Genomic DNA, 253,211 nt, shown 5'->3' with positions numbered 1-253,211 from the left:
ACTCTCAAGAATCTTCTCCAGCACCACAATTCTAAAGCATCAATTATGTAGTTTTCCTTATGGTCCACCTCTCACATCTGTACATGACTGCTGGAAAAACCATAGCTTTGACTATACATATCTTTGTCAGCAAAGTGATGTCTTTTCTTTCTAATATGCTGTCTAGATTTATCAAAGCCTTCCTTCCAAGGAGCAAGTGTCTTAATTTTATGACTGCAGCCACTATGTGAAGTGATTTTGGACCCCAAGAAAATAAAATCTGTCACTGCTTCCACTTTTTCTCCTTCTATTTGCTATGAAGTGATGGGACCAGATGCCATGATCTTAGTTTTTTGAATCTTGAGTTTTAAGCCAGCTTTTTCACTCTCTTCTTTCACCCTCATCAAGAGGCTGTTTAATTCCTCTTCGCTTTCTCCCATTAGAGTGGTATCGTCTTCATATCTGAGGTTGTTGCTATTTCTCCCAGTGATCTTGACAGTCACCATGCTCTACATTAATTCCCCAGAATGTGTTCATCTTAGAACTAAAAGCTGGTGCCTCTTGACCAGTATCTCCCCATCTCCTGCACCCACCAGCTCCTGGCAACCACCTTGTTTTAAGGGAAGTTTATTGAATTTGTTACATTATTGCTTCTGTTGTTTTATTTTATGGTTTTTGGGGGTTTTTTGGTTCTTTTTTTTTTTTTTTTTTTGGCCACTAGGCATAGGATCTTAGCTCCTCCACCAGAGTTTGAACCCACACCCTCTGCATTAGAAGGTGAAGACTTAACCACTGCACCACGAAGGTCCCCAGCAACCACCACTTTACTTTGTTTCTATGAGTTTTATATTTTTAGATTCCACATAAAAGTGACATAGTATTCACCTTTAGCTTATTTTAGTTAGCATAATGCCCTTGAGATCTATCCATGTTGTCACAAATGGCAGGATTTCTCTGCTCATTGCTGAATGACACACCATTGTAAATACATACCACATCTACCCATTCATCTGTTGACAGACATTTAGGTTGTTTCTGTTATCTTGTCTATTGCAAATAATGCTGCAATGAACATGGGAGTGCAAATACCTCTTCGAGATACTAATTTCATTTTCTTCAGAAACATATTCAAGGACAAAAAGTCTATACATTTTTACACTCCCCCTACATTTTGTATGTTTGATGTTTTGTCTTTTTCATGTGCCATTTCCACTTTCACTTTCAAGTACTGAAAGTGAAGTGAAGTGAAGTCACCCCATCGTGTCCGACTCTTTGCGAAGCCATGGACTGTAGCCCACCAGGCTCCTCCGTCCATGGGATTCTCCAGGCAAGAATACTGGAGTGGGTTGCCATTTCCTTCTCCAGGGGATCTTCCCCACCCAGGGATCGAACCCAGGTTTCCCATATTGCAGGCAGACACTTTAACCTCTGAGCCACCAGGGAAGCCCACAAAGTACTGAAGCATGTCCTAAAAATCTGATTACTAAGACTCACTTTGTTCTATTCTTCCTGATTTTGGACTCTATAGAAGGGATCTGATTACATCTGATATTTTTTACTTCAAATAGAATGTTGCCTCTGGGCTAGTGATTGGGACATTTCATTTTCAAACTGCCAGAAAGTTAACAAGGCGCTAAAGAAACTTTGTTTCAAAATGTGGGTGGGCTCAATGTGTTGTTTGTTTGGTCTGTTTTGTGTTATCATTCTAAAGCAGCAGGCTTGGAAAAGTAGAGAAATTAATCCAGAGGGTGGAAGTGAGAGTGGAAAGTCTTTTACCTTCTGGGAGTGCTTTCCCCAAACAAATAAGTATAAGTAATGTATTCTTAGTTCTTTTTCATCACCTGTGAGTGACAGACTAAGGCAGAGAGGAGGCAAAAATAAGAAAGTATATGATTACTTTAACAAATCACACCCAGTCTGGTGCATGCCAATTTTTTTTTTTTTTTTTTACTAAAAAAGTTTTTTAAAGTTGGGGGGAGCAAAAAAATAATTTTGTGATATGTGAAAATTCCATGAAATTCAAATTGTAGCACCCATAAATGAAGTTTACGACAGAGGATGAGATGGCTGGATGGCATCACTGACTTGATAGACATGAGTCTGAGTGAACTCCGGGAGTTGGTGATGGACAGGGAGGCCTGGCGTGCTGCAATTCATGGGGTCGCAAAGAGTCGGACATGACTGAGCAACTGAACTGAACTGAACTGAGGCTAATTTGCCCAAGTATTATCTATCCATGGCTGCTTCCATGCTATGGCCAAGTTGAATAGTTGTGACAGAGACCATATGGCCCTTAAAGCCTAAAATATGTGCCATCTGTCCCTTTCAGGAAGAGTGTGCAGGACCACAGATTGAAGTGAAGTGATTAATACAACAGGAGTACAACTTTTCCGAGTCTGGTGGGAACTGGTTTGGAGCAAGCAAAGTAGTGGTGCTAGGGCCCCAGCCATGGTCTGAGGGGGCAGTCCAGAGGGGATAGCTTTGCCCCAACAACTGGGGAATTGCAAACATTCCAAGAATATGGAGATACAGGGTTAATCTGGTTTGGAGAAGAGGGTATGACTCAACTAATGTAGATGCAAAAATAAGATTCCATTGGATGCTTCAGTGCTTTTTTAAAATTAATTTCTCTTAATTGGAGGCTAATTACAATATTGTGATGTTTTTGCCATACATTGACATGAATCAGTCACAGGTGTACTTGTGTCCTCCACCCTGAACCCCTCTTCACCTCCCTCCCCACTCCATCCCTCTGAGTTGTCCCAGACCACCACAGCTTTGAGTGCCCTGCTTCATGCATCAAACTTGCACTGGTCATCTATTTTACATGGTAATATACATGTTTCAATGCTGTTCTCTCATATTGCCCCACCCTTACCTTCTCCCACATAGTCCAAAAGTCTGTTATTACATCTGTGTCTCTTTTGCTGTCTTGCATATAGGGTCATCAATACCGTCTTTCTAAATTCCATATATATGTGTTAATATACTGTATTGGTATTTCTCTTTCTGACTAATTTCACTCTGTATAATAGGCTCCAGTTTCATCCACCTCTTTAGAACTGACTCATGTATACCCATGGCTGATTTATGTCAATATATGGCAAAAACCACCACAATATTGTAAAGTAATTAGGCTCCAATTAAAATAAATTAATTTTAAAAAATAAAAAAAAGAACTGACTCAAATGCATTGTCTTTTTATAGCTGAGTAATATTCCATTGTGTATATGTACCACAATTTCCGTATCGATTCATCTGCCGATGAACATCTAAGTTGCTTCCATGTCCTAGCTATTGTAAACAGTGCTGCAATGAACACTGGGGTACATGTGTCTCTTTCAGTTCTGGTTTCCTCAGTGTGTATGCCCAGCAGTGGGATTGCTGGATTGTATGGCAGTTCTATTTCTAGTTTTCTAAGGAATCTCCACACTGTTCTCCATAGTGGCTATACTAGTTTGCATTCACACCAACAGTAAAAGAGAGTTCGTTTTACTCCACACCCTCTCCAGAATTTGTTTGCAGACTTTTTGATGGCAGCCATTCTGACCGGCATGAAATGGTACATTTTGGTTTTGATTTGCATTTCTCTGATAATGAGTGGTGTTGAGCATCTTTTCATGTGTTTGTTAGCCATCTGCATGTCTTCTTTGGAGAAATGTATTTATTAGTTCTTTGCCCATTTTTTGATTGGGTCGTTTATTTTTCTGGTATTAGAAAAGGCAGAGGAACCAGAGATCAAATTGCCAACATCCGCTGGATCATAGAAAAAGCAAGAGAGTTCCAGAAAAACATTTATTTCTGCTTTATTGACTATGCCAAAGCCTTTGACTGTGTGGATCACAATAAACTGTGGAAAATTCTGAAAGAGATGGGAATACCAGACCACCTGACCTGCCTCTTGAGAAATTTGTATGCAGGTCAGGAAGCAACAGTTAGAACTGGACATGGAACAACAGACTGGTTCCGAATAGGAAAAGGAGTTCGTCAAGGCTGTATACTGTCACCCTGTTTATTTAACTTATATGCAGAGTACATCATGAGAAACGCTGGACTGGAACACAAACTGGAATCAAGGTTGCCGGGACAAATATCAATAACCTCAGATATGCAGATGACACCACCCTTATGGCAGAAAATGAAGAGGAACTCAAAAGCCTCTTGATGAAAGTGAAAGTGGAGAGTGAAAAAGTTGGCTTAAAGCTCAACATTTAGAAAATGAAGATCATGGCATCCGGTCCCACCACTTCATGGGAAATAGATGGGGAAACAGTGGAAACAGTGTCAGACTTTATTTTGGGGGGCTCTAAAATCACTGCAGATGGTGACTGCAGCCATGAAATTAAAAGACGCTTACTCCTTGGAAGGAAAGTTATGACCAACCTAGATAGCATATTCAAAAGCAGAGACATTACTTTGCCAACAAAGGTTCATCTAGTCCAGGCTATGGTTTTTCCTTTGGTCATGGATGGATGTGAGAGTTGGACTGTGAAGAAGGCTGAGCGCCAAAGAATTGATGCTTTTGAACTGTGGTGTTGGAGAAGACTCTTGAGAGTCCCTTGGACTGCAAGGAGATCCAACCAGTGCATTCTGAAGGAGATCAGCCCTGGGATTTCTTTGGAAAGAATGATGCTAAAGCTGAAACTCCAGTACTTTGGCCACCTCATGAGAAGAGTTGACTCATTGGAAAAGACTGACGCTGGGAGGGATTGGGGGCAGGAGGAGAAGGGGACGACAGAGGATGAGATGGCTGGATGGCATCACTGACTCGATGGACGTGAGTCTGAGTGAACTCCGGGAGTTGGTGATGGACAGGGAGGCCTGGCGTGCTGCAATTCATGGGGTTGCAAAGAGTCGGACACAACTGAGCGACTGATCTGATCTGATCTAATCTGAACTGCTTGTATATTTTGGAGATTAATTGTCAGTTGCTTTATTTGCTATTATTTTCTCCCATTCTGAAGGCTGCCTTTTCACCTTGCTTATAGTTTCCTTCGTTGTGCAAAAGCTTTGAAGTTTAATTAGGTATCATTTGGGTTTTTTTGTTTTTATTTCCATTACTCTGGGAGGTGGGTCATAGAGGATCTTGCTGTGATTTATGTCAGAGAGTGTTCTGCCTATGTTTTCCTCTAAAGAGTTTTATAGTTTTTGATCTTACATTTAGATCTTTAATCCATTTTGAGTTTATTTTTGTGTATGGCGTTAGAAAGTGTTCTAGTTTCATTCTTTTACAAGTGGTTGACCAGTTTTCCCATCACCACTTATTAAAGAGATTATCTTCATTGTATATTTTTGCCTCCTTTGTCAAAGATAAGGTGCCCATAGGTGCCTGATTTATCTCTGGGCGTTCTATCTTGTTCCATTGATCTGTACTTCTGTCTTTGTGCCAGAACCATATTGTCTTGATGACTGCAGCTTTGTAGTATAGTCTGAAGTCAGGAAGGTTGATTCCTCCAGTTCCATTCTTATTTCTCAAGATAACTCTATTTGAGATTTTTTGTATTTCCATACAAATTGTGAAATTATTTGTTCCAGTTCTGTGAAAAATACCATTGGTAGCTTGATAGGAATTACACTGAATCTATAGATTACTTTAGGTAGTATACTCATTTTCACTATATTAATTTTTCCAACCCATGAACATGGTATATTTCTCCATCTATTTGTGTCCTCTTTGATTTCTTTCATCAGTGTTTTATAGTTTTCTATATATAGGTCTTTTGTTTCTTTAGGTAAATTTCTTCCTAAGTATTTTATTCTTTTCATTGCAATGGTGAATGGAATTAATTCCTTAATTTCTCTTTCTATTTTCACATTGTTTGTATATAGGAATGAAAGGAATTTCTGTGTATTAATTTTATATCCTGAAACTTTACTATATTCATTGATTAGCTCTAGTAATTTTCTGGAGGTGTCTGTAGGGTTTTCTACATAGAGGACAATGTCATCTGTAAACAGTGAGAGTTTTACTTCTTCTTTTCCTATCTGGATTCCTTTTATTTCTTTTTCTTCTCTGATTACTGTGGTTAGGACTTCCAGAACTATGTTGAATAGTAGTGGTGAAAGTGGGCACCCCCATCTTGTTCCTGATTTTAGAGGAAATACTTTCAATTTTTTGCCATTGAGGATAATGTTTGCTGGGGGTCATCATATATGACTTTTATTATGTTGAGGTATGTTTTTCTATGCTTGCTTTCTGGAGAGTTTTTATTGTAAATGGGTGTTGAATTTTGTCAAAGGCTTTCTCTGTATCTATTGAGATAGTCATATGATTTTCATCTTTCAGTTTGTTAATATGGTGTATCACATTGATTGATTTGCAAATACTGAAGAATCCTTGCATCCCTGGGATAAAGCACTCTTGGTCATGATGCATGATCTTTTTAATATGTTGTTGGCTTCTGTTTGCTAGGATTTTGTTAAGGATTTTTGCATCTATGTTCATCAGTGATATTGGCCTGTAGTTTTCTTTTTTTGTGGCATCTTTGTCTGCTTTTAGTATTAGGGTGATGGTGACCTCGTAGAATGAGTTTGGGAGTTTTCCTACCTCTGCAATTTTCTGAAAGAGTTTGAGTAGGATAGGTGTTAGCTCTTCTCTGAATTTTTGGTAGAATTCACCTATAAAGCCATCTGTTTCTTGGCTTTTGATTTTTTGAAGATTTTTTATTACAGCTTCAGTTTCCGTGCTCATGTTGAGTCTGTTAAGATTTTCTGTTTCTTCTTGGTTCAGTTTTGAAAGGTTACAGTTTTCTAAGAATTTGTCCATTTCTTCCAGGTTGTCCATTTTATTGGCATATAATTGCTCACAGTAGTCTCTTATGATCTTTTATATTTCTGTGTTGTCTGTTGTGATTTCTCCATTTTCATTTCTAATTTTATTGATTTGATTCTTCTCCCTTTTTTTCTTGATGAGTCTAGCTAATGGTTTGTCTATTTTATTTATCCTCTCAAAGAACCAGTTTTTAGTTTTGTTGATTTTTGCTATAGTCTGCTTTGTTTCTTTTTCATTTATATCTGCTCTGATTTTTATGATTTCGTTCCTTCTACTAACTTTGGGATTCTTCTTTTCTTTTTCTAGTTGCTTTAGATGTAAAGTTAGGTTATTCATTTCATGTTTGTCTTGATTCTTGAGGTCAGCTTGTATTGCTATGAATCTCCCTCTTAGCACTGCTTTCACTGAATCCCATAGGTTTGGCGTTATCGTGGTTTCATTTTCATTTGTTTCTATGCATGCTTTGATTTCCTTTTTGATTTCTTCCATGATCTGTTAGTTATTCAGAAGTGTGTTATTTAGCCTCCATATGTTTGTATTTTTAATAGTTTTTTTTTTTTCCCCTGTAGTTGACATCTAATCTTACCTCATTGTGATCAGAAAAGATGCTTGAAATAATTTCAGTTTTTTAAAATTTACCAAGGCTAGATTTATGGCCCAGAATGTGATCTATCCTGAACAATGTACCATGTGCACTTGAGAAAAAGGTGAATTCCATTGTTTTGGGGTGAAATGCCCTGTAAATATCAATTAGATATCAATGGTCCATTGTATCATTTAGAGCTTGTGTTTCCTTGCTAATTTTCTGTTTGGTTGATCTATCCATAAGTGTTAGTGGGGTATTAAAGTCCCCCACTATTATTGTGTTATTGTTAATTTCCCATTTCATACTTGTTAGCATTTGCCTTATGTATTGAGGTGCTCCTATGTTGGGTGCATATATATTTATAATTGTTATATCTTGTTCTTGGATTGATCCTTCAATCATTATGTAGTGTCCTTTGTCTCTTATCATGATCTTTATTTCAAAGTCTATTTTATCTGATATGAGTAATGCTACTACTGCTTTCTTTTGGTCCCCATTTGCATGAAATATCTTTTTCAAGCCCTTCACTTTCAATCTGTATGTGTCCCTGGGTTTGAAATGGGTCTCTTGTAGACAGCATACGTAGGGGTCTTACTTTTGTATGCATTCGGCCGGTCTTTGTCTTTTGGTTGGAGCATTTAACCCATTTACATTTAAGGTAATTATTGATAAGTATGATCCTGTTACCATTTACTTTGTTGCTTTGAGTTCATTTTTATTTTATTTTTTTAAGGTGTTTTAGTCTTGCCTTTATTTTAATACTGTTAACTTTATATTACAACTTTAATAACACCTCGAACAGATTTAAGGGCATTTTTTTCCAGACAAAATTCTCTGTTCTCCACAGACCACTTTATACTTAGTGATTGAATAGGAAAAGTAAGAAATCATGTGGCACTTCAGTAGATTACTTTTCAGTTGTATACACTACTTTTTCAGTTTCACATTCATGTCCATTGTTTTGCTGACTTCTTAGAATGGTCCATAAAGTAGATAGGTTGTAAGTGAAACCAAAAGCACAAGTAACAAAAATTAAAATGAACTTCTGGGGGGCAAAAAAACAATATGTTGAAAAGCTAACCTACAGAGACAGATAAAAATATATGCAAACTATGTGTTTAACAAAAAGTTAATATCCAAAATATATAAAGAATCATACAACTCAATAGTAAAGAAGCAAATAATTCAATTAAAACTTGGACAAATAACAAGAAAAAAATTCAGTAACTATATATAGTGACAAATGTTAACTAGACTTATTGTAGTGATCATTTTTCAATATACAAATATCACATCATTATGTTATACACCTGAAACTAATATAATGTTATATGTCAATTATACAACCCACTCCAGTATTCTTGCCTTGAGAATTTATGGACAGAGGAGCCTGGCAGGCTACAGTCCATGGGGTCTGGGTTCATTTTTATAAACCTTTACGGTGTTTCCTGTCTAGAGAAGATCCTTTAGCATTTGTTGAAGAGCTGGTTTGGTGGTGCTGAATTCTCTCAGCTTTTACTTGTCTGTAAAGTTTTGATTTCTCCTTCATTTCTGAATGAGATCCTTGCTGGGTAGAGTAATATTTGTTGCAGGTTTTTCTCTTTCTTCAACTTTAAGTATGTCCTGCCATTCCCTTCTGGCCTGAAGAGTTGCTGTTGAAAGATCAGATGTTATCTTATGGGGATTCCCCTTGTGTGTTATTTGTTGCTTTTCCCTTTTAATATTTGCTCTTTGTGTTTGATCTTTGTTAGTTTGTTACTATGTGTCTTGGGGCGTTTTGCCTTCGGTTTATCCTATTTAGGATTCTCTGGGTTTCTTGGACTTGTGTGGGTATTTCCTTCCCCATATTAGGAAAGTTTTCAACTATTATCTCCTCAAATATTTTCTCCTGCCCTTTCTTTATGTCTTCTTCTGGGACACCTATGATTCAAATGTTGGGGCATTTGACATTGTCCCAGATATCTCTGAGGTTGTCCTCATTTCTTTTATTCTTTTTTCTTTTTTCCTCTCTGCTTCATTTATTTCTACCACTTATCCTCTCTATTGCCTGTTATTCTACTGTTGGTTCCCTCCAGAGTGCTTTTGATCTCAGTTGTTGCATTACTCATTATTGATTGATTCTTCTTTATTTCTTCTAGGTCCTTGTTAAACATTTCTTGCATCTTCTCAATCCTTCTCTATTCTATTTATCTGTAACTCCATTTGTTTTTAAGATTTTTGGATCATCTTTACTATCATTATTCTGAATTCTTTTTCAGGTAGACTTCCTATCTCCTCTTTTTGTTTGGCTTGCTGGGCATTTATCATGTTTCTTCATCTGCTGAGTATTTCTCTGTCTTTTCATTTTCATTTTGTTTAAATTTCTATGTTTGGGGTGCTCTTTCTGCAGGCTGGAGGATCATGGTTCCTCTTAATTATTGAGTCTGCTCCCTGTGGGTGGGATTGTACTAATGGTTTGTCAAGGTTTCCTCATTGGGGGAGCTTATGTCTGTGTTCTAGGTGGGTGGAGCTGGATCTCTCCTCTCTGGAGTGCAATGAAGTGTCCAGTGGTGAGTTTTGGGATGTTTATGGGTTTGGCATGACTTTGGGAAGCCCGTCTTTTAATGTTCAGAGTTGTGTTCCTGTTTTGTTTGAGAATTAGTGTGGCGTGTCTTGCACTGGATCTTGTTGGCTTTTGGATGGAGCTTAGTTTCAGTGTAGATGTGGAGACTTTTGGGTAAACTCTTGTCTATTAATGTTCCCTGTAGTTAGGAGTTCTCTGATGTTCTAAAGTTTTGGAGTTAAACCTCCTGCCTCTGGCTTTTGGTCTTTCTTTTACAGTAGCCTCAAGACTTCTCCATCCATATAGCATAGAAGATCAAGCCCCTAGGTTATTTGTGAAACAATTCTCCACAGCCAGAAATACTCAGAGAGATTCACAGAATTATATAGAGAAGAGAAGAGGGAGGAGGAAGATAGATGTGACCAGAAGAAAAGGGGTGTCAAAAGGAGAGAGAGCAATCTAGCCAGTAATCAAATCTCTAAGCTCTCTCCACAGCCTGGAACACCCAGAGAGATTCACAGCATTATGCACGGAAGAGAAGAGGGAGGAAGGAGATAGAGATGACCTGGAGGAGAAAAGAAAGAGTCAAAAGGGGAGAGAGCAATAAAGCTGATAACCAAATCCCTAAGTGAAAATGGATACTGAAGACTAGATTCTTAGACATATAAAATCAATAACAAATATCAAAAAGCAAAGATTAAAAACCTAGAAGAGAAGTTAGACTCAAAAATACAATATAAAAAAAACACAAAAATTAAAAAGAAATATATGGAATATGTTTTTAAAAATAGGAGGGTTTTTTTTGGAAAGGTAATAGTAAGCTAGAAAAATGAAAGTTAAAGGAATAATAAAGAACTAAATTTTTTTAAAAAATTAAAAAGTGATAATAGTAAAAATATATCTGAGAATTTCTCTGGAGCTGTTGTGGACAGTGTGGGGTCAGTTCAGTGTCAGATAGTCCCTTGTTCTGGCTTATAATTGTTCCCAAGTTCTATAGTTGCCCCTCAAATGCAGTCTCAGCATTTACTAGGGTGTTAACCTATTGCAGCACTTCCCCGGGCAGTTCCCCCTTCTTTGTTTATTTTGGCTTCCTCTGTTTGCAAGTCTCTTCAGTGTCTAAATTCCACCCTGACACGAGGGGGCCAAGGTGGCCACTTACTCAGGTTCACTTGTTCAGTAGTGCTGTGGAGAGGGAGGGACACTGCAAAGAAATATTGCTGGCATGTTGGGGAGTGCTCGCAGTGAATGGACCATACTGGGTTTGCCACAGCCAAAGGTGGCGCATACTCCCCAGGTCCACACTACTCAGGTTCTAGGGTGCTCTGCAAGGGCACTGTCCCAGGTGAGCTCTGTATTTTGTGCACCTCCCACATCTAAGCCGCTCAGTTTCTCAGGTGCTTCACAAAACCACAGACCCAGATGGGCTGTGCATTTTGTGTCCTTCCCAGGTCCAACCGCTCAGGCAACCGGGTGTTTGGCGAGCTCACTGTCCCAGGTGGGCCGTGCATCTTATTCACCTGCCCAGTCACAGCCGCTCAGTTTCCTGGGTGTGCCACGAAAGCACAGTCCCAGGCATGCTGTGTGTCTCCTCTGGGGAGCTGATCTCAGGCTGTGACACTCCTGGCAGATGTCAACCATCCAGGATCCCAGGAAGACGTGGTTAGCAACTAGAAGTCTGCTTACAGTCTAATGGAAGATGCGGTCTCTGGGGCCGAGATTATAGCAGCCCCTTGCCTTCTGGTTCTGGTTGTCGCATGTCTGCCTCTCTGCCTCCAGGGGTGAGGATTTTGCTTGTGTCATGTATTGGTTTTTTGGCTGTGAAACGTGGGATCCTATCTCCCCAACCAGGGATCAAACCCACACCCCCTGCATTGGAAGGTGAAGACTTGACCACTGGACTGCCAGGAAGTCCCTGGATGCTTCAGTGCTTGATAGGTAAAACTGGAAATGGCAGAATCCAGTTCTTCTAACATTACTGGAGTTGATACAGTTTTTCAGAAATATTATAGAGAAGGTTTATCTAACATTAAGTTGAAAGTAAACTTTTTTTGGCCATGCTATAAGGCATGTGGGATCTTAGTTCCCTGACCAAGGATTGAAACTGCACCCCCTGCCTTGGAAGCCCAGAGGCTTAACCACCGGACAGCCAGGGAAATCCCAAAGGCAAAAGTCTTTTTGAATCTTTTTACAAAGCTGTCTCTGTTTCATATTAGTATTGCCAGAGGGATATTGATGCCATAAACCTTAATCCTGACAGTGCAGTTGAGAAGACGAAGCATAATCTTTCCAGAATGTTGAAAAGTGATTGACTTTTTTCCTAATAACCTCATATAATTTAACCAAGAAATTGTTGCTAAATGAATTCAGTGAAGGAATTGAACTTTCAAAAGACTACTGACAGCCAAATTCAGCTTTGGAGTCAGATCTGGAAACTGCTGCAGCACTGGTTTTCCAAAATATGTGAGACTTTTTATTGGACAAATTCAGTAAACTTTTTAAAAGAAGCTCTACATCAAAGTAAGCTTGACACAAAATCCAAGTGCAAATAAATGCTTAGTAAGCACACAAGATGCACACGTTGAATGGATAGAATGGGTTGGTAAAAAAAAAAAAAAAAAAAAACCATGAGCATGTAAGTGGTTGGGTTTTAGAGATAAACCAAGAATAATTTAAATTTTTCTTTTGTATTTAAAATGTAAATATTTTTCTTTCTGAGTAAAAAGTAATTCCTGTAACTACTGAAATAGTTTAAAACTTTAAAGCAGTAAGTGAATGTACAGCGGGGGGAGAAAAGATATAAAGTGAAATCCAGAGCTCTTTCTCAGTCTTCTAAACCTATTGGCAGCATTTGACCCCCCTCTGTGACAGTTTTCCTCTTCCTTTTGTGACAGGTTCCCTGCTTCCTTTTTAGCCTTTCTTCCTCCATCTCTATTGCTGGTTCTTCTTCATCTTTGTGATGAATGTTTAGGAGAACATTAGTGTGCCCCAAGGCAAAGAACTGCACCTTTTCTCTTTTTTGTCTACACTCGCTCCTTGGTTGTAGAAAGTTCAAGGGATTGGATGTAAGAAAAAGAACCATGAGGTGGCAGGAGCACACACTTATTGGATGATAATGATACTCTGATGGGTTTGCAAGGGGAGGGAGGGAGGGGTGTCCCTCACAGCAGGAATCTGTCCAGAAGCTACACCAAGGGGGTTGCTACTGGAGGGGAGGAGGGCAAGGGAAATCCCAGGGAGAGGGGAATCAAAGTGGTGCCTCTGGTGTCTAGGTAATGCCATTCAGCAGCGTAGCAGGAAGTCCCTGGGTCAGAGAGCTCCAAGGGGCAGGAGTCTCATAGTTTGTAAGGATTGAGATCTGTCTTGTAGTCATATGGTTCTATCTTATCAATGGCCAGCAGATGCTAGGTATAGTTTGGTGGAGGTATGTGAAGGAGATGGGCCCTGAATGTGCAAAAATGTACTTCTTTGGGATATGTTTAAAATGAATTTTGATGTTCAGTCACTCATTCATGTCCAACTCTTTGCAACCCCATGGAATGCAGCATGCCAGGCTTCCCTGTCCATCACCAACTCCCGGAGCTTGCTCAAGCTCATATCCACTGAGTTGGTGATGCCATCCACCCATCTCATGCTCTGTCATCCCGTGCTCCTCCCGCATTCAATCTTTCCCAGCATCAGGGTCTTCTGCAATGAGTTGGCTCTTGACATCATGTGGCCAAAGTATTGGAGCTTCAGCTTCAGGATCAGTCCTTCCAATGAATATTTAAGGTTGATTTCCTTTAGAATTGACTGATTTGATCTTCTTGTAGTCCAAGGGACTCTCAAGAGTTTTCTCCAGCACCACAGTTTGAATGCATCAGTTCTTTGGTGCTCAGCCTTTTTTATTGTCCAGCTCTCAAATTCATACACAACTACTGGAAAAACCATAGCTTTGACTATGCAGACTTTGTAAGCAAAGTAATGTCTCTGCTTTTTAATATGCTGTCTAGTTTTGTCATTGCTTTTCTTCCAAGGAACAATTTCATGGCTGCAGTCATCGTCTGCAGTGATTTTGGAGCCCAAGCAAATAAAGTCTGTCACTGTCTCTATTGTTCCTCATCTGTTTGCCATGAAAAGATGGGACCAATGCCAATGATCTTTATTTTTTGAATGTTGAGTTTTAACCAAACTTTTTCACTCTTTTCTTTTCATTTTCATCAAGAGGCTCTAATTCCTCGATTTCTGCCATAAGGGTGGTGTCATTGGCATATCTGTCGTTATTGATATTCCTCCCCTCAATTTGGATTACAGCTTGGGTTTCATCCAACCTGGCATTTCCCATGATACATTCTACATGTAAGTTAAAGAAGCAGGGTGACAGCATACAGCCTTGACATACTCCTTTCCCAACGTGGAACCAGTCTGTTTTTCCATGTCTAGTTTTAACTGTTGCTTCTTGACCTGCATACAGATTTCTCAGGAGGCAGATGAAGTGGTCTGGTATTCCCATCTCTTAAAGAATTTCCAGTTTGTTGTAATCTACACAGTCAAAGACTTTAGTCAATGAAACAGAAGTACACTTTTTTGTGAAATTCTCTAGCTTTTTATATGGAGAAGGCAATGGCAACCCACTCCAGTACTCTTGCTTGGAAAATCCCATGGGTGGAGGAGCCTGGTAGGCTGCAGTCCATGGGGTCTCGAAGAGTCGGACATGACTGAGCGACTTCACTTTCACTTTTCACTTTCATGCACTGGAGAAGGAAATGGCAACCCACTCCAGTGTTCTTGCCTAGAGAATCCCAGGGACGGGGGAGCCTGGTGGGCTGCCGTCTATGGGGTCGCACGACTGAAGTGACTTAGCAGCAGCAGCAGCAGCAGCTTTTTATATGATCCAGCGGATGCTGGCAATTTGATCTCTGGTTCCTCTGTCTTTTCTAAATCCAGCTTGTAAATCTGGAAGTTCTAAGTTCACATACTGTTGAAGCCTAGCTTGAAAGATTTTGAGCATTACTTTGCTAGCATGTGAAATGAGTACAATTGTGCAGTAGTTTGAACATTCTTTGGCACTGTCTTTCTTTGGGATTGGAATGAAAACTGACTTTTTCCAGTCCTGTGGCCACTGCTGAGTTTTCCAAATTTGATGTCATATTGAGTGCAGCACTTTAACAGTGTCATCTTTTAGGATTTGAACTAGCTCAGCTAGAATTCCATCACCTCCACTAGCTTTGTTCTTAGTGATGCTTCCTAAGGCCCAGTTGACTTCACATTCCAGGATGTCTGGCCCCCAGAGTGTCTCACAGAATCATGATGATCCGAGTCATTAAGACCTTTTTTTGTAAAGTTCTTCCGTGTATTCTTGGCAGTTCTTCTTAATATCTTCTGCTTCTGTTAGATCCATACCATTTCTATCCTTTATTGTGCCTATCTTTGCATGAAATATACCCTGCTGCTGCTGCTGCTGCTAAGTCGCTTCAGTTGTGTCCGACTCTGTGCGACCCCATAGACGGCAGCCTACCAGGCTCCTCTGTCCCTGGGATTCTCCAGGCAAGAACACTGGAGTGGGTTGCCATTTCCTTCTCCAATGCATGAAAGTGAAAAGTGAAAGTGAAGTCGCTCAGTTGTTTTCGACTCTTAGCGACCCCATGGACTGCAGCCGACCAGGCTCCTCTGTCCATGGGATTTTCCAGGCAAGAGTACTGGAGTGGGGTGCCATTGTCTTCTCCTGAAATATACCCTAGGTATCTCTAATTTTCTTTAAGAAATCTCTAGTCTTTCCCAGTCTATTGTTTTCCTCTATTTCTTTGCATTGTTCACTTGGGCTTTCTTATCTCTTCTTGCTATTCTTTGGAACTCTGCATTCAGATGGGTATATCTTTTTCTTCTTTGCGTTTTACATCTCTTCTTTTCTCAGCTATTTTTAAGGCCTCCTCAGACAACCATTTTGCCTTTTTGCATTTCTTCTTCTTGGGGATGGTTTTGATCACTGCCTCCTGTACAATGTTACAAACCTCCATCCATAGTTCTTCAGGCATTCTGTCTATCAGTTCTAATCCCTTGAATCTACTTGTCACTTCCACTGTATAATCATAAGGGATTTGATTTAGGTCATACCTAAATGGCCTAGTGATTTTCCCTCCTTTCTTCAATTTAAGTCTGAGTTTTGCAATAAGGAGTTCATGATCTGAGCCAGAGTCAGCTCCCGGTCTTGTTTTTGCAGAGTGTATAGTTTCCTCATCTTTGGCTACAAAGAATATAATCAGTCTGATTTCCATATTGACCATCTGGTAATGCCCACAAGTAGAGTCATCTCTTGTGTTGTTGGAAGAGTGTGTATGCTATGACCAGTGTGTTCTCTTGGCAAAACTCTGTTAACCTTTGCCTGGCTTCATTTTGTACTCCAAGGCCAAACTTGCCTGTTACTCCAGGTATCTCTTGACTTCCTACTTTTGCATTGTACTCCCCTGTGATTAAAAAGGACTTTTTTTTTTGGTGTTAGTTCTAGAAGGTCTTGCAGGTCTTCATAGAACCATTCAACTTCAGCTTCTTCAACATTAGTAGTTGGGGCATAGACTTGGATTACTGTGATATTGAATGGTTTGCCTTGGAAACAAAAAAAGATCATTCTGCCATTTTTGAGATTGCACCCAAGTACTGCGTTTCAGATTCTTGTTGACTGTGAGGGCTACTCCATTTCTTCTAATGGATTCGTGCCCACAGTAGTAGATATAATAGTCATCTGAACTAAATTCGCCCATTCCTGTCCATTTTAGTTCACTGATTCCTAAAATGTCAATGTTCACTCTTGCTATCTCCTGTTTGACTATGTCCAATTTACCTTGATTCATGGACCTAACATTCCAGGTTCCTATGCAATATTGTTCTTTATAGCACTGGACTTTACATTCACCACCAGACACATCCACAACTGGGTGTTGTTTCCACTTTGGCTCCCCCTCTTCGTTCCATCTGGAACTGTTTCTCTGCTCTTCTCCAGTAGCATATTGGACACCTACTGACCTGGGGGTTTCATCTTTCAGTTTCATATCTTTTTGCCTTTTCATATTATTCATGGGTTTCTCAAGGCAAGAATGAAGTGATTTGCCATTCCCTTCTCTAGTGGACCATGTTTTGTCAGAACTCTCTAACATGACCTGTCTGTCTTGGGTAGCCCTACATGCCACGGCTCATAGTTTCATTGAGTTATACAAAGCTGTGATCCATGTGATCAGTTTAGTTAGTTTTCTGTGATTGTGGTTTTCATTCTGTTTGCCCTCTGATGGATGAGGTGGAGGGACTGGCTGTGGGGAAAACTGGATCTTGTTCTGGTTGGCAAGGCCATGCTCAGTAAGTCTTTAATCCAATATTCTGCTGATGGATGGGATAATGCTCCCTCCCTGAGTTTGGCCTGAGGCAAAACTATGGTAGGGGTAATGGCAGTCATGGCAACCTCCTTCAAAAGGACTTATGCCAGCATGCTGGGCCTCCCCGGACTGTTGTAGTCAGTGTCCCTGACCCTGCAGCAGGCCTCTGTTGACCCACACCTCCACCAAGACTCCCAAGCACACACAGGCAAGTCTGGCTCAGTCTCTTGTTGGGTCATGCTCCTTTCCCCTGGGTCCTGGTGTGCACAAGGTTTTGTTTGTGCCCTCCGAGAGTCTCATTTTCCCCAGTCCTGTGGAAGTTCTGTAATTAAATCCTGCTAACCTTCAAAGTCAGATTCCGTGGTGATAAAATGAATGGATGTGTAAAATTTGAGTCTGCCACTGACAGGTTTTTGAGCTAACAGTTCTCAACCTATACTGAAGAAATAAACAACTTTGGGGATGGTATACAGAGGGCATCTTTGGCTCATTTTTATAACACTTGGTGGTCTCACTCACTTTGAAGGCTTTATATACCATCTCTGTGATGGTGATTCCCACACTGTGTCTTTAACAGACCTTTTCCTTGAGGCCCAGGCCCATAAACCCAACTCAACATTTCCCACGTGGTGTCTTGTCCAATCTCAAACTTAACAAATCCCAACCTAAGTTCCACACACCTCCCTTCCAAACCAGTCCCTCCTGCAGCCTCCCCTGCCTCCGTTCTAAGCCCAATTGCTAAGGCCTGAAACCTTGGAATCATCCTTGACTCCTTTTTTTCCATCCTGCCACACCAAAACCATTGGCTCTCCCTGTTATCTGTCTCCAAAATAGATCCTGAGTTTGACTACTTTTCCCCATCCCCAGTGCCACCACCCTGCTGTAAACCATCACAATGTATACCAAACCATGTCAGTCTTCTGGAGAACTCTTCAGTAGCTGAAGCAAATGTCCTTACCAGGACCTACAAAACCCTGCATAATCTGGACCCTGCCACCTCTCTACGCTCATCCTCCATGGCTGTCCCCAAGCTGCCTCCTTGTTCTCCAAGTGTTCTAACCACATTCCTGTCTCAGGGCCTTTGCACCTGCTGTTCCCTCTGCCTGATATGTCTTTTCTCAGATGTCCACGTGGCTCATCCTGCTTCCTTTTGGTCTTCACTTTCTCATTGAGGCCTGTTATGTGTCCAAGTGACTAATTCCTGAGCAAAAAATAGTAATTATTGTATTTAGTTATTTAGCACCTGATCTCCCAATTATATGTTATAATAATATAGTATGTTGTATATTTTCATTTTGTAATGAGAGAATCCTTTCTCCCCTCCTGACCCATCACTTGATAAAATATTAGAAACCATGACAATTAGAATGCTCAACTAAAAAAAAAAAAAAAAAAAAAACTGTAAAGTAACTACAGGTGGCTGGATCTGCAGAAGGATTTGGGATGAGGGGGCAGAGGCCGTCTGTTTCTCATTGTATCAGGTACCTATGGTACCCTAACAAAGTACCACACCTGGGTGTCTTAAAACAGAAATGCAGTCTCTCACAATTCTAGGGGCCAGAAATTCCAAATGAAGGTGTCAGCAGGGCCACGCTCCTCCTGATACTTCTAGGTGATAATCTTTCCTTGCCTCTTCTGGTAACCCCAGGCGTTTCGTGGCTGGTGTCAGCATAACTACAGTCTCTGCCACTGTCTTCACATGGCCATCTTCCCTCTATGTTTGTTTTCATATGGCATTCATTCTCCTCTGTGTCTGTATTTAAATTTCCCTCTTTATATTGGATATGGGGCCCCTAATGACCCCAGTATAACTAGATTGCATCTGTAGAAACTCTTATTTCCAAATAAGGTCACATTCACAGGTGCCAGGGGTTAGGTCTTCCACATAGCATTTTGGGCTTCTCTGGTGGCTCAGACAGTAAAAAATCTGCCTGCAATGTGGGAGACCCAGGTTTGATCCCTGGGTAGGGAAGATCCCCACAGAAGGGAATAGCTACCCACTCTAGTATTCTTGCCTGCAGAATTCTATGGACAGAGGAGCCTGGTGGGCTGCAGTCCATGGGGTCGCTAAGAGTCAGACACGACTGAGCGACTTCACTTTCACTTTTCACTTTCATGCATTGGAGAAGGAAATGGCAACCCATTCCAGTGTCCTTGCCTGGAGAATCCCAGGGACGGGGAAGCTTGGTGGCCTGCTGTCTATGGGGTGGCACATAGTCGGACACGACTGAAGCGACTTAGCAGCAGCAGCAGTATTTTCTATCAAGATGCATTGAGACAGGTGGTTATAACTGCAATGTATTATAACTGTGGTTACATTATTTGCCATAAAATAAGCTTGCCTTTGAATTTTCTTATGTTATGGTTTCCCAGGAGCAATCCCTGAACTAAAAAGCTGAGGACAATCAGTTTATCTAGGAGGTGATCCCAGGAAACATCAGTAGGGTCACCAGTAGGAGAAGGACAGAGAGGTAAACACAGCCTATAATGGGTGCATTAGTGAGGTCACCTGTGGCAATCCCCTGGGGAGTTGTGGGAGGCATAGAATATGCGGCTCAGAGTTAACCTACCTGAGGGGTGTGGGAGCTGGCCTGCTTGTTAAATTGTTTAAATGGGTTAGATTTTGCCCCCAGAAAAAGATATGTTGACGTTCCAAGCCCTAGTTCCTCCAAATGTGACTTCAATTGGAAATAGGATTGATGCAGATGTAATCAGTTAAGATGAGGTCATACTGGAGTAGGGTGGGCCCTTAATCCAGTATGACTCACATCCTTATAAAAAGAACATTGTGTGAACAGGAGAAACTCATAGAAAGAAGATGGTTATGTTAAGATGGGGGCAGAGATTGGAGTGATGCTGCCACAAGTCACAAAATGCCTGAAACCACCAGAAGCTTGAAGAGGCAAGCAAAGATGTTCTTCTACTGACTGGGAGGAGTGTGGCCCTGCCAGCCCCTTAATTTTGAACTTCTGGCTACAAGAGAAGAAATTTTTGTTGTTTTAAACTACCCAGTTTGTGGTACTTTGTTATGGCAGCCCCAGGAAACCAGTACAACATTTATATATCAACTCCTTGCCTCACAAGGACTGCCTTCCACAGCCACTTGGAGAAGGCAATGGCAACCCACTCCAGTACTCTTGCTTGGAAAATCCCATGGACGGAGGAGCCTGCTAGACTGCAGTCCATGGGGTCTCGACGAGTTGGACACGACTGAGCGACTTCACTTTCACTTTTCATCTTTCATGCATTGGAGAAGGAAATGGCAACCCAGGGAATCCCAGGGATGGAGGAGCCTCGTGGGCTGCCATCTATGGGGTCACACAGAGTTGGACTGAAGCGACTTAGCAGCAGCAGCACTCTCACTTGCCTCTGCAAGAAATCTATCATGATCCCATGGTGAGAAAAAAAGGACCCTAAAGAGATAATAAGCAGCCTTTGAAAAGTGTGTGCCCAGATTTAGAACAATTTGCTGTCAGTTTCATCACAATGATTGGCTTACTCTCTGTATGATAGAAGGATCACCGAGAGCTAACCTCAGAATAATCTGGCTGAATCACAGGCCATTCTTGACTTAGTCAAGAGGAAGAGAACCAGGCCTTCCAGATGAATAAAAGTCATGGTTGATGCCCAGAAAACAACTCTTTCCCTAAACTGCCAAAAGAGTAGTAATAAACCAAGCAGAAGCCACCATATGTGAGGAATGAGATGACAAGAAAAGGAAGAAGAGATCTTATCTGTCAGTCTTGCTGGGAGAAGCTGCAGCCATAGAAATGCTAGCAGCCAGTGTTTCCTACACCAAGCACTATGCTGAGTGTTTTGCATAAACTCAGTCATCCTCATAACAATCCAATGAACAGATATCCTTGTTTTACTGATGTACCTGAGCTCCAGAGAGGGAAAGTAACTTGCTCAAAGTCACACAGCTACAGAGTCAGAGCCTTGTCTTCTTAAACAGCAGAAATCAAACAGGCCCTGAAGTTCCAAGGATCTGTCTGGCCTATCCCAGATATGATTCCCAGTCAGGAGTTCTTCCCACTATCCAAACTTTCTCCTCAGCCCTGAAAAATGACTCTGGCTGGCTATTCCCAGAGCTCTCTAGGTGATAGGATTTTAAAATTAAAACCATTCTTTAAGTCTATTTATCCTTTCTCCAGCCCAGGGGAATAGATGCCTTTTCCTGATCTCTTTATCTTTATATCCTCCACTGCTGCTGCTGCTAAGTCGCTTCAGTCGTGTCCAACTCTGTGTGACCCCATGGACTGAAGCCCACCAGGCTCCTCTGTCCATGGGATTTTCCAGGCAAGAGTACTGGAGGATTCTTTTATTTCAGATGTTTGCTCTTTTCCTTTTTTTTTTCTATTCTGCATCCAAAGACCAAGAAACCAACAAATCTTAGTGCTGTATTTTAGAATTTATTTTGAAGAATGGATCTGAAAGTCAGACTATTAGACCAAGGGAAACTGCGAACATGATGCTTTTGGCCTCAGGTGAATCTTTTATTACTTCAAACTAAGACATTTTTTCAAGGACAGTAGCACAGTCATTGTCACAAGCATGTTAATATATCTACTTTTTTATAAAGAGTATACTACAAGTCATGCTATTTATATTTCCAATAGCACTCTGGCAAAAATCAAAGACATTTCCAATTGTGTCAAACATTGGATGAGTAAATTCTACTTTCTGCCTTTGGATAAATAAATGGGGTCTTTCAGTGAAGTGGTGGATAACAGATCATGTGAAGGCTGTCTTAAAATCTGCCCTTTACTCTAATGACCATTAGCCCCTTCGGGTACCACTGAACTTCTCAGCTATTTTCTGTAGTTCCAAATCCATCGCAGCCAAGTTTTCAAGTTCTTTTTCCTAGAAAATATAGAAAAGTGGAGGCATGAGGTCCCAGATCAAAAAACAACCTACCTTTTTGTAGTTTGAGGGAGTATGAATAGAAAAGGGAGTTTTTGATATGTTAGAGGCTATAGAAGATACCCTACATCAGTGGTTTTCAAAATGCAGTTCCTTGACCAGCAGCATCAGCATCACTAGGGAACTTATCAGAAATACAGGTTCTTGGGCCCTACCTGGGGCCTACCTACCAAACCAGACACTCTAAGGCTAGAAATCCCATATGATTCTGATGCACATTCAACTTTGAGAAGCACCAACCTACATAATCAATACTGGCAGAAAAAAAACAAAACAAAACAAAACACTGTTAAGGAAGGTAATGCTCCAGGAATGTTACTTCTCCCAGACATAGATGTCTGAATGTTGTAGGCTGCTGCTGCTGCTAAGTTGCTTCAGTTGTGTCCGACTCTATGCGACCCCATAGACCCCACCAGGCTCTGCCATCCCTGGGATTCTCCAGGCAAGAACACTGGAGTGGGTTGCCATTTCCTTCTCCAATGCATGAAAGTGAAAAGTGAAAATGAAGTCGCTCAGTCATGTCCAACTCTTCGTGACCCCATGGACTGCAGCCTACCAGGCTCCTCCGTCCATGGGATTTTCCAGGCAAGAGTACTGGAGTGGGGTGCCATTGCCTTCTCCATGTTGTAGGCTAGGAGATAATAAAGAGAGAACAAAGCAACTAATTTCTGTACCATCTGTTCTTTCCTACCCTGGGAAATAGTGATGAAAAGTCAAATGACCAAGGAGAATACACTAGGCCAGTGGTTTTCAACCTTGGCTGAATATTGAAACCACCTGGGAGCTTTAAAACATCCTGATGCTCAGGCAGCACCCAGTACCAGACAGAATCTCTGGGGGTGGGTCACAGAATGTCAGTAATTTTTCAATCTCTCCAGGTGATGACAATGTGTAGCTGAGGTTGAGAAGCACTGCAGTGGGAGGAAGTTGACAGGGATGTGGACAACGGCTAGATGCCAGGTAGAAATCAAACCTAGATGTTGTCTCCATTCCCTTACTAGGTCTACAGTCTCATGGTGATTAATTCCCATCATTTTCCCCGTAACATTAGATAATCTTGTACATAATATACGAACATTAACTATCTGAAGTTAGTTTTAAGCAGAAGCCCCACACTATACCTCTTCCTCCGTCAGAACTCCTTGGCCAGCCTTCTCCTCTTCATTTTCTGCTGTGTGTTGTGGGCTCACCTGCTCCTCGGAGTCATAGAAGTCTGGGAACTCAGCTGACTTCTTCCTGTAGTGAAGGAGCTGGTCCAGTTCGGCCACTCGGTCATACTGCCTTTTTAGATCCAGTTTGGGGACCGGGTTTCTCTTCTCATACCCCCAGTTTACATCCTCTTCAAAGGGCTTTTTCTCCCACCAGTCATAGTTGTATTCTGGGAAGAAATTTTTCTCATTCAAGGTCAGCCCGTTTTCCTCTTCACCCTCAAGAAAACTGTCATCCATGGGGTCTTTTCTCTCAAAACGGCTGCTCTTCCACTGGGAAGGGTCGTAGAATGGATTGAGTAGCTCCCCTAATCTCTTTTCAGTGATGTGATGGGGAGCATACTGTTTGCCTCGAAGCCTAGCCTCTTCCCTGTTCTCGTCAGCGTCTCGCGGGTCTCCCTGCGGCTGCCACTTCCCTCTGGCTGCTTCCTCACCCTTTTCCTCACCATAGTCGAGGTAATTTCTCAGCTCGCCTGGTAGGCGGCGCCTCGCCTTGTCCCTCTGGCTTTCCTGAACACGGTGGTGCGTTTCACCCAAGAACCGTTTCTCATCTGTTTGGCCTAGTGTGGAGTAGGCCGCCGCCTCCCCTCCCCGGGCTCTGTAGCTGGGTCCCCGGGCCGGACCCCTCTCTTCCTCGCTTTCCTCGCTGTATCCCTGCGCCATGTTTAGATCCGGGCTGAGGCCATGTCTCTTGTTTCCCTGCTCTAGGCTCTCCTCGCTGGGACGCCTTAGAGCCTGGTGCTCTCCACGTCCTCTGCCCCCGAATCGTGCCCCCTGCAAGTCTCCAGGAGCCTGGGCAGCTGAGTGTCTCCTCACTTCCTCCCCATATTCGGCTCCCTCCTCCAAAGCCCTAAAGTGGGCTGGATGGCGGGCTTTCTCTTCGTCTGAGTTGCCCGTGCCCACGTGTGACTCCTCCTCGAGGGGAGGATTCCCCTCCTGGGAGGACCTGTCGGGCCTGCTCCTCCCGTGGTGGTGTCTTGGCCTCGAGCGCCGTTTGTCCACCTCGGGGCTGGCATCCTCTTCACTTTCTCCGGGTGCTTCCTGGCCCTCCGGATGGCGTTGCAGCTCTTGGGGCCAGTTCTCCTGGCTCTTGGTCTCCTCTCCACTCTCCTGGCTGCTCCTTTCCCGGCTGTGCGACTTCTCAAGGCCCCTGGCAGACTGTGTATCATATCTGGACACTAACTCCTCTTTCTTAGCCGGAGTCTGGTTTCTTTGGTTGAGAAAAGCCATTTGTGCCTTTCCCGGCCCTTCAGACAGTCTCTCCTCACTGCCAACTTCCCCACGTTCCCTTTTCTGGTATTTCACCATTTCTTCCTCCCTGTTCTGTCCCTCGCTCTTAGAATAGCGTGTCTTTGCTTCTTTGGCCACTTGACTTCCCGGGGGCTCACCTGCCCGCTCTCGGCTATGCCCACCGCTCTCCGTGTCTGCTACTGTTGGGACTTGGGCATCCCCCTCCCCTGAGTCCTCCCTACTGGAGAGCCCGGGGGCTTCTGAGGTGTCAGCTGGGTCTCTCAACAATCTCACTTCAAACCTTGTGTTTTCATTTTCACTTTTCTCTTCATCTTTGAGCTCTTTTCCATCTATAATGAAAATAAAAAAGAGTATCACTTCAGAATTGCTTGTGGTTCAGTAAGCACCAGCCTCAGTGATCACTACAAACCCTAAAGATCCTGAAAATCCTTGGGTAATCTTTTAAGTTAATTTTTTAAGATTACTTTTGAAAGAAATGGTATGAAAACTCCCTAGCTGTATTTAAATCTGATAATAAATATTCTATATATTTATTTTTTCATAACACCCAATAAACATTTATTTTGGCTGCATTTTCTGGGGGGGACTTCTTTGCTGCCTGCGGGCTTTTCTCTAGTTGCAATGAGTTGGGGGTCTACTCTTCCTTGTGGTGTACAGGCGTCTCATTTCGGTGGCTTCTTTTGTTGCAGAGCACAGGCTCAGTAGTTGTGGTGTATTGGGCTAAGTTGCTCCAAGACATGTGGGAGCTTCCAGTTCCAGAGATCAAACCTGTGTCTTCTGCATTGTTAGGTGGATTCTTAACCACTGGATCACCTGAGCATCTTTCAGTGACCAAATTGAAACTCAAATATAGGTTTATAAAATACTATAAAAATTCTATAAAATGTTAGAATTTAGAACCAGAAGAAACCTTAGAATTTGTGTAGTTCAACCTCCTTGTGACTACAGAGACATTGAGGCTCAGAGAGGTGTAATTAAGGACCATTCTTTCCAAATTTACTCTAAGTAAGCCTTTAAAAATTAGCATTGTGTAAATATCTTCCACTAGAACCCAGCTAAGTAAAGTTAAATAGCAAAAATGGGAAATATCAGATTCAACAGAGGATTAAATTTCTTTAATTATTAGTTTGTTGTTTTTCAGTCACTCAGACTTGTCTGACTCTTAGTTTATCAGACTTTAATTATCCAGTCAACTGTATAAATGCAACTTAGCATTAAGTGACAACATAACTTAATAATTGGTGATAAGCAGGGTGTGTATTTCTTCTGAGAAAACCGCACAGCAGTGGAAGGGACCATGTCCTTCCCTCATTCAGGTCCCATCTGCCCCTCCTGTTCTTAAATGTTGAGAATGAACTTCAGTAAACTGAATTATCTTTGTATTACACAAGTCAACAGTTACAGTAGATGGTGTAACAAATACTTTAACTGAATATTGTTTTCTCTCATCTTTTCCAAATGTTGACAGCTTTTTTTAAAGTTATTTAATTTTAATTGGAGGATAATTGGTTTACCACGTTGTGTTGGTTTCTACCATATATCAACATGAATCAGCCACAGGTATACACATGTCCCCTCCCTCTTGAACCTCCCTTCCACCTCTTACCCCATCCCAGCCCTCTAGATTATCAGAGACCAACGAGGCTGAGCTCCCTGCTCTAAATGGCAACTTCCCATTAACAATCTGTTTTACACTTGGTAATGTATATCTTTCAATGCTATTCTCTCAATTTTTCCCAATATCTTCTTCCCCTGCTGTGTCCGTAAGTGTATTCAGTATGTCTGAATCTCTATTCCTGCCCTACAAATAGATTCATCAGTACCATTTTTCTAGATTCCATATATTTGTGTTAATATACAATATTTGTTTTTCACTTTCTGACCTACTTCATTCTATATAACAGGCTCTAGGTTCGTCCACCTCACTAAACTGACTCAAATTCATTATTTGTTGATAGCTTCTTTACTAAGGTAAGGTTAGGTAAGGTGAAGTTGCTCAATGGTGTCCAACTCTTTCCTAACCCACAGACTATAGCTCCTCTGTCTATGGGATTTTCCAGGCAAGAGTACTGGAGTGGGTTGCCATTTCCTTCTCCAGAGGATCTTCCCAACCCAGGGATCGAACCCGAGTCTCCTGCATTGTAGGCAGACACTTTACCGTCTGAGCCACCAGGGAAGTCCCTTAACTCAAGGGCATCCCACGAAAGGAGATAATGCAGTTAACACTGAGTTGTTAGCTTGGAGGGCTTGGATTTCAACAGATGTCACTGAGTTCAGATAGAACAACTGAAGTCAAGGCCGCTCACAGCTCTGGGCTGACCTCTGTGCCATCCATGGTGAGAGTCACCAACCCTTTGTGGCTATTGAGGACTTGAAATGTGGCTGGTCCAAACTGAGACATGCCATAAATATAAGACGTGACAAGATGTCAGATACCTCAGATTAAAAAAAAGAATGTAAGATGTCTCAAATTTTCATATTGATTATATGTTGAAATGATAATATTTTGGTATTATAAATATATTGGATATATAAAAATTATATTGATAAAGTAAATGGGACAAATTAAATGTATTATTTACTTATTAAATTTATTATTATTTATTCTTTTTACTTTTTTAAGGTGGCTACTGGAAAATTTGAAATTATATTTATGGTTCACGTGGTATTTCTACTGAACAACTCTTGATGATTCATTTTGAATTGACACTTGCAAAACAGAAAAAATTGGTCTGTTTTGTAAAAATGTCCAAGAAAGCAGTCTATTCCTCTCTGCTTAAAAGCCTAGTCTGGCATAATAATATTCTCATGTTTTATGAGGCAACTGAAATGTCCCTGACCTTTCATACCCAGACACTTGAGGGCTAGCTCCTCACCAATGCCTCTGCCTTTTAAGAGCCAGTGATGGTGTGTGTAGCACTGAGGCAGGGCTGACCAGGTAGGCACAGATAAGCAGGGAGGATCTGAGCAGATACTGACATCATTCAAACAGCATCTCAGCTTCCCCGGGCAGAGGCTGTGTGGCCCATTTCCTACTCCCTGCTGGTAAGGAAGATAATTATTTTTATTTTTTTCTGGTTAAATGTATGCTGCCTACAGCAGCTTGCCTGAGACTTAGCACTTCTTCCTAAATTTAGCTTTTAGCCCCTTCAGGTGAGATATGAGGAGGGCTGTGATTAGCAGCACACAGTTTTGTCAATCTGAAAATGAAGGTGTAAAGCTCACTCTTACTTCAAATAAAAAGGGGAAAAATGCACCTTCCTTCCCTGACTGTTATGTTGCAAAGAGGACCAGATCAACCAGGTCAAATAGATTTTTGTACCTGTTAAATTGGACCATGAATTCCCTAAGGTCTCTTCAAACCATAAAACAATGATTCTTCTTTATTCCCCAAATGTTCATTTGCTCAGCACATCCAGAGATGTGCTGGAAAGAGTGGGAGTGGAGATGGGCTGGGAATGGGAGGGAGGCTGCATGAAGAAATTCATCCATCTAGTTGGCAGAAAACTCCATTAGTTTTCAGTGAAAGAGAAAACCAGAATAGGACAGAAGTGTGGACAAAGAATGTCACCTGCCAAGTCAGTAAACAAAGGATGTTATTTATGGTCATCAAGACATCAGCCACACCTAATTGTGTACCCAGAAGGGATTTAGGAAGGAAAAAAATAAGATAAAAGTACATAATCCAAGGGATGACTTCAATAATCCCAGACTCTTGTATTTTCCCATATGTAGAAAAGTGCCAAATTCATTAACTTAAGATGTCTAGTTATCTTCAATTACCAGTAAACTTTTGAAGTTCTGATTACCTGGTTTTTGTTGCAAAACCTCCTATATATCCTGGCTCCTCCCTTACCTCTTCAAAATAGCCCCTCAGAGCTATCTGAGAGGCTGTTTCCTGGGCTTAAATCCTCAATATGTCCATGGAATAAAACATAATTCTCAACTTTTGGCTGTGCTTTTTTTTTTTTTCAGTCAACAGAAGTTATGAACTGGTAGCCCAGAGGTGAGTTGTATTTGGCCTAAATAACATTTTCAGTAAATTTGAATTCAGAGGCAATACTTAAATGCCAGGAGATACTGCTCAGGAAAATCCAACTTTTAAATTATTGTGAAAAATCCCAAGATCTCTCAACAGAATCCATATTTCTTTCACAATAGGATTGAAGCTGCGAAAAATCTACTCCCCTTTAGAAGGGGCATGTATCCTCCAGTTTGTGAGTCACTTCATGTCCTGTTTTACTCCTTTCTGTTATCTGTCTGTCTGGCCCTGACTGGTGTTTGAGTCTCTGCCACCCTGGAAGAGCTCAAATTTTCCTGATCTCAGTATTGAATGGCTCTCTGGCTGTGAAGTCTCTAAGGTCCTGATAGACATGGGTCATTTGATTTTTGCCAGTTTTCTTGGGGATCTCTCAAGAGACCTCAAAAAAACCCAGGGCACAGTCAATGATGAGCAAAAGCTAGAATCCTATCTGAGGGTTAAGAATCTGATCTTGGCAGTTAACAGCAGTTTGCCCTACAATCAATAACTCTTCTAAGTGACTGAACAACAAAAAGCAATCATGGTTCTTTGATGACCTAGTCTGACAGACCCAGAACTTCTACGTTCATCTGGTAAACAAAGAAAGGGGAAGGGAGAGAGCAAGATGGGTTGGCCCAAAGGAGCAGATTTTAGTCCCTGCCAGGAGACCCACCCCTGCTCTCACTCATTCCCTGCAACGGTTAATAAGCTCATTCAAACAAGCTCATTTCTGTAACCGCTGGAAGAGAAAGTTGGGGAGAAATTCATAAAAGTATTAGGCTGGGAATGGTAAGGAAGCTTCCTTCCACTGTCCATGGGGCTCCTACGGCCTCAAGCTCCCACACCTCCTATGGTTATCCTGAAGCCCCCAGTGGTGGATAGAGTCCCCCAGGTTACTCTTTTGGCTAGTCACTAATACTTTTTTTAAAATATAATTTTATACATGGGGCCTCATGTGCAGCAATGGAAAGAGAGTATTATCTTGCAATGGGAGATTTTGAAGGTGAAAAGAAAAAAATAAAATCTTTTGTTCATAGCCTGACTCAAAATTTAAAAGCAGAGAAAGATGTTAAAGAGAGCAGAGCTTTGGGGATTTTTTTGAATCAGTTTGACTTTATGATAAAAGAGATGCATAGTTTTGCAAAATTTGTCTCTTTGAGTCAACTCCCAATGAATACTGGTTGTATCACTGTTCAAATTTTGTTTTCAGCATAAGCTGTTTTGCAGAGAAACATCCCAGTCTATACTCAGAAGGCCATCACTCTGATTTTTTGGATGCTCTAAGTCTGTCCCCACCCCTTCCAAGTCTCAGGCCTGAAACTCCTGACACCATTTGGTAGTACCACTCATTCTAACAATGGGCTTCCCAGGTGGTACAGAGATAAAGAATCCGCCTGCCAATGCAGGAGACTCAGGTTCTATTCCTGATTCAGGAATATCCCCTGAAGAAGGAAATGGCAAACCACTTCAGTATTTTTGCCTGGAAAATTCCATGGACAGAAGAGCCTGGCAAGAGCTGCCAAGAGTTGCATGTGTGCACGTGTGCAGGCATGTGCACACACACACATTCTAATAAACTATGCATTAAAATGGCTTACCCAATCTGTTACATAAACCGGCCAAAAGTTTCCCAGTCACCTTTCCAAGCTTCTAACGCCTCGTTGTCAGAAGAGTAGAAAGCAAAGAGAAGCATAATTTTTGTTTTCTTCTATCCTTTCATCTTTCAACACTTCTCCCCTCTGTCTAATCACAAACAAGCATTCCCCATACCTCCCTCCACTAAATAAAAGCCTGTTTTAAAATTCCAAACTCTCAAACCAAGGAATTTAAGAACTGATAAACATCTCACAGACTATCATCGAGTTCAACTCCCTCATTTAATTTGAGGAAATAGGCCCAGAGAGGCAAGGGGTCTTCCCCATGGTAACACTAGCTACTAAGTGAAGTGGCATAGCAAGGACTAAAAGCCATAGCTTATCTCCCCAGATACTGATTGAGCCTGTACCCTTCCCACTACATCACACCCCTGGGTCATAGGGAAGTAAAGTGGAAGTTGAAATGGAGGGAGCAGGAGAAAGGACAAATATTTCCTGCAGTGGAGGGCACTTACTCTTCTTCAGGACTTGTCGGCACTCAGGGGTGATGGGTGGAGCGCTGGACTTCAATAGGGCATTTGAGAGGACCTCGATGATGCAGTGAGTCACCTAGGGGGGAACCCAAAAGTAGGTTGGCAAAGCTGGTATCACTGGGATGGACTACTTAACCCAGAGCTGCTGTCAAGAGAAGCTTGACTGTGTGACCTGTACTTATGCAGAATCCTTGGAGGAATGTAGATTCACAAGGTCTGTACTCAAACCTCCCAGGCCTCTCCACAGAGCAACGCAAAAAGGCACTGGGTCAAGACTGTCCAGAGAAAGAAAGAAATACCCACTTCTGAACAGATTAGAAGGAAAATGGTGTGATGACAGCTATCCTCATGGGCACTAAAACATCCAGGAAGAAGGTAAAAAAAACAGGGCAAGAGGGACATCACTTACTCCCGTTTCCACATTATTGTTTGTTTTTTTGTTTTGTTTAGTTTGATGAGATAATGAGTGGGAGAATCTAGAGTCTAGATAAAAATCTAGATTTCAGAATTCCATTTCAACTTACCACTTCTTCATTGTGGTTCCTGATGTCCACTGGCATAGAGCTGACGGCTTAGAAGGAGAAAAGGAATGGGAAACAACTTGAGTTGATTTTGGAAGCTGTGTATCTGCAAACTCACAAAATCACCCCACCCCTAGCTTGTTACTTGGAAGGAGGAGCAGAGTCAGAGCTGAACAAGGTGGAGACAGTTGGGGATGTCTGCCTCAGGGACCAGAATCACCCCAGTTGCATGTATACACACACACACACATACACATACACAGCTGTTTTCCCTTAACGTGTTGTAAACAAGATTAGGAATCTTATATCCAATATAAATCATATCCACAGAAGGAGACCTTCTGGGATACTGACAGTGTTCTATTTTCCATCTGGGTGCTGATTACACAGGTGTGTTCAATGAGTGAAAAATTCAGTAAGAAGTATACTTTAATTTTTTGGCCACGTGGGATGTGGGATCTTTCTTTTTTCAAAAAACTCTTTTTGAAAATAATTGTCTTTATTTATTTTTGGTTGTGCTGGGTCTTTGTTGCTGGGTAGGTTTTTCTCCAGTTGCAGAAAGCAGGGACTATTGTCTATTTGTGGTACACAGGCTTCTCATTGTGGTGGGTTCTCTTGTGGACCATGGGCTCTAGGACACAAGGACTCATTAGTTGTGTGCACAGGCTTAATATAGTTGCAGAACATGGGCTTAGTTGCTCTGAGACATGTGGGATCTTCCTGGATCAGGGATCAAAGCCATATCTCCTGCATTAGTAGGTGGATTCTCTAGCCCAGAACCACCAGGGAAGCCCAAACTGTAAACTTATGATTCATGCAGTTTTCTATATATAGCAATAAAAAATTAAAAGCAAACCTAGTTTAAATGAAACTAGGGTGCCCTCCTCAACCTTTCTGCCTACTCAAAATGGGTAAAGATATGTGATTCCCTCTGCCTCTTCCAGTCCCCAAGAAAATATTTTCCTGAAATTCACTTCCTTTACAAAACTTGGTTGTGATTATTTTATATAATTAATTACCCTGTTTTACCCCAAGTCTTTTCTTAGACAAGCGTGCTAATGTGGCTGTATCAGTGTGGCTTCCCATCCCCCATGTTGTCTGCATCCAGGTAAAGAACATGAAAGAAAGAAAGAAAGTGAAGTCGTTCAGTCGTGTCTGACTCTTTGCGACCCCACAGACTGACTGTAGCCTACCAGGCTACTCTGTCCATGGGATTTTCCAGGCAAGAATACTGGAGTGGGTTGCCATTTCCTTCTCCAATGGAAATTATCTAATTTTATCAGGACAGCACCGAGTCCATGATAGCACATGCAAATAAGTGTTTAACAGAGGCTCATGAGATATTGTAAAAAGATAAATTTTAATTTATTTAAATTAAATTTTATGAGATTCTGTTTATTTTAAACCCATGATTGAGATGCTTTTGTCGTCTTAGGAAATGCTTCAGGTGTTTTTAATTTTGCAGTGCCTTTTTCAGTTGCTTTGACTTTTTTATCTTTCACTTTGATTTTGTTCTGTCTAAGCCCTTTCCACTGGAGGAGTTCAAAGCATTTACATACAGGCCCATCTCCATAGTTCTCCTGATACTTCCAGTTATTATCACTGGAGAAGCTCAGTGCAAAAGATCCTTCCAGGAATTTGAAACAAGTGAAGAGATATTTGGAGCAAGAGCAAAACTCTCAGACATCAGAGATGTAAGCTATTCAAGTGAGCCGCTTATTACCAGCAACCTAACCTTTCCCAAATATTTGCTTTCAAAGTCTCTTGAACTGCTTCCCCCTAGTCAAACCATAGCACTCAATTTAGAAATAAAACTCCTATTTCATTTACTTACCTTACTGAATTTTCCTTATCAAAGCACAGCCTGAGATCTACTTCAGTTGTTTCAAGGGACTTAAGTAATGCAGTGTTGGGTAAAATATTTGAGAGGTGGCTGACAAGGTATGACCCCATGATGTTCCTGAAATGTAGTTCATACAAAATCTGGATGGCCATCTTTGACATTCAGAGTCTAATGTGCTGGGCCATTATTTTATCCCCCAAATGACTGTTATTTGAGAACATTCCTACTTCAGCACTTACTCTTTCCACCTGATATCCAGGAAATCCCCTGAAAAGCAGTAACTGAGAAAATTACTCCTGTGATAAATTAGAAGGTGCCTTTTTAAATTCTAGCTTTACTAAACTTTCATTGGTAATACATTTTCTTGCTAATAACTTTTCTCTTTTTTCTCCCTACAAATATATAATAGTTGCTATTATTAACTATTTGGGGCAGAGGAATATTTTTCTTTAGTGACTCTAAATAATTTGTAACTTATGTTTGTTTTTATAGAACAGTCCTGTTTCCCTGATTGAGGCTCTTCAGATGTGTTTGATGGAACTCAGATCTCCTTATGAAAACATATTATGCATCTAGTGAGATATCTAAGTTCTATCGTATCTCTTCCAGTAGACTCTGTGACAGCAAAGTAATAACCAAAAATATGTTGATACCCCTAAAGTAGCTTACTTTATTTCTGTATAAGTTAAGATTTAGGGGTCACAAAAGAAAACCCAATGATTATGATAAAAGTGAAGTAATCAAATGGCAGAAAAACCTTCAAATAATATCACATGGTAAATCTGAGAATAACTTCCAAAATATTAGTATTCCATAAGACTAACTGCTGAGTTTTCCAAGTTTGCTGGCATACTGAGTGCAGCACTTTCACAACATCATCTTTCAGGATTTGAAATAGCTCAGCTGGAATTCCATCACCTCCACTAGCTTTGGTCATAGTGATGCTTCCTAAAGCCCCCTTGACTTTGCATTCCAGTATGTCTGGCTCTAGATGAGTGATCACACCACTGTGGTTATCTGGGTCATTAAGATCTTTTTTTGTAGGAGAAGGGGATGACAGAAGATGAGATGGTTGGATGACATCACTGACTCAATGGACATGAGTTTGAGTTAGCTTCGGGATATGATGAAGGACAGGGAAGCCTGGGATGCTGCAGTCCATGGGGTTGCAAAAAGCTGGATACGATTGAGAGACTGAAGAAGAACAAATAAGACTAACAAACTAAGGTTTCATCCCAGAGTGAAAATAAAACAGCTATAAAATAATACAGTAAGCAAGCTCTTTTGAATGCAGAAACCATCTTACCTAGTGTAATATGAATAGCATGCACCTCCTGAATGCATATTAATTTTTAGGATGCATAGTAACTACTGTAGAGAGATATAGATCTCCTTCCAGAAGCTCATAATGGTAGGAAATAAACCAGATGGTTTCCACAGGATTCCTGTGATTTTGGTAAATAACAAACTCTGCTCAAAGGTTACCATGTCTCATTTCCAAGCATTTGAAGGAGGAGGGAATGGGGAATAGAGTTTTTTTTTCCTGGGGTGAGAGAAAATGTTCTGAAATGTTATAATGGTTACACAATCTGTGAGTGTTCAAAAAATCACTGATTTATGCACTTTAAAAAGTATAGATTTTATGGTGTGAATTGTAGCTCAGTAAAAAAAAAAAACTTTTTTAAAGAATTTCATGATTTGAGTGACATTAAAATATAAACCCTTCTTAAAATATTATCTTGCAAAAGAGCCATAAATATTTTACCACTATAGGGGCTTCCCTGGTAGCTCAGTGGTAAAGAAACTGCCTGCAATGCAAGAGACTGGGTTTGATCCCTGGGTTGAGAAGATCCTCTGGAGAAGGGAATGGCAACCCACTCCAGTATTCCTGCCTGGAGAATTCCATGGACAGAGGAACCTGGTGGGCTACAGTCCATGGGGTCACAAAGAGTCAGACACAACTTAGTGACTAATACACGTGTAGGTAAATAAGTCTCAGAAATAACATTGTTTTTGTGGTCTATAGCACAATGTATAGCACAGATTTAGCCTATTAAGCAATTCCTTTCTGCAAATATTTTTCACCAGGAAGGACTCTAAACATTTATTTGGCTTTCTTTAATTAAATCATGAACATTTGTAGGCAATTTGTAACAGTGACAGAAGTTTTTGAAAATTCTGACTTTGCAATAAAGAAATTACCTCTGGCTTTTGTCTCTCTTTACATCTGGGATCCAGTAATTACTGTCAATGGAACCCTCATATTCATGGATAGCAATGCTTCAATTCTAGTTAGGAATTTCAATCTTAGATAAGAACAATATTCTACGAGGTCACTAAGACAGTTTAAAAAAAAAACCTCCAGTTTAATCTGGTGGCAGCATATTTACTTTTCAGTGGACTTGTAGTGACTTCAGCATGCAAATACACACACACACACACACACACACACACACACACACACACTTCCCCCCCCCCCCCCGCAAATTTCCAAAGATCATTGAGATTCAGAGCAGTTTGAAAGATTAATCCCACAATTTTCCACACATAAAGAAACTGTCAAATATCTACTACTTAAAATTGCATCCTCCCAAATTAACTAAAACAATTTATTTTTACTACTCTAAGAATATTTTTGTGGTTATTTCACACTCACTATTTTTCTGGAGCACAAAAGTCAAAATATCTACTGCACTTCTCATTTATAACTTAAAGATGTATTAATCTGAGTGTGAAATTACCTCTTCCCAGAGACAGAAATATAAAATACAGAAAAATATTACGTTAAACCTGTCGATAAATGAACATACATATGTGTCATTTCTTAACATATATGTTAAGAAAAAAGATATATACATATATACATAAGAGACTTATCTTTATCTCATTATGTTTAAATAATATTAACAGTCATAGAAATTATACAGTTGCCAACTAATATAATAGGTATACTCCTGTCTCTCCGTGGTCATCTGGCTTTAAAAAGCCAAACACTTAATTTCAGATACAGAAAAAGACTATAACAGCATTTCTCTAAATAGATGGAGAGGATGTGACATTTTAGACATGAGCTAGGAAGTCCTCTGGCTTTTTCCAAGTCAGATGTTGGGGCGGGCAGTTGAAGGGAAACACTCAGGGAAGGGAAGAAATTAAGAGCCTCAATCAAGAGGGAGAGACCTTCACTCAACCCTCCCTCTCACCCAGTATCCACCAGCCAAGATGCCCAGAACTGCCAAGGAGACAGAGGCTGGCGCTGTCCGCGGTGCTGAACGGCCAGCCGCGCCCACTCACCTGCAACCACCGTGGCTCCCAGAAGGCCGAGAAGGGCGGCCGGCTGCATGGCCTCGCTCGTCCAAATCTGCGCGGAGAAGAGGATAGCAGTCGGAAGGGTGAATGAGAAGGGGACGGAAGGCGAGATGAAGATGCTGTGGGAAAACAACCTTATATCCTGGTCCCCGCGGTGTGGGGTGGTTGGCGCAGGCCCTGCTCTTTTAAAGGGCAAGCCAGGGCCGCAGGGCTGGGAGGGACTGGCACCCTGGAGGCGGCGCCCCCTAGCTTAGCTCTGACGTCATGAAACGGCCTTCAGGGGCGGTGGCGCACGTAGGTAGAAATTTACGCCAGTGCAGTCGCCTCGGTGCTCTGAGTCTTCAGCGCGAGTGGAGAGTTAGGCAGAAAGGGTGGAAGGATGAGGAGAGGTAGCTCAAATCGAAGTCCAGAGGGGAAAGGAGCGAGTCCTGCTTAGATTGTCGAAATACATTTCTCATCTTCCCCGCATCCCGCCTTCTCCAACCCCTCCAAACCACCCCCACCCCCGACCCCAGCCGCCAACCTCCTTACCTAGAAACGTGTTTGAGGCTGTGTATGAAAGTATCAGTCGCTTCAGTCGTGTCCGACTCTTTGCGACCCGATGGACTGTAGCCCCGCCAGGCTCCTTTGTCCATGGAATTCACCAGGCAAGAATACTGAAGTGGGTTGCCGTTTCCTTCTCCAAGGGATCTTCCCGACCCAAGGATTGAACCCAGGTCTCCCGCATTGCAGGCAGATTCTTTACCATCTGAGCCACCAGGGAGGCTATGTATCTCTTTTCATTATTGTAGTTGGCCGATAACCAGTTCCTATATTCAGACTTAGTTTTCTTTTTTTCTCATTATTTTATAAACTTTTTATTATTTTTGCTTTTGACATTTAGATTAACATGTACAGTGCAGAGGTGGGGGCCGCGGAAGATTTCTCATGAATTCTCTCAAAGCAGGATGACAGAGGAAATCAGTATTTTCTTTATGAACAAGGGCTTTAGAATAAACATCCTATGAGATAGAGGCATGGTCACTTTTTTGTTTTTTGTTTTGGCTGAGCAGGAAGCGCAGAATCTTAACCTCTAGACCTCCAGGAATTCCCATTTTTTTAAAAAAAGCAGAAGTCTATTTTCTATGTATGTTTCTCCATTGTTGCCCTGTAAGTAAATTCTTTAGTACCATTTTTCTAGATTCCTTATATATGTGTTAGAATACGGTATTTATCTTTCTATTTCTGACTCACTTCACTCTGTATAATAGGTTCTAGGAAGGAGAGGGTGAGATGTATGGAAAGAGTAACAAGGAAACTTACATTACCATATGTAAAATAGGTAGCCAACAGGAATTTGCTGTATGTCTCAGGAAACTCAAACAGGGGCTCTGTATCAACCTAGAGTGGTGGGATGGGGAGGGAAATGGGAGGGAGCTTCAAAAGGGATGGGATATATGTATACCTATGGCTGATTCATGTTGAGATTTGACAGAAAACAGCAAAATTCTGTAAAGCCATTATCCTTCAATAAAAAATAAATTTAAAAAAATCAACACCTAATTTTTCTGGGAATTTGTTTTTTTTCTTTTTACTAAAATGACCATATTTCCCAACTGTTGTGTAGTTTAACTTTGGAAAAAACCTAGAATTCATATGTGCATGTTAATGGGCATGTTTCTGGACTCCTCTAGAATATCAATCCGTCCCATTTCAGTGGTCTATGTGTTTGTCCTTGAAGCAGTACCACAGTTTCTTTATCATCATATCTTTTAAATATGTCTTGATATCTGGTGGAAAAGTTCTTCCCCCCTTATTTTTCTTTACGAAGTTATTATTCTTGGCCCTTTGCACTTTCATATAAATTTTAGAAGCAGTTTTCAATTTTCATGAAAAAAGTCTGTTAAGATTTTGATAGGAATTTATCAGATTTATAGATCTATTTGATTGCAACTGACATCTTTAATCTGTGAATTGATTTGGGAACAAATGACAAGAGTGGACTGAGGTTTTTTGATTGCTGTTTTTGTTCTGGGTATAATTTTATCTGAACTTGTACAAAATACTATTACCGTAGGAAAAGAAAAGAAGCTACATGGAAAAACATATCTCAGGAATGCTCTCAAAGAAAAATTGAGGAAAACAAACCCTTGGAAACCAGGTTTTAGAAAAAAACATAGTTTTGTACATGACTCCTGAAATAGGTTACCCGTCAGGATCCAGCTAGTAAAATGAAACTACTAGAAGGAATTTAATTTAGGAAAAATAGGGATTAGAAAAGCTGAAATGCAAATAAGAGAAAATGAGGAAACCCAAAGATTGTTAACTGCAGGCAGCTGGTATGCCCCTAGGGAATGGTAGGATCAAGAAAGGATGTGTCTTTGCTAGACTATGAAGGCCATGGAATCATGGAGGAAGGGCAGTCTGGTGGGAGGTAGAATCACAGAAGAGAAGCAGCCACTGCTAGAAATGCATCCTCTCCTCCCAAGAAGAGAAATTGGGAGAAAAACCCTGACTTCTCTCTTTCAGTGCAAGTACCTCTTAGTGGCAGAACATAACTGGGAATGACTGACAACAGAGACTAAAAAATATGGTTTGCAAGGAAGGAGTCAGAAAGCAAATGACAAACAAAAGGCATATACATCAAAATTACAGGTTAGAAGTTCAGGTTCTGAATGTAGATTTTTCTCTCAAAATGTATTAATTCATTTCATTTGCTTATATCAAGCACTGTGGTAGATGCATATTCCATTGGCTACAGCAGATTACCGAGTCAGTCCCAACATTAATCGTGAAAGGAAATACACTCCTCTGCCTGCTGTAGCAGAGTTCACTAGTCAGAGAGTAAAGATGAGAGAGATGGAGGGTAGACTCCAGGTCTACAGAGGATGGGGAGAGAGCATGGCATGCTGTGAAAATGACATTACCATGGAACCTGCTGCCCTGCAGGTATGCTATGCTATGCTAAGTCACTTCAGTCGTGTCCGACTCTGTGTGACCCCATAGATGGCAGCCCACTAGGCTCCTCCGTCCCTGGGATTCTCTAGGCAAGAACACTGGAGTGGGTTGCCATTTCTTTCTCCAGTGCATGAAAGTGAAAAGTGAAAGTGAAGTTGCTCAGTCGCGTCTCGGACTCTTTGAGACCCCATGGACTGCAGCCCACCAGGCTCCTCCGTCCATGGGATTTTCCAGGCAAGAGTACTGGAGTGGGGTGCCATTGCCTTCTCCTGCCCTGCAGGTATACATCTACAGAATTCCCTGTGTTTGTGGTCAATAAGATAAACATTTATCTATGTGACTTTAAGGGTTTTTTTCCTAATAGAGAGTACCATGTTAATAAGTTTTCCTTAGATAATTTGATCCTACAACACATTTAGTACCTGGTTTCTTAGGTCAGATTCATAACACACTTTGACATAATTAAGAAATAACAAACCAAATTCTCATCTTAAGAGAAGAAAGAAACTTTTCTAATCCACTACATTATGGGTAATATAAATCCATATAGCTTGTAAGAAGATACATATTAATAAAAATTAACACTTCACTTATTAAATGTTAGTTCGCTTTATAGCTATAGAGATTAGTGTGTGTTTAGTTGTTTTCTGCTGTTTCAGAATGTAGTTAACCATGATTAGTTTTGTAGAAATAAAGGACCAAATTTTTGGAGGACTGTTTAAAAAATTAACATATCTCAAAAAAGGTCAAGAGATAGAGCTACAACCATTCAGGTGTGACAGAACGTTCCCAGGGAACGTTCCTCTTGAATTTGGAGTTTGCAGAAAATTGGATGTACTAGATGAACAAGTGCCCTTATTTGTCTATATACTGTAGAGTATGCAAGAAACAGATATTGAGGACTAGGTGGGAAAACCACAATTTGGGTCTGGTGAGTTGATAAGACCATTAAGCTCTTGACAAATCTATTACAGTTAGTAACATATCACACGGTAGGGATTTAGAATGGAGAATGCTTGCTGGTCTTCACATGTTCCTCCTCCTAATACACACACACAGCAGCAGCAGCAGACACTCCTACTTTTCTGCCCATTTCCTTGATTTCCCTCATTCTTACCATTTTGATGGTAAGAATGCTTTGATTTCCAGTGGCCAAAATCTGCATTTCTCTGCCTGATGGCTTTCTCTGGTTACCAGAGTCAACAGTTCTATGCAAATGGCAACCTGAAAATGCTGAGGAACTGAGGCCCCCAGAAGCAGCCCTCACCCAAAGGTGAGATGTATAAAATCCCTAGACTCACAGCTCCTTCAGCTCCCCGCAAAGGCTCTGAGAGCTTCCCAGCAAGACTGAGATTAGTTACACACAGCGGAAGTTTTTGATAGCAAGCTATATATGGGTGACTTTCTTTTCCTGTTTTGCTTTTCCACTCCCCATTGTTATTTCATGGAATTATCTACAGAATAAGTTATTTGAAGTCAAGTCTTTATTTCAAGGTCTGCTTTTGGGGCAAGTTGAACAATGACACATACATTCACAAACCTAAATAGAATTTTTCTTGTTATGTCTGATTGATTATTGGCTGAAGCCTCAGAGGTAGGTATCGTGGGTTTTAAGTACCCACATGTTTCAAAGAGAGGAGCCAGTCACATTTCTGTAAGACTGAAATAGCAGAGTGGGTGTCACTATGTAATGGAAAACTACAGATACAAACTTAGAAATGCAAAACTATAAAGGGACTGGTTAGAGAAAGGACTTTTTTTGAAGAGAGTTTGCAGGGAGCCCTGTACTGTTTTGTGATGTTTCTTCCTATTTCTGCCAAGTCAGGGGCTGCAAGAAAACAGCTCACATAAAGTGGGGTTGTCTGCAGGAAGGGAAACTGACATTTCATTTCCTTGCTAGATGCTTGCTCAAGTGCAGAAACCCATAGACTTCCTCCAATGACACTAGGAGAGAATGGGAAGGAGATCATAGGGCAATTTAATTTGTGGCCCCAAGATTTTGAGAGTGAAGGGAGCAAGGTGGAGGTGGGCAGGAGGCCAGATGGAGTAGCCTCAATGGTGAGCTGGGGAGAGAGGACAGTGGCTAGAGCATCTGCACATGCAGAGATTTTCCCTGGGCCAAGTGAACTCCGTGAAATGTTATTGGTCTCAAGTCATCCCCCAAAGCTTCTGCTTGAAGGGGCAAGGGGATCCCTGGAATGTGCTGATGATGGTAGCTGAGGTGTTATGAGAGGTCAGAGAGCATCATTTCTGTCAAGGACTGGGGGAGTAAGGAGGTTGCCATGGAGGAATCTGAAGAACCAACAAAGGTCCCTTGGGAAAGGATCAGCCATCATCTGGAGGTGTGCCATGACAGAGGGCACTGAAAACCAAGAGAGGACCACAGATGATGCTGGCCATCTCTGACACCTCCACTCACACAGTCGTTTTCCACTTCGTTTCAAACCGACAGGAGCTGGAGGGAGGGGTATGGTAGGAAAGAAAGAAGCAAGGGCCCGTACTTACCTCTTCCTTATGACTGGTTCTGGGTCAGGCAGCAGCTGGGAGATAGAGGGGCTTTGAATTGGGTGAAAAATAGAAGTTTGGACTATTGTAAAGATCCAGAGTTAATGAAAAGCTATTGTTTCTGCCTGAGATATTGTCCAAGGATCAGTAAGGCAGCTTTGAAAGAAATGCTTGAAAAAAAGAATGAAGATGTTTCCTCAATGTACCTTCCAAGTTCATCATGTTCAAATGGTTTATGTGTAACATAGGATAGAAGAGTGTTTGCACATTGTTTACACATATGAGTACTGCAATATAAAGGGGAATGCTCTGATGGGACCAGAAATCATGAAGAATCGTTGAGTGATAAAAACAGATGGGTACAGACTGAAAGAGAAAAATCACAGCTTTTAAGACATGCTCAGCCGTGTCCAGCTTTTTGCGACCCCATGACCAGGCTACCCCATTCATGGAATTTTTCAGGCAAAAATACTTGAGTGGGTTGCCATTTCATCCTCCAGGGCTCCTAAGTTTTGACTAATGATTGAAGGAGGTTTGAAGTTCTGTCAAGCCCAGAAGCAGGCAGAGAATGTTGGGCTGAATGTTGAGGAGTTTGAGCAGAGTCCCTAGAGGAAGCACACAGATTGCATGACCTTCCCCCTCCTCCAGTACTTGTACTGAGATGTCAAGACCTGCATCCTGTTGGGTTCTTTCCACCTCTTAAGAGCAACCTCTTTCCATCTCTGATGTCTTGATGTCCAGGAGACTTTTTCTTCTCTTTTTCTGAAAATTCCTGCTCTATATGATGTTCTTCATAGGGACTTTTAAAGTTTGGTTTCATTTGAAAATATGTATTTCAATTTGTGGAATTTCTAGCAACAAGCCAGAAATAGTGGTCCTCACAGTAACTTCAAGTCAACATGTCTGATACTGGAAATCAGATGCAGTCCTGTGCTGATTGTTTTGAAGTTTCCCTCTGGTACTCTCTCTGGCCTTTCTCTCTGTGCTCACCCTCAGGAGTCATGAAATGTAAGTTGGTTTCACCTTGTGATTCTAAGAAATCTATTGGACTTAGCAAGTTCTCTTTTTTCTGAGAGGAGGCATTCTTTTGCTAATGCTGAATTTTTAATTGCTTATGGCAAATATTAGAGCATACCAACTCCCCAGGCCTCTCCTCTACAAAAATGTATTCTCCAGAAAACTCCATGTAGGCTAATTTCAGTTTTATACCTATGACTATTTTATTTCTCAGTAATTCATAATGATCCTCAAGGAGCCATTCAGTTCAGTTCAGTTCAGTCGCTCAGTCATGTCCGACTCTTTGTGACCCCGTGAATCGCAGCACGCCAGGCCTCCCTGTCCATCACCAACTCCCGGAGTTCACTGAGACTTACGTCCATCGAGTCAGTGATGCCATCCAGCCATCTCATCCTCTGTCGTCCCCTTCTCCTCCTGCCCCCAATCCCTCCCAGCATCAGAGTCTTTTCCAATGAGTCAGCTCTTCGCATGAGGTGGCCAAAGTATTGGAGTTTCAGCTTTAGCATCAGTATTTCCAATTAAGTAAATATGCTTAATCAGAAACTTCCCAAGATGTAATTGACCATGTTTTTGTTCTGGGTAGCATGTATATATACATATAGGCCACTTCTTATCAGTTTTATTAAAGGGTTGTTCTCCATCTTTTTTTCCCACTTTCCTAGCTGCCTTTCCTTTCTTTTGCATTCACTCACAAAGCTAAGAAAAGAGCCCTGACCGATATTATCCTGCCATATAAGCACAATAAACTTGTAAATTGCCTAAACTTGTAAATTACCAATGGATGGGCCAGTCTTAAAATTTTTGTCTTTCAGAAGGCATATTATCCTATCAGGTATGAAAACAAATATTGGAAGACTTACTGCATTTGGTCCTTTCTCTCCAGCAATACAATGAAGAGCTAATTTCAGAGCTAACTTCAGATCAGATCAGATCAGATCAGTCGCTCAGTCGTGTCCGACTCTTTGCGACCCCGTGAATCGCAGCACGCCAGGCCTTCCTGTCCATCACCAACTCCCGGAGTTCACTCAGACTCGAGTCCATCGAGTCAGTGATGCCATCCAGCCATCTCATCCTCTGTCGTCCCCTTCTCCTCTTGCCCCCAATCCCTCCCAGCATCAGAGTCTTTTCCAATGAGTCAACTCTTCGCATGAGGTAGCCAAAGTACTGGAGTTTCAGCTTTAGCATCATTCCTTCCAAAGAAATCCCAGGGCTGATCTCCTTCAGAATGGACTGGTTGGATCTCCTTGCAGTCCAAGGGACTCTCAAGAGTCTTCTCCAACACCACAGTTCAAAAGCATCAATTCTTCGGCGCTCAGCCATCTTCACAGTCCAACTCTCACATCCATACATGACCACAGGAAAAACCATAGCCTTGACTAGACTATGTTGACTAGACCTTTGTTGGCAAAGTAATGTCTCTGCTTTTGAATATGCTATCTAGGTTGGTCATAACTTTTCTTCCAAGGAGCAAGCATCTTTTAATTTCATGGCTGCAGTCACCATCTGCAGTGATTTTGGAGCCCCCCAAAATAAAGTCTGACACTGTTTCCACTGTTTCCCCATCTATTTCCCATGAAGTGATGGGACCAGATGCCATGATCTTCATTTTCTGAATGTTGAGCTTTAAGCCAACTTTTTCACTCTCCACTATCACTTTCATCAAGAGGCTTTTGAGTTCCTCTTCACTTTCTGCCATAAGGGTGGTGTCATCTGCATATCTGAGGTGATTGATATTTCTCCCGGAAATCTTGATTCCAGCTTGTGTTTCTTCCAGTCCAGCGTTTCTCATGATGTACTCTGCATATAAGTTAAATAAACAGGGTGACAATATACAGCCTTGATGTACTCCTTTTCCTATTTGGAACCAGTCTGTTGTTCCATGTCCAGTTCTAACTGTTGCTTCCTGACCTGCATACAAATTTCTCAAGAGGCAGACCAGGTGGTCTGGTATTCCCATCTCTTTCAGAATTTTCCACAGTTTATTGTGATCCACACAGTCAAAGTCTTTGGCATAGTCAATAAAGCAGAAATAGATGTTTTTCTGGAACTCTCTTGCTTTTTCCATGATCCAGCGGATGTTGGCAATTTGATCTCTGGTTCCTCTGCCTTTTCTAAAACCAGCTTGAACATCAGCAAGTTCACGGTTCACATATTGCTGAAGCCTGGCTTGGAGAAATTTGAGCATTACTTTACTAGCGTGTGAGATGAGTGCAATTGTGCTGTAGTTTGAGCATTCTTTGGCATTGCCTTTCTTTGGGGTTGGAATGAAAACTGACCTTTTCCAGTCCTGTGGCCACTGCTGAGTTTTCCAAATGTGCTGGCATATTGAGTGCAGCACTTTCACAGCATCATCTTTCAGGATTTGGAATAGCTCAACTGGAATTCCATCACCTCCACTAGCTTTGTTCGTAGTGATGCTTTCTAAGGCCCACTTGACTTCACATTCCAGGATGTCTGGCTCTAGGTGAGTGATCACACCATTGTGATTATCTGGATCATGAAGCTCTTTTTTGTACAGTTCTTCTGTGTATTCTTGCCATCTCTTCTTAATATCTTCTGCTTCTGTTAGGTCCATACCATTTCTGTCCTTTATCGAGCCCATCTTTGCATGAAATGTTCCTTTGGTATCTCTGATTTTCTTGAAGAGATCTCTAGTCTTTCCCATTCTGTTGTTTTCCTCTATTTCTTTGCATTGATCGCTGAAGAAGGCTTTCTTATCTCTTCTTGCTATTCTTTGGAACTCTGCATTCAGATGTTTATATCTTTCCTTTTCTCCTTTGCTTTTCGCTTCTCTTCTTTTCACAGCTATTTGTCAGAGCTAACTCAAAAAAGTACAAAGAAATCTTGTAGACATTTGACCCAAGGGGAAAAGTGATGCCTGGGTCCTACAGACTAAAGCAGAAGTCTCAGGATTCATCAGACCGGAGTCTTGGGCCAGTTCTAGCCTACAGGTCGAAGAGGAGGTAAAAGGAGCATCTAAAAGACCCTGCTGAATTTATATCCCAAGGAGAGGTTGAAGGAAGGTCAGAGCATGAGGGACAGCAGTTGCTTCAAGGGAAATGGTTGAGTCACTGAAAAGTGAACTTGAATGCTTCCCACTCCTGAATTCACCAAAAACAGCATGAAATGGACAGACAATACTTCTTCAAAAGCTAAAGCAATAGTTTATATGCATAATAAGTCAGTGTTTTATTATGATACTCTGGACACCATTTTAACAGTGGAAATGTAGAGGGACAAAGAAAACAAAAAGTGTATTTAAGAGACCAAGTGCCATACACACAAGTTCCTACCTTGTGATTTAGGTAAATTCACATATGGGTGTTCTTGGATGCTGCTACATCTTGATTTGAGGGGAAAAGTCACAAAGGAGTAATGAAAGCCTCAGAGAAGGCATCAAAAAACCAAATCAGTCAATAGCCCCTGAGTCTCTGGTTCCCATAGCCTATTTTCCATTTCTCCCTTCCCCTCTACATGAAAGGGAGGTGCAAAGAGAATTTTGGGAGGCTAGGAGACAGTAACTTGGGGACCATGTTCTGTCTCCTTGTCATTCTGCTTCAGTTTATGCATCCAGACTATGAACTTCATCATCATCCTGTCCCAGGACCTAATAACATCCCATGATTCTATCTTTAAAAGTGAAATGATAATTTGCATAAAATGTGCTATTACAAAGCACTAATGAATGTTCAGTTAGGAGGCTCCAAACCAAACCAGTATTACTCCTGGAGCCATTTCAGAGCAACTTGTCCTAGAGACATCCAAGGGGAGAGAATCCATGAATAGAATGTCAGACACAAGGAGAGGTTCCCCAGGGACCTACTTCAGTTAAGAGCCTTCTCGATGTCCCTCAGCTCATACCTGTGGGTTGTGGCCCACTTGGTGGGCCAACTCTGCTCTTGCTCTACAAGGAAACAATAACTCCCATAATTATATTCTTGGAGTGGGGGTGGGGCTGCTGAAGTGGACATTTCTGTGAACACTGCAAAGTGGGTGGTGGGAGGATTTTCCAGAACTCCTGGGAGGGGCAGAGGTCTTTATCATCTCTGTCTCTTGACAGCATTTGATCCAACTTCAGTGATTAAGGAGGTGTTCATCTTGGGATGTAACTTGACTGCCTCTGCTGATCTCAGTTATCCACAACTAACATACTTTACCTGTGCCCATGAGCTCAGCCTTGCCTTCATCTTAGGACCTCTCTCAACCTCTGTTAGGAGAGATTCACAGAGTTCAGCATTAGGCCACATTTCTTTCTATGTGGTTGGGCTCAACCCTGCGTCTGACTTTTCATGACTTTTTTATTTCTGACTACTCTGCCACAAGTCTTGGGGTCATCCTCAACTCCTCTATTCTCTTACTCCACTAGTTGATCTTTAGAAAATCCTGGAGACTCTTGATTGAATATAAGTAGAGAATCTAACTGCTGGTTTCCAGCTCTAATTACTAATGCTGCTGCTACAAGTTACCACCATCCCTCAGGTAGATAAATGAATGTCCACCTCACTGCTCTTCCTGCCCCTACTCAGGTCTCTTTATAGTTCATCCTCCAAAGAGCAGCCAGAAACAGACTGAAGTGTGTAGTTGTGTCATGTCACTACTCTACTTTGAAAATGTTCAACTGGCTCCCATCTCATTCAACCAGTCTTTCATGATCTGGCTTCCTTTACCCCTCTTGCTTCTCCACTTGTGTGCCCTCACGCACCTGCTCCAGCTGTACAGGCCTCTGTGCTCTTCCTAAAACATGCCAAGAAGCCTCCTGCCTCAGACCCTTGGTGCTTTCTGTGCACTCAATGCCACCTTTTCAGTGAGGTCTTCCCAGAACTACCCCCTCCCACTTTGCCAGCTTTCCTTATCCTTTCTCCTGATTTTTTGTTTTCCAAAAAATAAGTAAAAGAGCACACTTGTTTTACTTATTTGTTTGCTGCCTACCTCTCCCACTAGCGTGCAGGCTCCATGGGGTCAGGGGGTTTTTCCCATTTTATTCTGTACTTTCCCTGGCATCTAGGAAAAAGCCTGGCACACACCGACTGATCAGGGCATGTTGAGTGAGTGACTGATGGCAAAACTAGATAGGGGAATCATTATTAGGGAGGACATTCAACCAGTAGGGTGCTGGTCTATTATGATCTATTTTTGAGAACATTAAAACTATGACATTGTGTAGCATTTGCTGGGTTAAATTCAAATGTTAGATTATTTTTAAAAAACTACTCAATTATGTTCAACTTCCCTGGTGGCTCAGATGGTAAATTGTCTGCCTACAATGTGGGAGACCTGGGTTCAATCCCTGGTTTGGGAAGATTCTCTGGAGAAGGAAATGGCAACCCATTCCAGTACTCTTGTCTGGAAAATCCCATGGACGGAGGAGTGTGGTAGCTTACAGTCCATGGGGTCGCAAAGAGTCGGACACAATTGAGCAACTTCACTTTGTTTCCTTCAGTTATGTTCACTGACTTCCCTGGTAGCTCAGCTGGTAAAGAATCCACCTAAAATGCAGGGGATCTGGATTTGATCCCTGGGTTGGGAAGATCCTCTAGAGAAGGGAACAGCTACCCACTCCAGTATTCTGGCCTGTAGAATTCCATGGGGTCACCAAGAGTCAAGTATTCTGGCCTGGAGAATTCCATGGTGTCACCAAGAGTCCAGTATTCTGGCCTGGAGAATTCCATGGGGTCACAAAGAATTCCATGGACTCTATGGGGTCACAGAGTCAGACACGACTGAGTGACTTTCACTTTCATGTTCAATGGCATTTACAGTGTTTGGATATTTGCTAGAAGCTACAGTTTTTTGTACATACTACTAAGCTGTGTTTCTCATTTATTAGAATATTTAAAGAAATTCATAATAATGAATAAAAAATTTCTAATATTTCACTTTCAAGTCCTAAAAATTAATATTTTTGGAAAATTTAGAAACACTATAATGAGTGAAGATACAAAGAAGTTAGTGAGATCCGTTTTGAAACTTTACCCAGGGTCAGTCTTGTTCCTGGAGGACAAATGATGGTCTCCATGAGGCATGGGTTTCCACAGGAAGCATAGATATTTAGTAAATGTCACAGGCTAAAGAAGCCATAGAAAGTTGCTTTTGTTTATCTTGTCTCCCATGATTGCAATTTCATTTAAAACATAATTTTACTCTGTCTTGGCTGACAAGTCAGCTCATATGCTTATGGGGGCTTAAAAGAATGAGGCAACCTGAGCTACTGTTTGGTTGTAGAATCAGCAGTTTCTTAACTACTCTGAGGCTGAAAGTGCCCAGGGCCAAAGAGCAAGATCTGCAGCTTCTCATGCCAACTGCATGTTTTCCAGCCCAGACCAGTTTAGGTGGAACAAGATGTGATCAAACCATATCAAGTTCTCAAAGAACAGTGACTGCTCTCTTAAGAATAAATTATTCTTTATCACTGTGTTGGAGACAATTGTGTCTGCAGCAGATGCCCTCTGGTCCTGGGGACTGGCAAGCAAAGAGAGGGCATGAATGAAAATCATCAAGCACATGCTTAACTTCTTGCTTCAATCCAAATAAAAATGGAAGCCTCTTTGGCTTCTACTAGCGGGAACCAAAGTTGTCCTTTGAAGCCAGGACAAAGCCTGCAAAGAGTTCACAACTCTTATACTTTAGCCAGTGTGATCAACAATGGTCATGCTCTGTTCTGCTCACATTTTAGTATGTGGCTAGAGGAGAGGAGAATTAAAATTAAATTTTAATTTTAGATGAAATGGACCACTCATTTTGGTGTAACAAACATTTTTGTGTGTGGCCTGTGATATTATGATTTGTAATAAGAAATGTATATATTTGTCTTTGTCCCTGTTTCTGGCACAGAGCTTCTAAAACCCTTGAAATTTCCTAAGAGTGATAAAGTTGCTTTGATATTCATAACAAACCTCTTTTGATTTGAATTTATGTTAAGAAGATGACTTCTGAAAGCACCTAAGGATGGGAGCTGGTTTCCAGAGGAACCAACCATCCACATGATTGGAGATTCAGAACTTTCAGTCTCATCCCATTTCTGAGGAAGGGACAGATCCTGGAAGTTAAATTCATCATGACTATGTAATGACTATGTTTGACTATGTAATGATTGACTATGTAATTAATTTTGACTATGTAATGAAGCCTCCATAAAGATCCCAAAGCATGGAGTTTGGAGATCTTCTAGGTTGGTGAACCAAACTGCTTCCATGTGCCACCATGCCAAGCCCCAAACTCCATGAGGACAGAAGCCCCTTTGTCTGAGACCTCACCTTTGAAACCCTTCACTTATAGTCAGTCAGTCAGAAGAACAGATACTGTAACAGAGCAGGATGAGCACAGCCCTCAGCAGGCAGCCATTGCTGTGCCTCCTCTGCTCCCTGTTACTAGGCAACAGGTCTTGCTCAGCCATTGCTCAGTGCCTCAGTGCCTCAGTGGGCCCTGCCCACAAGCAAGCAACTGTCAACGAGCGACTGTTAATTGTCCTGCTCAACAACTGTTCAGCACCACAGTGGGCCCTGCCCTCTGGTAACTGTCAGTGGGAGACCACTGTGGGGAAGTGATTGAGTCCAAGGGTCAGTGTTGAGGTGGTTAGAGGCAGATTCAGGCCTTCTCCTGGAGGCCCTCTATCTTACCCAGCTTTGGGTCAGTGAGTGAGCTAGAAGACCCAGAGACCAGACTGGGGACTATGTCCTGCAGGTCTCCAGAGCCCTCACCAAGGCCCTCCACTAGCCTTGGTCCAGCCCTTGAGGCAGCAGTGAACCTCTCCCCCATCCCCGTCTCTGAGACCTAATAGAAGTGGCCATATGCCTAGGTCACAATCTGTGAGACCTAGTCTTCCCCTTTGGGTGGCCTGAGGAGACTGAGGGCCAGTTAGGTTGGGGGCCAGGCTCCCTCAGGGATAACAGTTGGGCACATTGTGAGAAACTGACCCCAAAGGAGCTGCCAAATGAGATCTGCCTCCTCTTAGCCAGGACTGGGACCTTGGAGGGTGAAAGTTGTGCCTTGGGACTTTGCCCTTTCTTGTCAGGATAGAGAATAACATTTATCTGGCAGAGATTTACAGGAACATCGTTACCTGACCATGACCTTACCTCAAGAACAAAGGATCTGACACCAAGAAGTCTACAACAATTAACCATGCCCATCCCTTACCTTTTGCTTTTACAAGGATTTGCAGAAAGCATTCAGTAACTTTGGGGTTCTTAGAGCATGAGCCACCCATCCCTTTGTATGAATCTGTAATAAATCTTTCTCTGTTCCAAACTCTAGTATTGATGGGCCTCACTGTGCGTCAGGCACATGGACTTAAGAATTTGCTAACAATACCAACTTAGACTTGTGATTGGCACCTGAAGTGGAGGGCAGCCTCGTGGAACTGAGCCCTCAACAATGGCATCTGATGCTATCTCTGGGGTTGACAATGTCAGGATTGAGTTGACTTGTAAGACTCCTAGTTGTTGTCTTACCATTGCTTAATGGTGCAACCCCTTCCCCCACCAACAAACTCATGAACTGGTTCATCAGAATCTTTATGGTCAGAGAAGGAGAGAATTAAGATTAAATTTTAATTTTAGATTAAATGAACCACTAATTCCAATGTAACAAACATGTTCTGAGCTGCTAATTAGATATAAAGGTATATGTAGATTTAAAAAATGTAGGTTATGTAGATGCAGGTGCTGATATAGATTATGTAGTTTATGTAGATACTGTAATTGCTGTCAATGACATAGATGTAAATGCATATGTAGATTCTTTAGATATAAATACAGATGTAGATAGATATCAGTTAGAGATGTAGATGTGTATGACATAGCTGTAAACATGGGTGTAGATTAAAATTTTCAACTGTAGCACTATTGATATTTTGAGCTGGATAATTCTTTGCTATGAGGGGCTGTCCTAGATGCCAGGGGCCCTCTCTCACCTACTCTCAAGTTGTGACAATCAATGATGTTTCTGGATGCCGCCAAATGCCTTTTGGGTGCACGTTTCTGGGGTTGCAAACCAGTGATGTAGACAATGTAGACAACTGATATATGCAAATATGGATGTATCAATAGATGATGATATGAGTAGATACAAGTTATATAACTCTAAACATAGATGTAGATGCTTTTGTACTTTTAAAATTTTTATTTATTTATTTGGCTGTGTCAGGTCTTAATTGTGGCATGTGGGATCTTTGATGCATCATGTGGAGTCTTGTTGTGGCACATTGACTGTCTGGCACATGAGCTCAGTAGTTGTGGGGCACGGGCTTAGTTGCCCTGCAAGTCATGTGAAATCTTCCCAAACCAAGGATAGAACCCATATCCCCTGAACTGGCAGGCAGATTTTTAACTGCTGGACCACAGGGAAGTCCCTAGGTGACATATTTGATATGGACAATGTAGATGGCATAAATATAAATTTTATGATCTGGGCAGGAAAATGTAGATGTTAATGATGCAGATGACATAGATTAGGTATAGGTGATGAGATAGATATCTAGATAGATTAAAATAGAAATGTTTCTCAATTTGAATTTAAGTTCTTTGAAGGTGATATTCATATCTCCAAAAGCAATTTGAAGCTATTCATTAGTGATCTGTTGATTGGTTAATTAGCTCTACCACTTCAGAGCCACCTAAGTTCTCTTCAATATTTCATGTATGCTTTCTATTAAGAAAAGATTATCTTCAGAAAATTTATGGGAATTTAAAACCCTGAGTTATAAATAAATGTATGTGGGCAGGCAGTAAATACATTTTTAAAATATCCTTCATATATTTTCCCAACATTTTATTATGAAAATTTTCAAACATGCAAAATACTTGATGCAAATTTACAAGGGCTGTATACCCACCACATTTTACCATTAATATTTTATATTTTGCCATTAATTCTTACTGTGCTAACTTATTTCATGTCTATCCATCCATCACCCCATCTTACTTATTGATGCTTTTCAACCACATCCTGCACATGTTTTTAATTGATTTCCTAGAAGACTAAATTCCTGAAAACTGCTTTGACTTCATATAATTACATACTATCATTTTACTTGTGATGGTCATAGGCCACTTGAGAGTTCTGCAGAATAAATCTTTGTAGTATTGGGAAGTTTGTCATAATGTTTATTAAAAATTTGAAGCTAAAGGGGATATATGTACATGTATGTATGTATGTATGTATGTATGTATATGTATGGCTGAATCCCTTCCACTATTCACCTGAATCTATCACAACATTGTTAATCACTATCCCCCAATACAAAATTAAAAGTTCAAAAAAAAAATTTAAGCTGAAATTTAAGAAGGAATAAGCCCAGAGCTTACTAAGGAGAAACACTGAGATCAGGGAGGCTGTGGCATTTCTCACACCTCTTTTAGGAGAGTTTTCAGACCAAGGGTAAGTAGATTCCTTTTAGGAATGGTTTAGTGTAGTGTTGCATGAAGTGAAGTGAAAGTCGCTCAGTCGTGTCTGATTCTTTGCGACCCCATTCTCCAAGCCAGAATACTGGAGTGGGTAGCCTTTTCCTTCTCCAGGGTATCTTCCCAACCTAGGGATCAAACCTATATCTCCTGCATTGCAAGCGGATTCTTTACCAGCTGAGTTACCAGGGAAGTCTAAGAATATTGGAGTAGGTAGCCTATCCCTTCTCCAGGGGACCTTCCTGACCCAGGAATTGAACTGGGGTCTCCTGCATTGCAGGTGGATTCTTTACCAGCTGAGCTACCAGGGAAGCCCAGTATTGCCTGAAGACAGAGAAATTTCCCAGATGATCTATTAAGGCCCTTTTCAATAGAGCTAACTGATTCTGAGATCACTCAGTTTTTAATAAAGGTTAATAATCAGGGTAAAAGAGGGAGAAAAAGGATGAAAATTAGAAAGACATCAGACTCAAGCTATCCGTTTATTAATATAAAATCATATGGCAAGACTCAGATGGCCTTTCAACTCATTCAATAAATCTTGGCAAGATATTCATACATCAGACTACAACTGAGTATATGTTTCTGCTTTTACCAATGTCTTTCTTTCTAGATATTGCCAAGTTGCCAATTCACCACTGGCTGACTCATAGTTTACACCGATACTATCCATAGTCCTAAAGGAATGTGACTTTTTCCCTTGGAGATGAGAAATACTATATCCCCTCAAGATCACATACCGAAATCATCATGTTTAGCAAATGGTAAATCTCTCCAGAAGATCAAAGCTTACAGTTTAGTTCAGATCAGTAGCTCAGTAGTGTCCAACTCTTTGCAACCCCATGGATGGCAGCACACCAGGATTCCCTGTCCATCACCAAATCCCGGAGCTTGCTCAAACTCATGTCCATTGAGTCAGTGATGCCATTTAACCATCTCATCCTCTGTTGTCCCCTTCTCCTCTTGTCTTCAATCTTTACCAGCATCAGGATCTTTTCCAGTGAGTCAGTTCTTCATTTTAGGTGGCCAAAGTTTTGAAGCTTCAGCTTCAGCATCAGTCCTTCCAATGAATATTCAGGACTAATTTCATTTAGGACTGACTTGTTTGATCTCCTTGTAATCCAAGGGACTCTCAAGAGTCTTTTCCAATGCCACATTTCAAAAGCATCAATTCTTCAGTGCTCTGCTTTGTTTATGGTCCCAACTCTCACATCCATATATGACTACTGGAAAAACCATAGCTATGACTATACAAACCTTTGTCAGCAAAGTAATGTCTCTGCTTTTGAATATGCAGTCTAGGTTTGTCATAACTTTTCATCCAAGAAGCAAGTGTCTTTTAATTTCATGGCTGCATTCACCATCTGCAGTGATTTTGGAGCCCAAGAAAATAGTCTCTCACTGTTTCCATTGTTTCCCCATCTATTTTCCATGAAGTGATGGGACCAGATGGCATGATCCATGATCTTTGTTTTTCGAATGTTGAGTTTTAAGCCAACTTTTTCACTCTCCTCTTTCACTTTCATCAAGAGCCTCTTTAGTTCTTCTTCATTTTCTGCCATAAGGGTGGTGTCATCTGCATATCTGAGGTTATTGATATTTCTCCCAGGAGTCTTGATTCCAGCTTGTGCTTCATCCAGCCCAGCATTTTGCATGATGTACTCAGGATAGAAGTTAAATAAGCAGGGTGACAATACACAGCCTTGACATGCTCCTTTCCCAATTTTGAAGCAGTCCATTGTTCCATGTCTGGTTCTAATTGTTGCTTCTTGACCTGCATACAGATTTCTCAGGAGGCAGGTGAGGTGGTCTGGTATTCCCATCTCTTCAAAAATTTTCCACAGTTTGTTGTGATCCACACAGTCAAAGGCTTTAGGGTAGTCAATGAAGCAGATGTCTTTCTGGAATTCTCTTGCTTTTTCTATGATCCAATTGATGTTGGCAATTTGATCTCTGGTTCCTCTGCCTTTTCTAAATCCAGCTTGAACATCTGCAAGTTCTCAGTTTATGTATTGTTGAAACCTAGCTTGGAGAATTTTGAGTATTACTTTGCTAGCATGTGAGATGAGTGTAATTGTGGGGTAGTTTGAACATTCTTTGGCATTGCATTTTTTGGGGATTGGAATGAAAACTGACCTTTTCTAGTCCTGTGGCCACTGCTGAGTTTTTCAAATTTGCTGGCATACTGAGTGAAGCACTTTCAAAGCACTGTTTTTTAAGATTTTAAATAGCTCAACTGGAACTCCATCACCTCCACTAGCTTTGTTTGTAGTGATGCTTCCTAAGGCCCACTTGACTTCACACTCCAGGATGTCTGGCTCTAGGTGAATGGTCACACCAAAGCTAACAGGGACCTGTCTAAAATACATTGGCTGTGGACTATGGAGTTTCCAAACACCTAGGTTGTTGCTGAATTGGAAGTAGGAGTGAGTCAGTCAGTGAGACTTATTCAGTGTTTCCAGAGCTGTGGTTAGGGTCTGAGCTGCTAACATGTTACTAGGCAGGGCTGAAAGAGGACTAAACCACAGATTGACCCTGTAACATGGGGGGAGATGCACTGAACAATAAATGGTGAAATAAGTAATCTGTACCAATTAGAAATCTGGTTTGGAGTAGACAGAGGATGCACACCTACTGGTTGACTCTGGGCTGAATGGATGGGGAACAGAAAGGTTATCCATGAGTCTGGAGGATGAGAGAACACAGTGTAGCAGATGCTAAGGCTATCCTGCCGGTATCACCCTGGGCCTTGACATTTTGCACACAGCAGCCTGATTTCCAACTGCCAGCATCTGCCTGTTTACCAAAGGTCTTCATCTGCTGGTTTGCATTTGCTCTGTTCAGACATGCAGCAGGCCAGAAGTGCTGGAGAATTAGTGCCTTCCCACCTGCAACCTTCCACCAAACACTGTGGAATTGGTGCTTATATCCAGCTCCCTAACTCCTTGTGCAGGATAACTGAGGCTTACATTCTGTACTGACCCCCAAAGTTCCCCAGTAGGGTTGAATTCCGATTGTCTGTGGTGGCAATTTCCTTAAACATGAGCTTCCTACAGGCTTCTGTCCCTCCCGTCTCATGTCCTACTCAGACAAAGTACTTGCACTTGAATTTGTATCTCAGTCTACTTCTAAGGGAACACAAACTATGACACACAAGCAGTGGACAAATGCTCTGAAGGTCACTCTGGCTTTTTTTTCCTTTCTTGTAATCTGTTGGATAAGAGGCTTATGGGAGTGTCCTGATGGGAGAGACTAAGGGGGAAACTGGGTCTTGTTCTGAGGGCATCAGAACAAGAGGGCAGAGAGAATGAAAAACTCTGAGGGCATCAGAGGGCAGACAGAATGAAAACCACAATCACAGACTACTAATCACACTGATCACATGGACCACAGTCTTGTCTAACTCAATGAAACCATGAGCCATACCGTGTAGGGCCATTCAAGATGGACAGGTCATGGTGGAGAGTTTTGACAAAATGTGGTCCACTGGAGAAGGGAATGGCAAACCAATTCAGTATTCTGTCCTTGAGAACCCCATGAACTATATGAAAAGGCAAAAAAATATGACACTGAAAGATGAACACCCCAGGTCAGTAGATGCCCAAAATACTACTGGAGAAGAATGGAGAAATTACTCCAGAAAGAATGAAGAGATGGAATCAAAGCAAAAGCAACACCCATTTGTGGATATGACTGGTGATGGAAGTAAAGTCTGATGCTGTAAAGAACAATATTGCATAGGAACCTGGAATGTTAGGTCCATGAATCAAGGTAAATTGGATGTGGTCAAACAGAAGATGGCAAGAGTGAATATCAACATTTTAGGAATCAGTGAACTGAAATGGACTGGAATGGGCAAATTTAACTCAGATGAGCATTATATCTACTACTCTGCGCAAGAATCCCTTGAAGAAATGGAGTAACCCTCATAGTAAACAAAAGAGTCCAAAATGCAGTACTTGGATGCAATCTCAAAAATGACAGAATGGTCTCTGTTCATTTCCAAGGCAAACCATTCAGTATCATATTACTATGATACTGAAGTTTATGCCCCAACCAGTAATGCCAAAGAAGCTGAAGTTGAACGGTTCTATGAAGACCTACAAGACCTTCTAGAACTAACACCAAAAAAAGATGTCCTTTTCATTATAGGGGACAAGAATGCAAAAGTAGGAAGTCAAGAGATACCTGGAATAACAGGCAAATTTGGCCTTTGTACCAAATGAAGCAGAGCAAAGGATAACAGAGTTTTGCCAAGAGAACACAATGGTCATAGCAAACGCCTCTTCCAACAAAACAAGAGAAGACTCTACACATGGACATCACCAGATGGTCAATACAGAAATCAGATTGATTATATTCTTTGTAGCCAAAGATGGAGAAACTCTATACAGTCAGAAAAAACAAGACCAGGAGCTGACTGTGGCTCAGATCATGGACTCCTTATTGACAAACACAGACTTAAATTGAAGAAAGTAGAGAAAAGTACAAGACCATTCAGGTATAACCTAAATCAAGTCCCTTACGATTATACAGTGGAAGTGACAAGTAGATTCAAGAGATTAGATCTGATAGGTAGAGTGCCTGAAGAACTGTGGACAGAGGTTCGTGACATTGTGCAGGAGGTAGTGATCAAGACCTTGCCAAGAAAAAGAAATGCAAAAAGGCAAAATGGTTGTCTGCTAAGCTACTAAGTCACTTCAGTCATGTCTGACTCTGTGCGACCCCATAGATGGCAGCCCACCAGGCTCCCCCGTCCCTGGGATTCTCCAGGCAAGAACACTGGAGTGGGTTGCCATTTCCTTGTCCAATGCATGAAAGTGAAAAGTGAAAGTGAAGTCGCTCAGTCATGTCCAACTCTTAGCGACCCCATGGACTGCAGCCTACCAGGCTCTTCTGACCATGGGATTTTCTAGGCAAGAGTACTGGAGTGGGGTGCCATTGCCTTCTCCAATGGTTGTCTAAGGAGGCCTTAAAAATAGCTGAGAAAAGAAGAGAAGCTAAAGGCAAAGGAGAAAAGGAAAGATATACCCGTTTGAATGGAGAGTTCCAAAGAATAGCAAGGAGAGATAAGAAAGCCTTCCTTAGTGATCAATGAAAAGAAATAGAGAAAAAAAAAAAATAGAATGAGAAATACTAGAGATCTCTTCAAGAAAATTAGAGATACCAAGGGAACATTTCATGCAACAATGGGCTCAATAAAGGACAGAAATCGTATGGACCTAACAGAAGCAGAAAATATTAAGAAGAGGTGGCAACAATACACAGAAGAACTATACAAAAAAGATCTTCATGACCCAGATAACCAAGATGGTGTGATCGCTCACTTAAAGCCAGACATCCTGGACTGTGAAGTCAAGTGGGCCTTAGGAAGCATCACTACAAACAAAGCTAGTAGAGGTGATGGAATCCTAGTTGAACTATTTCAAATCCTAAAAGATGATGCTGTGAAAGTGCTGCACTCAATATGCCAGCAAATTTGGAAAACTCAGCAGTGGCCACAGAGCTGGAAAAGGTCAGTTTTCATTCCAATCCCAAAGAAAGGCAATGCAAGAATGTTCAAACTACCACACAATCACACTCATCTCACACGCTAGCAAAGTAATTCTCCAAGCCAGGCTTTAACAGTACATACCATGAACTTCCAGATGTTCAAGCTGGATTTAGAAAGGCAGAGGAATCAGAGATCAAAATGCCAACATCTGTTGGATCATAGAAAAAGCAAGAGAGTTCCAGAAAAACATCTATTTCTGCTTTATTGACTATGCCAAAGCTTTTGACTGCCAGGATCACACCAAACTGTGGAAAATTCGTAAAGAGTTGGGAATACCAGACCACCTTACCTGCTTCCTGAGAAACCTGTATGCAGGTCAAGAAGCAGCAGTTAGAACTGGACATGGAACAACACACTGGTTCAAAATTTGGAAAGGGGTACGTCAAGTCTGTATATTGTCACCCTGCTGATTTGACTTATATGCAGAATATATCATGCGAAATGCTGGGCTGGAAGGAGCACAAACTGGAATCAAGATTTCCAGGAGAAATATCAATAACCTCAGATATGCAGATGACACTACCCTTATGGCAGAAAGCGAAGAAGAACTAAAGAGCCTCTTGATGAAAGTGAGAGTGAAAAAGTTGGCTTAAAACTCAACATTCAGAAAACGAAGATCAAGGCATCTGGTCCCATCACTTCATGGCAAATAGATGGGGAGACAATGGAAACAGTGACAGACTTTATTTTGGGGGGCTCCAAAATCACTGCAGATGGTGACTCCAGCCATGAAATTAAAAGGTGCTTGCTCCTTGGGAGAAAAGCTATGACCAACCAACCTAGACAGCATAATTAAAAAGCAGAGACATTACTTTGCCAACAAAGATCTGTTTAGTCAAAGCTATGGTTTTTCCAGTAGTCATGTATGGATGTGAGAATTGGACCATAAAGCTGAGTGCCAAAGAACTGATGCTTTTGAAATGTGGTGTTAGAGAAGACTCTTGAGAGTCCCTTGGACTATATGGAGATCCAACCAGTCAACCCTAAAGGAAATCGGTCCTGAATATTCATTGGAAGCACTGATGCTGGAGCTGAAATTCCAATACTTTGGCCACCTGATGTGAAGAACTGATTCATTGGAAAAGACCCTGATGCTGGGAAAGATTGAAGACAGGAGAAAAAGGTGACAACAGAGGTTGAGATGGTTGGATGGCATCACCAACTTAATGGACATGAGGTTTGAGTAAGCTCTGGGAGATGGTGATGGACAGGGAAGCCTAGCGTGCTGCCGTCCAGGGGGGTCACAAAAAGTCGGCATATGACTGAGCAACTGAACTGAACTGAACTGTGATCTGTTAAGGCTATCAGAAAGCAGAGAAGACAGGAACTGCCCAGCACTCTCTTCAGCCCAGGAAACTCAAAGACATCTTTTCTTGGTAATAAAAAATTATTTGCCTTTGGGAACAGCTGTCATTGGGTCAGCTCTGGCTTCATATTACTTAACCACACAGTACCATCTCCCATTGCAAATTTAAGAGACATCAAAAATACACTGAGAGGTCAGTAACAGAATCCTAGCCGTTGCTTTAACAAATCTCCTATGTTCCAGCTCATCTTTGCCCCAATCTGATATGTAAAAACATGATATGTAGCATACTAATCACTAATGGAGTCCTTGTAGAAGAAGTTTTAATGCCCTTGTCAGCCACTGTGTTCACACTGGGCATCTGAGTGAATCAGGTGGATAAATTGATCTTTGGTTTCCCCCCCTAAGGAGACAATCGCTGAACCACTAGGACACAGACTAAAACTGTTTTTCTTTCAGTGAGGTTAAAGTCTTTGCAAAATCAGCTCTTAGAATAATGCTGTTTGTCTGGGGATGTAGTCCATTTTTGGAGGTAGGAAATAGCTCCATATTTTGTAAAAATAACTATTGTTGTCTATGTCCTTATACTAGAAGTTCAGTTGCAGAGACAGAGTGCGTGCATGGGTGCTCAGTCACTAAGTTGTGTCTGACTCTTTGCAACCTCATGAACTGAGGGCTGCCAAGCTTCTCTGTTCATGGGATTTTCCAGGCAAGAATACCAGAGTGGGTTGCCATTTTCCCCGCCAGGGAATCTTCCTGACCCAAGAATTGAACCTGAGTCTCCTGCATTAGCAGGCAGATTCTTTACCACGGAGACACCTGGGAAGGCCCACCACAAAGATAGAGTGGTCATCTGCTATCATGGGAGGATAATTAGCATCCTAACACTCTTTCCTCTATGATGTGGGTCATATGGTAGAAGCTAGCCAAGCCAGATGGTCCTTTCTCTGATCTCTGTCTGCCAGAGGACAGTCATAGGATCCAGCCTCAGCAAGTCAGACATTCTTACCCTGGACTTTTAATTTAGACTCAGAGACAGCTTAGAATTCTATGGCAGCAGAGGCACTTGGGCTGTTGGCCTCAGCTGTGGTGGTGTCCGTCAGCCAGAAAGGCAGCAAGGCCAGTTGGGAGCATTCAAATCAAACTGTCCCTGCCGCATGACCTCAGCTGTTTCTCCTGCCCAGCCTCTCTCAGATCCTGTCTTTAAAATCTGGTTAACCAGCCTTCTGGTCAATTCTGTTAGCCCCCATTATCCTTCTACTAAAGTTAGCAGGTGTCCACTCCTGCTATGCGCCATCCAGAACCCTGAGGGGCACAGAGAGCAATATTTTCATGTGTGCAGGGTCTCCCCTGTAGGTCAGAGACCTGGCTCTTGTCCAAGGAGCATCTAGATGTCTAGTTAACTAGCAAAGGAGCCTTATCTCCTTCCCTGCAGAGAGCTTGATTGCATACTTGTTGTTTCCTTTCCTGTTCTAAAAGTCTATGACTCTTCATGAAGTGTTGTACAGTAAAGATTCAAAACTACTTAATCCTGCAGCCTTAGTGATAAGGAGAGGGTTTCTGGGCGGGGGTGAGGGGTGGTGGTGGTGGGGAGCCATCATGTGAAGCCCATAGATGGATCTTGTCCAAATCAAATAATCAGAGTATCTCAAATCCATATTATGCATAGGTCCCCAAAGAGGTGATTGTATCTGGTAAACAATGTTTGTGGCATATCAAGGCCAATGCACAGTTCAGTTAATAATGTTCACAGGTGTCTGTTATATGAATGGTCCCATTGGTGACAAAGAATCAGAGATGATAAGACAGGGAGATTGACTGGCACTTATACATACTCAGTAATCTGAATGATTTTTGTAGCCTGGAGAGTGGGCAATGTGGTCATAACATGCATAGGTCATGGGGTTTGGTGGGGAGAGTAGAGATTGTTTGTTTTTAAGCTGTTCCCATGGTCACATTATAATAGTTTCAGGGAAAACCCATTTGAAACATTATGGATCAAGGAAACTTTCTTAGTTAATGATGAAAGTGAAAGTGAAAATCAGTCAGTCGTGTCTGACTCTTGGCAACCCCATGGAAAAAGTCCTTGGAATTCTCCATGGAATACTGGAATGGGTAGCCTTTCCCTTCTCCAGAGGATCTTCCCAACTCAGGGATCAAACCTAGGTCTTCTGCACTGCAGGCAGATTCTTTACCAGCTGAACCATGAGAGAAGCCCAAGAACACTGGAGTGGGTAGCCTGTCCCTTCTCCAGCAGATCTTCCTGACCCAGGAATCAAACTGGGGTCTCCTGCTTTGCAGGCAGACTCTTTACCAACTGAGCTACCAGGGAAGCCATAGTTAATGGTAAACCAATCTATTTGGAGTGGTTCAAAACAGTTCTTAAAGGAAAGGGAGACTATCATAGATTGAAAGAGGCTTAAGAGCTATGTCAACCAAAAGCAATGGTAGATCCTTACTTAAATCCTGATTCAACTAAAACTGTAAGAACATGAACTGAGTACTAGATGATATTAAGGAGTTACTGATGATGATATTGTGGGGGTATTAGTGGTATTGTGGTGTGTTTTTTTTCCCAAGTCCTTACCGTTAGTGATACATATTGAATTTATGTGTGAAATAAAAGAATGTCTTAGACTTGCTTTGAAATACTCTAGCACAGTATTACTGAAAGTGTGGTCTGCAGATCGGTGCCAGTTTTCCAACTGTGTGCTATGAGTTTGTGATAAGTGCAGACATTGACAATGAGTGTTTAGAAACTGTGATATACTGAGTGGGTTGCCATTTCCTGCTCCAGGGGATCGTCCCAACCCAGGGATCAAACCTATGTCTCCTGTGTCTCCTGCATTAGCTGGAAGATTCTTTACCACTAGCGCCATCTAGGAAGACCAAGAACCTGTGATAACACTTTGCATTGTCATGGCATCCAAGCAGCAATGAGTGGACTTGTCTCATTGACCACCACAGAGCCAAGTTGGGTATCATTGAACTTGCATGGTGAACAGCCTGTGGTCCATGATAACTGGAAATAAAACGGAAGGGTTCTTAACCACTGATAGCTTAAGAAGAAATGCTTTATTTAGTACACACAGAGAGGGCTGAGGGTTTAGAATTAGATGAAAAAAAATTGCAAACATCTGGTGACTGTTGAAGCTAGGTGAAAGGCATATAGCACAATTCTATTTTTGTGAAAATTTGAAAATCCACATCATTTGGTTTATTAAAATTAACCCAACATGTTAATTTTAAATGCACATTGTCAATAAATATATTTATATCTAAACATACAGTATGTAAGTATAATACATGTGTATTTCACACACATAAAAATGACACATAATATAGAAAGATACACAGAATTCATAGCTCACATACCTTACATAACACATGTAGTTTTATTTTACAGAAATCTTAGGTAAACAAACAAATTAATTTGCTGGATGATAAGCTTGGTGAGCTTTTATTATATAACTATAATAAACTGATTATATAATAGACGCCTTGAGGCCAAGGATCCTGTGAGATACCATTTCTGTGTCTCTACAGCACTCAACCCAGGGTACTGCAGAGTTAATGGTATCCAATAAACCCTGGCTAATCAGCTAAACTCAGGAAATGAATTGTGATGCAGAGTGGTTTAATTCTCCGTGCAATAAGAACATACCACTCAATTCAAGAATCAGTTTCCTGAATCTGCCCTCATGGAGATTTGTCACAGAACATTTGAGACTGAGGGGAACTTGGAGCTTTACAAAATGTCCTCATTCTGTAAACAGAAGTGAGGGCCGGACAAGTTCCATGAGCCTCGCTGGACATCTCGCTTGTTAATGACGAAGCTGTTGCCTCCAGTGCCTGCAATTGGACTGTTCCCTCTGCCGTGTTGTTTCTCAGAAGATACAAATCCACCTCCCACCCTGTGCTCTTTGCTCCTGGCTTAAAATTATCTGGTTTCAGATGTAGGAAAGACTGACTCCACCAGGAGGCTGAATAGATGTGACTACAGAACAAGTCACAACATGATTAGTATCTACCCAGCACTGCTCTGTGCCTCTGGCCTTCAGGAACTTTCTGTCTATTGGGGAAGGCAGGTTGTACACATGTCAAGAGAGAGTGGTTTTGCTGTGTAGGATTAAAGCAAAAAGGATTAGCTGGGTAGAGCCCTGGGGGAGAAGGGACAGAATGTCTTAGAGGCCATGGAGATTGGGCATGAGGTCAGAGAACCAAGGAGAGGGCAGAACTCTGGGTTAGAATCACACGGACCTGGGTTTATGCTTTACCCTGTTGATATTAAAGAGCTTGAGAGGTTTCTGTGGGGAACAGGATAAGATCCAATACTGGCTGGATTTAAACAGACTAAGTGTGTGGAAGTGTCTGGCAGCAGGAGAACCATGAAAAGGGCCTAAGGAGATGAAAGTGTGGAGCAGGTGATGGCAGAGGGAAGAGAGAGAAAATGCAGTTGTGAGAATTTTGACTTTTAAGTAAAAAAAACAAAAAGACAAAGAAAAAACCCCGCCAACCCTCCCACCCCTGTCCAAAACCGTGTGACATGCCAAGAGCTGTTCTGCTGCTGCTGCTGCTGCTGCTAAGTTGCTTCAGTCGTGTCTGACTCTGTGCCACCCCATAGACGGCAGCCCACCAGACTCCCCCTTCCCTGGGATTCTCCAGGCAAGAACACTGAAGTGGGTTGCTGTTTCCTTCTCCAATGCATGAAAGTGAAAAGTGAAAGTGAAATCGTTCAGTAGAGTCCGACCCTCAGCGACCCCATGGACTGCAGCCTTTCAGGCTCCTCCGTCCATGGGATTTTCCAGGCAGGAGTACTGGAGTGGGGTGCCATCGCCTTCTCTGAGCAGCTGTTCTAACACCATAGAAATCTGAACTAATCCGAACATCCTGAATTAGGTATTATTGTTATTCTTGCTTTACAGATGAAGAAACTGAGGCAAGGAAAGTTAAGTCACATGCCCAAGGATAAACAGTAAAATCAAGATCACACCCAGGCAGTCAGTCTGTCTGCTGGTCTCAGCTCTTCACTACCATTGCACACTGTAGTGAAGTAAAGGTATTAGAGGTAAAAGTCATGATGAATCCATCCTGACCAAGTGACTTAGAAAATGTTAATGCCATTGACAAGTTAGATACATTAAATGAGAATATTAGCCTGGGGGAAAGCAGATACATATAGCTGGTTTTTTATACATTTTGTCTAAGTTGACAAGGCCACATCTGAGTAAAGTGTCCCATGGGAATTTAGAACTATAGGACAGAAACTTGGGAGAGATGTAGTTGCCAGTTCCCTCCTGTCGGCACTTGAAAAATGCTGTGCCTCTTCATTCTGGCCTCTGTGATATCAGATAAGAAATCTGCTATCATTTGAATTGGTTTTGCTTGTAACTATTGCATCATTTATCTCTGGTTGCTGTTAACATTTCTTAGTTTTCAGAAGTTTAATTATGATATGTTTGATGAGAATTTTTTTAGATTTATCTTATTTCAGGTTCACTTAGCTCTTGAATCTGTAGGTTTCTGTTTTTCACTATTTATTTCAGCCATTATTTCTTTGATTATCATTTAGTTCAACAGTCTTTCTTGTCACCTGCTAGGATCCTGATGATATAGGAGTGAGCTTTTCTTAGAGGGTCTGGCAGCAGGGAGAACTATGAGCAGAGCCTAAGGAGATGAAAGTGTGGAGCAGGTGATGGCAGAGTGAAGAGAGAGAAAAGGCAGGTGTGAGAATTTTGACTTTTAAGTAAAAAAAAAAAAGCAAAAATCCCACTAACCACCCCCCACCACACACCCTTTTTAGTTAGAGCTTTTATTACTATCCATAGATGTCAGAAAACCAAGAGCTTTTGTTACTGCCCCACAGGTCCCTTCCCCACCCCCAGTCTCTTTTAGCTGTTTCTCAGATTGAGCGAATTGAATTGAATTGTTCTCAAGTCCAGTGATTCCATCTTTTGTCATCTTCACTCTACCACTAAACCTATCCTGTGAGTTTTTATTTTAGCGGTTGTACTTTTCAGTTCTATAATTTTCATTTGGTTCTTTTTTTGTAATTTCTATTTCTTTGCTGAGGTTTTCTATTTTTTTTTCATTTTTCTAGGGATTTCATAATTGCTCGCTGAAACCATTTTATGGTGACTGCTTTAACATCTTTGCCAGATAATTCCAGCAATCTGATTCATCTCACTATTGATGTCAGCTGATTATCTTTTTTCATTCAAGTTTTTATTTTTCTGCTTCTTGGTATGACAAGTGATTTTTAAAATAGCATTCTGGAGATTTTGCATATAATGTTAGAAGACCCTTGATCTTATATAAATCTATTTTAGTAGGCACTCTGTATTTAGTTTTTCTTTAAGGCATACTTTTGTAGGCTATCATTTCAATGACAGTTTAGTCTTCTGAGTCCTTGCAATGTTGTTCTGGCTCTGCTTAAGCTCCCACTGACTCACTACATGTGATACTTGTATGGGTAAAGGTATTTCCCTGGGCTGCTTGATGTCATTAGGCAGATGTAGGGAGATGCCCTGGGTTACCTTCTGCCACTGCATGGAGGTCTGGAGACAGCCTGCTGGCACTACCAGTGCAAGTGTAGGGCCCTGCCTGCCAACCTGGTGTTGGGCAGTGTATGAGCTTGGTTCCTCAGTTTCTCTGTTTCCACTGACGTGGGCAGATTGAGTCCACTGCTGCGGGGGGTTGGGTGGTACACAGTGGGTTGGCCTGCCTGCATTTTGCTTTTGCCACTGCTATGGGTAGCTCAGTTTGCTGCTGTCTGTGACTGTGGGATGAAGATGGGCTGGAAGTTAATTTCTGCTTCTTGATATCGCTATGAGTGGGTTTGGCCTGCTGTTACCATTGAGTATGTATCTCCTTATTGAGGCCCTGCTATGGTTCTCTTTTCCTGGTCCTTTATCCAGAGAGAGCAGGTTTTTCTTCCTTCCTCCTTTCCTTCCCTTTTCCTTCCTTCTTTCCCTCTCTTTCTTTCTTGCTTGATTGCTTTCTTTCACTCTTTCTTCTTCTCTCTATTGCTTTTCTCTTTTTTACCTATTATCTCTTGTTGGTTTCAAGTGCAGGCTGGCTGGTACCCAGGATCTACGGAAGATAAAAGAACACCCAGGGAGTTCTCCGTGGTGTTGTTCCTCAAGTCCTGAGGTCCCCAGCCAGTCCACTTTCTTCTTTCCATCTTTAAAAGTCTTTAAGAGTATGATTGTCTTTTGAATTCTTTCTGTGACCTTTACTTGCTTTCAGAGGGGAGGAGCCAGGAAAAATGAATCTGTATCATCTTCTCCTGGAACTGGAAGTTGCTTCAGGATTTGGGGCAAATGTTTTTAGATTAAGCCACTGTATTGGCTGCTGACTGCTGCTGTAATAAATTACCACAACCTTAGTGGCTTAAACCAAGACAAATATGTTATCTTTTGTTCTGGAGGTCAGAAGTCCAATAATAAATCTATAGAGAAAATCAAGGTGTTAGCAGGGTTGCCTTCTTTCCAGAGGCTCTGGGGGAGAATTTATTCTTTGCCTTTTCAAAGAATGCTATCTGTGGTCTCCTTCCAGGAATGGCATCACTCTGACTTCTGCTTCCATCATCACCTCCCCTCCTCTGACAGGTCCTTTGTTTGTTACAAAGCTAATGCATGTATTTTTGGCTACAGATGTCCCAGCCTCCCAGCTCTTCTTCACAGAAACAGTGGGTGTTTCTTCTTCTGCGTGTCTCCAAAGATATTTCAGGCATTCACAAACATTTCTCTTTTGCCTTTGTTTCCCCCATAGAAATTGACTACATATACTCTTTTCCCCAATTAATAATAGAGTTTGGAGGTATTTCTACATTATAGTGAAAAGAACTTACTCATTCTTTTTACAGCTGCATATTGGTCCCTAATGTGGATAGGCCATAATCCATCTAATGGTCCCTTACAATGGGACATTAGAGGCCCTGCTGGGATTTGAGGGGGTGACTGACAATGGCCTTATTTTTAAGGGAGGTAGGTGCTATTCACAGTCCTGGCTGAGAGGAGCTTCAGCTGAGCATCAGTAGGATAGAGGTCAGATTAGAAAGGGATAATGAACCAGTGAGCACAGAGCAAAAGAGGCCGTCTCACAATTTCACTGTGCTCTATAATTTATAAAGGGTTTTCAGGGACATTTCATATTAATATTGAATATTCATTAACTTATGAGAGTCTCATAAAGACTCCGAGACATAACAATCACCTATTATCTATAATTGGCATAGAAGTACATTCAGGCCCAGCAGGGCTGAGTGATATGCTTGGACGTGAACAGCAGTAGAGCCATCTCAGGGTCTTCTCTGTTTCCAAATTCCATCATCTTGTATCTTGGCTATTTCCTGGGTCCCAAAAGGAAGAGAGGAGCTGAACAGAGATAAAATGATTAAATAAAGGGGTTTTTTTTTGTTTGTTTTGTTGTTGTTGTTTGTGCATGGATATGTGTGTGTGTGATTTTTTTTTTAAGGTAAAGGAAACTTATAAATATGTGATGGAAAATGGAGAGGACATAGAAGAGAGCTGAGGATACAAGACAGTGGAGAGAGAATGTGAAAAATCAGGGGAGGGTTAGGCACTGCAACCTAGCTCCCAGGTGTTCCTGAACCAGAACATCTGAGAACTCCACACCTTATTCCAAATGGACCACACACCTTCTAGAGAGTCAGCATGGCAAGCATTAATCAGGATCCCAGGGGCATCCCATTGCAAAGTAACCAGAACGCTTTCATGGCTTGAATACACATGAATTACATTCTCATGAAATAATAAAGTATGCTTAAGGCATCTGACATTAAGCTGCAGATGCTGAAGGAGGCCAAGGGAAAATAACAGCCATGGCAGGATCCTAATTCTTGAGTCTTCTGTGAATGCACCATGCAGTGAGACAGCAGTTGGGAAGGATTCTCTTGGGTGGATTTGGAGAATTCTTGCTTCAGCTGCTAGTAAAATTACTTTCTCCAATGCACAGCTTTCACCTATTTAAGAAAAAAGCAATGAGAGAATAAGGCTGGTGGGTTGCAAGCAAGTAAACAGACCTGACTCTGGTCCACAAGCCTATTTGCTGGGACAATCATTTATCCCAAAGGGGCTGTCATTTGAGTCTCCTTAATATACTGGATCCAAGCAAGAAACTGGGATAGGTTGCCATGGAAACAACTGTGCAGTGGTAGCCCAAGCCCACAAGGGACAGTTTGGGTTTTCTGGACTCTGTGTTTTTCTGGAAAGGCCCAAGGACTGAGTAGCTCCTGCAGGTCTAAAACCATGGCCTTGGACTAATAACATTCAGAGATGTGGCCTTAGAGTTCTGTCAGCATGAGCAGAAACTTCTTGACCCTGTTCAGAAGAAACGGTACTGCGATATGATGATGGAGAAATGTGGTAACTTGGTCTCAGTGGGCCCACTGCATTTCTAAGCCAGACATAATTGTGATATTGGAGCTAGGGAAAGAATCCTGGATTGTTCTGAGGGAAGAAACAAGAAGCTGGTGTACAGATTTGGATTCAAGTTATAAAATAATCAGAGATAGAAAAACGTTTATATATAGAAAACATTCATCTCTTTTTTCTGCATCAGAGAATTCATAGTGTGAGAAACTCTTTGAAGATGAAGAATGTAGGAAGGCCTTTAGTTACTCCTCAAACCTTGCTTAACATGGAAGAGTTCATATTGGAGCAAACAGCCAGGGCTCCAAGATGGCATCAGTCATCCCCTGAAGGAGAAGGAGCTCCTGGATGTCAAATTAGGGGAGCTGCCACACTGGATACTAATCCAGGATTTCATCCCTAAACACATTACTGGACCATTTTGAAGAGGTTATTACTGGTATTACTAGTATTTCAATATGAAGAAAGGGATTGTTGCTGGGCTTTCTATGGTGCTGGCAGCTTAAGTGCTTTTCAGCTACTGCTGTTCTTACAAGGAACTTAAACATGTGAATTCCCTGGTGGCCCAGTGGTTAGGACTCCACAGTTTCACTGCCAGTGGCCCAGGTTTGATCCCTGAGTGGGGAACCAAGATCCCACAAGCTGGTTATTAAAAAAAAAAATAGGAAAAAAAAATTAAAGATGAAAAAAAGAGAGGGAAATCTTCCATAAACATGAGCAGCTAAGCTAGTACCACTGAAGAGGGTGCACTCTGCATTCCTGACCATGACCTTTCCCTGGCACCTTTCATATCCTAATGGAGAATTAACAGTAAAAGATGGAAAAAACAGAATCTCTCAGAAACTTTTGAGTATGTAATACAGTATTATTAACTATACTCACTATGCTGTACATTACATCCCCATGACTTATTTTAGAATTGGACATTTGTAGCTTTTGACCACCTTCACGCATTTCACCCACTGCCTCCGGCAACCATCAGTCTGTTCTTTCTATGGCTTCAGTTTCACTTTTTTTGGAGGGGGATTTCACATATAAGTGAGATTATACAGTACTGGTATTTGCTTTCTCTGATTTCACTTAGTGTGATGCCCTTAAGATCCATCTATGTTGTCACAAATGACAGGATTTCCTTCTTTTTATGACTAATATTTGATTGTATATATGCCACATTTTAAAAAATCCATTCATTTCTTTATGAACTCTTGTTGATTCCATGTCTTGGCTATTGTGGGTGGTGCTGCTTTGAACACTGGGGTGCAGATATATTTCAAGATAGTGTTATTGTTTCCTTTGGATGGATACAGAAGTGGAACTGCTGGGTTACATGGTAGTTCTAGTTTTAATTTTTTGAGGAAACACCTGTTTTCCATGGTGGCTACACTAATTTGTATTTCTGCTAGTAGTACATAAGGGTTCCCTTTTTTTCCAGGCCCTTTCCACACAGAATTGTTAATCACAATTCTTATAGATGTGAGGTGATATTTGTTGTAGATTTGACTTGCATTTTACAAATGCAAATTGTAATGATGAGTGACAGCTGTGGATGTCACTGATAACTAGTGATGTTAAGCATCTTTTCCTGTACCTCTTGGCCATTTGCATGTCTTCTTTGGAAAAATGTCTACTCATATCCTCTCCCCATTTTTTAATTGGGTTGTATGTTTGCTTTCCTATTAAGCTGTATAATGTTTTAAATATATATATACTGTGGATTGTAAATCAACTGTACTCCAAGAAAAAACAAAAAATTAAAGTAAAAAAAAATGGGGGGGCTTTCTCTGAATGTAAACTTGCTCATGGAGATTGTGTTCTCTGACAGTTAGGGAAAGTGGTTTTCCTCTGTGAAAGAAAGTACAGTCTGAGAGAGTCAACCACTGCAAAGTGACCTGGGGGAAAGGGAACAGAGAGAGAAAATGGGGGGAAAAAAAAAATGTTTCAAGTCAAAATGCAGACAAAAGCAAATTGGCTTGTCATTTATTTGGAAGTATACAAAGCAGCATACAAATGAAATTGATCATATCTGTTTCATCTTGCTTCCATTCAAGTATTTAAAAGTAAATTACAACCATTACATTTTATTGCTGAATTCTTCAGTACACATCTCTAAGCACTAGAGATGTTTTTCTACATTCTATTTTATAAATATAAATGAGTATCACTGTTTGCCAGCCGGGACACGCTAGGCATGGGTGAACAAGATAGAACTCTCTTTCCTTTGGTGTGGGTGGGAGATGGGGAGGTGGGGGAGACTTAAGCCATGTACTACATTGCTCATTGTTACGTTCATTTGGTGAAGTCAAGCTGTGAAGGTGATGCTCAGTGCTGCAGGACTACATGGAAGGCAGCAGCCCCTCCCAGCAGTGGTGGGAGGTGGAGGGAGTGTGAAGGCTTCTCTGAGGAAGGCACACTGTGGGTGGCCCTGGGGTGGGAAGAACGTTAGCATTTGGGAGCAGGGAGCTGAGAAGGATAGCTCGGGGTTAGGTATGGGCTCTGGTACTTCTTCCACTATCTATTAGCTTTCTGTGCCTGTTTCCCCATCTGTAAAATGGGGCCAGTAAGAGGGGTGTTTGAATTGATGGTTAGCCTTATTAAGGAATTCACAGTCTTACCCAAACACTGTTGGTTAAGGCGGTGGCCAGGTTTAGCAACTGAGAAGTCACTGTGGCTGTAGCAAAGGTAAAGCGATGAGATGGGCAGGACCAGCTGCTAGTCCAAGGGCAATGAGAAGCATGGAAGGTGCTTCTTCCATGTGGAAGGTCTGGGTCTATATTTCTAATTTTTCATTACTTACTCAATTGCAAATTGTGATATGTTTTCATTCTGGACTGCCATGTCCGCACATCTTTGTTATCACCAGACAGGATTGATCTTTTCCGTTTCTTACCAATCATATAGACTCTAAAATGGCAACACTTTAAAAACTGTGTTTCTGTGATGACTCACATCAAGCAGCTATTCATACTGAGCACTGGAAACACACACACACACACACAACTTACAGTTGTGAGTTGTGTTTTATTCAGGGACCTTACTGAGGACTACAGCCTGGGAAGGCAGCCTCTCAGACAGCTCTGGGGAACTGTTCCAAAAGGTAAGGGAGGAGCCTGGATATACAGGAGTTTCTGCTGAAAAACAAACAAAAAACATGTAGTTTTGGACTACAGGTAGATCAAACCAGTCAATCCTAAAGGGAACCAACGCTGAATATTCATTGGAAGGAGTGATGCTGAAGCTGAAGCTCCAGTACTTTGGCCACCTAATGTGAAGAGTTGACTCACTGGAAAAGACTCTGGGGCTGGGAAAGATTGAAGGCAAAAGAAGAGGGTGACAGAGGGTGAGATGGTTAGATAGCATCACCAACTCAATGGAGGTGAATTTGAGCAAACTCTAGGAGATAGTGGAGGACAGAGGAGCCTGGCGTGCTATATAGTCCAAGGGCTTGCAAAGAGACACAACTTAGTGACTGAACCACAACATGTAATATCTGTGAAAGTATAGATCTGATTTATTTTTCTAACATAAATTGAAAAGATAACAATGAAAATAAACATTGTCCACCTAGCAGCACCTAAAGTTCTTTTGTATACTACCAGTAGTTTGAGAAACACTGATCTGAGCAAACCATTCTAATTAGTTCTTTGAAAATCTCCACTCAGGGCTAGCTGGTAAAATCTGTTGCTTGAGTGGGATGCTGGTTGACTGGTAGGTTCAGTTTGTAAAAATCTTCAAGATGTTCACTTATAAACACTCTTCTGTATGATTAAAACCAATAAAAAGTTTAAAAAATAAACTTCGAAAACTTTAAAAAGTATCACTGTACTGTTTTTTGTTAATTACCAGTAATATGATCTATTACATACATACATCATGCAAAGAAACAGACTAGTAAAGTGAAAAGCAGTTACACAAATATATTAAAATATGTTTCTCCTCCTTAGAGTTCAGAGGTTTCTGCAAGCAAATCCACCCTCCCATAGACTTCTGAAATGGACCAAAGATGATATCCTAGATAGAATGTTCATAGGCTAAGATGTCAATGAAGAGATCTGTAGGGCAGTATTAGACAATGATACCAGAGATCAGAGTCTTAATATCCTTATCTCTTAGTCTTTATTAAAGGAAAACAGAGATGAGTGGAAAATGCCATCCTAACAGCATGAAGATCAAATTAAGGAGTGAGATTGCAGGGAAACAAATATTTTGTACTGACCTGTCACAAACACTTACTCAGATACAAGAAAGCACACACCACACTTTTTTTTTTTTAACCCTGAAATGATTCTGGCTTTTAGATTTCTAAATTCTCTATTTTCAGAGTTTACCTTTTTTCTGAACACCCGCAGCACTGATGTTAATCAAGGTTACAAAGTCACTGATACTAAAATCTTACCACCAAATAGAAGCGGCTACTTCTTAGTATGGAAATTCAAATACCTTATATCTTTTGTCTTTTAAAAACAGTATTAAATACTCTAGTTTTCTTCTGTTGATAGCCATGGAAAGTAATCTCCAATACTTCAGTGACTGCTGCTGCTGTTGCTAAGTCGCTTCAGTCATGTCTGACTCTGTGTGACCCCAGAGACGGCAGCCCACCAGGCTCCCCCGTCCCTGGGATTCTCCAGGCAAGAACACTGGAGTGGGTTGCCATTTCCTTCTCCGATGCAGGAAAGTGAAAAGTGAAAGTGAAGTCGTTCAGTTGTGTCCGACTCCTAGCAACCGCATGGACAGCAGCCTACCAGGCTCCTCCATCCATGGGATTTTCCAGGCAAGAGTACTGGAGTGGGGTGCCATTGCCTTCTCCATCAGTGACTGAATATGCTAAAAACTACAGCATATTAAAAAGTAGAGACATCACTTTGCTGACAAAGGGCCATATAGCCAAAGCTATGGTTTTTCTAGTAGTCATGTACGGATGTAAGAGTTGAACCATGAAGAAGGCTAAAAAGTGAAAGTTGCTCAGTCATGTCTGACTCTTTGCAACACCATGGACTATGCAGTCAATGGAATTCTCCAGGCCAGAATACTGGAGTGGGTAGCCTTTCCCTTCTCCAGGGGATCTTCCCAACCCAGGAATCGAACTGCGGTCTCCTACATTGCAAGTGGATTCTTTACCAACTGAGCTATAAGGGAAGCTCTGAAGAAGGCTGAGCGATGAAAAACAGATGTTTTTGAATTGTGGTGTTGGAGAAGACTCCTGGACTCCAAGGAGATCAAACCAGTCAATCCTACAGGAAGCCAACTGCGAATATTCATAGGAAGGACTGATGCTGAAGCTGAATCTCCAATACTTTGGCCACCTGATGGGAAGAGCCAACTCGCTGGAAAAGACCCTGATGCTGGGAAAGATTGACGGCAAAAGGAGAAGAGGGTGACAGAAGTTGAGATGGTTAGATAGCATCACCAACTCAATGGACATGAATTTGAACACACTCTGGGAGATAGTGAAGGACAGAGGAGCCTGGTGTGCTGCAGTCCATGGGCTCGCAAAGAATCAGACACGACTTAGTAGCTGAATAAAACAACAGCAGTCAAGGGCATCTACAGGTTAACTTCACATTAAAAAACAATAAAACTAGCTACTTCAAAATTCAACCTGTAGTTTTTCAATTTAAGTCCTCATGGTTTGACAATTATTGGGGGGCCAGTTGAATAGGAGAAGCCCATGGAGAAAATGCAGATAACTGGTTGTCAGAGGAAGACCTGGAGTTGTTTTCTCAAAGGACTGTTCATTTCCTATTTCTTTCCTGTTAGGTCTCCTTCCAGTGGTGCTGTATTTTGAGGTGGATACTGTTCCCACATTTGTTTCTCCTAGAACTGGAAGCCATAATGTGTAATTCCAAACTTTTAAAAGGCTTCTCTCTCCAGTCAAGAATCTGCAAGACCTCTGGTTTGAGAGGGCACCCTCATTCACTGTTAATATACACATGTAAGCTGATCTTTGTGCATACTCTGCTTTCTGGAAACCTATGGAGTCTCATGCTAATTAAATTTCCCCTAGAGTTTCTCAAAATCTAATTACTCAGTGTTGCCGGCTTTTCTCATAGTCCCCCTGTCAAGTGATAGAACACTTCAGTGCAATTTGTTCCAAGGACCTTTGAGGGAGGGGTTAGCATGAGGCTTCCGATTACAATTTCAGGGAGCTCGGTGCTGAGAGATGTCCTTCTACCAAAGGAATCTCAAATAAACCTTAAGGATGCAGCTGAAGAGCAGAGGACCTACCAGCACAGGCTTGCTTGGGCTATTTAAAAGCCATTCCCCTTAAAAAGGAACAAAATAATGCCATTTGCAGCAACATGGACCTAAAGATTGTCATACTGAGTGAAATAAGTCAGAGAGAGAAAGACAAATGTCATATGATATCACTTACATGTGGAATCTAAAAAAAGGGTACAAATGAACTCATCTACAAAACAGAAATAGAGCATAGACATAGAGAAGGGTAGGGGAGGAGGGATAAATTAGAAGATTGAGACTGACATGTATACACTACTATATATAAAATAAACAACTAATAAGGACCTACTGTAGAGCACAGAGAACTCTACTCAATATTCTATAATGGCTTATATGGAAAATTTAAAAAGGAGTGGGTACATGTATATGTGTAACTACTTCACTTTGGTGTACACTTGAAACTAATGCAACACTGTAAACCAACTATACATCAGTAAAATTTTTTTAATTAAAAATTTTTTAAAAAATGAAGCTGCTCCTGACCAAGCAAGGGCAGGACAAGGGTGAGACATCCGTTGTTCAGAGGGTGACAGAGGGTGTGGGCAACAGGCAGGTGGAACCAAAAATGAGAGGAAAGAGTCCACTTGGGCAAACGTTTCCTTTTCTTCTTCCACCACAAGTTGACAAGGCTGCATCCATCAATTAAGCATATGATAAATGAGTTTACACATACTTTGGTGAGTGGTGCACATTTGTTTTTTTCTCACCTCTCACATTTACAATCTGGTGGAGATGAACAGACTTTTTTCTTTTAATTTGCAAATCTTAGCTCTTATTTTAGATGGTTCAAATGTTCCTTCCATACCCAGTGAGTATAAAGCAGGAAACTCTGGCATTGGAGAAGCAAAGGTATGATTAAGATGTGATGCACCTTTTGGAAACATATTTAAATTATTTGGGGACACACGTTCTCAGTCACATGGTCACAGTTTTACAACTTGATTGAATTCTTATATTTGATTCAGCATAAGGCTTTGTACCCTTCAAAAAAACTAACTCATCAAGGGACTTGTTTGGCACTCCAGTGGTTAGGACTCCATACTTCCACTGCAGGGGGCCCAGGTTCTATCCCTAGTCAGTGGGGCACCCCCCCCCCAAAAAAAAACCCAAAACTCATCAAATGGAAGCCTGTCCTCTTAGGTCAGGTTCTTCCAGAAGCAGACTCTGAGTCAAGGGTTCAGGTATAGGAGATTTATTATGGAAATACTCCCAGGAGACACCAGTAATTGAATGAGAGAAGGAGGGCGGGGAAAGGAAGGAGCCAGGAAAGGGTGAGATAGTGAAACCCCAGCTTTGACCTGACCAGGAGGGGAGCTCTTATACTTGAATCATGCCTCAGAGCATGTCCTTCCTGGAAAGAAGGAAGGTGGACTTTGGACTCCCAAACCACTTGGTCACTGGCCTTAGGTCAAAGGGATGGCCTAAAGGCAATAAAACCACCAGACACTGCCAGCTCTCCATTTGGACTGGACTGGCTCCAGGACCAGATCACAGATGCCAGCCTTGGCCTGCAAAGCACTTAGCTGGGGGCTGGGCACACCAAGCTGGCAAGAGACCTGATGGGTTCTGGGTGATGCACCAATGGTATTGGCCACAGGGATACTCTCCTCCTGCCCCCATACACCTGCTCTCACCACCAGGCACCAGTTACTGGTCTTTCATCAAGTTCTGCTGCAAGAGGAAATGAATAATATCTTTTGAAAGTCCTGGGGTCAGCTTTTCATCCTGTAGAGACGTACTTCCTTCTCTGACTGGGTAGAAGTGGGCATCCCTGGAATGTTTCTGTAAGATGGAGCAGCCATTCTGGTTGAAGATGACCCGGGCCATTTGAAAACTGCGGAGGGTGTATGTTTGGTTCTCCTGGTCCTTTAGTTCATTGATTTTCTGAGACAGGCACTGGCAAACAGATGTGGAGAGTGAATTTCCAGAGGCTGGCTGTGGATTGCCAAATACTTCATAGAATTTATCCAGAGATTTCCGAAGTCCATCATCCTCTTCCTTGGTTTCTGGTTGGCCCTTCACAGAAGGGTAAAACCAGAAGTTCTCAGAGGTCCAGGAATCATTTTGCTCAGTATTTAGATTACTGCTATCTGCAAGACAAAATACATTCCAATCTTCAAACACATATTTTAAAATATCAGAAAGCAAGGCAAGAGCAAATGATATTTCCTTTCAGTTAACATACTCACTGTTCCTTGGTCCTGGATGAAGCACAAGCTGGAATCAACACTGCTGGGAGAAATATCAATAACCTCAGATACGCAAATGACACCACCCTTATGGCAGAAAGCAAAGAGGAACTAAAGAGCTTCTTGATGAAAGTGAAAAAGGACAGTGAAAAAGCAGGCTTAAAACTCAGCATTCAAAAAATGAAGAATCATGGCATCCAGTCCCATCACTTCATGGCAAATAGATGGGGAAACAATGGAAACAGTGACAGACTTTATTTTCTTGGGCTCCAAAATCACTGCAGATGGTGACTGCAGCCATGAAATTAAAAGATGCTTGCTCCTTGGAAGAAAAGATACGACCAACTTAGACAGCATATTAAAAAGCAGAGACATTACTTTGCTGACAAAGGTCTGTAGAAAGCTATGGTTTTTCCAGTAGTCATGTATGGATGCGAGAGTTGGACCATAAAGAAAGCTGAGTGCCAAAAAATTGATGCTTTTGAACTGTGGTGTTGGAGAAGACTCTTGAGAGTCCCTTGGACTCCAAGGAGATCGAACCAGCCAATCCTAAAGGAAATCAGTCATGAATATTCATTGGACTGATGCTGAAGCTCCGATACTTTTGCCACCTGATGTGAAGAACTGACTCACTGGAAAAGACCCTGATGCTGGGAAAGATTGAAGGCAGCGGGAGATGGGGACGTCAGTGGATGAGATGGTTGGATGGCATCACCAACTCAATGGACATGAGTTTGGGCAAGCTCCGGGAGACGGTGATGGACAGGGAGGTCTGGCTTGCTGCAATCCATGGGGTTGCCAAGAGTCGGACACGACTCAGCAACTGAACTGAACTGTTCCTTAGTAACTGGCAATGAGTAGAATAACCTGATTTCAGAATCTGTTCCCACTGTCTAGGGATTATGCCACTCATTTCCTCAAAATAAGAATATCTTACTTGCATGTATCAGGCAGGTGTTCTTAACCTGGGAGTCCTTATATAGAAATTCAGGATGTTTATGAACTAGAATGGGGGAAAAACCTTATTTTCATTAACCTCTACCTGAAATTAAGAATTTCCTTCCATAAAGAATGTAGGCAACAAACTTATTAGCAGCAGCGTCTGTGACTCTGTTACCAACAGATCACAGCTATTTTTATTTCATATTAAAGTTTATTGAAGATGTTTTAAAATATCACTTATGCTTATCACTATGTATGGACCAAACTGTCCTTCCAGAATTCATATCTTGAAGGCCTAATCCCTAATGTGACTGTAATTGGAGATGGGACTTTAAGGTTATTAAGGTTAAATTAAGTCATAAGGGTGAGGCCCTAATCAGACAGGACTTGAAGGCCTTGTAAGAAGAGGAAAAGATCCCTCTCTCTCCCCTTCCCACCCCCTCCCCACCCCCATGTGCAAGAACCAAGGAAAGGACATGTGAGCATGTAAGCAGACAATGAAAAGGTGATCTTCTGTAAGCAAGGAAAGCCCATGCTGACACCCTGATCTCAGGCTTTCGGCCTCCAGAACTGTGAGGAGATACATGCCTTTCTTTGGTGTGAGCCTCGCAGTTGATGGTACTTTGTTATGGCAGCCTGAGTAGTTGAAGACACACTGCTCTGAAATCACCATAGTTATTACTTCTGATACTAGATCTTATTATATAAGTGTTAATAAAAAGCATTATATATTGATTATATCATATCTTTGTTCTTTAAATATTTTAATAACTATTTTTCAATATTTTTTCCTTAGTAATCCTATATATTTTGATTCATGTATTTAAAAACACTATTCTGAGAAGTTGAGAGGCTGCACCAGAGGCCAAAGGAGGCAAAGGAATTCATGGCACAAACACAGCAATGACCCCTAACATACAGTTCTGGGCCTTTATACAGTTCAGACATTTTCTTTTCTACTCCCTATAAGAATCCTTTAGACTCTTTACCTCTAAATTAAAGTTACCATTTTTTGTGCTTTTTAAAGGAGGGGTAACAAATAAAGTAAGTGATTTAATAATAAAGAAGAAAGCAGATCTAAAGACAAATCTTAGTTCTTGATCTAACCTGTTCCTCTCTGGACACCCTAATTCTTAACATAGAAATCCTTTAGGTCATTCGAAACAATGTTCCTATTGATGTGTTCTACAAAAGACTTTATACAAAAAATTAATTTGCAAGTTGCAGAATTCCTTATACAGCTAGCAGTTTTATTCTTTAAAATTTCATACTTTAAATCAAAATGTATTTTCCTTTTTTCACTATGACATAAGCTTTATTAAATTACTAGCTTTAATTTCACACACACCCTACCCTTGCTAACTCAATTAATAGCTATAATAAAAATATTTGTACTTGCTAAAGATGAAGAAAGTTGAATGGCGCACTGGGTGAAGTTTAAAAAAGGAGGCAGGATTTGATGTTTTGACTCTAGTTTTCCTACCAGGTAGACATGACATCTTTCTAAGCTTTGGCTTTCTCGTCTATAAAACAAGAGTTTTGCTAAATGATCTCTTTCCCAGAACTTCCATGGTAATACAGGGAATGGAAAAGTATAATCCAAAGCATTGGAGTATACAAAAAGAACGTGGACATAAGTTCTGTGAGACACATGCAGGGCCAATGTGGACAAGCATCCACTAATTCAACACACATTTAAGAGCAATCTAATGATATCAGTGTAACTCATTACAAGTTGCTACAAAATACACAGAGGATGCTGAAGACCATGGCCTTCACCTGAGACTCACACTTCAACTGGACCTCAGTTAGAGAAGACATACTTCTAGATATCAAACAACTGGAAAATACTCACAGGATGTGTGTGTGTGTGTGTTGTCAATACACAAAGATGGGATGATATTGACTGGGGACAGTGTGGATACAAAGGATAAATGCAGTGTTAGGGAAGGATCAGCATGTAGCAGAAATAGTGAGGGGTGCCTCTTTGGAGAAGGTTACATGCAGTCTTATTACGAAGCGACCAGCAATCAGAGACCACGGAAACAGAAGGAGGGTTAGTGAACAAGGCCATGTGGCAAGAAGAAGCAGAAACTAAATAATTCCATGGCTGGTGTCAACATCCTCCTCTACTAGTTGGCTATATCTTCAGCAGCCTGAGACCCAGCATGGAGGCAGAAGGAGAAAGAATTCATAGAGTGGCCAGACAGATTCCTGGGACAGACAACAGAGACCATGGCTTTCTAAAGAATTTAGTGGCAGAGATGGTATATCCATTACACTGGATTTCAGCAAGTCTAAAACTATGTCCGAGGCCCCTCAATCATAAAAAACAAAATACAATTTTTTAAAAAGAAAAAGAAATCTCCTTTGTTGTTGATATGCCCAGAACTTCTGCCTAAATTCCCCCCAATAAGCCCCTTACTGAACTGCAGCCTCCTGGATGGGTGGAGGGTGAGGGAGGCAGAAGCTGGCTTCTTTCTGGTCCTGGTGTCAGAGAAACAGCAGGAGAGGACTTCCTAGCCACCCGACTTGGAATGCTAAACACACTTTCCAGTAACAACTTTCTTATCCACACAGGTCAATAGGTTCTATAATGTGGAAGGGGATGTGAATAGACAGAGTGGAAAGTTTGGGATCATCTAAAGCAGAGTGATTCATAACACAGTTTCCAAAGTCAAGTAGACCCAAATTCAAATCCCTGTTCTGCCACGTTCAAGTTGTGCAAACACTGAGTAAATTACTTAACATCTCTGAGACTCAGCTTCTTCACGTGAAAAATGGTTATCAGCTCATGAGTCTCATGTTGTGAGAACTGACTAAGATAATACATGTAAAGCACTTAACCCACCTTGAAGAATGGCTGATTCCAGGCTGGTGATAGGGAAGTATAAGCCCGGAACATGAATCCATAAACTAATTGAAAGTTTGATGAGAAACAGGCTATTTACAGCTCATAGTATCTCCCCATAAGATACTTATTAGTTGTGAAAGGAAAAAGAATAACTTTATATATAGTGGAGAAGCATGGCAAGTATCACCATACACAAGGGATCTAAGAGCAACATCAGTAACAGGACAAATCAAAATCATGTGTGACCTGATCCAGTGAACAGGAAGGCCCAGCATCACTTCTTGGATATTCTTGCCAAAGGTGCAGCACCTGAACCAATTATGATGAAGCGGCAGACAAAACCAAACCAAGAGAAGTTCTACAAAATGAATGGCCCGTACTCTTCCGAAGTGCCAAGTTCATGAAAACCAAAGAAAGGCTGAGCAACTGTTCCAGACTGAAGGAGACTACAGAGACAGGACAACTAAATGTAGCATGGGATTTCCTCTGGCTCCTTTTGCAGAACACTCTTGGGCCCCTTGAATGGAGTCTGGGGATTAGATGGTAGTAACGTGTTACTGTTACTTTTCTGATTTTCATGGTTTCATTGGACTTTGTAGGAGAATGTCCTTATTTGTAGGAAAATCAGAGGTGGTGGGCAACAAGTTGGCAACTTACTCTCAAATCATGAAAAAAAAAAAAAAAACCTTTATATCATACTTGCAAATTTCTATGAGTTTGAGATTGTTTCAAGAAAAAAAATTAAAACAAACCTCTGAAGGAATAATTGTTAAAATTTCTTTGGGTAGCCTACTATAAAATTAAAACAATCATAAAAGCCTTAGTTCAGGGATTGGCAAATATAGTTGCCTAACAAATGTACTGCCATTAGAGAGGTGAGGGGAAAGGGAAAAGGGAAGGATCCCACCATGGCAGGGCAAGGTGTCCCTTTCCACCTTCTTTCCCACAGATGATCTGGTCCTGGGGGTAAAGGCAGGAAGCCAGGGGCTGGGGAGGGTCAATGGGAAGAAGTGGAGAGAGAAGGAGAGCTACGCAGAGACACTCCAAGCAGTAGGGTGTGTACTTATTAAGCAGCTGGTCAATAACTTGGATATGCAGATTTAAAACTTCTCATCTGTGTTCCATTTTTATGTTTCATTTAATTTTTGAAATTCAGTGTCCATGGAAGAACCTAAAAACCTAGCCTGTCATCTCTATTTTCAGGGATACGTCAAGCAGCTGGCAATTCATCTTCAAAAAGACCCTCCTTCCCCTTTCCAGAAGAGTAATGACAATATGGATTGAGTTATTTACTACGTCAGTTCTTTTGAACACTGCTTCTAGTTCATTTTGACTTTAATTTCCTTTAAAAATTTGCTTTACCACTGACTACAAAGTCGTCTCTTTAATTATGTGGCTGTGGTGAACTTTTGGATATATTATTGTTTCTTCACCAGTATACAAAGCCAGCCACTTCTTTTCCTGATGTACCTACACACAGACAGAAGATGGACATCTGATAACTTGGTCAGTTCCTGCTCAGTGGAGCATCCTCACAGCTATATTCAAACCCCACCTTATTCTACCTGTTGCTAGAGCTTAGACTTGTAGGGCTCTCAACTGAGGATAGAAATGTCTACTCCAGGGACAGTCTGGGGATGCTTTTGTGTCAGTAACTGGAAAGCGTTACTTGTATTTAGTGAGTGGGATCAAGGATGTAAATGTCCTACAACGCATGGAAGAATCCCATATATCAGAGAATCATCCTTTCCCCAAATCCCAGTAATGCCCTACACTCCCAGGGAGTGACACTGGCTCAAAGGATTCTGGAAGGAGCCGGAACTCAATGCTGAATCCTACAGAGTTGTAACAGATCGATTTGCCTTGAGCTCTCCAAGGCATTTTTGCTATTGATACCTGCATAGTGAATGCCCTTCTAGGGGGTCACCTGTTTGCACCATGCATTCCTTCCCTCCAAGGCTTTGAGATGGCTTTTTATTTTCTCAGTGAGGGCCCCAATCCTAATAATTCTGGCATTATGTAAATTGGGTGAAATTTCCCTTTCTATTTCAATATGCTTTCCATGGTGAATAGATTTCTTTAGGATTTGAAAGAAGAAAGCAGGAAGGATGGGGCTTGAGATCACAGTGCTTTTGCATGCATTGCTTCCAGGGCAACTATCTACCAGAGGTAAATTGTTAAATTTTCTTTGACCAAAGAGAGTAGTGATAATATATAGATATTTAAGATTCTTATAGACCTAAAAACTACTTTTTTATCTTTAGGAGTTATAGATGCTATTTGAGTTTAGTAATCCAAGACAATCAATTAGCATGGAGCATTTGAGATTAATGGTTGTATTCTGAAATTAATGCCATTAGCCTTCAGAAAGTCAGATATTTAATGAGAGTTTCTCCCAGTAAATCTTCCAAGGCTACTACTTCTGTGGTTGATAAATGCACAGTGGTATTTTTATCTCTGTGAAACATTTTAGCCTTCAACTTTTAAGTTTCTTTTAGATGGATTTGATATTTAGAACTCTGCCTCCTCCATGTAGAAGCATCAATAGCCGCCTACTCTGCCTTACTTGGGGAGAAGGCAATGGCAACCCACTCCAGTACTCTTGCCTGGAAAATCCCAGGGACAGGGGAGCCTGGTGGGCTGCCGTCTATGGGGTCGCACAGAGTCGGACATGACTGAAGCGACTTAGCAGCAGCAGCAGCAGCTGCCTTATTTGTCCAGAGTTTCTTTCACCAGCAACTGCTAATTAGGAGGATCTGTGGCTTCAAGGCTGTACAGAGCTGACAGAAATCTAACCCAACACTTAATAAAAATATGGAGAATGATCAGGATTTAAAGAAAGAAGGAATATGTGGTTTGTATAATCTCCTATGTTGCTTGGGCAGGGGTGGAGGGAGCTGCCCCTTTCTCAGGGTGCTGCATGGCACTCCCAAGGGTAGCTCTGTTGCCTCAGTTTGTCTGTTGGAGGCTCCCTGGGTTCCGTGTGGCTCTTAGAAAAATTTACGGGCATGAGAACAAGGAGAATGGGAGAAGGGGAACACGTCCTGGTGAGGGGTGGTCACTCACCAGCACACTTTGGATGTGCTGACTCATCTCCTTCATGACAGCAGTCAGAGGCCTCCCAACGTCCCTACATGGGTGACCTACCAATTTTAGTATATCAGGGGCTGTGGCCCAAAGATCTGGGGCACCCCCTGTGAGGCTGCATCTTCCTGTTCCAAACCTCATTTGCTTTTCCTTCCTTTATATCCTCTTCTTTCCTCTCATTCTTGCTGCCTCACTCCATACTCTGTGGAGGAACAGAGGAGTGAGCAGCATCACTGGATGAACAAGAACAAGTCCTACGTCCAGCCCTACAGACCTCAGGGAAATCAAACCGGTGCTGACACCTCTGCATCCTGACTTCTTTCCTGATCCTTGAGCATATCAAGAATGCTCCCGCCTCAAAACCAGGACTTCCCTGGTGGCCCAGAGGCTAAGACTCCATGCTCCCAATGCAGGGGATCCAGGTTCAACCCCTGACCAGGGAACTAGATCCCATGTGCTGCAACTAGAGTCCACAGGCAGCAATAAAGATCCTGCACGCTGCAACTAAGACTGGTGCAGCCAGATAAGTAAATAAATATTAAAAAAAAAAATAAAAGCCGGTTCCCTCTTCATAACCTTTGCACTGGCTATTCCTCCCCATGGAACATGTTTGCTCCACATGTCTGCATAATCGGTTTCCACATCACCATGAGTTCTCCGCTCAGATGTTTGTTACCTTCTCAGTGAGGCCTTCTGTATGAGTGGCCTAGGTTATGCTACGTAACAAGCAAATCCCAAATCTCATAAAACAACAAATGATTATTTCTTACTCCTTGCACTCTGTCATGCTACTAGCAGATCTGTATCATCCTTGTCCTTACCCTAGAACCCAGGCCACTACCTCAACATCGCTAAGTGACCATGGAACAGAGCATGGTAGGGCAGTCCCTGGGAGAGCACTGCCATTTCTGTTCACACATCAATGCCAATGTTAAGTTGTATGGCCAAACCTGATTTCAAAAGAATGAGGAAGAAAAATTCTCCCATAGGGAGAAGAGATTACTGGTGAACAATAATTCAGTCTGCCACACTTTTCTGGAGCACACTATTTAAAACTGTATTTCTTTTACTTCCTAGATCCTGCTGCTGCTGCTGCTAAGTCGCTTCAGTCGTGTCTGACTCTGTGCGACCCCATAGACCGCAGGCCACCAGGCTCCCTGATCCCTGGGATTCTGCAGGCAAGAACACTGGAGTGGGTTGCCCTTTCCTTCTCCAATGCATGGAAGTGAAAAGTGAAAGTGAAGTCACTCAGATGTGTCCGACTCTTCTCGACCCCATGGACTGCAGCCCAAGAGGCTCCTCTGTCCATGGGATTTTCCAGGCAAGAGTACTGGAGTGGGGTGCCATCGCCTTCTCTGAGATCCTAGCTGTCCCTATTGCCCTTGTCTGTCTTATAGTTTCCATATAAACCTAACAGCCTTTAATAATACATGATTCGTTGTTTACTGTCGATCTTCTCCTACTCAAAGTTTTTTGTCACTCTCATTATCTGTTGTATCATCATGGCCAAGCAGATGGTAGATACATTTTAAAAGTTTTGATGTTTTGTTTTATTTGATAAGTTTTACTTTCAAATGTACATGTAAATGTGTGTATTACTATGGTAACCAGTATTCACTAGGGTGACTGGGATGTTTGCCTGGAAAACCTCAGTTTGTGCCTGTTGTCTCAATTATTTATTAAGAGTATCCTTTTTCACTCTCAAAAGGGCCCTGGGTTACATAATCCACTATATGAACATATGAATCATGATATATTACACTTATAAGCTGATGCTGGAGGAAGGGGCAGATATATCTTGGGTCAACAGTGAGACATTCCACCACACACACCTGGGGGCAAGGTAGGGGAGGGTTGAGTTTTGATGCCGGAAATAACCCCAGTCTGTGGTATACATAATGTACCTACAGATTTTTGTTTCTTTGTTTTTACTAAACCTTCTGTGGATTTGTTCTACTGTATTCTAAGAAAATCCTCTTTTTCTACCCTTGCTTTTTCAGACCTGGTATTTTTCCTACCCACTTGCTGTCCAAGAAATTTTGATTACTGCCCTGCAAGTGAAGGGCTTCAGTTTACTCTACTCTATCAGCAACTTGCTTAGATTCCTCTTTCTGGTTTCATCTGGCTATCCCCCACCCCTCAAGGAATAGCATCAGCATAGTTATTCCCCATCTCATTAGTAACATAAAATCAATGACCAGAAAAACATAAGCTTAAGCCTCCTTTTGCCTGATGGCTTATACATTTTAGAATCTGCAAACCGTTTCTTTAAGGGACATAAACCACATACTCATAAGGAAAGGCAAGGAGATACTCATATTAGGATATTTAATCCAAATTAACACTTCAAAGGATGGACGGTGTGGTCAGGTGCTTTTGAAACCACAGTCTAGGTCTGTATTTACATCTTTTCAAAAGTAAAAGCATGGATGAATCACCCAACAGATGCCAAGGGCAGAGAACAGAGTCCTCTAAATGGCAACTGCTGAGAAATAAAATGAATGCTGAAAAAATTTAAAAAAATATGTGTCATAGGTGAACAGCCCTAAGAGTAGGTGCCCAGAGCAATTAATAAAGGTCAATCTCTACTGTCTGATTTATAAACTATCTTACTTTTATCTTGGCATTTTAAATTTTTTCTGAAGAGATTAAAATTCAAAATTTTCTAAAGAGATTAAATTCTGAAAATTACAGAGAACAATAATATCCAAGTTCACACCACTCCAGATTGACAATTACCTAATGACATATTTGCTTCAAATCTTTTTTCCCTATTAATGAAGAATTAAACAATTCAATTAAAGTTGACATGTAAGTAGAAATTCCCACATAGAAACTGATTTATTCCAGTCCATTTTTATACTTTACATATATAAGTATCCATAAGCAAGATAGAGTGTTGCTTTATGTGTGATGGTCTTTTCAATTTTATTTTTAAGGCTGTGTAGGTTGTGTCTAATTTTTCACTTTTACAAACATGACCTTAGTGAGCCCTTGTGTACTTGTGAGACTTTCTCTGGAAATACATCCAGGAGTGGAACTGCTGAGTTGAAGGAAACATGTGTTTTCAATTTCACTAGATCCTGCCAAATCACCTTCCCAAGTGGTTGCAGCATTTACAGTCCCACCGGCGCTGTCCAGCTTTTCCTGTTTCTCCACAGCTTTGCCAAACCCTGATACTGTCAGATGCTTCAAGCTCTATCTCCTTATTGGGTTCACATTTTCCTGATTACTCCTATGCTGAGCTGCTTTTCATATGGGTTTCCTTGCTGTAAACTGTCTGTTAATGTTCTTTACCATTTTTCTTTCGAGTTTTTGTCTCTTTTCTATCTTCTTTTTAATGGCTTATAAAATTATAAAGAAAACAATATCTTTTCTGACTTTTCTCCAATTAATCTCAAGACCAGATTTTTCCAGACTGGAGATTTTTTAAAAAATGTGAGGATGAAAAAAAGACGACATGAAAAGCCTCAAGTCCTGTTTTTGTTTTAACCGCAAACCTGCTTCCCAAACAAAACAACTCTCTGTGTTAGTTTATCACTACCAAAAAGTGATACTGTGTTTCTACTCCATTTAATAAAAAGTCACGATCCAGGGGCTGGGGACACAACCAGCTTATTGAATCTCATTTTCCAGACAAAAAAAATTAAGACAGGACCAAGTCTCCAGAGTCACTTGATGAAGGTATTGGCAAATAGAACACACAAAAAAGGCTAACAGACTCATTATTTTTCTTAATTAAAATCATTTTCATATAACTACTATTTGCCACAATGAGGACCACTGATGGTGATGATGAGCCAAGTAGGGCGTTCAAGAGTCTCCCTAGATGATTCATAATCAACATTTAGAAACCATAAGCTTAGATACTAGAAATGCTTAACAATTCTCTTCTTTACTATGAGACTGAGGCTTAGCCTGAAGCTTGATTTTAAAACAGCTTGAATTGCCTTTTCTTCTTTTCTTTCAGTTGCTCAGTTGTGTCTGACCCTTTGGAGACCCCAACAGACCCCAGGTGAAGGCTTACCTGTCCTTCACCATGTCCTGGAGCTTGCTCAAACTCATGTCCATTGAGTCGGTGATGCCACCAATCATCTTCCTCTCTATCGTTCCCTTCTCCTGCCTTCAATCTTTCCCAGCATCAGGGTCTTTTCCAATGAGTCAGTTCTTCACATCAGGTGGCCAAAGTATTGGAGCTTCAGAATCAGTCCTTCCAATGAATATTCAGGATTGATTTCCTTTAGGATTGACTGGTTTGATCTCCTCACAGTCCAAGAGACTCTCAAGAATCTTCTCCAACACTACAGTTCAAAAGCATCAATTCTTCAGCACTTAGCCTTCTTTATGGTCCAACTCTTACATCCATACATGACTACTGGAAAAACCATAGCTTTGACTCTACAGACCTCTGCCGGCAAAGTAATGTCTCTGCTTTTTAATATGCTGTCTAGGATGGTCATAGCTTTTCTTCCAAGGAGGAAGCCTCTTTTAATTTCATGGCTGCAGTCACCATCTGCAATGATTTTGGAGCCCAAGAAAATAAAGTCTGTCACTGTTTCCATTGTTTCCCCATCTATTTGCCATGAAGTGATAGGACTAGATGCTATGATCTTTAGTTTTTGAATGTTGAGTTTTAAGCCAGCTTTTTCATTCTCCTCTTTCACCTTCATCAGGAGGCTCTTTAGTTCCTCTTCACTTTCTGCCGTAAGGATGGTGTCATCTGCATATCTGAGGTTATTGATATTTCTCCCAGCAATCTTGATTCCAGCTTGTGCTTCCAGCCCAGCATTTCAATGATGTATTCTGCATATAAGTTAAATAAGCAGGGTGACAATATACAGCCTTGATATACTCCTTTCCCAATTTGGAATCAGTCTGTTCCATGTCTGGTTCTAACTGTTGCTTCTTGACCTGCATACAAGTTTCTCAGGAGCCAGGTGAGATGGTCTAGTATTCCCATCTCTTTAAGAATTTTCCACAGTTTGTTGTGATCCACACGGTCAAAGGCTTTAACAAAGTCAATGGTGCAGGAGTATATGTTTTTCTGGAATTCTCTTGCTTTTTCTCTGATCCAATGGATCATATTTTGTTAAGTAGCAATTAAGTTACTGGAACAGAGAACCTGACCCCTTCACTGTTAGAAAAGCCATGAGGAGTCACCTTGTTCAACTCTCCTCACTTTCTGGATCAGAACATTTTAGCTACAGCTGGAATAAGAACTGAGGCCCCCACAAACACAGAGAACAGACTTGTGGTTGCCAAAGGAAGGGCTGGTGGGTGAGGGATGGAATGGAAGTCTGCAGTTAGCAGATGCAAACTATTACATACTGGATGGATAACAACAAGGCACAGGGAACTATCAGATCAGATCAGATCAGATCAGTCGCTCAGTCGTGTCCGACTCTTTGCGACCCCATGAATTGCAGCACGCCAGGCTTCCCTGTCCATCACCAACTCCCGGAGTTCACTCAGACTCACGTCCATCGAGTCAGTGATGCCATCCAGCCATCTCATCCTCTGTCGTCCCCAGGGAACTATATTCAATATCTTTTTTTTTTTTGACTGTATTGGGTCTTCATTGCAGCATGCAGGCTTCTCTTGTTGTGGTGCACAGCCTTAGCTGTCCCGTGACATGTGGGATCTTACTTCCCCAACCCGTGATTGAACCCTCGTCCCCTTCATTGGAAGGCAGATTCTTATCCGCTGGACCACCAGGGAAGTCCCTGTACTCAATATCAGGAGATAAACCATTATGGAAAAGAATATTTTGAAATATACATATATATATATTTGTGTGTGTGTGTAACTGAAACATTTTGCTGTACAATAGAAATTAACACAATATTGTAAGCCAACTATTCTTTAATTTTCAGTTCAGTTCAGTTCAGTTGCTCAGTTGTGTCCGACTCTTTGCGACCCCATGAACCACAGCATGCCAGGTCTCCCTGTCTATCACCAACTCCCAGAGTCCACCCAAACCCATGTCCATTGAGTCGGTGATGCCATCCAACCATCTCATCCTCTGTCATCCCCTTCTCCTCCTGCCCTCAATCTTTCCCAGCATCAGTCTTTTCAAATGAGTCAGCTCTTCGCATCAGGTGGCCAAAGGATTAGAGTTTCAGCTTCAAAATCAGTCCTACCAATGAACACCCAGGACTGATCTCCTTTAGGATGGACTGGTTGGATCTCCTTGCAGTCGAAGGGACTCTCAAGAGTCTTCTCCAACACCACAGTTCAAAAGCATCAATTCTTCGGTGCTCGGCTTTCTTTATAGTCCAACTCTCACATCCATATATGAGCTTTTTATTTATTTATTTATTTATTTTATCTCTTTGCATATTTTTAATCATTTTAGGACAATTTTTAACACAAGCATAAAGTTCAGCATTTCAATTTACTATTCAGGATAATTTTCTTCTCCTATTGTTTAGAAATACAAATAACAAAATTTTCAAGGCTTTCTCTACTATGAGCTTTTTAAAATGCTGTCTACGTTGGTCATAACTTTCCTTCCAAGGAGTATTGTCACAAAGAAAAAAGAACTATGACCCCTAGACCTCATCCACATTCTGAGCACCAGGAACCCTGAGATGAGATAACCAGGTGAGGCCATCACACAAGGGACTTATGCTTTTTCAGGAACCTTTGGGAATTATGAGCTTCAAGGTATCATTTAAAGCAATCATTTTAAAGTATTTTTCCCCTCCCAAACTATTTGAAAAACCTAATTTACATGGGAATTTTCAGGAAATTTGTTTCCTATCCAGGCCTAGCTAGTAAGGAACAATTGTGAACAGAAAGGAAAAGCAAATGATTTGGATTTAGGTTGCTACAGCAACATTACTATTTTGAATATAGCTGTTTATTTCAGCAGAGTTAATTTAAACGTGAGTGGCTAATTAAGATGATGCTTGAAACTTTAACCTAAACCTTCACTGTAAGAAAAAGTAAGCACTTTAAAAATGATACTTGAAAGTGTTGCTGAAGACATACTTAGTAAGAAGATCATGCTCCTCTGTTGGAGAAGCAGAAACCGGATCTGTTTTCTTTGAAGAAGGCAGGCCTACTCACAATCTGTCCAAATCTGCAAGTCATTTCCTAATTGTAAGATTTAAAGGGGAACAGAATTCCTATCAAAACCAAGCCAGTTCCACTGTTGACACCACCAGTAAGACTTTCTGAGACTGACAAGGAAAGTCTGATGTTTCTCTACACACAGCAGTATTTGTGTTAGACGCATATTTATGTAAAGGGCTTCCCTGGTGGCTCAGCAGTCAAGAATCCACCTGCAATAAAGGAGACACGAGTTCTATTCCTAGGTTGGGAAGATCCTCTGGAGAAGGAAATGGCAACCCACTCCAGTATTTTTGCCTGGAGAATTCCATGGACAGAGGAACCTGATAAGCTATAGTTGATGGGGTCACAAAGAGTTGGACATGACTAAACAACAACAAATACTTGTGTAAACATATTTCACTCTACATCAAATCAAAGTCAAGTATATCTACGAAGTGACAGACTGAATTGGAAGCAAACGGACCAGACCATATTTGTATATGTAAATATATCACTGAAAGTTCCCTCTTCGAAGTGACCACCTTAGGGGGCAGGGGTAAGCTCTTAATTTAAAAATGTTGATGCTGCTGAGACCATTTTGGAGTTTCTTTAGAAAATGTCTTTATTTACTCTGGAAACTTCTGTATGTCCTTATTAGTGGCAAATCTCCATCCTCAGAGGACAGAATTAGCTTTTTGGAAAATGTCAAGAGGCATTAGGAACAAAAACTGATAAATTGTGTATGTGATCATGCAGGGTAACAGGGCTTGGGTTAAAAAACAAGGTTTATCTCCAAAAGGAAATTACTTTTCTTCTGTTTCACATGCTGGTTCTAAAAGCAGTTCCCACAAGGGAACTTCAAAGTTAGTTCTATGCAATGGAAGGCAGCATGGTTTCAGTGTACATATATTTTCACATCTGCTACCTTAAAGGAGAGACTAATGTGGTTTTAATTTCTGGTTATCGTAAAAAAAAAAAAAAGCTCATAATCATAAATCAGAAATCTGAATGCTTTTGTCCTGACAGACAAGACACTGGTGGACTTTGTATTTAGAAGACTTGAATTTGAATCTTATCGTGGTCACTTACTGGGTATGTGACCATGGGAAATTTACTTAACATCTCTGAATCTCCATGTCCTCATCTGTAAAATGGAAATTAACAGCTCCTGCCTCATAGGACCATTGTAAGAACTAAATAATCTTTCAGTATAAAACCTAGTGTGGGACTTCCCTGATGGTCCAGTGGTTAAGAATTTACTTGCCAAAGAACGGGATATGAATTCAATCCTTGGTCTGGGGAGATTCCACACGCTGTGGGGCTACTAATCTTGTGTGCCACAATTACTGAGCCCAAGAGCCCTAGAGCCTGTGCTCTGCAACAAGAGAAGCCATCACAATGAGAAATCTACACACTGAAAAAGAGTAGACCCCATTTGCTGGAAATAGAGAAAGTCCACGCATAGCAACAAAGACCCAGCACAGCCATAAATAAGCAAATTTTTAAAAAACCTAGTGTGCCATAAGTGTCCAACAAATGTAGACTACTTTATAATTATCACAGTGACAAGAGTAATACCAGCAGCAGAGTTGTTACATGTAAGTATTATGCTATTTGTCATTTAGCATCTAGGGTTATGTTTTATTTTTTGGCCACTCTGTATGTAGAATCTTATTTTCCTGACCACAGATCGAACCCATGCTCCCTGCATTGGACACACAAAGTCTTAATCACTAGACCACCAGCGAAGTCCCAGCATCTAGGATTTTAAAAAGTGAATTGTAAAGGCTGCTATAGGTCTTCTCTGCAGTGATAAATGAATATCATAAGCAAAGTCCAGATGAACAAGCATTCATTTTGGACTAGAAGGAATATCACTTTTATCTACTGCCTTATCCTGGCATCAGGATTAGTGGGATGAATCAGAGTGTACATTGCCCATCTCACAGCAGTAGGACTATGACTACAGAGAGGTCCCAAGTGCATGCTATGCAAAGCAAACACAATCCCATTGTGGGTGGGAACAGCAGGTGCCTTAGTGTGTGGGCATGTCACACATAGAAGCTCAGGCTGCTGGAGCCCTCATCTGTCCCCCAAGGTGCACCAGCCCCAGAGTGTGGGTGGGACTGAAATGACTCAACCTCCAGGGAGCCTCATGGGGGGGTGGTTTTGGAACTAGATGGAGATCAAGTGAAGAATTTCAGGGAAAAGTTTATATTAATAAACACATTGAAGAAAGAAACAGGCTACTTTAAAAAAAAAGAAAAGATTGAGAAACTAGGGAAGAAATGATCTGAGTTCACAGAATGACCCCCGGCTGACTCAGAAATGTAGTGTGACTTAAATTTTAAAAAGGAAGATGAAACTGGGAAATACAGTGAGAACAATTATAAGAGATATTTCTTAATTTGCTTCTCTCTCCTTCCTTCCCCCACTAACAGCTAAATCTAAGAAGGGCAAAGCTTTGAGCCTTCTCTGAAACAAATAATTTCAGAGAACACAGAAAACGCAGCAGAAGTAGGAAAAAAGCCATAAACAAAAATTTTTATATAGTATAATATACAACCTATGCAGAATATGCTTATAAACAGAAGTGAAACCCCCAGAAAGCTGAGGCTGACTGAATGACAGAAAATATGGGATGTGGGGGTTTAGGATGTATTTGTGTAGAAAATGTTTCTAACATGGAAACATGAGCTCGACAAGGACTGCTGCTGTTGCTGCTGCTAAGTCGCTTCAGTCGTGTGCGACTCTGTGCGACCCCATAGACGGCAGCCCAACAGGCTCCACCGTCCCTCGGATTTTCCAGGCAAGAACACTAGAGTGGGTTGCCATTTCCTTCTCCAATGCATGAAAGTGAAGTCACTCAGTTGTGTCCGACTCTTAGCGACCCCATGGACTGCAGCCTACCAGGCTCCTCCATTCATGGGATTTTCCAGGCAAGAGTACTGGAGTGGGGTGCCATTGCCTTCTCCACAACAAGGACTAGGAGGTACAAATATGGAACTGAATTTCCACCTTTACAAGGACATGGCAAATAGTCCCTGTGACCAAACATCTAAAAATGCTGGGTAAAACTTTAAAAAAAAATCTCTTATAACACATGACTGAGTTGGGATAAAATAAAGAAAGTCCTTAGAGACCAAGAGGAAAATAAGAGTGGGTATTCCAAGAGGAAAGTGAGTCCTGAGCTGGCGCCTAGAACCTAGTACATCAGTTTTAATGTCCACACAGCATTCAGAACACAAAGCCTAGATCATAGCAAGATGGGGGCCTGAGAGGAAGCTCACTGCACAAGGCTGAGAGTACTGTAGCTCCACCCTCAGAGAAAAGATGAACTAGGAAAAAAATATGCCTTGAAAAGGGTTGTAGAAACTTCCCTGGTGGTCCAGTAGTTAAGACTCTGAGCTTCCACTGCAGGGGACATGGGTTCAGTCCCCGGTCAGGAAACTAGGATCCCACATGACATGCAGTGAGGCCAAAATAATTTTTTAAATAAAAAATAAAAATAAAGAAAAGGATTACACTTAAAAAAAACTTGTCTGTCTTGGCTTTGTTCTAAGTGGAGAGAAAAAAAGAACCATCTCTCCAGAGATATAACTGTGAGCCAGACCTCACAAATATATGTGGCCTGAGTTGAGACTATTTTGTAGTGAAAATCCTCTAAGCCAGGTATATATTTTAATATGGTTCCAGACTGAAGTATACTCATATGTTTGGAGAAAGCAAATGCAAATCCTTTTAGAAGACTGTACTCTCAACTCCAAAAGAAACGTATATAAAGTTCCATGGAATATGACTTTACAACAAAAACAACACTCAAAAAATACATATTGAAACAAGGCACCTTTATTGACAAGGAATAAACAAAAGAAACAGCACTGGAATGAAACTCATGGAAACAGATTACTGAAATTAGCACAGTAATTTAAAGAAATAAAATAGGGAATAGGCAATTTGACTAAAGAACAAGAGACTGTGAAAAATAAACAGGTAAATTAGAAGTTTAAAAGCTTGGAAAAATGTAAAATTATAATAATATTTATTTATACTTCAGTAGCTGGGTAAAAATAGAAGATTAGACACTGCTGAACAGAGAATTACAAAATGGAAATCAGATTTGAAGATATTAGTCAGAATTTAAGGAAACAATCCCATTCACCATTGCAATGAAAAGAATAAAATACTTAGGAATATATCTACCTAAAGAAACTAAAGACCTATATATAGAAAACTATAAAACACTGGTGAAAGAAATCAAAGAGGACACTAATAGATGGAGAAATATACCATGTTCATGGATCAGAAGAATCAATATAGTGAAAATGAGTATACTACCCAAAGCAATCTATAGATTCAATGCAATCCCTATCAAGCTACCAACAGTATTTTTCACAGAGCTAGAACAAATAATTTCACAATTTGTATGGAAATACAAAAAACCTTGAATAGCCAAAGCAATCTTGAGAAAGAATGGAACTGGAGGAATCAACCTGCCTGACTTCAGGCTCTACTACAAAGCCACAGTCATCAAGACAGTATGGTACTGGCACAAAGACAGAAATATAGATCAATGGAACAAAATAGAAAGCCCAGAGATAAACCCACATGCCTCTGGACACCTTATCTTTGACAAAGGAGGCAAGAATATACAGTGGAGAAAAAACAATCTCTTTAACAAGTGGTGCTAGGAAAACTGGTCAACCACTTGTAAAAGAATGAAACTGGAACACTTTCTAGCACCATACACAAAAATAAACTCAAGATGGATTAAAGATCTAAACGTAAGACCAGAAACTATAAAACTCTTAGAGGAGAACATAGGCAAAACACTCTCTGACATAAATCACAGCAGGATCCTCTATGACCCACCTCCCAGAATATTGGAAATAAAAGCAAAAATAAACAAATGGGACCTAATTAAAATTAAAAGCTTCTGCACAACAAAAGAAACTGTAGGCAAGGTGAAAAGACAGCCTTCAGAATGGGAGAAAATAATAGCAAATGAAGCAACTGACAAACAACTAATCTCAAAAATATACAAGCAACTCCTGCAGCTCAATTTCAGAAAAATAAACAACCCAATCAAAACATGGGCCAAAGAACTAAATTTCTCCAAAGAAGACATACAGATGGCTAACAAACACACGAAAAGATGCTCAACATCACTCATTATCAGAGAAATGCAAATCAAAACCACAATGAGGTATCATCTCACACCAGTCAGAATGGCTGCGATCCAAAAGTCTACAAGCAATAAATGCTGGAGAGGATGTGGAGAAAAGGGAACCCTCTTACACTGTTGGTGGGAATGCAAACTAGCACAGCCACTATGGAGAACAGTGTGGAGATTCCTTAAAAAACTGGAAATAGAACTGCCATACAACCCAGCAATACCACTGCTGGGCATACACACTGAGGAAACCAGAATTGAAAGAGACAATTTCTCTGTGTACCCCAATGTTCATCGCAGCACTGTTTATAATAGCCAGGACATGGAAGCAACCTAGATGTCCATCGGCAGATGAATGGATAAGAAAGCTGTGGTACATATACACAATGGAGTATTACTCAGCCATTAAAAAGAATACATTTGAATCAGTTCAATGAGGTGGATGAAACTGGAGCCGATTATACAGAGTGAAGTAAGCCAGAAAGAAAAACACCAATACAGTATACTAATGCATATATATGGAATTTAGAAAGATGGTAACAATAACCCTGTATGTGAGATAGCAAAAGAGACACAGATGTATAGAACAGTCTTTTGGACTCTGGAAGAGGGAAGGGGGGGGATGATTTGGGAGAATGGCATTGAACATGTATAATATCATATAAGAAATGAATTGCCAGTCCAGGTTTGAAGCAGGATACAGGATACTTGGGGCTGGTGCACTGGGATGACCCAGAAGGATGTATGGGGAGGGAGGTGGGAGGGGGGTTCAGGATTGGGAACATGTGTACACCCATGGCAGATTCATGTTGATATATGGCAAAACCAATACAATATTGTAAAGTAATTAGCCTCTAATTAAAATAAATAAATTTAAATTTAAAAAACGTTTAGCACAGAGAGACAAAGAAATGGAGAAAACAAAACAAAAGAAAATTAAGAGATGTGTAAGTCAAAGTGAGATGTTCTAATTGGAATTTCAGAAAAAGACAATAGAGAGAACATAGGAAAGGCAAGGCACAATGAGTTAATGGGTGAGAATGTCTTAGAACTGATAAAAACATGAATTCTCAAATTTAACAATCACAATATTTTGTAAGCAGGCTAAATAGAAAAGATATTATTCCACTGCTTTCTTGCTTGCATTGCTGCTATTGAGACATCAACAGTCAGCTTAATTATCATTCATTTATAAGCAATCTGTCTTTTCTTTATGGCTGGTTTTAGGATTTTTATTTTTGCCTTTGATAATATATAATCTTGTATTTATTAGGCTCTACATTTTGTTTCCCGAAATTTTCATTCTGTAATGAGTTAATTATGCAAAGTCATTCCACTTCAAAGTTGTTCTAGTTGGTTTCATTAAAAAATGTGGATGCTTTTATTAACAATGTTTCGCAGATGTTATTTTCTCTCTCTTTAATCAACTGTTTTCATGTTTTTCAAAAATTACTACCTTGATCTTCCTAAGTCAGCTCATGCTGCTACTCTAGTGCCCTCAGCATTATAATACTAATTGTACACTGACCTACAGACCAAGCACCCTTTTAGAAAAAAAGGAAAATAATTATTTTTACTGTTTCATGATATTCACTCTCTTTGAAGAGATCATATAAAAGCAGGAATATAGCTTAATTTTAAGAAAGTAAATTTTCAGTACTTCCCTGGTGGTCTAGTGAACGAATTCGCTTGCCAATGCAGGGGACGTGAGTCTGATCCCTGGTCAGGGAACCAACCTGAGGGGCAAGTAAGCCCAGGTGCCACAACTACTGAGCCTGCCAGCACCAACTACTGAGGCCTGTGCACCCCACAGCCTATGCTCTGCAACAACAGAAGCCATTGCAATGAGAAGCCCAAGCACACGCTGCAACTGGAGAGTAGCCTCTGTTCAACCTAACTAGAGAAGCCCTGAGCACAGTGATCATGACCCAGAGCACCCAAAAATAAATACATAAATAATTTTTTTAAATGAAAGTAAACTTACTTTTAGCTAGCCAATGAATTATGCCAACCATAAGAAGATAAACAGAGTCAAATGTTATGACTCACAGGTTATTAGTGGTAACATTTACAGCTTTATTTTTTGTTACCTAAGGTCCTTCTTAAATTTATTCCATTTCACATTAAATGAAATAATTTTCTTCATAAACCTAGGATGGGGTACCAATTTGTAAGTGACAATGAAGAAGGAAAAAGAGGAAAATGACCTCGTTATACTGGTCATTCCAGACAATCACTTTTTTGACCTCTGAGTGGCAAAACCTCAAATGTATTTGAAACTTTATCTCCTTTTAAAAGGAGCCCCACAAATCCCATGCACACAATATATTTTTCATGCACATATCTGTTTTCCTATACCTTGACCTAGGTAGTAGCTAATTGGGTATATATATATATTTTTTTTTTTCCCTTTTTACATATGTAAAATCTACCAAGCTGAAACACAAAAGACTCATGCATTTCACTGTATAGAAATTGTATCTCAATTTGAAAAATATTTACACACACACACACACACTTCCTGTCTTCAATAAGTCTTGAATGTGGCACAGACATTAAGTTTTTTAAAAAAGATTCACAGATGATTCTAATGTTTAACATTTGATGTTTGGTTGGGTTCTGCTGCCCCAAGACACCTAGAATACGTGTTAATTAAAATAGCCACCCAGCAAATAACTGTTTCAATAAACATATGAATGAATGAATGAACCAACAAACTAATAAATATCTATGTTATTCATGGTTGTAGGTATACCATTTATTGAGGTGAGAAAAAGCTCTAAGAATGTCAAAAAGGGGAGGGGGGCATGCCACATGTTTTGGGTTTCCCTGGCGGCTCAGTGGTAAAGAATTCACCTGCAATGCAGGAGATGCAGGTTCGATCCCTTGGTAGGGAAGATTTCCTGAAGGAGGAAACGGCAACCTGCTCCAGTATTCTTGCCAGGAAAATTCCACGGACAAAGGAGCCTGGTGGGCTACAATCCGTGGGGTCACAAAGAGTCAGATATAACTGAGCAACTAAGCATGCTACGTTTTAGGCCCGTTAAATGCCTTATTGCTCCTCATTACAACTCTATAAGGGAAGGTGACTGTTCCTGATCTTTAGTTGCAGCCAACGTAAGTCATTTTGGCTACCTTAAACAGAAAGAGAGGTATAACACAGCTCATGATATTGTTGGGAGAACTGCAGAGACAGACTCTAAGATGAACTTTTAGGAATTACTCCTCAAATCACTCAGCAGAACTGGACAAAGGTGCTGCTGAAACCTAAAACACCAGGAAGCTGCTGCTACAGATGCTGCTCCAAACTCAGTTTTTGCAACAGTTTGGAAGTTCTCAATCAGGAAGCTGCCTGTCGAAGCAGGAAGCTATTACTAAAGCAGCTGGTTTCAGAACCATGCTGCCTCTGCCATTATCCATACCAGCTAGAAATGAAATGAAGGTCCAGACCCCATCTCTCTTCCCACATAATCTAGGTCTGAATTCAGAGGTTTATGGGAATGTATTTGATTAGCAGATCTAACTCCAGAATACTAGCTGAAAGATATAGAAATGGAAACTTCCAACCCTGTGTAAAGCAAGAGATAATGCTAGGAGGAGGCTGGAATAGGCATTAAGTGGGCTAATTAATAGATAATGAAACTGAAGCACAGAGATTAAGAAACTTGGTCAAAGACACACAGCTAGTAAGTGGCAGGGCCAGGATTCAAACACAGGAAGTGGAACCAAAGACCAATAAGGCATGGGAGGAGGAGGAAGAAATGTTGCTCAGCTGTGTCTGACTCTTTGCGGCCCCATGGACTGTAGCCCACCTGGATCCTCTGTCCATAGGTTTCTCCAGGCAAGAATACTGGAGTGGGTAGCCATTCCTTTCTTCAGGGGTTCTTCCTGACTCAGGGTCTCCTGCATTGCAGGCATTCTTTCCAACTGAGCCACCGGGGAAGCCTGAGACTAAAAACCTGAGACTAAAGCTGGTGGTATATTCTCTGTTATCTGATACTTTATTTCCACACATTCTTAGCACAATTCAGGTTGTCAATCTGCCTCTCTGTCTCTCTCTCTCTCCATCTAGTCACCCACCCATCCATTTCTCTCTAAGAGATGATCCAGATGGCAGAATAAAAACATTAAACTGTATCCAATATAAATACATCAATAAGTATGGACTAAGGCTGAGAGGAGTGAGAAGGGTCATTTCCAAATCATAGGGTGGACATGCTGAAAGTTCCCCACAAAGGAGAGTGTGTCAGCTATTTTTTAAAGACTGTAATTCAGAAAATGCTTCATTTGACATGACAAGTTATAAATTACAAATCAGTTTGGGAAGGGTAAATATTTGCTGAAGATTAAGTGCATGGCAAAGGTACATCATTAAATCTGAAGTAATTGAAAAGTTCAGTTTGGTATCATATATGTCCACTCCATCTTTAATGAGCACACAACCTCAACAACCATGAGCCACAGTCTTATCCATCTCCATGGTAAAGAAAGAAATGATAAATGTCTTCAGCATGACTTCCAATAAAGTGAGCCTGAATTAATTATTCTGTGTGCAAGTGCAAATAGATTTGGTTAAACAAATGAGACTACCCACCAAGGACATCAGCGAGATACTGGACTGAATTCACATTAATCAAGCGTACATCAAACTGAATCAGTGACATATGCACAGAAGCAAGGCTGCTTAAAACTTATATTTTAATTCCTAATTTTTATGTTTTTAAAAGTAATATAGGCTCAGAGCTTTTAAAAGTCAGATGAGGCTAAAAGTCTGATAATGAGCAACAATACTTCCTGTCTCCTTCAGCATCCTCCCCATTGCTTAGAGTCTACATTCCTATTTGCTGTTCCTTCTGGTTTTTAAAATCTTTTTATGTCTAATGAACATGATCCTATATGATAACTTATCAGTCTTAAGACACTGTATGTTGACATTAGGCCCCATCACACACATGCCCCTGTGCAGAGACTTACCTTCCCTTGTTCTCTAAATACAATTATGCCCAGTTTTAAAATTAAATCAACATTTAGAGTTTTAAGTTATGATAACTATATAAAGTTGTCACTGCTTTATTGTACAATATTACTATTTCTGTGCTTGTTATTCCTCTTTTACATTTGCTTGCTTTGCTACCCACATTCCCCAAGAGCCTCTCAGTGTAACTTCCACATGTCCACCTGGCAGAACAGCCTCAGGTCCCCAGCCTGCTGAGCACTTGCCTGAGCAGCTCTCTACCCTCAGGCTCCAGGCCTGCTCCATGGCTGCTGACCCAGGTCTCCCCCTTGTTGCTTTCCTAAATTTTTTGTATTATTTCTATGATGATTTCCTCTACCCCACTTCCTGTTTTATTTTTTTGCAGATTTCTTCTGCTCCATCATTATCGCTGTCTTCTGAGTTCTTTGTTTCTTACTTATCTTGGTTTCTACATTTTATGATGGAGGATTTCCACAAATATCTGCTAATCTTTGGCTGTGAGTTCATAATTTAAGGGTGAGGCATTAAAATACTAATTGGAAGCTCTTGCCATGGGTAGGGCTTATAGACTGGTGGACTTCATGAAGCGTGACTGATATTCATTTCGGTTTTCCAGAGATGGATCCACTCATCTCCAAAATGGCCATGAGGATGCTGTTTTAGACGGAAAGGCCCAGACAGTCCTCTCTGAGGAGATGGCATTTAACTGGGGAGCCCTACATGCAATGAGAGAGGAAGTAATGCGAATATCTGGGGCAGATGGGCTTCAGACAGAAGAAACGGCAAGTGCAGAGTCCCTGAAACAGAGGCAGGTTTAATCAGCCAGGATGAGGACCAGACAGGAGGCCCCTGTGGCTACAGCAGGGGAAGTAATGGGAAGACAGAAAGAACGAGGTGCATTTATAGCTTGTGGAAACAATTTTCACATAGACTTTGTCAGAGACATTAAAAAGCCTAATATCAAAATATTTAGTTATAGTTTATAAAAATGAATCTGAATCATTTTTACAGTACTTGACATCAGACAAAAAAAGATCATGGTGACTTGCCTTTGTTTGGTTAATCAGGTAAGCTAACAGATATGTGAAATTATTTATCTCTGTTCAACCTTGTGAAGATTATGAAAAATGAGACTCTATACCTCATAAACACACTAGCAACACTGAATGAGATATAAATCTGTTCACACATCTGAGCTAAATCAAAGGAAGCAGCTCACGTTTTTGAGAAAAATCAAAAGCTTAAAAAAAAAAAACCCCAACCAGTTGCCAAGGCAACAACAAAAAAAAAACTAGACAGAAAATATATTTTCCATCTTAAGCACTATCACATTCAAAAGCTCAGTATCTTCTGGCCCTGCTTTTGAAGTTTTATTTAACCTTCATTCAGTCATTCCTGGAGATGGGGCAAGAATTGAGAATCCACAGAACCTGGGTCTTTGTCAAAGCTGGGTGGTGGCAATGCACTAGTAAAAAGTATTTTAAGGGAGGGGAATAAACCCTCTGGTAAACAGACTAAGGCATAAGAACTACCTTCTTGAAATTATTCTTTGACTTTTCCTGTATGACATGATTTTGCAGAGAACTTCCACTTATGAGCTGGACACCAAATGGTTACTGAGAGACTGGAAGGTCAAATAATGTGCTGGAGAATTTCCAGATCCTTCCCCTTGAACTTGTGCAATTTCAAAGGGTGACTCAGAGCTGACATTAAACACCATCTGTGCTTCTCCACCAGACACCCTGCTAAAAGCCCTGCTGTCCACAAGGCTGCCAAACTCAGTCTTGACTCTCCCCTTGCTGGCTTTCTCTATCCAGAGGCTCCGTTGCTTCTTGGAGTCCCTGTGCTCCATCCTCTATGAAGCCCACACAGGTTCCCAGGCAGAACTGACCCGCCCACGCCACAGCCCCAGGGTCGAGTACACAGCACCCAGTGGTTCTTCCACATCTGCTGAAGGCCTGTGCATAGCTCTTTTCTTATCTGACTGTGGCTCCCTAGAGACAGAGACACTGTCCTAGATATTGTGGTACATGTGCCCCACACAAGCCTGGGGAAAATGGTTTTAGTGAATAAAACAGAATGCATTCATATACTGCTCTAGATTTTAATGCTAAAGAACAATCTCAAAACATCATCAAAACAAGTATTGGGAAGAATCTGGTAAGCTGGTGGTGGGTAGAGGGAGGCAACTGTGTCTGGCTCCAGCTCAGGCCCTGGCCAGCTGTGTGACTAGTTGAACCTCTCTTGTTTTCCAAACTGTGTCTGCAGAAATACCACCCATGTCCAGAGAGAGGGTAGCAAGTGTTCATAAAAAAGGGGCTTGAAGTTCAAGGTGGTGGTGTTAAAAGCATAAGGTAAGTCTTTTTTTTTTTTTTTTAAGGCAAGTCTTTTTACTGTAGACCTTTGTGGAACAGTGTCTGACCTGGAGGATGGAAGGAAGCAGAGCAGGCCAGACACCTGATAAACAATGAGTCTCATTTTCTTTATTGTTGCTCTCCTCATCATCTACATTCTGTAGATTGTTTTCTATAATGACTGTATACTATTTTAGTTAAAAAAAACTATTTTATTAAAAGAATTAGTCAAATTAGAATGTAACCTAATTGGATAATGATTCCTTTTCTAAAGTTACACACAATTAGTTTCACTGTCAATTTTTTTCCCTTAAGTTTGTAAAGTTGTATACAGGATAGGAGAACCACCCATCCTGGGTGAGGGGAAAACACCACCATAAATCTTCCTCCTGGCAGGTGGTTCTGTTCTGGCCTCCAGAGGGCTTGGGCTTGAATAGTAGCTCCCAATCTGCTTTCCCCAAAACTGAGCACCACCTTCCTGACAATGAGGGCATAAACACCACATGTATGAATTCACCCTTAAGCAGATATCTGCATTCCATGGGTCACAAAGATGAAGGGAATCAAATGTAAACACACGTGAAGTTTTGTCTCCTCAGTGCCAAGAATAGCAGGCACATCTTAGGTGAATGGGGTTCCAGGCAAAGAACAGTAGGGCCACTCAGGTCAAGGGTTAGACAAAACAGAAATGATAATGGTGCAAATCCAATCTTTAACCTTTTTCTCTTTTCTGTAACTATTTCCACAAGAACTAACTTTTCTATAATGTTGTGTGTGTGTATGTGTGTATTTCTGTCTCTCTCACACACACACCACAGGACCTATATTAGATGGACTCTGTTCAGGACAACCATTTATAATAACAGGGTGAAGCAGAAGCTTAGAGATGATGCAAATGTCATGAGACCCCCCTAAGCAGAGCTGAGCTGAACAAACCATGTTCCCATTAAGTTATTTTAAAGGTCAAAAGAAACTGTCTGTCAGACTTAGAGGCGTGATTTTTCTTACCAATGAACAATCTCATTTAAATGAGTATAATTTAAATACTTTAAGAATCTAAAAAGAAACTTGGGACAAAACTCAGAGGAATCTGAAGGAAAAAAACTGAAGCAGAAGAGTCTATTTTTAGGACAATTTTAAGAGAAAAAAGAAAGTGTAAAACACTGTATCTTGAGAGTCCCTTGGACAGCAAGGAGATCAAACCAGTCCATCCTAAAGGCAATCAACCCTTAATATTCATTGGAAGGACTGATGCTGAAGCTGAAGCTCCAATACTTTGGCCACCTGATGCAAAGAACTGACTCACTGGAAAAGCCCTGATGCTGGGAAAGACTGAGGGCAGGAGGAGAAGGGGGTGATAGAGAATGAGATGGTTGGATGGCACCATTGACTCAATGGACATAAGTTTGAGCAAACTCTGAGAGAGAGTGAGGGAAAGGGAAGCCTGGTATGCTGCAATCCAGGGGGTTTCAAAGAGTCGGACATGACTGAGAGCACTGTATGGTGCGTACACCCAGGGGAATGACGGGTGGGGAGTGGGAGCTCCAGGTATGGCAGGAGGACAGGCCTGTCAGCCACACAGCACAAGGGAAGGGAAGGCAATGACCAACTGGTTCCAGAAACAAAGAACAGTACAGACTGAGACAAGTGCCTAGAAACCTCAACCTGGAGAAGTAGACCTTCTCTAAGATTCTTGAGCAGAGAACTAGGATTAATGAGATGTTAAGGGCTAAAAGATGTTGAAGTCTAAAAAATCTAAAAGATCTCATCCTGCTTTCAGGATGAGACTGAGAACAATACTATTAAGTATTTTAGTAAGCAGAATAATGCTATCCTGGAAGAACTCTATGTCTTTTCAGTAATTTGGAGTATAATGCACCCACCAGCAATGCTGACCTCAAAAATAAAGCAGTGGATAAGAAGAAGCTTGAGTTAAATATCATGACATACTCTTCTATGGCCCAGCACTTCATCTAAGCTACCCCTTCACACATGGAGAGTAAAGAAAACCAAAACAGAAACACATGCAGCCTCTACTCTATCCAAGAATTCTTTAGAAATGTAGAGTAGTCTCTCCTAGACTTATTTCCATTACTCTTAGGAAATTTTAAAAAAAAAAGGGGGGGAGAGGAGGACAGGAAACTTGAAAGCAATGCATTAGAAGAAAAGCAAAAGAAGATAATATAGCAAAATAGCAAGAGTTTCTTTTTTGTGTTTTTTATATTTTCCATCTTCTACAGTAAACATGTAAACAAGAAAATGTTTAAACAGAGAGATCAAAGGGATTAACGAAATCAAATTGAGACAACTCAAAGGAAGCAACACAACTGCTATCACTTAAAAGCAAATGCTTGCTCTGGCTCAGGCATGGTCTCTGTTCATCTTCCTCTCTCTTCAATGACAACAGTCATTTGTCAAATATTTACTAAGTGTTCTTTTTTTTGGCGGTACACTGAGGCATGTGGGATCTTAGTTCCCCAATCAGGGACGGAACCTGGACCCCCTGCATTGGAAGCACAGTCTTAACCACTAAACAGCCAGGGAATTTCCCTCAAATATTTACTAAATGTGCACCAAATGCCTGACCCTACGTAGAGAAACAAAAGACCCTGGTGGAGCTGTTGTCCTCAACAAACTTGTAGTCAAGAAAGATATTAAAAAAAAAAAAAACCCCAACACCGAGAGCACTATAAAATGCTAAATCACGTTCTTCTGATGACCGCTGTAATCAGAGCTTGTAAGAACAGAGTCAGAGGTGCCATAAAGAATTCACTGAACCAGGACTCCAGACCCAGCTCCTAAAAGAAATGGGGATTTGGATAAATTCCCATGGTTCTCCACAAATGATCACAGCTAAGTTGAAGTGGTTTCAACTTGGTAGCTCAGTGGTTTCTCTGAATGAATGAGACACACATGTATCTGAGAGTGGAACTGCTGGGTTACAGAGTATACAAATGTTCAGTTTTTAGAAATCCTGAAAGTAGGTGTCATAGCATATATGAGAGTGAAGGGCCTGACTCTGGTTTGGCCTGTTCTGAAGATGGTGAGCCCTCAAACCACTCTATTTTCATCTACCTTAAGAATATCATCTTCATAGACATTGCCAACATTTATTTTTTCCTAAAGAAAAGGCTGTTAAAACTAAGAAGGGCAGACGAAATTGCACTGTTGTTAAAGGCAAATTATATTATAAAGGACAAGCTGTCTAGTAAAACAAACTTATAATTACAATTATCTTCAAAATAAATCAAATTATCTGTATAAACCCAACCACTCACTGGTAAATTAATGGAAAAACATGACAATGTTGAGCTTTTAACTGCTTCTATTGCAAAAGCCCCAAATATAAACTTCAGTTATCAGGCAGAAAAGAGGCAATTAGTTTGCAACAGATGTACCACTAAAAACCTGTTACAGTGGAGCCCCAGAGTTATTAATTCCAAAATTTATGAAGTCCATCTGTGCAATTTTTACAGGTTTTCACTTAGACAGTCCTACTTAGATGGTCCCTCCTAACTAATTGCTTTTTATTTTGCTTTTGAGTCTTAAAAAATATTTCCAGTATATATGCTTCATATGAGCTCTATTATCTCAAACTCCAAGTTTAATTTCTTTTCCAGAACATTTTTTTGTTGTTGTTGTTATATTAAACCTTGGGAAAATACCAGATGACAAGATTATTGAGCAATGATAGGACTTAAACAAATTAAGGCTTCCAGGCTGTGTTGCTACTTGTTTCAAAAAATCAGTCTTTTTCAGGTTATCAAACATCACTTGTGACCTTTAAAAAGAACTCCCTGAAGTCATTCATTCGTAAGAAAATCTGGTTAGACTATTACAGTAGTGAATAATGTAAAATGATGCCAATGTTCAATTATAAGACCTGCTAATGATTACTACATATTTTTAGTATTACTGAGTAGGGTTGAAATGGTTCAAATAACAATCAAATATACTTTGCTTGGTACCATCAAATGAAACTACAAACAAACACAATAAGAGAAATGAGAAATAGAATAATTTCAGGGAAATAAATTTCCCCCAGTAATCCCTATGAATATTGAAGGAAAAAATAATTTGTTCTTGGTACAAGATCTGCTCCCATTCAAGTAAAAAGGGTGGTTGCTCTACTGATGGGAGAGTGGGGTCATACGGAAATGACCCCTTAAAGCAGTGAGGAATGACTCGAAGAGTATGGAAAGGAACTTCATGGATACTTCCATGGCACCTAGAATCCCTACTCTGCTGGCCTCCTGAGATTACAACATGCCACAGAGTACTGTGACCAATATGTTTATTCATTCAACAAATATTTGTGAAGGATCAATTATGTACCATACTCTGTCCTACAGCCTGGAGATTCTGTGATGAACGACACAGATAAAGCCCTCATGGAGCTAAAGATATAGCTGCTGCTAAGTCACTTCAATCATGTCCAACTCTGTGCGACCCCACAGACAGTAGCCCACCAGGCTCCCCCATCCCTGGGATTCTCCAGGCAAGAACACTGGAGTGGGTTGCCATTTCCTTCTCCAATGCAGGAAAGTGAAAAGTGAAAGTGAAGTTGCTCAGTCGTGTCCAACTCTTAGTGACCCCATGGACTGCAGCCCACCAGGCAAACAAGGAATAAGTAATTCCACAGATAAATTCTAACAAGTGACATATAGGGTGTCCCAGAGAATATTACAGCAACTAAATCTGGATACCGTAGGGAAATGGGGTTGGAGATGGACTTGGTTATATATGACATAGGAGAGTTAACCAGGTGATAAATATACTAAATCCATTATTCATAACTAATGCCATCTGTATCTAGGTGATATTTATTGCATCTTTCCCTTAGTCATTTCAATATAACTAATTTTTTGAGCACTTTTTTAAAAACTTTTTATTTTGTTTTGGGATATAGCCAATTATACCAATTATACATCTCAGATATGCAGATGACACCACCCTTATGGCAGAAAGTGAAGAGGAACTCAAAAGCCTCTTGATGAAGGTGAAAGAGGAGAGTGAAAAAGTTGGCTTAAAATTCAACATTCAGAAAATGAAGATCATGGCATCTGGTCCCATTATTTCATGGGAAATAGATGGGGAAACAGTGGAAACAGTGTCAGACTTTATTTTTGGGGGCTCCAAAATCACTGCAGATGGTGACTGCAGCCATGAAATTAAAAGACGCTTACTCCTTGGAAGGAAAGTTATGACCAATCTAGATAGCATATTAAAAAGCAGAGACATTACTTTGCCAACAAAGGTCCGTCTAGTCAAGGCTATGGTTTTTCCAGTGGTCATGTATGGATGTGAGAGTTGGACTGTGAAGAAAGCTGAGTGCTGAAGAATTGATGCTTTTGAACTGTGGTGTGGAAAAGTCTCTTGAGAGTCCCTTGGACTGCAAGGAGATCCAACCAGTCCATTCTGAAGAAGATCAGCCCTGGGATTTCTTTGGAAGGAATGATGCTAAAGCTGAAACTCCAGTACTTTGGCCGCCTCATGTGAAGAGTTGACTCACTGGAAAAGACTCTGATGCTGGGAGGGATTGGGGGCAGGAGGAGAAGGGGACAACAGAGGATGAGATGGCTGGATGGCATCACTGACTTGATGGATGTGAGTCTGAGTGAACTCCGGGAGTTGGTGATGGACAGGGAGGCCTGGCGTGCTGCGATTCATGGGGTCGCAAAGAGTCGGACACGACTGAGCGACTGAACTGAACTGATAGCCAGTTAACAATGTTCGGATAGTTTCAGGTGAATAGCGAAGGGACTCAGCCACACATAGACATATATCCATTCTCCCCTAAACTCCCCTCCCATCCAGGCTGCCACATAACATTGAGCAGAGTTCCCTGTGAGCACTTGTTTTTATTTCAACTACTTGGAGGTCCCACAAAGGAATGCAGAGTTGAGCATGGTGCGGTCTCTCTTCGAAGAGTGGAAAATCAAGTCTACAGAGCACGCAGTCCCACAAACAACCCTGCACACCACAACATGAACTGCCCTTGTAATGAGGCTGTAAGGGAATCTAACTGGAGGCAGGGGAAGACTGCAGAGAACAAGCAAGGATATCCGGGCCAGACGCAGTGAAGATGCAGCACTTCTCCAGACCTAGGAGGAGGGAAGAGCACTCCTGAGAAAGCAAATGAGCATGAAAAGTTTAAAAATGGTACACAGGTCATGGCATGTTTTATGGGCAGCCAGCAGACTGGTCAAGTGGCAGGGGAGGGGACCAGAGTGCTGGGTATGAGGGCAGAGACAGGAGGGTTTATGTGTGGAGAGATGGATATGGGCCAGACAACAAGGCACCATGACTCAGGGCCACGTGGGAGCTGCAGAGCAGAGGGACCACGGGCGCTATGCGGACATTTTCCACCCACCCTCTGGTCTAGATGCACTCTTTAGCTGGCTCCATCCTGCTCTGCCTCAGGAGGCTGACCACATGGACTGCACAGATGGGCACTCTTGCCCTCTGCCTTGGGGTTGAGAACCAAAGGGAGGCCTGGCAGGAGACGCAAGGAGGGAGAAAGGTGAAATGGGACCACTTCCCTGGCTCCCTTCCTGGGTGGTTGTCATGGGCTGACCACATCCCTCCTCTAAGCTCACAACTCAGCCCACCTACCACAGCTCTCAGGCCCTGGCCGTGCCTCCCCTGTGGTTTCCTCACCCTTGCTCACAGCTTTAGTAAGCTTTCCTCAGATTATCTGGTTGGGTTGAATTATCTGTTCCTCACCAGGACTTGAACTAGTGCAGTCATGCAGCAAGGAAACTGGAAGGTGACTGAGGAAGGCATCACAGGCAAATGCAGAGAGGGAGAAGCTTGTGGCAGGAGAGGACCATGGAAGGTCATGATGACGGAGAAGAGTCAGGGAGGTGGGATGCCAGACTGGCCATAGACCACAGCACTTACGTGAGCCCTGCCATGTGCCAGGCATGATTCCACAGGCTCTAACAAAGCTCACTTAACTCTTAGAACTTCCTAATAAGGCATGCCAAACTAGTAAGTGGTGAAGCTCGAATTTAAATCCAGGCAAGTCTAGTGCCAGAGTCATGTTCTCAACCGCTGTGCTAGACTGACTGCTCTGCCTGGCAGAAAAGGACACTTCAGAATTCCAGACCCTGGAGAAGGCAAGACAATGGTGGTAAAAACTCTGAGGAAAGCCATCTGGGTAGACTGCTGAAGTAAGGCTACTGAAGAAAATCTTGCAACCCTATGCGAACTCTGCCACAGTGACAATGTAGAATCCTGGGCAGAAATCCTAAAAAAATTAAAAATGACCATGTCCAAATAAATTAGTCAGTTGGAAATTCCCTGGTTGCCTAGTGGTTAGGATCCTGGGCTTTCACTGCCGAGGGCCTAGGTTCAATCCCTGGTTAGGGAACTGAGATCGTGCCAGCCTTGTGATGTGGCCATTAAAAAAAAAAAAACAAAACAGTTTTCTCATAAAACCATAATAATTTTATGTTCTTAAGAAACCTCACATTATCAAAACACATATCACATAGTTATTTCAATACGGAAAAAGGAGAATTATGGTTAGAGTTGATAAGATTAGATACTTTTTCCTGTAGGACCTTCAACAACTGAGAGTTTAGTTATATTTTGTTACCATCTGAAAAGAATAAATGACTTGATCAAACACCAACAGAGAACCAAAAGAGAAATCTGAAAAATAACCTGTGGCCAAGTTCACAACCAATGAAGGCAAAGAAAAGCCCTGCACACCAGCTGGCCTTGGGCCTCTCACACAGCGTGGCTGTGTGCCTTGTGCCCTGCGGGCAGCTGCTTCCTTCCTCCAGCCCAGGGGAGCTTCCAATAGCACTCACATCTCAACCCCTACTGGTCCAGAAAATGAAAACTATGATTTCAACACACTCAGATGAATAATAACCAGTTTGCAGAACAAACTTACACAGTAAGGAAAATATTAGTCAATGATGTTTGTTTAGGGCTTCCCAGGTTGCCCAGTGGTAAAGAATCCATCTACCAATGCAGGAGATGTGGGTTCAATCCCTGAGTCAGGGGATCCCCTGGAAAAGGGAATGGCAACTCACTTCAGTATTCTTGCCTGGGAAATCCCATAGACAGTGGAGCCTGGTGGGCTACAGTTTATGGAGTCGCAAGAGTCGGACACAACTCAGCGCCTAAAACAACAACAACAATTTGTTTGTTTCGAGTCTCCTGCAGCAGATGAGGTCATGAAATCAACCGTGCTCTGCGATGTGTAACAGGGCACATCCCATGACTTCTTTTAAATGGCATCTCACCATCTTAACTCTGCTGCTGCTGCTGCTGCTGCGTCGCTTCAGTCGATCCTTGCTCAAATAACTTCCACAGCAACCACTTTCCTTTCCTAAGGGAGAAAGAGAGGAAGAGAAAATACTCCCTAACCAGACTTTTCATATGCCCGGTGGGTGGCGACATAGTAAGGATGAGTGCAATAACAAGTTCTTAGAAACTTGTTGCAGTCTGCAGCCACACGATGGGGCCTGCAGCCACACGGTGGGTGTCAGACTATAGCTGCTGACTGCACTGATGGGCCTCTCCTTTATTCTGTTCTTCCTGAACATCCTCAGGTGGGGTTCCAGGCACAGGAAAGATGGGGCTGCAGAGAACGATCCGTTTCTGCGGTTGTTTCCTCTACATTAAGGCAGGTTGCCATGACTGTGTGTACACTCAACTTGCAAGAGGAGGCAGTTGGCACATGGCACTGGTTAATCAGGAATGTTCCATACATTCATATTAACAGGAGCCAGGAAAACCTACACTACTGTGAGTATTTATCCTTCAGGTTCAATCTGCTGATTTGTTTTAAAGAAGGACATCCTCTCTTTGGGGTATAATGGGAGATTCCATAAAGGACTTTGACAGGGATGTGCTTTAGTTGATTGTATTGCCAACTATTAAACCTTCCTATTTTCCTGATGCCTCAACACCCCCGAGCACAGACTGCAAGCACCTGCCAGGCAACCAGATGCAAGTGTGACAAGGCTGGTCCCTTCTTGCCCTCCCTTGACTGTGACCAAGTGACATTCAAACACACCAATAAAATCCCTTCACACCTTTCACTTGTGTGGGAACCGTACCTGACCCTTGGTGCTCGTTCGTTCTCAGCCCCGGACCTGCTTGTTGAGTCTGCTCCCTGAGTGCTCCTCCTACATGGCCTCCTGCCCAGCCTGAGGGCCTCTCTCCTCTAGCACTGTGAGTATAATAAACCCTCTCATTTCATACGCATCTCAGAGTGTGGCTGTGTGGACATCATTCTTAAGACCCCACAAGGGCACTGACTCCCCATTTACAATATGCTAGCAATCAGGTGGTTTTGAAAAGGAAGATAAGGCCTCTGATGACCGCAGCAGTTGCGAAAACACACACTTCAATCCACACTGTAGTGGAGATTTCATCATTAAATTCTTCTATAGGTACATATTCCCTTAAAAATCTCAGTTTGGGAAAGAGACCTTTTTTTTAGGCTGGATATGGTCAATTTTGGAGAAGGCAATGGCAACCCACTCCAGTGTTCTTGCTTGGAAAATCCCATGGACGGAGGAGCCTGGTGGGCTGCAGTCCATGGGGTCGCTAAGAGTCGGACACGACTGAGTGACTTCACTTTCTCTTTTCACTTTCTCGCATTGGAGAAGGAAATGGCAACCCACTCCAGTGTTCTTGCCTTGAGAATCCCAGGGAGGGGGAGCCTGGTGGGCTGCCGTCTATGGGGTCACACAGAATCAGACACGACTGAAGAGACTTAGCAGCAGCATGGTCAATTTATGGAGACGGAAATGGCAACCCACTCCAGTATGTTTGCCTGGAAAATCCCATGGACAGAGGAGCCTGGTGGGCTGCAGTCCATGGGGTCACAAAGAGCTGGGCACAACTGAGCGACTTACACACTTGGTCAATTTATATACCAATGTATATAATTTTAAATAAATCTGTTTCTTATGTTTCTGATCTATTTAAAAATATTGAATCCAGATCTCTTTTAATTTCTTTTCAATGACTGGTAATATTTCTCTTTCAGTTACCACTTGTTTTCAACTCACTTGATTCCCTAAGCCCTCTCCTTTTCCACGAAGAGGTTCATTTCACTTAAGCCATGATCATGGGTAAAATTCATGTCAAAATTCCAGTCCACTTTAAACTATATTTGACAGCCAGTGTGCAGAGCAGCACCTCCAGTTCTTTCGACTAAAGGGCAAAACTAGGCAGTAGATAGCTGTAGGCATTAGATTCTTGTGGTAACTTGGGCTGAATCTTGTAGATTCTACATTGCTACTGCTTCATTTAGGAAATGACACTTTAGATCAAGGAAAAAAGTAGACACACAGGTTAATAACTCATCCCAGATCTCTACTGCAGTGTTTAAAACATAGTTCTTCAATTATGGTAGAAGATGAATATTAATTCAATCATCACTTAACACAAATTTCTTGAGTAGCTGCTTTGTGTCAGGCATTAATTCTAGATACTGACAATTCAGCAGTGAATAAGAGAAATAAAGTGCTTACTCTCATGGAGCTTATGTACCCCCTGGTAAAACAGAAAATAAGTGAGCAGGGACTTTAACTGGAGACCGTGAAAAACCCCAGGAAGAAAGATAAAGCAGAGGAAGGGGATAGAGAACGATGTGGATGGGAAGGCCAGGATGGAGGGGGTGGGCCAAAAAGGCTCCTGGGAAAGTCATATTTGAGCAGAGATCTGCAGGAAATGAGGGAACAAAACATGTTCCAGTGGAAGAACATTGCAGGCTAAAGGACCTAAAAGTGCAAAATCTGAGAGGTGGGGATGAGCTTGTGTATGGTCAGAAGTGGGTAAGGAGGAGGGGATATACCCAGGCAGGGAGAGGCCAGATCACGTGGGGCCCAGAGGCCAATGGAAGATACTTGGATTACGTCCAAAGTGCACTGGAAGCGTTTAAGTAGGAGAGTTAAGTGGCAGAACTGACAGTTTAGGAAAAGGTTGCTCTGGGTGCCAATGGAGAGTGAATTAAGGAGGGCAAGAAAGGGACTGGAGATTAGTTAGGAAGCTACTGCAGAGTCAGTGTAAGATGGCGGCTTGCATGGGTGGAGTGATGGAGGTGGAGAGATGCTGCCATACTTGGAACATATTGGGAGATAGAGCCTGTGGGACAGCTTGTATTGGACACAGAGGATAGGTTTGAGGACTGATGAACTGGGTAAAGAGAAGACAATTAGGTGAGAGGTTGAGCTGTTTGTTCATCTGTTTGAAGGGGATCAAGAGTTCTATTTGAACCGAAGTTTGAGGTGCTTATTAGATGGCCATCTAGAGCTATGGAGTAGGTAGGTGAGTGTACGTGTCTGGGGCTCAGGGAAAGCTGGCACCGTAGGAGTTAAAAGACATCATCATGGGATGAGGCAGATAGTGAAGGGGAGAGGCCTGAAGTCTGAGCCTGGGATGCTCCAGGGGTTAGAAGCAATAAGAAGAGCCAGAACCAACAAAAGAAGCTGAGAAAGAGCAGCCAATGAGAGGGGAGAAGAAGCAAGAGGAAGGGGTGTCCCAGAAGCCAAGTGAAGAACAGATGTCCAGGAAAGGGATGACCAGCTGCATCAACCGTGCTGTTTGGTTAAACACGATGAGGACTGAGAACGGACCCCAGGATTTGAGAGTTAAAAGACACCACAAGTCCACAAGAAGAGCAGGGGTGTGGTGTGTGGAGGTAGGGGAGGGGAGGGCTGGTGGGGAGGTGAGGCAAAAGCCCAACTGCATGGGTTGAAGAGAAATTAGGAAGAATTAAGAGAGTGGGTCAGACAAGCTAGACTCCTTTTTCATAGCCTTTTGCTACAAAGATGAGCAGAGAAATGGGGGCAGTAGTTGAGGGCAATAAGGAGTCAAATTAAAGATGAGAGATTTTATGCTGTGAAGAATGAACCAGTCAAGAGGGGGAAATCAAAAATGCAGGAGAGAAGAGATAACTGGAGGTGTGATGCCCGTGAGCAGAAGAGAGAAGATGGGAATTGCACATGAGTGGAAGGAATAGCCTTAAATAGGAACCCAGACAATCAGTCACTGTAGCAGACTGGGGCATCTGGGGACAGAGGCAGGTGGTAGGCAATGAGAAAGTTCTTTTTCTCTTTAAATTTTCTCAGTCAAATGAGAAGTAAGAAGCAAGGCTGCTTTATGACTCATGGGGGTCATCCTTAATAGAGGCCTAAACGAACCTGCTTCCTTTAGACCCAGGCAAACAAGCGCCTCAGGATGGACTAATGAGGGCACCAAAGCCCACAGGGCAGCCCAGCTCTCCAGGTGAGAACTGCCGAACCCAGTGCTTTCTCTTTGTTTCTTTCTCTCAGTCTTTTTGTTTTAGCTTTTGTGATTGACTCCCATTGTAGAGTTTGTAAACTGAGCTACAATAAGTTTCAGCAAAACAATATAATGTATAACATTAAATTAATGCTGTTAATTTTTTAATTTTGTTGTTTATTGTTTTGGCTTCATATTTGTATAAGCACAATAAGCCTGAATTTTTTTTTTAATGTTAAGCATTCTCACTACACACACGAAACTTAAATTAACTCTGTGAGGTAGTGAATCTGTTATTTTCATCTTGGTAATCATTTCACAGTGTATATCAAATCATTACACTGTGCACTTTAAATATATATAATTATATTACTGTCATTTATTCCACAATAAAGTTGTAAAAAAAAAAAAAAGCTACGTCTTTTTTTAAGGAGAGGAAACAGCTGGGAGAACCTAACTTAGCAGCCAGAAGAGGGCATAAGAATGCAAATCTCTGAGGAATCAAAACCAGGCAGAGAAAAGCCCCTAATCCTTCAGCTACACTTTAAAAATTTAGAAGTCTTTGATCCATTTGCGCTCAGTTTCACTAGTGAACCCCTCTTACTTAATGAAGGAAATACTAATGTTCCAATAAGGAAAGTAGGTAAGGACATTTACAAAACAATTTATAGGTGAAAAATGGGAAATGCCAATTCAGACCAAAATAAATGTTGCATTTCACCAGTAGAGGTAGAAAGTAGACTGGTGGTTGCCGTGGCGGAGAGAGGGCAGGGGGCGGGAGGCGGGGGGCGGGGTAAGGGAAATAGGGAGTTAGTGTTTAATGGGTAGAGTTTCAGTTTGGGAAGAAGAAAAAGTTCTGGATTTGGATGGTGGTGATGACACATATTGCCACTTAACTGTGTATTTTATTAATAAAAAATGGTTAATATGGAAAAATTTTTATGTGTATTTTACCACACATGAAAAAATACTGCATTTCACTGGCAAAGAAATCCAAATTAAAACAATGAGACAGAAGTTTGTACCCGTACTCTAGCCGCAGTGGGCACGGATGGCTGTGGAAGAGGTGGATGTCACCCAGGACACAGGGAGACCAGCCTCCTCGCAGCTTGCTGGGTGGAGGGAAAACAATGTCATCTTCCCAGAGGCCTATAAGACTCAAATGCTTTGACACTATGCCTGTCAAGAGCCTATTCTAAAGGAAGCATCAGTACCCAGACTGAGAATATGAAACCAAGTGCATACATATGCATTCACTGTATGCTGGAAGGCCAGAAGGGTGCCACCAAGGGATGACAACCGGGGGAGTATCTGGAAGACAGAAAGCACAGTAGGCAAGACAGCACAGAACTCAAGGGTGCCGGGCACCCATACCCGTCCAGCTGAAAGAAAATAGCACGCAAAAAGGAGCTTTCAAGCAGAAATCGGAAATGATCCTGCAATCGGATGCAGGAGGAAGTGGAAGCAGAAAGTGTGGGGCAGGGAGAAGGAGGAGGTCTCTCTGGATATTATAAAGGGATCAGGACAGTTGACCCAGCTTTTTCACGCTCCTCTTTCACCCTCATCAACAGGCTCTTTAGTTCCTCTTCACTTCCTGTCCTTACAGTGGTGTCACTTGCATATCTGAGGCTGTAGATACTTCTCCCAGCAATCTTGATTCCAGCTTGGGATTTATCCAGCCTGGCATTTCACATGATATACTCTGTATATAAGTTAAACAAGAAAGATGACAATATACATTCCTGTGCTCCTTTTCCAAACTAGAACCAGTTAGCTTGAAATTCAACATTAAAAAAATGAAGATCATGGCATCCAGTCTCACTCAGTTCAGTTCAGTTGCTCAGTCGTGTCCGACTCTCTACAACACCACGGACTGCAGCACACCAGGCTTCCCTGTCCATCACCAACTCCTGAAACTTACTCACACTCATGTCCATCGAGTCAGTGATGCCATCAACCATCTCATTCTCTGTCGTCCCCTTCTCCTCCTGCCTTCAATCTTTCCAAGCATCGGGGTCTTTTCTAATGAGTCAGTTCTGCACATCAGGTGGCCAAAGTATTAGAGTTTCAGGTTCAACATCAGTCCTTCCAATGAATGTTCAGGACTGATTTCCTTTAGAATAGACTGGTTGGATCTCCTTGCAGTCCAAGGGACTCTCAAGAGTCTTCTCCAACACCACAGTTCAAAAGCATCAACTCTTCGGTGCTCAGCTTTCTTTATGATCCAACTCACATTCATACATGACTACTGGAAAAACCACAGCTTTGACTAGACGGACCTTTGTTGGCAAAGTAATATCTCAGCTTTTTAATATGCTGTCAAGGTTGATCATAGCTTTTCTTCCAAGGAGCAAGCATCTTTTAATTTCATGGCTGCAGTCACTATCTGCAGTGATTTTGGAGCCCAAAAAAATAAAGTCTGTCACTGTTTCCTTTCCTTGTTTCCCCATCTATTTCCCATGAAGTGATTGGACCAGATGCCATGATCTTTTTTGAATGTTGAGTTTTAAGCCAAATTTTCCACTCTCTCTTTCACTTTCATCAAGAGGTTCTTTAGTTCTTCACTTTCTGCCATAAGGGTGGTATCATCTGCATATCTGAGATTATTGATTTTTCTCCTGGCAATCTTGATTCCAGCTTGTGCTTCATCCAGCCTGGCATTTTGCATGATTGTACTCCACATGTAAGTTAAATAAGCAGGGTGACAATATGCAGCCTTGATGTACTCCCTTCCCGATTTGGAACCAGTCTGTTGTTCCATGTTCAGTTCTGTTGCTTCTTGACCTACATATAGATTTCTTATGAGGCAGATCAGGTGGTCTGGTATTTCCACCTCTTTAAGAATTTTGCACAGCTTCTTGTGATCCACACAGTCAAAGGCTTTGGTAGTCAATAAAGCAGAAGAAGATGTGTCTCTGGAACTCTCTTGCTTTTTCAGTGATCCAAAGGATGTTGGCAATTTGATCTCTGGTTCCTCTGCTTTTTCTAAATCCAGCTTGAACATCTGGAAGTTCACGGTTCACAAACTTTTGAAGCCTGGCTTAGAGAGTTTTGAGCATTACTTTGCTAGCATGTGAGATGAGTGCAATTCTGCAGTAGTTTGAACATCCTTTGACATTGCCTTTCTTTAGGATTGGAATACAAACTGACCTTTTCCAGTCCTGTGGCCACTGTTGAGTTTTCCAAATTTGCTGGCATATTGAGTGCAGTACTTTAACAGCATCATCTTTTAGGATCCAGTCCCATCACTTCATGGCAAGCAGATGGGGAAAAAGTGGAAATTGTGACAGATTTTATTTTCTTGGGCTCTAAAATCACTGGATGGTGACTGCAGCCATGAAATTAAGACACTTGCTCCTTGGAAGAAAAGCTATGACAAACCTAGACAGCATATTAAAAAGCAGAGACATAATTTTGCTGGGAAAGGTCCTTATGGTCAAGGATATTGTTTTTCCAGTAGTCATGTATGGTATGTAAATGTTGGACCATAAAGAAGGCTGAGCGCCAAAGAATTGATGCTTTCAAATTGTGGTGCTAGAGAAGACTCTTGAGACATGGACAGCAAGAAGATTAAACCAGCCAAACCTAAAGGAAATCAATCCTGAATATTCATTAGGACTGATGCTGAAGCTGAAGCTTCAGTGCTTTGGCCACCTGATGGAAAGAGCCGACTCATTGGAAAAGACACTGATGCTAGGAAGATTGAGGGCAGGCGGAGAAGGGGGCGACAGAGGATGAAATGGTTAGATAGCATCAGTGACTCAATGACATGAATTTGAGCAAACTCCAGGAGATAGTGCAGGACAGAGGAGCCTGGTGTGCTGCAGTCCATGGGGTCACAGAGTCAGACATGACTTGGCGACTGAACAACAACAATGATGATAACAGCTGACCCAGTTCTACCCCGACACACACCATAAATATGTTCCTTCTCAGAGCTGCCATCTCTGATGTGTGTCAGAGGATGTAACACAAAACACATGGGACACTGATGTGCTCAATGGCATTATCTGTAAGAGCAAAAATATTACTGATAGCTGGCAAAGTTAGCTAATAAATTACAGCATATCTCTATCATTCAAAGTTTTTCAGCGATTAAAAATTTATTTTTGAATTTAAATGATATCAGAAAAGGCTCATGTCTAAAGGAAATAGACATCTGCAAAAATTGAATCGGGTCTGTGGAATAATCCACAGTGAAGCTCTGTATAAATGTTGATTTCTCTGATTTTGATAACTGTACTGTAGTTATATATGAGAATGTCCCTTTTTTAGGAAATATACACTGTACTACTGTATTTATGAGTGAAGGAGCATCATGTCTACACTTACTCTCTGTTAACTTTCTGTTATGATTAACAGAAAAAATAATATACAGAGAGCATGATGAAGCAAATATGGTAAGAATATTCTCAGTGGGAGAATATGAATGGAAGGTATAATTTTTTCAAAAAGCAAATAACCAAATAAAAAAAAATCCAATGATAAGGACAGATAATCCACAGGAGAATAAAATGTCTAAGAGAATTAAATAGAGTGATGCTCAAACCTTACTAGTAATCAGAGAAAAGCAAATTAGAACAATGAATTCTTGTTTTTCAGCCATGTCAGCAAGGATGTGGGAACACAGTCACTCTCAGACATTTCTGATCCCGTTGTTTGGAGTGTTAGCAGCACTTATGTAACAAATTTGGAAAGGCGCGTGCCTTTTGATGCAGTAATTCTACCTTCTAGGCACAGAATGAAAAAAAGCTGCATGCAAAATTATACATAGAGCGTGACTTTTATTTGGTTAAAAAAAAAAAAGCTATAAGTAAATCACAAAAATGGTAACAATGATTAAGGATTATCTCCAGGCTTTAAAAAGAAGAGGGGTTTCTTCTCAGTATTGCTTTTTAAAAAATACATGAAATACTCAAGCAAGCAGGAAACATACAAAAACAAAAATAGCAAACCTTCATGTACCCAGGAACCAGAGTTAAGTGATGTGAACAGTTATAAGAAAGTAAGTCATTAGATGTGCTTGAAGACCATCCCAACTTCTTCCCACCCTTTTCATCCTAGAGTTTCTTCTAAGCATTCTTCTCTAAGTTTGTCTGTATTTTACAATGTTAACTTATTACCCTTATAACAAGAACAACCCTTCTGAAAAGCAGCATTGAATGGAAACAGAGAGAATGATGAAGCAAATGTGGTAAGAATATTCTCAGTGGGAAAATATGGATGGAGGGTATAATTTTTTTGAAAAGCAAATAAGCACATCATTTGCACACTTCTCAGAATGTCTGGGGGACTCTGGTGATTCCCTCTGACTATCTGTTACTGGAGAAACCAGGGTACTGTCACGTACCTCCACTTGCATGCCATAAGACTGGCTACTTATAAGTCTCTGAGTGGAAATAAAATGCCACTTAGAAACCAGTAGCTTTCACATTTGAATGCCCAGTAACTCTTCAGTGGTCAATACCTGCTGAAGCAGCAGTTGCAACGTGACTGAACTCAAAGGAAGGCAGGTGCTGATAAATTTTTCTTCTAGCCCAACCACTTTGTAATTTAAGGAATTTAAATTCTAGAGCAAGCATGTGACTTGGTCAATACCAGACCTGGATCTCATAAGGAGGAGACTAAAGGAAGGGCTTTACCAGCAGCCTAACACTGGATCCTTCTTTCCCTTTGTGGAAAATGAGGGCTAAAAGGCACCATGGCTTTGATGTGTTCCCAGGATGTTCCACTGACTACAGGTTCCCTCCTCAGATTCCCCAGACCTGGAGCCTGATCAGTGTCCCCTTCAGTGGACAGACAAGAGGGGGTTTTTCCCTTGTACTGGGTCCCTGGTCTTGCCCAGGTTGAGATTGTTCATCCAATCCCAAGTCTGTGAGTGATCAATCCGTGCCTCTCAAGTGTCAGCTCTTTCGCCTGATGGATGATAGGAAACTACAGAATTGGCCTCAAGGCTGGGATTTAGGGACACACACATGCACATTCACAACCTCTCAGATCTGGATTTTCACTCTGTGTCTCTCAAGAAGATGAGCAACAGAAGCAGTATATATCAACTCACCTGGCCCAACATGATGGACTTTTAAATGAAATTTTGCCTGATCAACAGCCGACATGGTAGCCAAGCCTCCAAGATGACCCCTAAAGGTCTCCATCTCCTGGAGTTCATGAAATTCTGGAATAGCCTCCTGCCACGCTGTTGCAGGGTAGGCTTGTGCAACACATAGAATATGGTAGAAGTGACAGTCTGTTGCTTACAAGATTAGATTATGAAAGGTACTATGGCTTCTGTTTTGAGCACACTCCACCTCTCTCTCTCTCTCAACTCACTTGGGGAGAAGCCACCTGCCATGTCTTGAGGACACTCAGCAGCCCTGTGGAAGGGCCTGGAGAACAGAAAACTCCAGCCAGGAGTCACATGAGTGAATCTTCTTGGAAGCAGATCCTCTAGCGCCAGTCAAGGCTTGACTGCAACCTCATGAGACCCCTTAAGCCAGAAACCCCTAGCTAAGCCACTCCCAGATTTTTGACCCCCAGAAACTGTGAGATAATGAATGTTTGTTGTTTTAAGCTGTGGAATATTGGGGGTAATTTTTTATCACTCCCAAACTGAGTGATAACTCAGGTAACTGAGGTAACTGAACTCACTCTCCCTCAATACTCAGTATGCTACAATGAAGTTTTTACCAAGCTATGTTTTAGAGTTTAAAAAAATGTTGGTCACATGCAGACACAGAGAAAGGACTTGGGGACAGAACGGTGGGGACAGAGTTGGGGGTATAAATTGAGAGAGTAGCGCTGACATATACACTACCATACGTAACATAGATAACCAGTGGGAATCTGCTATATTACACAGGGAGCTCAGGTCAGTGCTGTGTGATGACCTAGAGGGATGGGATGCGGGAAAAATGGAAGCAAGCCACAAGAGGGCAAGGATATATGCATACTTATAGCTGATTCATGTTGCTGTACAGTAGAAACTAACATGACATTGTAAAGCAATTAAAATTTTAAAAAATATATTGGTCACAGACTTCCACATAATTTTAAAGCCCTTTATTTAACTTATCTATAACTGATGGACCCATAATTTCTTATTTTCTCGGTTGACTACACTCTGATGGTAAAAGATGATCCAAAGGATTACAAATTGCTGCCATACCCAAGCAAACTGTGCCTTTCAAAGTAGGATGGGGAAACACTATTTTATGAGGCTTTCAGGGTGCTGCCTCCCAGCAGGCTCTCCCTGAGCAGGCTGCAGAAATCTTCTGTGTGGCTCTCAGACAGCTTGATTTGGGACAATATATCAGGCTCTTAGGGATGGCCTGGCTGGCTTTGTCATCCCCAGTCTCTTTCTTCAGAACACTGTAAATCAAAGGCCCTGGCTAAAGCTTATACATCAAACTCGGAGATGAAAAGAAGACAAGACCAAAGGAGACATACATAAAACCTTCCCTGTGAGACAGCATAGCAGAAGGCTAAGAGATCATTTAACATCAGCCTAAAGTAACATGTTCCCATCTTTATTTTATGAACTTTACTTGCACTTCCACAACTGTTCCTTTTTAAACCTACCTGTGACAAACAATTCTGAGTTTACTGGTAAAAATATCATGGTGGGAAAATGTCTTCTAATCTGGACGTTTCAGAAATGGATTCCATGGGTTTTCTATCACTAAAGGGTAAATTCCAAGACAGGAAAGACTGTTTCTAGCTCACAATTCCTCCCTAGGAGCTAGCACAGAGCTTGTTCAATGAATAGTTGGTGAATAAATATACTGAATTTACTTTCCATCTCTGAAGGTCTATAGTCAAAAGGTATCAGCTGAGTGCCTATGGACAGCATGGTGCCCTTGCATTGCTCCTTAGCCGTGAGGGCCACGAAAGTTAACAAGGCCTAGACCTGAAACTGAAAAAGACTATCAGGCCCCCATGTGTGTCCACTGGAATCCAGTAGCTCTTTAGGCATAAAAACAAATGTGTGACTTTCTTAGCAAATTAACTGCTGTTTTAAATATTCTATAGAGTTCTGATGGTGCCTAAAATCAATAAACATTCATCAATAAATACCACATTATATGTGGTGAAGACAAAGCAGTTACAAAGGTGAGCATTACAGTGAAAAACCGAAGTTTGAGATTGAAAATAATGGATAACGGTAAGTATACAGATGATTTTTGTCCTTCTAATGTTCTGTATTTTCAAAGTCTCCTACAATTAGCATGTGTTGGTTTTAAAAATAAGAAGAAAATAAATGGTATTCCTGCAGGGGCAGAATCAGGTGAAAGGGGAAAAAATACTAGGAAAGTCAACAAAAATGAGTCAGGGAAAGGTACCCTCTGCTGGTGAACCATAATGATGACTAGCACGAACTTCGGAGTCTGCTGTGCCCTGTTCAAATCTCAGCATTGCTGCAATATTGTTATGGGCAGGTAATTTTGCCTTTGAGCCTCAGTTTCCTCATCTATAATATAGGAGTAATAGTGTCTTCTTTAGGTAGAGAATGAAGATTAAATGAGATAATATGTTGAAGCATCTCAGGTCAGCAGCTATTATTTCTATATTGTTACGGGTGACAGTGAGTGACATCTTACACAACTCTTGGGGTTACTATAGCAGCCCCAACTTTCTCTTCTGATACACAGATATAGAGCTCTTCCTACCCCATTCTTCTACCACTTTCTTTTTTTATTCTGTTTTCTCTTCTCTCCACTGCTTTTGTCTCTGCCAACTGGAACCAGTAATACTCACTGGTGTGCCACTACCAACACTCACTGGTATGCTTAGGTCCACAGGCGGGATCTAGTCTAGTAAGTCAGGGCAAGGTCATATGATCCAGGGTCCCTGCCATCCTACCAATTCAGTATGTGATCTCAAGCTTCTTAATCACTCTTGGCAACTCTGTATCATCTAACCTATAAAGTGGGGACAAGATCTCTGCCTTTACTTAATATGGAAAAATAGTAGAGAAAAAAATCTAAATAACCTCTCACAAAACTTCATGGCAAATAGATGGGGAAAAAGTGGAAACAGTGACAGACTTTATTTTCTTAGGCTCTGAAATCACGGCAGGCAGTAACTGAAGCCATGAAACTAAAAGACTCTTGCTCCTTCGAAGAAAAGCTAGACAAACCTAGACAGCATACTAAAATGCAGAGACATCACTTTGCTGACAAAGGTCCGTATAGTCAAAGCTATGGTTTTTCCAGTAGTCATGTACAGATGTGAGAGTTGGATATAAAAACGGCTGAGCGCCAAAGAACTGATGCTCTCAAATTGGTGCTGGAGAAGACTCCTGCGAGTCCCTTGGACTGCAAGGATATCAAACCAGTCAATCCAAAAGAAAATCATCCCTGAATATTCACTGGAAGGACAGATGCTGAAGCTGAAGCTTCAATACTTTGGCCACCTTATGCAAAGAGCCAACTCACTGGAAAAGACCCTGATTCTGGGAATGATTGAGGGCAGGAGGAGAAGGGGACAACAGAGGATGCAATGGTTGGATGGCATCATTGACTCAATGTACATGAGTTTGAGTCAAGTCTAGGAGATAGTGAAGGATGGGGTTGCAAAGAGTCAGACAAGACTGAGCAACTGAACAAAAAAACCTCTGGCAATGATACACTATCTGGTACCAGACTTGCCCTTCTGCTGTAAATAACCAGAAAATAGGACAAAATGTATGGAACAACATTTTTCAAATACTGGACACAAGTGGTATAGGATCCCTGAGAAAAGGAAAACAAAACAAGATGCGCTAGGACTGCCTCAGTTTCCTACCTGGAGGCATTTTCTGGATCACAGTGCAGGAGTGGGATCTAAGCAGAGCCCACTAAGGAGACAGATACGAGTATAAAGTACTTGGAATTTGTGAAGCTAAGTCCTAGAGAGGAGGGAGCTACACAGGGAAAGAGCTCCAGAGACTGGAACAGGTATTCTTTTTGCATCTTTTACTGAACACATGATCTTGATTCATTTTGAAGGCAAACCATTTGACATCACAGTAATTCACAATTTTTGTCCCAACCACTAATGCTGAAGAAGCTGAAGAGTCGAACAGTTCTATGAAGACCTATAAGACCTTGTAGAACTAACAAGCAAACAAAAGATGTTCTTTTCATCATAGGGGACTGGAATGCAAAAGTAGGAAGTCAAGAGATACCTGGAGTAACAGGCAAGTTTGGCCTTGGAGTACAAAATGAGGCAGGGCAAAGGATAACAGAGTTTTGTCAAGAGAATACACTGGTCATAGCAAAAACCCACTTCCAACAACACAAGAGACGATGCTACACGTGGACATCACAAGGTCAATACTGAAATTCGATTGATTATATTCTTTGTACCCAAAGATGGAGAAGTTCTATACAGTCAGAAAAACAAGACTGGGAGCTGACTGTGGCTCAGATCATGAACTCCTTATTGAAAAATTCAGGCTTATGTTAAGAAAGGAGGGAAAATCACTAGGCTATTCAGGTAAGACCTAATTCGAATCCCTTATATTTATATATTGGAGTTGATGAATAGATTCAAGGGATTAGATCTGGCAGACAAGAGTGCTTGAAGAACGATGGACAGAGGTTTATAACACTGTACAGGAGGCAGTGACCAAAACCATCCCAAGAAAAAGAAATGCAAAAAGGCCAAGTGGTTGTCTGAGGAGGCCTTAAAAATAGCTGAGAAAAGAAGAGAAGCAAAAGGCGGAGGAGAAAGGGAAAGGTATACCCAACTGAATGCAGAGTTCCAGAGAATAGCAAGGAGAGATAAGAAGGCCTCTTTAAATGAACAATGCAAAGAAATAGAGGAAAACAATAGAATGGAAAAGACTAGAGATCTCTTCAAGAAAATCAGAGATACCAAGGGAACATTTCATGCAAAGATGGGCATGATGAAGGACAGAAATGGTATGGACCTAACAGAAGCAGAAGATATTAAGAAGAGGTGACAAAAATGCACAGAAGAACTATGCAAAAAAGATCTTAATGACCTGGATAACCAGAATGGTGTGATCACTCACCTAGAGCCAGACATCCTGGAGTGTGAAGTCAAGTGGGCCTTAGGAAACATCAGGAGGTGATGGAATTCCAGTTGAGCTATTTCAAATCCTAAAAGAGGATGCTGTGTAAGTGCTGTACTCAATATGTCAGCAAATTTGGAAAACTCAGCAGTGGCCACAGGACTGGAAAAGGGCAGTTTTCATTCCAATCCTAAAGAAGGGCAATGCCAAAGAATGTTCAAACTACCATACAATTGCATTCATTTCACATGCTAGCAAAGTAACGCTCAAAATCCTTCAAGCTAGGCTTCAAAAGTATGTGAACCAAGACCTTCCAGATGTACAAGCTGGATTTAGAAAAGGCAGAGGAACCAGAGATCAAATTGCCAACATCCGTTGGATCATAGAAAAAGCAAGGGAATTCCAGAAAAACATCTACTTCTGCTTTATGACTACACTAAAGCCTTTGACTGTGTGGATCACAACAAACTGTGGAAAATTCTTAGAGATGGGAATCCCAGATCACCTTATCTGCCTCCTGAGAAATCTGTATGCAGGTCAAGAAGCAACAGTTAGAACTGGACATGGAACAATGGACTGGTTCAAAATTGGGAAAGGAGTATGTCAAGGCTGTATGTTGTCACCCTGTTTATTTAACTTATATGCAGAGTACATCATGAGAAATTCTGGGCTGGGATGAATCTTTAGCTAGAATCAAGATTGCTGGGAGAAATATCAACAGTCTCAGATATTCAGATGATATCACTCTAATGGCAGAAAGTTAAGAGAAACTAAAGAGCCTCTTGATGAAGGTGAAAGAGGAGAGTGAAAAAGTTGGCTTAAAACTCAACATTCAAAAAACTAAGATCATGGCATCCAGTCCCATCTGTTCATGACAAATATATAGGGAAAAAGTGGAAACAAGGGCATATTTTATTTTCTTGGGCTTCAAAATTACTGTGGACAGTAACTACAGCCATGAAATTAAAAGACATTTGCTCTTTGGGAGAAAAGGTATGACAATCCTAAATGAAAGTGAAAATGAAGTCGCTCAGTTGTATCTGACTCTTTGCGACGCCATGGACTGTAGCCTACCAGGCTCCTCCATCCACGGCATTTTTTCAGGCAAAAATACTGGAGTGGGCTGACATTTCCTTCTCCAGAGGATCTTCCCAACCCAAGGAATGAACCTGGGTCTGCTGCATTGCAGGCAGACGCTTTACTGTCTGAGTCACCAGGGAAGCCCTTATGACAATCCTAAACACTGTATTAAAAAGCAGACAACACTTTGCCGACAAAGGTCTATATAGTCAAAGATACGTTTTTTCAGTAGTCATGTATAGAGGTGAGAGTTGGACCATAATGAAAGCTGAGCACCGAAGAACTGATACTTTTGAATTGTGGTGCTCAAGAAGACTCAAGAGTCCTTTGGACAGCAAAAGATCAATCCAGTCAATCCTAAAGGAAATCAACCCTGAATATTCATTGGAAAGATTGATACTGAAGCTGAAGCTCCAATAGTTTGCCCACCTGATATGAAGAGCCAACTCATTGGGAAAGACCCTGATTCTGGGAAAGATTGAGGGCAGGAGGGGAAGGGGCATCAGAGGATGAGATTGTTGGATGGCATCACCAACTCAATGGACAGGAGTTTGAGCAAACTCCAGGAGACAGTGAAGAACATGGGAGCCTGGTGTCCATGGCATCACAAAGAGTCAGACAAGACTGAGCAGCTGAACAACAATAACTGAGCACTAAGTTGTGCACATTTATGGTGAAACTCCATAGAGCCAGGCAAAGCCAGGGAAGTTGAGCTGAACAAGTCCAAAACCTTGCACAGGGCTGGAAGACTGCCATGTTCTGGCAGCCATAAGGAAGAAAACTTGCTGACCTTTCAGTAGTGATCCAGTAAGGCCACATCTTGGTAATAAGCTAAACTAAGGACTGAGTAAAGGCTACACCAGAATCTCCCTAACGAACCTAAAAACAAGCCTGAAAAACAGCAAGCTGACGAGCAAGTAACTTAACTGTCTGCCAAAATGAACTTCAATACTTTTTAAAGACTGCAAAAAAAAAAAAAAAAAATGATGTCAACTACATAATATCATGAAGTCCAAGCAGCTAGTAGAACTTAACTAGACTTGAGAAGTAGAAAAATGTAACCTATATCCAGAAGAAAAATCAATCAGTAGAACTAGATCTTGAAAGGACAGAGATGATGGAATGAGCAGACAAGAACTTGAAATAGCTATTATAAATATCCTCAAGGTTTTAAAGGAAAACATGAACACTGTGAGTAAAGAAATAAGATCTATGATAGTTTTGCTTCTTCATATATATAATTTTATTTATTTTTGGCTGTACTGGGTCTTCACTGCTGCACGGGCTTTTCTTTAGTTGGCATGAGTGGCGACTATTCTCTACTTGTGGGGTGAGGGCTTCTCACTGTGGCAGCTTCTCTGGTGGAGCATGGACTCTAAGGCATGCGGGCTTCAGTAGTTTTGGTTCCCAGGTTCTAAGTGCAGGCTCAGTAGTTGTGGCACACAGACTCAGTTGCTCCGCAGCATGTGAGATCCTTCCCAGATCAGGGATTGAACCTGTCTCCTGCACTGGCAGGCGAATTCCTTACCACAGAGCCACAAAGGAATCCCCGTGATAGTTTTACATACTGTCAAGCATTTCAGTCACAATATTGGATTTTGAATATGATATCATAGAAAAAGTATGAACCAGGAACCAAATCAGAAGAATAAGTTCCAGATCCACTTCTACCATTATCTTGCTATGGCACTCAGGCCCTGACTTGCATTTTCTGGAGTCTGAGATCCTCATCTGCGAACTGAAGATGTGGACCTAAGTAATATCAGTTGCTCAATTTTTCTGATTTTAAAGTCGCACTGCCTCCTGTTTACCCATAGGGAATGGATCCCTGAAGCACAAAAATTCATTCATCCAGCACTTCGCTTGAAACCAATACTTAGGGAATTCCAAGGCAGACCAGTGGTTAGGACTCCATACTTTCACTGCCAAGGGTGCAGCTTCAGTCCCTGGCTGAGACTCCATAAGCTGCATAGCTCAGCCAAAATATATGCGTTGTTGTTGTCCAAGAGCCCAGTTCAGTCTGACTCTGCAACCCCATGGACTGCAATACACCAGGCCTCCCTGCCCCTTACCATCTCCCGAAGTTTGCCCAAGTTCATGTCCATTGAACTGGTGATGCTATCCAGCCATCTTATCCTCTGACACCATCTTCTCCTTCTGCTCTCAATCTTTCCCAGCATCAGGAATTTTTCCAATGAGTCAAAAATATATATATCAACCATTATCAGTCAGGTTGTGTGTGACAAATCTAGGCACAGAACTTTTCTGTTTCTAAAGAGGAATCCTCAGTGGTTCTGCCCAGGAAATCCTTATTTAAAACCAGAAAATTGTGATTCAAGGAAAATGTATCTTTTTGGTGCTATAATAAAGTCACTTAAGAATTTTTTTTTAAATGTAATTAGAGGGCAGAAATTTCTTTTAAAATACTAATACTTCTATCTGTAGCCAATTCCATGTTCAGACAGTAAAGCGTCTGCCTACAATGCCAGAGACCCAGGTTTGATCACTGGGTCCGAAAGATCCTCTGGAGAAGGAAATGGCAAACCACTCCAGTACTCTTGCCTGGAAAATCCCTTGGATGGAGGAGCGTGGTAGGCTATACAGTCCATGGGGTTGCGAAGAGTCGGACACGACAGAGTGACTTCACTTTCTTTCTTTCTTTCCATGACCCAAAACCCATGAGCTTCAAATTCTACTAGTTGTGCCATTTTGTTGTTGTTGTTCAGCTGCCAAGTCATGTCCGACTCTTTAAGACCACATGGACTGCAGCACACCAGGCTTCCCTGTCCCTCACCATCTCCTGGAGTTTGCCCAAGTTCATGTCCATTGAATGGGTGATGCCATCCAACCATCTTATCCTCTCTTGCCCTGTTCTCCTTCTGCCTTCAGTCTTTCCCAGCATCAGGGTCTTTTCTAATGTGCCAGCTGTTTGCATCAGGTGGCCAAAGTATTGGAGCTTCAGCTTCAGCATCAGTCCTTCCAAAGAGTATTCAGGGTTGATTTCCCTTAAGATTAACTGCTTTGATCTATTAGCTTTCCAAGGGACTCTCAAGAGTTTTCTCCAGCACCACAGTTTTAAAGCATTAATTCTTCAGCACTCAGCCTTCTTTATGATCCACCTCTCACATCCGTACACGACTATTGGCTAGCTCATAGTCTTGACTATATGGACCTTGGCTGGCAGTGATGTCTTTGCTTTTCAACACACTGTCTAGGTTTGTCATAGTTTTCCTGCCAAGAAGCAATCGTATTCTAATTTCATGGCTGCAGTCACCATCCACAGTGATTTCAGAGCCCAAGAAGAGGAAATCTGTCACTGCTTCCACCTTTTCCCCTTCTGTTTGCCATGAAGTGATCGGACTGGATGCCATGATCTTAGTTTTAATACTGAGTTTTAAGTGGGCTTTTTCACTCTCCCCCTTCACCCTCATCAAAGGGTTCTTTACTTCCTCTTCACTTTGTGCCATTAGAATAGTATCTGTATATCTGAAGTTGTTGGTATCTCTCCCGGCAATCTTGATTCTAGCTTGTAACTCATCCAACCCAGCATTTCGAATGATGTGTTCTGCATGTAAGTTAAATAAACAGAGTGACAATAAACACCTCTGTTGTACTCCTTTCTCAATCCGTTGTTCCATACAGGATTCTAACTGTTGCTCCCTGATCTGTATGCAAGTTTCTCAGGAGACAGGTAAGATGGTCTGATATTCCCATCTTCTTAAAGAATTTGTTATGCCATTACTTTTATATAAAAACAAATTACCAAGTACAGAGAAAGAAGTGCCATAAAGTGAGCAATGCCACTTATGGCGTGCCATAAAATAAGATAATGCTGAGAAGGAATTTTCAATGGTTGTAAGGAGGTTTATCAAGGGTCTGTCTTCTAGAGCAGAGATTAGCAAATTTTTCCTGTAAAAAGCCATAAGGCTGTACAAAAAGAGGCCTTGGGTCAGATTTGGCCTATAGGCCATAGTCTGCTAACCCTGGCTCTACAGTCTTATTTAGACATCATTGGTCTCTACCTCAGACTTTACTGAATTAGAATCTACATTTTAAAACAGACTGATGACTGATATGGACATTACATTTAGAGAAGAACTGCGCTAAAGGCAGTGGTTTTTAAGTTTAGCTGCATATTGGAATTACCTGAGGAGGTTTTAAAAACTCCTGATTGCCCAGGCTGCCCTCTGTACCAATTAAATCAAAGCTTCTGGCAGTGGGTCCCGAGCATCAGTAATATCATTAAAGCTCCTTCCCAGGTGATACTAATCATTCTCAGCCAATGCTGAGAATCAAGGCTGAAGAGGCTCACTTAGTACAATCAAATCAACCACCAAGCTCATCTGCTAGCAGACAAAGCAGCCCAATACCCCACTAGGCCTGCTCCCTGTCAGAGATGAATGTATTTCAGAACTACAGAAATTCCCAAGGGGCATGAATGGTGACAAACAACCTTAGATCAAACTTGATGTCTCCTCCAATCCTCTGGTGGTGTGTAATTGGAAAGAATAATCTTGGAAGCGCAGAACTTATTTAAAAGGATGTTACCAATTGCAGCCTCAAAAGCTGAACATTTAGCTAAAAGCAGAAAATTCAATAATCTTTCATGACTTTGGAATTATGTTAAGGAATTCATTCTATAGGGCTGTGTTCAGAAGCATTTAAAATTCAGGAACATTTACCAGGAAATAAACAGATATTCCTAAATAAACCCCCTTTGAGTGCTCAGTACTTTTCTTTGAGCTTCTTGGGTCCCACAGATCAGACTTACTTTTCCCAATATTAATAAATAACACCTTTAAAGATGCTTCCTGGATTGATACCCAAGCTGCCATGGATGAGAAGCAGTAATAGGTATTCTAAAAAAAGCTGGTTCAATTCTTGGTATAAAGTCCAAAACAACCATCAGTCCTTTTTATTTGCTTCTTTTTGCTTTGTACTTTGAGGAGATAGTGCTATAAATATATGACTATTTCTCTAATTGCTATTATCTGATATTTGCATTTTCTCCTCTTTCAAAGAAAAGTATAAAATAGACTCTTTATCACAGAATTAACTTTATAAGCAAAAAAAAAATAAAGCATTAACTTACTTCACTAATACTAAAATTCTTCCAGCCACTACACACGTCACATATCAGAGGCCTTTTCTAGCTGTGGTGTTTAAAATGCACCCCCACGCAGCAAGCCTTTTCTTCATAGCATCAATTGATAGAGTACTTATTTCTTGGTTTTATTGTGTATCTATCCCTTCTGTACCCCCTCCAACCAGGACCCTAGTGCCAGAATAAAAGCTCCTGGAAGGCTGGGTCTTTATTTTGCTCCCTGTGTATGCCCAGTGCCAAGTGCGGGGCCTGACACATAGCAGACACTCAATAAACATTTCTTGACTGGATGAATGAACACCACCTACTGCATTTTAAAGAATCCGGTCATCAGGGGTGCGAGTAAACAACCCAATACAATATGGAGAAAACAGAAAAGAATGCAGCAGGTTGGTGAGGTATTAACACCTAGTAAGAAAGATACACATTAGAAAAGTTACTTCTCACTAACCTAATGATTTGCTCTATAAAGCAGAGAGACAAACAGTTTAACTGAACTTGAATCTTGGTATAATCTACTACAAATATGATTCACAAACTTTACAGAAATGTCTCCACTAGAGAAAATTTAATTGACAGAAAAGAATAGCCAGCTACCCATTCACTTGTTCAAAGATGTTATAATTTTTTAAAATGGTAGGAAGGACTCAAATTTTATGCATTGTAACCTCTAAGATATAGTTAGTAATAGTATTTATCACCATTTTCCAGTTGCCTATCATGTATAAGGGGACAGTAGGCAGTGCTTTACGCACTGTATACATCAAACAGTCCTGAGCAGTTGCCTATAAACTCATGCTGAGCCGTGATGAAATTCTCACCAGTTCATGGCTAAGTGAGAAAAATAGTGACTGGAGAAGATGGATCTTTATTTTGGGATTATTCTCTCACTTGGGATATTAAAATATCCTTTTTTTCACAAAATGATGGGAAGTTTGTGGCGTGACTGATATATGCTGTTTTTAAGATCTTTCCTTGGCAAAATAAAGGGATGGCCCAATCTCTGTTGGGCTTCAAAAAAGGAGAAAAAAGGAGGAGGAGGAGGAGAGAGGAAGAGAAAGCAAATTACCCAAACACTGCCAAATGTCCACTGGGGGCAAAAATCACCTCTGGTTGAGAATCACTGGTGTGGAGTGAAAACTTGAGTTATCTAAACAAAAGAGAGAAGATGGGCGCATTGTTATGAGACACGGAATCATAGTAGAAGAAAATCTGTCCTGGCCTGGAGCTGGAGCTGCCAAGGGTCACTCTTGGTGGCCGAGTGGCAGTCCATTCAGGAGCAAGCTGGACTGTGGCACTGGGGACCCATCTCATGCGAGGTACACAGCTTTTTGAACATGGGCACTGCTAATCAGACAGACAGTGGGGCTTTGCCCACAAAAGGAAAAAGGGATTTAAGTGTGAACTCAGATTGTTCTGAGTTTATCTGCATGAATCTAATTCTAAGGAATCTGTTTAAGGACAGCATATCTGTTAATGATATCAAGATTTACTTTAAACAGTAGTTAGTATTCATTTCATGGAATTAAAATGGGTTGCCCATTTTTGTACAAACATGTTCATTCAGCTCCTTTCTCCTATTTACTCATACATCTAGTTCTTTACTGAGTTTTTAAAAAGCTGTCACTTTAATCACTTATGAACACAGTCTTAGAAAGAAAAATCCACCCCAACATTTCTCACTTCCTTTTACGAGAAATTCTTTCATAGTTCCACCTCTGGAAGAACATTCTAATGATGTATGTGCCACAGCTCTGTATCTGCCACTATGGAAACTCACTAAAAAATGTTACTCCCTTAAATTCCTTCATGGCATATTAATTTGATGTTTTAAAACAAATATTTTACCATGAAATAACTCCCATAAAATAGTAAGATCAATCTAACTAAACTGGCTTCTCTAGCCCTTCCACCATCTGTAAATGTGTTTCTTATACTTTCTTAAAGGGATCATTTTTTGGTCATTGTATGTGTGTTAGACACTCAGTCATGTCTGACTCGTTTTGTGACCCCATGGACTGTAGCCCGACAGGATCCTCCATCCATGCAATTCTCCAGGCAAGAATACTGGAGTGGGTTCCCATTTCCTTTTCGAGGGATCTTTCCCAACCCAGGATGGAACCTGGCTTCATTATAAATATTCTCCACTAATATCTACTAAATCACTAATATTTAAAATAAAGAGTGGAGTCTTCCCTGGTGGTACAGTGGACAGAAACCCTCCGGCCAATGCAGGGGACACAGGTTCGATCTGTGATCTGAGAAGATTCCACATGCCAAGTAGCAATGGAACCCATGTACCACAACCACGGAGTCTGCACTCTAGAGCCTGCAAGCTGCAAATCCTGAGCCTACGTGCTGTAACTACTGAAGCCTGCATGCCCTAGAGCCTGTGCTCCTCAAGAGAAACGACCTCAGTGAGAAGCCCGTGGACCTCAATGAAGAGAAAGCCCTCCTGCAGCAATGAAGACCTACTACTACTACTACTAAGTCACTTCAGTCGTGTTCGACTCTGTGCGACCCCATACACGGCAACCCCCCAGGCTCCCCCGTCCCTGGGATTCTCCAGGCAAGAACACTGGAGTGGGTTGCCATTTCCTTCTCCAATGCAGGAAAGTGAAAAGTGAAAGTGAAGCCGCTCAGTCGTGTCCGACTCTTAGCGACCCCATGGACTGCAGCCCACCAGGCTCCTCCATCCATGGGATTTTCCAGGCAAGAGTACTGGAGTGGGGTGCCATTGCCTTCTCCGAATGAAGACCTAGTGCAACCAAAAAGTAAAATAGATAAACAAATAATTTTTAAAAATACTAAAATAAAGCATGAGACCTCCCTGATGGCCCAGTGGTTAGGACTTTACCTTCCAATGCAGGAGGTGCAGTTTGATCCTGGGTTAGAGAGCTAAGCATGCCTCATGACCAAAAAACAAACAATTTTTTTACAAGCAGTGTTGTAAAAAATTTAATAAAGACTTTAAAAAATGGTCCATATCAAAAAAATCTAAATAAATTAATTAATTAAATAAACTGCTATAGTTCTCAAGATATGATCCAACTAATAAGACTATTCACCCATCAAATACATTGGGTAAGATATGTATGAGGAAACCCATAACAAAACTGTGAGAGTTAAAAAGTGGAGACAACCTAAACATCCAACAACAGACATCACATTATGTAAATTATGGTCCAACCCCACAATGGAACACTATGCAGCCACCAAATATATGAGATCTATATGTATTAACATGGGAAGTGCTTTAATATAGCATTAAGTGAAAAGACTAAGATACAAATTGGTATATATAGTAAAATTCTATTTGTATTTCTAAAAAAATAGATCTATGAGCTGTTTGTGTATGTGTAATACATGTGGTGTATGTGTATTGTGAATACATATGTATAACTATATGTATGTTTAAGTTTATAATTGCAGAGAAAATGTCTAAAAGAGACATAAAAGTTATTTACAATCATCTCTAGGGAGGAATACGGAAGAGACACAAGACTTTTCCTTTCATACCCTTCTGTGCTATTTATTTTAATAACTTTGTAAAAAGGATGACTAAACCTCCATCACTAGTATCATAACTATCATACATATTCCAAAGTGGGAACCTTCCTCCAAAGATGAAGGAGTAAGTCTACAAGAAAGACACACTTTGGATTTTCTCTATAGCTCATTGTCTGAAATCCCTAATGGCTTTAAGGGAGCACAAATCCTGAAGCCTGACAAAGGAAGGCCATATGTCTAAAAAAGGAAGTCTCCCGGGCACCACTTTTTCAACACTGTTCAAATAATTTTAGGATATCTGGCTTGCCAAATTGGGAACATTCCACAGAAGTAGGACTCTAAATTATGAAACTGCTTTGAATAATGAAGTATCCTATATATTATTTTCAGAAATACTTTCAGAAGTTGGAAGTTACACTATACTTCTGGATTTTAATTTTTCTAAACCAAAGTGATATCATTGTTCCAACTCTAAATCACAATTCAAGCACAATCAAATGTGGCCAACAGCTGCCCTTGACCCAGAGTAGGAAAGGAATACAAAGCAAAGGCTGACCAAAAAGAACACAGCCCTGTGGCGCTCTAGCTGAGAGCAGGGCATGCTGGCCTGGCACATGGCTGCTAGCCAGCTGATTTCTAAGCCAGTGTGCTCATGCACACAATGAGGAGTCAAGGTGGAAAATTACAGGTGATGGTTACAGAACCCCCACTTGCTCTCAGGTACTAAAAACAAGTCTTGCAGTGAAGGATGCAATGTGTGGCATTCCAGTGGAGAGGACAGAGGGCTGGCAACCATCACTGCCACTCTGCACCCTCTCCCACCCTCAGGTTACTCAGTTTGGATTCCCTGGATGCACAGAAACAAAAACAGGGACACCAATAAGGAATGCTGGTGGCTTAACTGATGAGCACAGCACAGGCAGACAGGATGGCTAGCTGCTGCTGCTGCTAAGCCACTTCAGTCGTGTCCGACTCTGTGCGACCCCATAGATGGCAGCCCACCAGGCTCCCCTGGGATTCTCCAGGCAAGAACACTGGAGTGGGTTGCCATTTCCTTCTCCAATGCATGAAAGTGAAAAGTGAAAGTGAAGTCGCTCAGTCGTGTCCGACTCTTCGCGACCCCATGGACTGCAGCCTACCAGTCTCCTCCATCCATGGGATTCTCCAGGCAAAAGTACTGGAGTGGGTTGCCATTGCCTTCTCTGGGATGGCTAGCTAGGAAAGTCAATTCTACCATCACACTGAAGAGACACGGTGATGCTCAGTCTCTCCATCCATGGCCAGAGGCAGACACCAGTGACCTAAACAGCTCCAGGGACAATACCATAAGCCTCTGTTCCATTTCCATCAAAATTACCATTTGATTTCTTTTAGCCCTAAACCCAATGCCTTCAGAACTTGGGAAATAGTTTATCAAAACTCAGTCCTGACTGGTAAGAGTGGAAATGGACACCAGAATTTATGGCAGATAATCTATTTTCTTACAGTAATATAGGAAAATCATCAATGCTCTTAACCATCACAAGATATGGGATATATGGTTAAGAAAAAGAGACAAGCAAATATCATTTCAATATGGAGGAAGAATGTGTAATCCATAACTCTATACATTGAGCCTGATGCTTAAACAAGAGTTAAGTGTGGGGTGGGGCTGCCATTTGTGACACTTATTGAGTCTCAACCCCACTGGTTAGGTATTATTATCTGCATAGAACAGATGAAAAACTGAGGCTCAGAAGTTCTTAACATGCCTAAGGACACCCAGTAAAAAGTGATAAAGCCCTTTAAACCCCAACAGCTGTCCTTTCTTCCCATTCAACAGAGAAAAGGAGGTTGCCAGGCCCAGCTGTCACTCCTACCATAGGAGGCTCATCTCTGTCTGATCACAAATTTAGCAGAGAGCTCAAGCATTTATATTCCTACTTTGTTGTCTGCCCCAAACTACCTTTTTCACTATCTTAAGAAATTGAAAAATGTTCCACTTTCAGAAGGGTCAAATTTCTTTATTTCAAGAAACTAAAAGGGGGATGGGGCATTGATTGAGGGACAGTGAGCGAGGGAAACACACCCATGTTACTGCAGCTTTGTGACTGTTAGGCCAAGAGCTGGGGACAAGGTATAGCTTTCCTAAGTCTGGCAAAACAATACTATCTTCTGCAAGGGAAAGGGGGCATTTGGAGTTAGTGTTATAAGATTTTTGTTTTTCCCTCAGCTGATCACTGTGGAACACTGCCCGGGTTCCTGCTGCCTGGACTTCACAAGAATTCCTGGGCTGAGCAAAGACCTTATTCACCACCAACACATAACTCTTTTTAGTAAATAAACTCCCAGAGTCAATATATGGCATCTCTTCAGGTGTCTGGTGCTTTTACCCCAACTGCCTTCAAACACTTCAAGTTTCCCAAGTCAACAGGAAACATCTCATACAAAATTGAACAAGATCCTGCTTCTAAACATAAATTCCTGTTAGATGCACCAGCACATGTATTCATGTATCCATGCCAGTAGCAAAATGTCAAGTGCACCGGTCTACAGGGTTAGGGGACAGGCACCTTCACCCAGGCCAATGTCTGCGGTGGAACTCCTGTGAGGCCATCATGAAAATGTCCTGTACCGTCTCTGCCAGACCAGCTCCAAGATAGCAGAAGATTATACAGGACATGGCAGACCCTAAACATACAAAGCTAGCCAGCAGGGACCTTAAAGTCATGTAAAAAAAACACGAGAAACTGAGTGGAAGATAGATTATTCTTTCTGGGAACTATATTAATGTTTTGCATTAATTTTAATGATCAAATCATAGGGACAGGTAGCTTTTGCTTTTGATTGAGGAGGCAGGAGATAGGCTCCCATACCCCCCTCAAACAGCAAGCCCACTACCACCTCTTCTTGTCATCATTGTTTTATTCCTTTAAGTGTTACATTCAAGGCCTAGGTTCCTAGTGGGGATTCCCCCAGAACCACATATTACACTTGAGGTCCCCCTCTTCCTCCACTGGGAGGAAAGTTTTTATATGTGTATATATATATGTACACTTACTGTGTGTGTGTGTGTGTGTGTACATCTATATATTCTTTTTCAGATTCTTTTCCATGGTAGGTTATTACAAGACATTTGATATAGTTCCCTGTGCTATACAGTAGTTTCTTGTTGTTTATCAATTTTATACATAGCAGTTTGTATATGTTAACCCCAGATTCCTAATTTATTTCCCCCCTCACCTTTACTATCCCCTTTGGTAACCGTAAGTTTGTTTTCCAAGTCTGTGAGTCTATTTTCTTTGTAAATGAGTTCATTTGTTATCATTTTTTAGATTCTACATTTAAGTGATATCATATAATATTTATCTTTATCTGACTTACTTAACTCTAGATAAGCTCGAGGTCCATCTACCTATTTGCAAATGGCATTATTTCATTCTTTTTAATGGCTGAGTAATATTCCTGTGTGTGTGTGTGTGTGTATGTGTGTGTGTGTGTACACACACCACATCTTTGTAAATCTTTCAGATTCTTGAAGGGATCTTCAATCAAACAAGGTGAAGAATAAGTGTCTTCAAGCCTCTCTGGTCTTTAAGAATGTTGTGTTGACATGAAAAGATGCTCAACATCACTCATTATCAGAGAAATGCAAATCAAAACCACTATGAGATACCATTTCATGCCAGTCAGAATGGCTGCGATCCAAAAGTCTACAAGCAATAAATGCTGGAGAGGGTGTGGAGAAAAGGGAACCCTGTTACACTGTTGGTGGGAATGCAAACTAGTGCAGCCACTATGGAGAACAGTGTGGAGATTCCTTGAAAAACTGGAAATAGAACTGCCTTATGATCCAGCAATCCCACTGCTGGGCATACACACTGAGGAAACCAGAAGTGAAAGAGACACGTGTACCCCAATGTTCATCGCAGCACTGTTTATAATAGCCAGGACATGGAAGCAACCTAGATGTCCATCAGCAGATGAATGGATAAGAAAGCTGTGGTACGTATACACAATGGAGTATTACTCAGCCATTAAAAAGAATACATTTGCATCAATTCTAATGAGGTGGATGAAACTGGAGCCTATTATACAGAGTGAAGTAAGCCAGAAAGAAAAACACCAATACAGTATACTAACGCATATATATGGAATTTAGAAAGATGGTAACAATAACCCTGTATACGAGACAGCAAAAGAGACACTGATGTATAGAACAGTCTTTTGGACTCTGTGGGAGAGGGAGAGGGTGGGATGATTTGGGAGAATGGCATTGAAATACATATAATATATATGGAACGAGTCACCAGTCCAGATTCGATGCACGATACTGGATGCTTGGGGCTGGTGCACTGGGACGACCCAGAGGGATGGGTATGGGGAGGGAGGAGGGAGGAGGGTTCATGATGGGGAACACATGTATACCTGTGGCGGATTCATTTCAATATTTGGCAAAACCAATACAATATTGTAAAGTTTAAAAATAAAATAAAATTAAAAAAGAATGTTGTGTTGAAATTCAGCCCCTCTTGAGTAACAGGTGTTGTGGGCTTATTGAGCACATGCTGAGGATACTTATGGGCTTTTTGAGTGTATGCTGAGAATGAGAATAAGCCCAGTAAAGTGAGAAGAGAAGGCCAGGGCTGGTGATCAAGCCAGATGGGATTCAAAGCAAAATGTCACCCATTTCCCCTTATCCTGGCCCTGGCTGTGGAGTGTGACAGAGAACGTGATGGTGTGAGCACTGGAGGAAACCCTGAGAAGCGCTGCTGCTTGAGGGAGTCACTTGGGCAGTATTGTGTATGTGGTCATTGACGACCACACACAAAGGTGGTCTGGAGTGTTGGTTAAATAACTTAGCTGAGCCTCAGTTTTCTCAGCTTTAAAATGGAGATGAGGTTTTCCCTGGCAGTCCAGAGGTGAGGACTCTGTGGTTCTACTACAGGGGCACAGGTTCAATCCCTGTTTGGGGAACTAAGATCCTACATGCCAGCTGGCCAAAAAAGACAAATCTCTAAAATGGGGATGAAAACAGTATCTCTCCCCTTGCTTACTGAAGGATTACCTGAGACAGGGCCAAGAAAACAAGAAATGTCAGCTATTGTGATGACTACTTGTAGGTGACTTTATACTCCCTTTGTAATCTTTTTTTTTTTTTTTGGTGTGACCTTTCCAGTGAGCACTTCCTGAGGGTGAGAGATGTACTATAATGGCTATGTTAATTCTTTAAGAACTTCTAGCTACATGTCTCAAAAGTACATTCTTAACTCTGTTACTTAACTATTTCAGAAGTTCTATCTTCAAAGAACCAAAGCAAGTTTATCTCTTCCATGTTTTTCTAATATTTTATTTTCTGTAGATATCACATGAAGTGTACGATGATTTGAATATTTCTAAGTTCAACAGACAAAATGACAAAGTGATTTTCTAACCTCTGCCACTGATAACACTTACTGGCTAAAAATGTCTCATATGTATGATGCTTTGAACTTCTTTCAGTGCTTTCATAAGTACTCTTTATTTAATTTATGTGATTCTTTACTTATTTATACCCCTACTTTTCCCCATCAAGTTCTGAAGGTGGCTTTAAGGACACACAAAATCACAAGATAGAATAAAATAAAGACAGAGCCAAGAAAGAAAACAAAGAAGAAAGAAGACCATAATCCCTGGGAGTTGGGAAGAAAAAGGTACTGTTCCAACTTCTCAGAAAAGGAAACCAGACATTTGAAACTTTTGGGGTTAAAAGCGAGAAATATCTGCCACTAAAGCAGTCCTAAAAATGATAACCTCGGACTCTGGAGTACTGAGAAATTAATTCAAAACAAAACAAACTAATGTCAGAGACCACCATCCAGGTGTGTGAAACTCTGGGGAGAGTCCTGGGAGTTAGATGTGGATGGAGCTTGGAAGGGAGGTAGTGTAGACAGCCATGATGATAGTCAGTAATAACAAAGTGCTGGGCACCATTCTAAGACCTTTCTAACCACCATCTCATTTAATACTCACAGTGACTTATAACATATGTACTAGTATTAATCAGATCTTGTAAATGAGGAAAATGAGGGCCAGAAAGATGAAGTAATTTGCCCAACATCACAGAGTGAGTGAGTTCATGGCGGATTTAAACACAGACAATCTGATCAGGGCCCACTCCCAACCTCCTTTGCCTCCACAGACCCAATGCAGACAGAGGCCACCAACAGGAAGGCTTGGCCTGGAGAACAGGGACATCCCTTCTCAAAGCTGAGAGGGCAAGAAGAGTAGGCATAGTGGGTGGGTCAAGAAAGTTAATAGAAAATGAGGACTCAGCTAGTAAAAAGGGGAACTTGGGATCTAAATAGCTGAGAAAAGAAGAGAAGCTAAAAGCAAAGGAGAAAAGGAAAGATATACCCATCTGAATGAAGAGTTCCAAAGAGTAGCAAGGAGAGATAATAAAGCCTGCCTCAGCAAAGAAATAAAGGAAAACAATAGAATGGGAAAGACTAGAGATCTCTTTAAGAAAATTAGAAATACTGTTAGGGGAAGCATACTGACTGAAACTGCCCACCCTGGCCAGGCACCATAGTAGCCATCTGCATGAGCTGTTTTACGACAGGAGGTCCTGGTAAGGGACATGGAACTAATAAGCCACCACCAACCAGAAGAGTTCGGGAAAAGTCAAAAGGAGACACCACATGTCTGACCACCTCCCTGAAGCCTTCTTGCTGGCATTCATCTTGGTTGAACAAGGCATGCACCTCCAGGAAGGACTCTGAGTCAGAATGATTGGCTAAAGACAACCTGGAAACTAATCCCATCACCATAAAACCTGAGCAGTTCCCCTGGGTTCCCTTAACCTACTGTTCTCTGCCCGGGCACCCTTTCCCCATAAAATCTCTTGCTTTGTCAGCACATGTGTCTCCTTGAACAATTCATTTCCGAGTGTTAGACAAGAGCCCACTTTTAGGCCCTGGAAGGGGTCCCCCTTCCTTCAACAATACCAAGGGAACGTTTCATGGAAAGATGGGCACAATAAAGGATAAAAACGGTATGGACCTAACAGAAGCAGAAGATATTAAGAAGAGGTGGCGAGAATACACAGAAAAACTATACAAAATGATCTCAATGACACAGATAACCATGATGCTGTGATCACTCATTTAGAGCCAGACATCCTGAAGTGTGAAGTCAAGTGGGCCTTAGGAAGCATAACTATGAACAAAGCTAGTGGAGGTGATGGAATTCCAACTGAGCTATTTCAAATCCTAAAAGATGATGCTCTGAAAGTGCTGTATTCAATATGTCAGCAAATTTGGAAAACTCAGCCGTGGCCACAGGACTGGAAAAGGTCCATTTCATTCCAATCCCAAAGAAAGACAATGCCAAACAATGTTCAAATACTGCACAATTGTACTCATTTCACATGGTAGCAAAGTAATGCTCAAAATTCGCCAAGCGAGGCTTCAACAGTACATGAACAGAGAACCAGAGATCAAATGGCCAGGATCCACTGGGTCGCAGAAAAAGCAGGAGAGTTCCAGCAAAACATCTACTTCTGCTTCATTAACTATGCCAAAGCCTTTGACTGTGGGGATCACAAAACACTGTGGAAAATTCTTAAAGATATGGGAATACTGGATCACCTTACCTGCCTCCTGAAAAATCTGTATGCAGGTCAAGAAGCAACAGTTAGAACCAGACATGGAACATGGAAAACATGGGAAAGAGTACATCAAGGCTGTATATTGTCACCCTTATTTAAATTAATGCAGAGTACATCATGCAAAATGCCAGGCTGGAGGAAGCACAAACTGGAATCAAGATTGCCGGGAGAAACATCAATAACCTCAGATATGCAGATGACATCACCCTTATGGCAAAAAGTGAAGAGGAACTAAAGAGGCTCTTGATGGAAGTAAAAGAGGAGAGTGAAAAAGCTTGCTTAAAATTCAACATTCAAAAAACTAAGATCATGGCATCTGGTCCTGAGAGAGTAACAGGCAGGAAGGCTAGAGGTCTCCAAATGGAGGAAATAGGCTGCAAGTGTCAGACATTTTTAATTTCTCTCTTAAGGAGCAGGAGGAAACAAACTACAAGTGTCAGATTTTTTTCCCTTTTCTATACAAATTTAAAAGGAGGTTTCTTTTAAAATTCTGAAACACAGGTAAACAATGAAACCAGTGACAGACTTTATTTTCTTGGGCTCCAAAATCACTGCAGATGGTGACTGCAGCCATGAAATTAAAAGATGCTTGCTCCTTGGAAGAGAAGCTATGACCAACCTAGACAGCATATTAAAAAGCAGAGACTACTTTGCCGACAAAGGTCTGTCTAGTCAAAGCTATAGTTTTTCTAGTAGTCATGTATGGGTGTGAGAGTTGGACCATAAAGAAAGCTGAGCGCCAAAGAATTGATGCTTTTGAACTGTGGTGTTGGAAAAGGCTCTTGAGAGTCCCTTGTGTGGTGACCCAAGGACAAAAGAGCAGATAAAACCAAGGAGGGTCTTGGAATGCAGGAACGGAAAAACCAGACCTTTATCGTCCTTCCCTCTCCCATGTTGTAACTATTAATGCAACAGTATAACCTGTCTCCCCTCCTATCCCATAAGGAGAAGGTATTTGCCACATCAGCAAATGATCCGCAAGACCCCTATCCCACTCCTTGTACCCTGGGTATAAAAGTTGACTAAGGACCCCTGTTCAATGTCAGTTCTCTCTTGAGCTGGCCTGCTGTTCTAACAGTGTCTCCCACTCTAATAAACTTTATTTCCCTCTCATTCTGTCTCACATCTGGAAATTCTTTTCCAACTCATGCCCAGACCATGACACCTTGAACTATAAGGAGATCAAACCAGTCAATCCTAAAGGAAATCAATCCTGAATATTCATTGGAAGGACTGATGCTGAAGCTCCAATACTTTGGCCACATGATGCAAAGAACTGACTCATTGGAAAAGATCCTGATGCTGGGAAAGACTGAAGGCAGGAGGAGAAGGGGACGACAGAGGATGAGATGGTTGGATGGCATCACCAACTTGGTGGACATGAGTTTGAAGAAGCTCTGGGAGTTGGTGATGGACAGGGAAGCCTGGAGTGCTGCAGTTCATGGGGTCACAAAGAGTCAGACATGACTGAGCAACTGAACTGAATTGAGAATCTAAAGCCCTAGGCTTCAATGCCCTTCATTTGGATCCTGCCAGTTGCTGGGTGGGAGAAATTCCTTTAAGTGATTTCACAAGGGGTCAAGACACTGATTTGTTTCTAAAACCAAATTTATCTCTGAGATAGGATAACAGGATGATGATGACAATAAATAATAACAACAATGATTGCTTTTTTCCTGTGGTAAACTTAGAGCCATCATTTAATCAATTATTTATTGAGCACATACTATCTATCAGGCACTGTATCAGGCGCAGTGACTTTGAACACAGGACTTTATAGAGGAGACATTTTGTCATTTCCATAGCACAGGAACTGTGTCCCCAGGCGGTCCACTGATTAAGACTCTGCCCTTCCAACACAGAGGACACCAGTTCAATCCCCCATCTGGGAACTCAGATCCCACATGCTACACAATACTGCCAAAAAAAATTTTTTCCCCTAAATTTTAAAATAGAACACCCCTACTTCTTCCAGCTCTAGGGCATAGGTGGCTAACAATCTCCCAGGCTATCCCTATTACAAGACTCTAACAAACTGCTCTATTTGTGGTAAGGTCCCCTCCTCCTCCATGTCTTTAGGAGCCATTCTACCTCCACAGTTCCTCCCTGTGCCCACTCTGAGCTGTGGTTTCTTCTTTCCGTCAGATCTGCTCTACCTTGGCCTTTTAGGGATCAGTAAGGCTATATGCCAAATACATCCGGTTCTCCTCTCTCCAGGCCAGTGACAGGATTGCCCTTCCTGGCTCCTTTGTGGAAATGGGGACACATCATTAGTTTGGGAACATGGACTGTGAGTGTAATTCTTGATGCTTGTCACTTCCAGAAGGGATCATTTAACTGCCAATGAAAGGCTCTCTGGAGTTCTTTTTTCCCTCTACATAGCAACAGCAGCATGTGAGATGGTGTCTCCCAGTGTGACAAACCAGCCTGACTGCTCAAAATGAAGATGCAACATGAGTGAGAAACAAATTATAGAGTTTAAAATAACTTAGATTTAGGGGTTGTTTGCTATCACAGCATAACTGACTGAGTGAACAGCCCTTCAGTGAGGCTCAGTTTCCGGTCCATAGTGATCACTCCTTCGTCTTCTCCAGGAAAGAGACAGAGATATACAGTCATGTATAGATAAATACACAGATATAATTTTTTCTTATTATTTCTTAGATTCCAAAGTGGAAGGAAGAGAGTTCAAAAGAAAAAGCAAAGAGGGTGGAAAGAAAAGGAAGAGAGTGGAAACCCTACTGGCCACCTTGATCCAATCTCTGTATATAAATTATTTAAATACAAAAGTAAATAGAAGTTGCAGCTTTAAGAGCCCTTAAAGAAATCTTACAATTTGAATCTGTAAATATTCAGGTAAAAGGTTTTATTAATCTATAAATTGAAAGGCACAATAGATGATTTGGAGAACAAAAAGCAATGCACTCTGGGGATTTTCCTGGTTAAAAATCCACCTTTCAATGCAAGATAACACGTGTGTTAGTTGCTCAGTTGTGTTCAACTCTGCGACTCTATGGACTTGGAGCCCACTAGGCTCCTCCAACCACAGGATTTCCTAGGCAAGAATACTGGAGTGGGTTGCCATTTCCTTCTCCAGGGGATCTTCCCAACTCAGGGATCAAACCTGGGTCTCCTACGTTGCAGGCAGATTCTTTACTTTTAATCCACCAGGAAAGCCCAAGATACCAGCCTCGAGCCATAACTACAGAAAGCCTGCATACCACAGGAAGACCCAACACAACAAAAAAAAATTTTTTTTTAAAAAACAATGTGCTCTGTATGAACTTACAAGACAGCATGGAGAAAATCTTTGCTCTACTTTAGGGTTTCTCAACCTCTGAACTACTGATATTTGGGGCTGGAAAATTCTTTACTGTGGAGGAAGGGCTATCCAGTGCATTGCAGGATCTTTGTATCACCTCTGGCCTCTACTCACTAGGTTATAGGAGCACTGCCCCAAACCATTCTTACAACCAAAGATGACTCTAAGTGTTGCCAAACATCCCCTGAGGGACAATGTCACCTTCAGTTGAGAACTTCTGTGCTAGTTATAGTTACAAACAGGCCTAAAGCTTCCCCTACAGACTGGATCCCTTGGACAGTAAGGAGATCAAACCAGTCAATCCTAAAGGAAATCAACCCTGAATATTCATTGGAAGGACTGATGCTGAAGCTGAAGCTCCAGTCCTTTGGCCACCTGATGCGAAGAGCCAACTCAGTGGAAGAGCCCTGATGCTGGGAAAGATTAAAGGCAGGAGGAGAAGGGGATGATAGGGGACGAGACAGTTGGATGGCATCACTGACTGAATGGACATGAGTTTGAGCAAACTCTGGGAGATGGTAAAGTACAGGGAAGCCTGGTGTGCTACAGTCCAAGGGGTCGAAAAGAGTGGACACGACTGAGCAACTGAACAAACAGACTGGATAACAATTTTCTTTCAGAAGAGATTACATAGTATCAAGTTTATATATTGACACAACTGGACCCAAAACAAATCAGAACAGGTTCTGATGTTTAGGCCAATGATGTCTCACCACCTTTTCCACAATTACTTCCGGGACATGAACCTTGAGCCTGTGAGGGTCCTTTTAAAGGACAGGCTTACTGAAGGCAAATTTAAAGGAATGTAATGTTTACCCTGTTGTAACATGGTCACTCATCAGCTTCTTCCCTGCCCTGTATACCATTCCCAAATTGAGAGTGGAGCTGACTCCTTCACCCCCTTGAGTACGAGCTGGCCTGTGACTGCTTTGACCAATAACACAACACAGGTGAGTCAAGTTTTTGAGAGGACTGGAAGTTTCTGATTTTTTTGTCTTGAAACACTCATTGCTGGGATTCTCCCTGTAGGAACTCAGCTGCCATGCTGTGAGAAGCCCGAGGAACCTGGGCATGGAGAGGCCACGTGCAGGTGCTCCAGCCGACAGCCCACCTGAGCTCCCAGTGGATGGCCATCATCAGCTGTCAGTCATATGGGTAAGCAATCTTGAATATACCAGACCATCCAAGCTCTCATGTAACTGCAATCCTAGCCAGCATTACTTGGAGTATAAGAACCACCCATCTGAATCAAGTCAACCCACAAAACTATGAGAGATAATAAAAAGGTGGTTTCAAACCACTAAGTTTGGGAGGAGCTGGGCAGCAACATAACCAAAACATGACCTCAGATCCAACTACTGTTAGTGACAGAGACCAGAAGTGTCACATATACATGTGAGAAGGGCATAAAGTCCAAGGAGTGGCCCAGGAAACAGTGAGTGGAAAAGCCTGTGACAATGGCAGAGTCTAGGATTGCAAGGCTAGGAGTATGAAATTTCCCAACTATCTCAGAGATGTCAGTGAAATCAAGTAATCAAATGTACATGAGTGGTAAAGTAGGTGACTTGCTAACCAAATGTAGATAGGTCTGCAGATACTATTCCCTGGAACGTGCAATTTTACATGATCGTCACCATGGCAGATACTCTCAATAGTGTGTCTAGCACATGTGAACACTGTACTGTGTACTTTATGTACATTATTCTTAATTCTTGAAACTGTCTTGGAAGATAAGTATGCTTTTCTCTTCCTCCACTCTCTACCTTCCTTCCTGCTTCCTTCTTTTATCAAGAGGGTAGTTTAAAAAATTTTTAAATCGCATCATACATTGTCAGATGAAAAAGTTTCCTGCTACTACTTTGAGCAAAAACCCAGAACCCAATCCAGAAATCTGTTTTTGTTTTTCTTCGTAGGTCTTAATATGCTGAAAGACACTCAATAATCCTTTTCCTGGCTAGTTGTAAACAACTTCAACTTCTCATGCCTGTTGAAGGTTGAGTTAATATTTTAACAGTCATATGTAAGTTTGTGGTCTAATACTGGGAGAGACCAAGTATCTTTCAACTCACCTCCCTGTTCTAATTCACCATGCAAATGTTTAATGCGTATCTACAATGTGGGTACACACCATGTTGCCTCCTCACTAGATTAAATCTGGAAACAGATCATAAGCAGGAAGATTCTATCTGATGGATTTAAACAGCCTCAGGTAGTGGCAAGTGTGGTGGCTACAATTTAGCAGAAGGAAAGACATTTACTTTCTACCATTCTGTAAGTGATAGTCACTCAGTTGTGTCTGACTCTTTGCGACCCCATGCACTGTAGCCCCCAGGCTCCTCTGTCCATGGAATTCTCCAGGCAAGAATACTGGAGTGGGTAGCCATTCTCTTCTCCAGGGGATCTTCCCAACCCTGGGATCGAATCTACATCTCCTACGTTTCAGGCAGATTCTTTGCCATCTGAGCCACCAGGGAAGACCATTCTATAAAGCTCCTGGATATTCAACACAAGACACATTATTCAGTCAGAGCATGCACTTCTTCAGTGCTTCCTGGAAGAATAAAAACCATTAAATAGACAGTAATATGAGTGTGTGGAAATGATGTAAGACAACTGTGTTCACTGTGTAGAGTAAGTATGATCAGCTGCTATTATTACAGGTCATACCGACTCTACAAAATTAAGTATATTTTAAAAATTCTCATCTATAGCATTATATAGCCAATTCCAAATTTGTTTTTCCCCAATTTTGGAACCCTGCTAATTTCTACTTTTGCTCAGGCTGCTACTATCTTGGGATGATTGCAGGGAGTTATCACATAAACCACATCTATCAGTTCCAAGTTTGATAAATGGCACATTTCGATCACTCATTCTTTAAAGGTTGAAATCACGATTAGCCATGGACTTGGCCACAAAGATTAATGATCTTCTCATATTTACAAAATAACTCAAATTCAAATTTAGGAAATTAGCTGAGAGTTTATAGGCAGAGGTAAAGCAGTGGGAAACTATAGGGTGCTTCTGAGATGTACCATGAAAGGAAAAACTCAGCTGGAATCACTTTAAATCATAACTGAGAAATTACCAATTGCTTATTATAAATAACTATTACCAACAGAGCAATTAAAAAATAATTTAAAACTCCACAGGTAAGCGTACTCACATTGAGAAAACAGGTCTACTAGTAAAGTCATAAAAAAATTTTCCTCCAAGATCTGATTAATTTGGTTTAATTTATTGTTCTTTTAAACATAAAATAACATGCTAAGTTCTAATCTTTCAGTAATATTTTTTAGTATCTCCAGAATGTAATCGATTCTACAGCTAATCTTTTCATAGAGGATTCTGACAAGGGACAGTAAGAGGACATCTGTTCTTTTCTTGAATGAATTTGTTCATTTCTACATGTTCCATGCAACCATGAAAGTTATACTGCCTGGTTTTGTTCCCTCTTATTTTAAGTTTTATTTAGAACTTTGCATATTTTATTTTCCCAACTGGACCATCAACCCTTTGTGTATAGGACTCATCTATTCTGGGTATTTTATATCACTCTCAATCTAAGAGCATAGAATTTGATACAGATACAATATGAAAAACTGCTTCATTTGACTGGTTAGACCTATAAAAACCATGCCATAAAATATATTCTCACAGACTCAGCTCTGCTAAAAGCCACCCCAAATTAAGTGAGAACCTTCATCATGATTATTTGTCAAGGCTACTTAGGAGCATCTGTAATACTAATCAAAGCACTCTGCAAATGAGAAGGCATCCACTGACAATCACATTAGAAATGAAGAGTTTATACGAGAACAGGATTAGATGATTTGCCTAACAATATGTTCAAAGTTAGTAGAAAACATATATATTAATAGCAAATGCTAGGAAGTAATTCTACAGATACTTTGGGTCAGGGTTAATAACTTCTCTGTAAGGGCTCTGTCCCAATACAAATCACCTTTTTGCTCAGTACTGAGCAACATGAAGGACAAGGCTTGGTCTACTCCTGAAAGGAATTCGGTAAAAAAGATATGGGAGTCCAGAAACACCCCGAGAGGCGGTACTGGTTCTAACAGCAGCAGCAGTAATGGCAGCAAGCCTTATTCAGTGTGATAAGCTCCAGGTGCCTCACTCAATTCTCAGGACAATAGGAAATAGGCAACCATTCTCATTCTACCAGTGAGGAAATTGAGGAAAGCAGAGCAACTTGTCCAAGGTCAGAAAGTAGGTATAAACTGCAAGTCAAAGACAAACTACTTCAACTCCCAAAATAAAAGAATGAAGAATACAGTCTTCTAAAAAGTCAGGGCAACATTTGAAAGCAGAGGGAAAGGATAAAAGTAAATCAATAGCAATAAGACAACTGGCTCCCATTTGGAATCGCCCCATACCTTTCACCAAAGTCAAGATTTCAAAGTAAACAAACAAACTATTCCTTAAAAATGCCAGGAGGGACTTCCCTGGCAGTCCAGTGGTTAAGAAAGACTCCAGGATTTCACTACAGGTGGCATGGGTTCCATCCCTGATAGGGGAACTAAGACCCTGCATGCCATGCGGCAGAGTCAATAAATATAATAATAATACCAGAAGTATATAATTATATAATCTTGGGAGTGAGAATGATTTTCTAAATATTTTACCAAAGTAGAAGCATTGATTGATAAACCTGACTATATAATAACCTAAAATCTCTACACACACACACACACACACACACACACAATGTATTTATCTGTAATTATCAGAATTTGGAGGAACAAACGGCCATTAATAGGGAGATAGTTAATGAACTTCCCTGGCGGTACAGAGGTTAGAATCCCAATGTCAATGCAGGGGACGTGAGTTCAATCCCTGGTCTGGGAATATTCCACAAACTGTGGGGCAACTAAGCCCGCATGCCAGAACTATTGAAGCCCACTCGCTTGGAGCCCATGCAGACAAGAGAAGCCACCGCAATGAGAAGCCTGTGCACCACGATGATGCAGCCCCTACTTGCCACGACTAGACAAAGTCCTTGTGCAGCAACAAACACCCAGCAGAGCCAGAAATAAATAAATAAGTAATTTTAAAAACTGGGAGATAGTTAATATATTATAGGATATTTGCATCCAAAACACTATGCAGACCTTAAAAGGACTGAGATATTAACATTTAATAATGGCTGTGATAGAAGGTGGTATTTTAAAAGACAAGTTGCAGAACAATGTTTTTGTCAGAGATATTTTGGGTAAAAACTGTACATAAACAACTGCACTAAAATACATACATTCACACGCATAGATTTACCCACACTGGGACACGTTTATGGGTACACTACCAAAAACCGAATACACACAACACTACCAGTTACCACTAGGACACAGAAAGGGCAAGGTGAGACTATAGAATGTCCCATTTCTACTTCCTTTTGGCCTGCAGTATTTTACTTAAAATATATATATATATATAATTTTGGCCACTTTAGAGAAAACAAACTTTAATCAATACATACATTTAATAATCAACAAAGATATGCAGATGATAACACTCAAATGACAGAAAGCAAAGAGGAACTAAAGAGCCTCTTGATGAGGGTGAAAGAGGAGAGTAAAAAGCTGGCTTGAAACTCAACATTCAAAAAACTAAGATCATGGCATTCAGTCCCATCACTTCATGGCAAATAGATAAGGAAAAAGTGGAAGAAGTGACAGATTTTATTTTCCTGGGCTCCAAACTCACTGCAGATGGTGACTGCAGTCATGAAATTAAAAGATACTTGCTCCTTGGATGGAAAGTTAAGCAGAGACAAAGCACTTATGCTTCAATTAAAAATAAATAAATTAAAAGAAAAAGCAGAGACATCACCTTGCAGACAAAGATCTGTCCAGTCAAAGCTATGGTTTTTCCAGTAGTCATGTACAGAGTTTGCCAATATAGAAGACTGAGCACTGAAGAATTGGTGCTTTCAAATTGTGGTGCTGGAGAAGACTCTTGAGAGTCTCTTGGACTGCAAGGAGATCAAACCAATCAATCCTAAAGGAAATCAACCCTGAATATTCATTGGAAGGACTGATGCTGAAGCCGAAACTCCAATACTTTGGCCATCTGCTGTGAAGAGCCAACTCATTGAAAAAGACCCTGATGCTGGGAAAGTTTGAAAGCAAAAAGAGAAGACGGCAACAAAGGATGAGATGGTTGATAGCATCACTGACTCAATGGACATGAATTTGAGCAAACTCCAGGAGATGGTGGAGGTACAGGAACCTGGTGTCCATGGGGTCACAAAGAGTCAGACATGACTTAGCTATTGAACAACAACATTAAAATTAAAAGGCAAAACTGGAAAAAATAACTGCCATCCTGATGTATAAAGAACTTTCATAAATTAGTAAGAAAAGATGAAAATTCTAATAGAAAACAATTCATAGAAGAAAAAACATGTCCAAGAAAATGCAGAGAAATGCAAATTAAAACAAGAAATCCTCTATGGCCATACCACCCTGAACATGCCAATCTCATCTGATCTCGGAAGCTAAGTAGGGTTGTGCATGATTAGTACTTGGATGGGAAAACAAGAAATCATTTTTTGCCTGTGACAAAATTATCAAAGTATTTTAAAACTGTAATATTAATGTTGATATAAGTCTGGGGAAAAAAATGATATTTTTGGCCCCAAAAGCACTGTAGATAAGTGGTATCAAACTGTTTGTATCCTTCTGCAATTTGTTTTTTTTTTTTTGCTCACCATTAATGACCTGGACTTCTCTGGCAGTCCAGACAGTTAAGAATCTGCCTTCGATGCAGGAGACCTGGGTTTGATCCCTGGGTCGGGAAGTCCCCCTGGAGAAGGGAATGGTTACCCAACTCCAGTATTCTTGCTTGGAGAATCCCCATGAACACACAAGCCTGGAGAGCTACACGACAGAGCAATTAACACTTTCACTTTCAATGATTTATGTAAGTTGACACTGTGTGTGTAATAATTACACAGGTAGCTCTTGTTCATTCATCTTAACTGCTATATCATATGCAGTTATACATTCACCTTAATTTGTTTATCCATTCTCTTCTGGTAGATACTACTTTGTGTCCATTTTTTTTTCTTCTGTTTTAAGCAATGTTGCTGTAAATGTATTTTGGAGTGCAGGTGCTGAGATTTCTCTCTTGAGTGTTTACTGAGAAGAGTAAACTGAACAGGTGGGGCAAAGACTATGAGCATCTTCACTTTGCTCTCCAAGGGTTCATAGAAATTGACCCTACCAACAGCTCTAAGAATTTTATTCCTCTGCATCTCCAGCTCTATTAGCAGACATTAACTTCAGCTTAGCAAATGAATGTAAAATGGTATCTAGTTATTCTTTTATTTTGCAATTTCTTGATTACTAGTGGGGCTGATTTATATGTTTGCTGGTCATTTGGGTTTTTTTCTTCTGTGAATTGCATCTTCTTATTTTTTTTTTAAGAGATTTTTATCCCTTTTGTTCTGGAGAACAAACAAGCAATACATACATATATATATATATATATATATAATTTACTGTGATACAGCAATTCTTCTTATAGGAATGTAGCTTGAAGAATAATTTAAGGGTAACTTAATTTAATATACAAGGGTTTAATAATTAAATTTAAAAATTAAATTAAATAATTTAATATGCAAGGGTTTAATCAGAAGGATATTGAACACAGCTCTTCATCATAGCAAAACATTAGAAACAGTGAAAATAATCAAGGATAGGGAACTGTTTATTTGCATAATGTTTTTAAAAACTCTGTTTCAGAGAAACATAAGGCACAAGGAAAAGGTGATCTGACAAGCATTTTAAAAGAAAAAGGATCAGTGTTTCTTGAGATGTCCAACAGGTTTTTTCCTTTGTAAGTTTTACTGAGATAATTAAAGATTCAAATGCAGTGCTAAGAAATATATAGACAGATTTTGTGAACATTTACCCTCCTTCACGGAGAAGGCGATGGCACCCACTCCAGTATTTTTGCCTAGAAAATCCCATGGACTGAGGAGCCTGGAAGGCTGCAGTCCATGGGGTTGCTAGAGTCGGACACGACTAAGCGACTTCACTTTCACTTTTCACTTGCATGCATTGGAGAAGGAAATGGCAATCCACTCCAGTGTTCTTGCCTGGGGAATCCCAGGGACGGGGGAGCCTGGTGGGTTGCCGTCTCTGGGGTCACACAGAGTCAGACACGACTGAAGTGACTTAGCAGTAGCAGCAGCACCATCCTTCACCTACCGTATTTCAAATGAAGTATATTGACATGGATAAATCTAACCACCTTATTCATAGTTCCCAGTTTTCCTTAAAATCATTTATGTGTATCTACACAATTTTATCACATGCATAAGTTCACATATCCATTCACAGTCAAGATATAGAATACTTCCCTCACCACAAGGATCCCTTATGTTGCCCTCTATAACCAGGCCCATATCCCTCTGTCTACCCCAACCTCCATGTCATCCACTAAACTGTTCTCCAATTTCTAAAACTAATATTTCAAAAAATATTATATAAATGGAATATAGTATGGGAATTAGCCGTTTTTCTCACACAGCCTAATTCCCTGGCGATTTACCCAAGCTGTTGTGCGTATGGCTAGTTCATTCCTCTTTACTGCAGAGCAGTGTTCCATGGTGTGAATGCACCACACTTTTAACAATTCTCCTGTTGAAGGATATCTGAGTGGTTCAAGTTTTTAGCTATCATGAATAAACCTGCTATGAACATTCCTGTATGGGATGGGTTTTTGCACAAATGTAAGTTTTCATTTCTTTCAGAATTTTTTAAACGTCCAAGAATGCACATGTGGTAACTGCTAAAACATTTTCCAGAGTGGCTGAACCATTTTACATCCCCACCAGCACTGCACAAATGACCCAGTTTCTCTGCCTCCTCACCAGCATTTGGTACTGTCATTATTTTCTATCTTAGCATTCAGATAGGTATCATTATGGTTTTAATTTATATTTCCCTGTGGCAAATGATGTTGAACATATTTTTCACATCAGAGAAATGTCTCTTTTGTCCATTTTCTAATTGGATTGTTTAGTTTTTTCTGTTGAGTTTTGAGAGTTTTTTTAACGTACTCTAGAGATAATACTCCTTTGACAGGTATCAGACTTGCAAATACTTTCTCCCTGTGTGTTTCTTATCTTTTCATCCTCTTCATATGGGCTTTCACAGAGCAAAAGCTTTTAACTTCAATGAGGTTCAATTTTTTTGGCTATTGTGTTTTCATTCTACCATTTACATTTGCTTCTTTTTCTAATTGTTTGCTAAGATTTTCTAATTTTCATTTATTTCCAGAGAACTTGTAATTGATTGTCAAGGATTTTTATGTTGGTTGCTTTAAAGCCCTTGTCATTTAATACCAAATCTGTGATTCATCTCACTGTTGGTGTGTCATTGTGACTTTTCAGCTCTTGGTATGACAGGTGATTTGCGGTTGTATCCTGAACATTTTGTCTGTTATGTTTAAAGAATATTTTTTAGAGAAGCCTCCATTTCCTTCTACAGGGGATCTTCCTGACCAAGGGATTGAACCCTGGTCTCCTGCATTGCAGGCAGATTCTTTACTGTCTGAGCCACCAGGGAAGCCCTAGGGAATCTTGGTCCTATTTCAAAATCCTTCATTTTAGCAGAAAACCCTTTTCTTTAGGTTCAGCATGCAGGTTCTGGCCTGCTTTCTGTGGGCTGTGATCTTATTTCCAGATTCTGCATTTCATTTTGGTTTGTCTGGTGCTGCTAAGGACACTACAGGTCCCTGCCAGTATTGGCTGAGGGCCTGGCCTGGCCTACGGGTGTTCCTTGGCAGGGGGAGACCTCAGGCCCTGTGGCAGGCTTCCCAGGCAGGCTGCTTGTGGAGGTAGGGTTCCCCTTTCCAGTGCCCGCTTCTTTACTGCTCCCCAGCTGCTCCACTGAATGTGGGTGAAGGACGGGAGTCTCAAGCCCATGAAGATAAGGAGACTTCCCAGGCTGGGTCACTGACAGTGCTAGCAGAACCCCTGTTGATGCCTCCTGGATGCCTAGGTCTGGCTTAGTAGGGGAGGGACATCTTGTGCTCAGTGGAGGAGAGTGCTTATCTTGGTTATTTACTGTTATGGGTCCCCTATAGATGGCCCCTTGCTGGGAGCTGGGTTTTCCTGATACTTTTGGATGGACAATGAGTCAATTGTGGGGAGAGAAGATCCTATGTGACCCCTTCCTGTTGCTAGATGTAGGTCAGGGTGTACCCGTCCTGGCACCTTCTCTATGCTGCTCCCTCAGTCCTAGGACCCCCCTAGACCAATTCATCCTCTTCTTACCACTCCAAATGCTCTCCTTTGGTTGTCACTTGTATTTCCAGGGTTTATAATTCTACTTAGCAGAGAAAAGCAGGAAGAAATGGATCTACACCATTTTGTCAGTACAAATTTTTTAAATTTCTAACCTTTTTCTGCTCCTATAATCTCATCAACAAGGCATACTTAAATCCTTTGATTTTATCATTTCAGAAAAAGACACAACTTTAACTTGGCCAATGTTCAAAACAAAACAAAAAATCAGATAGCATTCTTTGTATTTGTATTCTACCCTGTGAATAATCAAGACATGTGAAAAGATGCACTAACCAGGCCTAATTAACAAGTCAGCTTCTTCTCAGACTTCAAATGAGTAAAATAATCTCTATCAACTTTAAGTTTCAAGGTGCAAAAAACTGCAAAGAATGAATCACAAACGTTTACAAAGGCTTAACATATCGGTACTGTGCGTGCATGCTAAGTTGCTCCAGTTGTGTCCAACTCTTTGTGAGGCCACAGACTGTAGCCCGCCAGGCTTCTCTGAGGCAAGAATACTGGAGTGGGTGGGATGCCCTCCTCCAGGGGATCTTCCCGACCCAGGGATCAAACCCTGGTCACTTTATGTCTACTTGCATTGACAGGTAGGTTATTTATATATGGTGTATTTAAATTCTTTTTCTCTGCAAGGGTCAGAAACATAAAAAAAAAAAAAAATTAGCCACTAGAGGGCAGAAGACCCAAACTCTGCCCCACAGCAAGAGCTTGCTGGGCTAACTGCCAAGCTCCAGAACTAGAGCAGCTGCTTAAACCTTACTGGCTAAAACCATGGGATACTATTTTAACCCATTCTTCCCCAAACTCTACTACTAAAATGGCATTGCACCGACCTAGATAACATATTCAAAAGCAGAGATATTACTTTGTCAACAAAGGTCCGTCTAGTCAAGGCTATGGTTTTTCCTGTGGTCATGTATGGATGTGAGAGTTGGACTGTGAAGAAGGCTGAGCGCTGAAGAATTGATGCTTTTGAACTGTGGTGTTGGAGAAGACTCTTGAGAGTCCCTTGGACTGCAAGGAGATCCAACCAGTCCATTCTAAAGGAGATCAGCCCTGGGATTTCTTTGGAAGGAATGATGCTAAAGCTGAAACTCCAGTACTTTGGCCACCTCATGCGAAGAGTTGACTCATTGGAAAAGACTCTGATGCTGGAGGGATTGGGGGCAGGAGGAGAAGGGGACGACAGAGGAGGAGATGGCTGGATGGCATCACCGACTCGATGGACGTGAGTTTGAGTAAACTCCGGGAGTTGGTGATGGACAGGGAGGCCTGGCGTGCTGCGATTCATGCGATCGAAAGAGATCGCAAGAGTTGGACACGACTGAGCGACTGAACTGAACTGAACTGAACTTCCTCATCTTTGTATCTATATTGTGCATAACATGCCCTAAAGTTTCCCAAAAAGTTCTTTGTAACTAGACATAACACTTACTGAATATATTGTAGAGAAACACAGCTAAACTTATTTCCTTTTTTTGTTTTTAGAATTTAAATTTTCCACTTAGTTGTATTACTTTGTAAGTAGGAAAAAACTCACAATACTATAATATACACTTTCTTGAAAAAAAAAAAAAAGAATGCAGTTTTCTTAAGAAAAGAGCTTTAAAAGGCAGTCGTTAGGAATATCCTTAAAACTGTAATCTCATGTACTACAACTAGATCTTTGCTGAAAAAATATGAAGGAAACAACTCTACTTGAAACATACTTCATGACGGGAAAATGTGGTGATAATTCTCTCCTCTCATAGCATTATATCTCCTCACAGACGTTCATTTCCATGTGGTTTTCTTACCAAAAAAAGTAAGAAAGAAGAAAAAAAAAATAAAAGGAAAAAAGAAAAAAAAACTAGGGGCTTTAGAAAGAGACCAGTTTGGGCTAATCTGAACACTTTCTTTCTTTTTTTTTTTTGCCATGCCCATGGGGCTTGCAGGGTCTTAGTTCTCTGACTAGGGATTGAACCCGAGCCCTCAGCAGTGAAAGCCCAGAATCCTAACCACTCGGACACCAGGGAATTCCTTGAACACTTTTCAAATCAGAGTTAGGCAAATCTGCAGGACTTACATGAGAATATAAGCTATTTAACATAGACTATTTATTGTGCTACAGTACCCATAAGCTCAGTCCCAGCTTAAATTTGATGGTAAAGTTATAAACTGGTGGTCGAGGTACTGTGATACTTAATATCTACTTTAAAATCTTGTCAAATTTCACTTAATGTGTTGTTCATTTATCCAGCCAGCCTCCACTGAGGAGGTTCCACTTACTATGTGCCAGTCACTGTGCTTTAGACCAAGCAGAGAGCTAAACCAGGAACCCAGAGAGGCAAGCATCAGAGTCCCAGGAATGAATTAAAGCACACTTATCCTTAAGAGTTATGTTCCAACAAGCTGTGTTCTTATAACTTTGAGCATATTAGCAAAACCCAGCTCTATCAAAATCTCCAAGGAGCTTACGGATCAGGAAAGAAAGGGCAGTCACTCGGCCAAAAAAAAAAAAAAATATATATATATATATATATATATGTGATTTACAGCTTCAAAGGGCAAAGAGCCAAGAATACGAAGTGTTCCGTGGCCAGATAAGAAAATTTTTCTGTTCAGACAGAGCTATCAAGAGTTCCATCCATCCCAGCAAAGTTAAAAATCCCGGCTTTGTTTTCCTTCAGTTTTAACATAAGGATGTGGATCTATCCTTGTGTGAGAAATTTATTCAAAAAGGCAATGCTTTCTTTCCAGTTGCAGATAGTTAGATCTTCTTCAACAATGGAAAGATGAGAGGCTGACAGGGGAACTCAGCGGACAGTGGACACAATGCTGGTCAACAAACCAGAGTCCCAGTGGCCTGAGACAGTGTTGAGACTGCTGTGAAGATACTTAAAGTTAGCAGAAAGAGGCTCACACGGACTCTGCAAAAGACGTAACTGCAAATATTTAAGACAAAGTTACTTAGTAGTTATTCACACCTTAATGTTGGAATTTCTTTAAAGTTCTGCCTTGAAGTCAACATGACCCAAATTTGAGTCTCAGTTTAAAGGCAGAGGAACCAGAGATCAAATTGCCAACATCTGCTGGATCATCGAAAAAGTAAGAGAGTTCCAGAAAAACATCTACTTCTTCTTTATTGACTATGCCAAAGCCTTTGACTGTGTGGATCACAATAAACTGTGGAAAATTCTGAAAGAGATGGGAATACCAGACCACCTGACCTGCCTCTTGAGAAATCTGTATGCAGGTCAGGAAGCAGCAGTTAGAACTGCACATGGAACAACAGACTGGTTCCAAATAGGAAAAGGAGTACGTCAAGGCTGTATATTGTCACCCTGCTTATTTAACTTATATGCAGAGTACATCATGAGAAATGCTGGGCTGGATGAAGCATAAGCTGGAATCAAGATTTCCGGGAGAAATACCAATAACCTCAGATATGCAGATGACACCACCCTTACGGCAGAAAGTGAGGAAGAACTAAAGAACCTCTTAATGAAAGAGAAAGAGGAGAGTGAAAAAGTTGGTTGAAAGCTCAACATTCAGAAAACTAAGATCATAGCATCCGGTCCCATCACTTCATGGCAAACAGATGAGGAAACAGTAGAAAGAGTGGCTGACTTTATTTTTGGGGGGCTCCAAAATCACTGGAGATGGTGATTGCAGCCATGAAATTAAAAGACACTTACTCCTTGGTAGGAAAGTTATGACCAGCCTACACAGCATATTAAAAAGCAGAGACACTACTTTGCCAACAAAGGTCCGCCTAGTCAAGGCTATGGTTTTTCCAGTAGTCATGTATGGATGTGAGAGTTGGACTATAAAGAAAGCTGAGCGCCAAAGAATTGATGCTTTTGAACTGTGTTAGAGAAGACTCTTGAGAGTCCCTTGGACTGCAAGGAGATCCAACCAGTCCATCCTAAAGGAGATCAGTTCTGAGTGATCTCAGATACTCAAATACTTTGGCCACCTGATGCAAAGAGCTGACTCATTTGAAAAGACCCTGATGCTGGGAAAGACTGAAGGCAGGAGAAGAAGGGGATGACAGAGGATAAGATGGTTGAATGGCATCACCGATGAAATGGACATGAGTTTGAGTAAACTCTGGGAGTTGGTGATGGACAGGGAAGCCTGGTGTGTTGCAGTCCATGGGGTTGCAAAGAGTTGGATACAATTGAACGACTGAACTGAACTGAACTGAACTTTCCATATTTTGGGGGGTAACATATTAATATGTTACATACTGACCTTTCTATGGCTCTGTTTTCTAATGGGGAACATAGAGATCATAACAGTTTCTATTTCTTGGGGTAGCTCTGAGAATCAGAAGGGACCAAGCATGTAAAATGCATAGCACAGTGCCCAGAATGCAAGTGTAAATAAATGATAAACTACTGATCTTCCTGCCCCCTTTTAATTGTATACAGTCTTCTCTGTCCTACAAATACATGATGATGAAGGCAATTAGCAATAGTGTATGTTCGTTTCCACTGAGTTGTTTCCTCAAACTGTAAGAAGACACAGCTGAGTGACAAGTCATGAATGAACATTTACTCGGAAAAGCCCCTGAAGAGCTATGCGTCAGACCATAGGCCCACTTATGTATGGCTGAACTGAAGATATAAATGCATGTCTCAACAGGATCAAGGCCTGTTTTTTAAAACTGTAACTGCAGGCAGAGTGCACAGAAGTAAACAAATCTCTTCTCCCCCTGCAAATGTCCTTGACACTCAAAAGTAAGGATGATGAGAGATGGTGCAGATCATAAACAGCATTCTTGAGCCTTAAAAATAATTCTATTAATACTCAAACAATTATCATTTCTACTGACTGTTTAGCATCTACAATTTAGCAAGTTAAAATACAAAACTATATCTTTTTATTTTTTAAAAAAAGGGACAGAAAAGTCAGAAGTAGCTTCTATGAGGGTCACCAAGGAAATAGGAGTTGCCGGGTCACTGTGTGACTTTGGGTGACTTTCTTCATTATCCTGGGGTTCAAGTTCCCCTTACAGAAAACAAGACAACTAGGAGAGCTTGATGGGTTTTTTTTCTGTTTGTTTTTTTATTTATTTCTTTGGCTGCACTGGGTCTTCGTAGTGGCATGCAGGACCTTCAGTCTTCACTGCGGCATGCAGTGTCTTCAGATGACCTTCAGTCTTCACTGCGGCATGCAGTGTCTTTAGATGACCTTCGGTCTTCACTGCGGCATGCAGTGTCTTTAGATGACCTTCGGTCTTCACTGTGGCATGCAGTGTCTTTAGATGACCTTCAGTCTTCACTGTGGCATGCAGTGTCTTTAGATGACCTTCAGTCTTCACTGCGGCATGCAGTGTCTTTAGATGACCTTCGGACTTCACTGCGGCATGCAGTGTCTTTAGATGACCTTCGGACTTCACTGCGGCATGCAGTGTCTTTAGATGACCTTCGGTCTTCACTGCGGCATGCAGTGTCTTTAGATGACCTTCAGTCTTCACTGTGGCATGCAGTGTCTTTAGATGACCTTCGGTCTTCACTGCGGCATGCAGTGTCTTCAGATGACCTTCAGTCTTCACTGTGGCATGCAGTGTCTTTAGATGACCTTCGGACTTCACTGCGGCATGCAGTGTCTTTAGATGACCTTCAGTCTTCACTGTGGCATGCAGTGTCTTTAGATGTAGCATGTAAACTCTTAGATGCAGCCTGTGGGATCTAATCCCCTGATCAAAACTGGGCCCCTGACATTGGGAGCTCGGAGTCTTAGCCACTGGACCACCGGGAAGTCCCAAGCTTTGTGATTTTCAAACCTTTTGTTGGTCCTGACATCCTTTCTTCCAATGAATGATTATGTGGAAGCTGATATGGATGAGCAGGAGAGGAGAATCCAGGGCCCCTATAAGCTCACTACGGTCTCCAGTCCTGACCTGTAGCTCCCAAAGGGCTGCCTGGAGCACATTTTGGGTACTCTGGCTCATAAGCTGTACCATTCTTTAACTCTGTAGGGCTTAATCATGTATACTTATGGTTTATTCTTCACTCTCTGGGCCACACAATTAGGACACACTGCTGCCTTCCAAAAGGGTAAGAAGTTCAAAACCCATTTAGAACTTGAAAATTAAGCATAGATGGCTGAATTTGCATAACTAAATCCAGGAAGTGGTAACAAATGCAGAGATGCATTGCCATGAAGAATACTCAAACCTTCCAAATAAAACCCATCAACTTGACATGTGATAGGAAGTTTCAGATTTTGCTCTAGGATTTCTCAGAGAACTGGTTCATCAGTCTCCTTCCTTCCCTTCCTGACTGTATTTTAGATCCAATTTAGAGGATGCTGAGCCATTAGCCACTAGGTTGGGTCCTATTTAATGCAGCTATAAAGAAAATGTCTTTAACATTATATCCATGACTGAAATATACCGACTCCTGTTTAAAATGATAATACCACATCCAGAATTCTATAATTACTATGTAAATTCTATTTTGAGATTTTAAATTTAAGAGCTTATAACTTCTTACGGAAATAAAATTTGCAAGAATTATAAATGGATTTTGTACACAGGAAAAAGATATACTTATCTACTCTTAATAAATTCCTTGGATGAAATGCCTAACTACACAGGATATAAAGTGGCCTTTGAAGACTGGGATGTTGACAGATTCCAAAAGAAGAATAAGAAGCATCAAACCACTATTTACTTTAAATTTATAGTCACTTGTTAGCAGGGCCTTTAATCATCAAAGACACTATGTTTAATATTCAACTTGCTGTATACACTCAACCAATTTCCCCAGCAACTGCTCTTGGAAGTTCAAGCTGAGGAAAGGACTGAAGTTTCCCACATCCACACTGCAACGTCAAAGCAACAAATGCAGAGCGCCTTGCATTAGAACGCATTGTGGATGCTCTCCAGGAAACAGGCCACATGAGCTACCCAGAGTTTATCAAGCTAGAGTGATATACACAAGACTGTCTCCAGGAAGTCTTTGTTGACCTTGAGTTTGAGGTTTCTCCAAGACCATTTGCCATTAGATTTGGGCTTCCATCCTGTTTACGGTATGCCTTCTTTGAGCCCAGTAACAGAAGACAAAGGCAACACGTATCTATGAGGCAGGGAGCTCAAGTCCATCAGCTAACTGACAGGTTCAATTCTTTAATCTCTGGAGTGGACTGGTGCTGACTAGGGACACAAGAGTACACGCGAGGAGAGTGTAGCCGAGGCACTAAGGCCTGACTTAGCACAGAAACAGGCCTGACAGGAATGGCAGACTTGTGTTAATGAGTAGTTAGGCACCAGCAGGGGCCTGTAGTCAGCTGGTTTGTTCCCGCACAGCCTTGCCAGTTGTTAAAATACTGTAATACTGCTGAATTGGTTATTAAATACTTTGAACAAATATCACAGACATCAGATTACACAGTTCTGAAAAGGAGGTACAGAAGCCTTGAGAGGAGCTGGCAGGAAGTGGACCAGGACATCTCAAGGGGACTTAAATAGAGGGCATGAAGGAAACAGTATTTCAGGAGGACCTTCCTGACATGTGGGTCTTCTGCCTGATCTCCCCAGGAAGTGCAGAGGGAGGGCGTTTTGGTGGAGGTGACAAGTTGTTGTTTGCCCCCAGCACTTCATGGGAAGTGGCTCACTGGTCACTTCATGACAGACAATCTCTGTTTATTTAGACAGAGCCTGGCCTCACCTGCCTGAGATACCCAGATGGAAACAACTAAGGCTTTGAGATTTTTCTAATACTCTAATACTAATTTTTCTGACTAATACTTCTTGGAAATCTCAGTCCTTTGCCACCAGCCTCCTGCCCCAGGGCACAGGCAGTGAGATGGCAGCTGGGAGAAAAGAGATAAGGGCAGAGGACTATCCCTTCTGATTCGCTTCAGCACGTGAGCAGGAGCAGTGGGGGTACAAGTCACTGCCCAGGAATGAGGAAGAGTCTTGTGTGAGGTGAGGTGGGAGGAGGGAGAGCAGGGCCTCCTCCAAAGGCCGGGTCAGTGACAGGCCCCCAGCAAAGGCAGCTGCACAGGGACACAGGGTCCCTACAGAAGGAGCCAAGCCGGAGCCACACAAGCACAGCTCACAAGGCCAGTGAGCGAGTCTCAGGGTGCCCAACGCAGGTGACCCTGGTGACTGTAACTGGAAACCTTTGCCCGTTCACCAGTCCCTGGAAGAACAGTTTCCTAACAACACACAGAAACAAAATGCAAACCAAGAATGAAGTCAGCTTGGGAAGAGGATGTGGTGAGGAGCTGTGATAGGATGAACACCATAAGGACACTCACAGATACTGGCATGCAGACGGGCCAAGATTCTGACAAACTGTGGGCCCAGAGGTACTGGGCCAAGACAGGGACCAGAGTCTGCAGAGGGCTGTGGAACCACAACCAGCAAGAACATGCAGCAAAGGGAGGAAAGGGACTCAATTTGTCAGTAGCAAATGCACAGCTCAGGTCAGAGAAGAGCCCATCGGGCTGAGCACTTGAAGCAGTGGCTCCCCCAGAGGTTGGGGCTGTCCACCTCATGTTCATGGCCTGGTAACAGCCAGACTACCAGTGACAACCTAAGTTTACTTTGTAGAAAATCTTCTCACAATAGGCAGCTCTGGAATGTTTACAACAAAATAACCAGCTTTCCATGTAAGCATCCCTCAGTGATGTTAGAATGAAGTCCTTCTGTGGTGGATAAACCTGAGCCCAATTATTTCCCTTTAGCATGAACTATTAGATGCAGGCTGTTAAACAAACAGATGGATGCCTCCTGTTGGACCCCAGCGTACTGTCCCCCGTTTCTTGTAGGCAAGACTCCAGCTTCCATAACTTTCCTTGACTTCCAGAGAGCAGATGTGAACTTTCTCAAAGGAGGAGCAGCCAAGAAACCACCTGAGGCAAGATTAAAGGGACCTGGGAAGCTCATCAAGATGAGGAGACCTGAGACACTGCACATACCCTAATCTTGTCAGCAACCAAACACTGAAATATTGTTATAAAAAGTGAAGTTCAGTCTGTCCGACTCTCTGTGACCCCATGCACCGTAGCCCTCCAGGCTCCTCCATCCATGGGGTTTTCCAGGCAAGGGTACTGGAGTAGGTTGCCATCTCCTTCTCCAGGGGATCGTCCCAACTCAGGGATCGAACCCGGGTCTCCCACATTGTAGGCAAACGCTTTACCATCTGAGCCACCAAGCTTTGTTATAAAACTCCTTATCAAATCCTCTCAGGTTGGGACACATAGTTTTTGAGGCAGGAGCCTGCTGTGTCCCTCTTTGCCTAGCAAAGCAATAACACTTCGCTTTTCTACTTAACCCAAAACAGTCTCTAAAGTTTGATTCGGCACTTGTGTACAGACAGGCTAAGCTACTGGCATCAGCTTCACCTAATTCAGTGTTGCCTATGACTCCCAACACTCACACTGTCATCCACAGTCAATCTTCCAAAGTCATCCATAACCAGCCTTAGGCAATGTGTGTAGGGGGAGGGAGGAGGGGAGTGGAGACATTTTATGTTATGATCAACTTCAGTACCAAATCCACAGGGCCTGTCTCATAATGAAATCATAATAATAACAGTTAGCATTTACTTATTCATTTTTTTGTTTTTAATTTTGTTTTTGAGGGTTTTCTTGTTAGTGTGTGCTGTTTTGTTTTGTTTTGTTTTTTTGAGGGTTTTTATTTTCAAAACCTGCCATCCCGAAATGTATGTTCTAGTTGGGGGAGACAAATAAACAATAAAATACATAGGGTGCCCAATGGCACTATGGGCTATGGGAAAGAATAAAGCCATAAAGGGAAGAATAAAGAATAAAGGGAAGGATGTAATGAGGGAGCACTGGCAGGAGAGAGGCAAGGATGGGCCTCTCTGAAGGGTGAGCTTGGAGGGCGGCAGCCCACGCCAGTGTGGGGATGGGTGGGATGGTACAAGGTAAGGTCAGAGAGGCCAGGCCCGGGACCCAGGGGCATGGCTCCAGGTAAGTCTTGGCTGTTGTTGTTGTAGTGGTTTTAGTCACTAGACCCTACCAGGACTATAGCCTACCAGACTCCTCCCCATGGGAGAATCCCATCCATGGAAAGAATACTGGAGTGGGTTGCCATTCCCTTCTCCAGGGGATCTTCCCGACCCAGGGATCAAACCCAGGTACTCCTGCACTGCAGGCAGATGCTTTACCCTCTGACCTACCAGGGAAGGAGGTTGTGTCCAACTCTTTTGCAACCCCATGGACTGTCCCATTAATTGTAGCCCACCAGGCTCCCTGGTGGCTCAGACAGTAAAGTGTCTGCCTACAGTGCAGGAGACTGGGTTAAATCCCTGGGTCAGGAAGATCTCCTGGAGAAGGGAATGGCAACCCACTTTTGCGGGCTTCCCTTGTAGCTCAGTCAGTAAAGAATCTGCCTGCAGTGCAGAAGACCTGGGTTCAATCCCTAAGTTAGGAAGATCCCCTGGAGAAGGAAATAGCAACCCACTCCAGTATCCTTGCCTGGAAAATCTCATGGGCAGAGGAGCCTGGTGGGCTGCAGTCCATGGGGTCGCAAAGAGTCGGGCACAACTGAGCAACTAACACTTACTTACTTAGGCTCCTCTGTCCATGATATTTCCCAGGCAAGAAAACTGGAGTGGGTTGCTGTTTCCTTCTCCAGGGGATCTTGCTGACCCAGGGACAGAACCCATGTCTCCTGCATTTCACAGGGATTGCCTACCACTGAGTCACCTGGGAAGCCCAAGTCCTGTTAAGTTTGGATTAAGTTCTGAGTCAAATAAGAAGCTACCAAGGACTAACATAATATGATTTACATTTTAAAAGGATCCTCTGGTGTGTTAAGAAGAAACTGTAGGAGGATAGATTAGATGTGGGAAAAGCTAGTTAGGAGATTTAACAATAACCCAGAAGACAGAGGATAGAAGCAGGGACCAAGGTGTAGCCTGGAAATGACAAAAAATGTTTAGTCTAGATTTACTCTGAAGGCGAATTGACAGGATTTGCTGATGGACTGGATATGAGATTAAAGAGAAAGAAAGAAGTTGAGGACGACTCCTAGGATCCTGCCTAAGTGAGCAGAAGGATGGAAGCACTTTTTTGAGGTGAGAGAATCTCAAAGAACAGGTACATATACGTATACATGAAGGGGTAGAGGAATCAGGAATTTGGTTTAGGGTATGTACTGTGGTCAGCAGGTAAAGAAACCGCCTGCAATGCAGGAGACCTGGGTTCGATCCCAGGGTTGGAAAGATCCCATGGAGAAGGGAAAGCCTGGAGAATTCCATGGACTGTATAGTCCAAGGGGTCACAAAGAGTTAGACATGACTGAGCAACTTTCACTTCACTTCATGTCAAATTTGGAAACTCTAATAGAAATCTAAGTGATGAGGTCAAGTACATAGTTAGTCTAAATGTCAAGCCAGAGATCCAAGCTGGAGAGAGAAATCTGGGACTCAGCAGGGCACTGAGGGCATTTAAGGCCCTGACACTGGATAAAATCACTCAGGAAGTACGTGATGACAGAATAAAGAGCTGGCAACTCAGCCCCAGGCTCTCCAACACTAAAGGGCTGGAGAAGAAGGAATCAGGCAAAAGAGACTAAAAATAAATAGACAAGTAAGAAGATGCTGCTTCCCTGAAAGCCCAATGAAGAAAGAATTCAAGAAGGAAAAAAGTCAATGCTGCTGACAGATGAAGGAGGAGAAGGCTTAGGAACTTCCCTGGTGATCCAGGGACTAAGAATCCATACTCCCAATGCAAGCGGTATGGGTTTGATCCCTGGTCAGGGAACTGGATCCCACATGCTGCAACTAAGGGTCCCATGTGTCAGCAACTAAGACCTGGCGCAGCCAAATAAATAAATATTTAAAAAGAAGAAGAAGAAGAAGGCTTTTGATCTAACAGTGACCTTGACAAGAGCTATTTCCTTGGAGTGATGGAGCTAGAAGCCAGGTTGGAGGGTTTTAGGAGAAACAAGGAAAAGAGAAACTGGAAACAGCAAGTGTAGATGACTTTTTTGAGGGTTTTTCTGTAGCAGAGAACAGAGGAATGAGACTATAACTAGAGGGGAATTTGGGGTCTAGGGTGGTTATTTAGTGAAGATGGGAGCTATTAAAACATGTCTGTACAATCATGAGAATGACCAGTAGAGAAGAAACCCATGATGCAGGAGATTAGCAGAAGTGCCGACGTTGAGCAGATGAAAGTAGACAGGAAGAGAGGAATAGGCAGGGATGGGTCTCCCACAGAAACAAGAGGGAAGAGGGAAGGAAGCTGATGGGTGTGGGGTGTGAGTGTGTGCTCTTCTGAGAGCTTCTGTTTTCTTGATGAAATAGGAAACCAAGAGCAGCTGAGAGAAAGGTTGAAGGAAGTAATGGGGATTTGCAAAGAGAGGAGAAGATACTACACAGTGACCCAGAAGGGTGAACATGTTGGGGAAAATTTGTGTGATGGATGGGCAACAAGGAGGCTCCACTTGAGGTGGGAGGTTATGAATTTAAATGGAACTTGTCATGAAGATGTAGAGAAAAGGGAACCCTTATATGTTGTTGATGAGAATGGAAATTGGTGCAGCCACTAATGTGTGGAGTTTAGCCACTCCACACTAAAACAGTATGGAGTTTTCTCAAAAACCTAAAGCACTGTCATATGACCCAAAAATTCCGCTCCTGGGTATACATCTGAAAAAAACAAAATCAGTAATTCGAGAAGATATATGTACTCCAATATTCACAACAGCACTACTTATAATTGCTAAGATATGGAAGCAACTTAAGTGTCCATCAACAGGTGAATGAAAAAAGAAGATGGAGTATGTATATATCGTGGAATACTACTCAGCCATAAACAAGGACAAAATTTTGCCATTTGCAACAACATGAATGGACTTGGGGAGTATCAGCCTAAGTTAAATGTCAGACCACTTATATACATAGCATTTAAAAAATAAAACAAACTAGTAAGTATAACAAAAAAGAAACAGACACACAGATATAGAGAACAAACTAGTGGTTACTAGTGGGGAGAAGAAGAGCAGGAGGGCTAAGATGCAAAGAGGATTAAGTGGTATAAGTTATTATGCACAAAATAAATACACTATAAGGATATACCATATAATTGGGAATATCACCAATATCTTATAACAGCTGTAAATGGAGTATAACCTTTAAAAATTTTGAATCACTATGTTGTGTACTTGTAACTTATATAATATTGAATGTCAACTATACTTCAAATTATAAAAAAAAAAAAAAAAAAAGGAGTCTCCTCACCGTGGTGGTATGTTAAGAGGCCCAGGAGCTAAACGCATGAAGAGCTGGGTTTCCAAAGCCCACCATGTGCCAGGCATCATGCCTCATACACTTTGACTCTCATTACGGCTGCCCCATGACAAGGTAGGCATTACTATCTCCATCTTACAAATGAGGGAACCTACACAGAGAGGCCAAACGATGTACCCAAACCACAGAAAAAAGCAGAACCAGAACTCAAACCAGGCAGTCTATGCAGCACGACTACCACCCATGCTATGCAAAACAGCTGTCTCAGATTGGAGTACTCCTTTCCATTTTCAGACCTTTATAACGGCTTCCAAAATAATCTTTTTTCAATGAAATGGGTAGATTTTAAATCCAATATAAACCTTTCAACAGTCACCTCAATTCAAAGTAGTTAACAATTGTTCTCTTGGGGATGAGAAGTAATGCAGAGCCACCAGGTTGGGAAGGAAAGAGCAAAGGTTAAATAAACTACAATCCTGAGCCTAGAAGAAAAAGGATAAGAAATAAGTTAGTTCTTGCTTAGAACTAAAGGAGGCTGACTGATCCCAATTACTATGTCCTAAAAATCAGAATAGATCTTCAATAAATGGTGTTGGGAAAACTGGACAGTTACATGTAAAAGAATGAAATTAGAACACTTCCTAACACCATACACAAAGATAAACTCAAAATGGATTAAAGACGTAAATGTAAGAGCAGAAACTATAAAACTCTTAGAGGAAAACATAGGCAGACCACTCGATGACATAAATCAAAGTAAGATCCTCTATGACCCGCATCCTAGAGTAACAGAAATAAAAACAAAAGTAAACAAGTGGGACCTGATTAAACTTAAAAACTTTTGCACAGCCAAAGAAACTATAAACAAGGTGAAAAGACAAGCCTCAGAGTGGGAGAAAATAATAGCAAATGAAACAACTGACAAAGGATTAATTCCAAAATATGCAAGCAGCTCATGCAACTCAATACCAGAAAAACAAACAACCCAATCAAAAAGTGGGGAAAAGACCTAAATAGATAAACAGACATTTCTCCAAAGAAGACATACAGATGGCTAACAAACACATGAAAAGATGGTCAACATCACTCATTATTAGAGAAATGTAAATCAAAATTACAAAGAGATATCACCTCACACTGGTCAGAACGGCCCTCATCAAAAAGTCTACAAACAACAAATGCTGGAGAGGATGTGGAGGAGAGGGTGTGGAGAAAAGGCAACGCTCTTGCACTGTTGATGGGAATGTAAATTTATATAGCTGCTATGGAAGACGTATGGAGATTCCTTAAAAAACTAGGAATAAAACCATCATTAGATCAGATCAGATCAGATCAGTCGCTCAGTCGTGTCCGACTCTTTGCGACCCCATGAATCGAAGCACACCAGGCCTCCCTGTCCATCACCAACTCCCGGAGTTCACTCAGACTCACATCCATCGAGTCAGTGATGCCATCCAGCCATCTCATTCTCTGTTGTCCCCTTCTCCTCCTGCCCCCAATCCCTCCCAGCATCACAGTCTTTTCCAATGAGTCAACTCTTCGCATGAGGTGGCCAAAGTACTGGAGTCATAGGACCCAGCAATCCCACTCCTAGGCATATACCCTGAGGAAACCAAAATTGAAAGAGACACATATATCCCATTGTTCATTGCAGCACTATTTACAATAGCTAGAACATGGAAGCAACCTAGATGCCCATCAACAAATGAATGGATAAAGAAGTTGTGGTACATATACACAATGGAATATTACTCAGCCATAAAAAGGAATGCATTTGAGTCAATTCTAATGAGGTGGATAAACCTAGAACCTATTATACAGAGTGAAGTGAGTCAGAAAGATAAAGATAAATACCATATTCTAACACATATATACGGAATCTAGAAAAATGGTACTGAAGAATTTATTTACAGGGCGACAATGGAGAAACAGACATAGAAAATAGACAAATGGACATGGGGAAAGGGGAGGAGAGGGTGAGATGAATAGAAAGAGTAACATGGAAAGTTACATTACCATATGTAAAATAGATAGCCAACGGGAATTTGCTGTATGGCTCAGGAAATTCAAACAGGGGCTCTGTATCAACCTAGATGGGTGGGACGGGGAGGGAGCTTCTAAAGGGAGGGGATATATGTATACCTATGGCTGATTCATGTTGAGGTTTGACAGAAAACTGCAAAATTCTGTAAAGTAATTATCCTTCAATAAAAAATTAATTAATTAAAAAAATCAGAACAGAAACATAAAGGAGTTTAAAAGTATTTTTTTCCCACAGGATTCTTAAAGACAATGATAGGCACACACCTTACTTGCTGGCAACGCGGACGATGTTGCCAGATGATGAACTCATCATCTTTACGGCCAACATTTTCTCAGTGCCTGAGTGCTCTTTAAAAATACATATTTGGAAATAAATACAATTTTCCACATTAGAAAAAAATATTATTTGGGTTTCTTAATATTAACAACAACAGTAACAATAGCACCAGAATAACAGCAACTGACTATGTATGGCAAACACTATGATGGGTCCCTGATACTGTTCCCTGAGTTAAACCTACTCCACGAGGCAAGCATTCTGATCCCCATTCTGTAGACAATCCTAGAGCTCAGAGGGGTTAAGAAATATGACCCAAGTCACATAACCAGTAAGTGGCAGAACTCTGAATCTGCGAACATCTGGGCCTGGATTAGGCAATAAACAGGGAGGAGACAGGCTTACAACCAGAAATAGTCACTAATTAGGTCAAAGAACTGTCACTAAACTTAAATAATACACTTTTAAGCAATTCAGTCCGGGAAACTTACAAAAGGGTTGTTACCTAAATTCAGAGTATACTTCGTAAGAGAAACACCAAAGTCTCCATGACACACAACAGGCCCACATGGCTATTTTCTGAAGTTTTTTTTTTCTTTTAATTGGAGGCCAATTACTTTACAATATTGTCGTTGTTTTTGCCATACATTGACATGAATCAGCCATGGGTGTACACGTGTTCCCCATCTTGAACCACCCTCCCACTGCCTTCTTTCTGAAATTTTAAAAGAACAAAACAAAACAAAAAAAAACAATTCCACTCTCCCTATTGAACCAAGTGTTCCCTGCCTCTAAATGTATTTGGATGGAGATCAGAAAGAGACTCAGACAAAAGGGCCTCCAGGAAACCACTCCTAGCCCTGGTTTCACCAGGGAGGCTGTCCTTTGAAGTCTCTCCCAACAGTTTCACTTAGATGTTTTTCTCTCCAAGACAAGGAATGATTCCTCAGAGATCCACCACTGGAAGGCAGAGAAACAAACTGTCACATACGGGTATGTCAGGAGGTTTTTGTTTGTTTAATATTAGTTTGCTTTAAACTTTGCTTCTTACCTGGATCCACATCAGAAGAGCAAGGAATAGAACAAGCTTCCTCAGAACTAAAAGCCTCACTGTTGGTCTGCTGGCTGGGTCTCTGCAACACATAATCCCTTATGTCATAAGCTGATGGCAGGTCCAAAGCATTGCTCTCCTCTGTCTGGCTACCTGGAGTGGTCTCCTGGGTTGCCATAGTCCTGCATGAAAAAAATGAGACAATTCAATATAGAAGGCATTGCATGAGAGAAGCCTCCATTACAGCCATGGCTTAAAGCACCTTAAAGGCCAAACAACAGTAGAATCAGAATAATTTACTTTCCTGTTATTAATGGTTTTGTCTTCATTTTAGACCCAGTATTTGTTCACTGCTGCTACTGCTACTGCTAAGTCACTTCAGTCGTGTCCGACTCTGTGTGACCCCATAGACAGCAGCCCACCAGGCTCCCCCGTCCCTGGGATTCTCCAGGCAAGAACACTGGAGTGGGTTGCCATTTCCTTCTCCAATGCATGAAAGTGAAAAGTGAAAGTGAAGTCGCTCAATCATATCCGACTCTTAGCGACCCCATGGACTGAAGCCTTCCAGGCTCCTCCATCCATGGGATTTTCCAGGCAAGAGTACTGGAGTGGGGTGCCATTGCCTTCTCCGATTTGTTCACTATGTCTCTCCATTATGAGAAATAAATAATTCTCAGTACAGAAAGAAACCATGAATAATATCAACTGGAAAATGAACTGCATGTCTGATAAGGATGAAATACTGTGCAGCAGTACAATCCAAGGTCTGAATAAATATTTAACAATATGGGAAACTGTCCATGATATAGTAAATGGAAAAAGATTTAAAAACTACAGATTTTATAAAATATCATGTGTGAGATGCGTGTGTATGAAATATACAGACCTATAGCTAGAAAGGGCTTCCCAGGTGGCACTAGTGGTAAAGAACCCACCTTTCAAAGCAGGAGACGTAAGAGACTCTAGTTCAACCCCTGGGATGGGAAGATCCCCTGGAGGAGGGCATGGCAACCCACTCCAGTATTCTTGCCTGGAGAATCTCATGAACAGAAGAGCCTGCAGGGCTACAGTCGATAGAATTGCAAAGAAGGGGACACAACTGAAGCAACTTAGCATGTATGTACACACCTACATAGGTAGAAAAAACAAGTCTGGAAGGGTATGAAAAGTAAAAGTGAAAGTGTTAGTAGCTCAGTCATGTCCAACTCTTTGTGACCCCATGGACTGCCTGCCAGGCTCCTCAGTCCATGGAATTCACCAGTATACTCCATCTTAATTCCAGTGATAATTAATTCAGTGGTTTAATTCCTGGATGAAAGTGAAAGTGGAGAGTGAAAAAGTTGGCTTAAAGCTCAACATTCAGAAAACGAAGATTATGGCATCTGGTCCCATCACTTCATGGGAAGTAGATGGGGAACAGAGGAAACAGTGTCAGACTTTACTTTTGGGGGCTCCAAAATCACTGCAGATGGTGACTGCAGCCATGAAATTAAAAGACGCTTGCTCCTTGGAAGGAAAGTTATGACCAACCTAGATAGCATATTCAAAAGCAGAGACATTACTTTGCCAACAAAGGTCTGTCTAGTCAAGGCTATGGTTTTTCCTGTGGTCATGTATGGATGTGAGAGTTGGACTGTGAAGAAGGCTGAGCACCGAAGAATTGATGCTTTTGAACTGTGGTGTTGGAGAAGACTCTTGAGAGTCCCTTGGACTGCAAGGAGATCCAACCAGTCCATTCTAAGGGAGATCAGTCCTGGGTGTTCTTTGGAAGGACTGATGCTGAGGCTGAAACTCCAATACTTTGGCCACCTCATGTGAAGAGTTGACTCATTGGAAAAGACCCTGATGCTGGGAGGGATTGAGGGCAGGAGGAGAAGGGGATGACAGAGGATGAGATGGCTGGATGGTATCATCAACTCAACGCACGTGAGCTTGGGTGAACTCTGGGAGTTGGTGATGGACAGGGAGGCCTGGTATGCTGCGATTCATGGGGTCTCAAAGAGTCAGACATGACTGAGCGACTGAACTGAACTGAACTGAATTCCTGGGTAGTGAGATTACAGATGACTTGCATCTTCTTCTGTAACCTTCAGACAACTGTTAACATGCCAGGCCTCGAGGATACAAAGGTGAGTATGATAGATATTTCCTTTGAGTTGCTTACGTTTGGATGACCCAAACACAGAGACAGACAATGCTAACACCATGATAAGGTGGAGAGACACCCAGAGAGGGGCAGTGGGCCTTCTGGAGGAGACTGTCCCCAGGCATGGGGCAGGCCATGGCTGGCTCCCAGAAGAACCAGCTTGGCCCACTCCAAGTAGCAAGGGGTGTCGGGAGTGTGAAGTGAGAGTCAAGGACAGTCACATATTGGTTAACCGGGGAGGGAAAAACCTGTGGTTGCAGATAGATGGCCATGGGACCTCTGCTCTTCCTTACCACCTCTAGGAAGGACAGCAAGGCCTGGACTTGTCAACAACTTAGATACACACATCCTCTAGCTGAGCTCTGAAAACCTCAAAGGCAGCTTACTTTGGTTCACCACTTGGACATTTCTTGTTAAAAACTAGGTGTCCCTTACCCCACCTGGTTGATGTCTACCTGAGGGCTGGAAGGCTCTTTGTCAGCCCTGCCCACCTCTCTGTAAAGTAATTATGGGCCTGGGAAGATCATGGACCCTCTGCTACTCTCTGCCTCATCAGCTGTCATCAGTAAACCTTACTAAGGTCAACATTATGCCTTGTGACTGCCATGGGCCATCAAGCACCATGAAGAGAAGACACGTGGTCAGATCTGCAGATTTGGCAGCTGAACAGCAACAGACTTGCAGGGCCTAAGTAAGCCCAGTGGCAGGCAATTTCAGAAGCAACAGGAATTCAGTCACCTGCTGTGGTCCCAGGGAGGAAGAGCATGTGAATGAGGGTAGGACACTAGCAGCCAAGAGCAGAGGGCAGGTTAAGAACATATTTAGGAACAGAGATGAGAGTCAAACTTAATAACTAAATGGATAAAGGGGCTAAAGAGGAACCAGGAGTCAACAAGGAGTGACAGCTTCAGTGATGGGGCTATATTATCAATTGACTTAGAGCAGACAGGAGAAACACAGGCTTGGGAGGAGCAGTATTCCAAACTATGGAATACTATCCAGCTGTTAAAATGACAGTCAGAACTTGAAAGATGTATGTCTGAATGACAGAAGCAATTTCAGAATAACATGAACAGTATACTAATATGAGAAGTTAACATTTATTGAGTGCTTATTGGATGCCAGGCACTGTGCTAAGAGCTTCCTCCACAACAGTCCTATGAGGCAGGTAATTTTATTACATATCACCCTCATTTACAGTCAGATAGTCAGTTCCCAAACACAGCAGAAGCAGAGTAACTCACCCAAGGAAACCTGTGTAGAAAGCATCAACCTAGGATGAACCCAGCTCTAAGACCTGCCAGCCTTCTGTGCCTCAGAGCCTCCTGACTGCAGCCCAAGCTACCACCTGATCAGGCAAAAATAGGGAGGTATAAAAACAAATAAACAGAGAGACATGGCGAGATCATTCTTGTCTGAGGGCACCCAGTCACATGCCATTGTGGACATTCCTTTAGGCAGACAGTGAGCCAAGACATCAGCCGATTGTTTCTGAAAGGAGTGATCAAGGTTCCCAAAGAAGTAAGAACATCCTGTCTTTGCACAGGTGCTGAATTAGCCTACTAAGCCTGAAATTTCAGCAAACATATCTGCTGCAGGCATCTGTGGCTCCTCCTTCTGCTCTCATCTTACCAAACACTGCTCTAGAGGCTTCTGGAAGGGAACAAGCAGGTCAGTGAATGACAACCAAGTATCCTGCCTGCCTACAAAGGTGCCTTGGAATCAGCCAAGGGTCTCCTGCATTGCAGGCAGATTCTTAACCAACTGAGCTATCAGGGAAGCCACATATATACAATGTAATATTCTGCCATATAAAAGAGTAAATCTTGCCATTTGCAGCAATGTGAATGGACCTAGAGGGCATAATAAATGAAATGAGTCAGAGAAAGACAAATACTTTATGATCTCTCTTATATGTAGAATCCAAAAAAGCTTTATATGTATTATATAATGTATTCACATGTGGCTTCCCTGATAGCTCAGTTGGTTTTGGTTTTGGATTAAAAAAATCACTGCCAAGACCTATACGGTATAGGAATTTTACTTTTTTAGGTCTTAAATTCAAGTCTTTAATCCATTTGAGTTAATTTTTGCGTATAGTCGTCCAGTTTCATTCTTTTGCATGTGGCTGCCAATTCTCCCAGCACCATATATTGAAAAGACTATCCTTTCCCCATTGAATATGTTTGTCTCCTTTATCATAAACTAACTGATCATCTATGTATAGGCTTATTTCTGAACTCTCTATTCTGTTCTACTGATTTATGTGTGTATGCCAATACCATACTGTTTTAATTATTATAGCTTTGTAATATAAATCAGAGAGCATGATACCTGAAGCTTCATTCTCAAGATTGCTATGGCTATTCAGCATCTTTCATAGTTCCACAAATTTTAGTATTTTGTTGTTGTTGTTTTATTACTGTGAAAAATGTCATTGGGATTTTGATAGATATTGCACTGAATATGCATATGGTTTGGGGTAGCATGGACATTTTAATATTAATTCTTTCAATCCATGAGCACAGAATCTTTCCATGTATTTGTGTCTTCTTTAATTTCTTTCATTAATATCTTGTAGTTTTTACTATACAGAGCTTTCATTTTCTTGGTTAAATTTATTCCTAGGTAAAAACAAAAAAATTTTAAGAAGAAAATTTATTTCAAGGTATTTTATTCTTTTTGATGCAACTGTAAATGGGATTGTAGTCTTAATTTCTCTTTTCAATAGTTCACTATGTAACAGATTTTTTTGTGTTGATTTTATATCTCACAACTTTGCTGAATGTATTAGTTCCAATAGTTTGTTGACAGAGGTTTTAGGTTTTCCATTCATAATATCATGTCATTTGCAAACAGTGACAGTTTTACTTCTTTTCCAATTGAGATGCCTTTCACTTCTTTTCTTGCCTAATTGCTCTGGCTATAACTTCCAATCCTATGTTGAATAGAAGTGGCAAGTGTAGCCATCATTGTCTTGTTCCTGATCTTAGCTGTGGGCTTGTCACACATGGTCTTTGCCTAGATTTCACAATTAACATTTTACTATGATTCTTTTTTTCAGATACAGCTATCCAACCCTCTATTACTCTGTCAATTCACCTTATTTTTATACATATTTCCATTTAAAAATTGATAATAATGAAAGCTTCTGAGGGGATGCTTAAGATATAATCAGTTTGCATTTTCAAAGGCTCGCTCTGTCAGAGGAGAGTAAACATGAAGCAGGGAACACAGCTAGGAAGATTTCAGAAATGCCCGAAGATATGCAGGAGCTCTGGAGTTGGAGAGACAGACCTCACATTTTAGCTGTCATCCTGGGCAAGTCACTTAACCTCAGTTTCCTCATCTATAAAAATGGTTGTCATAAGAATTATACAAAATGTATGCACATAAAATACTTGGTATAGTCTCTGCATTCAATAATGGCTAGCTCCAAGAAATAAAAATAGTAATAATTAAAAAACAAATCATAAGCTCCTCTCTTCCCAGACTATCACCAGCCCATTTGCCCCTCTATTTCCCATTCTGCAGCCATCTTGCTTCTTTACCAGTATATTTTATGGTCCACAATCTTATTAATACCCTGATCTTCCCCACTCTGCCCATCCTGTCTTTTCCTCAACTATCTACCTACTGGACATGAGAGTCATCAAACAGGTGAGGGCAGACTGACTCACTCTAACTATCTGAGTACCCACATATAATGGGCTGTCTGGCCAAATAAATCCCGAGATGTTTATCTCATAACTTCCTCTCAGTCCCCTGCTTTTTAAAAATATTTACTTATTTGGATGCCCCAGGTTTTAGTTGCTGCATGTGGAATCTAGTTTCCTGACCAGCAATCAAACCCAGGCCCTGTGCATTGTTAGCACAGAACCTTAGCCACTGGACCAAAAGAAAGTCCCTCAACACTTTCAGTTTTCTCTGAGTGAGTGAGTGAAGTCGCTCAGTCATGTCCGACTCTTTGCGACCCCATGGCCTGTAGTCTATCAGGCTCCTCCATCCACGGGATTTTCCAGGCAATAGTACTGGAGTGGGTTGCCATATCCTTCTCCAGGGTATATTCCCAACCCAGGGATCGAACATGGATCTCCTTCATTTTAGACAGATGCTTTACCGTCTGAGCCACCAGGGAAGTCCTTATGTTTTCTCTACTCTTCTTCAATGACCGTCCCCATCACTCTAACAACTTCCTCTTCATTTCAATAGATCATCTTACTACCCAACTGACAAGGAAATAGAATCCAGCAGAGGAACTTCATTTCCATCAAAACATAATAAAGGCTCCCGTATCTGTGTTCAGTCATGTCCAACTCTTTGCAACCCCATGGACTTGCAAGGCTCTTCTGTCCATGGAATTTTTCCAGGCAAGAATACTAGAGCAGGTTGCCATTCCCTTCTCCAGGGAATCTTCCTGACCTAGGGATGGAACCTGGGTCTCCTAAATTGCAGACAGATTCTTTACCATTTGAGCCAAGCTATCCCTTATGTGGCAAAGGCCAACAACTATACCTGGGTTTTAGATTCAACTCTCTGGACCTTTCCAGAAGCCTTAAGTGATGATAATCCCTTCTCTGGCTTCTGTTTCACTGGATCTTCACTTACACTTTTTAAATCACTCTCATTTTCAATAAAAACTGGTATATAAAAGAATGTCCTTATTCTTTGGAATGGTACCCAAATGTTTTAGTTTTAGAGAAACATGATGTCTGCAACATATTCATATATATTTTTGTTGTTGTTCAGTCAGTCAGACATGTCTGACTCTTTGTGACCCCATGGACTGCAGCATGCCAGGCTTCCCTGTCCATCACCAACTCCTGGAGTTTGCTCCATAAGTTTGCAAACTCATGTCCGTTGAGTCCATAATGCCATCCAAGCATCTCATCCTCTGTTGCCCTCTTCTCCTTCTGCCCTCAATCTTTCCCAGAATCAGAGTCTTTTCCAATGAATCAGCTCTTCGCATCAGGAGGCCAAAGTATTGGAGCTTCAGCTTCAGCATCAGTCCTTCCAATGAATATTCAGGGTTGCTTTTCCTTTAGGATTGACTAGCTTGATCTCTTTGCTTGATCTCTTTGCTTGATCTCCTTGCTTGATCTCCTTTTCCTTTAGGATTGACTGCTTGATCTCCCCTATCCAAGGGACTCTCAACAGCCTTACAAATAGCTAAGAAGAGAAGAGAAAGTAAAAAGGCAAAGGATAAAAGAAAAGATATACCCATCTGAATGCAGAGTTCCAAAGAATAGCAAGGAGAGATAAGAAAGCCTTCTTAAGTGAACAATGCAAAGAAACAGAGGAAAGCAACAGAATGGAAAACACTAGTGATCTCTTCAAGAAAATAAGAGATACCAAGGGAACATTTCATGCAAAGATGGGCAAAATAAAGGACAGAAATGGCAAGGACCTAACAGAAGCAGGAGGTATTTAGAAGAGGTGGCAAGAATACACAGAACTATACAAAAAAGATCTTAATGGCCTGGATAACCACAATGGTGTGGTCACTCACCTAGAGTCAGATATCCTGGAGTGTGAAGGCAAGTGGGCTTTAAGAAGCATTAATATGAACAAAGTTAGTGGAAGTGTTGAAATTCAAGCTGAGCTGTTTAAAATCCTAAAAGATTATGTTGTTAAAGTGTTGTACCCAATATGCCAGCAAATTTGGAAAACTCAGCAGTGGCCACAGGACTGGAAAAGTCAGCTTTCATTCCAATCCCAAAGAAGAACAATGCCAAAGAATGTTCAAACTACCCACAATTACATTCATTTTGCATGCTAGCAAGGTAATGCTCAAAATCCTTCAAGCTAGGCTTCAACAATATATGAACTGAGAACTTCCAGATATATGTACATGTATAAGAGAGAGAATGATAAAGTAAATGGGGCAAGTGTAGACAATTGGTGAATCTGGAAAATGTTATTTGAGAGTTCCTTGTACTAGTCTTGCAATTTTCTGAAAGGGTATAATTATATCAATACGAAAAGTTGTCAAGAAAGTAAAGCAAAAAGAAAACCTTTGACAACTGCCTTCCTTACAGCCAATCTCCTCTCACTTCCACAGACTTCTCAGGAGTCTAGAATTGGCTCATTTCCTCATCTCCACCAACTCAGTCTCTCCACCATAACTTCTAGAAACTCCTTCTTCTGACATTCTTTCTTTACTTTTCAGGAAGCCACTCATCGGACTGACATCCCATCTCTGCCTGCTCTGTGGTTCATCTTCCATCTCCAACTGGACTTCTTCAAGGATCAGTCCAAGGCTTTCTCCTCTTCTTTACTCCTCTGAAACATTAATTACCACTCAGAAATGTCTAGTCTAGTTCCCCAACCTCCTTTCTTTCTGTCAGGTTTTCCAACAAGCCCTGTTTCTTCCCACTGAACCTATCCTTCCTTCTTGTAGATAACTATTCTAAAAAATGGAAGAGGAGGGAATACTTCCAAGTTTACTCTATGAGCCCAGTATTATCCTAACACCAAAACTAGACAAAGACATCACAAGAAAACTATAGACAAATATTATGAATACAGACAAAACTAGCAACATATAAAAAGGATTATACTCTGTGATCAAGCAGAACTTACCCCAGAAATGCAAAGTTACTTTAACACCTGCAAATCAATGTAATACACTATAATAGAATAAAGGACAAAAACCACAACAGACACACACACACACACAATAATTTGACAAAGTCAAATACCCACTTGCTATCAAAACACTCAATAAGCTAGGAATAGAAGGGAACGTCCTCAATCTGATAAAGAGTAATTTTTTTTTCTGGCCACTCATTGCAGCATGCACAACTTCCCCTAACCAAGGACCAAACCCATGTCCCCTGGCCACTGGACCACCAGGGAAGTCCTAAAGGGCATTTTTTTTTTTTTTCTAACGGGAATTTTTGAAAAACCTATAGGTAGCATGGAACTTAATGGTGAAAGACTGAATGCTTTTGTGTTAAGATTGGCAACAATATTAACTGCTTTCGTCATTTCTATACAACATTCTACTGAAGGTTTGAGCTGCACAATTAGGCAAGAAAATGAAATAAAAATTTTCCAGCTTGGACAAAGAAAAGTAAAACTATTTCTATTAGCAGAAGACATGATCTTATGTATCAGAGAAGACAACGGCAACCCACTCCAGTACTCTTGCCTGGAGAATCCCATGGACGGAGGAGCCTGGTAGGCTGCAGTCCATGGGGTCGAGAAGAGTTGGACACGACTGAGCAACTTCCCTTTCACTTTTCACTTTCATGCATTGGAGAAGGAAATGGCAACCCACTCCAGTGTTCTTGCCTGGAGAACACTTTTCACTTTCATGCATTGGAGAAGGAAATGGCAACCCACTCCAGTGTTCTTGCCTGGAGAATCCCAGGGACAGCAGAGCCTGGTGGGCTGTCGTCTATGGGGTCACACAGAGTCGGACACGACTGAAGTGACTTAGCAGTAGCAGCATGATCTTATGTATAGAAAGTCCCAATGAATCCACTTAAAAAAAACTAGTGGAAAAAAAAAAAAAAACTAGTGGAATAACTAAACAAGTTAATCAAGGTTGCAGGATACAAAGATCAATACAGAAAAATCATTTGTATGTATATACACTAGCAGTAAACAATCTAAAAATGAAATTAGGACTTCCCTGGTGGTCCAGTGGTTAAGAATTTGTCTGCCAATGCAGCGATACAGCTTTGACCCCTGGTCCAAGAAGATCCCACATGCCTTGGGGCAACTAAGCCTTTGCATCACAACTACTTAGCCTGTGCTCTAGAGCCCATGTTCTACAACAAAAGAAGTCACCACAACGAGAAGCCCATGCACTGCAACTGGAGACTAGCCCCAACTCGTCGCAACTAGAAAAAGCCCACGCAAAGCAACAAAGACCCAGTGCAGCCAAAGATAAATAAAATAAACAAAAATAAATTGTAAAAAAGATAAAAATAAAATAATAATATAATTTCATTTATAAAAGCATAAAAAGAATAAAATACTGTAGCTCAGTCAGTAAAGACTCTGCCTGCAATGCAGGAGACCTGAGTTCTCTTCCTGGGTTGGGAAGAACTCCTGGAGAAGGAAATGGCAACCCACTCCAGGACTCTTGCCTGGAGAATCCCATGGACAGAGGAGCCTGGTGGGCTCCATGAGTCCATGAGGTCTCAAGAGTTGGACACAACTTAGCAACTAAACCACCATACATTTAATGAAATATATGTAAGGCATGTACACTGAAAACTATTTTAAAATATTGAAAGAAACTAAAGATCTAAGTGAATGGAAAGACATTCTATGTTCACAGAATAGAACACTTACTATTTTAAAATGACAATATTGCCCAAATTGATGTATGGATGAATACAATTCTTACAAAATCTGTTGGCTTTTTTTTAAATTTGCAGATGCTGACAAAACTATTTTAAAACTTCATATGGAAATGCAAGGGGTCCATAAAGCCGAACAATCTTAAAAACAAAGAACACAAAGTTATAGTATCCATACTTTTCGATTTCAAAACCAACTACAAACAAACAAACCACCAACTACAAGCTTCAGTAATCAAGGCTGTAGTATTGAAATAAGGACAGTCATAAAGGTCAATGTAATAAAATTGAGAGTTTTGATGTAAAATTTTATATTTATGGTCAACTCATTTTCTCCAGCATCCAAGACAATTCCACAGGACAAAAACAGTCTTTTCAACACTGAGACAACTGGATCTCCATATACAAAAAAAGGTAAAATAACTCAAGTACTTTGGAAAACAGTTTAGCAGTTCCTCAGTTGTTAGAGTTACACTTGGATCAGGCAATTCCATTCCTAGGTATCAATATATATGTTCAAGAGAAATAAAAACATGTGTCTGCACAAACTGTACACAGATGTTTATGTGTGCATGCATGCTCAGTTGCTTAGTCATATTTGACTCTTGAGACCCCACGGACTATAGTCCGCCAGGCTCCTCTACTCATGGGACTTTCCGAGCAAGAATACTGGAATGAGTTGTTATTTCCTCCTCCAGGGGATCTTCCCTACCCAGGGAACAAACCTGAGTCTCTTAAGTAGCCTGCATTGACAGGCAATTTCTTTACCAATGAGCCACCTCAGAAGCCCCCACAGATGTTCATAGCAGCTTTATTTATAAGAGCTAAAAGGGGGAAATAATCCAAATATCCATCAACTGATGAACGGATGAATAAAATGCAGGGGGCACTAGTGGTAAAATGCCTTATGGCAGGAAAAAAAAAAAAGAGGAATTAAAGAGCCTCTTGATGAAGGTGAAAGAGGAGAGGGAAAAAGCTGGCTTAAAACTCAACATTCAAAAAAAGGTCATGGCATCTGGTCCCATCACTTCATGACAAACAGATGGGGAAACAATGGAAACAGTGACAGACTTTATTTTCTTGGGCTCCAAAATCACTGTGAAAGATGACTGCAGCCATGAAATTAAAATTTCATTCTTCCTTGGAAGAAAAGCTATGACAAACCTAGACAGCATATTAAAAAGTAGAGACATTACTTTGTCAGCAAAGGTCCATCTAGTCAAAGCTATGGTTTTTCCGGTAGTCATGTATGGATGTGAGAGTTGGACCATAAAGAAGGCTGAGCACCAAGGCATTGATGCTTTTGAACTGTGGTGTTGGAGAAGACTCTTGAGAGTTCTTTGGACTGCAAAGAGATCAAACCAGTCAATCCTAAAGGAAATCAACCCTGAATATTCATTGGAAGGATTGATGCTGAAGCTGAAGCTCCAATACTTTGGCCACCTGATGCAAACAGCTAACTCATTAGAAAAGACCCTGATGCTGGGAAAGACTGAAGGCAGGAGAAGGGGAGAACAGAGGAGGAGATGTTTGGAAGGTATCACTGACTCAATGGATTTGAGTTTGAGCAAACTCTGGGAGATGGTGAAGGACAGGCAAGCCTCGCGTCCTGTGGTTCACGGGGTTGCAAACAGTCAGACACGACTGAGCAACTGAAGGACAACAACTAGTGGTAAAGAACCCGCCTACCAATGCAGGAGATGTAAGAGATGCTGACTCAATCCCTGGGTGGGGAAGATCCCCTGGAGAAGGGCATGGCAAACCACTCCACTATACTTGCCTACAGAATCCCATTGATAGGGAAGCCTAGAGGGTTATGGGACATAGGGTGGCACTAAAGCAATTTAGCAAGAACACACACATATGAATATAAGGAATATTTTTCTGCAGTAAAGGAATTAAGTTCCAATACATGCTAGCACAAGAACAAACTTTTAAAACATTATACTTGGTGAAAGAAGCTACTCAAGAAAGACCACACGTTGTATGATGGCATTTATATCAAATATGCAAACAAACCTATAGAGACAAAAAGTAGACTAGTAATTGCCTAGGACTCTAGGGCCTCAGAAGGAGGCCCTTCTGAATAGAAAGTGACTGCTAATTGATAACAGGGTTTTTCTTAGAGGTGATGAAAATATTCTAAAATTAGACTGTGATGATGGATGCACAATCCTGGGCGTATACGAAAAACCACGAGACTTTACAGTTTAAATAAGCAAATTTTATAATACGTGAATTATAGTTTGGAAAAGTTATTTTTAAAAAAGAACCAAAGCTCATCTAGACACGCAAATTCTGGGGCTTCCGCAAAGGGTTGGCTGCAGAGGCCGTGCAAGGTGGGGGTAGGAGGGGTTTGGGAACTTGCCAGGGAAAGCGGCCATAACTTCCCAATTATTAAAGAACGGTGTCCTAATTGCCTAGAGAATCCCCGAGATGCCTCGCGGAGAGCCCCCTCCCTCCCTACCTCCTCTCAATCGAAAGCCTTCAAGAGTCCACAGAGAAAACTAGCCCAGAAAAGTCGCCGGGTCCCAGTTGCACTCACCACCGGGCAGTAGCTGCAGTCTGGAACCGGAAGCGGTTGCGCCACGTTTGTTATGGGAAAAGTGAGGTTTGAAAGGAAGTCACCAGAACCATCTTTACTTAGGGCAGGGAAGAAAGGGGAAAGGCAATTACGGGCATCTTGACTGAGGGCATTGGCCCTGTCGATGATGCGTTCCTGGAAGGAGTAGTTTGTTCGATTTCTAGAGGTTTATTGATCAATGTGCTTGAAAGTGAAAGTCGCTCGGTCGTGTCCGACTCTTTGCGACCCCATGGACTATACAGTCCGTGGAATTCTCCAGGCCAGAATACTGAGGTGGGTAGCCTTTCCCTTCTCTAGCGGATCCTCCCAACCCAGGGATCAAACTCGGTTTCCCGCATTGCAGGGGGGATTGTTTACCAGCTGAGCTATAAGGGAAGCCCAAGAATACTGGAATAGGTAGCCTATCCCTTCTCCCGAAGATCTTCCCAACCCAGGAATCAAACTGAGGTCTTCTGCAATGCAGGCAAGTTTTTTACCAAATGAGCTATCAGGGAAGCCTGGTGTGCTTGGTAGACAGGAAATGGCATAGGAAAAATGTTTTAAATATTTAAAAACCTGAATGTATATGTTAAAAAAAAAGTGTAGTGAAATTAACAAAAAGAATGTTAATATTTCAACCTGTTGCATTCAAGTCAGTTCAGTTCAATTCAGTCGCTCAGTCGTGTCCGACTCTTTGCAACCCCATGAATCGCAGCACGCCAGGCCTCCCTGTCCATCACCAACTCCCGGAGTTCACCCAGACTCATGTCCATTGAGTCAGTGATGCCATCCAGCCATCTCATCCTCTGTCGTCCCCTTCTCCTCTTGCCCCCAATCCCTGCCAGCATCAGAGTCTTTCCCAATGAGTCAACTCTTCACATGAGGTGGCCAAAGTACTGGAGTTTCAGCTTTAGCATCATTCCTTCCAAAGAAATCCCAGGGCTGATCTCCTTCAGAATGGACTGGTTGGATCTCCTTGCAGTCCAAGGGACTCTCAAGAGTCTTCTCCAACACCACAGTTCAAAAGCATCAGTTCTTTGGCGCTCAGCCTTCTTCACAGTCCAACTCTCACATCCATACAGAACCCTGTAAATTAGGAGTCCTACACTTGTGAAAAATTTAAATAACACTATCTAATCACTGTCAGATACTTTGAGCTTACCACAAGTAAGCTGGCTGATGTAGTGACCTTTTGAAGGCAAATTTATAGATACAATTAGAAGTAAAACTAATTGTGAACTTTCCTTCACATTCAGACAAATCTAACACAGAAACTGTAATTTTACTTTTACTTCCAGCTTTGTACTTTGATAATCAGTGTACAATTTTGATTTTCACATTTTTGTATGTAATATGGCTCATAAAAACCACTCTTCCAAAGTAGCATGATAGAGTGTGATTAAAGAAACCCTGGAATGCTCAAACCCCTTCCTGAATATGCATGTACCCTTAACTTAAAAATTCCTTAATTCCCCTCCTCTCCATTTTAGAAATGAGAAACTCAAATATAAGTGAATGAAATTTATTATCTGATTGTGCAACCATTAAAAATTATTTTAAAAATAACAAAAGGAAATTATGGATCATGAACTGCATTGTCATTTTTCATGTCTCTTTAGTCTCCTTTAACCTCTGTTTCTCCGTACACAGATGTTTGTGCATCTTCTTTGTATTCTTGGAATTTATTTATTTATTTATTTTGATCGTGCTAGGTCTTCATCGCTGCACGTGGACTTGCTGTAGTTGGAGATCTAGTGGAGATCAGCTACTCTCTAGTTGCAGTGCACAGGCTTCTCACTGCAGTGGCTTCTCCTGTTGCACAGCACAGGCTCTAAGCATGCTGGCTTCAGTAGCTGCAGTTTGCTGGCTCTAGAGTGTAGGCTCAGTAGTTGTGCCCCAAGTGCTTAGTTGCTCCTCAGTGTGTGGAATCTTCCCAGACCAGAAATTGAACTGGTGTTCTCTACATTGCAAGGTGGACTCTTAACCACTGGATCACCAGGGAAGCCCGGCGTTGACATTTTTGAAGAGTACTGGTCAGTTGTGTTGTTGACTGTCCCTCAATCTGAGTTTTCCTGATGCTGCCACCCTGTTCTCAATGGCGCTGAACATTGCTGATCACTCCCATCCTCTGGAAAGTCCTTGTCTCTGAGTTTCCCTGATAACACCTTCTCCCAGTTTTCCTCTTTCCTCTCTCAATCATCTGAATCTCCTTTACAAACTCTTTCTCTTCAGTGGAACCTCTCTCAGGGTTCTTGAATCTCCTCTTTTCTCTCCTGTGCAGATGACTCCCAAACCTCTAAGCCAGTCTTGTTCTGAGATTCAAGTTAACATCTTCTCCAATACCTTTATCTCAGCCTCCAACACCTCCCAAACAACCTGCTCTTGTTACCCGAAAATTGGATTTGTCTCTTGGTGGATATCAAACTAAAAGATACAACCAAGCCAAAAATCAGAAGAAAGGATTGATTACTTTCAGTGAGTTAGGAGAACACCTGGGGTCTTTCCCAAAGTAGTGTCTCCCTGAACAGCAGAATTAAGGAATTTTTAAGTTAAGGGTACATGCGTATTCATGAAGGGGTTTGAGCAGAGGAGAATTCAACATAGAATTGAGGAGAAGGTCCCAAGTTGCTTTTTTTAAAAAAATATTTATTTGTTTATTTGGCTGCCCCAGGTCTTAGTTGCAGCATATGGGATCTAGTTCCCTGCTCAGAGATGGAACCTGGGCCCCTTGCATTGGGAGCATGGAGTCTTAGCCACTGGATCACCAGGAAGTCCCCCAAATTTTCATTGATTGAAGTCAGGAAGGTCAGTAAAAAGCAATATCTTCATCCATTAGTTTCCAATAGATCTGGTGGTTGAGTGCTGGGGCAGAGGGGTAAATTCTGCAAAATAGCTCAAGAAATTGCTTTAGGCTAATTTTTAACATTGAAACAGAACTAAGAGTCGTTACAACAGATTTATTATCTTTGTTATTGTTACTTTTCTTGACTGGTAATAATCATTTTTCCTGCATTCTTTTGTCCCCTTAAGATCATTAATTTCTGAGGCTTGTTCAAGGGTAAGCTTTCATCCAGACTTAGATCACAAAATGGCTTAGGCTAAAAGTGGCTTCTCTTGTGTTAAGAAAGCCCTGTTTGGGTACTGCAACCCACTCCAGTGTTCTTGCTTGGAGAATCCCATGGACAGAGGGGCCTAGTGGGCTACAGTCTATGGGGTTGCAAAGAGTTGGACGCAACTAAGCAACTAACACACACACACACAAACACGCCCTATCTGCTTACACACCTACACCAGAATCTCCTGTTTCAGTGAGTCAAACCATTTGCCAATGACAGAAAATTTTTCTCCTTCTTTGTCAACATGTTTCATATCCATCAGGAATCAAAGCATCTTGCAGATTCTTTCTCTTAAAGATCTATTGACTAGATCTTAATTCTCTTCATTTTCACTGCAACTTTCTCAGTAGAGCTCACCTGTATCGTGGTAGCATTAGTCGATCAGTCGTGTCCTACTCTTTGTGATCCCATGGACTCTAGCCCACCAGACTCCTCTGTCCATGGAATTCTCCAGGCAAGAATACTGGAGTGGGTAGCCATTCCCTTCTCCGGGGGATTTTCCCAACCCAGGCATCGAATCCAGATCACCCGAATTGCAGGCGGGTTCTTTACCATCTGAGTCACCAGAGAAGTATCCACTACCTGTATGACAAAAGCTTTCCATCTCCCCTGAAGCTTGTTTTCTTTTTTTGTTTTTTCTCTTTTTGGCTGTACTGCACAGCACAAGTCCTAACCACAGGACTGCCAGGGAATTCTCCCGATTTTTGTTTTTCTTTTTTAAACAATATCTATTTATTTCTGGCTGTGCTGGGTCTTTGTTGCTGCTCATGGGCTTTCTCTAGTTGTGGCAAGCAGGGGATATTCTCTAGTTGTGGTGTGTAGGCTTCTCATTGCAGTGGCTTCTGCTGTTGCAGATCATGGGCTCTAGCAAGTGGGCTCTAGCAAGTAGTTGTGGGACTTAGGCTCAGTAGTTGTGGCACAAAGGGCTTCATTGCCCTGTGGCACATGGGATCTTCCCCAACCAGGGATCAAGCCTGTGTCCCTCACATTGGCAGGCAGATTCTTAACCACTGGACTAGGGAAGCCCAGAGTTTTCTTTTTAAAAGCCCAGTTTTTTCTTTTAATCACCTCACTCTCTTCCCTTCAGGCTAACACTCAAACTTCTTAACCAGACTTAGAGGGTTCCTTACCTCCTGTCGGTGGTGGTGGTTTAGTCACTAAGTCATGTCCAACTCATTGCGACTCCATGGACTGTAGCCCGCCAGCTCCTCTGTCCATGGGGTTTCCCAGCTAAGAAGTGGGTTGCCATTTCCTTCTCTAGGGAATCTTCTTGACCCAGGATTGAACTCAGGTCTCTTGCACTGCAGGCGGTCTCCTGCTTGGGAAGTGGATTCTTTTCTGACTCAGCCACCTGGGAAGTCTTACCTTCCATTACTATCCCCCAACCCTCCACCTATACACTATTTTCTTTTCCTTAAATACGCTATGCTTGCTCTCTCTTGTTCTTCAGTCTCCAAGTCCTGAAGACTTGTGACTCCATGGACGCCACTCCTGCCTCTGAGCTTTTTATATCCATGCAGTTTCCTCCTTGGGAACACTCTTCTCTCCTTTTGTCTCTGTCATGCTTCTGAGTTCAGAAGGAGAAGGGGGCGACAGAGGATGAGATGGTTGGATGGCATCACCAACTCAATGGACATGAGTTTGAGCAAACTCCAGGAGATAGTGAAGGACAGGCAAACCTGGCATGCTGCAGTCCATGGGGTCACAAAGAGTCGGACATGACTTAGTGACTGAACAAAAGCAATGATGTTTCTGAGTTCAGCATTAGGAAATTCTTTCAGGAAACCTTCTCTGACTTGTCAAATGTGAGTTTGTTATCCCTCTCAGAAAGCCCACTTTCCTCCATTTACCTTCATGTTTCGCTCACTAGACTATAAGTGCCTTGAGGGCAAGTACAATACTACCATGTCTGTTTCATACTTTTGTCCAGACCCCCGCCTAATGACTCACATGTAAGTGCTCGAGAAAGTGCTATTATATCCAGGAATAACTAAGTCTCTTCCCAGGTCTCCTCCGTTCCCCTCCCCACGCCACCCCCACTCAACCCTTACCTCCCCCAAGAAGTCTAAAAATCATGACTTCTCTCTGACCTTTTATCAGTAAAACAACATGTGGAGCCTCTTGTCACTGTCACTCTTGCCCTGAAAAACAAGTTTGTTCGCTTATAAACTAACTCTTATTTATCTCTACTCTCTAGTTGCAGTGCGTAGGCTTCTCATTGCAGTGGTGGAGCACGGGCTGGGCACGTGGGCTTCAGTAATTGTGGCACACAGGCTTAGTTGTTCCAAGGCATGTGGGATCTCAGTTCCCAGACAAGGATCAAACCCATGTCCCCTGCATTGGCAGACGTCTTCTTTTATCTACTGCGCTACCAGGGAAGTTCAAGATTTATCTTTCTAATGGGAGCGATTTCCTGGAGCAAATTTCTGAAGTCTGGCGTGACTTTCTTTGCCACATAGCATGGCTCAGGCCATCCTTTCTTATCACTTTCAGTTGGTCAGTGCACAGGAAATGAAAACTAATCAAAGTCATCATCAAAACAAAATAGTTAATAATTGAGACCTTTAATCTGCACAGGTAGCAAAATAATTTACCGCATTACAAAAGGGCCAAAAGAAAAAGTTGTTTTGCCATTGACAGTATAATGACTGGGTAAATTGATTTATGTCACAGTCTGATGAAACTCTTATATTTCATAGTTGATTTTTCTGCCATCAGCTAAGCTACTTTAGCCAAATCTCTTTCAGCAGAAAGTCTTTCAAAGTAGAATAATATTATTTGCAATGATCTTATTTCTCCCTGTCATTCTGAACCTTGATCTAATTGTTCTTCCTTCTGGGGATTTAGCTTTAAGCTAGAGCTCATCTTGCCCTGGAGAAAGAAGAAAGGAAACCTTACTTTAAGGGTTAAGTAATTGATGAAATGCAAGGTATCTTACTGTTTTTCAGTCATGCAATGTTATAAAGCCATAATTAAGCAGTAAGTTGATAACCAAGAAAAGAATATCAGATGGATAATTCCCTGACTAGATTGGAATATCCATAAAGGTAGAGGTGTGGGTTTTATTTTCCAATGAATACCCAGCACCGGACAACGTGTCATTCAATACCTTTTTGGGAAGGTTATATAATGAACATAAACTTGGACCTTAAGGTCTAAAAATCAATACTGGCACAATAATAGGCAAATGGTAAAGACTTTAAAAACACTGCTTGTTGACCATTCCATGATACTAACAAAAAGCATCAATTTTTGGCACCTTGAGCCTATGAAAGCTTAACGAATGACATGTGATTTCATGATGAGGTGGACAGATATGACTGACCTAAGGCCTAGAGCCATAGGCACCTACATGTGCAGTCAGGAGAGGCTTCAATCTTAACTCTCTTACTCATCAATTCTATGACTGTAGCCATTAACCTCTGTGAGCCTTAATTTTCCCTTCTCTAAAAAGGGAACAATAAATGCTTTCCAAGACTATTAAAAAAAAAAAAAAAAACTGCTTGATAGGGTAATTGACTGGCTGATTGCCAACAATTCTAAATTCACTTTTCTCTCAAATTAGTGGTTTGAGCAATACCAGTATAACCAAGCTAAGGTTCATGTGTGGAGCAAAAAGCCAAACTCTGAAAGTGAGTATTTACAGCAAATTAAGGGTTTATTTGCAACACACAAAGCAAGATCCACGCCATCTTAGTCTCTGAGTTGGGAATGTTTTAAGGGGAAGAAGAGAGAAATGAATATTAATCATAGTCTTGTGACATTTTTGAGACATTTCTTAATTGTAGTTTTGGGAGTCAGGATGTCTCTGATTTAAGATTCTCTGGCCAGGTCATCCATAGCTTGGGAATCTACGAGCTCATTTTGCCCTGGAGAAACAACCTGAGTTTATACGTTAATGATTATGCCTATTACAGCAATTTTAGTACATTAATAATGTTAGTGACAATAGTGAGTTTAGTCATCTGACTCTGGTTGATTAGGATCAGTTGCCACAGGACTGAGGTCAGAAGGGACAAAAGGAATTGAGGTCAGAGAAAATAATCAAGGGAGTAAAGCTGTGGATAGATTACTCATAGTCTTGGAAAGGGAACTTGTCTTTAGGGGGTCTTGGTCTTACCAGATATAATGAATGCTTTTGCATGTCAGCAGAAAACAAATGCAACTTGAAGAAACTGATACATTTCTGAATACTAAGGAAATAATTTGACCCTTACACATTTATTGGAATGTAAGGCCTCAAGGCTTCTTCTTCTTCTTTTTTTCCCGCCACACTGTGCAGTTTGTGGGATCTTAGTTACCTGACCAGGGATTGAAACTAGGTCCTTGTCAGTGAAAGCATTATGCCCTAACCACTGGATCCCAAGGAATTCCTGGTGAATGTGATGCCTCAGGTCTTATAAGGAACTACTTACAAGGCTTAGAAATCAATATATACAATATGGTAATAATTTGTATATGCTTAAATTCTGCCAAAGAATGATTAAAGGACATGAATAAGTATTTTACTTGGGAACTTCATAAAACATATAGTATATTCTAATTACTATTGCTGCAACAATAAATTACCCCCAAACTTAGAGGTGTAGGGGAGCAGAATTTGTCACTCCAAAACATGTCTCTGGCATATTAATTATTTTAAACTGGCTATTTTCTAGAAAACAGTAGACTTGGGAAAACTCTGAAAACCAAGTAGGAGTTACCCTTTTAAAAGAAATATTTAACTCTAGAAACTCTTATCAATAGAGAAGGCACTGACTTAAATCTGCACAACCTTACCCTCATTTGCTATGCTTTTCCTGTAACTTTCCATAACTGACTCACCCCACCTCAACACTCTCTTTGTCTTTAGTTGAGGGTGGTATTTAAGGTGAAAGTTTGGGCTGTTTTGGTGAATTACTCAATTTTCCTGGGTTTCTCCTATGTACACATTATTTCACTTTTATTTGGTTTCCTCTTGTTATTCTGTCTCATGTCAGTTCAATTCTAGACCAGCCAGAAGAAAGAACCTAGAAAGAAAGAGGGAAATGTCTTCCTCCCCTACAGAGGCTTATTATCCCTTAGGGTTCCCGTGGGCCAGTTATCTGGCATGTTCTAAGTTGCTTCAGCTGTGTCTGACTCTGTGACTCTGAGGACCATCGCTCGCCAGGCTCCTCTGTCCATGGGATTCTCCAAGCAAGAATACTGGAGTGGGTTGCAGTGGAGTGATTAGATGCAATCGTGTCCATACTGACTTCTCCACAGAGCTGTGTGTGTGTGTGTGTGTGTGTGTGTGTGTGTGTGTGTCTGTGTGTGTGTATGTGCTCATAGCAAAGAACCAATCTTAGCTCAGTTTATAAAAAAAAACTGCCTGCAGGGCTTCCTTGGTGGCTCAGTGATAAAGAATCCATTTGCCATTGCAGGAGATATGGGTTCGATCCCTGATCCAGGAAGATGCCACATGCTGCAGAACAACTAAGCTCATGTTCTACCACTATTGAGCCTGTGCTCTAGAGCCTGGGAGCCACAACTACTGAATCCCACAGCTAGAGCCGGTATTCCACGATAAGAGAAGCCACCACAATGAGAAGGCCTTGCAGCGTGACTAGAGAGTAACCCTCAAAGCAACGAAGACCCAGCACAGATGTAAATAAATAAACAAACAAACAAGATATACACCCACATATATTTGTATGTATATACACAAAGAATCCAGATCTAATACCAATAAAAATTTTTAAAAACTGCCTACAAGCTGGATTTTGCCCATAAACCCCAATTTGCTGGTCCCTACTCTAGACACAATCCAAGAGACCAAGATGGAAGCTGCCACCTCTTTAAAGGCCTAGCCTGTGAAGTCATAGACTGTCCTTTCCACTGTATTCTATTAGAATACATAATCACTTATGGCTTGATTTCATTGTGGGAGGGGAATTACACAAGGGTTTGAAGACTGCTAAAGGCAAGGATCATCTGAGGCTATCCTGAAGGCTGACCCACAAAAGTGTCTGAGGACGAGACTTCCCAGGCAATCTAGTAGTTAAGACTTCACCCTGCCAATTCAGGGGGCATGAGTTTAATCTGTGGTCAGGGAGCTAAGATCTCACATGCTGCCATGGCATGGCCAAAAGATTAAAAAAAGTCTATGGAGGACTTCCCTGGTGGTTCAGTGGATAAGAATCCACCTGCCAATGAAAGAGACATAGGTTTGGTCCCTGGTCTGGGAAGATTCCACAATGCCAGGAACAACTGAGCCCACGTACCACAACTACTGAGCCCACGCTCTAGAGCCCATGACCGACAACCACTGAAGCCCGAGTGTCTAGAACCTGTGTTCCAAGACAAGGGAAGCCACTGCAATGAGAAGCCCATGCACCACAACTAAAGAGTAGCCCCCAGTTGCTGCAACTAGAGAAAGTCCTTGTGCAATAATGAAGACCCAGCACAGCCAAAAATAAAGTCTGAGGTGCATACATTTGATTGAGTCTCCAAATGATTTTGTCATTGTCTTTGACAATACACCTTCTGACATAAGGAGATAACATAATAGACCACACAGAGAATTGTGCTTACCATAAAATATAAAATAATCTGCTCCTTACTGCCTGGTATTCTTCTAAATTATTCCTGAAAAAGTCTAGAAAATAGCAAAAAATATAAATGACTAGATAGTGAATGGAAACTATAATTAAAAAAAAAATTATTTGGCCACACTCCTCAGTATGCAGAATCTTAATTCCACAGCCAGGGATAGAACCCACAGTCCCTACAGTGGAAGCACCAAGTCTTAGTAACTGGACCACCAGGGAAGTACTGAGACTATAAGTTTCTACCTTCCAAAACCCTACAACTCCTAACAAAATTATTTTGAAATGCTGCTGCTCCTAAGTCGCTTCAGTCGTGTCCAACTCTGTGCAACCCCATAGATGGCAGCCCACCAGACTCCCCCGTCCCTGGGATTCTCCAGGCAAGAACACTGGAGTGGGTTGCCATTTCCTTCTCCAATGCATGAAAGTGAAAAGTGAAAGTGAAGTTGCTCAGTTGTGTCCGACTCTTAGTGACCCCATGGACTGCAGCCTACCAGGTTCGTCCACCCATGGGATTTTCCAGCCAAGAATACTGAAGTGGGTTGCCATTGCCTTCTCCGATTTTGAAATAGGAGGCATTAAATACATGTTTGTTGAATTAAAAAGTATACATCTCTTTCCGCAAAATAGCTCTTATTTTTTTTTAATTGTACCCAATTATTTGGTACTCTGCAAGTCAAATATTAAAGATTATTTAACTATTTTTAGATTTTGTTCTAAGCAAAAAGAAAAATGTAGGAAAAAGCATGTCTTAAAAAAGTAGAAGTACATCATTGTCAAAATATAATGTCACTCATTATTTTTCTTTCCAAATATCCACTTGACTTCTTTGACTCTTGAGAGTTCCTTGGACTGCAAGGAGATCAAACCAGTCAATCCTAAAGGAAATCAATCCTGAATATTTGTTGGAAGGACTGATGCTGAAGCTGAAGCTCCAGTACTTTGGCAGCCTGCTGGGAAGAACTGACTCATTTGAAAAGATCCTGATTCTGGGAAAGATTGAAGGCAGGAAGAGAAGGGGATGGCAGAGGATGAGATGGTTGGATGGCATCACTGACTCAAGGGACATGAGTTTGAGGAAGCTTCAGGAGTTGGTGATGGACAGGGAAGCCTGGCGAGCTGCTGTCCATAGCTGAACTGACTTTTTGACAAATATTTTTGAGTGATGTTTTCAACAGTAGATCTTGGTGCCCAGACACGAGCAAGTATACAGAGGTCTTGGTGGACCTTTCCAAGAACTACTGGGGGACTTCCCTGGTGGTTCAGTGGTTAAGAATCTACCTTGCAATGCTGGGGGCATGGGTTAAATCCCTGGTTGGGGAACTGGAATCTCTTGTGCCACAGTGCAACTAAGTTCATGCACCACAACTACTGGGCCCACAGGCTACAACTAGAGAATCTGTATGCAATGAAAGATCCCACGTGATGCAATGAAGATTCCTGAGTGCTGCAACTCACATCCAATGCAGCCCAAAAAATAAATAAGCATTAAAAGAAAAAAAGAACTAGTGGCTTTAGGTGGCTTTATTAGTAACTTTTGAGTCTCCTAAGAGATAAGGTAAAACCACTTTCTTGCACACCATGATGGTTAAGTCACAGGTTCAACTACATCAAGCACCAAATAACTGACCTCCTTCCTCCCAGTACCATGACCTATACGAATCCTGTGGGGTGGAATTCAGAGACTTGTGCAAAGTGTATAGGTGTCCTCAAGCCTGCATTTCTCATTCTTAGCTGAAGGTAACATTCCCCACAACACCCAAAAGCATATCAGTCATTTGCTCTCTTCCAGTAAAAAATAAAATACACTCACATTAATGGATCACAGTTTTATTTTGAAACTGTTCTCAACCCCAGTTCGTATGCCCAATGGACACACAGGGTACCAAATGAACTGAACCATCAGAGTTCAGACCAGAAAGAGGTTTAATGCAAGGGCCCAGCAAGGAGTATAGGCTGATTGTGCTCCAAAGACCTGAACTCCCTGATTTGGGGAGTTTGGGGAGAAGAGTTTTTAAAGACAAAATTTAAGGTGTGACTTTCTTTGGATTGGTTGGTGGTGAGGAAACAAGGTAGATTCTTAGACTCTTTTGCTCAGCTTGAAATTACCATGCTCCACTTTGGTGGGAGTCTTAGTTCTGTAGAACTAAGATTGCATCAGATTGTTCTGAATATCCATTGAGGAGAACCTAGGACTGCTTTTTTTTTTTTTTTTCTTTTTTTAAAAATGTATTTATTTTTTAATTGAAGGATAATTGCTTTACCGAATTTTGTTGTTTTCTGTCAAACCTCAACATGGATCAGCCATAGGTATATATATATATCCCCTCCCTTTTGAAGCTCCCTCCCGTCTCCCTCCCCATCCCACCACTCTAGGTTGATACAGAACCCCTGTTTGAGTTTCCTGAGACATACAGCAAATTCCTATTGGCTATCTATTTTACATATGGTAATGTAACTTTCCATGTTCCCCTTTCATACATCTCACCTTCTCCTCCCCTCTCCCCATGTCTATATATCTATTTACTATGTCTGTTTTTCCATCACCGTGCTGTAAATAAATTCTTTGGTACCATTTTTCTAGATTCCGTATATACGCATTAGAATACGATATTTATCATTCTCTTTCTGACTCACTTCACTCTGTATAATAGTTTCTGGGTTCATCCACCTCATGAGAACTGACTTAAATGGGTTCCTTGTTATGGCTGAGTAATATTCCATTGTGTATATGTACCACAACTTCTTTATCCATTCACCTGTCAATGGACATGGCCTCTGCTTTTTTGATACACTATTTTTTCTTGACTACCTTTTCTTTGTTTCCATATTCCCTTACTACCCTAACTAGTAACTGTTTAAATCTGCTCTTTGGAACTCAGGGATCTAGGAAGCTGAGGTGTTTTTTCCTACAAATAAAAAATGGGGAACACAGAAAGGCTTTTGTACCTGGGAAGGTCCTGCAGGGCTCAACTTGGTTTCAAAATCATGTCCCTCTAAAGCTAAATTCTATTACCAAGCTTGTGATTAATCTCTTTATCCCGAACTTTATTCCTTTTATTGTCCCTTCTGAACCTCAGCCCTGTGGCAACTGAACACTAATCAGAGTCAGATGACTAAAATCGCCATTGTCAATAACATTATTAACGTACTAAAATTGCTATAATAGTCAAGATCATTAACATACAAACTCAGGTTGTTTCTCCAGGGCATAGACACCCCTCCCCCCCACCCCCATGTTCTGAGAATTGTAAACTGGAAACATCCTGACTCCTAAAACTGTGATTTAAAAATGTGACAGAAACATCAAAAACAGTGATTAACCCCAGCCATTTTGTTCTCCTTAAAAAAGAAATCCCTAAATCAAAGACAAAGATGAGGTGGATCTGAGATTGATCTCCCACTCCCTTGCTTGGCTTCCTGCAGTCAGTGCTGTACTTTCCTTCACCACAACCCTCATCAGTAGATTGACTTTGCTGTGAGTTGGGCAAGTGGACCTGAGTTCAGTATGGTAACAATGTATGTTCCGAAAGTTCTCTTAGTTGCTCAGTTGTGTCTGACTCTGCAACCCCATAGACTGTAGCCCGCCAGGCTCCTCTCTCCATGGGGATTCTCCAGGCAAGAATATTGGAGTGGGTTGCCATGCCCTTCTCCAGGGTATCGTCCCAACCCAAGGATCGAAGCCAGGTCTCCTGAATTGCAGGAGGATTCTTTACTGTCTGAGCCACCAGGGAAGCCCAAGATGGTGATAGTCACCTTATTAACCACTGAAAAGTTCTCTGAAGTTGTGTAAGTCTTCATTTTCCAGTCCTGGGAAGTGTATTTCTAAGTGCTAAACACTGAGAAGATCTTCCTAAGCATTATATAAACCTCAGAATGTGTGAGGAAAAGAGTGAGAATTTGACTACATGGAAGCGTGAAAGGCACCCTTAAAACATATTGGAACAACAACAAAAAAATCAGACAAGGAGTTAATATCCATATTATGTAAAGAGGTGGCTCCATGGGACCTGTTCAGGAAGGATGTCCATGGTTAGTTGTTAGACGTAGAAGCAAAGTTCTAAGGCAGTTACATGAATGTGCATAGAAAATTACAGTCAATATGGCAGCTATCTCTGAGAAATATCTCTAGGAAGCAGGATAGGATGAGGCTAAGTAAAGAGTGAATAGTATCAATTTTACTTTATAAACATCCATATTTTTTTAGATATTTGTTTACAATAATCACAAAGTACTTTTATAATTCAATACAGCTATAATGTGTTAATAATAACTAAGTTTGGTAGAGAATTCCTAGAGTATTAATGAAATGGATTTCCTCATTTAATCTTTATGACAATGCTGTGAGTAAGGTATTATTATTGTGCCCTTTGTATATATGAGGAAACTGAGGCACAGAGAATGTAGGTAACTTGTGACAGAGCTCATAAGTAGATGGCTAAAAAGACATTAAAATATATAAATGGCAAAGAATGCAATTCAGTATCCTAAAAGGAACCACAGTTACTATTCTGTGTCTTAGAGAATAATTTAAAAGTAAGTTTTAATTAAACAAAATTGAACTGGAGCACACTGAACTCATAAGTTATTTTTTAAAAGCATTATTAAAATGCTAAAGCAGATACAGTCCTGTACTGGCTATCTGTGACACAAATCCTTTGGATGTTTTAGAAACGTCCTGGCATGTGCTATAAAACCCCCCCATCGGAGTGTTTCATTGTTAACACGGTCTGTTTAAAGGACAAGAGAGGAAAAATCACTAACCAAGCATAAATGAAGAGAAGTATGTAATTACAAAGAGTAAATTCTCCAGACCAATTGATGTTGAAAATAAAAATGTAAACACATTCTTTTTATTGGGTTTATTATCTTAAATTAGTTCCCTCCTTTGTTGTGAGAGAGGCATGGTGCTCAATTCATGTGTCCGCGAATTAACTGCTGACTCCAAGAGTCAGCAATCCCACAGCTCCTGATGATCCTGTTCTATAAAAAGGAGGTAATAAAGCCCATCTTCCCCAAGGGCCTCAACGCAATGTGGGAAAAACACTCTCCCTTTGCTTTCAAAGCAATTGTCATGGCTCCCACCCTATTCTCTGAGAGAAGGTCTTACCTACTGTCTGCTGCTAACATCCGGTTACAAATACCCAGTATCGGGAAGATCTTGGAGCAGACTGAAATCCACTACTTCCAAAGAAGACAGTGAGCCAGGCGTTCCTGAGGTTTCAAAGGGCAGAGCCAACCTCTCAGGTGAAATGGGAGGCTACCTATTAGGTCATATCTTTTGTCATGCTTTGTAGGTGAAGTCGGAGAAGGCAATGGCACCCCACTCCAGTACTCTTGCCTGGAAAATCCCATGGGTGGAGGAGCCTGGAAGGCTGCAGTCCAGGGGGTTGCGAAGAGTCAGACTCGACTCAGCGACTTGACTTTCACTTTTCACTTTCATGCATTGGAGAAGGAAATGGCAACCCATTCCAGTGTTCTTGCCTGGAGAATCCCAGGGATAGGGGAGCCTAGTGGGCTGCCATCTATGGGGTTGCACAGAGTTGGACACGACTGAAGCGACTTAGCAGCAGCAGCAGCAGCAGTAGATGAAGTTCCACCATTTGAAATACCTTTGAATCCCGTGGAGCTCCTCCCTCAGAATGAAAATACCCTCCCATCAACTCCTGTAAACTCTCCACATGGGGCATATGGGCAGTCAGTTCCAAGTTGAATCATTGGGAATAATGCCCACAAGTCCAGAGGTGTGAAGGGCCTCCCCACAGACCATCTTGCCTTGGGTCACACGAGGATCCCACGGGCTCTAGACGTTCTAGGTCAGTGTGTCCCAACATAAACAAGGTCAGGCTGACAATCGACTTTCCAACCACATGGAAACCTCCAGCTTTGACTGGCTTCCCTCTGAAGTCACCTCCCTCCCCACCTGGGAACAACAGTTCCCCAGCAAATAATCACCAAGCAAAGCCAACTGTGATTAATGGCATCCTTCCCCTTCTAGTCTGAGGCCCTGGAGAAACACAGAGCTGGGCCTGGGCAGTGCCTAGATGCAGGCACAAGCTTTCCAGATAGGACACTTGGTGACTTTTCCTTCCTCTGAACTGAAAGACTGGCTTTTTGGTTTTTTTACAAGTCATCTATCAGTCTTTATTTATTATTATTATTTTTTGTCTGTGCTGGGTCTTCGTTTCTGGTGTGTGGGCTTCTCATTGTGAAGGCTTCTCTTTTTGAGGAGCACGGTCTCCAGGGCATGCAGCCTTCATTAGTTGCGACTTGTAGGCTCTAGTGCACTGGCTCAGTAGCTGTGGCACACGAGCTTAGTTTCTCTGAGGCGTGTGGAATCTTTCTGGACCAGGAATTGAGCCTGTGTCCCCTGAATTGGCAGGCAGAATCTCAAACATTGGACCACAGGGAAATCTCAATTTTTTTTTTTTTAGTTATATTGTCACTACAGACTTCCTAATCCTTTCTACAGAGAATGAGTCAATATTCTGCTCTGATTAAGGATCTTTAGGGGACTTCCCTGGTGGTCCAGAGACTAAGACTCTTTTCTCCCAACGCAGGGGGCCTGAGTTCAATCCCTGGTCTGGGAACTAGATCCCACATGCCGCAAGTAGATTCTTCCATGCCGCAAGGAATATTAAAGATCCCACATGCAGCAACTAAGACTCAGCACAGCCAAATAAGGAAATAAAACTAGATTTTTTAAAAATGATCATTAAGTCCTCAACAAGCATGCCTTTCCCCGTCTACAAAAGAACTCACTGCGTCCACATTCTTTCTCTGGGCACGTAGCCTATCATCATCTAAGCTCCAGCACTGCCAAACTAAAGGTCATTCTCCCCAGTCTGGGTGGGAAGAAATTTTCATAACAGAAGAACATTAATGCACATTTAATCTGTAGCGTGCATGGGACTGGGGGACAAGAAGGTGGGAACTAGCAAATTGCAGACGTTTAGATGTCTACTGTCCCACAGTCAACCAGCCAGCTGAGAGGCAGACACACCCCACATATCAGCTCTTTCAGAAAATCACCTCAGACATTAATATTAATAGCAGTAGGAAGCATTAGGACTTTGAGCTCTGAACATAGGTTTACTCACCCAGCCATGACACAAAAGGCAGCAAGAGCCTGTTCAGATTGAAAAGTGATAAGATAAACTAATTGCTAGCCTTCTTCTAATAGTTGTCCCTAACGTTCCTCCCAGAAGTTTCTGAGTTTCTCTGCCTCTCTCTGTGGCTGACACCACTCACCTGTTTTACTTGACAAACAATGAATTAGACATAATATTTTTCATGTAAGTTAACTGCTTCCTGTTGACGGGTCCTTCTTTTCCTCCCTCCTTCTGGATCTCCAGGGGAAAAAAAAGGTCTTTTTTTTTTTTTTTTTTTTTGCCCTCCGGATCTTAGTTCTCCAACCAGGGATTGAACCCAGCCCCAGCAGTGAAAGGACCGAGTCCTCCCAAAACAGTTCTCACAAAGATGGAGTTGAATTATAAAGAACTTCTTTCCCCCAGGAGACAATAGAAAGTCAAACAACTGTTTTCAAGGACTGCCAGGGAAAGTCACTCAGGGAACACAATGGCTCCTTTGTAAATTCACCGTCAGGAACAGCACTCACCCCAAGGGTCTGGTCTCACCTCACACTTCCCTGGTCAGTGAAGGCTCCTCCCTTTCATTTCATCTCTCTCTCCTCTTCCTCTCAGCTGCTAACTTGCTTCCTAATCCTATTAAACATCGAACCCCATCAAGATCCATGCCACCAGCTCCTCTTTCCCTCCATTTAACAAGGAAGTTGCTGACAATCCCTTGTCAGTCGTTGCCTGGTCCTCTCTCCGGAGGTTCATAAGATGTCACCCTAGCGATCTTCCCTTTCTCCCTTCTCCCTTTCTCTGATCAGTTTGCTCCCTCTCGACTGGTCCTTTACATCGATATCTATGTATCCATTTTTTAACCTGTAACTTACATAATACATGTTGCAAACATTTTCTCCAAGTTTGTCACTGGTCTTTGTTTATGATGTTTTTTGTTTGTTTGCTTGTGTATTGTTTTTAGCCATGCAAAAGTTTATTTTGTTTAAAATAATCACATTTACAATCTTTTCTTTTACTGCATTTAGATTGCAAGTTAGAAATATATTTCTCTACCCTCAAAATATGAAAGAATTTACACACATTTTCTTCTGGAACTTGCATGCTTTTCTTTTTACATTTAGATATCCAGTGCATTTGGAATTTATTCTTGTATATAATGAAATATGGATCCAATTTTATAATTTCCACACAACTATTTAGGCATCCTAACACGATTTATTAAAATGATATTTTAATATCTTTGTATTAAAAAGATTTGAGAGACTTGAGATGCCCACCTTGTGTGTGTGCGTTCAGTGGCTCAGTGAAATCTGACTCCTTGCAGCCCCATGGACTGTAGCCCTCCTTTGTCCATGGAATTTTCCAGGCAAGAGTACTGGAGCAGGTTGCCATTTCCTACTCCAGGGAATCTTCCCAACCCAGGGATCAAACCCTTGTCTCTTGCATCTCCTGCATTGGCAGGCAGATTCTTTACCACTAGTGCCACCTGGGAAGCCCAAGATGCTCTTTATCATATTCTAAATTCTGTATTTGAGTCTATTTATAAATTGTGTTTGCTATATAAATGGGCTGAATATACAGACTATTCTTGTGTCTGCCATAAAAGCAAAGCAAAACCAACCAACCCTCAGTCCTATATTCTTTTCTAGCTTTTGCCTTAGCTCTCCCTCCCCTCACAAACTTTTAAAAAGAATTTTCCATACTCTGTTTCCATTTTCTTACCATTTACTCCTCAGTTCCCTCCAAATCTGGCTGTCACCCTCATCATTCCATCAAAACATTTGAGCTTGAGTCATTGCCATGATGCAAAATTCCATGGAGAGTTTTCAAGCCTCATCTTATTTGACACTGTTGAACACTCTTTCTTTGAAGCACTCTCCTGATTGGCTTTCAGGCCTCAACTAGCTCCTGGTTTTCTTCCTTCTTCCTCAGCCAGTTTCTGGTCCAGTTTCTTTTGCAGGTTTTATGCTACCCTATCTGGCCTTTCAGAACTGATGAATCAAAAAAACTCACTTCTTACCCCTTTCTACACACTCTCTCTAGGTGCTCTCCTTCCTGCCACAGTTCCAGTTCTAACCAACCCACAGATACCTATCTCCCCAGTTTTCACTTGTAAGTGGATCCAAACACATTTCTCCAACTCCCTTTATGACATTTTGACTTGGATATTTCAAAGACATATCAAAGTCATGGAGAAAGATCCATTTCATCTTACTCTTATCTTCAAATCTGGTTTATTTTCTCCCTATCTCACTGAGAAATATCAGCATCTGTCAGGTGAAGAAACCCAGGTGTCATCCTTGACATCTCTTTTCTTACATTCCAGATCTGAACCATTGCCAAGTCTCCCTAAAGACATCTCCTATCTACTTCTCCCCACAGCAGGTCTTACTCTGGGTTATCCTTACCTCAGAGATGCATTCCTACCATAGCCACCAAACTGGTCTCCCTGCTTCTGACTTTTACCTCTATCCCCTATATTTCACTCTTCATTCAACAGTCAGAGAAATCTATTTGAAATCACTTCACTTGCTTTCCATTGCCCTTAATATAAGCCAAAATTGCAACACAGTTTGGCCCCTCTTTACCTCTCTTGTCTCCCGTTACATCACACTGCCCTCCTTTTGCTCCCTGAGTGCCACTGAGCAAGCTGACTTCCTGGGCCTCTCTTCTTTTCCTCTATTGAGGGGCCTCGCCTTTTCCAGGCCACCCCCTGCCTCCCTTCCCCATCGCAGCACCTTCCATGCTCTCCTGAACTGGAATCAATGCTCCCATTATATCCTCTCTGGGTACCATGCACATTTTCTTGGAAATGTTTTAATCATAGTTAGCATTTTATGTTTACATGGGAGATTTATGTTTAATACCTGTAAGGACAGGACCACATCAGTCATTTGTTTCCAGTTTATCCTAACATGTACCTCTGGGCCTGACATGCAGTAAATAAATGAACGAACTTATACTCTAATTCTTTCAAAGATTTTATTTTCTACACTTTAAAATTTTAAATTGGAAATTCCCTGGTGGTTCAGTGGTTAGGATTCAATGCTTTCACTATGATCCCACAAGTTGCATGGAATGGCCAAAAACAAACAAACAACAGTAACAACAACAACAAACTTTTAAATAAGGTTTTGTTTTCCAAGATGTTTATTTAAAACAAGGGATGGCAGCCAAGTGTGGAATCTGATATTATGGCTAGGATGTTGGGAATCAGAAAACTTGAGTTCTAATTCCAATCTAACAAACTTCTATGGTGAATTGGCGAGGGGGGGGGGGGGGGGAATTTAAATACTGCATACTTCTCCAAAGCATGCAGAATATGGCTTCCTTGCTTTTATATTCATTATGTTTATTGCTTTTATATTCCTCTCTCCTACTGGATTGTCAGATTCTTAATGGTATATCTCATGTTTTACTGGTTTCTGTGTCTCCATGGTGTCCATCACTTCAGTGCACATAGAAGATGCTCAATCAATGTTGAATAATTTAATTAATAAAATGTAACATAGCATGGCATGATTGTTAATAGCACTGTGAAAATAATGCAGGACTAAAGATAGTTGAGGAAGGATCAAGGAAAATTCCATTGTAATTTAATCAGAAGTAAAATATAAGGAAAATTGCCTCCAATATGATAAGCTGTTGGAAAGAGATTTGAACAAGCAGAGCTGATGTCAGGTCAAACCGTGGGTGTGTGTTCAAAAAATACATTAGAGGAAGCTTAAACAGGAAGTTGAGGAAGACAGAAGCATATGGAATTGACAGAATATCAATGTAGGTGAGAATCTCCAAGAGACCAGGGAGTATGGACAATGTAGAAGTAACTTCAGTTATATATAACAGGAAGTTTACTTAGAAGATTTTCTTCATGCAAATGAAGTCCAGAGGCACTGGTATGGTGCTGATATATTGGCTCTATGATTGCCTGGGACCAAAATTCCTTCTGTCTTACTGCTTTGCCATCTAAACATACAGGCTTCCCCCTCACTATCCAAAATAGTTCTTGGGTACAAGCCATTGTCTCTGCATTCCAGCCAGGGAGAAACAGGAAGAGAGAAAGATAGCAATGCTGAATCCTTTAAGGACACTTGTGTGCCTGTGTGCTAAGCCACCACGTATTCCATTAGTCATATAACCACATCTAGTTGCAAAGAAAGCTTGGAAATGTAATCTTGGAAATCCACATACTCAGTTTAAAAGTTAGGGAAAAGAAATAAAGGGGGTCAAAAAACAGTCTCTGCCCCAGCATGTTATCAGAGGAACTAAAAAAGGAATTTGTATTGCAGGGAATGAAATTATGAGAAACTTCATGGATTGAATGAATGTTCGCATTTCTGTTCCCTACACACTGACTGCCAAGTGCTATACAGCTGCACAAGCAGTGGCCAAATGAGTGATCATGGAGACTTATGTGGATCTCAGCATCCCAGTTAATCCCACACTGAAGCCTGATCAACACCCTCCTTCACTCTCATAGAAGCTATTCCAGACCTTCACCAATCTTTTAACTGTTCTCCCAACTCTCTGACCTTTGTCAACCTAGAAGAAATGAACATGGGTACCTCAGTTTTCCATCCCCATATCTACAGCCTTATCTCTATCATTCACCCCCAAAACACTTATCCTTCAGGTGTTTTGTTTGTTTTCTTTCTTTCTTTATTTTATCATGCCCTTTCTTCTGGTCAAGATAATTCCTGCCCCTCAGGAACCTCTCTCTATATTGCAAAGATCTTGAGATGGAGAGGTTATCCTGGATTATCTTGGGGGAACCAGTGTAATCACAAGGTCCTTATAAGGGGGAGGTAGGAGAGTCAGAGAAGGAGACAGAAACAGAGGCGAGAGAAAGACAGAGACAGGGAGAGAGAGTTGAAGATGCTACTCTGCTGGCTTTGGAGATGGAAAAGGGGTTACAAATCAAAAAATGCAGGCAGCTCCTTGAAGCTGAAAAAGGCAGAGAAAGAGATTCTTTCCTAGAGCTTCCAGAAGGAATTCTGTCTTTCTGACCCATTTTAGACTTTTGACATCCAAAACTGAAAGGTGCTAAGTTTCTGTTGTCTTAAACCACTAAATCTGTGGTAATTTGTTAAACAGCGGTTGATGCAAACCACTGTGGTTGTTTGTTTCAGAAACGAAACAAGACTTTTGATAAAAGCAATTGGGGAAAAATTCTTTCTACAAATATTTACAGATTGAGATTGGATCAACATGACAGGAGTTTAAATGAAGCCCTGGACAGTGACTTCTGGCAGCAACACATGAAGATATGGAGAAGAACAATCTGAAATTATTGTTGGAAAACCAACTTTCCTTCTGCTTAGGTCACAGCCACTCACATTGAGTATAATATAAATATACCACATTTGACATGTGAACTAGTTAAGCTTGTTGTAACAGGCCTGGACTGCATTTATGTAAATCAAAACAAGCTTTAAATTTGCCCAGGAGTTTACTGACATTTCTGACCCTAGATGTATGATGAATGCCAAGTTTCAGTAGACTATTCAAATCTGAGTAATACTGTGAAAATGGGCATGCCTAAATGCTACAATTCCCCACAACTAAAAATTGAATAATTTACTTTTTCATAATCTGTGTTGGGGTATATGAATAACAAGATTCTATTGAGAAATGTCTGAATCACATCTTTCATTTGCTTTTCAGATTGACTTGCCATTTGGCTCCACCCTGCTCTATGCCCTGGGAGGCTAGCCAAACATAGATTAATTTCATAGGCTCCCTGGGCTTCCTTGCCTTCTGGCTTGGGAGTTGCAAATGAAGCTTATGGCCAAAGGAAGTAAGAAAGGTGAAGAGGTGTTCTTCCAGCTTCCTCCCAAATTATCTAGTTCTTATTTACAACAGATTTTTACTTCTTGATTCAGAGTCTGCTTCTGGGGAAATCCAACCTAAAACAGAATGGTATCAGGGAACTGTCCTCATCTTCAGGGTGGGCCCCAATAATTGTGCTTATACTACTACTCATAGCTAGCTGGATGCAAGCTACACCCATCAGATTCTCTTTCCTGGTAAATTGGTATTGGAGAAGAGAGGATGTTGGTCAGTGTCTACAGGAGGCTGGGGTGCCTGCATGTGAACTCAGGAGTTTTGCAAAGTTGTAGTTTATCAAGTGGATAGAATAAGCAGAGAAAGGCAGAGTGTAGGGTGGCGTGGGAGGCCAGGAGAGACACAGAGAAGAAAATCCACCTGAGAATCAGAGAGGAGAGATGCTTTCTGTTCCAGGCTTCTTCCCTTCCTAAAGCCTTCCTTTATCCACATTCAGCTCCTGATCAGTAAATTATGCTGATACAGGTGTAATATAGGTATAAATTCCACTTTGTGTCTTAAGTTAGCTCAATAACTTCTTTTTTTTTTCCTTCTTCTTTTGGCCGTATTGCGCAGCATGCAGGATCTTAATTCCCCGGCCAGGGATTGAACTCACATCCCCTGCCTGAATTGCTAGCACAGTTTTAACCACTAGACTACCAGGGAAGTCCCTAGCTCAAGTAACTTCTATACATACTCATACATACTCAAGTAACTTCTATACATACTACAAAGAGTCAGTTAATCCAGAAATCTATTTAAAATTACACCCACACTCTCAGTGAACCAGAAAGTTCTGCTCCACTACCCAGCCTGTTAAGAATTTTCTGAAAGCACAATGATTGTTAATCTCCCCACAGGTGAGTGAACAAGTCTTCAACTACCCTCAGGCATTCACAAAACCTGACCTGAAGACCTGGCTGTTACATAGAGCAAGATGATTGTCATCCAAGACAACCTAGAATGGAACAATTTATTCCCTAATTACTCTCACTGGAGAAGCACCAAACTGCCCCAGATTTAGTGATATGTGGCAGGAGGAGGAAGTTGGAAGAGGTCAAACAAGCATGAGCAGGAACAGACTGACACCAATTCTGCAAGTCCCCAGCTCCCACCTGCTGCCTGCCAGGGTTCTGAATCCTCAGCCTCTCTATCTGTAACTGGGCTACCTGTGTTTGGATGTCACAGGCAGCCCTCCATATGATGTTCTTTTGGGGGAGCAGCAGTACTCTATTCAAAATGTATCCTCTTTCTAGCAGCCTATCATAGTTCTTAAAAGTTTCCTTATTGACTTTGTGCTTTGGTTAAGATATTTCCTTATTGACTTTGTGCTTTGGTTAAGATATTATTTCCAAGATATCACTGCTAAAGTATGGATATTCTGTAAAAGTACAGAAAAAAAGACTGAAAATATAGTCATTACTGATTGTGCTCTGCCATTCTGGGTAGACCATGGAGCAGCTCAGTGACCCCAGGCTTTGTGACCAAGATCCTCACTGCCGCTCCATCCCCCATTCACACAGCTCTGTCCCACTGAGGTCCTGCCACCTCTCGGGAAATCTTGCATGGGCAGGGCCTAGCTCTATCTCCTCTTCTTCTCCCAGTGAGAGAATGGAGTTGAATGTGATCAGAGTGGGGAAATCCAACCTCATCCTCCACCTTATCCTGGAAAAAGAAAACCTCTTTTGGGAATCCCCTGGTGATCCAATGGTTAAGACCCTACACTTCCACTGCAGGGCACATAGGCTCAATCCCTGGTGGGAGAACTAAGATACTATATGCTGTGCAGTGCAATCAAAACAAAACAGAAATAAACAAAATGACAACAAAAAACCTCTTTCTCTTCCCTCTCTGGGACAATTGATATAATGCCGCAGTGGACTGCCTCTTCTAACGTTGGAGACTGGGGAATGTCTTCAACCCCTATGTTCCTGGTCAAAGGAACCTGAAAGCATGTCGCTGCTGTTCAGGTAGGGAGGCAGCAGGAAGATTTCTTTTCATACTTTTTGGTGATCAGGAAAAGGATTGCACAAAAGAAAAAAGCATTAAAGTATTTTAAACTTGTTTGAAATTAGATTCATTCATTTGTTGAACAAGGATCCGTTAAGTGCCTACTCTAGGCATTAGGAATACAAGAAACAGGTTCCTGCTTTTGTGAAACTTAGATACTAAAGGAGATGGGTATCGCTCAAACAGTCACACCAAGGTAGTGTTTCCAACTATAGGCGATTTTGCCTTCAAGCGGACATCTGGGAATGTCTGGAGACATTTTTGTCACAACTGGAGGCTAGGAATCCAGTGACTAGAGGCTAGGAATGCTGTTGAACATCCTCTAATACAAGGAGCAGCCTCTCCATAGAAAGAATTATCTGGCTCAAAACATGAGCTGAAGCAATGATGAGAAATCCTGTACTAAGGCAGTTGTTTTCAAAGTGTGGTCACTGACAGGCAGCATCAGCATTACCTGAAAACTTGTTAGAAACACAAATTCTTAAGCCCTACCCTAAATCTACTGAATCAGAAATTCTGGGGTAGAAGGCACCATTATGTGCTGTAAGGAGCCCTTTCAAGGAGTCTGATGCACACTGTCTGAGAAACACTGAATTAAGGAATGAGAGAATCTATCATCACAAAATGAGGCAAATTTTGTGATGGAAATAAGAAAAGGAAAAGAACTCTGGACCAGTACAACTCAAAAAGTGGTTTACCCACTACTAGCAGCATTAGCATCATCAGAGAGCTTATTAAAAATACAAAGCCTTGGGCCTCAGCCTAGACCCACTGAATCATGGGGAGATGTGTAGGGGCTAAATCAAGAAAATCACTGGAGGCCGTTCTAAGTAACTAAGACTTTACATGAGGGAAATTGGGAATCTCTGAAAAATTCAAGTTCAGGCAATAAACATGAATATGTTGGAGAAAAAGATCGGAGGTAGGAAAGCCAGTTGGGAGGTTAATGTGGTGGCTCCATGGGCATGTGAACCAAGGCAGAGGCAGCCGGGATAGAATGAAGTACATGAGAGAAAGCCTCAGGAGGCCGAGTGCAGAGGATGTGATGGCTGATTGGATTAGGGCATGGCAGTGTGTCAAGAATTCTTTTGATTGCAAGTAACAAAAACTCTCAAGATAGAACGGCTTTACAAAAGGAGAGTTTATTCTTCTTTTATAACAAGTCTACACTGAAGCCACTGCTACCTTTGGTTTGTGATTTAACAATACCAAGGTTGGTGTCCCTGTGATTCTCTTGGTCTTTCCTTAATACGTGTTACCTCATGGTCACAAGATAGTTGCTGCCTCTCCAGATATCTTGTCTGTGTTCATGGACAGAAGGAGGAAATAAGAAAGACAGAGTTTATTCCTTTTAACAAAAAAGCAAAAGTTTTTGCAAAACTACTTGCAGATTTCTATGTATTGGAGTGTTAGAAAGTGTTTATCATCAACATCTTCATAGCAGAGAAGTTTTGGGGTAATTGGTATTAAGCTCTGCAACCTATAGTATCTAAAGGGGAGAAAGTGAGGTAGGAGACAGTGGGCCTCTGGGCCAGACACCTGGTGGTCATCAAGTGGAGTAAAACTGAGCCTTGTTCTTACCCTGGGGCTTCCCTGGTGGCTCAGATGGTAAAGTGTCTGCCTGCAATGTGGGAGACCTGGGTTCGATTCCTGGGTCAAGAAGATCCCCTGGAGAAGGAAATGGCAATCCACTCCAGCACTCTTGCCTGGAAAATCCCATGGACGGAGGAGGCTGATAGGCTACAGTCCATGGGGTCACAAAAAGTCGGACACGACTGAGCGACTTCACTTTGTTCTCACGCAGTGACTCCAAGGACAAAGCTAGTGGCAAAAGCTGAGCCCTGCTAAAGCAAAGAGATAAGGTGCCCATTCCTGAGGTCAAAGAAGACTTTCCTGTCTGCACATGCACAGGAAGGCTTCTTGGCCGTCAAAAATGAAGGGGGCTCCCACCACATAATAAGTGTGGGCTTGTACCCATAGGTCACTACAGTGAGATCCATCTTAGCAAAAAGTTATGCATGCAGCTTAGGGAGGATCCACAGACCAGTCAGGTGTGAAGAAAGAAACAAGTGGCCAAGGCTAAACAAAGACCCAGAAGGACTGTCCTGTGCAAGGATTTACATCCCCTCTGTACCACACTCTTCCCCACCCAGGATGTGTGTCTCTGCCTCGTGTCTGACTTACGGCACTCTTCCTCCCAGAGAGGAGGCCCACACCCTTTCTCTCTGGGTATGTATCTCTGGCCTGCTTCTGAGTTCAATAAACTGTTTTCCTGTGTGCTCTCCCATACATTGTGCTGTCTCTAATAATAAACTTCGTACCTGTTTTTACAGCTTTAGCCTCCTTGAAATATTCTTGCTTTCAAACAGGGGCAAGAGCCAGGGCCACTTTGCTTCTAGCCTCTAGCCCCTGGTGGCCTACTGGCTAGGACTCTTGGTTTTCATCCGGGTTATCCAGGTTTAATTCCTGGGTAAGGAACTAAAATCTCTCTTCAGAAAGATCTTCCCCCTCACTGCTCTCCCTCTGTGATCAAAAGGATTAAACTAGAATGACTCTGGCTTGAGTGAATGGAGGGACACTGGCACCATTCCCTAGCCTAAGCAAGACATGAGAAGGAACACATTTGGAATGAAAAGAATCAACTCTGCAGATTTCCTTTGCCAGGTAAGAACACATATTCAGAGGTCTTAGGGAAAAAGACACCCTCTTTGAGGGTCATAATTCCACCTATCACATTGTTATTTATCAAGAAAATAACTTTGATATTACAATTTATAAACATTCCAAACTAATTAAGGAGGAAGGGACTTCCCTGGGGGGCCAGTGTTTAAGAGTCTGCCTGCCATTTCAGGGGACATGAGTTTGATCCCTGGTCTGGGAGGATTTTACATGACTTGGAGCAACAAAGCCTGTGTGCCACAGCTACTGAACCTACTCTCTAGAGCCCATGGGCTGCAACAGCTGAACCTGAGTGCTGCAGCTACTGAAGCAAGCACCCCCTGGAGCCTGTGTCCCACAACTAGAGTAGTCCCTGCTCACTGCAATTAGAGAAAGCCCGCATGCAGCAACAAAGATCCAGCATGGCCAAAATAAATAAAATAAACAAACAAAAACGAAGAGCTCTATCACTCTATAAATTTTCAAGTGATCGTAGGAATCCCTTTGTTGTTTGCATCTACCAGCTGAAATTTACAGAGAAGGCAGTGGCTGAGAAAGCACTGACTGCCTCCCAGCAACTCACCAGAAGTGCTTCTCCTTTTGGAGTTGAGAATGAATCTGGAATAGAGTTGGTGCCAGAGTAAGTAGGAAAAGAAAGTGGAGCAAGAGAAACTGGGGCAGAAAACACTCTTTCAGCCAGATGCAGAGAACAGTTGCGTTGAACCTCTAAACAGGTAGAAATTTTGGCTCTGGGAGCAAAAAAAAGGATGTTAAGCATTCAGTTCAGTTCAGTTGCTCAGTTGTGTCCGACTCTTTGCAACCCCGTGGACTGCAGCACGCAAGTCCTCCCTGTCCATCACCAACTCCCAGAGCCTACTCAAACCCATGTCCATTGCGTCGGTGATGTCATCCAACCATCTCATTCTCTGTCATCCCCTTCTCCTTCCGCCTTCAATCTTTCCCAGCATTAGGGTTTTTTCCAGTGAGTCAGTTTTTCTCATCAAGTAGCCAAAGTATTGGAGTTTCAGCTTCAGCATCAGTCCTTCCAATGAATAGGCATTAGTGCTGCATTTAACCCAAGGATTCATTTGTTAGTGCGGGACTGATTCTCCAGAGATACTTCGTGCTTCAGTGATTTTTGGCTTTGCCAAATTTTGTTTATCCGAAGCTTCTCCCTAAGTCTGCTGTTGATCTGACCAAGTTTCCCATCCCACTCATTCAAACCCCTCTCAGTTTAGATTTAATATAGTCCCAGGTTTAAAAGAGGACTTATTAATTATTATCAAAGTTTGTGTGCTGTGCTTAGTCACTCAGTCATGTCCAACTCTTTGTGACCCCATGGACTGTAGCCTGCCAGGGGGATTCTCCAGGCAAGAATACTGGAGTGCGTTGCCAATCCCTCCTCCAGGGGATCTTCCCATACTAGAGATGGAATCCAGGTCTCCTGCATTGCAGAACTCTGAGCCACCAGAGTACTTACCAGTCATTCTCCCTTTCCCTACCTTGGCTCTTTGCAAATAAAAGGTTGTATTTTTCCCTTCACCAGTCTACAGGAAAAAGGATATTGATTATTTTAGTTTAAACTAAGCAAATAGATTCAAGGGCCAGAGACATTTTTAGCCTCTATACCACCATACAAGAAAATTAGAATGCATTTTATGCCCAGTATGGCACCTTGTATTTTCCAAAGATGGTCACAGTTCAGTTCAGTTCAGTTCAGTCGCTCAGTCGTGTCTGACTCTTTGCGACCCCATGAATCGCAGCACGCCAGGCCTCCCTGTCCATCACCAACTCCCGGAGTTCACTCAAACTCACGTCCATTGAGTCAGTGATGCCATCCAGCCATCTCATCCTCTGTCGTCCCCTTTTCCTCCTGCCCCCAATCCCTCCCAACATCAGATTCTTTTCCAATGAGTCAACTCTTCGCGTGAGGTGGCCAAAGTACTGGAGTTTCAGCTTTAGCATCATTCCTTCCAAAGAACACTCAGGGCTGATCTCCTTTAGAATGGACTAGTTGGATCTCCTTGCAGTCCAAGGGACTCTCAAGAGTCTTCTCCAACACCACAGTTCAAAAGCATCAATTCTTTGGCACTCAGCCTTCTTCACAGTCCAACTCTCACATCCATACATGACCACTGGAAAAACCATAGCCCTGACTAGATGGACCTTTGTTGGCAAAGTAATGTCTCTGCTTTTCAAGTTGGTCATAACTTTCCTTCCAAGGAGTAAGCATCTTTTAATTTCATGGCTGCAGTCACCATCTGCAGTGATTTTGGAGCCCAAAAATAAAGTCTGACACTATTTCCACTATTTCCCCATCTATTTGCCATGAAGTGATGGGACCAGATGCCATGATCTTCGTTTTCTGAATGTTGAGCTTTAAGCCAACCTTTTCACTCTCCTCTTTCACTTTCATCAAGAGGCTTTTTAGTTCCTCTTCACTTTCTGCCATAAGGGTGGTGTCATCTGCATATCTGAGGTTATTGATATTTCTCCCAGCAATCTTGATTCCAGCTTGTGCTTCTTCCAGTCCACCGTTTCTCATGATGTACTTTGCATATAAGTTAAATAAGCAGGGTGACAATATACAGCCTTGACATACTCCTTTTCCTATCTGGAACCAGTCTGTTGTTCCATGTCCAGTTCTAACTGTTGCTTCCTGACCTGCATATAGGTTTCTCAAGAGGCAGGTCAGGTGGTCTGGTATTCCCATCTCTTTCAGAATTTTCCACAGTTTATTGTGATCCACACAGTCAAAGGCATGGTCACAATTAATAGCTCCCTTCTCCCTGTTTCTTACAAGGTAACTGATACTCCTCCCCTTAAGAAGTGCAGCCTGTCTTCCCTACCCTTCAATCTGAGTGAGCATGTGACCGAGGTAGAATTGATGTCATGTGTAGCACTTAAGACTAGATCATAAAAAATAGCCCAGCTCTGCCCAGATTCTCTTGGGATACGCATGCTTAGAACCCAGTCTCCTTACTGTGAGGAAGCCCAGAGCCATGGACAGACCACATGTTGGTGTCCCAGCCCCAGACCAGACCAACTGAGGTCTCAGCCAACAAGCACTGCCAGATATGTGAGTAAGCAAACTTTCAGATAATGTTAGCCTCAAACTAAGTCACTCCCTGATGTTTGAATCTTCCCAGATGAGGCCCTAAGCACTACACAGCAGAGACAAGATATCTTTCTGTGCCCTTTCTGAATTCCTGATCCCTGGGATCCACAATTATCATAAAATGGTGGTTATTTTCTGCTATCAAGCTTGGAGCAGTCTGTGTTGCGGTGATAGTTACTGGAACACTCAGGTTAGACACAAATGTAGAAAGATACATTCTTGCCAGCAAACACAAACACAATAACCTTAACAAGATGCCCGAATCTTACCATTTTTCCAACAGTTTATTTCTTAAAAATAACAAATGTCTCAACTTCATTAATCTAATCCAGGCTGGCCTTTCCGTCTGCCTCCAATGCAATTCATCTTTTCCAAGAAATTGATGTGGCTGGAGCTCAATGCTGTAGAGATTTCATGAAATCTGATAGAACCCAGAAACAAATCTTATTTAAAAGAATACACTTAGTTTTTTTCTTAAAAATTATTTTTTTTAAATGTGGTTAATGAGGCAACAAAGCATGAAAGAAACTCCTTTGGGGGGCAGATTTGAAGGGAAGAGGGAAAGAACAAGACAATAAATGCTGAGAGTGAGGTTGCAAATGATAATAACTATTCAATAGAAAAAAATAATCTTTATTATTCCTTTTCTGAGCTTTCCCCATCCTTAGAATGCTGGTGATTACAGATTTGTTGAAACAGAGCCCCTTTCTGAAATAATCTTTGGATCCATTTTGCTAGGTTAAATCTCCCTTCCACTGTCCACCCTTGAAAAATATCTGTAGACTCTGAGTTCAGTGAGCAATTGTTTCCTGATAAAGTGTTTTGTGGGCTTCCCTGGTGGCACATTGGTAAAGAATTCACCAGCCCATGCAGAAGACTTGGATTCAATCCCTGGGTGGGGAAGATTCCCTAGAGTAGAAAATGGTTTGTGAGGTTAGTTATATGGAGGAAGCCATTCATTCTTTCATTCAGCAAATACGTGTTGCCTCTGTCCCTGGGAGGGATGATGAGGGGAGATGGTGGCTGAGATGGATATTTGGGGTGAGGCAGATGGATGATTTGATCAACCTCAAACAAAGGATGTAATTTAGTTAAGTGTTTCAACGATGACACTAAGGAATTTGTTTATTTCTTAGAATCATTTAAACTTACCTTGTGTTCTTTGAAATTCTTTTAAACAATGTGAAGTAGAGAAGTGGCTTCCTTAATAAGGTCTCTTGAATAATTCCATTAGATACTTTTTAATGACATTCTTTTTAAAGTCAACTACTTATTCTTTTGAATGTGACTGCTTTTTTGATGGATAGCTCAAGAAAGCAAAGGCTGGCTTATGTGTGTGGGTTGATGGATACAGACTGTGATTTCATAACAGTTTTTTAACGCTTGACTTCACTCAGAAATTCAGCTTATGAACAGAAGAGACTGAGACAGCTGATGATGGAAATCCTCTGACATTCCCTAAACCACAATACTGACACTGCCACCTCTTCCCTGCAGCCTTATACCACAGAGAGCAATCTGCAAACATGCTGAGTACTGGTTCACTGCACTTCTCTCCCTGAGCTGCTGGTGCTGCTGCTATTTCAGCAAGACAAAGGTGATGGATGGTCTTTTTGATGATGCCTAGGGACACCAATGGAGAAGGCAATGGCACCCCACTCCAGTACTCTTGCCTGGAAAATTCCATGGGTGGAGGAGCCTGGAAGGCTGCAGTCCATAGGGTCGTTAAGAGTCAGACATGACTGAGTGACTTCACTTTCTCTTTTCACTTTCATGCATTGGAGAAGGAAATGGCATCCCACTCCAGTGTTCTTGCCTGGAGAATCCCAGGGACGGGGGAGCCTGGTGGGCTGCTGTCTATGGGGTCGCACAGAGTCGGACACAACTGAAGCAACCTAGCAGCAGCAGCAGCAGGGACACCAATGGCACCCCACTCCAGTACTCTTGCCTGGAAAATTCCATGGGTGGAGGAGCCTGGTAGGCTGCAGTCCATGGGGTCGCTAAGGGTCGGACACGACTGCGCGCCTTCACTTTCACTTTTCACTTTCATGCATTGGAGGAGGAAATGGCAACCCACTCCAGTGTTTCTTGCCTGGAGAATCCCAGGGACGGCGGGGCCTGGTGGGTTGCCATCTATGGGATCGCACAGAGTCGGACACGACTGAAGCGACTTAGCAGCAGCAGCAGCAGGGACACCAAAAATTGTCCTTAAGACACACCAGCGTTTCTAAGAAAGCTTCAGATTGTGTCTCATTGCTTCTATCCCAAGCAGTGGTCAGAATTGCAGGAATATTAACTGATTTACTCCATGTAACAATTATAAAGGATAAATTATATTATTGCATCTCATTTAAAAATAAGGAAGCTGAAGCACAGATAGGTTAAGTAACTTGTCCGAGATCACAGTGAATGGAAAAGTCAGGATTTGTACCCTAAACTCTGGCTTCAGAGTCCAAGCTCTTAGTCATTACACAATGATGCTATTAAGAGTTCATGTCCTTCTTTATTTAAAAACAAAAGCATACCCCTAAACAAAAATTCTAAGAGGCCAAATTGCTGATGTATTTGGTCTTTCTTCTAGATTCATCCATCCAGTAATTGATAGGAACAATACTTCTAGCCTTTTGCAGTTATTTTTACACAAAGAACATTTTAAAACATACTGTTTTGGAGAGTCCACTTTTGGAAAGGATACATTTATGACTAGCAGATAGCAGGATCTGATTTGCACAACATTTCCAGTGAAACAGTCAGTTTTCAGAAGTTGCCAGGGCTTCTAAAACAAAACCTGGGACAATGTTCATAATGGAAATGTGCAGAGGCCAGGAAATGGCTAAACAACTTCTCACGATCATCTGAAGCAAACTGCGAGGACTCACCTGGTCATTTACACGTGCTCTCTTTCCGTCATATCTCTATAACTTTTATACCCCCATCTTTGTGGCTGTACATTTATTGCTAAAGCCAACTGGGAGTTTCAAAATAGTTATAGAGAATTCGTTTATTTATATTATCAACACTAGCTGCCTTGTCTGTGGCATTCCTCTTGAAAATCTCCACCATCACCTCACTCCCCCCACCCCCACCAACACACACACACACTCACACTCTCTCTCTCACACACACAGTGATTTATTGAGGAAAGAAATAGTCTTGATGTACTATAACTTTTCCCATCAAAAGATAAAGTTTTTTTGTGACTTGATTCTAGACCTAGCTATTTAACTTTCTTTGTCCAATGTTACATGGCATATAGGATGCAAACAGAGGCTCGGAAAGTACATTGCACTGGGGCTTACCTCTGGTGCTGGAAGCCTCTTCTGCCATCCAGTAAACAAGCCCAGGCTACCTTGCTATATGATGAATAACATATGGCAAAGTCATCCAGTCACCCCGGCTAATATCAAAACAACTACCAGACACGTGAGTGAACTGCCTTCCCCTGCTCCTCCTTCCACCCACAAACCAATCAGCCCACCAACCAGCAGGCAATTGAGTGAGGCCACCCAAGACCATCCAAGCTCAACTTAGCAGGCCCAGGAAGACAATATGTTCATTTGACTAGCAGAACTGTGAGCAGATAAAATGGTTGCTGTTTGGGAATGATTTATAAAATAGCAAAAGTTAACTGATAGCCATCTTTACCTATTCACATGGCTATTTGGGAACCTGTTTTTCCTTGGAAGAGGGAATTAGACTCTACCTTTTGATGATGAGTAGCAAAGCAATTGCAGCCATTTTAACCCATTATTATAACTTTCTGATTTTAACAGATGTTATTTAAATTACAGCTTCAAGTTGTATGATATTTGGAGATTCAAGGTAAAGAAAACCTAAATTTATTTTTATTTATTTTTTGTTGCTGTTGTTGAAAACCTAAATTTAAAGAATGTTAATGACCACTAAAAATTCCCCCTCAGACTCATATTTCCATGATCTATGGATTTTCTAAACTGGCACTGGTTTGAAAAGGTCTTTAACAGATCTTCTGTTAGCTTTAACTTTCCCCTCAAAGTGCATTGTTTGTGCACTTGTATGTCTAAGGTTGGACTCCTTCACTAGTCTAGGAAGTCTGAGAAAGCAAGTGCCATGTCTCACTGCCACACAGTGTCTTCTGTCACCTGATAAATGTTCCTTGAATGAATGAGTGCATTGATTCTTAATCAAAGGTGATTTTTTTCCCAAGGGGGACAAAGGTCTGGAGATATTTTTGGTTTTCACAACTGGATGGGGTGTGACTATTGGCATCTTGCATTTAGAGGCCAGGGGTGCTGATAAACATCCTACAATGCACAGAACAGCTCCCCACAACAATCATCTGACTCAAAATATCAGTACCGCTGAGTTTAAGAAATCCTGGATGAACGAATAACAATGAATGAATAGGATATGAAACTGACTGTTGTCATAGCCTCGTCTATTTGGAGTCTACCCAATCCACAAATCCCCAGTCTTAGATACATTATCCCAGTTGATTATGCCTAGTTTCTAGCTGATAACATTGGTGCCACAATGAGAGAAGAGCTAGTACCAGAAGCCTTTACTGGCCAGCCACCTTCTTCAGGGGTCCTCACTGTCCTCGTTCTGCTCCAGCCTCAGAGTGTTGCTCTAAATTGGATGTGCTCATTCACCTAGAGCTTGACATCCTGGAGTCTGAAGTCAAGTGGACCTTAGGAAGCATTACTACAAACAAGGCTAGTGGAGGTGATGGAATTCCAGCTGACTATTTAAAATCCTAAAAGATGATGCTGTTGAAGTGTTGTACTCAAAATGCCAGCAGATTTGGAAAACTCAGCAGTGGCCACAGGACTGCAAAAGTCAGGTTTCATTCCAATCCCAAAGAAGGGCAGTGCCAAAGAATGTACAAAATACCACACAGTTTTGTTCATTTTGCATGCTAGTAAGCTTATGCTCAAAATCCTTCAATCTAGGCTTTAGCAGTATGTGTACTAAGAAATTCCAGGTGTATAAACTGTGTTTAGAAAAGGCAGAGGAACCAGACATCAAATTGCCAACTTTTGTTAGATCACAGAGAAAGCAAAGGAATTCGAAAAACATCTACTTCTCCTTCATTGACTACACTAAAGCCTTTGACTGTGTGGATCACAGCAAACTGGAAAATTCTTAAAGAGATAGGAATACCAGACTACCTTACCTCCCTCCTGAGAAAACTGTATGCAGGTCAAGAAGCAACAGTTAGAACCTTACATGGAACAACAGGTTGATTCAAAACTGGGAAAGAACTACAAGACTGTATGTACAATGTATTATCACCCTGTTTGTTTAACTTATATGCAGAGTACAACATGGAAATGCCAGGCTGGATGAATCCCAAGCTGGAATTAAGATTGCCAGGAAAAATATCAACAATCTCAGATATGCAGATGATATCACTCTAGTGGCAGGATGTGAAGAGGAACTAAAGAACCTCTTGATGAGGGTGAAAGAGACGAGTGAAAAAGCTGCCTTTTAACTCAAAATTCAGGAGCTTCCCTGGTGGCTCAGTGGTAAAGAATCTGCCTGCCAATGCAGGAGACACAGGTTTGATCCCTGATCTGGGAAGATCCCATGTGCCGCGGGGCAACTCAGCTCATTTGCCACAATGACTGAGCCCACGTACTGTAGAGCCTGTGCTCCTCAAGAAGAAAAGCCACTGCCATGAAAAGCCCATGCACTGCAATTAGAGAAAAGCCCACACAGCAATGAAGACCCAGCATAGCCAAAACAAATAAATACAACTGTAAAAAAAAATAATAAAGTGATTATTAACAATTATTATTATTAATTATTATAAAGTGATTAATTTGTTATTAATAAATAATAAAATGATTTTTAAAAAGAATTAGCCATCTCTGAATTAGAAAGCATTTTAAAAAAACAACAAAAACTCAACATTCAAAAAACTAAAATCATGGCATCTTGTCCCATCACTTCATGGCAAATAGATGGGGAAAAAGTGGAAACAGCGACAGATTTTATTTTCCTGGGCTCCAAAGTTATTGCTGATGTTGACTGAAGCCATGAAATTAAAGATGCTTGCTCCTTGGAAGAAAAACTATGACTAACCTAAACAATGCATTAGAAAGCAGAGACATCAGTTTGCCAACAAAGGTCCATATAGTCAAAGCTATGGTTTTTCTAGTCGTAATGTATGGATGTGAGAGTTGGACCATAAAGAAGGCTGAGTGCCAAAGAATTGAAGCCTTAAAATTCTGGTGCTGGAGAAGACTCTTAAGAGTCCCTTGGACTGCAAGGACATCAAACCTGTCAATCCTAAAGAAAATTAACCCTGAATTTTCACTGGAAGAACTGATGCTGAAGCTGAAGCTGCAGTACTTTGGTTACCTGATGCAAACAGTTGACTCATTGGGAAAGACCCTGTTTGCTAGGAAAGATTGAGGGCAGGAGGAGAAGGGTGCAGCAGAGGATGAGATGGTTGGATGGCATCACCGACTCAATGGACATGAATTTGAACAAACTCTGGAAGATGGTGAAGGACAGGGAAGCCTGGCCTGCTGCAGTCCATGGGGTCACAAAGAGTCAGACATGACTGAGCTCCTGAACAAGGACACGTATCTTACATTTGCTCCTCCAGGTCCAGTCTCAACCTTTCTCCATTCTGCTCTATGCCCTAGAAGATGGGCCTTTTTGGACTGCTTCAGTGAGCCCTTTCCCTCTGGCTTCACTTTAGATTCAGCCAAGAAGGGAAACAACAGAAGGTGAGTAAGACTGAAGAACTTATCTTCCCGGATTCCTCCCTGGGGGTTGCTGTAGATTGGCTGCATCCTTCTGCTGAAAGCCAGAGCTTCTCAAAGAGTCTGCTGCTCTCTAACCATAATGGCTACTGCCTGTTGACCCTTCAGGCCTAAGGCTGTGAGTGCCTCCTCACTCTTGCTAGCCTCTCTACACTGGACATCCATTTTTATTTCCCTTGACCTGCCCACATCTTTGTAATAGTTTGTGAAATTTTCCTCAGCTACCCATTTCCTTCTGGGAAATACACTGGGAATTGCAAGACTGCCAGATGCTTTACTTCAAGGAAGACTTTCCACCCATAGAGACCTGCTACCCTGTTTCACTTGTTGGTTTTGATCACCTTGCATACCAAGAAGTGCTCTAAGCGAGTCAACTGCTTCATGCTCCTTTAATAATGCATAGTCTTTGGTGTTTCTCCGTCTTGAGTTGAATCTTGAGGTCAATCCCCCTTTCTTTCCTTACTATACACCATTGCATCTCAACACTTCAGGCCACAGGACTAAATAAAGCCAGATCCTTCCCTTTACCCAAGGGCATCATGCTACTGACCCTGGCAAGCACCAGGGACCTGTTCCCTGCTGACTTGTGTTGGCCCTGAATGACCCGTTCTTTCCTCACCCTTTGCCCAGGTCTGAACTCTTGGCACCTGCCTGCTGGCACAAAAGTTGCTGCAGCTTTGCCAGGGATGATTGTCTGCCTGCTCCCTTGCCTCTCTCTGCAGTTTATACATATGATGTAGTATTTGTTATAGTTACTTTCAAATATGCGGTCCTTATAGATTCCCGACATTATCAGATGCTTTCTGTGGCATCTTAATAAATTATTCAGAGTAATCTCAGAAAGAAAAGAAGAAAAGAACTAATTTCTATAGCTACATGTCATATCTTGCTTTAGCAATTATTATTACTACATAAAAAAGTATCTCAACATTTAGCAGTTTAAAACAACCATTTTATTCTGTTTCACAGATTCTATGGGTCAGGATTTCAGGTGGAGTGGGAGTGATTTGTCTCTGCTCTGTGATGTCTGGAGTCTCAGCTGGGAAGACTTGAAGGCCAGTGATGACAGCTGGACTTGACAACTCCTGAAATCATCTGGAGTTCCAGCCACTCACCTGTCTGACTTTTGGGTCAGGATAATGAAAGATTGGAATTGCCAGCCTGAGGGCTTACATGTGGCCTCACTATTTGCTACACATGATAGCCTCAGCATCCTCAGACTTCTCACATGCTAGCCCAGGGCTCCAGGAGTGAATGTTCCAGTGAACAAGACAGAAACTGCATGACCTTTTGTGAACCAGCCTCGGAAGCCAGATCACATCACTGTTGTTTGCTGTTGGTTGAAGCTATCACAAACCCACCTAGATTCACAGGGGGAGGAATTAGACTGTGCTTCTTGATGAAGGGAGACTTCCCTGGTGGCTCAGACAGTGAAGAACCTACCTGCAATTCAAGGAGGTGCAAGAGACCTGGGTTCTATCCCTGGATTGGGAAGATCCCATGGATGAGGAAATGGCAACCCACTCTGGTATTTTTGCCTGGATGATTCAATGGACAGAGGAGCCTGTCGGGGTACAGTCTACAGGGAAGCAGAGAGTCAGACATGACTGAGAAACTAACACTTTCACTTTCTTAATAAGGAAGTAGTGAGGTCATGTTGTAGAAAAATAAATGAAATAGAAGATATTGTCCAGCCATCTTTGGAAAGAGCAGTCTGTTCCAAAAACCTTCAAAGTAATCATTCTTTTATCTCAACAACTCTGAGAGATATGTGATGGTCCTCTCATTTTGCAGATGAGGAAACAGAGGCAAATTGGAGAGGAACTTGCCCAAAAGAAGGCGGCAGATAGGAATTGATCCTGATTATTGAATTATGAAGCACTTTTTTTTTTAATATACCAGGATTACACACATACACACACACACACATACACACACACACACACATACACAGACATACACAGACATCTATATCATGGATATGGATTTAAACTAGGATAGTTCATATAAAGCAAAAACATGTATATAATATTGAAATCATATATATTTTTGAGTTTTTTCCCCCTTTAAATACAGTGTTAAAGATCTGGATTTCTATGTTTCCCCTGGCTTCCTATAGAATATTATAGCAATTTGTATTTTCCAAAAATAGTCAGAACCAAATTGCCAGTCCCACATGGTCTTCTTGAACTTGCAACTCTGCTATCAAGCGGTAGATTCTATTTTTCTTCCTCTTGAATCTGGGGGCTTGAAACTCTTCCAATCAGTTGAGTACAGCAGAAGTTGTGCTGCTGTGTGACTGCCAAAGCTAGGTCAAAAAAACCTGAAACCTGCTCTATCTTTGTGGGATGCTTACTCTGGGAAATCCAGCCACCATGCTATGAGAAGCCCAAACTGGCCCAATGCAGACCACATGCACTGGGCCAGTTTAAGGGTACTCCCACCCCTTCTCTGGCAATCACCAATTTATTCTCTGTATCAGTTTTTTTGTCTTGAACGATTCTACCTATAAGTAAGATCATATAGTATTTGTCTTTCTCTAACTCATTTCACTTAGCATAATGCCCTGAAGCTCCATATATGTTGCCACAAAAGTCAGGATTTTCTTTTCATGGCTGATTAATATTTCATTGTGTGTGTGTGTATTTCTATAACCATTCATCCATCAATGGACTCTTGAGTTGTTTACATGTCTCAGCTATTGTAAACAATGATACACTGAACATGGGGTGCCAATATACTTTTGAGTCAGTGTTTTCATTCCCTTTGAATAAATATCCAAAAGTGTAATCACTGGATCATATGATGTAGTTCCCATTTTTAATTTTATTTTTAATATGTATTTACTTATTTATGGTGGGGGCAGTATGGCAGCAGTAGGTCTTAGTCGCAGCACACAAAATCTTTGTTGTGGCATGCAGGCTTTCTAGTTGTCATGGTGCTCAGGCTGAGTTGCCCCCCAGCATATGGGATCTTAGTTCCCCAACCAGGGATCAAACCCATGTCCACTGCATTGACAGCATGGGGTCTTAACCACTGGACTGCCAGGAAAGTCCTCTAGTTTTAATATTTTGAGGAACCTCTACATTGTTTTTCATAGTGGCTGAATCAATTTACATTCCCACGAACAGTGCAAAAGTGTTTTCTTTTCTTCACATCCTCAAGAACACCTGTTATCTCATGTCTTTTTGATAATAGCCACTCTAACAAGCAGAGAAGGCAGTGGCACCCCACTCCAGTACTCTTGCCTGGAAAATCCCATGGACAGAGGAGCCTGGTGGGCTACAGTCCATGGGGTCGCTAAGAGTTGGACACGACTGAGTGACTTCACTTTCACTTTTCACCTTCATGCATTGGAGAAGGAAATGGCAACCCCCTCCAGTGTTCTTGCCTGGAGAATCCCAGGGATGGAGGAGCCTGGTGGGCCCCCATCTATGGGGTCGCACAGAGTTGGACACGACTGAAGCGACTTAGCAGCAGCAGCAGCACTCTAACAAGTGTGAATAACATCTCACTGTGGTTTTTATTTGCATTTCCTTGGTGATTAGTGATGTTGAGCATGTTTTCATGTATGACTTTAGAAAAATCTCTATTCGGGTCTTCTGCCCATGTTTTAGTTGGGTTGTTTTTGTTGTTATTGAGTTGTATCAGTTCTGTATATATTTTGGATATTAACCTTTTATCAGATATATAATTTGCAAAATGAAAAGACTGCCTTTTCATTTTGTTGATGGTTTCTTTCATGGTGCAGAAATTTTCTAGTTTCCCTAAAGCTTCTTCAGTGATTATCAGACAGAAATATCTAAATGGCAAAGTTGATGAACAGGATAGAAACCAATATCAGATTTAACCATCAAGTAATACTCAACTGCTTCTTATCCATGAGGGCCAGGTATATACACAGCATGAGAATTTTTCAAAAGTGATAGTGTAAATATAGACAGTTATCCATGGTTATAAGAGGTGAGAAGAATTTGAGACACTGAAACCTAAAGATAACTTATAATGAAACACATTTTTTTTAGAGTTTTTGTGGAGTCACTGAAACAGGAATTCTCTCTTCTCTCTCTCAGGGATAGACCAGATCTGATGGGAGAGATTTGAGGAGCCTGTGACTGAACTCATTTCCCATAGAAATCAGGATTTCTGGTAATGTTATAACATGTTGAAAAGCACAACATTTTCTCACATGGTGTATCTTACTTGGATTATTTATATTCTCTTCCTTAATATGAGAGATGAAAAGAATAAAATTTTCAAGATTTACCTTTGTAATCAATTTTGTATTGTTTTTAGTAGGTTCCTTAACATACAGTTAGTACACGCAACAACAAGCATCATTTTGAGCAAAAGATGTCAAGCCCCAAATTATGCCATACTGAATTTTTTCATTCATATAAAGTTTAAGACAGGCACAATTAATCAATAGTGACAAAAATCATAACAGCCTTTGTTGTTATCCTCTAAAATTAATTTTCCAACAACAATTTTCCAGGGAGAACATATTTTGAACTTTCAAACTTGGTCTTGTTTCACATACTTCTTAGTAATTGTCTTCAACTCATCTCTGAGGATGCTCTGGGGTTCCATGGGAGACTGGAGTCCTGCCTGCTGTCTCTGATGTGCTTGGTGGGTACAGTATTTCCTTGTCTGGACTGGCTCCACCTGGTGAGTACTTGCCTCACCTCTTCTCCAGGGTGGACCTATTTCCAAACTCTCTCAAACACCCATGCACCCCACACTGCTGTAGGAGATACTCTGACCATGAACCAGAATAGAACAACTGCTACCACAGGACTAGGACTATGGGACATCCTGTAGGCCTGAATACCTGTGGGCATAATGTTAGATTCAATTCACTGATTATTAGAAACATTGTCTGATTTTGAGTGCTCCCCAAAGCAGACCTTGAGACAAGTTGTTGGGAGCAAGTCATTTATTGTGGGAGTGACTCCAGGAAGCTCAGTGCCAGAGGAGGGAGAAAAGGTAGATTAATAAGCAAGTCACAGTTTAGAGTAATTTGGGCTCAATTTGCCCAGGAACCCTCTGTGAAAGGGTGTAGAACATATCTCAGACACATCACTCTGAGGGATGGGGAAGCTTGAGGCCGGTATGTGTTGTTATAGACTGAATCTCTGTCTATACAGATTCAAATAGCTGAGTTTACACAACATTTTAAAGCAATTATCCTCAAAAAAAAAAAAAAAAAAGCTGAGTTGAAAAGCTCTAACTCTGGGTATGGCTGTATTTGGAGATGGGGCCTTAAGGAAATAATTAAGGTTAAATGAAGTCATAAACATGGGGATTACTAATCCTGGTACGATTAGTGTCCTTATAAGAAGAGATACCAGAGCTCTTTCTCTCCCTCTCCCTTTGCCCACCCTTGCTGAGGAAAGCCTATGGAGGGACATGGTAAAAAGGCAGCCATCTGCAAATCAGAAAGCGAACCCTCATCAGGAACTGAATTGGCCAGAATCTTGATCTTGGACTTGTATCATCCAGAACTGCACAAAAATTGATGCCTGTGTTTTAAGCCATACACTCTTTTGTTACTATTTTGTTATGACAGCCTGAGGAGACTAAGACCTGGGCTGTCTTCCATTCTTAATGGCTGATGGTTGCCCTTGAAGGCACTGCAATTGGCTTGAGGTAGAAAGTTCCTCAGCACACCAGGCCTCCCTGTCTATCACAAATTCCCGGAGTTTACTCAAACTCATGTCCATTGAGTTGGTGATGCCATCCAACCATCTCCTCCTCTGTCATCCCCGTCTCCTCCTGCTTTCAATCTTCCCAGAATCAGGGTCTTTTCAAAAGAGTCAGTTCTTCACATTAGGTGGCCAAAGTATTGGAGCTTCAGCTTCAGCATCAGTCCTTCCAATGAATATTCAGGACTGATTTCCTTTAGGATTGACTGGTTTGATCTTCTTACAGTCCAAGGGACTCGCAAGAGTCTTCTCCAACACCACAGTTCAAAAGCATCAATTCTTCAGCACTCAGCTTTCTTTATGGCCCAACTCTCACATCCATACACAACTATTGAAAAAACCATAGCTTTGACTATATGGACCTTTGTTGACAAAGTGATGTCTCTCCTTTTTCATATGCTAGCTAAGTTGGTCATAGTTTTTCTTCCAAGGAGCAAGTGTCTTTTAATTTCACGACTGCAGTCACTGTTCTCAGTGATTTTGGAGCCCAAGAAAATAAAGCCTGTCACTGTTTCCATTGTTTCCCCATCTATTTACCATGAAGTGATGGGAACAGATGCCATGATCTTAGTTCCTTGAATGTTGAGTTTTTTCACTCTCTTCTTTCACTTTCATCAAGAAGCTCTAGTTCCTCTTCACTTTCTACCATAAGGGTGGTGTCATCTGCATATCTGAGATTACTGATATTTCTCCTTGCAATCTTGATTCCAGCTTGTGCTTCATCCAGCCTGGTATTTTTCGTGATGTACTGTGTGTATAAGTTAAATAAGCAGGTGACAATATACAGCCTTGACGTACTCCTTTCCCCATTTGGAATCTGTCCATTGTTTCATGTCCGGTTCTACCTGTTGCTTCTTGACCTGAAACAGGTTAAAGCCCAGGAAACCACAGTGAGGGTGAGATTAGGGGGTAATAGTGCATACTGTTGGGTAGCTGGGTTTGTGAGCTCATCTTAATTACTCCTGCCCTCTCCCAGAAGAGGTAGAATCATAGACAGAGAAAGGTTTTCCTGTGTGCTGTTATAATGTTCCTGTATTTGTATCTTTGCATTGAGTCTACAGTTATTTTACTGGGCTTTATCAAAGACACTATATTCTTCTAGAAGGGAGAAGAATCATAACATTCAAGCAGTTGAAAATGTTATTTGCTGTCACCTCTACCATTCCTGCACATGAACCAGAGATGGAGGGACTAACACTGGAGAGAAGTCATAAAGCCACCCTGGCTAGGACCCTTCTTTCCTCTAGATGACAGTTCTTCATTGCTGTCTATAGATTAGAATTCGTGTCCCCATATTAACTAAAGGGATTCTATTCAACTTGTGTTCAGAAATATGTGCTGTATGAGTCTGTATTTAGTGACACAAAAAGATCAGTAGAGAACCAAGGAATACTGGGGCCTTTGGGGAGAGCTCAGACTCCAGGTATCAGTAGCATTTCTGAGGCTGTTGTCTGCTTATTCCTGGAGGGCCCTGCAGGGTTGCCAGCCAGAGGTGTATTTTTCCCTCTGTCTTCCCTTCTCTGATGCATGGTCCTTGTTCCAGGCTGATCACATTACTAGAGGGTTCTATTTTTATAGACTAACCTTGAATGACTTGGGTTGCCTCGCTAATACAGATCAAATAATTGATTTACTTAAAACATGACTTCTGCTTTATCTGCCTCATCAGTGAGCGAGACTGCCAAAAGAACACCTGCAGCATATGGTGAGAAAGCTGAAAAGCCCCCTCCGTTTTCAGGAAAGGCAGCTACATTGTAGCCTGTGCACAACAGATGCCTGTGCTCCTAAAATCTGCATGTTCTGTAATTTAAAATAACTGTACTGAGCTGATTCCAGGAACATATCATCTGATGCAGAGAAAGGAACGAGCTCTTCTTGCAGCTCAACCATAGAAGACAAGAGTATCTCCAATTCCCATGCCTTCTGGAGCTTCCCTCAGCAGCTGCAGGACAATTGGCTTCATAGCTGTTCCCTCTTTTTTTTTGTCTTTTCCCCACCTTCACCATCCCCTGACATCCCTGTTTTTCTAGACAAAAGTTCTTATATTTAAGTTTAAGGATTCCCTGTGAAACTATAGCTAGAGAAGAGGTGGCAAGGTGATTTATTCAGCAACGTTTCCTGCATTGTTCCCTTTTCTCAAACAAGTCCTTTAAAATTTTTCTAGTGAGGAAAATATTTAGTCCCAAACTCTTCATTCAAGATGAAGTCAACAAGTCTTAGAAAAATTGTGCAAGATTTTTTTACTTAATTCAGGATAAAGTTAGATTTGTTCATCTTTTCTGAGCATAACTTATTGAATGAATTAGTGTGTGAATCACCTTTGTGATTAAAAGATTTTGTTCTTAAAAGAAGTTAAGAAGAGTTTGGCCAGGTCATGTGGCATTGACTATATGTCCCTTTGTCGTCACCCTCTGCTACTGCTATTACCAAATTGTTAATAACAGTGATTTGATTCAACCATACTCTGAATAAAGTTGTATTATAGTTTTGTAATAAATGCTGTACAACTAACTACACATAGTATCAGTAATATAATATTTAGTGTTATAGATAATACAATATGGGCTTCCCAGGTGGCGCTAGTGGTAAAGAACCCACCTGCCAATGCAGGAAACATAAGAGACACATGCAGGTTTGATCCCTGGGTCAGGACGATCCACTGGAGGAGGGCAAGCAACTCACTCCAGTATTCTTGCCTGGAGAATCCCGTGGAAAGAGGAGCCTGGTGGTCTACAGTCCATGGGGTTGCAAAGAGTTGGACATGACCGAAGCAATTTAGCATACACACACATAATACAAGACAAAGTTATGGTAGATTCAGTGCCCATAGATTATAAGCCAGTAATTGAAGAGAAATGCAGAATTAAGGGATGAAGGAGAGAAAAAACTAATAATGCGTCAATTTCTTAAACCTGCGTATTTTCTGGGCTTCTTGAAACGGTGCAGGAGGTGGTTAACCCACCAAGTTAGTGCTGAATAAAGCCAAGGCAGACCATTCTGCAGGCTTTCCAGCAAGGATTCAACGACTGTAACATCATCTTTGTTTCACTGATCAGGTAACTGATAGAGAGGTTAAGCTGATCATCTAAGGTTCTACACTGTGAGTCAGTTACAAAATCAGCATTTGAACCAAGCAGCACCTGACACTCAGGGGGATGTGCCAATTAGATCTTCTGTGAATCAGCAGCTTTGCAGTATTCTGAGTGTGATCCTTCTTTTTCTCATATTCTGAATATTAATGTAACCCTTGGTTTTTCAAAAGTTTCTTCTCCAGAGAATAAAGAGTTTGAATACAGAACAAACACATAAATCCCACAAGGCAAGGTTTTTCCTGAAGGAACAGCTCTTAGGAATGGAAAGACTTCAGTCAAATCAGTCTTGACCTCCCGCATGACTTTTTGTCCTGATGAAATCAGATTTAAAATTATGCCAGTTTTAGCCCTTCAGGGCTGAAAAAAAGAGAAAGAGATTGAGAGAGAAATAGCCCATTGGTTTCTCTTTTTTCTCCCATAGGGCAGGCAGTTTATGAACTGAAAGCCACATTCTAGGAGAGCTACCTTTTTTAGTGGAGACTTAAAGGAAAGTTTCCTCCCACAGGTCCACATCCTGGTGTGTCCTACCCTAGGCACATGTATGTATTGAGAAAGTACATGTGTACATATTTTTGTAAGCCAATTCCTTGCACTATGTCCTGCAGATGAATTAAAGTCGATTAAATAATAATACAAGTCCAGGTATTCCAACCTGACCCATGACCCTGTGTGTGACTCAGGGTCAGTACCTGCGGGTACTCAGGGTGCAACAGGCTGCTGCAGCCTGAGACACACAACACCTCAGCTTCATTGGATCACAGATGACTGAGTTGCAGCCTTCCCCCCAACCCCGAGAATCTTCTCTTCTTTCAAATTGAAAACTTGAAAAGAGACAGCTTCTAGCTTGGTTACCTCTTGGGTCAATCGTCTCCCTCATATACAGTGAGCAACAAGCCAGTTCAGAGAAGCAACATAAACTTTCCAGTTAGAGCAAGGTTCAAATCCTGCCCCTGTCACTTAGTAGTAAGGGACTTTGGGCAAATTACTTAATTGTTCCAGTGTCCTGGTTTGGGTTCATTGGAAGCAGATTCCGAGGCCAAAATTCAAGTGCAAGTAGTTTATTTGGCTGATGGTCCAGGAAATACTAACAGGGGAGGGGAGAAAATTATATCAGAAAGGGAAGGCAGACAAAATTGAAGAAGGTGTTGTTGGAGAGGAAGATATTTTCCTCTACCTTCTAGGTTCTTCTGGCTGGGCTAAGAATTAAATTGACATGAAAGAGATTAACAGGAGAAAATCAAACAAAAGTTTGATAACGTTTTTACATGGGAGAGACACAGAAAAACCAAAATGGCTGACGCCCTCACCTTAAACACCATCTTCAGCCAAAGACAAAAGAGGATGTTTAGGCAGTGGGTTGGGCCTTCAAAGGGGAGGAAGGTAATTCATGGAGATGGAAAAGCAAACGTTTGGTAAATAAACATTTGCTGGGCCAGGCAGAGACAATGGACAGAGTGGACTCTGATCTCAAAGCCCTGTTCCCCTACAACACCCTGTCCATATTCTTTGCAGAGATCTCCAGAGATAGCTCTAGTTCCAGAATAAGCCCTCTATCAAAAAATTTTCAAGGCAATTAGAGGGAAAGTTTCTTCTCAGGTCTTTTGAGCCATGTTGATTGTTTTCAGTTTGAAATAATCCCACACCAAAGAGACACTTTAGGGTGGCAAGTTGTGCTCACCTACAGTGTTTTATCAACACGTCACCACTTGAGACAACTGGAGCTTGACCTCACTGGAGACTCTGAGAGACCACGCAGGACACACACCTAAGAGTTTACCCAATCACCAGGCAAAGGGATTGGGTCTTTACCAGACATTGCCTGAGGGCTGCCTGGGGGCCAGGGGAACATTGACTCCTTGGCACTTGTGTTCTGTCCCCCTCCTTCCACATGGAAAGACAGACTCTGGCAGCCGGAGAACACCCTCAGGAAGGTAATGTAAGTGTGGGCAGTTGGAACTCTGCTGCAGATAAGTGTGAAGGGATGTGGGCAGAGCTCACACATCTACTACACCCAGCTGTGTTTCCTGTCTCTAATACCCACCAGGGCCCACACATAGCATGCTTCAAGCCGTGGAAGCCACTATGACTATAGCCAGAATCGAGTGGGGAAGCTGAGGGAAGGTGTGGTAAACTGAGTAAGCTCCTCTCCCACGATGTTTACATCCTAGTCCTCAGGACCTGTGAGTATGTTACATTACATGGAAAAAAGGGACTTCACAGATGTGATTAAATTAAGAATCTTGAAATGGAAAGATTATCCTTCATTATCCAAGTGGGTCCGGTGTCATCGCAAGGGTCTTTGTAAGAGGGAAGCAGGGGGTTAGAATCAGAAAGGAGGTGTGATGATGAGAACAGAAGATCAAGTGATATGGGGCCATGAGTCAAGGAATGCAGGCAGTCTCTAGAACCTGTAAAAGGCAAAGAAATGTGAGCTCCCCTAGGACCTCCGGAGGAGAGGAATGCAGCCCTGCTGACCCATCTTAATTAAGCAAGGAGGCATCATACAGGCTGCCTCTCATACTTTAGCACCCTAACTAGGCAGACCAAAACTTACAGCTGTAAATGACTCCTGGTTAAGAAATCAAAATCTAAGGACAACGTATCACAGCCAGCCAGCTAGTCTTTCCCAACTAAGGCAATCACTTAAGCTCAATTAATCAAATCATCTCCTTGCTTTACTTTCACCTTTTCTCTATGAAAGTCTTTCTCTGAGCCCCTGTCATGGCAGCGCCCCTAACCACTTCCGGTTTGGTGCTAATTCCAATTTATTTTTGCTCAAATAAACTCTTAAAATTTCTAACACGCCTCAGTTTATCTTTTAACAATTCTGACATGCAGCACTCTAAGATAATAAGTTTTTGTTGTTGTAAGCCACCAAACTGGTGGTAATGTGTCACAGCAACTGTAGGAGACTTAATATAGAAGGACTCACTAGGGATAAACATAGGGAACACATAATATTTCCTATGAGCAGACACTAAACCCTTGAAGTTTAACTTCTTTAATCCTTAAAACAACTGTAGGTATATTTAACACACGGACTTTAACTCATTTTACCATATTGAATGCCCTTTTATACCTCTTCTTTTCTATAGCTTAATGATAAAAACCTTTAACTTGATCATTATGGTTTCCTGAGGCATACAATCAATTCTTCTCTGGAAAAACATCTGATGGCAAAACCTTCTTCTCCCTGCCAACAAAAGAGTGAAGGCTGATACAGTTCCACTTGATGCAGGTGGAATAAAAATTGGCCAAGCTCCTTTAAATCCTCTTGATTACAGGTGAATGTATTTTCCCTTTGCAGTTTGCTCTGGCTTGGTAAAGTCATTGAATTATTCAGAGGAAGGCTCCACAGTATTTTTACTGTAGAAGTTGCAGCTTAGACAAAAATCTACTTCCATTGTCTCCAATAATGAAGTTTCCAGGCTGAAGCAATAGAAATGTCAGCGATGTGACATCCCTGGAATCCATTCTCTGTTCTGAAAGGAAAGCTAGATTTGAGTTTTAGATTGTTGGAGAATGAAGATCCTCCACTAAAGCTGCATCACCAGGAAAATCCACCAGAGACTCTAGGTCAATGAACATATTGATGTGGTAAAATTATCATGATGATAACAATGAAACTTTTTTCATTCTGGGAAACTTCTTGGAATTTGGGGAAAGAATCTCTATTTACTTGCCAATCAGTATGCTGTTATATTAATATCTCTTTCTCTCCCCCTTTGTGGTTCACCTGTTTCCAAATAATGCTAACCATAAGGGGGAAAGACAACTGTACTAACACTTCATTAAGAAAGAAAGAAAGAAAGAATGATAACTTATTATCAGGAAAGTCATTTAGCCGAGACTTTTAGAAACAGATAAGCAACACCATAAAGAGGGAAGCAAAGGTTTATTTAACTTAGGGTTTTATGGAAGATTCGGGGTTTTACTGCATCAGTTTCCTACCTGTTACTTTATCTGTCTTCCTTTTTTGGCTGTAAAGTCTCAGGATAAGCCACCAGCCTTATTTATCTTTGTTTCTCCAAATCCCAGGCAGTTCCGGACACAAAGGTGTTTACTGAATGGAATAAGTTGACTCACTGTATACATTCATACATGAGTACATAGAAGTTCAGATTGTAGCTGAGTGCCCAGTGCGGAGCTTGGCAGAGAGCCTAGTGATCACTTGTGAAGTATTAATTTGACAAGTAAAGCTGTGAAACCCAACAGCCCCTCCTCCAGGACTCTCAGAATAGCCTGCCCTACTTTGGTGAGTTCACCAGCCCACATGTTACTGAACTCCTCCATTCTGGTTCCCCAAGTAGCAAAGCCAATCTAGGTGTTATGGGTGTTATGGTGAAGGAAAGCACAGAGTTTATTTGCAGGATACCAAGCAAGGGAGTAGGAAACAAGGCTCAGATCCACGCTAATGTGGTCTTTGAGTCAGTAGGCATTTAAAAAGGAAGAAGCAAAAAGGCTAAGATTAACAATTTTCTTGTGATATTTCTTAATCAAGATTTGGGAGTCAGGGTATCTCTGGCTTTCAATTCTCAGGCCAAGTGGTCAGCCAAGGCTCAGGGGTCCATTAACTCATCTTGCCCTGGAGACAAACTGAGTTTGTATGTTAATGATTGGTGTCTATAATAGCAATTTTAGTACATTAAATATGTTATTGACAATAGCAATTTTAGTCATCTGACTGGTTTATTAGTATCCAGTTAGTATAGGATTGAAGTTAGAAGGGACAAAGAGAGAACACAGTTTGGGGTAGAGAGATTAATCATAAACTCATGGAACAATGGACTGGTTCAAATTGGGAAAGGAGTGCATCAAAGCTGTATATTGTCACCTGCTTATTTAACTTTTTCGCAGAGTACATCATGAAAAATGCCGGGCTCTATGAAGCACAAGTTGGAATCAAGATTGTGGGGAGAAATATCAATAACACCAGATATGCAGAAAACACCACCCTAATGGCAGAAAGCGAAGAGGAACTAAAGAGCCTTTTAATGAAGGTGAAAGAGGAGTGTGAAAAAGCTGGCTTAAAACTCAACATTCAAAAAATGAAGATCATGGCATCCAATCCCATCACTTCATAACAAATAGATGGGAAAACAATGGAAACAGTAACAGACTTATTTTCTTGGGCTCCAAAAGCACTGGAGATGCTGACTATAGCCATGAAATTAAAAGATGTTTGCTCCTTGGAAGAAAAGCTATGACAAACCAGATAACACATTAAAAGGCAGAGATATTACTTTGCCAACAAAGGACTGTATAGTCAAACCTATGGTTTTTCCAGTAGTCATGTACAAATGTGAGAGTTGGACCATAAAGAAGGCAGAGCACCAAAGAACTGGTGTTGGTGTTGGAGAAGACTCTTGAGAGTCCCTGGGACTGCAAGGAGATCAAACTAGTCAATCCTAAAGGAAATCAGTCCTGAATATTCATTGGAAGGACTGATGATGAAGCTGAAGCTGTAATACTTCTAATGTAATACTCATTAGAAAAGTCCTGGATGCTGGGAAAGACTGAAGGCAGAAGGAGAAGGGGATGACAGAGGATGAGATCGTTGGATGTCATGATTCGCTCAATGGACATGAGTCTGAGCAAGCTCTGGGAATTTGTGATGGACACGGAAACCTGGCATGCTGCAGTCTACGAGGTTGCAAAGAGTCAGACACGACTGAGCGACTGAACAACCACAAGGGAACTGGACTTTGGTGGGACTTGGTTTCACATGCTCAGTCATTGCAGTGCAATTTAACAACTATTCCCTGTGCTCCAAGGGAGACATGAAGAATGAGATAGCTATTCAGTTCACAACCTGCACAAAATAGTTTGACTCCAAGCACCAAATGCCTTTGCAGTGGTGTTCTGGCCCACTTTACAGGTAAACCAGTTGCAGAACAAGTAAAACACTCTCTAAAATACTCTTAGAACAAGAAATAGAGGTATAACAAAAACAGACAGGTTGTTAAGGAAGAGTGTGTGCTTATGAGGAAATACTACAGGCAAGGGATTACCTGACCTTGAAAGGGGAAGAGAAAACGTGCTTTCTCCTTAAACCTAGAATAAGAAAATGTTTTCAATAACAGAACTACAGAAAAGATTGTACGTCTCCAGTTTGGGAAGGTCACAAAGGAAAGAGAAGAGGTTGACTGGGTTTTAAGACCCAGGGATCTCTGATATCCTTGGGGCTAGTTCTGAGGTGCTTCTAGACAAGGTCATGATTTCTCAAGTAACCATGGAGATGCCTCCTGGCTGGGTCACCTTGGGTGAGTTACTTGACCTCGCTATGTCTGTACTTTTGCATCTATATACATCATGGAGTTGTTATGAATTGATACCTGTAAAGGGTTTAGAATGATGCCTACCACACAGTAGGTACACTGTAATTATTTACCTGTTATTTGTTGCGTTGTTGTTAGAATAACTGAGCAAAGTAAAATTTCAGCCAATTGTTAGGCAACATTATCTCACACTTACATCAAACAAGCCAAACAAATAAAAAGGCAGAACACTAGAAAACTTTCATCACTGGCCTTTTAAAACACTTATACAAATATTATGCTACTTATAGTTCAGCTAAATACACTGTAGGGGAGGAAAAACTTCTACACTCTTACGTTCAGTACCTAAGGACTATGAATTAAACTGGCAAAAACTAGATAACATGATGAAAAAAAGTTCATACAGCAGCCAACAAAAGAAATGGTTAAAATTAAAGGCTTATATACCTAACTTAGTAGGGGAAAGGAAGAAAGGAGAAATTGCTTCTCTTTAAGGAAGACACATGGATTTTTACAAGAAGAAATGGGAGATAAGTTTGGGATAATGTTTGTCTGTACAGATATAAGAGGTCTCTCTGTCTTCTTCAAAGCCACAAAACTCCTCTTTCCCAGACCAGGGGATTTATGATAACCTCATTTCCCAGACATTGCTGCTTTTAGTCAGATAAGAGAAGCTTGAAGAGGCTTTTTTCTGCATCTGTTTAATCTTAAATGTCTTCAGCTCAAAATCTTTATACTAACTCTGGGGTTCCAAGTGGGTCCCCAGAACATACATACAAAAAGTTAATGGATGCTCAGAATAAGATTTTTTTTTCTTCTTTGAGATTATAATGAACATGGTCACACCACAAGTAAAGTCAGAAGTAAGACAGAAAATGCTTTGAAGCCTTGTTTGGTGATCCAAGATGATTAAAGAAAGCTAACACCTAATACAAACATAAAGTATACATTTAAAATACCAAAAAAAAAAAATCCTTTTCAAACTTAAAAAAAAAATTTTATTGGAGAATAGTTGCTTTACAATATTGTGCTGGTTTCTGCCATAGAGCAGCATGAATCAGCCACAGGTATACAGAATCCCCTCCCTCTTGAACCTCGCTCCCATCTCCCGCTCCATCCCACCCCTCTAGGTTGTCACATAGCACTGGGTTGAGCTCCCTGTGTGAGATACATGTACCCCAGTGTTCTTGTTGCAGCACTTTTTTACAATAACTAGGATGTGGAAGCAACCTGGATGTCCAGTGACAAATGAATGGATACAGAAATTGTGGTACGTATATACAATGGACTATTACTCCGCTTTTTAACTACTTTTAAGGGAAAAAGCAGAGCCTTGGAACTTTCGGTTGTTTTTTCCTCCCTTGTTGCAAATTCATGTTGTGGTTCTGGTTGGGTGGCAGATAGCATGTGTCACTATTGGCGGGTGGCCCTGCCAATAGCAGTCAGACAGGCGAGAATTTACTCCAAGGTGACGCTGGAGCAGAGGGTGGCCACCCCTAAATATGCCACAATATACTGAAAATTTTGCATTGAAATTGCTTGAGAAGTAGTCATTGCAATAAGGAAACACTGAACCTTCTCTGTCTCCCTGAAAAGCAGGAAAGAAATCTCATGTGAAAGCTGTGCTCCCTGGATCTAGAAGTAGAAGGACACCCTTATTGTCAGTGATGGGGAATTCAGGGCTGAGAGCATGTGCAAAAAAAACCTTGTTACTTCTTTAATTACTAAATTACCCTAAGCCCAAACTCTAATTTGATTATTCACCAACTAAGTACCCAAAACCTAAGTTTCTCTGTCCTGTCAATTCCTCGCAAATTCATTGTTTCTCTGTTGAAAAGTATAAAAACTGCCTGCTGTAGCCACTTCTTAGGTACCATTTCTATGGAAACTTCATGTACATGAATTAAAATGTATTTCCTTTTCTTCTATTAACCTATCTCGTGTTGGTTTTGTTATTAGTCCACAAGAACTCAAGAAAAGTAGAGGGGTTTGGAAACCTCCTCCTCCCTGACAGTAGTCACATTTAGATACCGAGACACGGGTGGAAAGTGAGCGGTGAGTGGGTCACAGTAGCCTTTCTCTTTCCTCTTTCTCTCTCTCTCTGTCTATGACTCTCTCCCAACTTTTCCTTTGTTTTCATCTAGTCATCCTCAATGGGGTCAACCTCATCACCCGGTTGCCATAGTTGCTCCAGCCTCCTTACCTTCATCTCCGTACTGGTCCTCACCATGGCCATCTTCTTCTTCCTGCAGTCCACCTCCTGCTCCATTTCTCTCGTTAGCATACCATTAGCAGGGGTGTCTCATTCTCTGCCTCCTCTACAACTCCTTCTCCTTTCAGTCCTGGGCAGTGACCTTGGAGCTAGGTGCACACAGGGAATCCCAGGCAGGTCGGAAACTCTGCCGACAAGAAGCACAAAGTGGTGGCTGTGGAAGCTGGACCTGGAAACATCTCAAAGATGACTTTGCGGAGTGACCAGTCTAATTCAACTCTTTCCATAATCGTCAGACCTCATACAAGAATCATTCAGAACATCCATATATGGACTTCTCACTTAAGGGTTTTTATGTTAGGGTTCACCTTTAAGGGGCCAGCCCAAAACACCCAGGAAAGAATATCCTGTGCTCCCCCCGATTCTGCCCTCTTAACTCCTTTAGATATTTTTATTGTTGGTGTTGTTCAGTTGCTCAGTCGTGTCTGACTCCTTGTAACCCCATGGACCACAGCATGCTAGGCTTCCCTGTTCTTCGCCATCTCCTGGAGTCTGTTCAAATTCATGTCCACTGAGTTAATCATGACATCCAACCATCTCATCCTCTGTCATCCCATTCTCCTCCTGCCTTCAGTCTTTCCCAGCATAAGGGTCTTTTCTAATGAACTACTCCACCCTATTTAATGTGAATTACTAATGTTAACATTAATGTGAAGATCAAATAAAACCATGTCTGTGAAAATGTCTTGAAGGCTTTAAAACACTCTGCTCCCGGACCAGGGTAATTTACTGAAATGTGAATTTGTTTTTCACTTTCCATTTTTATTCAGTCCTCAGCACCTGTAAGGTAAAAAGCAGCTCTTCCCATTTCCAGGGAAGGTTGAAGGTTGCTGAAGTTGGGGGTGGGAATGTGAGTGCCTTTGAGAGACCAAGGGGACAGTGGTACAGGGTGATTCTATTGGATGGGCTTTACCTAGATCCCCTCTCCAGGATCTACACAATCATCTCCTCAGCTGTCAGATAACCTCAGATAACCTTTTCTCCTCATTTTTAGAACAGAGACCTTTCAGTACATGGCCCAATAGAATTTCATCTTAAGCTATTTATATTCCCTACCCACATGTCTTAAACTGAAACCTCATAACCAGCCAAGAAGGAAATGTCAGGGACAGTCACATATGTCATGGTGATGACTTGGACCTCATTAGTAGGAGATAACCTGGGTGGCATAGGCACCACTCAAGCAAATGGATGCCAGCCAGTCAAAACAGATGCCTGTAAACAAGCTGTACTGGTTTATACCGGCAGCATCCTACCCTGCAGAAACCTGTATCACCAACTCTCCATAAAATCTCAGTGATGAGCACTGCCTTTGTTAAGTTACCCCAAAAAGCAAAATTTGAGAGAAAGACATGGGTGCTGGTCATCTATCTGAGAGGTGATTCCTGGAAGCAGAAGTGAGGGAATGGGGAGAATGAATCTAGGAAGGAAAAAAGCCAGCACAAGGGTGTTACTGAGCCCGTTGCCACTATGGGCAAGAGGCTCAGCCTTGCTGAGACCTTCTGAAGAAAAAGAGAAAGCACATCAGAAGTGATCCACTGGACAATGGAGGATGGACTTTTAGCCATTGACCCCATTCCCCATTAGATGCACACCATGGGGATCCCACATAATGGGGATCTCCCATCACTTGAGCTCTGCCTCCTGTCAGATCAATGGTAGCATTAGATTCTCATAGGAACGTGATCTCTACTGTGAGGTGTGCATGTGAGGGATCTAGGTTATGTGCTCCTGATGAGAATCTAATGCCTGATGATCTGAGGTGGAGTTGAAGAGGTGATGTTAGGATTGGGGAGTGGCTGCAAATATAGATTATCACTAGCAGAGAGGTTTGACTGTACAAAGACCACAGTAAATCAATTGCTTCCAGACTCATATCAAAACCCTAGTGAGTGGCAAGTGACAATTAAGCTGCATCTGGTGGCAGTCTTTAAGTCATAATCCCACACCTATTTTAGTCCTTCTGTGGCCTGCCTACTATTTTATTTACTACTTCCATCTGTGCCTCTTTCTCACATTGCACACTTGTCTCAGTCACAGTTTTGGTAAGCCCACAAGCTAACCCTAGCCAAAATGAGTAAAAACACAAATGACTCTGTTGAAAAACAGCAGAGAAGAAGCAGCAGAAGACTCTAAGACTGCCAACAAAAAGAAAGCTGCATTTAAAAGAAATACAGAGTCCTACTTAAATTATGGGTTCATTGAAACAGGTGATTCATATTCTCCAAGCTTGCTTTGTATAATACGTGGCAACTGGCTATCCAACAAAGCCATGAAACTTTCAAAACTGCTTCACCTCATGAAGACTAAGCACCCTGCATTAAAAGATAAGCCTTAGGAGTTTTTCAAAAGAAAAAACATGAACATGAAAAACAGAAGCAATTATTGAAGGCCACCACTTCATCAAATGTGTCTGCACTGAGAGCATCATTTTCAGCGGCTAACAGCAAAGTTAAAGCTAAGAAGCCCCTTACTAATGGTGAGGAGTTGATCCTGCCTGCTGCTAAGGACAATGGCACCCCACTCCAGTACTCTTGCCTGGAAAATCCCATGGACGGAAGAGCCTGGAAGGCTGCAGTCCATGGGGTCGTTGAGGGTCGGACACGACTGAGCAACTTCACTTTCACTTTTCACTTTCATGTATTGGAGCAGGAAATGGCAACCCACTCCAGTGTTCTTGCCTGGAGAATCCCAGGGACGGGGGAGCCTGGTGGGCTGCCGTCTATGGGGTCGCACAGAGTCAGACACGACTGAAGCGACTTAGCAGCAGCAGCAGCTGCTGCTAGGGACATGCATCATGGGCTTTTAGGAGAGGATGCAATTCAAAAGGTGGCATATGTTCCTCTTCCAGCTAGCTCCATAACTAGATGAATGGATGAAATAGCAGAGGATATTGAGACACAACTCTTAGAGAGGATTAATGAGTCACTATGATATGTGATCTGGGCTTCCTAGGTGGTGCAGAACCCTCCTGCCAATGTAGGAGACTCAGGAGACTCAGGTTCAATCTCTGGATTGGGAGGATACCTTGGAGTAAGAAATGGCAACCCACTCCACTGTTCTTTCCTGGAGAATCCCATGGACAGAGGAGCCTGGAGGACTACAATTCATGGAGTCACAAAGAGTTGGATGTGACTAAGCATGTATCCACACATGGTATGAGATCCAGGTTAAGTTTACCAACATTGACAAGGCAACAATGCTTGATTTGTGTGATATATTTTTCTGGAGAATGTGCATGAGGATATGTTATGAGCACTTTTTTTGCCAAGCAACACCACAGTTGCAGAACTACTCAAGGCTTCAAATGATTACACATCAGAAAAACTGAATTAGTCAATTTTTAACTGACCCTTAACTCACGTCTTTGTATTTGTGCAGCTCTGTGAGGAGATGGATGCAGAGCACACACATCTTCTCATATACAGAAATAAGATGGCTTTCTAAAGGTAGATCACTGACCAGAGTTTTTGAGTTATGAGAGCCACTCCAGAAATTTCTTTTAGGAAAAGTTACCACTGGCAGCACATTTCAGACACAGAATGGGTCATAAAACTTGCTTACTTGTATGACGATTTCACCCACCCTGTGAACTGACTCTCTGTCTTCAGGGGAGAATGACAACTGTGTTTAAGTGGGCAGATAAAGTGGCTGCATTCAAAGCCAAACTGGAATTATAGGGTGACAAGTGAACTTTGGGATTTTTTACATGTTTCAAGCATTAGCAGAGGGCCATGAGCCAGGGCCTTCTTTCTCTCAGCTAGTACATGATCACCTATCTCAGCTTTCAAGAGTGTGAGCATTACTTCCCAGCCACAGAAGACCCCCAAACTGGGAAGGAATAGATCTGTGACCCATTTGTGAATAAGCCAAGTCAATTGACTTTGTCTATGCTAGAAGAGGATCAACTGCTTGAGATTTCAGTTAAAAGTATGTTTGAAACAACTTCAAATTGTTACTAAGTCCAAACTCAGTGTGGAATGTTGAATTCATAAAATAAAATACATTAGGGATTCAAAAGAAACCAATTATACTGAAGAACATTTATCAAAACATTTAAAAATTAACAGATGTTTGACATATACACTTATTTATTAATGTATTATATATCAAAATCTAACTTCATGAATTGCAGCACGCCAGGCCTCCCTGTCCATCACCAACTCCTGGAGTCTACTCAAACTCATGTCCATCGAGTTGGTGATGCCATCCAGCCATCTCATCCTCTGTCGTCCCCTTCTCCTCCTGCCCCCAATCCCTCCCAGCATCAGGGTCTTTTTCAATGAGTCAGCTCTTCACATGAGGTGGCCAAAGTATTGGAGTTTCAGCTTCAGCATCAGTTCTTCCAATGAACAGCCAGGACTGATCTCCTTTAGGATGGACTAGTTCGATCTCCTTGCAGTCCAAGGGACTCTCAAGAGTCTTCTCCAACACCACACTTCAAAAGCATCAATTCTTTGGCGCTCAGCCTTCTTCACAGTCCAACTCTCACATCCATACATGACCACTGGAAAACCCATAGCCTTGACTAGACATACCTTTGTGGCAAAGTTGCCTCTGCTTTTGAATATGCTGTCTAGGTTGGTCACAACCTTCCTTCCAAGGAGTAAGCGTCTTTTAATTTCATGGCTGCAATCACCATCTGCCGTGATTTTGGAGCCCCAAAAAATAAAGTCTTACACTGTTTCCACTGTTTCCCCATCTATTTCCCATGAAGTGATGGGACCCGATGCCATGATCTTAGTTTTCTGAATGTTGAGCTTTTTTAAGCCAACTTTTTCAGTCTCCTCTTTCACTTTCATCAAGAGGCTTTTCAGTTCCTCTTCACTTTCTGCCATAAGGGTGATGTCATCTGCATATCTGAGGTTATTGATATTTCTCTACATTTCTCTCAAATCCTTGTCTCAGGGTTGGAATCTGACCTAAGATGGTACTCCTTCCTTCAAAGCCTGCCTCAAATTCCTCCTCCTCCACGACGTCTTCTCTGCTTTCCTCCATAGTTGGTTGACTCTGCCCATCGCTTGGGGCACACTCCTTGATGGTCACATTACTCACATTGCAGTAGTCAGTTTGCACAGCAGGTGCAGGTTTTCTACTGCTGCTGTGACAAATCACCACAACATTAATAAACAAAACAACCGCCATTTATAATCTCCCAATTCTGTAGGTCAGAAGTCTGGATACAACATGGCCCAGTTGAATCCTCTGCTCAATGTCTCACAAAGCTACAATCAAAGTGATGGCAAGGCTTCATTTCCTTCTGAAGGGTCTAGGGACAGACCACCTTTCAAGGCCATTTAGGCTGTTGGCTGAATTTAGGTTCTGTGATTGTCGGGTTCTCAGTTTCCTTTCTGGTGTCAGGCAAAGGCCAGTCTTTGCTCCTTCAAGATTTCTTGCATCACTTCTTGTGCTTTCCATATGGCTACCTCCAGCAAAAGCAGGTCAAGTTTTTCTTGTACTTCAAACCTCTCTGACTTTTCCTTCTGCTGCGTCTCTCTGACTACTGCTGGAGAAAGTTCTCTGTTTGTAATGGTTTGTGTGATTAGATTGGGCCCAGATAATCCAGGATAGCCTCTCTATCTTAAAGTCTTCATTGGTTCCATCTGGAAAGTCCCTTTCATTATGTAATATAGCATATTTATAGGTTCCAGGTATTAGGACGTGGACATCTTTGGGGGCTATCCTGCCTACCACGAGTCTCCCCCACTGTATCAGTTACTCATTTCTTCATAAAGAAACCACCCCAAAATTCAGCAGTTTAAACTAACAACCATTTTATGTGCTCAGGATTCCACACTGGTGCTGGGCTAAGCTTTGTATTTCTTTGTATTTCTTCTGTTGAAGTCCCCAGTGGAACCTAGCCTCAACTGCCTACAGCAGGAAGCCATACTTGAAAATTGTCCTGTCTTCTCTTTCTCACACCCTCATTTAGGCTTTCTGTGAGCATCTCCTAAAGAAAGGGCTTGGACCCAAGTTTTTATTGTAGGACTGTTAGCATCACAGATTTAATATTTTCTTTTTTATTCTTGTTACTTCTTGGTTGTCTTCTTAGGGGATTTCAACCTGGTCTCAATCCATCTGTATGTATGTTACCTTTGCAAAATGTGTTCTGTTATTATTAAAACTATAACCAGATCCCACTTCTGCCTCACTTGATGGTCAACATTTCATGTCTTCTTATGATCAGAAATCAATCTAACTAAATTTGTCCTGCTCCAGCCACTTGTTGCCTTGCTGTTTGAGAAAAAATGTGCAATAAACTAAATAGACTCCATGCTGAGGATATAGATTTTCATTTCCTAATTTTCTCTACTACATTCTGTATCTTCCTATTTTTTTCTAAACCCCTGGTCTGAACTTGAAAGCACTGGTTGGTAACCAATTTCCGTTCCTTGATGAAGAAACCCTTGTTTACATTTAGAGTTTCCTATTATGTTACTAAAGAGGCTAAGAGTCATTTCCTCCTTATGCTGTACGAGCAGTTTATATCCAGCTGTGTCTATACACAACAATAGAACACTTACAGAAGTCTTAGGATCATAATCCTTCTACAAAGCCAGATTCTAAACACAGAATGTTCTCAATTATGTGGAATCTAAAAAACAAACAAAACCCAAATTTATAGAAAAAGAGATAAGATTTGTGGTTACTGGAGGTGGAGGATGGAGAGTGGGGTAATTGGAAGAAAATGGTCAAAAAGTACAAATTTCCAGTTATAAGATAAATAAATACTAGAGAAGTAATATATACAAAATTACAACCATAGTTAACATGCTATTTGGTGCATATGAAAGCTGTTAAAGGAATAAATTTAAAAGTTCTCATCACAAGGGAAAAAAATTCATTTTATTCTTTTTTTTTAATCTATATGAGATGATGGAGGATAACTAAACTTATTGTGGTAAATGTTTCACAGTGCATTTAGGTCAATAATTATGCTGTGCATCTTAAACTTACACAGTGCTGAGTGTCAATTATATCTCAATAAAACTGGGGGGAGGGAATGAAAATGTTAAGTTTTGAGGGGCCACAATTTACCCTCTACTTTCAAAGAAAATATCCTTGTGTGGTAGAATTATGAGTAATTTACATTTTTTTCTCTTTAATTTTCTATACTTTTCAAAATTTTATAAACGTTATGTTTTATCTTTTTAGCCAGAGAGAAAAAAAGGGGATTTCTTAAAAACAATTTTTAATTATCCGATCAGTCTTTCTAACACTTAATCTTAAAAAAGATCCTCCTTGAGACTGATTGACCCGCTTCCTGTTAACCTGTGGCCAAAAGGTCACTTAGTGGCTGCTAGGGCCACTTCTAGATCTTGTCTTAAAGTGGAAACTCCCAGATGCTGACTCTGAGTCAGGACTTAGTAGTGGTTTATGTGGGAGGCAATCCCAAGAAATCTCAGTGGGACAGAAGGTAGCCTGCCCAGGTCTTTATCAAGTGGGCTACCAGAGGGGCCTTTGAAAGCTTGGGCAGAACACAACTTGGAGTGTCCCACTGCAGGGAGAGGGAACTGACCTGCTAGCCAGACATCAAGGGCCACTCCCAAATGGGTGGGCGGTTCCTGAGCACTCTGGACTATCATGTGAGCCCTGGCAGCAGCAGAAGACCCAGGCCCCGCCCCCAAAGGAGTCAGTGAGGGCATACTGGTGGGCTACAGCTTCTGGCACAGGTGTAGTAGGAAAGAAATGAAATCGTGCACTTTGATCCCTAACTACCAAAACCACAGCCTCAACTAGCGCCATCACAGGACGCTAAAGTCAGCATCCTTGGAAACCTGATTTCAGGTAACACATCACCTCCAGGGAATTATCTGTGGGAGTCCACACATTAATTCATGTCACTCAATAACATGTCAGAAGTCTTTGATTGAAAGTGACAAAACCCAATTCTGATTGGTATAGACACTAAAGTGGGGGTGAGAGATTATTTTTTGTAATTCATCAACACAGAGTGAACAGTAGTGTCCTCTGTGATAATTGTCTTGTCCTGACTTCAATGTCACTGCTGGAGATTATAAAGTATAGGAATATAAAGAGTGCTCTTCAGCAGGGAGATGCAAATTATAATAACAATGAACTCTGATTTCTGAGCCTTTAGACTGGCAAAATTTTAAAGTCTGAAAATATCAACTGTGATGAGAGTGGAAAATCAGCAACAGGGCTGTTACACTTTGCCAGTGAGAGTGAAAATTGGAATGATTGCAATAGGAAGCAATTTTGCAGTACTTAATAAATTAATGTGTGCATAATGCCAACTCAACAGTTTCCTACTCAGTTATATGTATGACCAAGCAAGGTTTTTGCACATATGGGTCAGGCCATGTGAACTAGAGGGAAACAATAGAATGGGGAAGACTACAGATCTCTTTAAGAAAGTTAGAGATACTAAGGGTATATTTCATGCAAGGATGGGCAGAATAAAGGACAGAAACAGCAAGGACTTAACAGAAGCAGAAGAAATTAAGAAGAGGTGGCAAGAATACACAGAAAAACTAGACAAAAAAAGGTGTAATGACCTGGATAACTACAACAGTGTGGTCAATTCACCTAGAGCCAGACATCCTGGAGTGTGAAGTCATCCTGGGCCTTAGGAAGCATTACTACAATCAAAGCTAGTGGAGGTGATGGAATTCCAGCTGAGTTATTTCAAATCCTATTTCAAATGATGCTGTGAAAGTGCTACACTTAATATGCCAGCAAATTTGGAAAACTCAGCAAAGTCCACAGGGCTGGAAAATGTCAGTTTTCATTCGAGTCCCAAAGAAAGGCAATGCCAAAGAATGTTCAAACGGTACTGTGCTCATTTCATATGCTATCAGGGTAATGCTCAAAATTCTTTAAGCTAGACTTCAACAGTACATGAACCAAGAACTTTCAGATGTACAAACTGGATTTAGAAAATGTAGAAGAACCAGAGATCAAATTGTCAACATCTGTTGGGTCATAGAGAAAGCAAGGGAATTCCAGAAAAACGTCAACTCCTGCTTCAAAGACTATGTTAAAGCCTTTGGCTGTGTGGATAACAAGAAACTATGGAAAATTCTTAAACAGATGGGAATATGAGACCACCTCACTTGTATCCTGTGAAGCAACAGTTAGAACCTTACATGGAACAATGGACTGACTCAAAATTGGAAAAGATTATATATTGTTACCCTGCTTATTTAACATCTATGCAGTGTACATCATGCAAAATGCTGGGCTGGTTGAATCCCAGGCTGGAAACAAGATTACCAGGAGAAATATCAATAGCTTCAGATATGCAGATGATACCACTTTAATGGCAGAATGCAAAGAGGATCTAAAGAGCCTCTTGATGAGGGTTTAAAGAGGAGAGTGAAAAAAGCTGGTTTGATACCCAACATTCAAAACATGAAGATCATGGCATCCCAAGATCGTCCCATCAATTCATGGCAAATAGATGGGGAAAAAGTAGAAACAATGACAGACTATTTTCTTGGGCTCCAAAATCACTGTAGACAGTGACTGTAGCCATGAAATTAAAAGACACTTGCTCCTTGGAAGAAAAGCTATGACAAGCCTAGATAGCATATTAAAAAGAAGAGACATCACTTTGCCAACAAAGGTCCATATAGTCAAAGCTATGGTTTTTCCAGTAGTCATGTATGGATGTGAGAGTTGGACCATAAAGAAGGCTGAGCTCCAAAGAATTGATACCTTCAAATTCTGGTACTGTTGCAGGAAGGGGGACCCCTTCCAGGGCCTGAAAGTGGGCTCTTGTCTAACATTCAGAAAGGAATTGTCCAAGGAGACGCATATGCTGACAAAGCAAGAGATTTTATTGGGAAAGTGTGCCCGAAGAGAGAGCAGTAGAGTAAGAGAACCCAGGAGAACTGCTCTGCCACATGGCTCCCAGTCTCAGGTTTTAGGTGATAGGTTTTAGGTCTCAGGTGATAGGATTCGTTTCCGGGCTGTCTTTAGCCAATCGTTCTGACTCAGAGTCCTTCCTGGTGGTGTATGCCTTGTTCAACCAAGATGGATGCCAGCGAGAAGGATTCTGGGAGGTGGTTGGACACATGATGTCACCTTTTGACTTTTCCTGAACTCTTCTGGTTGGTAATTATTAGTTCCTTGTTCCTTATCAGGACTTCCTGTCGTAAAACAACTCATGCAAATGGTTACCAAGGTGCCTGGCCAGGGTAGGTGGTTTCAGTCAGTGTACTTCCCCTAACAGTGCTGGAGAAGACTCTTGAGAGTCCCTTGGACAGCAAGGAGATCAAACCAGTCAATTCTAAAGGAAATCAACCCTGAATATTCACTGGAAGGACTGATGCTGAAACTGAAGCTCCAATACTTTGGCCACCTCATGCAAATAGCCGACTCATTGTAAGAAACCCTAATGCTGGGAAGGATTCAGGGTAGGATGAGAAGGCGGCGACTGAAGATGAGATGGTTGGATGGCATCATCGACTCAATGGACAAAAGTTTGA

General features: G+C 41.5%; 2 protein-coding genes and 1 long non-coding RNA gene across 9 annotated transcripts; 1 reads left to right on the top strand and 2 right to left on the bottom strand.

Annotated features, from left to right (window-relative positions):
- Positions 1–21,611: 21,611 nt before the first annotated feature.
- CHGB (chromogranin B) lies at positions 21,612–36,624 on the bottom strand. The gene is made up of 5 exons (XM_019973370.2): positions 36,406–36,624; positions 31,275–31,321; positions 30,733–30,826; positions 23,264–24,930; positions 21,612–22,082 (listed from the first exon to the last, which is right to left on the bottom strand). Exons 1-5 carry the CDS (start codon positions 36,452–36,454, stop codon positions 21,999–22,001), a joined length of 1,941 nt encoding a protein of 646 aa, XP_019828929.2. The 5' UTR covers positions 36,455–36,624; the 3' UTR covers positions 21,612–21,998.
- Positions 36,625–71,482: 34,858 nt separating this feature from the next.
- SHLD1 (shieldin complex subunit 1) lies at positions 71,483–242,884 on the bottom strand. Of its 7 annotated transcripts, XM_070801149.1 has the most exons (5): positions 188,178–188,283; positions 175,250–175,431; positions 112,663–112,748; positions 112,450–112,539; positions 77,734–77,861 (listed from the first exon to the last, which is right to left on the bottom strand). In XM_070801149.1, the coding sequence occupies exons 2-4, from the start codon at positions 175,425–175,427 to the stop codon at positions 112,498–112,500; spliced, it is 306 nt and encodes a 101-aa protein (XP_070657250.1). In that variant the 5' UTR covers positions 175,428–175,431; positions 188,178–188,283; the 3' UTR covers positions 77,734–77,861; positions 112,450–112,497. The 7 variants fall into 7 exon arrangements, with proteins under 7 accessions (XP_070657249.1, XP_019828926.1, XP_019828924.1 ...); XM_019973368.2 differs by lacking the exon at positions 112,450–112,539 and having other exon boundaries at positions 77,697–77,861; positions 188,178–188,281; XM_070801150.1 differs by lacking the exons at positions 112,450–112,539; positions 112,663–112,748 and adding an exon at positions 127,677–127,764 and having other exon boundaries at positions 77,788–77,861.
- On the top strand, positions 188,380–197,122 carry LOC139186514 (uncharacterized). The gene is made up of 2 exons (XR_011570096.1): positions 188,380–188,567; positions 196,792–197,122. It is a non-coding gene; the product is annotated as an uncharacterized lncRNA (long non-coding RNA).
- Positions 242,885–253,211: the final 10,327 nt, after the last annotated feature.

The sequence above is a fragment of the Bos indicus genome, chromosome 13 (assembly GCF_029378745.1).
Source record: "Bos indicus isolate NIAB-ARS_2022 breed Sahiwal x Tharparkar chromosome 13, NIAB-ARS_B.indTharparkar_mat_pri_1.0, whole genome shotgun sequence".
NCBI classification, from domain to species: Eukaryota; Metazoa; Chordata; class Mammalia; order Artiodactyla; family Bovidae; genus Bos; species Bos indicus.
The sequence above is the reverse complement of the archived record's forward strand: the minus strand, read 5'-3'. Positions and strand labels throughout refer to the sequence as shown.

Excerpts from the sequence above, each read along its gene's own strand:
- SHLD1 (XM_070801148.1), bottom strand. The coding sequence starts at position 175,427 with ATGGCAACCCAGGAGACCACTCCAGGTAGCCAGACAGAGGAGAGCAAT. Across the intron at positions 77,862-175,249 it reads CTCTTCTGATGTGGATCCAG|ATAGCAGTAATCTAAATACT; the intron begins GTAAGAAGCAAA and ends TTTGTCTTGCAG.
- CHGB (XM_019973370.2), bottom strand. The coding sequence starts at position 36,454 with ATGCAGCCGGCCGCCCTTCTCGGCCTTCTGGGAGCCACGGTGGTTGCA. Across the intron at positions 30,827-31,274 it reads GGAACCACAATGAAGAAGTG|GTGACTCACTGCATCATCGA; the intron begins GTAAGTTGAAAT and ends GTTCCCCCCTAG. Across the intron at positions 24,931-30,732 it reads CCGACAAGTCCTGAAGAAGA|ATGGAAAAGAGCTCAAAGAT; the intron begins GTAAGTGCCCTC and ends TTTTCATTATAG.